Source organism: Oryctolagus cuniculus, chromosome 7, assembly GCF_051225735.1.
Source record: "Oryctolagus cuniculus isolate XC-2025 breed Fujian yellow rabbit chromosome 7, ASM5122573v1, whole genome shotgun sequence".
Lineage (NCBI taxonomy): Eukaryota > Metazoa > Chordata > Mammalia > Lagomorpha > Leporidae > Oryctolagus > Oryctolagus cuniculus.
In genome coordinates this window covers 54923444-55163360 of record NC_142873.1, presented here as the reverse complement: position 1 = coordinate 55163360, position 239917 = coordinate 54923444, and the positions used below count along the sequence as shown (strand labels likewise).

Sequence of the window (239917 nt, the reverse complement as noted above, 5' to 3'; positions counted from 1 at the left end):
AGGTGCTTTTTCCTGGTCTCCCATGGGGTGCAGGGCCCAAGCACCTGGGCCATCCTCCACTGCACTCCCTGGCCACAGCAGAGGGCTGGCCTGGAAGAGGGGCAACCGGGACAGAATCCAGCACCCCGACCGGGACTAGAACCCGGTGTGCCGGCGCCGCAAGGCAGAGGATTAGCCTAGTGAGCCGCGGCGCCGGTCCCCCTTCTCTCTCTTTGTAACTCTGACTTTCAAATAAATAAATAAATAAATAAATCTAAATAAATAAATTATAAAGCCCAAAGTCCTAAGTAAGTGGTACTTAGGGTAGGATGTTAACCCAATTAGGGTGTTCAGGAGGCAGGCCTCGTGGGAGGGCCTTAGGTTATTGGGGGCATGCCCTCTGAAGGGAGGTCTCTCGAAGGGTTGGTTAGAAAAGGCTGACGGCCCAACTGCTCTCTCTGCCTCCTGACTCACCGCACGATTCCTATTCCTGCCATGCGGGTACAGGGGCCCTAGGCACGTGGGCCATCTTCCACTGCATTCCCAGGTGCGTTAGCAGGGAGGGGGATCAGAAGTGGAGCAGCCGGGACTCCAACCCATACCCATGAGGGTTGTCAGTGCTGCAGGCAGTGGCTTAACTCACTGTGCCCCAACACTGGCCCCAGGGACTCAACACTTTTACAGCCAGGTATCCTACTGCTGTGGGGAGAGGTTCCTTTCCAATCTTCTCCTTAGTATCAGGGGGCAGAGGTGAGGATCCCGGAGCCCTGGAACAGGAGAGTCCTTGTTGGAAGGAAGGACCTCCATGAAGTCCACCAGCTTGCCGTGGTTCCCACGCTGAGCGCCTGCAGCTGCTGGCTTCCACAGACGCGGCCCCGGGAGTGCTAAGGAGGACCGCTGGGTAGCTCTGGGCTCCCCTGCTCCCGGGATGGTGACACTACTGCGCATGGCAGGGCAGCTGGGCAGAGGGTGGCCAGCACGCTGTATTCATGCACACTGTAATCTGAATTATCATGCACCCTGCAAGGGAACTTTTCTTAGGAAATCAAACCCCAGACCCCTCCAGAAAAGAATGCCAGCAGGACGATCCACTCCCGGACGAGGGCCTTCTGAGCAAGGGTCTCGCGTGCTTCACCTCCACTGGGGATTCTCACCCCAGGGGATGTCGGCTTAAAACCCAGCACTGGGCAGCATTGTTTCCCTTGGTTCTTTCCTAGCACAGCTGAGACAACCTGACATTTTCAAAAGGAATTTAACTAAATACTAAAGGAGAACAAAAAGGAAGTGACAGCCAACAGGACAGAGAGCAGGTTTCCGGAGCGCTGGTTCCTGATCCCCAGGTGACCACACAGCATCTGAGGGATGAGTGGTGACTTGGGCTGTAGCTCGGGAATCAGCCCTCCCCACCCTGCCCACCTTGTGTGGGATACACAGCCCTGTCCCATTGGCGTCAGTCTGGCCGGTGACCTGCTCGCCTGGCGGAATGTTAGTGGACACGGCACAACCACAGACATTACTTGTGCTTCTTGTGACTTGGCTCTTGTATGCCATGATATGGCATGAGAACATGACTTGGGCAGTGCTGCCCCCCCTTGGCCTGGATGCAGAATGACATGTGGAAACCCACTGACCTCCAACCTGAAGCCAGGAGGCTCACCAGTTCACCCACAGCCTGAAACAGAGCTGTAGGCGAGCCATCCTGGGGGAGCTGAGCCGCAGAAGCCCTGTAGACCCCAAGCCTGATCAGAAGCACTGGTTGCAAGACCAGTCAGTGGTGGGCTGACTTGTTGGTCAGCATGGTGGTGCCTACAGCTGGCTAAGAAAGCTGATGCGATGTCACGGGTCCCGTCTAAAATCCCTCCCCCGACAAGTCCTGCCCGCTATCCAGGTGCTGCGTCGGGAAGTCTGGGCCTGCTGCTACTGGCCAGCCAGCTGAGGGTAACACAAGACCTGCCTCCAGCCCCCTCCTGAAGAGGAAGCTTCCAACCCTGTTCCAGAAAACACCCTGCCTCGTCACTCACCTCCATGGTACACGGCAGCCTTGCTGTGTGACAGAGGTGTGGTAAGGGGCAGTACAAAGCAGTACAGTACAGCACAGCACAATATAGCATAATATAGAACAGTATAGCATAGTAACCTATAGTACAGTACAGCGTAGTGTACATAGTAACTTACAATGCGGTGTAACACAGTACCTTAGTAACTTATAGTTAGCATAGTAACTTATAATATAGCATAGTAACCTATAGTACAGTACAGCGTAGTGTACATAGTAACTTACAGTGCAGTGTAACACAGTAACTTAGTAACTTATAGTTAGCATAGTAACTTATAATACAATATAGTATAGTGACCTATAGTACAGTATGGCATCCTATAGTATAGCTACTGTAGTAACTTATAGTACAGTACAGCGTATATAATAGAGCATGGCACAGCATAGTACATTATAGAACAACACAGCACAGTATATGGCACATCAGGGCATAGTACAATACAGTAGAGTGCATTGTAGAGTAGAACAGTACTGTGTGGTGTAGTACACTACAGGACAACACAGCGCAGTATGGCACAATACGGTACAGAAACACAGTAGAGTACAGTATAGTGCAGCACAACCTGCAGCACAGCACAGCCGGATGCGGGAGAGTGGAGCACGCACAGTACTGGACGGCGCAGTGCAGTGTAGTGTAGCACATCCTAGGGTAGTACAGTGCTCTGCAGCTCAGTACCGTGTAGTACAGTACAGAAAACATGCCGTCCTGCAGTGCAGTGCAAGACGGCACCGTCCAGCGTGACACAGCAGTGCAGTGCGTGCAGTGCAGTGTAAAACGTCTGCACGGGGCCAGAGCGGATGCAGTGCTCAGACCCGGCCCCCCCAGCCCTGCTCACGGCCTTGGAGCCAGAGGCTCGGAGTGCACACCCCTCCCTTCTTCTTGGAGTCACCTCCCCGACCCCTCGGCTGTCGGCCCACACGATCTGAGTGGCCTTCCCGGCTGCGGCAAGTCCCCCTTGAGCCTCTCCCGTCCCTGCTTCTGTGCAAGTCTGCATTTACTCGGACAGGGATTTGCTTCAGGCCTGCGTGCCCAGCACACCGTGAGCTTCGTTAGGACACAGGCTCCGGGCGTGTTTGCTCAGGACCGCGTGCTCAGCACCCAGCACCCAGCACGGGGCCTGGCACACAGAGCCCTTGGCCGGTCAGTATCTACAGAACACAGCGGGCTCACGTCTCTCTCGAGCCTCCAAGCTGCCCCCTGCCTAGACAATCGCTCTGTTTCCTGGGTGTTCTTTCCCTTCTCTGACACTTTTTACCCCACAGCTCGTGGACCCACACAGTTCTGACCTCAGTGGCAAGCTCTGCCCCACCCCCAACCCTACCGAGGTCACAACGCAAGAATCTGCTCTCGCATTTTACCATCTGCATCTTGGCCTGGAAGGCACAGCCCCACTCATTAACAAAGTGGGAAACTGAGGCTCGTGGTCCCGCCCCCAGTACACTGAGCCAGCCATTGGCAAGTGGTCGAGCTGTTGGCAGGAAATCGGCTCTGCCCTCGGAGTTGCCACTGTGGGGACAAATTGTCTTCCTCCTTTTACAAGGACCCTGACACCCAGTCCCCGGGTCTGCGCTCTCATTCAGCCGCCCTGGGGGAGCGGCACCGGCCAGGTGTTTGGGAGCAGCTGTCGCTTTGCTGCCTTTGTTTTTTCTACCATCGCTTGTTTTAACCCTCATCTCGAAGGCCACTTTGTCTGGGACGGGGAGATAATTTCGTCTCCCGTCTGTTTGGCAGCTCCGTGATTGCCAGCTGAGCCCGATTACACAGTCTGCGCGCCTGTCCCAGGACAGACGTGTGCTGCCGCGCCGGAGGCCGCAGCCGCTCCAACTGTGGAACTGGTTCTGGAGCCTCACTTCCAGCACCTCTCTGTGGCTACCCCAGGCCCAGTTCCCGCAGGGCTCCCAGCTCCGCAGTTCGGGTCAAACTTGCATGCACTTCCCGTCTCTCTCCAGCAGGGGGCCCTAGTGGACAGACCATGCTCTCGTCTCTCTCTAGTCCTCCCAACTACCCCATTCCTGGGTGATCTTTGGATGTTCTCGTGTTTTCTCTTTCTGTGTCCCCTTTTTCTGGCGAAAACCACTTCCACTCATGAATGTAACAAGTTTAACTAAGACACCTGGCAAGCATGTTCTGAGGCCCTCCACACCAGTTCTGATCCCAGGAGTGTTCAGAATAGAGGGAGAGGCCCGGGCTCCAGTGGGGAGAACAAAAAGAAGAAGACCAGTTTTCTCAGAGAAGAGGTGGAAGGGGGAGAGGTTCCAGAAGCCTTCACGGAAGAGGCGCCATCTTGGTTGGGTTTTCAAGAAAATAACTGAGATGTATTGCTCTGGATAACTGAGTAACACAGAGAGGCGAGAAAATCTTACCCAAGTAGGGGAGCAGTGTGGGTAATCCTGTCTGGAAGCCAGTTGGTGAGGGCCCCTGGGAGGTACTGCCAGGAAGTAGAGCTGAGGTCAAAGGTCAAGGGCGGGACATGCGGAGGATTTTCAGGACAAACTAGTGCAGGAGGAGGTGTGTGGAGTCACAAATAGCAGCACCTGTTTAACATGCACAGGTCCTAGAGCTTTTCAGAAAAATATCATTTTTAAATGATAGAGAAGACAAAACACATAGCACAATAAGTCAAGGAAGATTGCTTGTGAAGTGGTATTGGGGCTCTACTGTGCCTAAATGGTCAATGAGCTGTGGCTGGCAGCTGGGGTGTCCGCAGTGTGCCTGGCACTGCAAGGTCACTTAATACTGGTTCACGTGTTTAGCTCACCTAACCTTAGAACACCACGGGAAGGCGGATATGGCTTTCTTCATCCCTATTTGGTAGTTGGAGGAAGTACTTAAAGTGAGGGCCATTTGGAGAGTAATGAAATCTGTTTTCAAAGGAATCATTCTGTTTTTCTGAGCAGCGAGAGAGTTCCCGTCCCACCCATGGGTTCACTCTCCCAAGTGCCCACAACAGCCCTGGCTGGAGAAGACTGAAGCCAGGACCTGGGAAGTCGATCCAGGTCTCCCCACGTGGGCAGCAGGCACCCAAGTACTTGAGCCATCACGGTTGCCTCCCAAGGTCTGCATTAGCAGGAAGCTGGGGTCAGGAGCCAGAGACAGATAGGAAACCCAGGCACACCAGTGATGGATACGGGCATCTTAGCTGCCTCGAGCAAGGCAACTTGAAGACATCCAATCTGATCCCCGGGGACTAGGCTGTGACCTATATGCTACTGGGGAGACGGCAGACTCCTAATCCTAAGCTAAGGGCTGTCTACTGGGGACCCACAGAGGAGTCTGAGCACAGGGGAACCTAATCAGTAGCAGCACTTCAGTGAGGCAGGACTGGAGGCCCTGGGGAGGCTTCTGTGCACAGGCAGCCAGGCTGGCGGGCAGGCTTCTGCTGGAGAAAGCCTTGGTGTTAACCGCGCGCCCCGGTGGCACCACACGCAGTGAGTGACAGGGCTCTGCGTCAGAGGCTTCCTGTGCACATCGGGGAGTGGCTGTCCTGCGGTCCCCGCGGTGGGCCGGCTCCTTGCTGCAGGCAGGTCCTTTCCCCGCTCCTTGTGCCTCCAGTCAGCCCCCAGCAGCAGCACCTGCAGCTAGGATGCCAGCGAGTCTAACTGACGTGCCCTTGTCTTCTCCAAACCAAATTCAGCCAGCCAAGGACAGTCCCCTAGGCACCAGGTGGACAAGACCTCCACCTAGTGCTTTCCAGCAAGCCGAGGCACAGCCTGCTTTCCTTAATGACAGACACCAGCGCGTCCCCAGAGCTCCTGCAGCACAGGCTGCCTTGGGCTCGCCACACTGGCGTTCGATCCCTGGTCCTTACCCTGTCCCGGCTCTCCAGCCCGGCATCTTCTTTGTTCTGTCTGGCTACCTTTCCAGAGGAGCCTTGGGATTTCATCGCTGTTCTTCCTGCGCTCTGAAAATCCTTAGTAATGAGGAGCCATCTGCAGATTCATTTTTATGCAATTCCCCTCCCCCCCCCAGATTGGTAATAAAAATATTAAACAGGACTAACCCTGGGGCCGACCCCTGCTGCACCCTGCTAGCAAGCCCTCTTTGGGATCAGCTGCCTTTTATCCCCGGCCTTTTTCTTTTGCAGCTGTTTGTCCAATTTATTGTCATCTCCCTGGTCCCCAGGCCTCATCAATCTGAACCGGTTGTGAAATAAAAACCCTGAGAGATGTCCCAAGCTTTCCTAGCTAAGGTCCAAATCGATGTCTTTTTTTTTTTTTTTTCTGTCCAGCAGGAGACAATTCTGGTACAAACTGAGTAAAACCATATTCAGTATCAGCACATTTGGATGTGATCTGCATAGGTGACTGAAGGTTGGCTCTTTCAACAGGTGCCTTGGAATCCCGTGGGCAGGAGATGACAATTGCTAAGAAAGAGATGAAAATCTTAGTCAACTTCTCTTTTTGGTCACAAACTCAGATCCAGGACATTTGCTGCCTCGATTTTCAGCGGTACTGGAAGTGGACTCCTTGGTACTTACTCCAAAGCCTGAGTCATGTCGGATGGACCCACGGAGGACTGTGTGCCCTCCCGAAATGATTCCCGTGGGGACACCAACGCACTCCCCTGTCTGGGGCGCCCACCAAGCGGGGTGGCGGACAGATCCACGTGGTTTCTGAGCGGCACAGTCTGCGCTTCTGCAGGTCCTGGGAGAACGCAGCATGTCGGTCCTCTGGGACTGCATTCCCCACCTTTTGCTGTGCTCTGAAATACCCTGGTGGCCAGCCCTGGGCAGAGCGCTCCTTTTTCCTGGCCCTCCCGAGACGTGGGGCTCCTGGCGTCACAGCTCAGTGCGTCAGCCACAAGGAGACATCTTTTCAGCTCTATTTATCCTTGCCCCAGTGCCCCCATCACAGCAAGGACGAGGCACAGAGATTTAAAAGCGAATTTGACCTAACAAATAGGACGCATCATTTTCTATTCCACGTCTAGCACAAAAGATGCCTAGAATTAGTGTGCTGGAAGAGAAACACCCACAGTGTGGTCAAGCCTTTCCCTTTCTCTCCAAATATTCAAAAAGCTAGAAGGGTTGCAAGGAGAGAGACTTCAACACTGAGTGTATATTTTTTAAGTTGTGATGACATTTTTCTTGATTAGGAACATCCTAACAAACAAGACCACCTAAACTAGAGACCCGCATAGTAATTTTTATACCACATGTGAACAAAAGAGCATGAGATAATAGGACCCCACCAGTCTCTGTATATTTTAACTCTACTGGATGAAGAAAAGATTTAATAAAAGTGAAAAAAATTTTGTAGCTCACAGAATACCTGTATCTTTTATCACAAATATATGATTTACACTCAAATAACACTCCACAGGATGAATGTATATACAAGTATCAAATGTAACCTATGTAATAGACGTCGTCCACATACATATTTTCTTGTATATTCTGTGGGCACCTATTTTTTGTAAACACATTTCTGAAAGCACATCTAAATGTACTTCGGTGGAGACATGGTGACGCGGGCCCTCAGCCTGGCTCCCTTTGTGCGTCAGTATATCAGGTCTCAATGGCCATGGAGTGGGCGCTGTCCCGGTTCTGAGTCCCTGAAGCCCCGCCTGTGTTTGTGTATGGGGAGAGTTAATGAGAACAGAATGGCTTTCTTCCCCCAGCTTCCCCAATCCCATCTGTTCAAACAAAAGGCTGAAAGGGAAGGAGAACGGGAGACCCTGCTGGTCAAGGGGGGGAGGAATAATAACACATATCCTTGGGCAACATTTCAGCACATGCAACCCTTTTATACTGTGCTTAAGCTTTTATTCAGACAAAAGGAAGTCAGGCCAATGTGGGCTCCATTAAAAAAAAAAAAAAGTATTAAAAAAATACATTAGGCCCAGAGGCTAGTTTTTTTTTTTTTAATGACTACATTTGTAAGTCTAAATTGAAAAATGGAAAAGATGAAAGGAGATAAAAAACCAATTTGGCTATAGTGAAATTCACTGAGTAACCCACCTTTGTAGGCAGTCATAGAAGACCAATTTCCCATACGTTACATGAAGTCCAGGGTGAAAGTAACTAGTATTATAACAAATGAAGCAAAAGAAGGCACTCGCCTACTTCCTAAGGGGAACCCACGAAAATGCAGTGATTTCCAGCGGTGAACAAGAACACCAGCGCCTTCCATGTCCCGGGTCAGTGGCTCGTCCTCGGAAGCGCGGCCAGCAGCCCGGCAGTCAGTACCACTCTCCCTAGAGCAGCTCAGGGAGGGGGCTCCTGGGATCCCGGGGCGGGGGGGACACCCTCCAGGGATTATGTCACAAGCTTGCTGATGCACCGATGCGTGCTGCTGTCCATCAACAGCAGAGAAGAAGAGATTCTCTGGATAGCACACCACTAAATTTAAGCTGGAGATTAAATTGAATTTGTCATCAAGCAATTAACTTTCTTTGATCAGTATTACGAGCCTTCTATTTTAAATCAGTCTTCACAGTAGCTGCGTTGTCAGACAGCCTTATCCTTTTTTCCGACTCCACCCTCTCTTCCCCAATCAACTCTGATGCTGTCACTCCTGTGGAAAGGCAGGTAGAAAGGAGAGAAGCGATTGGCACACTGGAGGTCGCCAAGGTGTTAAGATGGTTAGGTCACAATCCACTGGGGAAAGAAAGGCGTCCACATCTTCAGGAGGTTTTTCCAAGGGATGAGAAAAGGGAAGGAAGGGGGAACTAAAAGCAAACGTGAACATCGAGAAAGGTCCTCTTTGAATCTTTGGGGCATTGTGAGGACATTTCATGAGCAAGTGCCGGCAGAACACTAGGACTTGCAAGCTACAGAGATCTGGCTCCCAACCTAGACGACCCTCTGCCCAAGGGCTGCAAACAAGAAGTCACAGTCTCTGAAAAAGAGAGACATTTCCAAAAAAAGAGGGATAGTGCTTTGAAACACAGCCGAACCTACCTAAAGCCCGAGCCTAGCAAATCTTGACCATCTTGATAGAATATTCGCATGCATGTTCATCTTCATTGTGCTGTCCACATTCAATCCTGCATGCAAATGGAGGCCAAGCAGGGAGAAGACAGTTCAAAGTGGAGATTGAGCGAACCCTATTATCTGGCTCTCACCTGCATCACATTAGACTCCCCCTCTTTTTTTTTTTTTTTTTTAGCAAAGCATTTTCTTTCCTCATTATTTATTTTTGCTTGGGCTAATTTTAAAATGAGTTTTTATTCCCCTGGTACACCGGCCAGCATTGGCCCAGCATGAAAAGCAAGCCCTTGATCATCCACAGGGAATGTAATCCACAGCATTAATAACCGGTGAGCCGCATGCATTTGCCTCCTCCGTGTGCCCCCTTCATCCCTAAAGGGAAGTGGAAAATAAATATGCCTACTTTATGGAAGAGATGTGTTTTAAGCGAGTTGGCTACAAAGGAACTTCTGGTCAGCAGCATGAGATTTTGCCATAAACGATCATCTCAAAACTAAAGTTTGTGCCAGGAGAACGGTCCTATTCTGGGGAATAAGGTGCAACCAGTCTTACCGGAGGAGCCAAAAAGTGTGATGCATTTCCTCACCATTGTAAGGATCATGGCTAACCTACCTACAGCAAAAGACAAGTGAACAAGAGAAAACATAACAAATTTACTTGATCAGTTTTGTGTGACACTGGAATCTTCTGTCTAAAGACCCAAAGACTCTGGGAAAACGTCTATTTTAGAGTCTGTGCTAACCTTAGTTACAACAATGGAGAATGCACAGCCATGTAGAAGTGTGACTGGAGGCTGGCACTGCGGTGTAGCAGGTAAAGCTGCCACCTGCAGTGCCAGCATCCCATATGGAAGCCTGTTCAAGTCCCAGCTGCTCCACTTCCGATCCAGCTCTCTGCTGTGGCCTAGGAAAGCAGTAGAAGATGGCCCAAGTCCTTGGGCCCCTGCACCCACGTGGGAGACCTGGAAGAAGCTTCCTGTCCCTGGCTTCAGATCAGCGCAGCTCCAGCCATTGTGGCTAATTGAGGAGTGAACCAGCGGATGGAAGACCTCTCTATCTCTCTCTCTCTATCTCTCTCTCTCTCAGTCTCTCTCTCTCTCTCTCTGTAACTTTGACTTTCAAATAAAATAAATAAATCTAAAAAAAAATAATAAGCAGTGTGACTGGACAACAAGAGCATGACGTCATGGGACTAGACTGACTGGGGAAACTCAGCAAGGCTCTCTGTGCAGCTTCTTGGGCTCCCTGGAATGAGTCTTGCGACTACTGTCAGACGAGGCGGTCAGTCAGCTCTTTTGTGGCCAGCTCTGACACAGAAAGGTGAGGGAGTTTCAAGGACCCCTCCTAGGCTGCATGGCTGACTCTTGGGGAGAGGGGTTTAGGTTTCTAGGACTCACCTTGGGGGAAAGGGAGTTGAAGTTTCTGTGGCTGGCCTTGGAGGAGAGCGGAGGCTGAGAGACAGGGCAGGAGAAAGTCCGAGGGAAACTGCTCCTGAGGTCATCACTGTGGGGTTTGTTTTCTGAGTCCCAACAGTGCACGAAAAGGGAAGGCGGTAGTGGCCAGTTACTGGGTGATCTTCACCACACTGTCCACAGGCAGTCACGAGAGATAAGTATGCCACGGTTGGGGCAGACACTTTGGCTATGAGGACTTCCACCTTCCCTCCCAGTCCTACAATTTTCAACAACTTTAAATAATGTTTGTTCTGCCAGTTGCCACCAATTCAAGGAAGGTCATCATACAAGTAAACGCTATAGTTGACAAGGTAGGCATACAATTGAAAGGGCACCGTAGTCTGTACATTTGAGTTAAATTCTGATGTACTGGGCTGGCCTTGTGCTGTAGTGGGTTAAGCTACTGCCTGCAGTGTTGGCACCCCACATGAGTCTAGGCAGCTCCACTTCTGATCCAGCTCCCTGCTAATGTGCCTAGGAAAGCAGTGGAAGACAGACCAAGTACTGGGGCCCCTGCATCCATGTGGGAGACCCAGAAGAGGCTCCTGGCTCCTGGCTCCTGGCTTCAGCCTGGCCCAGCTCTGGCCATTGTAGCCATTTTGGGAGTGAACTAGTCGAAAGAAGATTCTTTCTCTCTCTCTCTCTGTCCCTCCCTCTCTCTCTCTCTAACTTTGCTTTTCAAATAAATAAAATAAATGTCTTTTTAAAAAATCAGATGCATTGATTTACTCCATAACCATTCAGGTGAGTCACTGAACAGAGGCTGTACCTAATTGTAGAAGGCTGCTGTGAGGAAGAGGAGGGTGGGGTCAGGTAGGAGCTGGGTACTTATCCAGAGGGTGCTGAGGAGGCCCTGGAGGTGGTGAAGAGGGAGTGTGTGAGCAGATCACGGCAGGACCCGTGATTATCCAGATGTTCTGCCACTTACCGTGGGGCTGCATCCCGAGAAAGCCATCAGAACGTGAGAATGTCCTAAGTTAGAACTGCACTGAATCCACCTAACCTACCCACCACAGTGTTCTGCAGAGTAGCGATTGCCAGCCCTAGTGTGGGTACGGCCTGCAGGGAGTTGCAGCTGGCTGCCACTTCCCAGCTTCCTGAGAAAGGATCGTGCGCATACCTAGAGCCTGGGACAAGATCACAATTCAGAACTGAAGTATCACTCTCATGACTGCACTTCACAGCATCACAATCGTGAAAAATCCAAGTCAAAGCATCGTATGTTGGGGCAGTTGTATTCCATGCCTGGTTTGATCAAACTCTTCCTCACTAAACAAATTAGTGGCAGTGAGAAATCACTGCGAAGAAGTAGCAGACAGAAGCAAACAGCAGACTAGGCTCATGTGTCAGTCGTCTAGAGGTAAAATAAAGACAATCTAACCAAAAGCATACAAAAATTAAAAATTATCAAGACCTTGAAATACAGATTTGTGTCATTTAGCAGAAGGGATGATCTACACGGTGAACGTTGCCTCTACATGAGGTGACCTGTCTTTTTGTCCGTATGTGCACTGAAAAATCTCATGGAGAAGAAAATGGGCTAAGAAACACAAGTCTAGCGGCTGGCGCTGTGGCGTGCAATAGGCTAAGCCTCCGCCTGTGGTGCCAGCATCCCATATGGGCGCCGGTTCATGTCCCAGCTGTTCCTTTTCTGATCCACCTCTCTGCTTATGGCCTGGGAGAGCAGTAGAAGATGGCCCAAGTCTTTGGGTCCCTGGACCCACGTGGGAGACCTGGAAGAAGCTCCTGGCTCCTGGCTTTGGATAGGCCCAGCTCCAGCTGTTGCAGCCATTTGGGGAGTGAACCAGAGCATGGAAGACCTCTCTGTCTCTCCCTCTCTGCAACTCTGCCTCTCAAATAAATGAATAAAATCTTAAAAGAAAAGAAAAGAAACACAAGTCTAAATGACTACCTTATAAATATAAAATATAAATGGTTTATTTTTAATAAAGTATATCCAGCTGCATTGTTCTTGCTAAAATATTATGAATTATAAAATTAGGGTACAAATGGCTTTGTACCAATAAAAATGACATAGCTTGAGAAATATTGTTTACTTCATCTTTTTTTAAGATTTTATTTTATTTATTTGAAAGGCAGAGAGAGAGAGAGAGGTCTTCCATCCTCTGTTCACTCCCCAAATGGCTGCAATGGTGGAGCTGGGCCAATCTGAAGCCAGGAGCCTGGTGCTTCTTCCAGGTCTCCCACACGGGTGCAGGGGCCCAAGGACTTGGGCCATCTTCTACTGCTATCCCAGGCCATAGCAGAGAGCTGGATCAGGAGTAAAGCAGCTGGGATCAAATCGGCGCCCATATGGGATGCTGGTACTGCAGGCAGTGGCTTTACCCACTATGTCACAGTGCCAGCCCCAAATTTACCTTTCTTATTTTTCCCAGTTACTGTGCCTGAGAATAAATCATCCTCAAACTTAGTTGCTTGGACCAATTGTGGTTTTGCTCACTATTTTCAGTTTGGGCAAAGCTCAGGAGAGACAGGTTATCTCGGCTCCACACGTTGTCACCTGGGTTGGCTCAAAGGCTGGGATCCAAAACCCGGAAGTCAGGAAGTTAATGCTGGCTGCTAAATCCTGGCCATGTGGGTCACCTCCTCTTCTATGTCGTCTCAGGGATCCCAAGAGAAAAAGAGCCAGGCAGGGGCACTATCTCCTTTTTTTTTTTTTTTTTTTTTTTTTTTTTTTTTTTTTTTTTTTACAGGGAGAGTGGACAGTGAGAGAGAGAGACAGAGAAAGGTCTTCCTTTGCCGTTGGTTCACCCTCCAATGGCCGCCATGGCCGGTGCGCTGCGGCAGGCACACTGCGCTGCTCTGATGGCAGGAGCCAGGTGCTTCTCCTGGTCTCCCATGAGGTGCAGGGCCCAAGGACTTGGGCCATCCTCCACTGCACTCCCGGGCCACAGCAGAGAGCTGGCCTGGAAGAGGGGCAACCGGGACAGAATCCGGTGCCCCGACCGGGACTAGAACCCAGTGTGCCGGCGCCACAAGGGGGAGGATTAGCCTAGTGAGCCGCGGCGCCAGCTTACTATCTCCTTTCGTAACTTAGTCTGTCTAGCACAGCTACAGCTGTGCTGAGGTTCAAGGAAAAGGAATACATACGAACTGCGCCTTTCAAACACGGCCTGTCAACCTCACACTGCAAGGAGAGTAAGTGGAAACAAATGAAAACTCAGCCTTCCAATCTCACCATCTTACTATGTTTTGTGTTTTACACAATGTATCAGTACATGTTTGCATTTAATACATAGCTGTGTATGCATTTATGACACTGTCAGAACAATTTATAAATTAGGATGTGTGACCAGAATTGTGGGGAGACCACTCACTAAGGGGGTGGAAGGAAAGTAAAATTCATTGTGCATTTGCCCAGCATAGCAGGTACACAACATGTTTTAGCTTCTTCGTTCTTTGAACTAACAGAGCTGCCAACACCTTGTGAAATAATCTTTCTCTAGGACACGACACTCTATTTGATCTCTGTTTTCCCGTATACTCTGACACTACGGTATGCCTTTGGTCCCACATTTTACTTTGCATTCAAGTTATGTATGTGGATGTCAGGCAAGACGGCCTTATTCAGCTTTGTATACTCAGCAGTTAGCAGGATGCTCTGTACACAATGGGGGTCCCCCACCCTTTTACTGCAGGGGTGGAAGTTGATGGTAGGAGAGCTGACTGACTTGGGGGGGAGGGGGAGATGGACACATCCTCTGGTATTGCTATTCTCAAAACCTCTGGGAATCGGTTCTTACAGGTGCTCTTGATGCTGAAGCAAGGCTAGTAGTCCCAACTCATGGTCTGGATGTGGCTCTGTCTTCCAGGAAGTGGTTCGAGGAAAACCAGTGAAAATGTAGATGATTCTTCTATCCCCAATGTCTTGTACCTGGCTCAAGATCAGTGCTCAGGGGCTTGCACTGTGATACAGCTAATTTGTAGGTACATTGAACAGAAGAGCAAGGAGCCTGGGGACACCACTTGTGGCTGGCATCTGAAGGAATGGGAGTCTTATTGGGGATCTTGCCCCCTAACCTGTGGATCTGGCACTCACCTCGGGTTGTTAGTGTTGGAATCAGGGAGCTTTGCCCTTATCTCATGAGGTTTGCTTTCACTCTGGGTAGTGCGTGTCAGAACCGAATGGAATTGGAAGACCCTCAAGTTGGTTTTGAAGAATTGGTGTCGGAACACAGCATTTGCACAGATCGAGTGAGCACATGTTCTGCAGCAGGCCCCGTGCTGGATGCCACACACACAGTGCCCCATCTAATCCCCACAAAATGTGGGGGAGGGATTGTTGTCAACCCCACCTCACACGTAGGAAATGGAAACACAAAGGGTAAGTTCAGTATTACACACCTGGCGAAGTTGGGATTCTGAGGCCAATGTGGCTTTGAAGCCCATATGCTAGACTGTACTCTACACAGCCCCACAGCTCAGCACTGTTTTCCTGATCCTTGGGCAGCTGGAACGAAACACAAAGAGCCAGTCCAGAAGGTGTTGGGCATCCCAGATGACAAATACTCGGAAACCTGGACAGGCTTTCTTGTGAGACACTCATAAAGAGGCCAGCTTCCCTGGGCCATGGAGATGATGCCTCCTCTCAGCGCAGATATTCAGCATGAAATTCCTCAGACCTTATTCATCAAAGCAATCAACAGAATCGATTATCATTAAACAGCCATGTGTACGAACAAAAGTTAATCCCAAAGAAGACATGGATGCTGCTCCCCAGTTGGCTCTGCCCAAAAGCACGGATAAGCTAGGTGGAGACAAAGCTTCATTCCCGTCTAGGGGAGTGGGAGGCAGAGGAAAGGCCCACTTATCTGGATGGATTTGAAGCACTTCACTGCAGCCTCTGCTCCTGCCTCATATCTCTTCATATGTAAAGTATTTTCTATTTGGAGGATAGAGCAAGACCAGATTAATGGTAGGGCTGGTGACCCCTATCGGTAAAGGGCCTTGGCCTCTCATAAAAATACTTAATAGAGTTCTTTCCCTTTAATTGCATGCCACACTCTTTGGGGGCACATCCATCTCTGTGCATGCTCCAGGCTCTAGCCTCCCTTTGTAATGTGGTTCTGCCTGACTGTGGAATCAGCTGATGAGGCCAGGGGTCCCAAGACAGTACACCATCTGGCCAAGGTCATGGGTGGCAGATTACCAATTAGGAAGCATGGCAGGGAGGATGTTGCGTGGCTGGGGGCCAGGAATAGATGGTGGATCAGCCATTAGTGAGGGGACTGGTGGAGGTGTTGCAATAGATTAATACACAAATCTCTGCTCTCAGGGGATCCTGCATGAAATCTTAGATTTGGTCACTAGGACCTTTCAGGGGTGGAAAAATGAGGCAACTTTATTAGAAGACAAGCCTGCACTAAAGCAGCACTTCTCAAACTTGAATGTGTTGTCAATCACCTAGGGAATCTTGCTAAAATGCAGATTGAGTGGGCCTGAGATTTTACATTCATAATAATGCAGGAGATACCAATGCCATTGGGCCTTGGACCACTGTGGGGTGCAAGGCCTTAGAACACATCCCACCTGGTTCTCTCTGCTTTTCCTTCCCAAAGCCTCACCAACGATAACCCACACAGCTGGAACTTGGTTGCTATACACCTGCCTTGGACTCTCAAGATTGAGTTCTCGCTTGTGTGTTAATCTGTGTTAATGGCAAGAAAAGCCTGGTCCCTATACTTTATTGTTTCTTTTCCTTTTCACTTACTTTTTATCGTACACGTATTTCAGCCAACTGAAATACCAATCATTTGATCTGTGAGCTCTTCCTTAACTATGTCTAACATAAGGATTCTTTAAAAATCCAAAACACACTGTTATCACTCTCAACAGAGCTAATAATAATGCTGTTACGGCATCTGATACATAATCCATATTCAATTTCGGGTAGTTGCCCAAAAATGTCAAATTATGATCCATTTGCTGGACTCATGACACCTACACATTGTGAACAGTCTAATTGACTCTTAAATTTCCTTTACTCATTAACATAGGTTTGGGGTTTTTGGGCTTGTTTACTTGTTTTTTTTTTTGTTTTGTTTTTTTCTATTTCATTGAATTTGTTTCTCAAAAAAACTGGGTTGTTCGACCTGTAGACTTCTCCTTCTGAATTATTCTGCTTGCATTTTCCTGGTGTCATTTAACATGCTCCTTCCCCCCTGTGTTTCCTGCAAGTGGCAATTAAATCCAGAGACTTAATTAGCTACAGCACTTCTGTTCCCAGTAATACTCTGTAACTCTTGCCTTCTGCCCCATCACAGAGAGGGAAACACAAGGCTGGTTAGAGATATTAGGATTGATCCCTGGGTTCACACGACGTTAACCTGACCCATCTGTTATAAAGCCTTCCACTGACCTCTTGCTTAACAGTTTGGGGCACCACTGATAGCTTTTGTCTGCACTCTCCCAAGTGTTCCTGTAGCACCCTCGGCCTCTGCACTGCAACACTTTATTCCTTGCTTTCCTCTGCTTGCCAGTGTCTCCCCTCCAGGCAGGATCACGTCTCACTCTGTCTTCAGCGCCAGGCCTGGGACCTGGCACGTAGCTGGTCCTCGGTGGTTACTGGCTGGATAGATAGGTCTGCCTGGATTGGGTCTTGGGTCGGGGCCTGTGCAGGCCTGCTGATCTCAAAGGCTTTCCTTCCAGGACTTCTGCCCTCTGCTGGACTCAGTGCTGGTCGCAGATTTGCAGCCGCAACCGGAGAGAAAAGAGAGAGATTCTTCAGCAGAGCGTTTCCCAGCCACTGAATCAAGGAGACGCATCTGAGGCCCGGATACGTGGGCATAAGCAGGGACTCGGCACGGGCTCAGAGAAGTCCCTGCGGTGGGAGCAAAGCAAGGAGGTCCCCCACGCAGCCGCGCTCCCTATGACTCTTGGCCGGTTGAGTCCTGATGTCCTTTTTCAGAGAGGCAGGGCCACTGAAGTTTGCACTGAACTGCCCCACCACCACCACCACTCCCACCCTATGAAGTCTTTGAATGAATTAGGACCTGGGGCGGCCTTCCTGTGGAACTTTCACTCTTGTCGGGGAGCCGGGCTTTGAACTTCTTTGGGAATTTAGGAGCAAAAAAGACAGGAAAGTGAGAGGTTCCTGGAATAGCTCAGCTTCAGAGCCAAGATCTAAGCTTGTGGAGCCTACAGGGGAATGACAGCATGCCCAGTAGGGGGAGCTCTTACCAGTGAAGAACCCTGTGGTATGTTGGCATAAGGGAGTGCTAGGAGGGATTTGCTCAGGTTGAAGATGCGGGCAAAACGAATACATAAGGTTAAAAGCTAAACTGTGGGGCAGGAGCTGTGGCATAGCAGGTGAAGCTGCCGCCTGCAGTGCTGGCATCCCGTATGGGTTCCTGTTCGAGTCCCGGCTGCTCCACTTCCCATCCAGCTCTCTGCTATGGCCTGGAAAGTGAAAGATGGCCCAAGTCCTTGGGCCCCTGCACCCAATTGGGAGACCCAGAGGAGGCTTCTGGCCCCTGGCTTCAGATGGGCACAGCTCCAGCCGTTGTGGCCAACAGGGGAGTGAACCAGTGGATGGAAGACCTCTCTCTCTCTCTCTCTCTCTCTCTCTCTCTATCTCTCTGCCTCTCCTTCTCTCTGTGTGTAATTGACTTTCAATAAATCAATAATTTAAAAAAAAAAGCTAAACTGTGAATTTCGCAGGTTCCAAATGCTAGCAGTCTTATTCTTCTTCCCATTACTTCTACACAACCAGGTCTATACTTTAAAACAGTGGTTCTCAACTGGGGATGGCATTTATCATGGTCTGGGGACCCTTTTGGTGATCAGGCCCAGAGGCCAGAGGTGGAGGGGGGAGGTATGCATGCATCTGGTGGATGTAGCCCAGGGACTCTGATACACATTCCTCAATGCACAGGATGGATTCCAGCACCACAGTTACCTGGTCCCAAACGTCAATCAATAGTGCTGGAGTTTAGAAGCATTGCCTTAAAACAACCTGTTTGTATTTGCCAGCTCTGGTCACTGGGCATTGTACAGACTCTCAGACTCCTAGGATCCCACCTTTCTTTGGTCTTTCCTCTGAATCCTGGAAATTCACTTTCAAGTCATGTGGATGCCTTCAGAGTTATCTTAGACACATTTCTGCTACAGCCTTCAAAGTCGGATGTCCCAGGATGAGCATTTAGCTCGGCAGTTACGATGCCCATATCAGAGTGTCTGGATCTGGTACCCAGCTCCTGACCCCGGCTTCCTGCTAATGCAGATCCTGGGAGGCAGCAGCCATGGTTCAAGTAATTGGCTTCCTGCCACCCTCTTGGGAGACCTGGGTTGAGTTTCTAGATTCCAGCTTCAGTCGCGCCCCGTCCCAGGCAGGCTTTTGGAGAATGATCAGCAGATGGGGCTCTCTTTCTCTGTACGTGTCACTCTCTTTCTGTATCTCTCTGCCTCTCAAATGAACCAATGTTTAAAAGTCAGATGTCCCAAATGCAGTTTTCTTTCTACACAAAGTCTCCTTGCTCTCCACCCCAAGTACATCACCTCATCTTCTTCCTCTAAGAACTTTGTGCCATCTCATTTCCTGTATGAAATCCCTTTCTGACTAATATAAGCACACTACTGTTTTCTGCATTGAACCCTGCCTCATGCAGGGTCTCGAACAATGACAGAACTCCTATCTGCTTGCCACGGATACAGGTGCAGAACTGAGGGGGCCAGTGGTAGCGGAGAGTGGGAGACGATGAAGAGGAAGGCTAGTCAGGATGTGTGGCAGGGCCTGGCGAGGGGTACACTGCCAGACTCGGGGTGGGGAGACCTCAGAGAGGCCTTGCAGGCAGGTACCAGGGTGTGCTCCTGAAGGCCAACTGCTTACCGGGACTCGTATACAAAGTTCCTCCTGCCCAGGCTTGGGCTTGAAAACAGGGACGGCCTTAGACGGTGCAGTGAGCAGAACCACCTGCGCAGCTAAGTCCTCTTCTGGAAGAATGTGCCGAGGGGGAAGCACCACGTACTGAGGCTATCTCCTGCACTATAACCCAGCAGACGAAACGGGAAAAGTGCGGTGTAAGATCATACCCAGAAAGCTCGTAGTCACATAAGCTCAAACCTCAGACGTCCTGGCTGCACATTATATCCACTGCTGTGGCGCTTATTCCCCTGTGGTAGCACGGTGTGCTATTCAGTCAACCTGTGAGTCTCCAGCATGGAGGAGAATTGCATTCCTAGAGCATGCCGCGACTTCTCGCGATTGTTGTGTAGGGTCAGTCCTGCCTAACAGGATCTGGAAACTGCCTACAGCTATGAGCCCAGTTTTGCCACAACTACGTAGCACAAGAAGCAGGAGGGGTGGAGGGAGGACAATCCAAGTTTTTGGAAAAATGGAAGATGGGAAGGTAAAGTGCTGGGTGACAAGGTTGGAATCAAAGTCAGGTCCCCAAGGCCACCGGGAGAACTTCAGCTGGGAGGCGTTGTCCCGGTGTGCCCCTGACGGTCCCTTCCTGCCCACCTGTTCCAGGACGTACATGGAGAGTTCCACTTACATTGTCTGCAGAGGACCTATCCTGGGGCGCGATGCCAGGTTCTCGCTGCAGGCTTTCCCAACTCTCCCATCTTCTGCCCTCCCACGGGAAGGGAGTACCAGAGCCCCACCGCCACCCTCAGGCTCGATGACTCATTTGAGGGACCTGCAGACGGGGCTCAGAAAGCCCCTGCACTCCTGGTGACGAGTTATTACAGCAAAGGACACAGATTAAGATCAGCAAAGAGAAAAGACACATGGGGTTAAAGGCCAGGAGAAGCCAGGTGCCCCTCCCAGCGGAGCTGTGTGGGACATGCATGATCTCTCAGCAGCGGAGTATGAGAGCACACGGACGTGTGGTCAGCCCAGGGAGCTCCTCCAGCCCTGTGTACATTGTGGGGTCTGTCACATAGGCACACTGTGCTCGTGTGAGTGACGACAGCTACACAGACTCTGGTCCCCCAGAGCGAAAACACGATTCACACTGTTGGCATTGACTGTCTCATCTCACCGGTAACTCAGGGCCCAAGGCCTCAGGCATACAGAAAGCCTCTCTCAAGAAGAACCATCCAGGGCCTTAGCACTCGACTCCTAGGAGCTGGCCAAGGGCCATTTCCAAAAGCACGAGGTTCTTGGACTGAACAGAGTCTGAGCAACCCAAACGTCCTGGGCTAACCCTTGCCTTTCCCGGGAGGAGAGGAGCAGGAAGGCACCTTCCTGGCCAGTGGCCCCAGGACTGCAGCCTTGCCCCCTAGAGACTCCGCACCCTGCCAGAGCAGTGGCCCTCAGTCAGGTCGCCTGAGCCCAGCACAAGGATTCACTGGTGCCCAAGCTGCCCACGGAGAGCACCGGCAGGTTCAAGAGCAGCGGGAGTGTGCAGCTGAGGACAGGCGTCTTCCTCAGGGCGGCCTCAGCCCTCTCCCCATCCAGGCTCAGCAAGTGCAACCCACTTTGCCTTTAACCTGTTTCTCAGGCCCATCCCTCCCCTGCATCCCTGCCACTCCCCCATCCCCGGCCCTGGTCCCTGTCCCTCCTCACCTGTGCCATTGCCACAGCCAGACTGAGCTTTCCTGAATGTAAGTCTGCCCTACAGTGGCGCCCCACGGCCTGCAGGATGAACCCCAAGCCCCATGACCCTGGGCAGAGCAGTCTCTTGCCCCTACTCCAGCCTCCTGCCTGCCTGCTCTCATCCTTGCCCTTGGCAACCCAAATTATTTGTAGGTCTCAATGCACTGCTTGTTGTTTCTGTTTGGTCTGTGCCTTTGCACCGCCTTAGTGTCTGGGTCAGTGCCCTCCTGTCGTGTTCTCAGCTTAGATGAGGCACCTTCTACTTCTAGAACGAACCCAGGTGTTGCCTAAGAAAGTTGTTCCCCAAGCCCGAGCCAGGCTAGCTGCCTTGTCTGTGTCACATGATATGTTTACCAGCCTGCCTCCACTTTGAGAATACCCTCCCTGAGGTCGGAGATGGTATTGTACTGCCAAACAGCAGGTGCCCAGGAATTGCTTAGTGCGCAAATAAGTGAAGGAGGGAATTGTAATAAAGGCAAGAGCAGATGTAAGTTCCGTCTGACTTGAGCTATGCTCGTCTTGCCTGCTTTTAGAGAAGCTTGCACCAATCAGAAGCATAAATCTGGGGCTGATGCTGTGGTGCAGTGGGTATAGCCGCTGTCTGCAGTGCCAGCCTCCCATATGGGCACTGGTTCGAGTCCTGGCTGCTCCACTTCCAATCCAGCTCTCTGCTATGGCCTGGGAAAGCAGTGGAGGATGGCTCCAGTCCTTTGGTCCCTGCACCCATGTGGGTGGGAGACCTATAAGAAGCTCCTGGATGTTGCTTCACATTGGCCCAGCTCCACTGTTGTGGCCATTTGGAGAGTGAACCAGTAGATAAAAGATCTCTTTCTCCCCACCCCCTACTCCCTGACTCTCTGTAACTTTGCCTTTCAAATAAAATAAATTTTTTTTTTTAAAAAATGAAGCATAAATCTGGGTGTTATGATTCGAGTCTGCCACTTGGTAACTGAACTCAGGCCTGTTGCCTATTCTCTCTGAATCTTGATTTTCTTCATGTAAAGCCAGGCCCATAACCATAGGGTTATTATTTTTTTTTAAGATTTATCTATTTATTTGACTCCGGAACTAATTGACCACCAGGTCCCCAGATTCTACCGCCTTGGAATTCTGACTCCAGCTCTCACTGGTATTGCTAGTACACTCTAGGGTTCAGGGGTAAGGGCACAACTCATTGAAACTGTGGCCTCTCCTGCTGTCTCACCCGACTCATTCTGCCTCTGGTCCATCCTCAGCCTACTGTCCAAATTCACCATCCTCATGGGGTCATGAAGACTAAGAAAGTGAATGCCTGTGATATGTTAGCACGATGCCTGGATCCTGGTGAGTACAATAGACGGGCACTATTGTCAGAGCTCCTGTCATTGCTCCGCTGAGAGCACTCCCTGGTCCTTCACTACAGAATGAAGTCCCAATCCTGAGCCCAGCATGCGAGGCCCTGGGCGATCAGACCCCACCCACCCTGAAAGTGGCCGGCTCGTTCCTCGCCTTGCATCATTCCTCTCCCTTAGCCTGCCTTTCCCCCACGCTGCCGGTTGAAACCTGCCCCCTGAGCCCCAGTACAAATACAATTTCCATGAAGCATTTCCTGATTCACTTATTTGTAATTAATCACCTTTTCTCTTGGGTTCCCATAGGGCTCAATTTATATTTCCACTCCACCTCCTTTAGCCCTATGTTTGTATTAGTTAATTCTGTTATCAGACTTCTTACCTGCCTCCAACCAGAGGATAAACCCACAGTGCAAACAAACACCGGCTGAATTGCTGGAACGGAGATGTTGGCAATCAGCGGTGGAAAATATGGGGGCGGGGCGGAGGGAGCTGCAGGAAAGCCATTGGAGCAGAAGCAGGGCAGGTGAGAAGCTTCCCAGAGCCAGGACAGCCCAGCCTCCACTTTGAGGAGCCAGAGACGCCTGAGGGTCTGAACTCTGCTCTTCATAAAGAACTTGGACTTGATGTGCGTGGCAGCTAATGGGAGATGAACTGACTCCGCGGCCTTGTGGGCCGGGCTGCCTCAGGCACACAGGAAAATGCAGGTCTTCCTGCCTGTGCTTCCCTCCTCTTGGCTCTGGCAGGTAGGAGAGCGGAGTCCAGCCTCCAACTCTGTGTGTTGTCCCATGCCTGCGATGGGGAGAGAGCAGGCGGCCTCCATGCGTGAACCCAGATACCAAGTGTGAAAGCGAATGGGATTCCTTTTCCCGGGGGTAGCCTGCTCCTTGGGCTGGGGACGGGCAAGAGAAGGGGGGTGTGGAAAGGCAAACAGGGCCCCCACTCATTCTCTTTCTTGGACACTCACTGCCCAGGTTTCCCTTCATCCTTGCTCCCTTTCCCTTACTGACTTCTTTCTCCTCTTCCTCTTCCTCCTCCTCCTCCTCCTCCCCCATATCCAAGCCATCTTAGGTCATCTTGTCCTTAGGAACTGATTCAGTGCCAAGACCAATAGCTTTCTTGTTCCAGGCCAGTGTTTACAAATAGAATTAATATTTTTCTTGCAGGTGGCTCATATAAAACTACCTTTCAATTTATGATATGTGAAAATTATTTCTGAAATTTTAATGCAGGTGATAAATGCAAATAGTTAAGGAATCAAACAGTGCAAAAAGGTATTTATAATGGAACTTGATAAGCCCTTACCCCTCCACCCATGCCAGCTCTCTAAGAGGCTACCACTTTTGTTTCTGGGTTTGATTTCAATGCTAGCTCCCTCTATAACTCTAAATCGTCGGATCATCACTGTTAGACGTCACCTGTTAACCCTATATAAACATGGACAATGCTGTAACTCTATATTTCTTTCTGGTATTTTTTCCTTCCCACAATTAATCTCTTTAACTTTAGTAAAGTTAATTTCTTCAGTAAAAACACATAAACCCTATTTCTTGGCTGGGTTCTTACTTTGTCAGCTGAGGCTATTCAAAGCCTGATACTTCTTGTCACCTCTCGTCTTCTCTCGCTCAACTGCAATCGCTGCACCTTTCCTTCTACTTCGCTGTGGTTTGTTAGAGTCTGAAAGTATCCACCAAGTGTTCACATGCTGTAAGCTTGGTCCCCAGTGTGGACATGCCGGGGGGTGGCACCTCTAAGAGGTGAGGCCTTGTGGGAGGTGACAGGTCACTGGGGTCACCACTCTCAGTAGGGATTAATGTCATTTTCTCGGGACCCTGATTAGTTCCCTCAAGAGCAAGTTTTTTTTTCTTTTTTCATTTTTGGGTTTTGGTTTTTTTTTTTTTTAAGTCTTATTTATTTGAGTTACAGAGAGAGATAGAAATCTTCCATCTTCTGGTTCATTCCCCCCAAATGGTTGCAATGGCCAGAGCTAAGCAGGTGCAAAGCCAGGAGCCAGGAGCTTCTTTGGGGTCTCCCATATAGGTGCAAGGGCCCAAGCCCTTGAGCTATATTCTACTGTTTTCTCAGGCACATTAGTAGGGAACTGGATTGGAAGTGGAGCAACCAGGACTCAAACCAGCTCCCATGTGGCATGCTGGCGCTGCAAGACCCATTACACCAAAGCACTGGCCCCAAGAGCAAGTCTTTATGAGAAGGGTGAGCCTGCACCCTCAGTCCCTCTGGCTCCTGGTTTTACCATGTGTCCTCTGCAGCACACACTCCCATCACAACTGTGATGTCATCTGCCATGAGCCTCTCACCAGAGGCCAAACTTGGGGCTGCCTGATCTTGGGTTTTCACCCTCCAAAACTGTGAGCTCAGTACTTTCTTTACAAAGCAACCAGCCTTCCGGCGCCGGGGCTCACTAGGCTAATCCTCTGCCTTGCGGCACCGGCACACCGGGTTCTAGTCCCGGGCGGGGCGCCAGATTCTGTCCTGGTTGCCCCTCTTCCAGGCCAGCTCTCTGCTGTGGCCAGGGAGTACAGTGGAGGATGGCCCAAGTCCTTGGGCCCTGCACCCCATGGGAGACCAGGAAAAGCACCTGGCTCCTGCCATCGGATCAGCGCGGTGCGCCGGCCGCAGTGCGCCGGCCGCGGCGGCCATTGGAGGGTGAACCAACCAACGGCAAAAGGAAGACCTTTCTCTCTGTCTTGCTCTCTCTCACTATCCACTCTGCCTGTCAAAAAAAAAAAAAAAAAAAAAGCAACCAGCCTTGGGTATTTTGCTATAACAACTGAAAACAAACTAGTACAATTACCAAAATTGATATAAAGTTACGGGGGACTTTTTTTTTTAAGATTTATTTTTATTTTTTTGAAAAACAGTTACAGAGAGAGAAGGAGAGAGAGAGAGTGAGCGAGCAGTGTTAAATCCAAAGTGAACCAAACATATCTGAAATTACAGTTAAACCCCTCTTAGCCCAAATGATGACAAAAATCAAATAGAGGTGCACTTTCAATGTAAAGTCCCAACAGGTTAAATTTAAAAGGATCAAAAAGATCTATTATACAAATAGCAATAAGAAATCAGATGTGCCTCCATTACTATCAGATGAAATAGGATTCAAAGCAAGTAGTAGTACCAATGATAAGAAGGAACATTTTATAAGAAGATGGTCAACGTGCACACACAATATGAATGAAGTTTTCCCTTAATCCTAAACTACATTCCCACATGCAATGGAGGACAGCTGCACCGTTGGAAGTTTGATTGCACTGTCCTGTTGGTTTATCCACAGGGCTCGGAGAGCTCTGTGACACGCTTTCACATCCAGCAGGTCTGGGCTCTTACCCAGCCCCATTACTCTTTTCTCAAAGTGCTTCTAGCTTTTCTCATTTGTTTCTCCCTCTAAATGGACTTTGCAGTGACCTTGTCCATCTCCAGATAATGGTGATATTATATCATATCACCTTCAGTTTACAAACTCAGGAAGGAAAAATGGTGAGCCTTCCTATTTGAGAACAAAATTTCTTTTCATTTATTCAAGTTGATTTTGTTTATCAGCTTTTCACCTTTCAGAACACAGCCATAGACGATAGCAGACTTCCTAATAGTTACAAAACAGAATGGTGGGGCCGGCACTGTGGCATAGAAGGTTAAGTCCCTGCCTGCAATGCCAGCATCTCATATGTGTAACAGTTCAAATTCCGCTGCTATACGACAGCATACCTTGCATCTACAAAAAAAGGACCCACCCAGGCATGAAATGGCTAGATTGTATGCTAAGTGTGAAGAAATCGGAATGTCCTCACAAATTCTGGCATACCAATGTTCAGAGCAAAAACAAAAAATGTTTATTAAAAATGTTTGTAAGTGTTGTCTGACTGCAAGGCTTGTCATGTGTGCAGTAGCATGCAGTGACGTCCCAGGCTTCACAGTTGCTCACCGCTCACTCACTCACCAAGAGCAACTTCTACTCTTGCAAGCTCCAGCCAATGGTACCCTATCTGGGTACACCATTTTTCACTTTTTATCCCATATTTTTTACTGTACCTCTTCTGTGTTTAGATACACAAATACTTACCATTGTGCTATAGTTGCCAATCGTATTTAGTATAGATTCGTGGAAGAAGAGTAGTAGCCCACATGTACAGCCTGGATGCGTAGTAGGCTGTGCCACGTAGACTTCATAAGTGCACTCTAGGATGTTCACACAATGACAAGATCACCCAATGATACATTTCTCTCTCTTTTTTTAAGATTTTATTTATTTATTTGACAGGTAGAGTTACAGACAATGAGAGAAAGAGAGAGACAGAGAGAAAGCTCTTCCTTCCGTTGGTTTACTCCCCAAATGGCCACACGGCTGGAGCTGCGCCAATCCGAAGCCAGGAGCCAGGTGCTTCTTCCCGGTCTCCCATGCGGGTGCAGGGGCCCAAGAACTACTGCCTTCCCAGGCCACAGCAGAGAGCTGGACTGGAAGAGGAGCAACCGGAACTAGAACCCGGTGCCCATATGGGATGCCGGTGCTGCAGGTGGAGGATTAACCTAGTACACCACAGCACCGGCCCCCGATACATTTCTCAGAACCTATCCCCATCACTGAAAAATATGTGACTATACATGTTCGTATATTATATACACATACACACTTTCAAATTCATATGCAACATATGCACACATGCATATGCACATATATACATATATCTGTATATATACACACCTCTACCTGGCATGTACATGCAAATACGTGCATGTATGTAGCATGTGTGTATGCATATATATGTATTTATATAATAAAATGAAGGACAAACCATAAAAGCAAACTGCTATAAGGAGAGAGAAAGAATAGAGGGGAGGTGGCCATGGAAACATCTCTAATCTATAGAAATGGCTTCAGGACCATGAAATCATGGTCTACATCATTCTTTTCTAAAACAAAATTAAATTTTAAGAAAGCAATTCTGGAAAATTGAAAGCAAAATTAAGCAAATGGTCCTAACTATAAGTCCAATTGGTAACTGCATTCCCACACTGAGAGAAACTGTTTCAAGTAACTTCAAAACACAATAAATATGACTATATCTCCATGGTGGAATATACTCTTAAGAAGAACTTCCAGAAAACAAGCTTAGGCTGTTTCATTTCTATTTCTCACAGGAATGTTGGTTCTGTCTTTCTTAAGATGGTGCTTTGTTTTTAAGTAGGATGAGGCAAATAAATAAGTAATTATATTGGTATCATTGAGAATTGATATATTCAGCATAAAAGAAAGGATATAGAGCTATACAATTTTAAAAGGGCAACTAAAAACCCTGTAGCCTTGAATTCAAATTAGAAGGAATAATTTATTCTAAAGCAAAACAAGCACGGATTATTTCCCAGCTCTTTACACAGTAAAGGCATGGTGACTGTGGCCAAATCAGTAGCCATGAGGACTCCTAGACCCAGACTGTGGTCTGCAAACCTCGTGATGCACTAAGAAAAACTGGAGAATCCTGGAGAAATGTTTGAGTCCAGATTTGCAGAAGAAAATGTAGAGGATAATACTGAAACATCTCTCATACCAGGATATTATGCAACCCTTGCTGGGATCACATCAAATGGGTCTAGCAGCCAAACTGAGAAGGCTGGCATTGTCCAAGGATGGGATAATTTAAGGATTATTGCATATAACTACAATGGATGGAAACACACCAATGATTTTAAATTCTTGATTTTTATAAGCACATGAAAATACATCAAAAATCTTATTTTCATCTTTGGAGGGTGCTGGAGAATCCACTCATTAATGAAAACTGGAAATTGAAAAGAACAAAAAACAAAGAACAATTTATCCTGTCTTTCCTTGGATTAATCAAACAATTGATAATAAGTTTATAGAAGTGTCCCAAATAAGAAATGAGGGAATGATTGAATTAGTAAAAACAATTTGCTATCATTAATGAAATAATGAATGGAGGCTATGATCATCAATGGTTGCTAATATAAGGAGAAAGAGAGAACTGACTAGCCACTATGGATACACCATTGCTAAAAAGCAGACTTGACCAAAATTCAAATCCCAATCTCTTTCATCTTCTAGATATATTTACTAATTAAGAGAATATGCAAGAAACAAATTATTACAATAGTAATTTAATTAGAAAGCCCAGACTGTGAGAAGCTCAAGAGAAAAAACAAGTTGGTTTCTACACATAAATAAATAAAAATAATGGCAAGGCTGAAGAGGAATGCTACAAATTAAAAGATATTTGGGGGGAGGGGATTAAGATGGCAGAGTAGGGAAGGAGCTTACTGCTCTAGTCTAGGAAAAGATAGTTTAAAAAAAGTGGAGAGAGTGCATTCTCAGGGAAGAGTTAGGGAGAAAACAGCAGAGGAAACTACACAAATTAGAGGGACATAGAGGATCTATGTGGAGGGCATAGATGCCCACAACTCAGGACCCCAACATCTGGGAGCTCCGCAACAGCATTGGAGAGTGAGCTGAGATCAGACTGCAACAGCCCAAAGCCACTGGCTATAAAGCTGCAGGAAGAGCCTAGAGGAAATCTGGTTTAGAGCCCTGTGGGGGATAGTATATCTTCCAAATTAGAGGAGAAAAAAAATAGGAGGGGTACATTTCTCTCTCCCCATCACCCTTCGATGGCATCCCCTAACAAGCCGATACAGTGGGTATCATTTTAGACATATGTAACATCTGTGCCATGTAAGTGCCCAGCAACCAGCTGAGTAGAGACTCCTGACTCTGGTGGGGAGAACTGACAGGGGGCTGGTGCTCATGCCTCCGGGAGGTTTATGTGCTGGGACTGTGAAAAAAACCGAGACTGTGTGAGAGGACTCACAGTGTGGCTGGGACTTCCTGCAATGGAAATCTGTAGAAGTGAAATTGACACTTTGAGAAGCACTGACTTGAACAGCCCTTGTCTTGACTGTTGAGCAGTTTTTTCTTTCTCTTCATACTATTTGTTGAACTCTTTACTTAACATAGAGTATATGTGTATAAAGTCAATTGAAAATAGATCTCAGTAAAAAATAAGAGTGGGAATAAGAGAGAGAGGAGGAAGTTTGTAACTGTAAAGCTGTATAGTTCTGCATACATTCCTATGGACTTGCTACTAAGTCTGTTTAAAAAAGTTTACTGTTTAAAAACTTGCCATGGGACCCCAAATCCCATTAAGCTGGGTGGTAAAATTCCATCTTAAGTATTAAAGTGATCATGCTAAGTGTTAAAGTGAACATATAGATAGGATTAAGTGTTAAAGTGATCATATAATAGGATCAAGTGTCCATTAATAATAATAGGTAGAACTATAAAGGAGAGAATGTTCCAACATGGGAAGCAGTCCACACAGCAGACTCACAGAATGACAATTGCTTTATGTACCACTCTGACCTTAGAATCAGCCCTTAAGTCTTCCTTCTCTGGCTGAAAAGCCCATGAGAGCATTTCAGGCATGGAAACCAAGACACTGTGGCAAAAAATGTTCTACATGAAGGATCTCTGTGAGTGAGTGAGTGAGATCCCAGCAGAAAGAAGTGGCCGTCAAAGAAGTATGTGCTTTTCTCTGAAGAGAGGAGAGAACTTCTACTTTGCTTATGGCCTTATCTAAATACTGACAGAGTTTGTGGATTCAAAAGGCTTCTATAGCCTAGGCAGCTCATGTCAAGAGCCTTAGGTGGTCACTGACATCATATATAAGAGTATTAATTGTTAAATTTATAATAGGAGTCCCTGTGCACTAACTCCCCATGCAGGACCTGTGTCCTCAATGAGTTGTATTGAGAGCTAACTGTAAAACTTGTCCTCAGGTTTTTTGTGTGTGTGTGCAAACTGTTGAAATCTTTACTTGTATAGAATTGGTCTTCTGTGTATAAAGATGATTTAAAATGAATCTTAATAGAGAATGGGACTGGGAAGGGGAGAGAGAGGAAGAGGAGAGGTGGGAGTGTGGGTGGGAAGGTGAATACAGTTGGAAGAATCACTATATTCCTAAAGTTGTACTTATAAAATTTGTATTCCTTAAATAAAATGTTTCTTTGGGGGGAAAAAAGAGATTGAAAGAATGTAGCAACCAATGCACAGAGCTTATTTAAACGCACTCATTTAGAGTTAAATGCTGAACTATTTATGGATGTAATGATATGATTTGGGTATATTTCAAAACAATACAAGGACTGAGGAGAGCAAATTAATGGGACGCATAAATGAAATAAAATGGGCCTTGGTGGTATCATTGAGGTTGAGTGATGTACACATAGGGGTTCATCATATGATACAAGACTTTTGTAAATGTTCCAAATTTTCCATCCTAAGAAGGTGAAGAACAAACTACAAACTACATTGACATGTTACGATCAGGCAAATATTCACAACATAGAACATACTGGTAGGGCCTGGCGCTGTGGGGTAGTGGGTAAAGTCACTGCCTGCAGTGCCAACATCCCATATGGGCCTGTTCTAGTCCCAGCTGCTTCTCTTCTGATCCAGCTCTCTGCTATGGCCTGGGAAAGCAGTAGAAAGATGGCCCAAGTGCTTGGGCCCCTGCACCCATGTGGGAAGACCCAGAGGAAGCTCCAGGCTCCTGGCTTCGGATTGACACAGCTCTGGCCATTGCAGCCATCTGGGAGTAAACCAATGGATGGAAGACCTCTCTAGCTCTCTCTCTCCCTCTACCTCTCTGTAACTCTGCCCTTCAAATAAATAAATAAATCTTTAAAAAAAATATTGGTATATTATGATCCCAGAGTCCCAGTCTCTGGGGCCCTCAAAGGAGACGTTTCTAAGCCCAAAGCCAAACTGATACTCCTTTCCAGCAAAGTACAGATTGCCAAATATTTTGTGACATGTTAGCATTTCCTGTTTGGACTAGGCCTTCCCAATACAGTTCACTTGTCGGAAGAGAATCTACTTTTCTTCCTGAAACCCACAAATATCATGTCCATATTCGTACTGGCTCCTTCCTCTTTGAATGTTGACATTTTCAGGAAGGCTTTTCTAATTTCTTTAGCATACCCTTGAGTTTGTTTTTTCCCACATCTCAATATGTAGTATGTAGAATCACTTTTTTTTTTTTTTTGACAGGCAGAGTGGACAGTGAGAGAGAGAGACAGAGAGAAAGGTCTTCCTTTGCCGTTGGTTCACCCTCCAATGGCCGCCGCGGCCTGCACGCTGCAGCTGGCGCACCGCGCTGATCCGATGGCAGGAGCCAGGAGCTAGGTGCTTTTCCTGGTCTCCCATGGGGTGCAGGGCCCAAGCACCTGGGCCATCCTCCACTGCACTCCCTGGCCACAGCAGAGAGCTGGCGTGGAAGAGGGGCAACCGGGACAGAATCCGGTGCCCCAACCGGGACTAGAACCCGGTGTGCCGGCGCCGCTAGGCGGAGGATTAGCCTAGTGAGCCGCGGCGCCGGCCTAGAATCACTTTTGAAATAAGAACCTCCATCCTGATACTTTGTGCATTTCAGACAGGACTTTGCTATCTACGTTGGCTGCCACATTATCACCCTTGGACATTCCTTCTTTGCTCTCCTAAGTAGGATCCACTCATTCTGGCTTTCATATTATCTTGAGTTTCTGTTTGTTCATGTCCTCATTTTTTTTCCTGCATTATATGTACTCAAGTAACTGACCAAGAAAGGTCATGTGAAATGTAAACTTCCTGAGGCTTTGCATGTTTAGAAAGGTTTCATACTGTCTTCACACGTGATTGATATCTTGGCAGGGTATAAAACTTCCATGTCAAAATCATCTTTCCCTCAAGCCTTTGAATGTACTGCTGTGTTTTCTTTGGCACAATTCATTGCTGATTCCAGTATGAGTAATGTTCTTTTATAGGATTTTATTGTCTACTGAAAACTCAGGATTTCCTTTGTGTCCTCGAAAATCTGCAATTTCCTAACTATGTATTTACATGTCAGTGTGTCTGCACCAATCTAGCTCCACACTCAGTAACAGAATCAGAAACATGAAATGAAATGTGCTGAGTACTTAATATGAGTCAGGCATTGTTTTAAGTGCTGTTTATGTATTAAGTGCTGTTTATGTATTAAGTGCTGTTTATGTATTATACCCACAACCCTCTGAGGCAAGGACAATTACTACCTCCACATTACAGACGAAGAAACTGAGAGACTGTGTAACAGAGAGACTACATAGCAATGCCTTTTTTTTTTTTTTTTTTTTGACAGGCAGAGTGGACAGTGAGAGAGAGAGACAGAGAGAAAGGTCTTCCTTTTGCCATTGGTTCACCCTCCAATGGCCGCTGCGGCCGGTGTGCTGCGGCCAACGCACCGCACTGATCTGATGGCAGGAGCCAGGTGCTTCTCCTGGTCTCCCATGGGGTGCAGGGCCCAAGGACTTGGGCCATCCTCCACTGCACTCCCTGGCCACAGCAGAGGGCTGGCCTGGAAGAGGGGCAACTGGGACAGAATCCAGTGCCCCGACCGGGACTAGAACCCGGTGTGCTGGCCGCAAGGCAGAGGATTAGCCTATTGAGCCGCAGCGCCGGCCACAATGTCCTTTTGATTTAAACAATGGTATATTACTTAATCATAATTTCCCCCTTCATTTATTTTTTATTTGCTTATTTATTTATTTTAGAGGCAGAGTTACAGACAGAGAGAGGGAGAGAGAGAGAGAGAAAGGTCTTCCATCCTCTGGGTCACTCCTCAAATGGCCTCAAAGGCCAGAGCTGAGCCAATCTGAAGCCAGGAGCCAGGAGCTTCTTCTAGGTCTCCCATGCGAGTGTAGGAGCCCAAGGATTTGGGCCATCTTCCACTGCTTTCCGAGGTCATAGCAGAGAGCTGGATTGGAAGAGGAGCAGCCGGGTCTCAAATTGGCACCCATATGGGATGCCGGCACTTTAGGCCAGGGCTTTAACCTGCTATGCCACAGTGCCGGGCTCCTTGAGCCATTTTCTACTGCTTTCCCAGGCCACAGCAGAGCTGGATCAGAAGTGGAACAGCTGGGACTTGAGCTGGTGCCCATATGGGATGCTGGCACTGCAGTCAGCAGCTTTACCCACTACACCACAGAACTGGCCCCTCCCCCTTCATATATTTCACTTCCTCTTCCTAGATTACTATTTTTGATCTACTGTGAATTTCCATATGATTTATCTTTTCCCTTATCTTTTCCATATTTGTGTTCAAGATCATAAAAAATGTTCCTGCTTTTATTTTCTAACCCTTCTACTTACTTTTCCCTCATGAATTATATTGTTTTACTCCAAAAAAATTATGTTACCCTTTCATTTTCCATTTTCTTGTCATTTTATGTTCTTTTAATGAATATATCTTTCTTAATATCTCTCAAGGTTACTTAGAATTATTTTAATAGGTAGCATATATTTTCTGAACTATCTTTTTAAAGATTTACTTATTTGGTTGGTTGGTTGAAAGGCAGAGTGACAGAGAGAGAGAGAGAGAGAGAGAGAGAGAGAGAGAGAGAGATTTCCATCCAATGGTTCACACTCAAGTAGCTGCAACAGCCATGCCCTCCATGCTGAAGCCAGGAGCCAGGAACTCAATCCTAGTCTCCCACATGGGTAGCAGGGGCCCAGATATTCAGGCCATCCTCTGCTGCCTTCCCAGAGGCAACAGTAGGGAGCTGGACCAGAAGCAGAGAAGCTGGTACTCAAACCAGTGCTGCAATATGGAATGCTGTTGTCACAAGTAGCAGTTAACCTGAAGCCCCACAAGGCAAGCCCCGTGAATTATCTTTCTTAATTCTGATGTCAGATTTACTTACCTTGAGAGTGGTGTCAGCAAGATGGTGGAAGAGGATTTTCCAGTGCTCATCCCCTCACAAAAATGTTAATTTGAATAAAAATTTCATGCATCCATGCACAAAAATATCTGCATATATATAAGGAGTACAGGTGAATGATTACAGCACCTAAGTGAAGCACAGAAATAATTTAAAAAAAAAAATGCATTGAAGAGGGTGGGAAGATTGCTTTCTAAGTAGTATATGAAAGATCTAGTTGTTCTACATCTTTATTTTTTTGTTTTGGTTTTCACAGATTTAATTTGCATTACTTTCATAACTAAACAGTTGGACATCTCTGTGTAAGCAATTCAACACTCATATCCACTCTTTGAAGAAGTGGCTACTTAACTCTTTTGACCAGGTTTTTTGTAATCTTTTTAAAACTTTTTTATTCATTTGAAAAGGAGAGAGAGAAAAAAAGAGAAAGAGAAATCTCCCATTTGTTGATTAATTCTCAAAATGCCCCCCCACAGCTGGGGCTCAGCCAGGCTGATCCTGGGAGCCAGAGACTCAATCCAGGTCCCCCTTGTGGGTGACAGGGACCCAACTACTTGAGCCATCACCTGCAGTATGGCCCAAGAACCTTTTTTTTAAAAAAATATTTATTTATTTGAAAAGCAGAGTACAGAGAGAGAGAGAGGGACACACACACACACACACAGATCTTCCATCTGTTGGGTCACTCCCCAAATGGCCACAATGGCTGGGACTGGTCCAGGCCAAATCCAGGGGCCTGGAACCCCATCCGGGTCTCCAACATGGGTGCAGGGGCCCAAGCACTTGAGCTTCTTCCACTGCTCTCCCAAAGAGCTGGATAGGGAGCGTGTTCACGTGGATACTGGCTTCTCAGGAGACAGCTTAGCTGCTGCGCCACAAAATCAGCCCACGAGAGGCTTCTTTTTTTTTTTTTTTTTGACAGGCAGAGTGGACAGTGAGAGAGAGAGACAGAGAGAAAGGTCTTCCTTTGCCATTGGTTCACCCTCCAATGGCTGCCCCGGCCAGCGCACTGCAGCCGGCGCACCGCGCTGACCCGAAGCCAGGAGCCAGGTGCTTCTCCTGGTCTCCCATGGGGTGCAGGGCCCAAGCACTTGGGCCATCCTCCACTGCACTCCCTGGCCACAGCAGAGAGCTGGCGTGGAAGAGGGGCAACCGGGACAGAATCCGGTGCCCCGACCGGGACTAGAATCCGGTGTGCCAGCGCCGCAAGGCGGAGGATTAGCCTAGTGAGCCGCGGCGCCGGCCACGAGAGGCTTCTTAAACACACTTCTGGCCAGATTTTTCCTGGGCTACATGCTATCTGATTGTTGACTTTTTGAGAATTGTTTGCGTATTCTAGAAACATTCTGAGCACCATTTTAGACATGTTATTTCTTTCAAAATCCCTGAAAGATGGAACTATTATTGCACTCATTTTGTAGATAATGCAACCAAGGTACAGAAAATCCAAGTGACTTGCTCAGTCTGATGGCTAGCAAACAGTGACAGCACCAGGATTTGAAACCAGGCATTCGGACTGCACAGCTCTTCTCCAAACCTAGGCTATGCAAACTCTCTATAAGGTGTAGAAGTAGAATTTCAGGTTTTGTGGCCCACAATCTCTCTGTTGTAACTACTCAGCTCTGGTATTGTAGCTCAAGGATAGTCATAACACAAACAAGTGGATAAAATATTCCAATACAACTTTATTTCTAAACAGTGAAGTGTGGGGGCCGGCCATGTGACGTAGCAGGTAAAGCCACCACCTACAGTGCAGGCATCCCATATGGGTGCCAGTTCAAGTCCCGGCTGCTCCACTTCCCATCCAGCTCTCTGCTATGGCCTGGGAAAGCAGTGGAAGATAGCCCAAGTCCTTGGGTCCCTGCATCTGTGTGGGAGACCCAGAAGAAGCTCCTGGCTCCTGGCTTCATCATAGGCTCAGCTCCTGCTATTGCAGCAGTTGGGGAGTGAACCAGTGGATAGAAGACTGCTCTCTCTCTCTCTCTCGCTCTCTCTCTCTCTCTCTCTCTGCCTCTCCTTCTCTTTCTGTGTAACTCTGACTTTCAAATAAATAAATAAATCTTTAAAAAAATAAATAAACAGTGAAGTTCGAATTTCATGTGATTTTCACATCATGAGGATTTCCAAGCCTTGAGCTAAACCAGGATGGAAACGTCTGGCCTCTCCCTCCCCTCCACCCCCGGCCCTGTAAGTCTTGCAAAATCATTTGGTCTGGCCCTGCCAAGGCAATCACTGGTAGGACTCACAATTCAATAAATCTATAACAGGCTATCTTTTTAAGTTGATAACTTTGTATAGCCTGCAAATGATGTTATAATTATCCTAATGCCCTTAGCAGAAAAATGGCTCCCGGACTCTGATATTCCACGATACTGTACTACTGCTTTCCATTACAACTGTTGACACATCCTAGTCACATGTCCACAAACACAAAAGCTTAAAGTACTTCCTGCAAATATTGATCTTCTTGTCCTTTTAGAATTACTCACACTGTGGGATGGCAGTAAATATCTATTGAGTTAAATTCAATAGAACTGAGTTGAACTGGCACATGCACGAAACAACACATTCCATTCCTGAGCCTCTTCCAATTATTTTCTCTTACTAATTCCTGGGTACCCTGTGCAATGTTGTTCTTTAGGTGTCATAGTTATTATCATCCAGAATAATGGACTCAATGATTTCATCAACATTTGTCTTCTCCCTTGTTATGTTTCCATGTTAAATCCTCTCCAACAGTTTTCAAAGCCTGCCCTGCCGTCCTTCTAGTTCATTATACAGATATTAATCGAGGAGCTGTTACATACCAGGCACATTGCAGATGCTGATGATTCAATGGCCAATAAGTCAGATTGCCTGCCTGTGAGACACTCATAACCCGGGGGAGGGGTCACCACAGTGAACAGATCCAGGCCGTGCAGTCGTAACAGTGCTATGACAGAGGTGGCTGCAAGGGTTATGGGAACATATAGAAGGCTCCTTGTTTAGGAAAATAATAGTCTGTATATCTTGACCCTTGCCAAAAGCCTTGCATTTCGGTACTGTAAGGTACCCAGGAGAGTGAGACTTGAGAGGAGAGGATGATTTGAAATCATCTTTGGAGTTACCTATTCACTTTCTAAATCTTCCTTTCTTTACCCATTCAGTAGCTTGCAAATGCAAGAAACTAAAACATTACCTGAGTGCCTGAGTCCTTTCCATGCAGAAATGCCACATACATCTGAGACCTGCTGTGTTGTCTTCTGCACCAGTCATCCTTACATGAGTCAGATGGGCAGCAGCTTTGTAACCCTGGTGAATTTCCTCTCAAATCTTGGGCACCTGCTCTGGGAAGAGAACAGCATCTTTAGCCTTTAGATCATCTTCTTCAAACGGGTTGCCTTGTATCTCCTGTCGCCTGTGAATCTTGCCCAGTTTGGATCTCACAGTGTGGATTCCTCTTATTTTTGCTCCTGCTGTGGTCTTGGGCAGAGTGCATTTCTGCTCCTGTAGATTATGTTCATCCAGGGCTGAGATGCTGGTCCTGGTGGCTGTGCAGCCAATACTGGTGTCAAGGACAAGGTGTCTGTATTAGGGTTTGGATGGCAGGGTGTCGGCAAGGGGACAACACCATGAAGGCAACAAGTTGCTGAGAGTCAGGTGTCTGGGAAAGAGAGTAGAATTTCCAATCACCAGCTTGTTAAGGGACTCTATCCCTGAGTTAATTTCCTCTTTTATCAGCATGATTATTATGCAAAGGTGTTGCGTGTTGTCTGAGCCTCTCCTCTGAGCCACTAGGGAGGGTGACTCTTTCTGCAAACCCCACTGGGCTTCAATTCTAGAGGCCGTCTCAGATAAGTGTCACCATATCTTTGAGGGACAAATCTCCAAGAAGTAAAATGTCCAAGAGAAGAGCAAACCTGATAAAAAAAATTCCCTAGTTCTTTGTACCGGAAAATAATTTTAGCATCACACTGTCCATCTGGACATCATTAATATTGTCAGCCACTCCCTTCAATAGCCTTTAATGTCTAAATAATTACTCCCTGTGGCCATCATCTGACACGATCTCGATCTCGCTCCCCTCCTGATTTGCATTTCATAGATAACAGACAGCTTGGGAATTACGGGAGCTTTTGTGAGCAGTTCTGAAGGCCTAACACTTACTCCCACCATCACCTCAGTCACACCGTGTCCCCTCCTCTAAATCTGTCAACAAACTGCACAACCTTCCCCCACTCAATTACCCTTTGCTTTCTGTTACACCATTACTGGCTCAAGGTCCTTACTGATAACAGGAATCCAAGTTGACTGGGCAAGACCTTGGGGCACTTTGCTTGATGCGGCTAGCCTTGACTGGAACTTCTGACTTTTCATTCCTCTGGGGAATAGCCACTCTCTCCCACCCACATCCTGAGCCCTTTTCCCTTTCAGAGTCCGTCTCTCCTCCTGCCAGACACACCTCCCTCCCTGGCTGAGCCGAGAGCCTGGGCCAAGGTGTGGGCTATTACCAGACAGGAAAGTTGTTCTTGTTTAGAAAATAGCCTTGCTTTCATCTTTTTTGCTTTTCTACATTTGTTTCTGTCTTTACTTTTTCCTGTTCTTCCTCCATCATCACTCAACTCCCCTTTCCGATGACATCTAACCCACCCTCGGCTTCCTCCCCCTTCCCAGTCACTGATTTTCCTTCTGGGTGTCTAGGTTCCGGGGTCTGTCTACACGATACTAAACATCTGGATGCAGAGCAAAAGCCTGCTGTCAAATACCCAGATGTGTGGGAACATCTGGGCATCTTTGGCACCCAGTAGCAACACCAGCTGGATAATGGAATCAATTCTTCAGTTTCCACTCATCGCTCGCCATGGGCTGGACAGAGTCTTAGCCGCAATGGGGGCCTGGTCCATTGTCTGCTGGCAATTCTTCTTTGGCTCTCACGTAGGGAACCGTCTCTGTCAATCAGCCTACTGCGGAGAAGTGTGTGTCTTCCTGGGCTTGCAGGCTTCAGGGCTCTGTGTCTCAGTTCTCTGCTCCTTGAAGGAGCCGGGGTGGGAGCTGACCATGGCTTTAACCTTTCCCACCCCAGAGGCAGCGCAAGGAAGATGGCGAGCCAGCCAGCCGCTGTTTTCTTCCTAGGGCCGGGAGAGACGGTTACAAGACCGTGTTTCTCAGGAGGTCGGCTCTCCGGTTTGAGATCTTGTTTGCGCTTCCTCTCTCCCGTATCCTTTGCACCACTCCATTTACAAGAGAAAGCCAAACGGTGGCCCTGTGCCATCCCTGTCTACTGTTTTTCACCGAGGGCCCGCAGCCCTGTTTGTATTTTTCTCCTGCAGCTTAGAATATCATGGTTTTGTCCCCTGGGTCTTCCGCAGCGGCGAGATCCCTGGAGACTGCCCCCAGACAGCCGAGCGCTTACGCCGAACCCCGTTCCGGCTGGCCCAGCGGAGCACCCTCCCAAGGTTAACGCGGTGCGGCACAGGGCCCTGGCCGTCCCGCCGTTAACCCTGTCTGGCCGCAGCAGCCGTGCGCACGCAGGGCTCCAGCCACCCAGGGGCTGTGGCTTCATTCTCAGCTGTGCGCGCGTGGGAGCGAGCCCCGGCTGCAAGGCGAGTGCGAACGGATCTCGTGCGTATTTCTGATTTCAGCAGGATAGAGACACAGTCCCCTAAGTCAGAGCAGTCAGAAAATATAGCGGTCAGCTTCGTGAAAACCGATTCCAGCGGGACGGGTTCGCTGGCGCCTAGTAGACGCGGCCGGCCCCGGAGAGCCCTGAGGCTCCGCGGAGCTGTGTCTCCCCGCGGTGACCCCGGGGGCGGGCGGCCGGCCGGTGCCGATCTCCATCCGTCCGCGGGCGCGGGAGGCCTCGGGGCGGGCGGGCTGCGGGCCTCTCCCCGCCTCCCTCCTCCCCCTGCCGGCTTCCTCCTCTTCCCTCCTTCCCTCCCTCCACCTTCTCCCAGAGGAGGTGACAGACGGGCCTGTAATTTGGTTCCATTCGCTCGACTGGAGCAACACCTGCCCCCCTCCCCTGGGACGCGGGGGTCTCATCCCAAACCATGCAAGAAGCCAAAGACAAATCCGAGCCCACAGACAGATAGGAGCCGCGCCGCCCCGCACACATCGCAGCCGCCCGCCTGCGCTCCGGCTCGGCCCTCAAACCCAGAAAATCCAGTCACTCCTGAAGTTCAAACCACGACCAAACATCACCCAAAACTTCCATTCGCAGGACTGCACTTTAAACAACCACAATCAATTCATCACGAGCGAGTAGCGCTTCCTGGCTCTCACACCGCATCGCAACAAAACAAGGTGCCTGGCTTTGGGCTGGGTGCGTGGCACAGTCCCGAAACGGCACAAGGGGACAGGAGCTGAGCGGCGACTGAGGCGCTGGCTGCCCAAGGGGCCCCGTCGCGCACACCGCACCGCAGATGCGCCGTGCAGGGATGGCCGCATTGTCTGCGCATGGCCTCGCTGGAAAGAACGGCGCTCGCTCCTTTTCCCGTGTGTGTGGAGGGGAACAAAGGCAGCGAGCGCGGAGCCCTGCTGAAGGTTTCTCAAGGCCTGCGTGTGGTCAGGACCGTCCTGCCGGCCTGATTGGTTCTGGGTGCCCCAGGGGCTTCATCCAGACCTCAGAACCCTCTGAAGCCACGCCGGGGTCCGCGCCCCAGCCTAGGTCTCCCTCACCTGCTGCTCCTGGGCCTAAGGAGGAGGCCCCTCCTCGTGGCATAAGAGGACAGGGACTGTGGAGTGGGCCAAGGTCCAGTCGAAAGCCTAGGTGGCTCTGCAGAAAATGTGTTCTAACTTTGAATTGCTGTCATATTTCACCAATAGCCAAACAAAGGACATTTGTATTTTTCCTCCTTTTATCGAAGCATGAGCTTCTCAGTGGCATTGCCTTTGAGGTTCATTTCCCACTCAAATCCTTCCTGGCAGGGTTACCTGGACTTCCAATGCCCTTGCCTACGACTCAGGAATGAGGACATCCCCTGACTCAGGGGCGTTCAGAGGACTGCCTGGTTTTTTTGTTTTGTTTTGGACAGGCAGAGTGGACAGTGAGAGAGAGAGAGAGACAGAGAGAAAGGTCTTCCTTTGCCATTGGTTCACCCTCCAATGGCCACTGCAGCCGGTGCGCTGCGGCCAGCGCACTGCGCTGACCCGAAGGCAGGAGCCAGGTGCTTATCCTGGTCTCCCATGGGGTGCAGGACCCAAGCACTTGGGCCATCCTCCACTGCACTCCCAGGCCACAGCAGAGAGCTGGCCTGGAAGAGGGGCCCCAACCGGGACTAGAACCCGGTGTGCCGGTGCCGCTAGGCGGAGGATTAGCCTATTGAGCCACGGCGCTGGCCCTGGACTGCCTGGTTTAATGCTGGAAAGTGGCTGGCACAGGTCCAGGGCTATGCCTGTGTGCTGTTTGTGTCACTACTGTTGGGCCACAGGCTGCAACCCACAGAGGGTGGTGTGGGGTCTCCGTGTGGGGTCAAAAGGCTTGTGCGTGGCTGTGTCCCTGCAGGGGGTGAGACTGTAGGAAGTCACCTGGTCCTGTTATCTCCTGAGGACTCCCAGAGCCAGCTTACATGTCCGAGCTTTGTGAACGGAAGGGACTATATGGGGGCCACTTGTCACTGTGGTCAGAGACCCTCAGGCCTCCATGGGCTGCTGCTGAGAGTAAAGGCTGCAGGCCTTTCCACTAGACCCCAGATAGCTTCCCACCCTGTTACCCCCTGCCCCTGGAGCCCAGCCGACAGCTAGGAATATCCACCTGATCTGTTTGGTTTTTAAAATCTGCCCATGGAGGCTGCAGCAATGCATATGCGCCCCCAGGTCCTCGTCACCCTTGGCTACAGTTAGCCAGCATGCCCCCAGCTGCCCAGCATGCCCCCAAGTGACTGCTTGGGACTGCAATGTGGGCTGTGCCCAGACGGCCAGTTCTCAGGCAAGCCACCAGGACAGGGCAGGAGACAGGGGCAGGGAGCTCTCCCCATGTGCAGAAAGAGCCAGGGTGAAGGAGGATGGGGATGAGTTTTGAACCAGGAGGAGGACCCCCCCCCCCCCGGCTGGTGGAAAAGGACCATCAGGGAAAGTCAGGGGCCTGGCTGTGAAATAGTTCTCTCAGAGACAGTACTCCCTGCCGGCAACTCATCTTGCTGTGAGGATAGCATTATTGCTGTGCTAAGGGCAAAAAAAAAAAAACCCTTATCTTTTACAGCTACTGCTGATGTCCTATGGATGCAGTGATTGCATGCCTTGAAGGATTTGCTTCCAAAAGCCCAAAGCAGGAGAGAGAAGTAAGAGTTGGGTGTGTTAGAATCCGTGTTGCCTTTCTCTCGGCGATGTGTTTAGGTTCTCCATGAGAGTGTTCTTAGACGTATAGTCACTCAGAAAATGCCTGTTGATTGATTTTCACCTGCCAACCCCAGATGACTGCCCTGGAGCCAGTGCAACTCCTCCCAGGCTGCGCTTCACCCTCCGCACACCCCCACCTGCTGCCCATGGGACAATCTGCAGCCCCATCCTCTTCTTCTGGGCACCTTGTCGCCTGCGCTCCATGCTCAACTCTGCAGGGCAGCTCTCCCAAGCCACCTCTGCAGTTGCCTGTCCCTGTCACCCCAGTACACCATCCCCAGGAGGTGATAGAGAGACCCTCACCCTCCAGCATCTTCTACCGGTTTTCTCGTGCTTTAAGAATCCCTTCTTCATATCCTTCCAGAGTGGTCAGCAAGGAAGTGAAGAACTCCTCTCCTGGCTCAAAAATACTCAGTGAAATTGGTAGGAAATCCCAGCCATTTCCCTCTCCATCACTCAAGAAGAATTTAAATCCACTTTTTTAAAAAAAAAAGGTTGCTTACCATAACACGTGAATAGAGTCAGTGCTATGGAGCTCTTAACGTGTACCAGGCATGTCCTAAGTGTTTGGTGTGAATTAATGCAGTCTTCCTAATAATGCCACTGCTTAGACACTCCACCACCCATATTTTACAGGTGAAAAAAAAAGGAGATGCAGAAGTTAGCATTTGTTTTTAAGGCCATGACAGTTGGTAGGAGAGCTGGGATTTGAACACAGGCGTGCTTTGTCAGAGTCTGCGCTCTTGACCACTCTGCTACAGGGTCATGTCTGTGCTGGTATTTGGCGCTGTGAGAAAAGCCACAAGGAAAAGAGAAACAGCATCAGCCGGCTGCCAACGCAGAGTGGGGTGGGGCTTTCAGATGTGCAGACCCCTTTGAATGAGTGTGCTTATGGGATAGTCCATGGTTAACTAGTAATTCACCTATAATGTTTTCTGTCTTATGGAACAGAGATTGGTTTTTTTTTCTTCTTCTTTTTAAGATTTATTTATTTACTTGAAAGGAAGTTGAGAGATAGCAGGGGAGTTGGGAGAGATTTTGCCAACCCCTGGTTCACTACCCAAATCCAAATGGCCACAATAGCCAGGGCTGAGCCAAGTTGAAGCCAAGAGCCAGGAACTCCATCCAGATCTCCCATGTGGGTGGCAGGGGCCCAAGTACTTGGGCCATCTTCTGCTACTTTCCCAGGCACATTAGCAGGGAGCTGGGTGGGAAGTAGAGCAGCCAGGACTCACATTGGTGCTCATATGGAATGCCAGAATGGCAGGCAGGGCTTACCTGCACCGTAACACCATGGGCGACTTTTTTTGTAGAGCTGATTACATGTCTAAGCAGAAGGGTACTGTGAATGGAGCACACAAATCATTAATACATGAATCAGAATTGGTTTTAGCTTCTCTGCAACTTCCTGTGCATCCTATAAATACACAGTCAGCAATAACAGCTCGTGTTTAATGAGCATTTACTGTTCATTCTGGTAAGCATTACACACTATTCCATGGAAACCTCACAGCCGGATTTGAGATTGAGGTGTATTTTTAGAGTCCAATTTGACACATTTGGAAATAGAGGCTTCAATACAGTGGCGTGCTCACTGCCGTACATTCAGGTCTGAACCTGGCTCCAGTTTCTTGGGACACACACACAGTGACGGGGGAAACATAACACTTTGTGTGCGTGGGACTTGGAGAACAGCGCAGCCAATGCCACCCAAAGACATTGAGGAAAGCTTGGCCTGTGCTACTTTTGAATAACTGTAATTGTCTGGGTAATGAATGCGTTTGGAGGAGAGCCTTCCAAGCAGAAGGAAGACCTGTGCAAAGGCCCAGATTGTCAAGGACCTGCTACCTCTGGGAACAGAAGGACTGGAGATTTGGCAGGCGTGTTGAACCTCAGGAGAAGGGCGGCTAAAGGTGGTGCTACCCACATAGGAGTCCCAGAAGAAGCTCCTGGCTCCTGGCTTTGGATCAGTGCAGCTCTGACCTTTGCGGCCATTTAGGGATTGAACCAGCAGATGGAAGACCTTTCTCTCTCTCTCTCTCTCTGCCTCTGCCTCTCTGTAACTCTGCCTTTCAATTGAATAAATAAATCTTTAAAAAAATTTTGAAAAAAGAACTACTAAATGTTAAGCCTAACAATAGTATGCACTCAAATGTTTCCTGACTAAATTAATAAATATATTAAATTGGTTTAAGAAAAAAAAATATTGTGCTAGCCAGCTTGTCTGAAACAAGACACTGGAAGATTTCTATGCCTGCATCCAGGACTTGAATTTCATTTAAAAAAAAATAGGCCTTGAGAAGTTCAAAGACAGGAGATTGACATGCTAATTTTAAAAGATGATTCTAGGGGCAGGGTAAGAATGGGCCAGGATGTTCCCAAGTGTGTGAGTGGGTGAGGCTGAGGAGCCAGCCCCACCCTTGTGGTGGTGAGTAGCAGTACTGTGGACAGTGCCAGGTTAGCTCCAGGCCCACTTCCAGAGGGCTAGCTGAGGGCTGCTGGGACCCTGATGGGTCTTCTTGCAAAGTAGACAGAGTCTCCCCTTTCGGGGGCAGGTCTAGCAGTTAAGATGCCCATGTCCTGTATCGGAGTGCCCAGGTGGGTCCTGCCACCCACATGGGAGACCTGGATTGAGTTCTTGGCTCCCAACTTTCACCCAGCCCAGCCTCAGCTATTGTAAGCATTTGGGGGAGTGAACCAGCAGATGGGTGTTCGCTTCTGCTTTCTTTCTCTCTCCCTGCCTCTCTCTGTCTCTCTCCCCTCTTCTCAAATAAACGTTTTGATATAAAATAGGAGCAAACTCCAGATAGTGTAACCCCATATGGAATGCCAACACTGCAGGCGGCAGTTTTATCTGCTATGCCACAGTGCTGGCTCCCAATTTTTTTAAGCTTTATTTATTTATTTGAAAAGCAGAATTACAGAGAGGCAGTGGCGGGGAGAGAGGTCTTCCATCCACTGGTTCACTCCCCAAGTGGCTGCAATGGCTGGAGCTTCGCTGACACAAAGCCAGGAGGCAGGAGCTTCTTCCAGGTCTCCCATGCTGGTGCAGGGGCCTAAAGACTTGGGCCATCTTCTACTGCTTTCCCAGGCCACAGCAGAGAGCTGAATCAGAAATGGAGCAGCCGGGACTTGAACCAGCACCTATGTGGGTGGCAGACAGTGGCTTTACCCACTGTACCACAATGCCAGTTCAAGTGGGCTCAGTTTTGACCTCTGCATACCCTTTGGTTGAGCAGCCTTGTGCATGCTGCTCCTGCAGGTATCCCCTAAGCTTTTGGAGGGAAACAGGTGGTGTAGAGGCCAAGCATCGGCTCTGTGAATGGCAAGGCCATGCTGCACACAGGTCAGCTGTATAGTGTGAAGAATGGGGACAGGTGCTTTGATGAACTGGCAAATATGGCTTTATGACCATGGCAAAGTTTCTTTTTGTTTATTTATTTGTAAAGGCAGAGTGACAGAGAAGGAGAGACACAGATCTTCCATCTGCTGGTTCATTCCCCTAAACGGCAGCCACAGCTGGGGCTAGTCCAGGGTGAAACCAGGAGCCAGGAACTCCTATGTGGGTGGCAGGGGCCAAAAGTACATGAGCCATCCTCTTGGAGAGCTAGATCGGAAGTGGTGCAGCTAGGACTTGAACCAGGGCTTCGATGTGGGACCACACATCACAGGTTGCAACTTAACCCACTGTACAACAGCGCCAGCCTGTTTATTTAAGCTTCATTTTCCTCCTCTGTTTAACGGAGATGAGAAAAGTACCTACCTCACTGAGCTGTTGGAAGGATTACACGAGATAACGCATGTACAGCACTTAACTCTGCAGGCATGGGTACTCGCTCAACACGTTAGCTCTTCAGGTATCTACCACTACTAGTAAGAAGCAGCAGAGCCCATCAAAGCCTGGAAAAAGGTTTGGCTGCAAGTGCCCCTTGCCACTTAACCCCCTGGACCCCAAGCTTCAGTGGCAAGAAGACTGCCCCCCAGAGGCAGAGAGCAATGACAGCAACTGGGTAAATCAAGCATCACAGAGATGGGCTCTGTCCAGTTAATGCAAAGAAGCCATCCAGTGGCACGCGTTCATGGCGCAGGATGACTGGAGGAAGTCTCTCAAACAGGGTTCCCTGGAGAAGCAGGGGCTCCCTGCTGGAGCCTGCCACACCCACCTAGTCTCATTTCTCTCCAAGGCAACTCACTGCCTCCTCCATGGGCCCCTCCTTTCCTACCCCGACCCACCTCCTGCAGCCGTACCGCTACCCTTGCCCTCTGCCCTGGAGAGCAGGTTCCTTTGCCCAAGGCTTTTGCCTCTGCTTTCCGGAAGTGAGGGAAAGTTTATCTGGGCCAAGACATACTGGCCTCAACTGCAGAGCCAAGTGGGGCGAAGCTTGCTGGGGAGCAGCAGGGCCCTGGCAAGTGGTTGGCAGCTGGGGCCCCACGAGCAGAAGGCATGAGGAATGATAAGCAGAAGCGTGATCCTGAGTCTGTCTAGGGAGTGACCAACCTGGGAGGGAAGGACAACGCTGCAGCAGCTGGGGAAAGGTGAGCAGTCTGCATGGGGTGTGTTGGTGGCATGAACACTCAGGACATGACATGTTAGCAGGGAGTGAGAAGAAAGGGCAGTGCACTGGCAGCAACTGTGGATGGAAGTCTCTACCTGAGGTCCCCCTCCAGGATGCCTGCTCTAACCAGCAAGCAGCTCCAGCTGCCATTCCCTAGATCCTTACCCTACTTTCTTCTTCTTCATAGATTGGGCATGATCCAAAAGCAAATATTGTTTATTATTTTGTTGTCAGCATAGTGCTCCTCTCCAGTAGACTCCCTTGCACGGGTTGCTCCATCTTCAGCACCTAGCACAGGGGCGGTCCTCCGTCACTAACTGTTGACTATAAACACCATGGCTGAAGCATTGCCAAGTCCAGGCTACCTTCAAGGGCTAAGCCAGTTACACTCAGGTCCAGCACAGTACTCCTGTGCTTCTTGTCTCTTTGGAGGGTGCTCGGCTGCATTGCCTTTGGGATGACAGGGGGAATCATGGGAGCCAGGGAGCTGGGAGCGGGTGCTGCCTGCTGTGCCACTCCAAGGCAAACACCTTTTGTCTAGAGAGGTGACTTAACAGTTCCCTCTGAGGTGTCAGTGGCAGGACTGTGCTGGTCAGTGGAAAGCTAGGCTCATTAACCAGGAACAGGAGGCCCTCCGTGTTCAAGAGGTTAGAAATTGACTTCATTTCCGTTATGTAAGAGCAAGGCCAAATTTTCTGTCACACAGTAGAGAAGTGCTGGGAGAGCAAGGAGCAGTCATCCCTCTGCACTTCCTAGCGGTGAGGAACCCTCCAGACGCAGTGTCATGGATGGCAGGTCTCTTTGCAGGTTGGAGAGCAAGCATGCCACAGTGGCCAAGACATTGTCCAGACACGAGGCCAAGGAAAGAGCCATTCTTTCTCATGTCTTAACAGATATTTTCCTCCCCAACACCTCCAGGTAAAGGGAATTGAGCTCTATTTACTAAGCCTCTGTGAACCTGACCACGAGACACTTGAGTGAACAATGAAAAATGCTTGCAATCCTACAGACATTTTATATACATAAAACTAAGCACCCCCATCATTGCCTTTCCTCCAAAACCAGAGATTTGGTCTGAAATAGACTCAGAGTTTTTAACATCCAGTATATGTCTGTGCACATATAGTGTTAAAGTTATTTACATCTTCTGCTTGTAGAAAGAACAGTTCACATTTTTATATTAGCTATAAGTTTTTGTAGGTGTCAGTCCTCCAATCTCAATTGGGCTCCCCCCGCCCCCTTTTCTTGCTTGCTCTGTCCTGAGTCCATGTGCTGATTAGCTGCCTGAGTGTTCTAACAGTAGCATACAACTTGGTCTCAAGAAAGGCTCTCAGGACTGACAGCTGTCATATTTGGGATCTTCTCATTGCCTTTAGGTCATGTCTTGGGCCCCTGTTTTGAAGAGGTTGAATTAGAGTGTTACTAAGTTTCCTTTTAAAGCAAAGGAATCTATGATTCAAGTAGTATTTTTATATACAAACACTGAGCTCCTTTTTCTCGTGGAGAGTAGCATGATCTGTGTCCCCCTCTTATGTGAGGCAGCTGTTTGCAGACTGATCCATGTTCAATTTAGGGAGAGCATCAAGTATCTCAGTGGGTAAATATGTTTGTTATGATTTTTTGTTTTGTTTTACTAGTTCCTCTGTAAGGAATGGAGTCCATAAATATATTTCACACTTGGCCAGCATATTCATCATTTTTAGACAGAATGTTTAAAATAAAGGCAAGGACTTCATTTGATACCTTTATTTATATGCAAAACAGCGCACCATTCATGAGATATGAAAAACTTGTCAGATAGAAACCAGATTATATCTATTTTCACTACAAAATATTGCATTATATAAAGCAACAGAGACACAAAAAAACCCTGAAAAAGACTAAAATCTTTGGATAGCAGATGTGTTTTTTTTTCTCGTCTCTAAAATACACTCCTTGCTTTAAGAGTTTCACAGCTGAGAACATGAAACATTATCAAGTTAAAGACTTTTCTTTTTGGTTGTCACAGAGGAAAGTATTTCTGATTTTTTTTTTTAGGAAAATAACTTAATTTCCTAAAATCATCCCACACACAAACATCACACACACACATACAAAGAAGCTACTCTCCATATAAACGGTTGGTAAAGTACTTTTCAGACATAACTACAGATAAGAATAACAACACTTACTTTTTTAGAAAACTGTAATAGTGGAGTGCTAGTGTTGCTGATCTCACAACAAAAAGGAACTTTCAAGAACAAACATCTTAATATATAAAATATGTTTAGAAACAGGGAAAAGTGGGAAAGTTGTTGTACAAGTGCAATATAATTAGAGCCAAAAGAAAGACCACAGTATAATCTTAACAAACACGTAAAAAGTTAGACATAATTATTCCACAGGAAAAAGTGTAAACACTCGACTATAAATAACTTGGCACAGCGTATCCAAAGTAAAATTATCACCACTCTGAAAAATAAACGTCTTGAAAAAAATACTCTACTCTTCTAACATAAATAAAAATAGGTCGTCTTTTTCTAACTGCACCTATGGGTCCACATATTTAAGGTCACAAATAGATGTTTTTGGATATATAAAGGGGCACTTCGCCTGAAAAAGCAATCCGATATTAAATATTCCATTTAAATATGGATTTTCCTGTCTACAGTAGTGTTACATCTTGGGGCTCAAGTCTCCCCAAGTTCAAAGCCTCCCACAGTGAGTCTGTTTCCAGCCCGTCTTTTTAACCTCATCAAATAGTCAAGGTTTGTTTTATTTGGATTATAACATAATCGATCTTCTCACGGAGGAGCGGACAGTGTCCTGCCCCACCCTTCTGTGCCCGAATCTCTGTTCGGGAGATTTCCTCCTTCCCAGGGTTGGGTGATTTGTCAGAGAAATTCCAGACAGCCTTTCCTCGGAGCTTCTGCCCTCGTTCTTAAGATCTGTGGGAGGCTCTGAACGCACGGCCTCCATGCACCAGGTTAAAGCAACGAGACTTCCAGCGAGCTTTAAACCCGACGCTCCGAGGGGACTCCCCGCCCGGGAGGTCCCGCCCGCCCAGGGCTCCGCGGCCAGCCCCACCTCCCGGTGCCCAAAGCCTTTCCTCGCGGCCGGGCTGATCAGAGAGAACAGGTGGCCACCTTCTTCCTCCGGCCAAGTCTCTGGCGCCCGCCGCCCCGTTGCGCCGCCGCCGCCGCCGCCACCGCCACCGCCACCGCCTCCGCCTCCGCCACGCCCGCGACGGCCACCCCAGGTCGACTGCGCTTCGGGGGCGCGCGGACAGGCGGCCCCCTGCCCTACACGTCCAGGACGTGGTTGAGATAGGAGATGTAGCAGATGGCCAGGCGCAGGATCTCGATCTTGGAGAGCTTCTTGTCCGGCGGCAGCGTGGGCAGCAGCTTGCGCAGCTCGGCGAAGGCCAGGTTGAAGGCCTCCACGCGGATGCGCTCGCGCGTGGCGTGCGCCGAGCGGTACTTGGCCGTGGCGCGCCGGCGGCGGCGCTTCTCCTCGCGGCTCAGCTGCTGCGGGTGCGGGTAGAGCGCAGCGCGGCTGCCGCCCTTGCCGTCGCCCTCGGCCTCCTCCACGGGCTCCAGGTCCGACACGCTGCCCAGCACCTTGGCGTCCGCGCCGCCCAGCGACTCCGGGTCCGAGTGCGCCGAGCTGGGGTGGTCCGAGTCGGCGGCTTGGTCCGGACTCAGCATCATTTTGGAGGCTGGAGGTTGGAGGGGAGTCAGAGAATCAATCAGTGAAGGGACTCGAGGGGGTCTTTTTCGCCGATGGCGGGTGGCGGGCAAGGGCCCACCACGCCGGGCTCCCGGCCGCGCGCGGCCCGGCGCCGTCTGCACCCCCTCCCCGCGGCTCGGGGCCAGTGGCGCGGCTCCGGCGGCATCCTGGACCCGACGCCCTGCACCTGCAGGAGGCCAAGGCCGGCCGGTGGCCCTGGGTCTGGCGGACGGCGTGAGGGCCGCGGCTGGGTTTTTGTGCCTCCTGCGCTCTTCTGCCTCCCTCCCTCACTCCGTCCTTTCCCCAAACAAACGGGCGATTCCCCACGACGAACACGGCTGCGTGTTCTAGCGGGCGGGGAGCGTTTCGCGCCCCGGGAGGCCTCGGGCGAAGTAGCCTCGGAGCCTCAGGGGCTGCGAGCGGGCGGGGAGCCCGCGACCCGCTCCGCAATCATAAAGAAGCGACTACACACACACACACACACACACACACACACACACACGGAGGTGCCTTTCAAAGGAAAATTGACTACGGTGCCCTCGCAGACTCCCGGAGCACCATCTGTCACACAGACGGCCGCACGCTTAGGGGACCTGGGGACGCGGCGGCGTGGGCTAAGACAATGCCAGGCAGTCTGGCGACCGCCTCGCGGGAAAAGGCCGGCGGCCGGGTCGCTGCAAGGGAGGGCGGCGGCCAGGAGGAGCTGGGCGCCGGCAGTGGCTCGGCGGCCGGGGTCGGGCAGTCCAGGGAAGGCCAGGCCGAGGCCCGGTGTGTGTGCCTCCGCCGTCCTCTGACGACGCCCTCCAGAAAAGCCGCCGGCCCGCCTTCTCCCGGGCTCCGGGGGGACGAGCTGCTCGGACACGCGGGCTGCGGGGCCACGGGGCCTGCGGGAGGGGAGAGGCAGCCTCCCGGGCCGCGGGGAGGCCCCGGCCGCGGACCTGGAGCCCGGGCGGCGCTGGGCGCGCAGTCGCCAGCGTCGGCGAGGTGTCGGAGGGGCTTGCTCGCAGAGAAACAAAAGCCAGGGACTGCGTGATCGGTCCCCAGCGCCGCACTTGCTCTGAGTGGACTGGGCTCCCAAACGGCTTTCAGCTGAGTGCGGGGAAAACAGGTCCTCTAAGGCCAAATAAAAAGGAACGCCCAAGCCAGCTGCGTGTGACTGCCCGCGGGCTTTTCCCGGGTAGCTCTGTGAGGAGAACAACTTGCGGGGACAGAAATAAACGGGCGAGGGATGGAAAATCACAACGAGACACCACATGGTTGTAGTTCGGGCGAAAAGTTCCTGGCTGCCCTGCAAGCGTGTTACGTTCTCCTCAGGATCCGTTTTTAAAATATTCCTGAATAGTACCCCGCTCACGCCAATCATTTCTTCAACTATGGACCGAAATGCATCCATCAATGCGGTAGGAAGACTCCGACTTAGTTTCAAGCCAGAAAGAACGATTGGAAGGGGTACTTACCTTGCAAACGCCTTTTCGATAATCTTTTCTCCAATCTTTGAGAGTTAAAATTCCAAGGAAGAGCGAGGGGGGAATTCCAGGAAAAATATTACAAGCAGCAAATATTTATTACATTCACCAATGCGGAAGCAGCTGTCATCTCGCCGGTACCCACAGCGAGGGACGGTTCTGTGTCGGGATGCGAACGACAAGAATGATTGTTCACTTAGTTCCGAGATGAAAAACGCCTTTTTCCGCTTAATCGTTCTCAAACATCTCGAAAGATTCGTTGTTGATTTTTAAAAATGCTGTGCTGAAGAGTCTCGCGCCTTTTTCCTTTTTTCCTCTTCTAGGTCTCTATAAATAACAAAAGAGATGCAGAGATAAACACGGTCACGTCAAAGGGCTGATTCCTCCACTTCCTAACAGCGGAGTAATCAATAAGAACGATGGTTGAGATAAGAATCCGCGCCTGTAGGACTCCTCTCCTTCCCCTTAACACGGGGGAGCAGAAACTGGCAAGTGCAGGGCAGAGATGTAATCTTGCTCAGAAGTGATTTTTTTTTTTTTTTTGAGATAAGGCTTTGTTCGGCTGATATCTCCTCAGTTCCCAAGGAACGCAATACTGTAAGTCGGAGCTGGGGCTGCCTCTTCCTCCTCCCTCCGTTACTTGTATGTTGTATTAACAGATACCTATTTTCTAGTTTCAAAGTCTTTTAAGGCTCCGTTACCACCCCCACCGCCTCCCCCCACCCTTCTTTACCTTGTAGCAAAATCTATATAGTCAGTGGCTTGAAGATGGCTTGGAGAAAGGTTGGTGAAAAGTGAACGGCTCCTGGTGTAACAGTGACAGGGAAGCAGAGAAAGACGGGAAGAGGGTGGGAGAGCCAGAGCAAGGAGGCAGGGATGCGCGTGTGGCTTCCTGGCTCTCCTGGCACCAATTGATTCAGCCTGGAGATGGTGGAAGAGATAAAGGCTTAAGAAGGGGGATGGAATTTTTTCCCCCTAAATTGATATTTAATGGGAAATCCTATTGGACAGAAACCTGGACATGAGTCACTTAATTGGACTTGACATCTGTCACAGTGTGGGAGTTTTCACAGCCCAAATATTTTAGCAGATCAGATTCCCACTGAATCTGTGCCATAAAATATAGCAGTTGAAAGCAATCCACGGTTGAAACCTTAGCTTCTAAATAGAATCTCTTAACCATAATCAGGCTATTCCTCTGTTCCAGATTATTGATGCAGTATTTAAGTAGAAATAAATAATGCATTTTAACTGGGGAAAAATTCCCCTTGCATATTACAGAATCAGCATCCATTCCTTACTGTTTAGGAAAATATTTGTGTCCAGAACATGGAAACAAGTACTATTTAAGATGCTACAGTGAATATAAACTATTCAGATGGGCAACAGCTAATGTTTATTAGAGATAATTTACATTTTAAAAGGCACTTAGAGAAGCTCTGATTAAGCATATCAGTATTTTTGAGACATTCCCTGCTATGAGACCTACTTATCAATAGATGATAACAATCTTTCCATAGAGTACTTTAAGTCATTGGTGGAACTAGGAACAGAATCCAGGTATTCTGTTTCTGAATATGTTTGTTTTTCTCTTCACCCACTCATTCATTGAAGTTAAAATATGACATGCGACATGTGTGGATTATTTGCTTCATTCCTGCCCATCTTAACATGCAAATGCATTTAGTGCACTGGGCCGGGATGGAAATGTACACAAATCACCAGCATATTCCAGCACATGATGCCTTTGCCTTACACGACCCCATGGCCCTGAATTTATATGCCTTCTAACAGAAGGGACAATCTGGTGCCATTATCTTGCCACTTTATAGAGATACTGAGTCTCCATCAATTGCATGTTATTTGTGATCAGTTTGACTTTTGTACTTGTTCAAGCTTAAATGGAATAAAATAATATTGCAGCCTAACTCCTTGCTTCCCCATTCTCTGGGGGAACACGGGTGGAGAGAGGAATCCTCACCTTCCGTCCTTTATCACTTTTGTCTAAAATAGCATAACACCAGGGAGAGTGATCCTTTGGGTTCCTTAAGACTGACCCAAGTGCTGCTTGCCTTTGCAAGACTTTTTCTTCCTCTGAGAGATTCCTGGGCCCAAATCGGGAGGGAGTGGGAGAGAGGAGAGAGAATACAGCAGAAAACCAGCACCAACGCTTCTCAACCTAGCCTCTGCCCAGACCCAACATAACCCTGTATGGTAGATCCCAGGACATGGGCGTGGAGATAAGCCAACCTTGTGCAGATGGCAATGGAAGCTCATGAGTGGACAAACTCCCCAAGGTCGTGAAGATGAAGGAAGAAGGGGGCTTTCTCAGTCTGGTGTGAAGCAGCCAACACCAAGCATTCGCACACAACTGGAAGTGTGCACACAGGAGGATACCACAGACACTGCCACCACCTTTTCTCCTCCCATCACTCTTATGTACAAGCTAACTGACTCTCAGACTACTGCACACTCAGATGGACAGATCCAAAACCCTGGGGAGACTGATCACCGTGGCTCTAGACTGGGCGGGAGAGGAGTGGGAAGGGGCAGGTGTCTCTGGCTGCTCCAGCGTTGAGGAGTTGGGATGGGGAAAGTACCTAACAAAGAAGGTCCACTTGGCTCTTGCATGTGTGCGCAAATTGTCTTTGACCTTCAGTGTTACTCTTTCCACACCGACAGGCAGCGTATTCATAAATTAATACTTACGTGGGTGAGGCAATGTCAACCCGTATGCATTCTGGTTCATGGAGAGACCATCAGGCACACAAACATGGTTTCACACTCACAAGAAAGTGCCCCCTCCCCCGCCACCTTGGCCTTCCCCAAGAACCCCTGGAGAGGGGCCCCTCTCTCAGCTGCAGCGCCCCCCTCTTTCAGTGTCAGTGTTCCCAAGCATTCCTTCCCCGTCCCCTTGGGAGTACATGGTGTGTGCTGTGGCTCCACACCTGTCTGTCTTCCAGGGCAGTCTGTGGTTTAGATCCCCAGCACTGAAGTCTGAGTTTGACACGTTGTACATACCCAGTTCATCTGTGGGGAATGACTCTGTATACACAGGCACCCAAGATATTTGTAACAGGAAAAAAAAAAAAAAAAAACACTTCCACCCAAAGATACTCACTGTTCTGAGTGTATCTGTTTTCTCTCCAATAAAAGTGAGGAGGGGGTTTTGTTCTTACTTCACAGCTTTGCAATGAGACTCAACACACGTGAAAGTATTTGATGAAATACTATGCATCATACATACATTATGGAATAAAGAAGTAATATTAAATAACATTATTAAGTCAATGGGGAGATGGTAAGCAGTGATGTGAAAAGTCATACATCCTGGTTCTGTCATGTGCTAGCTATGTGAACTTGAGCCAGCTATGACTTACTTTGTAGACTCAGTTTTCTTTCTCTCTCATTTTTTTAAAGATTATTTATTTACTTTATTCAAGAGGTAGAGTTACAGACAGAGAGAGGAAGAGACAGAGAGAAAGGTCCTCCATCCACTGGTTCACTCCCCAGATGACTGCAACGGCTGGAGCTGCACTGATCTAAAGCCAGGAGCCAGGCGCTTCTTCCAGGTCTCCCACACAGGTGCAGGGGCCCAAGGACTTGGGCCGTCTTCTACTGCTTTCCCAGGCTATAGCAGGGAGCTGGATCAGAAATGGAGCAGCCAGGACTCAAATCGGCGCCCTTATGGGATGCCAGCACTGCAAGTGGTGACTTTACCTGCTTCACCACTGCACTGGCCCCTAGACCTCAGTTTTATAATCTGTAAGATGGGAATAGCCAAGTACAGTATGTGATAGTATGCTGTTTTTTTATGTCATGTGCTTATGTTTTCCAAAGGTGAGCAAGAAAATCTTTGTAAAGTGCTAAAACTAATGCCTAGAATTCACGCTCAGTGCATGTTAGCCATATTACTATTGTGTCATTATACTATATTATAATAATATTGTTATTATTCAATATGAATACATACCGAGAGTCAGATAATTTACATAGAACATATCCAGATACACTCTCTGAGATCATGCATGTGTGTGTGTGCCCGTGTATGTCACTATCCTCTAGTGAGCACACGCCATGTGTCAGACAACAGGTGTAATAATTTTTTTAAAACTTTTATTTAATGAATATAAATTTCCAAAGTACAGCTTATGGATTACAATGGCTTCCCCCCCATAACGTCTCTCCCACCCGCAACCCTCCCCTTTCCCACTCCCTCTCCCCTTCCATTCACATCAAGATTCATTTTCGATTCTCTTTATATACAGAAGATCAGTTTAGCATACATTAAGATATATTTATTTGGCTGGCGCCGCGGCTCACTTGGCTAATCCTCCACCTGCGGTGCCAGTACCCTGGGTTCTAGTCCAAGTTGGGGCGCCGGTTCTGTCCCAGTTGCTCCTCTTCCAGTCCAGCTCTCCGCTGTGGCCCGGGGAAGGCAGTGCAGGATGGTCCAGGCCCCCAGGCCCCAGCATGGGAGACCAGGAAAAGCACCTGGCTCCTGGCTTCAGATCAGCACAGTGTGCCGGGTGTAGCGGCCATTTGGTGGGTGAACCATTGGAAGAAAGACCCTTCTCTCTGTCTCTCTCTCCCACCGTCCAACTCTGCCTGTCAATAAACAAATAAATAAATTTTAAAGAAAGATTTTATTTATTTATTTGAGAGACCAAGTTACAGAGAGAGTGAAAGAGAGAGACAGAGAGAAACGTCCCCCATCCACCGATTCACTCCCCAAGTGGCCACAAGGGCTGGAGCTGGGCCAGTCTGAAGCCAGGAGCCAGGATCTTCCACTGGGTCTCCCACATGGTGCAGGCACCCAAGCACAGGTGTAATAATTTTGCACACAAGTCATTTAATCTTCACCACCAACCTATGAGATAGGTACTGTCATCCCAACTTTGCACAGGAGGAAATGGGACACAGAAAATATGGTGATCAATTGGGATCTCCCAGCTAATAAATTGTGGGGCCAGGATAGACTGAGGTGGCCTACATTCAGAAACTGCCCTCTCAACCGCCACGTCTCACTGCTTCTGTGCTGGTAGACTCCTACACAAGTATGGTCATGCAGGATTCGCCAGAGGAAATGGGAATGCCGAGGGAGATATGCACACACACGAAGCGCAGATAAATTACCAGCTTTTGCAGGCAAGGGTGGTGGGTGCTGCATGGTGCCAGCTAATGTTGGATTACAAAGGCTTTATAATGATTTTGTTAATTCCATTAGACAACTATTTCTAATCCATGTTCTTAAATTTTGCACCCTATTGGTAAAATTTTAAGCACATATTTCTGGTATATAAATATATTTAATAATAACAAACTTTATATATCTGCTTCTGTACTAACGCATTGTATAATTATATACACAAAAGATATTTTGAAAGAATATAAATGTAAAGTCATATTTATACCATACTGAATTTTATTTATTAACAGTACAAACCATGTTAATAACACAAGATATTACTGATAGTGTATAACTCTTGATGGCAATAGATTTCATTTTGTTAAGGTCATTGTTTGATCTTTTGTGATAATGTGATTTGATGGTCTGGTTTTAAACTCAATTTATTTAAAATCTCATTTTTTATGGTTGATAGAGAAAGATGTATTATGAAGATTTGAATGTTATCATCAGAAAACAATAAATATGAGAGCTGATGGATATGTTAATTAGCTTGATTCAATCATTCCACAATGTGTGCATATATCAAAACACTGCACTGTATATCAAGAATTATGAAATTTGCATTTTCAATAATATAGAAAGCAGAAGGGTGGCTTTTGATCTAGCAGTTAAGTGGCCAGTTAGAACACATGTGTCCCACATGGGAGTGCCTGGGTTGGCTACTGATTCCAGCTTTCTGCTAATGTAAACCCTGGAAAGCAGTGTGATTGCTCAAGTAATCGGGTTCTGGTAGACCTGCACTGAATTTTTGGTTCCTAGCTTCAATCTAGCCTACTTCAGGCTCCTGTGGCTATTTGGGGAGAGAACCAGTGGTTAGGAGAGTACCTCTCTCTCTCTCTCTCTCTCTCTCTTTCTCCACGCCCCTCTCTCTCTCCCTCTCTCCTTCTCTCCCTCTCTGCCCCTCCCCCTCACCTTCTCCCTCTCCCTGTGTCAAAAAAACAAAAACAAAAACAAAAAGTGGAAACCACTCAGGTCCATCAACCGATGGATGGATTGAGAATGTGATCTATCCATACGAAGGAATGCTACTGAGCAGTGAAGAGGAACGGAAGGTTTACACATGGAGCAACATGGATGCACCTCAAGAACGTGTGGAGTGAGAGAAGGCGGGCATGAAAGATGACGCGTGACTCCATTTGGGAAGGTCAAGAATAGGCACACACAGGGCGGCCGGGAGTGGGTGGGGTGGTTGCACAGGACGGAGGGAGGCGGGTGAGGGCGTGACTGCCGATGGCTCAGGGTTTCATTTTGGGGATGAGGAAATGCTCTTCAGTTAGGTTTGGATGATGACTTCATAGCTCTGCAAATATACTCAAAACATGGAGCTGCGCACTTGGCTACGGTGTGTTAATTATATCTCAATAAAGCTGTCAGAACTTTGGGGGACAGAACATGCTGTGTTTATTTCGCAGTCTATTTTTACTATGCTCATATTACCCTACTTATTCTTTTATATAATACGTATTTTTCTTATTTTGTCATTGATTGCATCTTGAGTGTAACTATTATTTTTGTTTATTTTCTTTCTCCTTTTTTTTTAGCGGGGGCGGGGGGCTTATTTTCCTTAAAGGAGAAGAGACTACTGTTAAAAATTGCCATCTGTGTGACCTGGACAGGTGGGAATGAGTACAATTGGAGTACAGAGATGGACAATGACCTTTCAGTTCTTAGTGTACTTGTCTGTGGGCTATGCCTTATGCGCATGAGCTGACATCAGCAGACAGATAACCATTCCCAATTTTCTAAGTCTCTTAGAAAAATTCCAGTTTATTTGTTACAGCAAATAATGTGCTACTGATAAAATTGCAAGGATAAAAACTCTTCTGTGGCACAAACATTTCAGCACACACATCATAATGAAAGGACTTAATTTGAGAGATATTTATCTTCACTAAAAATATATTTGTCGCTCCCCCTCTTCATGGAGGAACGACACTAAACCCTGCCTAGGCTTCATATCCGAGTCACAGCACCATTATGTCGCTCCCCCTCTTCGTGGAGGAACGACACAGGACCCTACGCTGTTCTTTTGTCTGCTCGGCCCTCCCCGGGTTTGCTGCTGGTTCTTCCCAGGTTGGCTACCGACCCTTCCACCTCCGTGGAAGGGCGGTTCCCCCTGCCACTTTCCCCACTTCTGTGGGGGAGCGGCACACCGCCGGCCGGCTCTCTCGGGGGCTGCACAGGTGTTCCTTCAGATAGATGTTCCTGGTGCATGTTGTCTCTCTCCTCCTTTATAGTCCTCTTCCACCAATCCCAACTCTGCTACCCACACGCCGAGTATGCTGCTCTCCTCCAATCAGGAGCAGGATCAGCTCCTGCAGGTCATCACTCAAGTTGGCGAGAGGCAGCTGCGTAGAAGTTGTTACTCCCTTCTCAGCGCCATATTGTGGGAGAGCAGATGCATAGAATAAGTCTTAATTCCAGTAACAGTCTAGTCTGAGTTGCTCCCCACATATATTAATAGAAAAATGTTTACAATCCCTCGCCCCCATCCAATGCATACATATTTCTGTGGAATATCATGTATTTTTTAGTTAAAGAATAAAATGTGTGCTATAAGAAAAATAATGCAAAGGGCCGAGTAGAAGTCATCACAGTGTTAACTATAATTCTCACTTTTCTGTCATAGCTACCAAATATGCCAATGTTTTGTTGAAATTTAGCTAGCAAATTTCCTTGTAATTTGAATTAGTTGTGCATTTAATAAATGGGTTTAAAACCCCTAAATCTGTTGATGTGGAAAATGTTAATAGTTTATAAATTTATATTTCTAATTGTTTTTTAATTCTTCAAATGTAAGATATACATATACATATATATATATAATTGTTTATCCATAACACAAGTTTCTTGTTTAAGAATTACCATGTGAGGGCTGTGTTGGGGATCCAGCTCCTGTGTCAGACCATGGCCCAAGTATCTAGGTCCCTGCCATCCACCTGTGAGACCTGTACAGAGGCCCAGGCTCCTGGCTTTGGCCTGGTTCAGCCCTGGATACTGGGTATTTGGGAAGTGAACCAGCAGGCAGAAGTGCTCTCTCCCGCTCTCCCAACCCTGCCGTGTCTGTCATTCTGCCTTTCAAATAAATAAATATTGTGAAAAATTAAAATGATCATTTAACTAATTTTAAAATAGTTTGCATCTTTTTTTTCTTTTTTTTTTTAATGTGCTGGTAATATACTATTGACATTGACATCAAAGAAAAACAAGTTTGGAACACCAATCTTAAATTTGAACAATTCTGATTTATTTATGTATTTATTTTTATTTATTTATTTGAAATGCAGAGAAGCAGAGGCAGAGAGTCTTCCATCCACTGGTTCACTCCACAAATGATTACAACAGCCGGAGCTGTGCCAATCTGAAGCCATGAGCCAGGAGCTTCTTCCAGGTCTCTCACATGGGTGCAGGAGCCTAAAAACTTGGGTCATCTTCTACTGCTTTCCCAGGCCATAGCAGAGAGCTGGATTGGAACTGGAGCAGCCAGGACTTGAACTGGTGCCCATATGGGATGCCAGTGCTTCAGGCCAAGGCTTTAACCCACTGTGCCACAACGCCGGCCTGAGTCTTTTAAAATATACTAGAATCTTTGCAATAGATGAAACTAGAAAACACATGAAATTCCGTTGTTCCTCCCACTTCCCCCTGCCCTCCACACACACAAAAAAGCTGCAATAAAACAACAAAAAATGATTGGTTAGCAAGTGGTAAAGTATTAAAAGAATTGCTCTGTCGGCATTGCTGAGAGGGCTAAGCCTCTGCCTACAGTGCCGGCATCCCATACAGGAACCGGTTCAAGTCCCGGCTGCTCCACTTCTGATCAGGCTCTCTGCTATGGCCTGGGAAAGCAGTGGAAGATGGCCCAAGTCCTTGGGCCTCTGCACTACCATGGGATATCTGGAAGAAGCTCCTGGCTCCTGGCTTTGGATTGGACCAGCTCTGGCTGTTGTAGCCATCTGGGGAGTAAACCAGCAAATGGAAGACCTCTCTCTGTGTGTCTCTACCTCTCTCTGTAACTCTCTTTCAAATGAATAAAAATAAATTTTATTTTTATTTTTATTTATTTTTATTTTTATTTTTTTGACAGGCAGAGTGGACAGTGAGAGAGAGAGACAGAGAGAAAGGTCTTCCTTTGCCGTTGGTTCACCCTCCAATGGCTGCCGCGGCTGGCGCACTGCTGCCGGCGCACCGCGCTGATCCGAAGGCAGGAGCCAGGTGCTTCTCCTGGTCTCCCATGGGGTGCAGGGCCCAAGCACTTGGGACATCCTCCACTGTACTCCCGGGCCACAGCAGAGGGCTGGCCTGGAAGGGGGCAACCGGGACAGAATCTGGCGCCTCGACTGGGACTAGAACCCAGTGTGCCGGCGCCGCAAGGCGGAGGATTAGCCTAGTGAGCCCCGGCGCCGGCCATAAAAATAAATTTTAAAAAACCCTCATATTTCTAAAACTAACTACATGAGTAGATCCTGGACATATCTACCTGCAATTCCTTAAAAAAATTCTTGCATAGAGATTATTTAGCCAATAAATTTTGTTTGCTTGTGATGACATCTTTAACCCTAGACCCTTTGATTTCAAGCTGCCTTTTCCTTAACAGTCCCCTCTACAGTGTTCTGATAAATCAGTTTTTATTAAAGATCATTTCAGTTGTGAATATATCTTCTCCCATGAATTTTCTCATTAATGCCCCCTTAAAAGCTATTCTTTGAGTATTTCAGTATTAAAACAGAATCTATAAGGTACGATGAACTGTTCTTCCATACAAATAAGCAGCCAAGTTCACATAACCCAGCACTCCACAGTCGGTCTAATGCTTGTTTCTGCACATCTTCTACGGTTCTCAGCAACATTTCCCGGGTGCCTAACAATGAAGTCCCCAACATGGAAAAGCAGACAATTCGTCACCTTCTTGACTTCTGGGTCCCCTTGCAGCTATTTGTCCAAGAGCTTGGCTTTTACTGTAGAATAAGAAACCTCAAATGAGGCTTCTAAACATGCATCATTATATTGAATGAAATGCTTAAAAGTCCTAGACTGAGCATAGTGTGATTGTAAACATCATTAGAATCCCAAAGAGGTGTGCTTCCATAGTTTGGATGCCTAGTTTTTTCAATCAGTTCTTTGAAGTGTAACTTACTTACACACAGTAGAATTTCTCCTCCACATGTGTTTCAGTTTCTGTGAATTTTACAAATGTGTGTGTTTGTGTAACGGACACAGTCCAAATACAGGATAGGTTCTCTGAATTCCTGGGAAGCCATCTCCCTATCCACACCCACTCTGGCAGCCAGTGATGTCTGATTGCTGTGGCTTATAATTTTGCCTTTTCCAAGAATGTCACAAAAATGGAATCATACAGTATGGAGACTTTCGAGACTGGCATCCTTTACTTAGCGTGAAACTTGTGATATTCATCCATGTTGTTGCATGCATCAATAGCTCATTCCGTTTTATTCCTGAGTAGTATTACATTGCATAGATGCGGCTTGACTTGTGTATCTATTCACATGTGAATGGACATTTGAGTGCTTTCTAGTTTAGGGACGTGAAGAACACGGGTAATAAATCTGGTATAACCATGTCTATAAGGGCATTTATGAGAGCATGTGTGGTGTATGGTGAATGTTTAATTTTCCAAGAAGCTGCCAGACTTACAAAGTAGCTGCATTATCCAGCATTTTCACCACTGATGCTGAGGTTAGCCACAGCTTTGCTAGCATTTGTTATTGCTAGCTTTTAAAATATTGTCATTTTAAGCCATTCTAATAGGCCTCCGGTGGTATCTCATTGTGATTTTATTTTACTTGATTGATCTCCAAAATTTCATGGGAAAACACGTGTTATGAAAAAATTACTCACGGATTTACATATTTTTGCAGCACAATAAATTCACCTTTCAATTCTGTTTTCCATGATTTTTGAAGCCCTTTGGTAGGTACCCATTTCCAGCTTTACTGAGGTATAATTTGTATAGAAAGAGCGGACGTAGTGAAGTGCACAACGTAAGGAATTTTAAACGTGCACATAACCCTGGAGCCATCGACATATCAGGATGGTGGACACGCATTCTCCTGTTACCTGTCCACCCCTCCTGTAACCTCCTCATCCCTCAGGAGATTAGTTAGCTTCTGGAATTTTATATAAATAGAATTATAGAAAAAGTCTTCTCTCTGCCGTCTTTTACTCAGTCATGATTTTAAGATCCATTCATGATGCTGTGTATTAGTAGTCTGTCCCTTTGTATTGCTGGACAGTGTTCATTTCATCCTTCCTAGAACCTTTACTCCATTGTGCAGAAGCACGTTTCTGTCTGGTGATAGACATTTTTTTCTGCCTGAAGAATATCCTTCATCACCGAGCAAGTCAGCTGTCTGCATTCTCTCACCATTGTTTTCCTGAAAAGCTCATTACTTTCATTTTTGAAAGATTTGCTCTGGGTATAGAATTCTAACCTGGCAGTTATTTTTTGCAAGATGTTGCTCCACGAGGCTGGTGTTGTGGCACAGTGGGTTAAGCCGCCACGTGCAGCACCAGCATCCCATATGAGCACTTATTTGAGTCCCAGCTGCGCTGCTTCCCATCCAGCTCCCTGCTAATGTGCCTGAGCTTGTAGCAGAAGATGGCCCGAGTGCTTTGGCCTTGGCACCCACGTGGGAGATCCGGATGGAGTTTCAGGCTCCTGGTTTCGGCCTGGCCCAGGTGCAGCCATTGTGGCCATTTGAGGAGTGAACCAGACTGTGAAGATCTCTCTCTCTCTCTCTCTCTCCTTCCCCCCACCACACTGCAACTCTGTCTTTCAAAATTAATTTATCTTTTTTTAAAGATTCATTTATTTTGTTTGAAAGTCAAAGTTACACAGAGAGAAGGAGAGGCAGAGAGAGAGAGAGGTCTTCCATCCGCTGGTTCACTCCCCAATTAGCCACAACGGCCGGAGCTGCGCTGATCCGAAGCCAGGAGCCAGGAGCTTCTTCTGGGTCTCCCACGTGGGTGCATGGGCCCAAGCACTTGGGCCATCTTCCACTGCTTTCCCAGGCCATAGCAGAGAGCTGGATCAGAAGAAGAGCAGCTGGGACTAGAACCGGCGCCCATATGGGATGCGGGTGTTTCAGGCCAGGGTGTAAACCCGCTGAGCCACAGCGCTGGCCCCATCAAAATTAATTAATCTTTAAAAAAGAATAAAATGTGGCTCCATTTCTTTTTTGTTTGTAGAGCTCCTAGTGAGAGGTCTGTTCTAATTCTTGTCTCTGTTTTCCTTTACAAAATGTTCCTTCCTTTTCTTCCCCAAAGTTTCCTTTTAGTTGAGATTTTCAGCAAGATGGCTGAGAGATCTTCCAACCTCTGGTTCACTCCCCAAATGGCCACAGCGGCGAAGACCGGGCCCGGCTGAAGCCAGGAGTCGAGAGCTTATTCCAGCTCACCCAGATGAATAGAGGGTCCAAGCACCTGTGCCATTTTCCACTGCTTTCTCAGGCACATTAGCAGGGAGCTGGATCAGAAGTGGAGAAGTCAGGACTCGAACCAGCGCCCAAATGGGATGCTGGAGTCACAGGAGGCAGCTTTACCCATTATGTCACAATGCCGGCCCCATAGAAGAATCTTTCCAGTGTATTTTTAATGAAAATGAAGAGTGAGTATGAAAATCTTTTATATCCAGAGAAATTTGCTGGTGAACTCATGAAAAATCACTTTGAAGAGGTGTGAGATAAGAAGTGGAATTCAACATTTTTCTTTCACAGAAAGAGAAGTTCTAGAAAGCTTCTGACCTAAATAGTTTGTAACCAAATGTGTCTCTTGAATTTTCAAAAAAATTAAACTCAGCTCCTTAAAAGTAACAAAGAGTGATAAAGTGACAATGTTTCAAAAGAAACTGGTGTTTTTTGAAAAATCATTTTGAAATATAGCAGTAAGGTTTTTGTCCCCTTCCCCCAAAAAGTGTATCACCCGTTAAAAAACTAAAACCCTTATTTTTGTATCACTTACAAAGAATCTGGGGCCGGTGCCGCGGCTCACTAGGCTAATCCTCCGCCTAGCGGCACCGGCACACCAGGTTCTAGTCCCGGTCGGGGCGCCGGATTCTGTCCCGGTGGCCCCTCTTCCAGGCCAGCTCTCTGCTGTGGCCAGGGAGTGCAGTGGAGGATGGCCCAGGTGCTTGGGCCCTGCACCCCACGGGAGACCAGGAAAAGCACCTGGCTCCTGGCTCCTGCCATCGGATCAGCGCGGTGCGCCGGCCGCAGCGCGCCGGCCGCGGCAGCCATTGGAGGGTGAACCAACGGCAAAAGGAAGACCTTTCTCTCTGTCTCTCTCACTGTCCACTCTGCCTGTCAAAAAAAAAAAAAAAAAAAAAAAAGAATCTGGAATCAATTTTTTATTCAAAATGTTTTTAAAACAAGCATTCAATGAATGTTAACTCTAAATTTTTATTTACTTTCATTTTTATTTTTAAAAAATATTTATTTGTTTATTTATTTGAAAGAGCTATATAGAGAGGGAGAGACTGAGAGAGAGAGGGGAGAGAGGTCTTCCATCTACTGGTTCACTCCCCAAATGGCCAAAACAACCAGAGCTGTGCCAGGCCGAAGCCAGGAGCCAGGAGCCTTATTCAGGTCTCCTGCGTGAGTGCAGGGGCCTAAGCACTTACCCATCTTCCACTGCTTTCCCAGGCTGTCAACAGGGAGCTGGATTGGAAGCAGAGCAGCTGGTGCCCATATGGGATGCCAGCTCTGCAGATGGCGGCTTCACCTGCGATGCCACAGCACCAGCCCCCGCTGGATTTTTAAATGCTAAAATCCAACATCTTCTGAGCAGTTTGCAAGGACACACAGATTGGAGCAGGGAGAAATGGAACTTCACCTGCCGAAGTTCAGTGAAAACCAGCACATGCAGGTTGGGCCATTTGGATCTTCACCTGTTGTGAGATCCTTTCTCTCCTATGGCCATCTTTAAAACCCAGAATCAGCATAGACAAAGCTCGAAATCAGAACTTGAAGTTCTGAGGCCAGAGTGCTGTGTAGGCAGAATCAGCCCTTAAGGCATTTGGATCTGGCTGAAGAGCCCATGAGAGTATTTCAGGCATGGAAAGTCAAGACACTCTGGCAAAAAAGAACAACAACAAAAAAGCAAAAAAGATCTCTGCAAGTGAAATCCCAGCGGAAAGAACGGGCCATCAAAGAAGGAGGCACCTTTCTCTGAAGGGAGGAGAGAACTTCCACTTTGACTATGACCCTGTCGGAATAAGATCGGAGTTGGCGAACTCAAAAGGCTTCCATAGCCTTGGCAACTCATGACAAGAGCCTAGGGAGATTACTGATGCCATAAACAAGAGTGTCAATTTGTTAAGTCAACAACAGGAGTCACTGTGCACTCACTCCTCATGTAGGATCTCTGTCCTTAATGTGGTGTTCAATGTGAATTAATGCTATAACTAGTACTCAAACAGTATTTTACACTTTATGTTTCTGGATGGGTGCAAACTGTTGAAATCTTCACTTAATATATACTAAATTGATCTTCTGTATATAAAGATAATTGAAAATGAATCTTGATGCGAATGGAATGGGAGAGGGAGCGGGAGATGGGAGGGTTGCGGGTGGGAGGAAAGTTATGGGGGGGAAAGCCATGTAATCCATAAGCTGTACTTTGGAAATTTATATTTATTAAATAAAAGTTAAAAAAAAGAACTTGAAGTTGTTGAATCACAAATTGTTAAGCCAAGATTTTCTAAAAATCAATTAAACATCTTTTGTCACATTACTTTCCCTATGTATTATTTATAGATATTAATTTTAATGAAATTAAAAAGGGTTTTCTATTATTAGTAAACAAAATTAATATTATCTTAACATAAATTTATTTACTGTGTAGGTACTCCCTTTCCGGGAATATAGGTGCCTTATAAAGCACATAAATGTGTGAGTCCACAGGTATGTATTGTGAATTACAAATAAACAGCCCAGAGGCTACATTCAAGCTATTTCTGATTCACTGTGATGTGTGATCGAGATTTTGGAAAACACATTTTTTAAGCTTTATTTAATTTCATTTGTTTGAAAGGGAGAGTGACAGAGAGGTTGTAACAGGCAGAGAGAAAGATCTTTCATCCGCTGGTTCACTCTCAAAATGGCCGTGACAGCCAGATGTGGGCCAGGCTGAAGCCAGGAGCCAGAACTCCCTTCTAATCTCCCACTTGGGCCTTCTACTGCCTTTCCAGCTACATCATCAGGAGGCTGGAGTGGAAGTGGTGCAGCCGGGACTCCAACCAGCTCGCCAATATGGGATGCCAGTACCATGAGTGGTGACTTGACCACTGTGCCACACACCAGCCCTCCTGGTAACACTTTTTAAAGAATTTTTTTGGCAAATTATCTTTTTACCATAAATATCTGACTAGTTGACTTTTAAAAATCATTTCCTCAAAACCCCCAACTTTCAGAATAATGAATTGGTGTTCTAGCTACTCTTGAAAGTAATCAAAAAGATTTCACCTGCATTCTCCGTATGGACATACACACACACACACACACACGTGCGTGCATACACACACACCTACACACAAACGTGCACAAGCAAGGATATCCCTGGATATCATTTTTCTTAAAGATTTATTTATTTATTTATTTGAAAGTCAGAGTTACACCAAGAGAGGAGAGGCAGAGAGAGAGAGAGAGAGAGAGAGAGAGGTCTTTTTCCATCCACTGGTTCACTCCCCAATTGGCCACTGTGCCAATCTGAAGCCAGAAGCCAGGAGCTTCTTACAGGTCTCCCACGTGGGTACAGGGGCCCAAGGACTTGAACCATCTTCTACTGCTATCCCAGGCCACAGCAGAGAGCTGGGTCAGAAGAGGAGCAGCCAGGACTCGAACCGGCACCCATATGGGATGCCGGCACTTCAGGCCAGGGTGTTAACCCACTGCGCCACAGCGCCGGCCCCTGGATATCATTTTTTTTTTAACCATTTGAGATTGAGTAGCAGATTGTGCTCCTTTATCCATAAAGCTTCAGTGTATATTCTCTAACAGCAAGGACAGAGTCACAGGACAGATGAACTTGATAGCCAAATTTACAGAGGTGGATTTAATCTGATCAGATAATACATGTGAAACCAATGAAGTCAGAGGTGAGAATAAAATAAGTGTCTACCTGAGTTGTCTTACCTGTACTGTAAAGACGCTTTACATACGCCACAAAAATGCTATGAATGTCAAGAAAATGTCGAAAGTAATTTGAAAAGCAAACATGTTACAAAAGCTACATATTGCTATAATTGTGTTCTATCACTCCTATTATTTGTGTATAGGTGGTTTTTCCTAAGTATAATTTTCAAAAATTATTGATTGAGGTGGGTGTTCGGCTCAGCAGTTAAGATGCCTGTTGGGAGTGCCTGGTTTGAGTCCCGGCTCCTCTTCCAATTCCAGCTTCCTGCTGATGCAGAGCTATGTGGGTGGATCCCTGCCACCCACATAGGAGACGTCGAATTGAGTTCTGAGTTCCCAGTTTTGACTTGGTTCAAGCCCAGTTATTGCAAGCATTTGGGAGTGAACCAGTGGATGAAAGATCTCTCCCTGTCAATCTGTCTCTCTGCTTTTCAGTAAATACATACATACATACATACATACATACATAAATACATAAATTTTACTTACTATTTGAGGGGCAGAGGGAAAGGTGGGAGTGAAGGAAAAGCTCCCATCTATTGGTTTACTCCCCACGGGTCCAGGAATGGGCTGGGGCTGAAGCCAAGGCTTGGGAACTCAATCCAGGTCTCCCATGTAAGTGACAGGGGTCAGATCTCGTAAGTATCACTGCTGCCTCCCAGGGTCTGCATCAGAGAGAGAGCTGGGTATTAGACGTAGGCACTCTGATGTGAGATAAGGCACTTTAATGGCCAGGCCAAATAACTGCCCCAAATAGAGTTGTTTTAATCAGTGTTTTAAAGTACTGGCTACTTTAAAAAATATGCATACAGGGGCCGGCACTGTGGCATAGTGGGCTAAGCCTCGGCCTAAAGCGCCTGAATCCCATTAGGGCACCAGTTCTAGTCCAGGCTGTGCCTCTTCTGATCCAGCTCTCTGCTATGGCCTGGGAAAGCAGTAGAGGATGGCCCAAGTGCTTGGGCCCCTGCACCCATGTGGGAGACCCAGAAGAAGCTCCAGGCCATTTTCTGCTGCTTTCCCAGGCACATCAGCAGGAAGCTGGATCAGAAGTGGGGCAGCTGGGACTCTAACTGGCACCCACATGGGATGCTTGTGTCACTTTACCTGCTATGCCACAATGACAGGCCTGCAAACATTCTTTGGAATCCATGCATATACTATTCACAAATGAGAAGGATTAAGCAATTATACTCAGATGTAAAGTTTTTTTTCTTAAAGATTTATTTGAAAGGCAGAGTTACAGAGAGGCAGAGGCAGAGAGAGAGAAGAGAGAGAGAGAGAGAGAGTGAAAGAGGTCCTTCATCTGATGGTTCACTCCCCAGATGACTGCAATGGCTGGAGCTGCGCCAATCTGAAGCCAGGAGCTTCTTCTGGGTCTCCCATGCAGGTGCAGGGGCCCAAGGTCTTGGGCCATCATCTACTGCTTTCCCAGGCCACAGCAGAGAGCTGGATCGGAAGTGGAGCAGCTGGGACTTGAACCTGCACCCATATGGGATGCCAGCACTGCAAACGGTGGCTTTACTTGCTAAGCCACAGAGCCAGCCCCAGAAGTAACACATGCGTAATATAATCTACAATTATGACAAGGAGCCCAGCAGCCCAGGAGTATGCAGGGCAAGAGGTGGGCAGATGGGGACGAGGTGCCACCACCCTGAGTCTCTGTGGCTAGAGCTCTGTTTGCTGCTTCACCAAACGGGACTGCGCATGATCCCCAGCTGGAGTAGCTTCTTGCTGATAACTAATACCTCACAGACTATCAGCGGTTAGAGGAGAGGAGGAAAACAGCCACATCAACTTAATGGCACTGTTACCAAGAGTTCCCAGAGGAGCAAGAAGGCAGGAGCAAACAGAAGCCGAAATGGGGGAACTGCAGGCAGCTGCTGTCAACCCGGCTCTCCAGTGGCAGGAGCACCAATGGCAGCGCTCTGGAGACAGTGCGCTTGGTTTGTCTCTCTCCCTCTTCGTCTGCTTCCCTGTGCCTCTGAATGCCACTGGTCTCCCTGGAGAAGGTGAAGGGGTTCAGGAAGCCTTCCTGCTGTCCTTAGCACAGTGGACAAGGGTTCCTAGACCTGCAATTAAAAAAAAACCCGAACGTCATACAATTGCAGGGGTATTTCTAAGGAGACAGAGGGGTCTCTCCCTCTTTCCTACCTTGAAGATTTCTCCGGCAACCCTGAACCCCTTGCTGCTCCAGGTGCATCCAGCCCTTGTGAGGAGGAGATGGCGTCTGCCCTGGAGAATAATCAAGACAATATCCAGGCACCGGCAGGTTTGGAAAACCCTGCTCCTGGCATCAGATGAAGAAAAGTCTAGAAGGCGGTTCACTCCTTCCTGATGCTGATGGAGAAGCCCTCCCAGATCTGACAAAGCAAAGCAGGCTTCTCCTGTCTTCGGCCAGTTTTTGTGACTTGGAAGAGACAGGAGGAGAGGAGAAATGAACAGCTGGCTACGCTGATAGATCCAAAACAGGATTTGGTTTTCTAAACCAGAGTTGTTAATACCAGAATGCTAAGCTCCTGGCAAGAAAACGGCATCTCTAAAAACTAGGATGCACACGTTTGGCAAGGAGCACTCCCACCTGATAAAGAGGACATAAATGAAAGGGGCAGAGAAGCGTGTGGAGATAAAACTGCTGCCTCACGCATCTGCTCGCCACCCTCCACCTGCTCCAAGCCTGGGAAGCTGACCACACAGGCTGCAGCCCTGGACCCCATACTTTCTCTTTGCCTTGTTAGCGCCACTTGGTGGGCGCTCCCGCTGGATTCAGATAACCACGCCTTCCTGTTGCCCCTTCAGACCTGGGAGTGGTAACAACTCCCTGTGACTGCCACCCCCAGGTTGCTGCATTCTCCAGCCTCAGTTTCCCCAGGTTAACAACTGCCCTTTCAGGTGTGCCAGCTCTTTCTTCTGTGACTCTGCCAGGGGGTTACTCATGTGGAGGGCGTTGCACGCTAGGCAGGAGGAGGCAGCATACAGGAGCAAGTGCCCAGTATTATCTGTAGAAGGGCAGAAAGGAAGAGAGATGGGAGCAGTGCTCTCCGGGGCTCCAGAAGTCTGTGGAAGGTGTGTGGAGGACCAAGCCCAGCAGACCTCTGCATTCAGAGTGTCCAATGCATGCTGGACTGCAGGGCAGCAGCTCAGAAGGCACTGCCTACTCAGGGACCTTGTGACAATATCTAGTGACATTTGATTGTCGGGACACGTGGGAATCCAGAGTGCTTTGGGCATCTAGTGGGTAGAAGCTAGGATGCTTATACACATTCTGAAATGTACAAGACCAGAGCAAGAAAGCACCCAGCCTCAGATGTCAACGGTGCTGATGCTATGAAACCCTGCTGGCCAGGTAGAGGCTGGGCACTGGGTTTTCACTGTAATGGTTAAGAGTGTAGTCTCAAGAATGAGCTCAACTGGAGTTGAGTCCCATCTGGGGACCCTGGACAGGTAATCCAACCTCTCTGAGCTTCAGTCTCTTACCTTTAGAACAGGGGTAATACTAAGACCCACCTCCCAGAGCTGGCCTGGGGACTGGCATGGGCAATGCACTATAAAGTTCTCCAACACAGCACTTGGCACACAGTCACGTCCTAAACAAACCTTTTTTCCTGGTGTGGCTATCATCGTCTTCCTACTACAGATTATAACTCCACTAAAACTAATTTAGTAGGCAAGAGGGAGTTTCAGTGGAGCTAACAGGCTTTGTGAGAGGGAGGTAGTTGGCTGTGTTTGTGGAAATTCACTAACCTCTCTTTGCATATTGTAGTCTATTGCAAAGTTTACTGGGGCTGGCACTGTAGCATAGTGGACAAAGCCACCACCTGAAGTGCTGGCATCCCAAATGGGCACTGGGTCAGTCCTGGCTGCTCCACTTCCAATCCAGCTGTCTGCTATGGCCTGGGAAAGCAGTAGAAGATGGCCCAAGTCCTTGGGCCCCCACACCCACATGGGAGACCCAGAAGAAGCTCCTGGCTCCTGGCTTCGGATCGGCACAGCTCTGGCCGTTGCACTCAATTGGGGAGTGAACCAGTAGATGGAAAACTTCTCTCTCTCTTTCTTTCTCTCTCTCTCTGCCTCTCCTCTCTCTGTGTAACTCTGACTTTAAATAAATAAATAAATCTTTAATAAAAATAAATAAAAACCTTTAAAAAATAAAAAGAAAAGCTTACCTAAAATAATTAATGGAAGTCTTGTTCTGCCTCCTTGCCAAAAGCCTATGATAGTAAATTCTACATTTCCCTCGGCAATAATTCACTCTCTCAGAAGGTGTAAGGCACAGTGACGTAAAGGGTCATTTTCTGCTCTCTACTGACCAACGCTAAAGATCAGGAAGGAAAGCAGTGGGGTTGAGATCAACCCTACGTACAAGGGATCATGCCACAGTGTGAGAAGAAAATGTTTGTTCCAGTCATGACATCTAACCCAGAGGTTAAGAAAACATCATACAAAAAGTTTGGAGGAAAAAAAAAATCGCAGTGATTCTACAGTCTGAATTCAAAGAGAAAGTAGGTTGAGAGGAATGATTGGCACTCAGCAGAAATCCTAACTTATAAACGATCACCATCAGGGAGAAAACAGGTGACCCTAGGAGACAGGCCAGCTTGGCTGCAGAGGAGGCTCCCTGATGATTCAGAACCCCAGCTGGGGCCCACACAAAGAACCCCCAAGTGGGTGCCCTGTGCCAGCCGACTACAGGGCAAGACCCAGGCAGGCTGGTGAAGCACACTGACGACAACCCAGAAGGGAGTGTAGGTGTGGAGCTGAGAGGAGTGCAGAAAGTGTGTGGCCATCGCCCAGTCCAGTGCTGACAGCAGCCCAGGGAAGGCAGGCCAATTCGTCTGTAGTCTTCTCTGTCACGGAGGTGGGTAGCACCATCTTGGCTGGGAGAGGGCTTGGACACTGTTCACCAGTTGAACAAAGAGCAGGAGACCTCTTACTCACTTTGAAAGGACTCAGATCTGCCTGCTGGATGACAACTGTGCACATGTGGCAGGGAAACCCTCACATAAACCTTGAAACAAATGGGCACGAGGACCTCTACTGAGATCCTTAAGAAGGACCAGTGCCCTCATCTTTCTACCACCCGTTGAACTTGATGACGATTCCCAGGAAAGCTCTAGGCTGATTGAATTAACAGTGTGTGAGTAGGTGGTGTAATAAAGGAAAATCCCTGGGCTCAGCATGGTGTTCTAAAGAAGTGTGTTATAGGAATAATCGTCAATATTTACTGAACGCCCACATGTGCAAAGGATGCTCCAAGCCCTCCAGTCATTCAGGACTCAAAGAATTCTGTGAGTCAGGTACTACCATTATCTCCATTGGCTGGATGAGGAACCAAAGATGCAAAGGGTCACTTAATTTGCCAGAGGCCACACAGCTATTGTGTGCACAGCTAGGCTCAACAAAGCAGGCTGCTATATGGTGCCCACTCTTCCTTTTGCCCTGTGAGGTTACTGCAAAGCAATTGCCCATGAGCAGGAGGGAGTACTGGGCACACAGTGCCATGGCAAGGCAGAGTCACACTTAGCAAGCAGGGGCAGCCAGAGAGGCTTGACTGATGCCTCCCATCTGGGTGATCCTTGGGACAACACTTCAGACTGCTCTCTGATGCACTGCTGGCGTTTGATTACTTTGACCTATTACGATGGCAGTTTCATGTGTTCGAGCTTCATCATTCCTCCTCTCTCGCCCAGTACTTTTTCAACAGTCTATCTTACAGGGCAGGCATTGGGCATGGTGGTTAAGATGCTACTTGAGATGGCACATCCACATCGGAGAGCCTGGATTTGTGTCCTGGTTCCACTTCTGATTGTAGCTTCCTGCTAATGCGCACCTTGGGTGGCATTGGATGATGATTCAAGTCCTTAGTTTGTCACCCACATGGGAGAGCGAGATTGAATTCTTGGCTTCTGGCTTCAGCCTGGCTCCACCCTGAGTGTTGCAGGAATTTGAGGAGTGAACCAGCAGGTGGAGGATAGTGCTCTCTCGCTCTCTCTCTCTCTCTCTCTCTCATTCTCTCCCTCTCTCTCTCTTCCTGTCTCTCCAGCTTGCTTTTCTTTCTTTCCTCCCTTTCAAATAAGAATTAAATAAATCTTAAAAAGCCTCCCTGGACAAATATAAATGCTTGTTGAATCATTTTCAGCTGGTGCATAGCTGGCATTGGTATCTGATGAGAAGGTGACACAGCTATGATTCAGAAAGATCTTTGCAGGTTGGAGAGTGGTGGACTGAAACCATCACAAGATGAACTTTAACAGAAATAGAGATGGGAATTGTGGATTTAGCTCAAACATTCAGTTCACACAAGAGTAGGAGTTCCTGAGAAAGCATAGGCTGTCAGGTCCCCACCAGCCCACTTGAGTCCACAGGAGACAAGGTGCCTGGGAAAGGCAGGGAGTACAGCTCTGGGCTGAATCAGCTCACCCTGGGGAATCCAGAGAATGAGCTCTGATGCTGATCCCCAGCAGGGTGGGGACACTGAGAGCAGCCTTCAAGTGCTTACAGGACCACTGGTCAGCAATTCAAGGAGCGCTTACTGAGCTCCTGCATTACACACTGTGGAGGTGTGTGGATGGGGAGGAAGGCTCCCTGGCCTCAAGAAGTGTATTAATAGATGAGAGTTGTCCGACACAGAGACAATCAATATAGGGGCCACATCAACAGGGGCTATAATAGACAAACCATATTCATGGTACTTGCACTCTCTCTCTCGCTCTCTCTCCTCTCTTTCAAATATCTAAAAGATCTAGAGAAAAAGAAATGAGTAGTTTATTTGTAAGAGATGTTAAAAGACACAATGAGAAACAAAATTCACTTTTTTTTATAAAGAAAATATTCCAAAACAGGAGCTGTCTGACAATGGAACTGGAGGGTAGGTGAGAGGGCAAATGTAGCAGGTGTTCAGAGACCAAGAGGCCTATTTGTCAGGATGCTCCTGCTCTGGGTGCAAGGGTTGATCAACTTTCCAAGACCCCTTCCAGTTAGATGAGTCTCTGACTCTCCGGAAATAAACTGTCGGCTGAGAACAGAATGCCAATGAGAGTATAGTCCAGTCTCCCTGTGTGTTAACAGTGGTATACTAACTAGCCAGCATAGTTGGTGCTCAAGTGGTATTTGGTGACAAAAGTCAATTTTTACTATGTTGTGGAGTTATGAAACTGAACCCAGGTCCCAGAAACTCTGATTTACAAAGCAGTGATACCAGATTTTGAGAGCTGAAGCACCTGGTTTGTCCGCTACACACCCATTCTCGGATGAGGAAAGTGCCCTGGAGGGGCCTTACTGCCTGCCTTCAGTTACACAGAGATTTCATGCCGGATCAGCAGCTAAATCCCTGCTCTCGCCAGTCCAGGCCATTTTCCACTGAACACTCTGCGCTCTTACTCAGCTTCACAAAACAAAAACAGAAACCTAAAATAAACCTCCTTTCACTGAATTTAGTACAAGACTCAAAAGATGGCGATTTCCTTTGGTGTAAGAATGTGTGGGTTTCCTCATCTCTCATTTTGAGTCTCTGCACACAGACAAGCATATACACTTGCATTTGTACACATACAGATGCACACGCGTGTGCACGCAGACATGCACATACATGCACATGCATACGCAAAACACACCCAAAAAAATCAAGGACACATGACCCTTTTTAAGCAAAGGAGGAAGTCATCCCTTAAGTGTAACTTGAGGATTGAGGGGATGTGGGAAAGTTACTCCAATCTTATAAAGCCACTTCCTTCATTTGTGGTAGGGCCCAATGCCATCATTCAAGAATCAGCCTTTGGATGCCCCTTCCAGGCTCCCCAGAGAGGCACGGCAGGCGTTCCATATTAATATCTTCACAGCTTCGAGTGAGTGAGGGGCCATCAGTCTTCCTTGTGACAGCCAAGGGTAGCATGAGAGCCCCCCAGGAGTGTGCATTGGGTGCTGCACCTCAGGAGGCAAAAAGCTGAGCTGTCAGGTCGACAGCTCTCATTTCAGCAAGCCCGCAACTTTCCCTGCAGGTATTGCCTACTCATCTTCGTTCATGCTCTCATGACAATTTTCAATAAAATATTAAACAATCATTTGGATTTGAGCTATATTCCACGTATTAGTGTTTTCCCTCAGGGGGGAAAATGGTTTGCCTAGTACACGGGTACTTCAACAAGTTCATGGAAAATGAAATCAAGAGAAATGTATTTGGGTGCCATCCAGGCATCCTGCTATTCCCTGGCAATCCTCAAGGTGAGAGTGCACGGGCTGCCCAGAGACGGCTGGAACGCTCGTGAGAAACCAGGAGGGAGCGTGTTACACCGTGAGGACCCCGCTCGATTCCTTACAACCGACTTCTAACACTGCTCCTTCAATGAGTCACAATGAAAATTGCTAGTCACTTCCTTTTGCAGGCTCTTGCCCACTTCTCTGATCACATGCATAACCATGTTCAGGTGCTGGGGCCTGATGAGTACCTATTGACTCCCTAAGAGTGTTGCCTGGGCGCCCAAGTGCTTCCATCAAGTCATGAAATAGTTGCATGGCTCACAGCTGAACAGCCACGGCCTTCCTGCTGGTCTCTTGCATGCGGGCTCAAGCTGCTGATACTCAACAAGCTGGGAATACGCTCCTCCTGGCCACCCTCGCTCTCTGGGTGGATGGAATTGTGGGTAGCTTTCTTACCTTTTCCAAACTCTTCTTTAATGTTGACACAATTAAGCATTTTTTTTAAAGGGTTACAAAATGGTCTTGTCCAGGATGAAAAAATAAGTATCTGGCAATGTCCCAGCCATGTGGGTATGGGGACAACCAGCAAATGAATCAAGAAATGCCAATTTGACAAGCAGTTTCAAAGGCTAAAGGGATCCTGGGTAGCTAACTTCTGTGAAGAATCAAGCATATCAAAGTTGTTTGCAGATAAAACTTACACATAATTAATTAAGTGCAGCATCTTTTTCATTCAGGTGTTCTAGTGCCTTAGCAGATAAAGACTCGAAAAGAAAAGAAAAGAAAAGAAAAGAAAAGAAAAGAAAAAGAAAAAGAAAAATGGCCCATGGAGCATTCAAAGCCATTGTTGATGTCAAGAAGTATTATACATGAAAAGATAAGAAGAGGCCATCTTGGCTATCAGACCTGACCTGGTTCGTGTTCAGCTCCTGCAGGGCTATGAATGTCCAGGGTTAATCTGATAAGCTGGTCTGTATTTCTTCCTAGCTGTCTTGTATATATTTTTTAAACATTTATTTATTTGAAAGGCAGAGTTACAGGGAGAGAGAAAGAGAGAGAGAGAGAGAGAGAGAGAGAGAGATCTTCCATCTGCTGGTTCACTCCCCAGATGGCCGCAATGACCAGAGCTATGTCGATCAGAAGCCAGGATCCAGGAGTTTCTTCCGGGTCTTCCCACACAGGGGCAGCGGCCCAAGGACTTAAGCCATCTTCTACTGCTTTCCCAGGCCACAGCAGAGAGCTGGATCAGAAGTGGAGCAGCCAGGACTTGGACCAGTGCCTATATGGGATGCCGGCACTGCAGATCGAGGCTTTTACCCGCTGTGCCACAGCACCAGCCACATGTATTGTATATTTTTTCATGATATATTCATGTTTGCATCTGAAGGAATTTGTGAATTTCGGGTCCCTGGAAACTTGATGTGAGTGGAGGTTGCACTTCCTAAACAGGCAGCAGCCCAGCCTCCAGTTCACAAAGCTCAGGATGCTTCCATGGACGCGTAGTATGGGGACTTCAGTGCACTGGGACTCGACAGCTTTAGTGTGTGGTGGACAGAAAAACAGCTCCCCAAAGATACCCAAGTCAAACACCTGGAGCCTGCGAAGGCTTCCTTCTGTAGCAAAAGACGTAACTCAGTTAAAATCGTGAAAGGAGGCATTTCTCCTGGATTATCTGGAAGGGTACCAAATGCAATCACCTCTCCTTATAAGCGAGAGGTAGAGAGATACATGCGTGGAGGGTGATGTGAAGATAGCGCTGAGAGAGAGGAGCGCCACAACCCAAGGAATGAGCAGCTAGCCTGCGGAAGCTGGCAGAGGCAAAGGGTTCATCCTCTCCAACAGACTCGGGGAGGAGCCTGGTGCTGCTGGTGTACCTTTATTTTGCACTTCTGGCTTCCAGAATCACAAGAGATTAAATGCCTATTTTTTTTAAGCCATAAATAAAACTTTATTCTTTAATTTCATTTACAAGCTACCAAATATGTATCGTACACAGTGCTGAACACTTAAATGTAAATGCCTATTTTTTAAGCCACTCAGTTTGTAAGTATTTGCTATGCTGGCCACAGGACACTAACAAGAGTCTGTTGGTCCTGGCTCCAGCTGCTAACTGTGTGCAGTCTTAGGCATTATTTGTTCTCGACCTCCGTTTCTTCAAACACGAAATGAGAGCAAATGTGTTAGGGGATTAGGACACGGGGTTTGGCGCACGCTAATGGTCTATGACATGGCGGCTTTTGCGTGGCTAATGCTTCTATCATCATATCCACAAACACAATGCAGGTCTCAGTTTGTAGAGAGCTTCTAGCACGTGTGAGAAAAGGGTGTGTGTTGGTGGGTGGGGGAGGGAAGGGCTGATGGGCACGTTAGAGAGGGGAGAGTTACGGTGCAGGAGAAGAGTGTGCATTTCCGGAGGTCTGCATCCCTTATGGGAGTGCCTGGGTTGGAGTCCTGATTCTGCTCCTGATTCCAGCTTCCTGCTAATGTGGACCCTGGGAGGCAGCAGGTGATGGCTCAAGTCCTTGAGTCCCCGCTACCCACACGGGAGACCCTGATGGAGTTCCTGGCTCTGAGCTTTGGCCCCAGGTGAGGCTCAGCTGTTGCAGTCATCTGGGCAGTGAAGCAGCAGATGGGAGCTCTCTGTGCACCTCTCAGTTTCTATCTCTGTCTCTCTGCACTCCAAATGAATACAAATGAATAAACTAATTTTTTAAAAAAGGAATTGCACGCGAGATTAGTGGAGAGAGCACAGGATTGTTGCATGATCATAGAGAAGACAGATATAAAGTCTTAGAATGCAATGAGAAAATTCTCTGCTTCCAGAAGGCCTTAGCTTTTTACCTGCACATCCATATTTTGGAGCTCCTAACTGAAACCTGAGTAGGCTCTTCATCTGTAGCTTGTCGGCACAAGGAACATTACAGAACCGGCCGCAGCAACGTGGAGATTAGGGGCTGCGTGTGATAAACGGCTATTTGTGTGTTCTGAGCCGGCTCTGGGGTATTCGCAGGGAATAATTTCATAGCAGAGTTAGCATCATCACATAAAATATGACAACAGGTTGTATGCTGCCCATCTGAAATGAGGTTGCAGCCGTGTGTAACGAGCGAGTGAGGCCCAGAAGGCAGAATGGAGGGAGTCTCACCAATAGCTGTCACGTGCAGTCAGGGCCCCTGTGAGTGGAGAGACAATGAAGAGGCAGAGGGGACAGGGCACATGGCCCGTTCTCTCCCTGAAGCCCTGCTGTAAGCCGCAGCCGTGCCTCGGCCATCGGCTCCCACCATCATCCCAGAGCTGATTTACCTTCTAGTCTATTGATCTTCCATTGGCAAGGACTCTGAACTCCTCCCTCTCTGCATGCCCTTGGCCTGGCGGTTAATGATTTATGAAAGGACTTTAAATGCCCCAGAGGTGGTCCACACTTAAAGGAACTCCCAGAGTAAATATTTTAAGTGGGCCCCTTTTGAAATGAAAATAATCGCAGCGGTGTTCATCCCTTTGGTCTTGCAGGACTCTGCTTCCCCTAATTGTGGGAGGGAGAGGGCTGTTTGGGCGGTGTGGGAAGCACACACCTGTGCTTCAAAGCTGCCTTCTCATGGTGAGAGAGTGGGTCTTGCTCTCAGTGAGAGCTAAGCTTACTCTGTTCAGAGCCAAGACACACCTGGACTTCCATATAGTAAACTTTTCTTCCAGAAGGTCTGATCTGGAGTCTGGGCACTTTAGGAATATAGAATGTATACTACAGAATTCTCAAAAAAAGACTTATTTAGTTAGTTGAAAGGCAGAGCAATAGTTGAAAGGCAGAGAGAGAGAGAGGGAGGGAGAGCAAAAGAAAGAGAGCAAGACCTTCCATCTGCTGGTTCACTCCCCAGATGCCCACAAAGGCCATGGCCAAACCAGGCCAAAGTAAGAAGCCAGGAATCCTGTTTGGGTCTGCCACATGAGTGGCAAGAACCCAGGTACTCACGCCATTATCCACCGCCTCCTCCCTCCGTTCTGCCCACACATTAGCAGGAAGGTGGATACCGAGTGCAGTAGCTGAGACTCGGGCCAGATATGGGGTGCAGGCATCCAAGCAGTGCCTTAATCCACTGAGCTACAATGCCCGCCCTACACTAGGGCACTGATTTCAATAACGAGGGGATTACTTTTCTTTGGCACCCCTCGTCTTATTCTCTTCTTCTACCTACCTGGTCAGCGCCATCCATTTTCTCCCTCTGGGTCGCTTTAGACCCAAAGAATCTTTATCATTTCTACTTATTCTATTTGAATATAAATTTTCACTCCACAATTCCCATCCTCCACCCACCTCCAGATAGAAGACCAGCTGGAACAGCATGGAAGGAGGCTTGAGCAGCCCTGGATGAGCAGAAACCCTGCCTCTCTCGCTCTGGGCCGGGCCGTGCCTGGACACCCCGCCGCCCTGGATGAGAGAAGTCTGTATTTTCTACGCCAGTGCCTTTTCTCTGAGCCCTCATCTGCTTCCACTTCCCTTAGCATCACTAGTAGCAGCCTTATTTCCTCTTGTCCTCCCTCTACAGCCCATCAGATGCAGTCCAGGAGTAGATGAAATTGATGAGAATGTGGAGCAATCTGGCAATGAAACTATACTCAAGGAAATCCTAAAAGTTACATTTTCACGTTATCCAGTTTGATTCCCTTTCAAGACACTAGAGCATTCTGTTGTCAGAAATTATGGTATACAGTAGGTCCTCTGGCTTTTTCTTGAGAGTTGTTGGGTTTTCTCCGGCCTTTTATATGTCAAGAAATTTTAGCTTGTATCTTGGGCATTCTGAATGTGATATTATGAAGCTCTGAGTTCCATTTAAATCAGGTAAAGCACTGATTTTGTGTGTGTGTGTGTGTGTGTGTTTTTAAGTGAGCTCACCCAGGTAGGTTCAGACTGCATAGCCTGTCCACCTTCTCAAGCACTCACAGAGCTATTCTCGTCCGTTCCACCTGCGCATCACCCCGCTGCCCGTCGGGAGCCTGGGCAATGGCCCCCTCAAGAGTCCAGTCTTTGCAGCGCTGATTCCAGCCAGGACTCCAACACAGTCGCAAAGGCTCCCTTTCTCCCGCCCCTCCCCTTGGTGGTTCCCCACACTTTCCTGTGGTCTCTGCTGGCCAGGATCCTGCTCTGTCTCCCTGCTGCTGCTTGCCTGGTGTCGAGCTGGGAGGTCAGCAGGCTCCATCCCTCAGGGGCCACCTCAGCTGCAGTGGGAACGGGAGGGTGCCAATTTTTGCTGGTGATGGGTGGGGTAGGGCAGGTAAGAAGAGGGATTTGGAGCTTGTTTCTTTCTGCATCCACTGGCAGATCTAGGCTTCGCTACTCTAAAACCCAGGTCAGGATAATAGGAAGCAATAAGATACAGAAGAGAATCCTTGAGAAATCCGCACCAGATCACATCTGAGGTCAGGGATCCTTGCCCACTCTGTCTGCCTTAATCTTGTCTTTAGAGACTTGAGTCACGTGATTTTGTCCGGGTGTTTACTTGTAGTCAACAGGAGAGATAAGGTTGAGCATAGTTACTCTTTCGTATCCAGAACTAAAGAAAAGTCCATATAAATGTTTATGCACGAAATACTTCAAAATACTTACCTCTGAATTATAGAATCATGGATGGGTTTGTCGAATGCCAGTCTTCCCCACCACCGTGCACTGGTCTGAACACTCCATGAGAAGAGGGGCTGTGTTAATCCCCAAGCACTATCATATGCACAGCCATGGCATCTGCTGGTTGCTGAGTTTTTAATTCGCAGCTGGTAGAAAAGAACCTTGTAGGCTTCGAGGCAATCTAGTAACCCAGGGTACACTCAGGCCTCACAATGGAAACGGCTGGTGCTGTGTGTTGTACTCAGGCCACTGACAATCTCCTCAATGAGCTTGTGGATCTAAAGGAAGTTTGCTCTTCTGTCTCCTTCATATGCACTTTTGCTACAGAACAGGAGAGGTTTCATTGGGCTGTGTTACTATTCAGCGGCTGCAAAGAGCTGAAGCCAAGAGATACACCCAGCATGAATCATAACCCACGTGTCTGACTCCTCCAGGGCCCTGACATCAGAAAATACATGGTCAAGCAATGCCCAAAACCCCTACCTGGGGACTTCAACTAATCCAGGGAAAGTCACTTTAGTGACTTCAACAGTTATGCTTGGGAGTCTGTACTGTGGCACAGTGGGTAAAGTTATCCCCTGAAATGCCCAGATCCCATATGGGCTCCGGTCTGTGTCCAGGCTGCTCCACTTCTGATCCAGTTTGCTGTTAATGGCCTGGGAAAAGCAGCAAAAGATGGCCTAAGCCCTTGGAGCCCTGCACCCTCATGGCTCTTGGCTTCAGCCTGGCCCATCCCTGGCCATTGAGACCATCTGGGGAGTGAACCAGTGGATGGAAGATCTCTCTCTCTCTAACTCTGATTTTCAAATAAAATAAATGAATCTTTAAAAAAAAAAAAAGAAAAGAGTTTACTCTTCATTTGGTGGTCAGTTGGCCACAGTTACTGAGAGCTGACTGCATACTGCTAGGTGTTGGTGATGCACGTAGTAATAGGACATGGTCTTCCTTCCATTGGTCTTGCATGGCCGTGCGTGAGCTCCCCGAGCCTTCCCAGGCGCCCTCCTCACTTTCACAAGCATTTCCACGAGGAAAAGTTTTCCCACGTTTCTTCTTCTTAATCAGTTTGTCCTTGGCGGGTCTGACAGGTGCAGTGCTCACGCTGCTGCACAGAACTGAAATCCATTGCTTCGACTGCTGTGTCGTATGCACTTACAGATCAAGAGATTGGAGGGATACTTGCCGTTCATTTCTAGTTGACTGTGTCAGTCTTTCCGAGATTCTGCCATAATGAGGAGAGCTCCGTGAACATCCTTGTACGTGTCCCGGATGTAATCTACCAACCCCTGCTTTCTGAAGCCTCGGGGTTCACTTGTGTTCCTACCAGCAAAACAGAACCTCCAGGTGCTCAGTACCCTCTCTAGTACTTGGTGGGGTTGGGGTTCTTCGTATATAAATTAATACCTCAAGGTGCACTGGACTATTTCTCTCAGGCTGCACATCTCTTTGTGTTTATTTCCTCTTCTGTGAAATGCCTATTTGCGAAGGAATTCTTGATATGTGCCTGATGTTTATCTGTTGTCAGTCACATGTACTGAAAATATCCTTTCCCAATTCAGTTTGCAAGTTGTCTCTCACTTTCTATAGGGTGCCTGTTGATGAATGGAACTTCTGAATATAATCAAGTCCGATTTTAGTGCTTCTGGCTAGCATATTTGTTGTTTAGATCTTTCTCCTTGCCCCAAGATTAGAAGGCTATTTACCTACATTTTCTCTTACAAAAAACCATGAGATTTTGTTTTTATTATGTAAGTCCGTCAATTATCTGGAGCTATTTTTATGTGTGGTTTTTATTTTATTTTATTTATTTGATAGGTAGAGTTATAGACAGTGAGAGAGAGAGAGAGAGAGAAAGGTCTTCCTTCCATTGGTTCACTCCCCAAAAGGCCACTATACTCATAGATCCACGCCAGTCCTAAGCCAGGAGCCAGGTGCTTCCTCTTGGTCTCTCATGCAGGTGCAGGGGCCCAAGCACCTGGGCCATCCTCCACTGCCCTCCTGGGCCACAGCAGAGAGCTGGACTGGAAGAGGAGCAACCGGGACTAGAACCTGGTGCCTATATGGGATGTCAGCGCCGCAGGCAGAGGATTAATCAAGTGAGCCACAGCGCTGGCCCCTGTGTGGTTTTGTGTGTGTGAATTTGAGAAGAAATTTCCTTCCCCTCCCCATATGGTCATTCTTTTTTCCTCCAAGTTAACCTGTGAGTCTCTTGGCCCGCTGACCTCCCACGCCAGCTCCCTCACATGCGTATGGAAGCTGCCATACCCGAGGGTCTCCAGTCCACCCGCTGCACGGCTGGTCTTTGTTCTAGTAGCATGCTCTCTCCACAGCTTCTTAAAAGTCCCGTTGACTGGGAGAGGAAGTTACCGCCCCTTATTCTCCTTCTCCGGAGCATCTTGATTCTTTTAAAGTCAGCTTTTCATCCTCCATGAAATATATTAAAAATTAATTGGAATTGTTTTGATCTTGAGATCAGCCTTGTGAGAAAATACCTCTTTGCATTATTGAAGCTTCCCAACGAAGAGGCTGATTTATTTCTCCTTTGATTCAATTGTCTCTTATTAAAATGATACAACTTTTCTGATAAAAGTATTGAAGGCGTTTTGTGTCTTTATTCAATTTGTTGGTAAGTACCTGATATTGTGTGTGTGTGTGTGTGTGTGTTATACATGGTGCCTTATTTTTAGGTTACAGTTTCTAGTTTCTGACCACCACTGTCTTAAGAACACAATTGTCATTTTCACTTGAGAAAATCATCTGGTGAAAATAATGATCATGATAACAATGACTTGGTGTTTTCAGCTATTATTTACTGAGCTATCAATTGCTGAGCTGTACACAAGACTATAGACTTACATATATTTTCCTCCTTTATTTTAGTGTAGATCTATGAGTGTGAAATTGACAAGTTAGAAAACCAGGGTACTAAGGGATTGAAGCATTAAGCTAGATAACTGAGTAACTAGAATTCAGTCTGAAGCTATTGTGACTGCAAAGCATGCTCTCTAACTATGATTCAGATTCCACACTCACCTAAGCCTTACGGGGAAATGACATCAGTGAAAAAACCAACACCAACCACTCAGATCCTTTTCCGCATCAGGGCTTCTGTGTAAAGATGGTATCTCCATGTGGTTTCGATTGACCACACATAAACGGTGCAGAACTGGCTCTCCAGCACCATGGTCACCAGTGTCTGTTACCATCTCAGCCGCTGTGCTCTTGCACACACGACAGTCTGTCCTTGTCCTCATCAGGATCCCACGACTTAAGCGGGGCGAAGGAGAAAATTGCGACTCTTGGAATCTGATTTCTTCTTAGGGAGAGAGTTGTCCTGCTTTGTTTACTTTCATGTGGCTTTACTGATCCTATGTTAAACATGGCACACGGCACCCAGCCAGCTTCGTGATTGGCAAGGACATGCTTTTATTTGTGTGATATGCCCTATACCCCCACACTACGCCATGAAGGAAGTTAAGTACTTGGTCACACAAGATGTAAACCCTAAACAATTACAAGACTGCAGATAGTAGATACATAATCATTTCTTAGATTTACCCTACAATTTTCCAGTGTGTGTCTGAAGCTAATTTAATTGTCTGCATACCTTGGTAATCATACTGAAGAGGTGCCTCTTTTAAAAACGAAGAAATGAGATGCAGAGAAAGCGACTTGTCTAAGGTCACAGTACAGTTAGGAAGTAAGACCTGCATCTGGACCCAAGGGGATGTCACTCTCTTCTCCTCTCCAGCTTTCTTCCCCTCTAGCTTCTACCTCTGAAGCCCCAGGGAAAGGCACTCCTTCGTTACCCTTTCCTCCGATGTTTCGGCTCTAAGAGGGCTCGTCTCCACTAAAGCAGAGAAGCCCTGAGCCTGCAGAGCAGCCCTGACCCTCAGAACCCGACAACCCCTGGCTTTAATCTTCTCTTGCCCAGCTTAAATTCAAGAGCACGTGTTTGGCCTGGCTGTCCTGTGTTGGAGAGCCTGGGTGTGATACCTGCCTCTGGCTCCTCACTCCAGTTGCTGCTAATGCAGACGCTGGGAGGCACCAATGTCCACTCAAGTAATTGGATTCCTGCCACCTTCCAAGTAGTGGGAGGCCTGAAGTGAGTTCCCAGCTTCTGCATCCTGCCTGAGCTACTTAGGGTATGAGCCAGAAGATGGACGTTCTCTCTCTCTCTCTCTCTCTCTCTCTCTCTCTGCATCTCGAGTAAACAAAAATTAAATACTTATTTTAAGGTATTTTGTGATACAAATATTGTTGTAGATGTTACTGATTTTTAATTTCCTTTTCCAATTGTTTGTTGACAGTACATAGAAGTAAAATTTTAATTGTCTTTATTGACCTTATATTCTTAAATCTTGCAGAATTTCTGAGATTTGGCAGTATGTAGAGATACACGCCTTTGAATTTTCTACATGTAAAACTATGTCGTTATAAATAGAGGTGATTTTCTTCTCTCCCGATCAGTCCTTATGACTTTTATTTACTATTCTGTCTGGAGGCACAAACTTAAGTAGAGTATATTGAGTAGAAGCCAGGGAGTGCGCATCCTTACCTTGTTCTGGGTCTTAGAGAGGAAGGGTTTGTATTTTGTTGTTAATTATGATGTTAGGTAGACAATAGTTTACCATTTATTTGTTTTCTTTTTTTAAAGATTTATTTATTTATTTGAAAGTCAGAGTTACACAGAGAGAGGAGAGGCAGAGAGAGAGAGAGAGAGAGAGGTCTTGCATCTGATGGTTCACTCCCCAATTGACCTCAACGGCCGGAGCTGCGCCGATCCGAATGAAGCCAGGAGCCAGGAGCTTCTTCTGGGTCTCCCACACGTGTGCAGGGGCCAAAGGACTTGGGCCATCTTCTACTGCTTTCTCAGGCCATAGCAGAGAGCTGGATAGGAAGTGGAGCAGCCGGGTCTTGAACCGGCACCCATATGGGATGCTGGCGCTTCAGGCCAGGGCATCAACACACTGCGCCACAGCGCCGGCTCCGACATTTATTTGCTTTCATCTACTTGAAAGGCAGAATGACAATAAGAACAGCAGTGAAAGAGAGAGAGCGAGAGAGAATCTTCCATCTGCTGGTTCATTCCCCACATGCCTGCAGCAGACAGGACTGGGCCAGGCTAAAGCCAGGGGCCTTTTCTCCCTCATGGGTGGCAGGGAACCATCAACTGCTGCTTTCAAGAATGTGTTAGCAGGAAGCTGGATTGAAAGTGGAGGAGCTGGGACCTGAACTGGGTGCTCCTACATGTGATGCAAGCATCTCGGGCTGTGGCTTAACCTTCTGCCTCACAACATCCACCCTGGGTATCGAATTTTTATATATGGATTTAGGAAGTTCTGTTCCAGTCTGAGTTTGTCTAAAAGGCTTATCATGGAATGGCTGTTGAAATTCGAAAAATTCTTCTCCTGGATCCACTGAGATACTTATATTTTTCTCCTATACTCTCTTAAGGGAATGGATTATGTGATTTTTCTCATATCTTAACCAATCTTGCTTTCTTGTGTTTGGGGGCAAACTTCACTGGTCATGATGTGATATCCTTTTTATATGTTGATAAATTTGGCTTGCTAATATTTTGCTAAGGATTTTGCATATCTGTTCATGAGGAATATTGGTCGGTAACATTATTTTCTTGTAGTGTATTTGCGAAGTTTTTAAATCATAGTATGTCAGCTTCCTAGAAAGGCCTGGGAGCCAGCTTCCCCTGCTGTGGAAGGCTGGTGTTATTTCTTCCCTTGGTGAGTGACACAAGTCACCGTTAAAGCCATTGGGTCAGAAGACTCCTTTGTGAAAATAATTTAATCATGAATTAAATTTCCTTAAACAGATATTCAGATAATTTATAGATTCTTTTGTCAGTTTTGAAAAGTCTTATTTTTCAAGGGACTTAATCTCTTTCACTTACACTGTCCAACAAGTCAGCCTAAAGTTGTTCACAATATCCCATTGTCATCCTTTTCGTGCCTGTAGCATTGTGAGAGTAGCTCCCCTTTCATTCTTCATATTGGTAATAGACATTTTCCTCTATTTTTTTCTTCATCAATCTAACTGGCACCTTATCAATTTTATCAATCTTTACAAAAAATTGGCTTTTGGCTATATTAATTGCCCTTATCATTCATCTGTTCTCTATATTACTGATTTCCACCCCTGTCTTTAATATCTCCTCCTTTCTGTTTACTTTGAGTTTACTTTTCTGTCCTTAATGTGGAAGCTTCTTGATGTGGAAACTCCAATCTCTGGCTTCAGTTGTCCCTGGTTTTCTAGTATAAGTGTTCAAAACTCTAAATTTTACTCCTAGCATCACGTTAGTGCATCTCACAGATTTGCATATGGTGTGTTTATGTTATCATTCAGTTAAAAACATCATCTAATTTCCCTTGAAATTTCTTTCTTCATGGCCGGCGCCGCGGCTCACCAGGCTAATCCTCCGCCTAGCGGCGCCGGCACACCGGGTTCTAGTCCCAGTCGGGGCGCCGGATTCTGTCCCAGTTGCCCCTCTTCCAGGCCAGCCCTCTGCTGTGGCCCGGGAGTGCAGTGGAGGATGGCCCAAGTGCTTGGGTCCTGCACCCCATGGGAGACCAGGAGAAGCACCTGGCTCCTGCCATCGGATCAGCGTGGTGTGCCAGCCGCAGCGCGCCGGCCGTGGCGGCCATTGGAGGGTGAACCAACGGCAAAAGGAAGACCTTTCTCTCTGTCTCTCTCTCTCACTGTCCACTCTGCCTGTCAAAAAAAAAAGAAATTTCTTTCTTCAGAAATATATTGTTTATTTTCCAAATATGGTAATAATTTCTAGGTACCTTTTTGTTATTGGTAGATAATACAATTCCAATGTGGGAGAACCTGTATGATTTTCTCTGTATTTTCCTTGGTGTTACCATCATGAGAATGAAGGTCTACTACAATCTTTCACTTGTTTTTTTTTGAAGATTGGGATTGGAATTATTTTTTAAAGATTTTATTTATTTGAGAGGTAGAATTACAGACAGTGAGAGGGAAAGACAGAGAAAGGTCCTTCTTCCGTTGGTTCACTCCCCAATTGGCTGCAACAGCCGGAGCTGCGCCAATCCTAAGCTAGGAGCCAAGAGCTTCTTGCATGGGCCCAAGGACTTCAGCCATCTTCTACTGCTTTCCCAGGCCAGAGCAGAGAGCTGGATTGGAAGAGGAGCAGCTGGGATTAGAACCGGCACCCATATGGTATGCCAACACCGCAGGCAGAGGATTAACCTACTGCGCCACGGCGCCGACCCATTTTTTGCTTGCTAACCCAAATAGAGCTCTCCTCCCAAGCACTCAACAGCTTGAAGGTAAGAATTATATCTTACTCACTGTCTATTGGCAGTGCTTGCTACATAACGGAAGTTCAGTATATATAAGAATTAATTTAAGCCGGCTCTGCGGCTCACTAGGCTAATCCTCCGTCTGCTGCGCTGGCACCTGGGGTTCTAGTCCCGGTCGGGGCAACGGATTCTGTCCCGGTTGCTCCTCTTCCAGTCCAGCTCTCTGCTGTGGCCCAGGAAGGCAGTGGAGGATGGTCCAGTGCTTGGGCCCTGTACCCTCATGGGAGATCAGGAGGAAGCATCTGGCTCCTGGCTTCGGATCAGCGCAGTGCGCTGGCCACAGTGCAACAGCCGCAGTGGCCATTGGAGGGTGAACCAATGGTAAAGGAAGACCTTTCTCTCTGTCTGTCTCTCTCTCACTGTCCACTCTGCCTGTCCAAAAAAAAGAAAAAAGAAAGAAAGAAAGAAAGAAAGAAAGAAAGAAAAAAAAGAATTAATTTATTAATGCTGAACATTTTTAAAAAGGAAGCATACAACTAAAATTAATATGAGGGGCCCGGCACTGTGATGTAGTAGGTGGAGCCACTGCCTGCGGTGCTAGCATCCCTTGTGGGTGCCAGTTCAAGTCCCGGCTGTTCCTCTTCTAGTGCAGCTCTCTGTTGTGGCCTGGGAAGCCAGTACAGGATGGCCCAGGTGCTTGGGTCCCTGCACCTGCATGAGAGACCTGGAAGAAGTTCCTGGCTCCTAGCTTCACATTGGCTTAGCTCCAGCTCTTGTGGCCATTTAGGGAGTGAAACATTGGACTGAAGACTTCTGTCTCTCTCTCTGCCTCTCTGTAACTTTGTCCTTAAAATAAATAAATCAATCTTTAAAAAAATAAAATAAAATCAATATGCAAGCACATATGTATACCTTACAGATTTTAGAAGAACCCTGGGAAGACAGAAGAAGAATGGGTGTAAAATCTAAAAATGGGGACCTGAACAATATGATGGAGATCTCTCTCAATTCTTAGTAATATAGTAACCACCATTTTCTTTGTACTGTACATTCATTTCCCCGTGAGGGGAAGGTATAATGTAGGAAATGCATGTGGTTTCTTGGAACCTATTTGTTTTTTAAGAGTTGTTTTATTTATTTGAAAGATAGAGTTAGAAAGAGAGAGAAAAGGAGAGAAAAAGAGAGACCTTCTATCTGCTGGTTCACTCTCCAAATGGCCTCAACAGCCAGGGCTGCCCCAGGCTGAAGTCAAGAGCCAGGAGCTTCTTACAGGTCTCCCAGGTGGGTGCAGAGGCCCAAGCACTTGTGCCATCTTCCACTGTTTTGCCAGGCCATAGCAGAGAGCTGGATCGGAAGAGGAGCAGCAGGGACACGAACTGGTGCCCATTTGGGATGCCGGCACTGCAAGCAGAAATTTAGCCCACTACACCACAGCAATGGTCCCAAAAGAATCTACTAAGAAAATGGAGGGGCAAGCATTGTGGTGTGGTGGGTAAAGCCGCCTCCTGCAGTGCCGGCATCCCGAATGGGTGCTGGTTCGAGTCCCAGCTGCTCCACTTCTGATCCAGTTCCCTGCCAATGCACCTGGGAAAGAAGCGGAAGATGGCCCAATTGCTTTGATCCCTGCACCCACGTGGGAAACCTAGAAGAAGCTCCTGGATCCTGGCTTCAGACCAGCCCAGCTCCGGCTATTGTGGCCATGTGGGGAGTGAACCAGTGAATGGAAGACCTCTTCCTCTATCTCTTACTCTCTCTCTTTCTCTCTCTCTCTCTGTAACTCCGCCTTTCAAAAAAAATAAATAATTTTTTTTAAGTTTGTGGAAAAATAGAATTAGAAGATAAGTTCATTTTGCTGCAAACAATATTGCAAATCCATGCATTTTTCCCCATACTACACATTTCCATGTACTTTTTGAAGACTCCCTCATATATACAATTTCAAAACATTTTCATTCTTCACCTTTGCTTTCCCATTCAGTGCCTTCATAACTGGGAGTGGGCTGGGATAGAAGGATGAACAGCTTGCAAACGCAGGCAGAAAATTCAAGTTCGCGGCAAAGCTAACACGGACTCGGAGGGGATAGCAAAGGTGCTGGTGCCACGGACAGAAGCAAACTGAGACAAGGCAAACAGGGCAAGAATGAGAAAGTGGCAACTGGCTATGTGCCAGGCAGTTGGCACTGGGGCACTTTCAAAGCCATTGTATCCCATGAAATTCACAACCACTCAGAGATAATCACTGATTTGCACACAGATAGCGTGTATTGGCCCTGGATGGACTTAGAATTCCATGAGTTTAAACATAAACTTCGTTTCCCTCCAGTGGTGGCTGGGTATTAGAGAGCCGAGTTTGAAGGCAGTCAGGGACCCAGTGACCAGGACAGAGTCCCCTCGGCAGGCCCTGCCATTGTACGCTGGCTGGTGTGGGTCTGTCCTGTCCACTACTGGGACTGCCCCCAAGAATTAGGAAGGCATTTGGGCTTTTAATAGAAACCATGTTTGGCACCAGACAAAAACTACGTCCATTGCTTAAAATCAATACTGTTATTGACATAATATTAACAGGTGACAGAAAAAAAATAGGTCCCTCCAATGTTTTTGTTGCTTCTGCTTCAAGGAAGGTAATTTCACACTGGGAAAAGCAAGGTTCTCATAGTTGACGGCTGACAGGAAATGAAGCCTAAAGTAAACAAGCTTCAAGAGGGGCACCTCAGATATAGGAGCCTGGCCAGAGGAATTCTATTGCAGGATTCTCCTGCTCACTGCTGGGAAAGGCGTCAGAAGCCCCACCACGGAAAAATGTGAAAACTTTGATTTTACTTTTGTTTTCTCAAGATTTCTTTTTGCTTATTTGAAATTCAGAGTGAGAGAGAGCGAGTGCAAGAGCAAGAGAGAGCGAGAGCGGGGGGCGGAGGACGGATCTTTCATCCATTAGTCCATTCCCCAAGTGGCCACAATGACCAGGGCTGGGCCAGTCTGAAGCCAGGAGCCAGGAACTCCATTTGGGTCTCCCACGTGCGTGCAGGGGCCCTGCTGCTTTCTCAGCAGGGAGCTGGATTGGGAGTGAAACAACCAGGCTTGAACTGGTGTTCTGATCTGGGATGCTGATGTTGCAGTCAGTGGTGTAACCTTCTGTGCCATAGCTCTGGCCCTGTGATCAAGAGACTTCGATGTGTTCGGTGTTGCTGTTTTGTTTGTCTGAACTGGACGTTGTTCCCAAGGAGTCAGGGTATTTTCCAGACTGACCACATATCTTTCTGAGGAAGTTTGTAGGCTGGCTGTCTGGCTACTGTGCAGACAAAGTGCATTTGGATGGTAGGATTACATTTGACAGATACAAATCTATCCTTGCAGATGAGGTACACTCATGGACAAGGGCTGATGGCAGCCAAGTCAGGTACATGAGAAACTGATTGGATGCAGAGCACTAATTAATAGACTGACATTGATCTAGAGAAAGGATCTTTCACACCACAGGTTTCTGGACCACGTCTTGCCTTGTTAAGCATTTTTATTAATGTCCTGGATGAAGACATTGATGGCCTGGTGATAAAATTTGTGGATGACACAAAGCTGGAAGGGAAAGCTAATACATTGGATAGCAGAATTGCAATGCACAAAATATTTGACAGATTGAAACAATGGACCAGATCTAACAAGATTAGGTTTAATGGGGATAAATATAAAACCTTACACTTGGTTGAAATAAACAAGCAAATAAGATGCATAGGCAGCAGATGGGAGAGATGTGGCATGATAGTAGCCTGGGAGAAAATGATAGAGATATTCAGTTGATTAGAATAATTCAAAATGCAGCACTAGTGCTGTAAGCTAAGAGTATAACAGAAGTGTAGAGGAGGATGTACGGGAGGCAACCGTCTTCCCACTCCAAATGACAGCCACAGGAGCAGGGGCAGAAGGTGTTATGATCCCTGTCCTCCCAGCATCCCTCCCTGGGGGGTTGGAGGACAGGGTAGTGGCCAGTGGGGTGAACACACAAAGAGATATATGTTCATGGGATCCAAAGCCCGACTTGGCGATAATGAGTAGAGCAACTTGGCCCTGTCGCCCAATGGCCTTAAGCACAGGCAGGCAGGTCGCGGGTCAGGAACAAACACTACACCAGCTGACTTTTGAATTCTTGTACCACAGAGAGGTTTTGTGCTTCTAGACGAAGCCCAAAAGCAGGATCAGAGTCGGGGCATTTTTAGGCACAAATGAAAGTCCTGGACTTTGAGAACAGATTCCCTCCAGGGAATTGGTGTCTTTGTTTGAGGTAGAATGAAGAAGAGAGGGAGACATTTTGAGACACAGGGGGAGAGAGAGAGAGAGAGAGAGAGAGGACTTCCATCTGCTGGTTCACTCCCCAAGATGCTGTGAAGATCCAGACTGGGCCAGGTTGAAGCAAGGAGCCAAGAACTCAATGGGGTCTCCCATGTGAATGGCAGGGGCCCAAGGACTGGGGCATCTTTCACTTCCTTTCCACGGTGCATTAACAGGGAGCTGGATCAGAAGTAGAGCAACTGGGACTTGAACTGGCAGCACAGTGGCTTAACCCACTGCGCCACAAATGTCATTCAAAGGATTTTTGAAATACATGCTCTCTCTAGCCTTCTAACAAAAGCCCCCAGACAGCTGTCTGGGGGTCACCGTGGAAGGATTAAAGGGACAAATAGGGAAACAGACCAACCTAGCCAGTGCTCCTTACCTCATTGCGTGTCCACTCACTCACTATCGCCTTACCACTTTTTGATGCTGTCAGGTTGTGTGTGTGTGTGTGTCAGCACTTCACTCCATCTTCCTTATCCCAGAGCTGGCTTTCCTAAATTGTTTCCTCTCTTTTGTTACTGTCAAGTGACAGTGAAAACTACTCCATTAATATTTAGAATTATAAGTAGAAGATGAGTCGACAGGTTCAGAGCAAGGAGCTGAGGACATACTCCATCAGAAAATTACTTTATATGATCTATAATACAGGGACATTTGCCCCTCCATTTTGATTGCTTAGAGACCTCTCTGCTCCCCTCTCCAAACTTCTGGAGTATTTTTCTTAGTCTTTGTTCTAGGCAATTGCGGTCTGTGGACTTAGGGTCTCCTATATAAAATCTTGCTCAATTATGGCCTCCCCTGTGAAGGGAAAGAACAATGCCTGGGATTGGGGCTGACTTTCCCTATGCACTCTGCCAGCTAATCCATCTCAACAGCTTCTATCGCTCATCCAGTGGAGCTGCCATTGTAATGAGCCGATGTCAGGCATTGTAGGGAAATATGCTTGGGCCTGCCCTCAACAGTCCCTTGTGCTGTCGTGCTTCCCAAGGAAGCCCACACCATCTTAATCATGCCTGCCAGGGAAGAAATTATCTTTTCTCTTTTCTCCTGTCCCCAAGACATATTTCCACTGTATCATTTCAACACATGAAATCACTGTTAGTACGCAGAGTGGGCATCATGTTAGCATAAGATCTAATCAGAGCGAGTCCGCCAGTCTCCGAAGGCTTTATTCTTTTTGTCTCTTTCCTCTGTTTTCTTGTTAGACTGAAGAGCCTTTTTTGACATCCTCATTTGTTCTGCTGTGTAATAGCATGGGATCTTTCAGAGCTGTCGACATCTGCGCCACTCTAGAGAGCTGCAGAACCCAGCCAGCAGAGCAATAATAATTATGCCCGAATGGACTGAAAAGGAGGCACACGACAAGAAGGAAGACCAGGAAAAATGCCCTCAGTGCGATGGTGTCCTGACCTGTGTGTGTGTGTGTGTGTGTGTGTAGCCTGTAGTACGTGTGTGCATTCACTTGCACTGAGGCCATGCAGGCACGTGTGCATAGTGGACACAAATCATTTCCCGGAGAGGAGTGGACTGGAAATCAATCAGCCTCAGAGTTCTCCAAATTCCCCCAGTCCTTTCTCTGCCTCCTAGAAGGCCATTGTCAATGCGAGGGCTGCTTTCTGTATGTGCGATGGTGGCTTGCAGGACACGGGGGAGAGGGATTTTCTTCTTCCTGTCCCTACCCTTATACGCAGCTGGATGCAGAAGGCTACAGAAGTGTCTTAGTCCTCCGTGATAAATCATACTTGTTGGGATGACGCCATAAGTCTTTGTGATTGTCAAGATACTGGTTACTAGATAACTAGTGCGCTGGCCATATTTGGATATTAAAAATCACAGCTGGCGCCTATTAAGTGCTCAGTATCTGCCAGGCCCTTGGTGTGTATCATCATTCATCCTTAAAGAACTCTACAAGATAGGAGCTGCCATTAGCCGCCAATTGCAGATGAAAAATTAGGACTAGGCCATCCCCGAGGCCAGCTTGTCCCCTAACAGCGCCTGGTGTGTTATTCACAAACAAGAGAACTGGTCATGTCATTCATTTGAGTCTTCGGCAAAGCAGCCAGGCTGCTCAGTGGCGCACTTAGTCACTCCAAAAGGAGCAGCCATGAGACAAACCCCAGATCCAGAAAGCTCATTTAGCCCCCACTGGGTTAGCTGATTATTTTGCAGGACCCAGGAATCCTGCTGACAACAATGTGTTGGGGCCAGCGAGGGCCCAGGTGACACACTCCCCTGCTCTGAGCCTCGGGTGCTGCCAGAGCCTGGAAGCTAACGTGTGCAGGGTGGACGGGTCTGTGGTGCACACCTCCCCCTCCTGTGCCTTCTACTCCCCCAATGGATGGATCTTTCCCATCCTTGCCCCACTTCCACACTCAAACCACAAGGACATCCTCCTGACACCCTTTACCTCTTTGAAGGCCCCATTGGCTCTGAGAGGACCCCTCTTTGACAGATTCCTTTGAAGGGCCGGCATTGTGGCTTGGAGGGTAAAGCCGCCAGCTGCAATGCTGGCATCCCATATGGGCACCAGTGTGCGTCCTGGCTGTTCCACTTCTGATCCAGCCCCCTGCTAACACACCTGGGAAAGCAGCAGAAGATGGCCCAAGTGCTTGGGCCCCTGCACTCATGTGAGAGACTGGATGGAGTTCCTGGCTCCTGGCTTTGGCCTGACCTAGCGCTGGCTGTTGTGGCCATCTGGAGAGTGAGGCAGCAGATAGAAGATTCTGTGTGTGTGTGTGTGTAACTCTGACTTTAAAATAAATAAATAAAATCTTTAAAAAAAAAGAAACAAAGATTTGTTTGAACTAGACAAATACAGCCCTAAATCATATGAGAACACATTTGCAGTGGTGGTGTTTTAGGCGTCCCCAGGCCACTGAGACAGCTGGGATGGGTGGGAAGGTCTCCGCAGCATATTTACAACCACAGTTCACGGCACCAGGGAGGAGACACCTTCTCCCAGCTGCCGACCAGGCTGGCCCATGGTGGGATGGAGAAGAAAGAGATGAGGTCTGCAAACCTGGCCCAGGGATCAAGCTCAGGACTAGGAGGCATGAGGCTTCACGTGGGAAAGCACGTTGCAAAGGTCACCTTGCAAAGTGCAGAACACAGCACGCAGTGACTCATTAGGAAACAAAGGGAGAAAAAGACTGACCCAAACAATCAAAAGCTTAGGAAGAAAAAAAAAGGCAAGCAGGGATTACCCTGGAGAGGGAAAAGGAAACCTAGTGCTAAAGAGGGGAAAAATAAAACATACAAGACGTCTGTCAGCAGCTGTGCCGCTGAAAGTCACCCAACAGGAAGAGCAGGCAGCCAGCGAGACGGAAACTGCAGGGCAGGGCAGCAGAGCGGCAGGAGCACCAGGGCTGATGCGGGCACGGATGCCACTGGAGCACGATGGCCCGGCTTCTCTGCCCATGACCCCATCATCAGCACACGCAGTCAGGTCTGGCTAACACCGAGCCCCAGTAGCCCAGCAATAGCAATGGGTCCATCAGACTAGGAGAACGGAGTCCCTAGGACCATGTGAACTCAGGCAGCCATGACTTGGGTGGCAGCACACCCCACGAGGCGTGTGGCTTTTGGTTTTTGCACACAGTAAGACTTTTTCCACTTCTGCAGAGTTGTATGACCTACAAGGATTCGAATGACCATTGAGGAAATTAGAGGGCCTCTGGAGAATTCCACCTTGCCTTTCTGCGTTCCTGGATTGGTCTTGTGGATCTGTACTTGACCTTCTCAGGTGAGCTGGGACAACGTGTCCCCAGGGAGAGAGGCCTCTGATGTCCCCCGGGGCGGGTATCTGCAAGGCTCATGGAACCCTTTCCAGGAGTGTAAGAAACAGCTCCTGACAGCAGCCCCAGCCGCCACGGCCACTGCCGCTGGCTGGCTCAAGTCCATCCAGCTCAGCAAATCTGCATACCGCACTTCTGTGGGGACTACTGCTCTTGATTTAATTAATAGTTTGTTTGTTTACATAATTTTCCTCAGGAAGGACTATTAGCACATCAAAGGACGTTAAAAGTATCCTTGGTGACGATGCAGTGACTACAAACCTAGTCCATCACTCTGTCAGGTTTAACACACGCTGCTCTGGTGCGCTGGCCTCTCCCTGCCAGGCGGCCCGTGGACGTCCACAGCCAGCACCGCGGGACAGCAATAACGCAGGCCCAGTCGGTGCACGAGTGGATGGCGAAAGGCCCAAATCATTTCTTTTTTTTTTTTTTTTTTTTTTGATAGGCAGAGTGGACAGTGAGAGAGAGAGACAGAGAGAGAAAGGTCTTCCTTTGCCGTTGGTTCACCCTCCAATGGCCGCCGCTGCAGCCGGCGCACCGCGCTGATCCGATGGCAGGAGCCAGGATCCAGGTGCTTTTCCTGGTCTCCCATGGGGTGCAGGGCCCAAGCACTTGGGCCATCCTCCACTGCACTCCCTGGCCACAGCAGAGAGCTGGACTGGAAGAGGGGCAACCGGGACAGAATCCGGTGCCCCGACTGGGACTAGAACCCGGTGTGCCGGCGACACAAGGTGGAGGATTAGCCTAGTGAGCCGCGGCGCCGGCTCCCGAATCATTTCTAGAATCAATCTCTCTTCACATTCCCCCAAACCTGAAGCATGCTGGAGGCTAGTGTTTGACTTCTCCCTCCGCCCACTGGACAGCTCTTGCCGAAATCCTGCATCTCAGGGGAGCACTTTGGAAAATGTTTTCAGAACACACATTTTCATAGCACTCCAGGGAAAGAAAAAAAAAAGGCGAGTCTCTGACATCAAGGTGAGGGTTTCTGCTCACTCCACTCTGCCCCATCTCTCACAGCAAAGAAAGGGAAAACGGCAAGTCTCCCTGAACTTGAGGAGCTACCCGAGGGCTCAACCCAAGAAAGAAAATGTACCTCTGGAAGCAGATCCTGAATGAGAAAGTCTGGCAGGTTCCTGACCTTTGACCCATGGGTTAAGACACCTGCAGGGGCTGGCGCTGTGGCGTAACCGGTAAAGCCGCTGAATGCAGTGTCAGCATCCCATATGGGCACCAGTTCGAGTCCCGGCTGTTCCACTTCTGATTCAGTTTGCTGCTGTGGCCTGGGAAAGCAGTGGAAAATGACTCAAGTGCTTGGGCCCTGCACCTGTGTGGGAGACCCAGAAGACGCTCCTGGCTCCTGGCTTCAGATCGGTGCATTTCCAGCCTTTGCGACCATTTGGGGAGTGAATCAGCAGTTGGAAGATTTCTCTCTCTCTCTCTCTCTCTCTCTCTCTCTCTCTGCCTCTGCCTCTCAAATAAATAAATAAATCTTTAAAAAAAAAAAGACACCTGTAACCCTGATCGGAGTGCAACCCACCTCCAGCTCCTGACTCCAACTTCCTGCTGGTGCACACCCTGGGAGGCGCTGGTATCAGCTCATATAATGATGTTCCTGCCACTTTCATAGGAGTCCTGAAGTGAGTCCCTGGTTCCCAGATTTGCCCAAGACCAGCCTCAGCAATTGTGTGCATTTGAACCAGTAGATCAGAGGTCTCTTTCTTTATGTCTGTCTCTCTCTGCCTCTCAAATAAATATTTCATTTTAATTGATGCAGGTTAAACAACACAAGGTGACCCTATGATATTCACCTCAGGGAGGGAAAGGTTTTTTTCTCTCTCTCTTACTCTCTCTGTTTTTTTTTTACTTATCATAAACTTCTTTAGCCTTTCCCGGGAAATTTTGGCAGCCTTTGGTCTATTTTTAATGATTAAAACAACTTCTTTAGCTTAAAAAGCTGTTTTAGTTGTGAATGTATAACATTTATTCTTGTTTTCTTATACAGAGGACAATGAATATAATTTTATGGGATTTTTTTGGTCATCAATTGTTACGTATGCGACAGGCCTTATAACCTGGACATTGAAGAATTAAGTCCAGAAATTTAAAAATCCATCACCAAGGCATCCAACCAGACTCCTGGAGTGGGAGGGCAGCATTGCCCCTTGCGCAGCCAGCATGCATTCCTGTTTCACCTTGCTGTCAGGACGTGGACTCACTTCTGGCCTCTGCCTGCCCTGGGGGAGTCTGGCCTCAGCCGTGCCTCCCATCTGACTTTCTCTGGGGGAGGCTGATTTGGTCACCTCCAGCACCTGCCAGTGATTGCCTCAGAAATGAGTAGGTGATAGTTTGAACTAATGGGGAAATAGAAACATTTTCTGGAAACCTCCGGGGAAAATATTCCAACCCTCAGAGTATCTCCAATCACGGCTATGCCCAGATGTGAGGCCAAGGGCTCCAGCTTCCTTGCTACTGGACCTAGGAAGAAGTTTTCAAGTAGGAAGAGAGCAAAGCTGAGAGCACTACAGAGAAATGGAGCTGACACCGCTAGGTTCCATCATTCTTGTTTTTTTTGTTTCAAGACTTATTTATTTATTTAAAAGAAAGAGTTACAGAGAAAGAGAGAGAGAGAGAGAGAGAGAGAATGATCTTCCATCTGCTGGTTCATTCCCCAAGTGACCACAATGGCTGGGCTGGGCCAGGCTGAAACCAGGAGCCTGGAACTCCATGCTGGTTCCCAACGTGGGCAGCAGGGGCCCAAGCACTTGGACCATCTTCCGCTGCTTTCCCAGGTGCATTAGCAGGGAGCTGGATCAGGCGCTCATACAGGATGCAGGCGTCACAGGCCGCGGCTTAACCTGCCATACCACGATACCAGCCCTGGACTGCACCATTCTCAAAGCCTGAAGTACCTTTTAACCTCAGGTTTTTGAGTCACACATTATCTTGTTTTATAAGCAGGCTGAAGGTTTCTGTTGCTTACACATAAATGCTTTTGAATATTTTGTTAAATTTTTACTATTTGAGAGCAGGGGAGAGAAAGAGAGAGAGAGAGAGAGGCTCACAGTGGCTGAGGCTGAACTGAGGTGGAAGTTGGAGCCCAAGAACTCAGTCTGGGTCTCCCACATACAGGCAGCAGGACCCAGGAACTCAAATCATCCCGTGCTGCCTCCCAAGGTCTGATCACCGGGGAATCTGTAATCGGGAACAATGCGGGAACCCAGGTACTCTAATATCGGTTGTGGGCTTCTTAACCTGTGTACTAAGCATTAGGTCAAAGTCCCAACCCCTGTAATCTTAACTAATACAATAACAATAAGAAAAAACGTCTTAATAGTACTAATAATGAAGATGAAAAAATTGCCTACATAAAGGAAGAATGGAATATTACCTAGCGGGTGAAAAGATGAGAAGCTGCCCTCTGACATAACCAGGATGGCTTCCTCCAGTGTAAGGGACTGAGTTCAGAAACAACTTAGCAATGGACCTAGAGCACGGCCATCCTGCAGGAGAGTTTGAATATGACCAGGCCAAGTGATCTAAAATGTTGGAAACAAGCACCTCTCTGGGCCATAGCACAGGACCTTCTGAAGAGAATGAAGTAGACCCAACCTCACATGCAGTTTAAAATGATCCTTAGCACGTCCTGATCGAGACAATAACAACTGCTCTGGAAGCTTCAACAGTTGCAAGTGGAGGGGCCTGGGCTGGAGGACGGTTCATCTAAAACGCGGAAGCCAAGACCAGCTTCGGGCATGAATCAAAGTGGAAAACTTCAAGGAACTGGGGAAGAGTTCCTTCCCATCTGAAATACCTCCCTCCAATCTCTGGTGTGTGATGTCACAATAACTCAGGAATCAAGACAGCCCCTTAGCAAGGGCAGATAAAAGGTCTCGAGTGCACATTTCCATGGGAGCGCTAATATGCTGCTAAAAACTCAAGTGGACATGAATTTAATTTCTGTCTCCCTAGTTCTAGAATATAAGCTTTCTGAGGGGGGCTGGCACTGCGGTGTAGTAGGCTAAGCCTCCACCTGTGGCTCCAGCATCCCACACGGCCACCGGTTTGATTCCTGGTTGCTCCACTCACAATCCAGCTCCTTGCAAATGGCCTGAGAAAGCAGTGGAAGATGGTCCAAGTGCTTGGACCCCTGCACCCACGTGAGAGATCCAAAAGAAGCTCCCAGCTCCTGGCTTCGGATGGGCCCACCTCTGGCTGTTGTGTCCATTTGGGGAGTGAACCAGCAGGTGGAAGACCTTTCTCCCAGTCTCTCCCTCTCTCTATCTGTAACTCTGCCTCTAAAATAAACAAATAAAATCTTAAAAAATAAAATAAGCTTTATGAGGCCAAGGATGTTTTTGTATTGTTCACTGTTTTATCCCTAGTATCAGAATGGTGCCCAATTCCACAGTTTGTGCAAAATAAACATTTGTGAATGAATCAGTGACACATACCTGAGTCCAAGAGCAAGATGTGCAGAGAAGAAGAGAATCCCGAGAGCACTGAGTAGCTGGAAGAGATCAAAGGAAAAGTGGGCCACGCAGAAGCAACAGGGCAAGACAAAGGATAAAGGGTGGAAAAGATTATTGTCTTTTCCTTTAACAGAGAACCACACACAGTACTTGAACCACACTCACCTTCACACTCTCTGTCCACCCGTAGCTTGTTCTCTAAGCATCAATCCCCCTTCAAAACCAGAGATGGACTTATCATGAAGCTGGTGAAGCTTACACTTCAGTGTCCCTTAGCTTGATCAGAGGGCTGGCAGAGTATCCACCTGCCTCGTGTGTTTTACAAGACTTGTACCTGCCAGGTACTGCAGTCACAGTAGTTCAGACTGCTGTCTCTTTGCCCTCCAACTTCTCTGGTGGCCTCGCAGTGTTGTGCAGCCAAGTGGAACTGGAGAGATAAGCAAGTTAGGGTGTAGTACAGGGCTGGGGGAAGTTTTTTCTGCTAAGGGCCATTTGGATATTTATAACATCATTCATGGGCCATAAAAAATTATCAACTTAAAAATTAGCCTGCTATAGATTAATTAAATTTTGAGTCCCACCTGCGGCTGCCTTGGCAGGGCCAGACCAGATGATTCTGTGGGCCTTAGACGGTCTGTGTCCTGGACGTTCCCCACCCCTGGTGTAGCTGGGACATATTCATGGGATTTCTAATCACTCGTTTGTATAATTATTTCTAGCCAACTTATTGTAAGATTGGCTTTTGGAAAGATGTTAACAGCTCACCGTGGAAAACCAGCTGGTGTCAAAAGTGGCAAATCTACATATTGTATCACAACATGAATATGCGTAAGACCCTGGAGGAGGACAATCAGGGTTAGAAATGGATGGACCGAAAACCTAGTCTATGGATGATTTTGACACATTGTAACAGAGGATTACTTATAAACAATACTTAGTAACAATGGGGTTCTCTCCTACTGGGAGCAATAGGGAAGATGCACTGTGCTTCTGCACTACACAATAGAAGTATGTTTATATATTTGTGTTTAAAGTCATTAGAAATTATTCTGACATCCAGAAGTAAATTATAATAAAAATTACAGATCATTCTAAAAGTAGGAAATCATTGCTATGGTTTCCATATGGTTTGAGTGTGTCCCTCAAAGGCTCATGTGTTGGAAACTTGGTCCCCAGTGCAGCAATGTTAAGAGGTAGTAGGTCCTTTAAGAGGTGGGGCCAAAAGGGTAGGTCTTTGGTATACCAGAAAGACACCTGCATCTCATACTGCATGCTCGGTTCAAGTCTATATTCTGCTTCTGATTGTAGCTTCCTGATATGTCCCCTGGAAACAGCAGCTGATGGCTCAAGTACTTGGGTCTCTTCTACCCATGTGGGAGAATCCGCCTAAGTTCTGGGCTCCTGGCATTGGTCTGACCCAGTTCTGACTATTGTTGGCATTGGAGAATGAGCCAGCATATGAAAAATCTCTGTGTCTGTATCTCTCTCTCCCTCCCTCCCTTTCATTCTTTCTCTCTCTCTGCCTTTCAAATCAAATGAAAATAGGTAAATTTAAAAACTTTTAAAAGTCTGGCCTTGTGAGAGGTGGTTAGATTGCTGTAGGTGCTACCCTTAAAGGTTGTTCAAGAGTGGGTTTTTACAGAAAGAGCAAGACCAGCCCCTCCCCACTCTCTCTGGCTCCTGTCTCAGTGTGCTCCTGTCCAGATGCCACCCACATGCTGTGATACAGCCAGGAAGGCCCTCACCAGAGGCTGAGTACATGGAACTGCCCCGTCTTGGACTTCTGGCCCCTAAAACTGTGAACTAAATAGACTTCTTTTCTTTATGAAGACCCAGTCTCAGGTATTTTGTGATAGCAAGAGAAAACAGATGAATGCAATCATTGAGAGGAAGACGTAAGTTGCTAATACAAATAACAAATCAGTTAATGGGTTTTGTGATGATCTATACAATGAAGAAGAGTGACTTACATGAGCGTATTTGAAAATCATTACTTTTCTTTATGATTTGATAGGGATGCTGCTATTGACTCATAATACAACCCTACAAGGAGGAAAAATTAGCTAACAGTGAGTGCCATCAATTCAGAGTATTTAAAATTAGACACAGAATAGTAGCAGCAATAAATTAGAGAAAGTCTAGAATCTTTTCTTTAAAGATTTATTTATTTATTTGAAAGTCAGAATTACACAGAGAAGGAGAGGCGGAGAGAGAGAAAGGTCTTCCATCTGCTGGTTCACTCCCCAATTGGTTGCAACAGCTGGAGCTGCACCAATGCGAAGCCAGGATCCAGGAGCTTTTTCCAGGTCTCCCACATGGGAGCAGAGGCCCAAGGACTTGGGCTATCTTCTACTGTCTTCCCATGCCATAGCAGAGAGCTGGGTCAGAAGTGGAGCAGCTGGGACTCGAACCGGCACCCATATGGGATGCAGGCACTGCATGTGGCAGCTTTAACCACTACGCCACAACACCAGCCCCAAATCTTATAGTTCATATATGACAAAAATTAGTGCAAGTTTTCCAAAGTTAACTATAATCCTAGACATTTATGTGTTGGTACCAATAATGATTTATGAAGCTCACAGATATTTTTCAAAATTGTTTATAAAAATATTTAAGTAAAAAAAAAGCCTTTTTTTTTTTCACCAAAAAGACTGATTTATTACATACTACAGGAGCCAGCGTTGTGGTGCAGGGGGTTAAGCCACCTGCAACATCAGCATCCTATATGGGTATCAATTCAAGTCCTGGCTGCTCCACTTCTGATCCAGCCCCCTGCTAATGCACCTGGGAAAGCAACAGAAGATGGCTCAAGTGCTTGGGCCCCTGCCAGTCATGTGGGAGACCTGGACAAAGTTCCTGGCTCCTGGCTTCATTGCAGCCATTTGACGAGTGAACCAGTGAATAAAACATATCTCTCTCTCTCTCTAGCTCTCTCTTTCTGTAGCTCTCTCTATAAGTCTGCCTTTCAAAATAAATAAATAATTATTTTTAGAAAAAAGAAAGAAAATATCACAATACTTTTGTCATATGAAGTGTAATTGAAAAGTACACAGTACTGGGCTGGTGCTGTGGGGTAGTAGGTTAAGCATCCACCTGTGGTGCCGGCATCCCATATGGGCACCAGTTGGAGTCCCAGCTGCTCCACTTCCCGTCCAACTCTCTGCTATGACCTGGGAAAGCAGTGGAAGATGGCCCAAGAGCTTGGGCCTGTGCACCTGTATGGGAAACCTGGAAGAAACTCCTGTCTCCTGGCTTCAAATTGGCCTAGCTCCAGCCATTGCGGCCATTTGGGGAATAAACCAGCAGATAGAAGACCTCTCTCTCTCTCTCTTTTTCCCTCTCTCTCTGCCTCTCTAAAACTCTTGCATTCAAATAAAAATAAATGAAAATCTTAAAAAAAAGAAAAGTATATGGTCCCAAAAATGAGGGAAAAATTATGTAGTATTGCTATGACACTTATGCAACAAAAATACTATGGGGATTTTTTTTTTTTTTTGGTGTGTGATTGTGGCATCTAAATATTTGTTAAATATGTAGTTAGTACAGCTTTATTATTCTGAACAAGCACTGAAACTTCACTTTGTGTAAATAATCTTGTCTTCCTTTCTTTTAAAAATTTCAGATTCCAAAAGCAATAATTTATTAACAAGAAAAAAATCCTAGATCCAGTGCTGCTTCTATTCATTCCAGCTCTGGTTTGGCGAAACCATTATTCAGATTTTTAAAAACACCACAAACACACTAAAATATAGTAGGAAAATTCCTAAAATGGGTGACATGAGCTAAGTATGCTTTTTGTATTCTCAATTCTTCCTTAGGAGCTCAGAGATGTTGACTCTGTTTGGGGTTGTGCTAAAGCAATGGTGGCTGTGTTGGGATGGAGGGCAGTTAAGAATAGGGTCTGGGGCCACAGCTGTGGGGCAGTGGGTTGAGCCACTGCCTGCAATGCCAGCAGCCCATATGGGTGCCAGCTTGTGTCCTGGCTACTCCACTCCTGATCCAGCTCCCTGATAATGGGTCTGGGAAAGTAGCAGAAGACAGCCCAGTGCTGGGGCCCCTGCCACCCATATGGGAGACATGGATGAAGATCCTGGATCCTGGCTTCAGTCTGGCCCAGCCCTGGCTGCTGTGGCCATTTGGGGAGTGAACCAGCAGATGAAAGAGCTCTGTTTCTATCTATCTGTCTGTAACTCTGCCTTTCAAATAAATAAATTTTAAAATTTAGAAGAACAAAAAAAAAGAATAAGTCTGAAATCCACAAGCCCTCTTAAAGTTTATAAAATGAAGTGAGGACCACTGTATGTCTCAGTCTTTTCAGGCTTCTATAACAAAATGACATCAACTGGGTGGATTACAAACAGCAGAAATACAGTTTTCATTGTTCTGGGGGCTGGGACGTCCACAATCAAGAAGGCACAGATTGAATGTCTGGTGAGGCCCAAGTTCCTGTGCCTGGATAGTGCCTTCCCCTGCATCCTCACATGGCCAAAGGTGGGAGGGAGCTTTGGAGGCAGGTGGATTTTACAAGGGCACTGATCCCATTCATGGGAGCTGTGTCCTCACGACCTAACTCCCTTCACAGCTTCCCCCAACACCATCACCTCGGGGTGAGGGTTTCAACATATGAATTTTGGGGGTAGACAATAATATTCAAACCACAGCACTGCCCTAGGCAACAATATCTAGAGAACACAGGAAAATTTACATTGTGGGGCAAGGCACTTTACAGTAGCGGTTACGATGCCACTTGGGTTGCCTGCATCCCATACAGGAGGGCCTGCCTCAAGTCTGCTCCTCTGCTTCCAATCCATCTTCCTGCTGATATGTACCCTGAAAGGCTGCAGATGATGGCTCAAGTACTTGGGGTCCCTGATACCACATGGAAGATCTAGATTCGGTTCTGTGCTCCTAGCTTTAGCCTGGCCCAGTCCTGAATATTGCAGGTATTTGAGGATTAAACCAGTTGATAGAAACTGTCTGTCTCTCAGCCTTTCAAATAAAAAAAAATTACTGTGGACTTGCAGTGTGTTGAATTTAAATCCTAGTGCTGTCACTGTAATAGTTTTGTGACCATGAGCCATAATGTCTAAATTTATCTAAAACAGGCAGAATATTTAGCTCCTTTGAGTTTTTGTGAAAACTAAATGCTACTTATGAAATTTAGTGAAGCTATAAGAATAAAACAAATAGGGCTATTTTAAAGAGTAAATGTGCTCAGTAATATGTGTCTGTAAATGTTAGCTTCTGTCTTCAATATATAGAGCAGGATGCTGACTTATGCAAAGAATGTAAATTTGTTCTGGTCATAAATGCCAGTGTGTTTTTTGTTACAATGCCAGTGGATCTGCGCAGACTATATGGATTATGTTTCACCCTTTTGCCTAAATCTATTACCAAATAGGGCAATGACATGCATAGCAATCTGCAGAAGAAAAAATAAGAAAGCTATGGTTTGAATATTAGTTTGGGTTTCCCTCAAAGTCCTACGTGTTTAAGGTTTAGTCCACAATATCTTACATTGATAGTACCAAGAGGGTGGGAAATTGACCCTATTACAGTGTTCAGAAGTGAGGTCTATGGGCCAATCTGAGTGATTAGTTTGGTTAAGTTGTTAGTGTGGAACCTCCATGGTCAAATCATGGTGACTTTACAAAGAGAGACATGGACAGACACATGTTCCCTCTTGCCATGCAGTGCCTTGTGCCAACTCAGGACTCTGTGAGCAAGAACACCAATCACCAGATACCGAATCCACAGGGCCACTCAGTTTTGGACTGTGAACCTCCAAAAACGTGAGCCAAGTAAACCCCCCTCCTTCATAAGAAGTTTGCCTTAGGTATTTCATTGTAGTAACAACAAGCTGACATAAAGAATGTCTGGTAACATAGCAAGAATTTTTTAGCATACCTGCTCATCAGGGATTGGTGTAATGGTGTAGCAGACACCGCCATCCTGTACGGACACTGGTCTGAGTCCCAGCTGCTCCACTTCCCATTCAGCTCCCTGCTACTGCATCTGAGAGAGCAGCAGGGGATGGCCAAAGTGCTTGAGCTCCTGCCCCAACATGGGAGACGCAGCAGACGCTCCTGGCTCTTGGCTTTGGCTTGGTCCAGCTCTGGGATACCAAAAAGGTTTACATAAAAGAATGATCAATAAAGCTTTATTTATAATACAAAAATCAAAATAAAGAGCAATAATAAAGAAATGTTACAATACAAACAGTAGAATACTGTATAGTTATTAAATAAGATTAAATAGCAAAATAAATGCATGAAAAGACGTTATGTTGAAAAAAGATAGGCTAAGCAAGCTGTGTTTAAGATTTAATACTCTATTTGTTTAAAGCATGTGTATATGTGTCTCCATAGCCACAGGAAATGCCATAAAGCTTATAAGACACATGCTTATCTCTAATAGAATTGTAAGTCATTTTTCTTTTCTTTTTCTTGTTTTAAACAATTTTCAACATTGACTATGTCCTATTTTCGTAATCTGCAAAAATTTGATGTAACATCTTATAAGGGGGAGAATAATAAAAGCAATCGAGCCAGCTCTGTCTGTCCCTAGTCCAGCAAGCCGTTTCATCCCTAGGCATTCCAGGCAGGCCGTGATGAAGATAGCCGACCTCTCCCAGGCTGGAGGCCTGCCCGTAAAATGGGGATAATAATGGCACCTGTGTCATGACATTGTCATCTGGGCAAATGAAATAATCCACAAGAGGCACTGCTTAGCACAGTGTCTGGCACATCGTGGGCCCTCCATAAATAGCAGCAGTCACTCTGCTCTGGGGCACGGCTGGCACTCCTGGCTCACCGGCCCTGACCTGTTCAGCAGCTGTTCTGGGCCTCTTTTCACCCTGGTCATCTGCTGACCTGCCCATCACTCTGCCTTGACAGAGGAACTGGAACACCCCTGGGGAAGGGCTGGTAAACATGGACGGGGCTGAACCTTCAGAATGTCTGAGAGGCCGCACCTGATCAGAGCCAGCATTCTGAGAACCAGGTCTCAAAAAGTCTTGGGAGAAGGCGCCCCAAATCCCACACCGTTCCAAGAGTCACAAGGACAACCCTGTGAGCGGCCCCCAGAGAAGCAATGGCCCCAGTTCTGTGGCATTCTGCGTGCCCATTTGATGCCTATCACACAGCTGGAAAGTTAGGAGACAGCGATGTGCTGCTACCTTCACCGGGCTTTCTTCCTGCAACGCACCACCACACAGATGGGTTTTAGCTTCCCGTTTTCCATCGTGTCTCCTCTTTCCTCCCTTCCCACCCTCCTTGTTTCTGTTTCAGTCTTCTAGCATCTTCCTCTCCAGAGCTGCTCTGCGATCTCCTACCCTCACCAACCGCCGCCCCCACCTCCTCTCCTCTCTCTCTCCTTCCTTCCCTTTCTCTTCCTCTTCATCTCTCTTGAGACAGGTCTAGTGGCCTGGTTGCCATCTGCTGCCTTTTTTTTTTATGAGGTTGAGATCAGATGGCATCTAATCGATCGTCATGGTCTCCATGGTTACCAGGGTGACAGAGTACTTGGAAGAGACACATCCTCAAGCCTGGGGCTGTCAGACCATTCCTGAGAAGGGAAAAGAAAATAAAAGCTATTCCATCATTTTTTGCACATTTACATCATTCTCAAATGCAGCAAAACCAGACCCTGTTTATGTTTTTACGTGGCTACTGGTGGCTTGAGCCAGGGAAGACACAGTAGCTTTTCTTCTATTAAAAAAAAATGTCCAAGACAGAAGATTTTTTTTTTACCCTCAGAGCACCCAACGTGCCCTGCACCCCACACCCCATCCCCTACCACTTTCATACACACAGACCATCACCTTTTTTTTTTTTTAATTTATTTTTTTTATTTTTTTTATTTTTGACAGGCAGAGTGGACAGTGAGAGAGAGACAGAGAGAGAAAGGTCTTCCTTTGCCGTTGGTTCACCCTCCAATGGCCGCCGCTGCAGCCGGCGCACCGCGCTGATCCGATGGCAGGAGCCAGGATCCAGGTGCTTTTCCTGGTCTCCCATGGGGTGCAGGGCCCAAGCACCTGGGCCATCCTCCACTGTACTCCCTGGCCATAGCAGAGAGCTGGCCTGGAAGAGGGGCAACCGGGACAGAATCCGGTGCCCCGACCGGGACTAGAACCCGGTGTGCCGGCGCCGCAAGGTGGAGGATTAGCCTATTGAGCCACGGCGCCGGCTGACCATCACCTTTTTTAATCTTTCCTTTTGTACTGTCTGGGAATTCATTTTGTAATTCTAATGAGTTGTTATTCTTAGAATAAATAACAGTGCAGTTCTAAAACTGGTAACTGACAAGAAACAGTCACTCATAAAAACACTTTAATCTGGCATTAGGATAAATAGGAACATTACTGTTAGTTATTTTTTTATTTTTATTTTTATTTTTTTGGCTAAGAACTGTTTGTAATACAGGAAGTTGTGTTGAAGAACAATCATAAACGATGCGATGCAAACAGAATGACCTTGTTCTGAATGCAAAATGTGCCTGGGTAGGACAGTTGTCTGCACAGCTTTAAGGCCTGGGGGCTGGCCCATCCTGCCTCACTATCAGAGCATATGATGGTGTTGACAGTCTGAGTCTGGTGGAAAGAGACGTGAGAAAGACCTTGGTACTGAGGATGTATAACTAATGGAATGAAAGCTAAACTTGTGGGGCAACTCAGAGACCAGAAAAGAAAACAGCCAATCATCACACTGTGAAATAACATTAAAGCTGTCGGAAGACGCCTGGCTTAGTCACAACCTTTGATGTCAGGGACCCAGGGCCTGGGACCGCAGGCTGCTCTTGTCTGTTCCTGGTAGATGTCATGCTCGTGACTTAGAAGTTCTGCTCTGTTCTGTCTGCATCAGAGAACACCAAGCTTAAATCACGGCACAGCACGAGGTCTACCTGTAACTGATTCCTTTGTCTCTGACTTGGGGCCGCCTGCATCTTGTTCTGTACAGTATCTTAGTAAGACTCAGATAGATTCATCTGCAGTGCCTTTGGCTGTTAAGCAAATATCACACTGATATTTGAAATAGAAATGATGCCATCAATTGGAGGAGAGACTTTAATATAAAGGGAAAATAATTTATCACGAACACGAACCCTCCTAACCATTTCACACCTGTGCGTCTTGGCAAATGGCTGTCTTTCCTTCCCTCCCTGCAGTCCCCTCCGGTCTCCCCTTCCCCGGGACGGCCAGGGAACTGCTTGTATTTGTCTCCCCTCCCCAGAAAAGTTTTCCCCAGACCCCCCTTGCAGGAGATCTGAGCTTGTACTGCTCTTTTGGTCTATACTTCTCATCCAGGCCTTAGCTCATGCAGCCTTACACCCTGGCAATATTTGTTATGCACATTACTTGCCTCGTACTCAAATTATAAGCTCCAGAAGTATAATCTGTGTCCTCTACTTCTGCGCTCATCTCTTACTTTGTAACTAGTTAGTCCTCACCAAATATTTGATGATGATGGTGATGGCGGCACTGGGGATGGCTGGCTTTCCTGTTTAACACTTGGAACCAAATTTAGTTCTCAGTGTTTCTTCAGCTGCAGTGCTTTTACCTTGTGTCCGCAAGAGGTCTTCCTCTGCTCCTTGTCCTCTGTTGTCCTCTCGTGCACAAGCTCGCTTCTCAGAAAAGGTGGGCCTCGCCTTGGAAGGACACGAGTCGTTGGCTCCCATCAGGACATGTGCCACAGCGTGGTGTCAACTCACTCTGGCCTTTCCTAAATTGAGTTTGTCAGTGCTCAGCCACACGGCTGAGTGAAACGTTGTGTGATGCGGGCTGTCTCCTGGGAGAGAGAAACTGGCATAAACCACATCCTAATGGGATCCAGGAACAAAGAAGCGTGAATGAAGTGTTAATTGCATTCATAAAGACATTAACAAAGGAATGAAAATGGCAGAATCTTCCATCCCCCACCGAAAATTCAGAGAAAAACATGTCACCCAAAGAATGTTGCAAGAAAAATCAGCCACTTTTATGGCTTGCTCACTGCAGAGATAACTTGCAGTAAATAGTAACTTTTCAAAAAGCAAATAGTTTGTGTCCATTGTCTTAAGCACTGCAAGGAACACAGTGGAATCCACCCCAGCTCTGGTTCTCCTCTTGCTTTTTATGATTTAACTTTCCAAGGACTCCAGAAGCATTTTCAACGCTGCTTCATGAACCGTACCGACCTCTGTCAACAGTTTGAACTTAATCAATCCTACAGATCTTATTAGAGCAACATGGTCATTATCTGGAAGTTTCTTTATGATATAGTCCCTCTTGAAGGAGCACGAGGCGCTCTGCAAAGTGGGCAACCTGGGGCTCCCTTCCCTGGACTTTGCAGAATTCCCCAGCTGCTGACAGCACGGCTGGGCCCGCAAAAGGTCAGGAGACTGGCTGCATTTGACTGAAGATGGATCACTAAATGAACTCTGCACTTGCTTAATGGAGGCAAGGCCATGGACTGGAGGCCTTGTGCAGTTCTTCACTCAGTTTCACCTTCACAGACCACCCCATATCTTGTGTCTGTGTGCAGCTGGTAACTAAGGGACTAGGTAGGTGGATTTGCTCTAGTGACTGGAAACCTCTCTCAGAACTAAAATATGTGCTCCCTTGGAATGCCAGATAAGACTTGCAGAAACTCTGGGGGATAGCTGTGGAGAGCAGACATCCCCACCCTCATTCTACAGGTAAAATGAAACCTCCAAGATATCAACTCCCAGGACTAGCATTCTGGTATTTTCAGTCACCTGATTGCTCTTCCTATCTCGAGAGTCTAACTCTCAGGATCTCATTTGATTCTCAAAAGAATCCTATGAAGTAAGACAGGCTGTATAAATAGGTGGGTCAGTTTTTCCAGAAACCACATTCAGGCACCCAGAGGAACAGGTACTCTAAAGCCCATTCTAGACTGTGGCTGAACCCCCTGGTTACCTAAGAAACTTATTTTTCAGCCCTGTGTAAATCAGTCATATTCATGCATGTGGCAGCAACCCACTAGATGGAGACAGATTTGAGAGTGACAAAATGTAAGTTGGCTGGGTATCTCTAGGCCGCTCAGCACAGATCAGTCGGCGGAGGGAACTCAGATGCACACACACCTTGGGCACCTTGGCAGAGCCCAAGTCTGGGTCTCTAATTGTTCCTGATTCTTTGTAGACTTTGGGAACATTTCCTCCCAGACATCGCCTGTGCACTAAGTTCTGGAACACTACAAATAAAAATGACCAGATTATATGCTCTTTTCAATTAGTTGTGCCTACATAATGCCACACACTCAAGAGATTATTTTTCATTGTAATACATCCTATAGACTAGTTGATATCATAATTTTCTTTCTTTCCATAAAATAGAATTGTCTTTAAAAAAAAAAAAACCCTGTTTGTTTATTTATTTGAAAGGCAATAAGAACAAAGGAAAGAGAGAGAGAGCTTCCACCCACTGTTTCACTCCACAGATGCTTTCAACAACCAGGGCTGGGGCAGACAGAAGCCAGGAGCCAGGCGCCAGGAACTCAGTCAAGGTCTCCCATGTGAGTGGCAGAGACCCATCACTTGCTGCCTCCCAGGGTGTGTACCAGCTGGAAACTGGAATCCTCAGTGGGGCTGGTACTCAAATTCAGGCACTCCAAAATGGGATGCTGGTATACACAGTGACATGTTAACCATTGCCTCAATGGTCAGCCCTTATAATTTCAAATAATGGCAAATTAAGCTACAGCGTATGTATCACCACGTCGTTCACAAGTCTGACCCAAACAGCATTGTGGGATAACACCTTGGTGTTATTAATGTCACTACTGTCATTTACTTCATATGCTTACAATTTCTGTCCTGATTGGGGGATCCTATGATGCCTCTATGATACTCCCAAGGCGGAAGACCAGTAAATTTTAATCTTCCTGTCCATGGTTCAGTGCGGGATGAAAAGATGCCTAATAAATGGGAAAAAACTCAAAGTGAGCAGCAGGTCAATTAGACCTGAGGTTGCTTCAATAAATTCATGAAAAATTAAATTAAAGATCAGTTGATTTTGCTACAAAAATTTTTGAAATCCATAGTTTTCCATAATGTGCATTCTGCATGAATTTTTTGAAGACTCCCTCATATACATGTGTTTCAAACATTGTTTACAACAAAAATGAGTTTATCTTTTAATCCTGTCTTCTGCAAGTGCTTTCGAAGTGCCCTTGTGTTCAATGCAGACAGAGCAGAAGGGCTGAATGTTTTTCCTTTGGACTTTCTGGATCAGAATGCATCACTTCCCATTGCTGAAAAATGCGAACTGAGGACATAGACGAATCTGGTAATGACCTACTTATAGCCAAAGCACCTAGGTGATCATCTTGTCTCTAAAACTTACTTTCTTTCCATTTCTGACACTTGGGTATTGAAGAGACACAGCCTGAGATGCCACCTGAATACTGCAGGCAAAAATGTTGCAGAGTTTATTCAATCCATATGTAAAAATTAAGAGAATGAGTCCATGCCCCTAAATCAACTTTCACAGGATGATCACTTATTCATTTCCATTCATGGAAGTACAAATGAATAAGGCTATTTCCTTGGACTTTACTATTCATTATGGTAACTGCTAACCATATGTGGCTATTTAAATTAGAAGTAAATAAGGAGTGGGCATTTAGCCTTGCAGCCAAGACACACATTACAACACCCACATCCCAAAGGAGAGTGCCTATATTTGAATCCTTGGCTGCACCCCTGATTCCTGCTTCCTGCTAATCCACACCCTGGGAGGCAGCAGGTGACAGCTCAAGTAATTGCGTCCCTGTCACCTGTGTGGACAACCCAGACTGAGTTCCTACCTCCTGGCTTTAGCCTGGCCCAGCCCCAGCTGTTGGGGGCATTTGTAAAGTGAAGCAGTGGATGGGAGCGTTTTCTCCCTCTCCCTCTGAAATAAGTTTTCAAAATTAAATGAATTAAAAATCCATTTCCACATTTTAAGTGCTCAATAGGCACATGTGGGTGTTGACTACTGGTTGGGACAGTACAGATTTAAAGGACATTTTCATCAAAAGACTGGAATTCATGCATGCCACAGAAATGTCACCTGATGCAATTATATAGTGAATTATAAAGTCACTAACAGTACTATCAGTGACAACGTCCCATGGAGCTAGCCTGCTGGGCTGTGGGCATCACTGAGGGAGTGGTCTGCAGCCTTCTTTCTCAGAGCCTGAGCCGCTCCTGTGTGCCGCAGGAGAGGATGAGCCCAAATCTCTGGAGAAAGGGCAGGTGCAGACGAGCCATTTCCATTTTCCACTCCTGCAACTCCCAGAACCTCCAGTCCAGAGCTGCCGCCAAGCCTGCTTGTACAGAAGCCCAAACTAAAGTGCATTTTGGATAAATGCTCTGGCTGTTATTTCTTTGCAAAATCCATCCTTGCCTTTGATTACGGGCTTTCTCTCCTCTTGCCATGAATTTCAATGAGTCTGAACCTAGCCGCATTTTCCACCAGCCATGACATTTAGCACAGGCTGTGACCACAGGAAATAAGGCTTCAGACAAGCAAGGATGATGAGACTAAAAAGGATAGTCCAGAGCTCCCCAACTGAGTACTTTAAAGTGAATACTTTAGGCTCATCAACACAAAGTTGGAAAAGGTGGAAGAAAGTGGGAACATGTCCAGTCAGTACTGACTTTGAACTTGCAAAAGCTGAAAAGCAATAAACCAACAAGCGTACCCAGCACTCCGGCAGACCTCACCGGGACTGTCCTTGGTACATGAAGAGATGGAGGCACAATGCTTTCACAAGGTGGCTTAAAGTTATTTGCAGGATGACCACAAGATTTCAAAAAGTTCATGTAAATGAAATTAAAATATAGTTTCTCTTGATGCAAAAAAATTTTGAAATTCATGCATAGTTTTTTCCAGGATGTGCATTTCCACGAACTTGTTGAAGACCTGCCCCATACAACTCTCAAAATGCTTTTATCATGTAATTTGTCAGGGTGGGCTGGTTGGACTCGTGTTGTATCCTCCTGGGAGGCTAAGCCACCTGAAACTGCTAATCTCACATATTTGCATCCTACAAGTACATGATACACTGGGAGGTGCCCAACACTTTGGTCCAATCCAATCAATAAATATTTATTGAACACATCAATGAACAAATAAGGAGACTGAACCAGCAAATTTGTCTGGCCTGTATTATCGTAACTTTTAGCTGATAGCTATAGAAAAGCAGGGAGAAAAGAGGAGCAGGATTTGAGAAAAGACAGAGATTTTGAGCCTATCGCAACTGTCATCTCACAGTTTCCTTTGAACCTCCATAGCAATAGGATGGGAGAGAAAATATTGTTAAGGGCAACTGTACATTTCAATTTGCGGAGTGGAGTCACAGAAGATGTGCATCCAATCTGTTTTTTCCTGTACAGAATTTCCTTCCTGACATCCTTGCTAGAAGTGAGAACCCAAAAGTCTTGTATTAATTGGTGTTGTACTGCTTTGCATGAATAGCTGAATGGCACAATGAAAGAGTTAACTGACACTGAAATAATTAACACAGGGGCAGGCATTTAGCACAGCAGATAAGATGCTGGTGAAGATGCCCGCATCCCATCTCTGACTACCTGTGTTTGAGTTTTGACTCTATTCCTGATTCCAGCTTCCTGTTAACGCCCACCCTGGGAGGCAGCAAAAGATGGGTAATGTAGTTGATAATGGATTGAGCACCTGGCTTCACTCTGGCCCGCTCTGAGCATTGTAAGTATCTCTGCTCCTTCCCCTCTCCCTCCCAAATAAATTAAATAAGTAAGAATTTAAAAAGAAAAATTATTAACATAACTGAATCCAAGCCCACACACTTTTGCACCAACTGAAGGAAAACGAATCCTAAAACCAAAATGATCCCAAGAGAACCTTGTAATGCATCCCCATACTTCAAATAGTTCCTAATGAATCAGGATCCAAATCCATCTTTAACATTTCCAAGAAAGGAAAACCACAGGGCTTTGTTAAGTCTATAAAACTGGAGTTAAAAAAAATAATAAAGTTTGTAAACTTTTCTAGGTTTGGCAGTGCCAGTCACCAGTTTAAACACACAAGTTTGTGATGGAACTTTCTAGGTTATGTTTCTTTAAATCACCATGACTCATACTTGTCTCGGTTCCAGTTGTTTCCTGGTGACTCTCTTGCTGAAATGGTTTCAATTAGAGCCTGGAAGGGGCTGATACAGAACTCTTGCTCAGTGCTTGCCAACATGGGAATTGGTTTTAAACATTGCTGCTTTTCATCCAAAAAAAATTGCCCCTTCCCACCCTTGAGTTAGATGAGATTATTCTCAGATAGGCGTTTAGCTGATTTTTAATGTCAAAGAAACTTAATTTGCAAACTCGTTAGAAACTCTTTAGTAAAAGCAGCCTACTAAAACAGATAATTAATATTGGTAAGCTCCTCATTTGCATATTAATTAGTCTCCATACTCAACTAATTAAAACTGTACTGCCTGTTGGAGGACTTTCTTCAAGACTGCTGGTCTTGTCTTTCTGTGTAATCATGTAATTCAACTGCAATAAGGGACAGTGATTATGTGTGTACTTTCCATAAAGTACCCATTTTCTCATCTGTGACACTTAGGACTATGTGAGGTCTTAGAACCATCTCTAAGCAGCTGTTTCATTGGCTCAAATCACTATATCTCAGTATTTATGAGCTCTGTCAGGTTTTGATGAAAAGAAAACAGCTGGATGACCCAGTGCTAATAAACAGAGATAAGAAAGATAGCAAATTTCATTTCAGAACTTATTCTAGCCTTGCTCTATACGCTATTCTACATTTTAATTTTCAGTGAGGAATTATTGAGTGAGTGAGAAGGCCAATCTGTTTTGGAAAATCATACCTGCAGAAAGCCTTCTGTTTGGAAGATAGCTCTTGTTAGTAAGAATGTATTCCCGTTGCGGACAATGCCCAAAACTAAACAAGCTTTAATATATAGATATTTATTTGTTTGTTTTTAAAAGGTGGTTACGGGGTGCAGGGGGAGGAAGAGAGAGAATCTTCTATCTGCTGGTTCACTCCCCAGATGGGCACAAAATGGCCAGAGCTGGGCTAAAGTCAGGAGCCAGGAAATCCATCTGGGCCTCCCACATGGGTGGCAGGGCCCCAAGCACCTAGGCCAGCTTCTGCTGCCTTCCCTGGCACAGAATTGGAGCAGCTGAGCCTTGAACCGGCACTCACATGGGATGCCAGCCCTCCCCCAAAAGCAAGCTTTTTTTTTTTTTTTTTTTTTTTTTTTTTTGACAGGCAGAGTGGACAGTGAGAGAGAGAGACAGAGAGAAAGGTCTTCCTTTGCCGTTGGTTCACCCTCCAATGGCCCGCCGCGGCTGGCGCGCTGCGGCCGGCGCACCGCGCTGATCCGATGGCAGGAGCCAGGAGCCAGGTGCTTTTCCTGGTCTCCCATGGGGTGCAGGGCCCAAGCACCTGGGCCATCCTCCACTGCACTCCCTGGCCACAGCAGAGGGCTGGCCTGGAAGAGGGGCAACCGGGACAGAATCCGGCGCCCCGACCGGGACTAGAACCCGGTGTGCCGGCGCCGCTAGGCGGAGGATTAGCCTAGTGAGCCGCGGCGCCGGCCCCAAAAGCAAGCTTTGAATACTGAGTCTTCAAATGAGATTCAGGAGAAGTTATATTAGTCTCATTGAGTGACAGTGACCAAACTGCTCAATTTCTCTATCATCTACAACAACAAAAAGTAAATATGCATTGACAATCTACATCCAAAATTATGCTATGACATCCTCTCCCCAGACTGAGTGAGACAGACGCCACTGCTAGTTTCTGCCATAGCACCTGGGTTTACCCTTCTATCAACCCATAGCTCAGCATCCTATATATGGACCTACATTTGTCCATGCCCCCTTACTAGATGCCTCGCCATAGCAGGCCCTCTGTCTTGCTCATTACTGCATCAGGGCTTATCACAGTGCCTGTGAGATAGTTAAGTGCTGACTAAATAAATGAATAAACAAATACACTGCCACATAGATAAATAATACAAAGGCATGTGTTTCAGTGATCTATGACAGCATAACAAAAAGACCCAAAACTTACAGCCTATCAAGCGCAATTAACTACTTTCATGATTCTAAGAGTCGAGTGCACAGCTCTTCTGCTGTTCACCTGGGCTTGCTCAGATGCTGCTTCAATGGTGGGGGTGTGTCTCAATGGGGCTAGGGTCAGGTGAGACAGCTGGTTTTTGGACTCTGTATGTCTTTTAGCCTCAAGTTTTTCCTTGGACTTCCTAACATAGTGATAGCAGTGTTCCAACATGTACCATTTATCAAACTTACATAAAGTTTGTTGGTAACTCATTGACTAAAGCAAATCACATGATCAACCCCAGAATCATTGTGGAAAGGATTACACAGGGCATGAACATTTTGGAGACCCTGAGTATAAATGCAAGGGCGTCTTCAAAAAGTTCATGGAATATGCATATTATGAAAAAACTGTGCATGGATTTCAAAAACATTTTGCACCATATAAGGTCATCTTTTTTTTTTTAAAGATGTATTTATTTGAGTGGCAAAGTTACAGAGAGAGGGAGAGACACAGAGAGAGGTCTTTCATCCACTGGTTCACTCTCCAAATAGCTGCAAAGGCCAGAGCTGAGCTGGTCTGAAGCCAGGAGCCAGGAGCTTCTTCTGGGTTTCCTATGTGGGGACGGAGGTCCGAGCACCTGGACCATCTTCCACTGCTTTCCCAGGCCATTAGCAGGGAGCTGAATCAGAAGTGGAACAGTTGGGACTTGAATCTGTGCTCATATGGGATGTCGGCGCCGCAGGCAGAGGCTTAACCTACTACACCATGGCACCAGCCCCATAAGTTCATCTTTTAATTCCATTTTCCACGAACTTTTTGAAGTACCTGTATAGTGAATTACAATCTGTCTTTACCTAAAAAGAGATAGGTAAGTCTATTACTAATGCCTTGCAATAAACGTTATACAAGAGACACAGCTAACCATTAGGATATAAACACAGATTGCATTAGAACCGCAAGACCTTAATTTTAATCTCTTCCTTTTCAACTGCTGTGTGACCTTAGGTAAGCTATTTACCCTTTCAAAATAACAACTTTATGATTCTAAAAATGGGTATTGGCCTACTTGACATTCGTTGCCACTGCCTTCTTTTTTTTTTTTTTTTTTTTTTTGGACAGGCAGAGTGAGTGGACAGTGAGAGAGAGACAGAGAGAAAGGTCTTCCTTTTGCAGTTGGTTCACCCTCCAATGGCCGCCGTGGGTGGTGTGCTGCAGCCGGCGCACCGCCGCGCTGATCCGAAGGCAGGAGCCAGGTGCTTATCCTGGTCTCCCATGGGGTGCAGGGCCCAAGCACCTGGGCCATCCTCCACTGCACTCCCTGACCACAGCAGAGAGCTGGCCTGGAAGAGGGGCAACCGGGACAGAATTCGGCGCCCCGACCAGGACTAGAACCCGGTGTGCCGGCACCGCAAGGAGGAGGATTAGCCTAGTGAGCCACGGCGCCGGCCAGCCACTGCCTTCTAATAGGACTTCCTGTTCTGCAGAGAACAAGAAAGAGAAAAACTACGTCTTAGACACCCTTGCAGCAAAGGCTCTTGATGTGACTTAACTTCAAGCAATCAGATGCGCACTGTGAGAATCACCTGGGAAAGTAAGCAGTGGTTAAAGCACTGAAGAATACCAAGCTTTGCTGTGGTGGATCTAGCAGCTGTAGCCCAGGACGACAGTCCTGGTGCTGAAGTCCTGGTCTTGAATGTGTGGCTTTGAGTCTGCAGTAGGCGTGGCACCCTCTAGACTCCTGCTGCAGTACAGGGATCGGTCTTCTTGGTAGCTGGTGCTACCATGGTGTTCCTTTAGCTCTTCCAGGACTTTTGTAGGCACCAGATTCTGCTTCTGCTTAAGATAGTCGTAATAGTTTCCATTTTCTGGACTGAGCTCTGATAGATTCCCTTACATGATCGATAAAGAATTTATCTGAGACACTTCATGAAAACATGGTTGGCACTCAAGAAGTGCTCAGTATCAATTCTTTTATTTGTGTGTACCAAATAGCGGATGAAACATCCAGATGTTTTCAAAGATTCTGCTCTCTTTCTCTCATTTAGTTTTCGGTTGCCATGCAAACACTATCTTCAAACAAAAGCTCAGAATCACACTACTCCACAAACATGGAAATAAATATTGAGACACAAAACACACCCCACTCATGTTCATTCTTTCAGAAAGACTTATTAGCCCTGCATTAACACGCAGTGCCTTGTCCTAACCTTGGGCAAATTGTTTCACTTCCACAGTTTCTTCATGAATGCCCACTTCATGAAATTTATAAAATGAAAGAAGTGGACTACATAATTACTAAGGTTTCTTCCTTCTTTTCTTCAAAACTGTGTATTTTTTTTAAAGATTTATTTATTTATTTGAGAGAGAGAGAGGGAGAAAGTCTTCCACTAGTTCACTCCCCAAATGGCTGCAATGGCTGGAATTGGGCTGATCTGAAGCCAGGAGACAGGAGCTTCTTCCAGCTCTCCCATATGGGTGCAAGGGCCCAAGCACTCGGGCCATCTTCTACTGCTTTCCCAGGCCATATGTGAGATCTGGATCAGAAGAGGAGCAGCCAGGACACAAACTGGTACCCATATGGGATGCTGGCACCACAAGCAGGGGCTTAGCCTACTATGTCCCAGCTTGGCCCCCCCAAAACCATGTATTTTTAAACCAGTAAGCAATTATCTTCTGATGCTGGTCTATATATACGCCATCTAAGTTTGTCTCAGGATTCCAGGCTTCTCTGGTGGTTTGAAATTGTGTGAGAAGAGTTGACTTATGTCTTTCATTATTTATGTATTTATGTATGTATTTATTTATTTGGAAGCACAGTGACAGAAAGGGAGAAACAGAGAATTCCATTTGCTGGCTCACTCCCCAAATGGCCACAATAGCCAGGTCTGGGCCAGGCCAAGGCCAGGAGCAGGAATTCCATCTGGTTTCCCACATGGGTGGCAAGCGCCCAAGTACTTGAGGCATCTTCCACTGCCTTCCCAGGCATATTATCAAGAAGCTGGATCAGAAGTGGTGTAGTTGGGACTTGGACTCACACCAGCACTCCAAAATGGGATGCCAGTGTCACAAGTGGTGGTTCACCCTGCTGCGCCACAATGCAGGCCACAACTTGTCTTTGTGCACTTATTTCTCAGATAGGCTGTGATAACCACTCCCTCTCACGAAGCAGGTTTCAGCTTCTGCATTTTAACATAGAACTTCTTGATGAAATGGATTATGGATCCAGCATTCCTAAACAAATTTCTCCCTCCCTTTCACACCTAAGAAAGCACTATCATTATCATCACTGATTTACTGAACAATTACTATCCATTGGGCCTTTTGTATTTTCTTGGGTACATGACCTACCGCCCACTTAACCTCCACAGCACTCTGGGTACTTTTCTTGATCCGATAAAACCCAGATTGAAAGAAATTAAGACAGGTGCCTAAGAAAACACAATTAGGACATGGCAGAGCTCGATTGTGGCCAGGTTTATTTGAACCCAAAGTCTCTTTCCCAACCACTACATTTGACAGGCTGCTAGCAATACTAGTAATAAGTCATAAGTAGTAGTAGTCTTGAATATAGCAATGTTTTAGCTGACCTATCTTGAGCACATTCTATATGCCCAGCACTCTCCTTTTTTATTCATATTCTCAATTAATTCTCCTAAATTAAATCTTATTAAAACCCCCATGGTGTAAGTGAACAATGGAAGGTTATTAATTTTAAGAGTCTTGAGCAAAGTTAGTCAGTTCCTCTTGGCTGGAGCTGGTTTGTGAACCTAGGCAGTGTGAAACAGTGTTCCTGGAAGCCAGGCCTTGCTGTCTCGAGGGAAAACCCTCACTGCTTAATTTATGAACAAAGGAAAGCGTCTGCCTGTTTAAGAGCTAAACAAGTAACTGGGAGTGTGTGGCACCTCCCCCCACAACCGACTCTGCCAGGAGTGTGTCGGGGGTCAGCACAGAGACTTGTGAGCACAAGCAGGAGAGGGAGGCCATGTGTGGACGTGGGAGGAGCTTAGGTGTGGACACCTACTCGGCAGACTCTCAAACTGCTGTATCAGGACCGTCGCCACCTGCGGCATTGTCCTCCCGACCCTGCTACTATCGGGGTGGCAGTGAGAACAGGAACCCGTCTTATATTTGTTCAAAACCTAATTTTTAATGATATGTAGATGTGAGTTTAAACTTTACATGCTGTTAGTACAGCCCTTAAAAAATCTGAATGAATTTCACAAAGTGAGCTAGATACCAGTAAGAACTAATAACGAAAAAAATGATAACTCCAAGCAATTAATTATTAAGCACCTAGCAGCCAAATATAGTACCTGTGGGCACGGAGGCCCTCTCCTTTGAGGAGGAAGAAACTAATTGCAAAAGCAGGGTCCTTGGAAGCCGCACTGGGAGGCATGGGGAGCGCCTGGCAGGTGTCCTTTCCTGGTGGCTGAAACGCTTTAAAAGGGAAGGTGGAGATCTAAGAAAAAGAGAATTTATAGCTCCTTGGGAAATCTAGTCAATAATAAGCATGAGAAAAGGTAGGTGATAATGAGAGCCTGGGAGAAAGGCACCGAGGGGCTATTCAGTCCAGGTTTTTGGAGCACTATGAGTCCATCCGGCTTCCAATCCCTGAAAGAACACAGTATGGCACACATTAGGTGCTCAGCAGTAATTAAAAAACAAAACAAAACAGAACAAAAAACTGTAAGGTGTCCGGTGCGCAACAAATCTTCCCAGGCAGACGGATCAATTAATTCACAGGCTTTTATTGGAGTTCCGCTCCTGGGCGAGGTTGCCGGGTCCCAACAGAGAAACCCACCCCCACCCCCCCACCCCCGTCCCAACAGAGCAACAGAGTGGGGGCTGGGGAAGTCGCGCGTCAGAGATTGGGAGAGCTCCTCTTATAGATTCAGGGCATGGGGGTTAAAGGTTGAGGCAGGTCTGATCCTCATTGGTTGACCTTTAGGTACCCGCAGGGACCTTGGCAAGGACTTTCTTCCCTGGAAGTAGGCCTCTCCATTCCCGGAAGTGTAGGCCTTCCCTCCTTGCGGATCCCAAAGCTACCAAAAACAACTAATGGATGAATGGATCCATAGGATGTTTCCTCCAAGTTTGGGAAAGGGGGAATTTGATATCATAAGCATTATTAGAAATGATGCCTGTTATGGACAGAAGGCTTGTGTTTCCCCCACCCAAGTTCAGATTTTGAAACCCCTCCCCACAGTGTGATGAGGCTTTGGGAGGCAACTAGGGTTAGATGAGGCCGTGGGAGTGGGGCCCTAGGGCTGATGGAATGTGTGCCATTTAAGAAGAGGCCAGAGAGCTTGGACTCCATTACTTGGATCAAGGCCTTGTGAGGACACTGCAAGAAGACAGTGGTGTGTGAGGGAGAAGGGAAGCCCTCTCTTGGAGCCTCCCTGGCTGCCATCTTGATCCTGTGCTTTCCCGTCTCCAGAACGGAAAGAAGCAAAGTTTCTGTTGTTGCCGCCACCCAGACTGGGACATTTTGATAAGGCAGCCGGAGCAGAAAAAGATAGCACCTACACTTCAGTCCTTATGTATCTTTAACTCTTGTTCTGCTTGGGCACACTTAAGTTACACAGCCCCCCATAGATGGGGGCCGGCGCTGTGGTGTAGCGGGTAAAGCCACCGCCTGCAGTGCTGGCATCCCTTATGGGTGCCAGTTTGAGTCCTGGCTGCTCCACTTCCGATCCAGCTCTCTGCTGTGGCCTGGGAGAGCAGCAGAAGATGGCTCAAGTCTTTGGGTCCCTGCACCCTCGTGGGAGACCCAGAAGAAGATCCTGCAGGGCTCCTGGCTTTGGATTGGTGCAGCTCTGGCCATTGCAGCTAATTGGGGAATGAACCAGTGGATGGAAGACCTCTCTCTATCTCTCCCTCCCTCTCCTTCTCTCTCTGTGTAACTGACTTTCAAATAAATAAATAAATCTTAAAAAAAATATACTACAGAGACATTGTATATAAGTTTATACACAAATTTAGTCCTTTCAATATTTTAAAAATAGCTGTACTGGAATGTAAACTAACTCCCTAATTGAATGAAGCTTTTCCTCTTCTCTGACTCAGAGAACCACACCCTGGGAGAAGTCGGGGCCCTCACTGTGGGAGCACAGCCTGCGGGTAAGCAGCAGATGGAGGCAGAAATTCAGGCTGCTACAGACCGCAGCTCGCAGCTCACTTTCTCTTGTTTTCTTTTCCTTTCGGTCTCTCTTGGGACACACAATGCCTGGGAAAGCTAAGGGCCGCCAGGTGGCCGTGAGCTGAGGTTGCTGGCTGCACCCTGGGGCCGCCCTAATAGGGGCTTTCTGAGGAGACAAAGCCCCTGAGACCTCTTTCCTGAGGTCGAGTTTCTAGGCCTTCCTGGGGCCCTCTGAGCTGGATTTCTTTCTTTCCCACAGTAAACACAAACCACTCTGGAGCTAACGAGACCCTAGTTAAGAGAGCTCTTGGTTTGCCTGTGGGAGCAGCCCCTTCCTGGGGTATACATGGCCAAGAACCAACCAGCCCCTTTTAAAAATGTTGTTGGAAAGGTGCCTTCCTGGATGCATGGTATGCTAGCAGTAGAGCGGAATTCTTACCTACTGTAACCATTAGGACATTGTTTAATCTTTCTGAAGGTTTTCCTTGTCTGTAAAACAGGGCTCATCACTTCTGCCTTTGCTGGCCTAGTGACTGATCTCAGAAACAAGTAAGTAACAAGTAAGGTATATCTGGACATATGAAACCCTTTTATAAAATATAATATTCTGGGGCTGGCATTGTGGCATAGCAGGTAAAGCCTCTGCCTACGAAGTTGGCATTTCTTGTGGGCACTGGTTGAGTCCCAGCTGCTCCACTTCTGATCCAGCTCCTTGTTAATGCACCTGGGAAAGCAGCAGATGGCCCAAGTGCTTGGGCCCCTGCACCCACATGGGAAACCCAGAAGAAACTCCTGGCTTCTGGGTTTGGCCTGGCCCAGGCCTGGCCATTGGGGTCATCTGGGGAGTGAACCAGTGAATGTAAGATTTCTGTCTCCCCCTCAACCCCATAACTCTTTCACATAAATAAAATAAAGTATTCTAAAGTTGTGAAACTCCAGCTCACAGACTCAATCCCTCCCACTGTCTGTTTTTGTGTGGCCTGTATGTCAAGAATGGTTTTTACATTTTTATTATTTCTTTTTAGAGATTTATTTATTCCAAAGGCAGAGAGAGATAGAGAGAGGTCTTTCATCTGCTGGTTCATGCTCCAAATGGCCACTACAACTGGGCCTAAGCCAGGGCAAAGCCAGGAATCTAGAGATGCATCTGGTTCTTCCACACTGGTGGCAGGGACCCAAGCACTTGAGTCATCTTCTGCTACCTCCCAGGACGTACTAGCAGGAAGCTGGATCAGAAGTGGAGCAGCTGGGATTGGAAACAGCACTCCAATATGAGAGGGGTGTCCCAAGCAGCAGCTTAACCCGCTATGCTACAACACTGGCCCCTCCTTGTAGTTTTACATAGTGGAGAAGAAGCTTTTAAGACATGTGAAAATGTCATGAAATTCTAATGTCAGTGTTCACCTCTTATGAGTGAGCTTAAATGCACATGTCAGAGTTGAGTGTGGCCCACAAAGCCCCAAAGATTTACTATCTGAATCTACGTAGAAAAGGTTAGCTGACCTCTGCTCTGTGTAACCGTATTGGCCAGGGTTCTCCTGGAAACAGAATCACTAGGAGATGTGTATGCACACAGGAGGGGTTCCATCATGGGAATGGTCTCACACTGTTATTAGGAAGGCTGAGAAGTCCCACAACCTGCCATCTGCAAGCTGGAGAACCAGGAAGACTGGTGCTGGGACTCAACCTGAGTTCTCAAGCTGGATTGAGAACCCGTGAACCACGTGTGCTGCTGTCTGAGGGCAGGAGAAGATGGCTGGCCCAGTGGAGAGGTGGCAAACTTGACCTTCCTCCACATTTTTGTTGCATTCAGGCCCTCCCTGGATCGACTGATGCCCGTACACATCAGAGAGGGCGCATCTCCTGTACTCAGCCTAATGATTCCAACGTCAGTCTCTTCCAGGGCTTGCTCTAAGGCTCAGGAGCAGCCACTACTGGCTGAGATGACAGAGGCAGAGGGACAGACGGGCCTACCCTCTGGGACTTCCTTGTGTTCACGGGGAAGAGGGAGTTTTCTGTTGGCTAATGCCACTTCCTGACATCCACCTTGTTCTCAGGGTTAACTAGCCTGGGAATCCTGAGAGTACCATATTCCCCAGAGACCCAGCTATGCCAATCCCGCACCCCCAAACCAGTAACAGGGAACACTTACCTTCAAGCGGGAAGGCAGAAACTTGTCCTCCCTGGAACACACCTGTGCCCTAGGTTCAGAACTGTTGTCCCCTGCTCCCCTGGTGTGTGAGAAGTGATTGGGGGCTGAAATATGGCCATGGCATCCCACATGCAGTGGCTCCAACTGAGGCAACAGGATTCATAGAACTTCTTCCCCACCCCCTAGAAGCTACTGTAACAACAGAATATCAATAACCACCACATTTGTTTTAAGCACCTCCCATGTGCCAACTCAGCTGACCTTTGTAACAGCCTTTTGCGGTGATGAGCATATTACATTAATTTTCAAGAGGAGGCTACTGCAGCAAGAATGGTGAATAAACTGCCTCCGGTCACTCAGCCAGTTTGAATCTGGACAGTCCAGTTCCCGAGCCTGTGCAAATAAGCGCTTCTGGGCGCTGTCTACAACAGGTGGAACAGTCCATTGAAGGCCCAGTACAGAGTCTTATTAGAAACAAAAGCAGATGAGGCTATGGCATGGCCTGGGGGTCCTTCCTGCCATGGCAGGACCACACTCCTGGGAAGCCAAGGCTGCCTCGCCCCAGCATGGGAAACTGCCACAATGCAGCACGCCTCTGATAGGGTTTAGAATCAGAAGAGCAGAAGTAGCTACTCCTCTTCCAATCCAGCTCTCTGCTATGGCCTGGGAAAGTAGCAGAAAATTGCCCAAGTCCTTGGGCCCCTGCACACACATGGGAGACCCAGAGGAAGCTCCTGGTTCTTGGCTTCAGACTGGCCCAGTTCTGGCTGTTGTGGCCATTTGGGAAGTGAACAAGTGGATGGAAGACTTCTCTCTCTCTCTTTCTCTCTCTCTGCCTTTCTGCAACTCTGCCTTGTCAAAGAGTTAGAGTTAGAGAGTTAGAGAAAGAGAGAGAGAGAGGTCTTCCATCATCTGCTGGTTCACTCTGCAGCTAGCTACAACAGCCAGAGATGGGCCAGGCTGAAGCCAGAAGCCAGAAACTTCATCCTGGCCTGCCACATGGGTGGCAGGGGCCCAAACACTTGGGCCATCCTCTGCTGCTCTTCCTAGGCCATTAGCAGAGAGCTAGATCAGAAGAGGAGCAGCTGGGTCATGAACCAGTGCCCATATGGGATTCCAGCACCACAGGTGGTAGCTTTACTTACTACACCACCACATTGGGCCCTTCTAAGTTTATTTTAATGTCCTCCTCTCAGTAAAAATCAAGCCACACAAGTACTGAAAAAAATGTTCCAGGAAAGGGACATAGGTGTTTCCAAATATCATTTATTGAGTATTTCATATGAGCAAGGGGCTACAGGAAGTCCTTTAGTATAGTTTCAGTTCTGTGTTATCTATGCTTTACAGATAGGAAGCTAGCATGAAAATCAGCCACATAGCATCCAAGTAGCAAATGCCCACTATGACCTGACTGCAAAGGCCTGGAATCTTCCCAGTGTACCAGGTCATGACTTCAATTTGCTTACAGTATCAGAAGTTAAAACAATGGATTATACATTTGAAATATCCATAGCAGTGCTCAGCCAGAGTGACACTTGATATCAAAGGCATCTATCTTGGAGTCTGTCCAAAGGATTTTGTTCTGGAAGGGCCATAAAGACATGGATCATTTTTTAATATAGAGGAAGGTCAGTGGCACAGTGCTGAGGTTACCCATAAAGTGTGGCTCCAGGCCATGTACTCATTGTCACTGAGCTGCACCTGCTCTGCAATGAACTGGTATATCATGCTTGTCCATCCACAAACCCCTCTAAAGGATCCTCCCACCAGCCTCCAATCCTGTAGCTGAAGTGGGCATGTTTTTATTAAATGCCACAACTGACCAGCCGTGGACAATTTGCTTGAGGCCATCAATTTATAGACTAGCCTCTCCATCACACACATCTCTTGGAAAGATGGGCCATTCAGATAACCCTTATCTGAATTAGGCATCAGGAAACTGAGGAACAGAGAAGTTGGCATGGAGCCAAAGAAAAAGGACTGCTCTGATGTCAGATCTCCTCAAAAATCATATGGAACGTAATGCTATGGGGAGGCAGAGCCTATGCTCCATAGACTGGAGGATGGGAAAGTCCACTGGTAGTAAGATGGTGGAATGGATGGGGAGTGGGGAGGAAAGGGAGAGAGAGAGAGAGAGAGAGAAAGAGGAAGAGGTAGGGGAGGGAAAGCAGAGGTGCTAAAGGAGAAACCTTACTTGGCCCCCTGAATTTTCCCAACTTCCCAGGACGCTTCAGTGGATTGCTCTTCCTTACAACCAGACTTCCTCCTTGAAACTCTTTCTCACCAACCTCTAAAAAAAAAGAACCCTGTGAAATAGTTCACTTTTCTTCTTTTTCCCTGTTCTTCCTCCTGTGAATTAGCTAATCCAAAAGCTAGAACCAAGAGAACAGTGAAATACAAAGAAAGAAGTCAGGATTATCCATAAGCATAATTGCCAGACACCAAAGGGTAGAATGTGATTATTTTGTGCAAAGACCTGGGCTTTCAGTCTGCTCCCCAATGTGGATAGAGGCAGAAATGAGAATCTTTTTCCTTCTGGAAATCCTAAAGGCAGAGCGAAGTGCAATTCTTTCTTGTATTTCAAAACCAAAAACATCAGTGCACTTGCATAAATATATATGTATTTTCTGATTCAAAATCTTTCCTATGTAATTCTAGAGTGTTCTAAACACACACACACACACACACACACACACACACACCCCTCTGGAATCTACCTCTAAAATGCCAGGCAAGTGGTGTGAATAAAGAAAGCCAAAGTGGACAGTCATTTTGATATAGCTTTTCCTTTTTTTAAGATTTATTTTATTTATTTGAAAGACAGAATTACAGAGAGAGGTAGAGACAGAGAGAGAGGTCTTCTATCTGCCGGTTCACTCCCCAGATGTACGCAACGGCCAGAGCTGCACCGATCCAAAGCCAGGAGCTAGAAGCTTCTTCCAGGTCTCCCATGTGGGTGCAGGGGCCCAAGGACTTGGGCCATCTTCTATTGCTATCCCAGGCCATAGCAGAGAGCTGGATTGGAAGAGGAGCAGCTGGGACTCGAACTGGCACCCATATGGGATGCCCGTGCTTCATGCCAGCGCTTCAACTGCTGCGCCACAGTGTCAGCCCCTTGATATAGCTTTTCTAAAAGACACACTTTCCTCCGTGCAAACCCCTTCAGACTGAAGCAAACCAACCCTTCAGCCAGCAAACCAATACAGAGAGGGAGGGCGGCTCTCCCTTTCTGATCCCATGGCAATGACCTCTTTTAGCAGGCCAGGAGCCAACCGTGGGCTTTGAGCATAGCTTCATCTTGGACTGTTTGGTTCCTTCTATGCACCTGCAGAGAAAGGTTTCCTGGGCTCTTCCTGTTCCATCCACTCCTATACGCTATTGTTTTACTTTGCCTGCCGTAGCACTGAACATGAATTAGTATTATGCCCTTGGACTCCAGAGACAAACTCTAGGGTTCAAATCTTGCCTGTCACTTACAAATAGGTTGATCTCTCTGAACCTATAGAATGTGGATGCTATTATTAGTGTTTACCTGTAGGACTATGTGAATGAATTTACCAAGTGAATCGCTACTTGCAAACAGTCCAGGATAGTGTCTAGGCCACAGTGGACCATAGTAAGTGTTTGCTAAATATACAAAGAAAACTGTTTCAAGGGAAAGAGGGTCCTCCTCCACTGAAGGACACAGCGCTTTCCTTGAAAAGAACTGAACTTGGCTTCTTGTTATAGTAATTTTTTCTTCCAGGCAGGAAATTTCCATTTTCTAATTAGTCTCTACTAGGCTGCTGGATATTCTAAACTAAAAAGTATTTCAAATTATAGGCAACTTGCTTTTAGAAAAAAAGGAAATGAAATACAGAAATGCACTGATTTAGAAGAGGTCAATTAACTGGCCATTTGGAGCAAGGAAATCAGCACACACAGAATGAGAGACTCAGGCAGTTGTGCCAAAGACCAGGGATGAACCCCAGCTCTGCAACCTTTTAACTGTTTCACCTCTGGCAAGGCCCTTACCCACCCTCAGGGTCAGTCCCTGCAAACTGCAAACCTTTGCACCTGTCTCATAGGGATGTCCTGAGGATGAAGAAAGAGCATGGCACGGGGAGGCCACAGTGTGAGCACTTAATAGCTCCATAAGGCATTAATGTAAATAAGGTAAAAATGGCTCACAGCTCTGGGGGCTGCAAGTGCAGGATCTGGTGGTGTTTATTAGTGCAAAAGCAGAAGCGCAAGTGGGTATGTGCAGGAGGCAAAACACACGGGACAGACTCTCTCTACAACAATCTGCTCTCCTGGCAACTAACCCAGCACCGCAAGAACAAGAACTCATTCCTTCCTGTGCGAGTTAACCCAGTCCCAGCTGAAGGCACTGATCTCTCCATGAAAGCAGAGCCCTCAGGACCCAACCACGTCTTCAAGCTCCCATTACTTCCCAATGCTGGGGACCAAACTCCAACATCCACACCATGGCAGAAAGACTGACTTTGAATCCTACTGGAGGTCAAGTTGAAACTGTTTCCCTTGGAAGGGGAAAAGAAGATCTGCAGGAGAAAGGGTTGCTGGGGTGGTGGGAATGGGTGCACCACAGAGCAGATCTCCAGTAGGGACACACTGTATAGGGGCAGGTAGCTCCTCGCTGTTGCAGGAAGCAGCCAACTGGGGCCGGTTTCATGGGCAGTGAGAGAATCACCAGAGCACACAGAGAGCAGACCTAGACTTCTTGAACACACTGCAAGGAAGCAGCAGGCAAGCAGGTCAAGTAGGGCTGACCACTGCTGCAACATAGACCGTGATCCAAGGGGTACATCTGTGGCAGCAGTCCCTTCTTAGTTGGGGTGACTGTTGCCATATGCTTGCAAGAGGCTGTCCATTGCAATGTGGACTACAATCCAAGGAGCAACTTGTAACTGCAGTTCTTTTCTCAGCTAGGGTGAATTTTCTAGGGTCTGAGAGGTGCCCAAAGGTAGGCGACTGGCACTTTTGGGCACAGCTGAGGAGCTTATGTCCTTGTTATCCGGGGGACTCCACCAAACACCCTGGGGCCACTTTCTACACTTACCACAGTTTAGTGGTTGGGTTAGTGGTTGGCTGCTACATCCAGATGCCTGGATTCAAATCCAGCTTAGCCTCATCATGTTTGTGTGACCTACAGCTTACTCTGGTTCACCTGGAGGCCACAAGTCCAGGATTTTTGTCTAAACTAAATTCCTCGTGGCATTGTTATGAGAGTGATTGTTAAAACGTACAAGGCACTTCAAAGACTACAGCAGTAATTTGACCAGTGTTAGCTATCTGTTCTCAAATGCATCCCTTATATACGTTTGCCTTTCTTGTATTTCTAGTAACTATTTATCACAGTAAAGCCTTGATGAACACCTTCATGCTTTAAGAGGCATTTTTTGAGTGCCTACTACATCCTGGGAGATGTTTCTTCTTAGTCTTGTTCCAGAGTTCACTAGAGGAATATATTCAGGAATGGGTTGCTTACCCCATTCCACCTAAGCCTGGTTACCAGCTCACAAGTTCACACGTGTTCTGGAAGTTCTAGCCTTCCTACGCCTTTGTCACACTCTGTCTCATCAGACTTCAAGTTTTTGCCAATCTTATTGGTGAAGGGTGGCATCTTAATTTTCAGTTCTGTGGAAAATACACTTGGTTCAGGGGCCAGCATTGTGGTGTGGAGGGTTAAGCTGCCACCTGTGAGGCTGGCATCCCATGTGGGTGCCGGTTCCATTCCCAGTTGCTCCACTTCCAATCCAGCTCCCCGCTAATTGACCTGGGAAGGCAGCAGAAGATGGCCCAAGTCCTCAGGCCTCTGCACCATGTGGGAAATCCAGATGGAATTCCAGGAACCTGGCTTCAGCCTGGCACAGCCCTGGCTGTTGCGGCCATTTGGGGAGTGAACCAGTACATGGAAGGTGTCTCTGTCTCACTCTCGCTCTCTGTAACTCCCTCTGTCTCTGTAATAAATAAATATATCTGGAAAAAAAGGAAAAATAGAAAATATACTTGTTCATACACTTGTTAGCTATTCTTTTATCCTCTTCTGAGAGTTGTCCATGTGTTGCGTTTTGCCCATTTTCCTACTGAGTTTCTCATCTCTTCATTGTTGTTGATTTAAAGTTGTTTCTTCTTTATTTTAGATATGTAGCATTTGTGAGTGTTGGACACTGGGAATATTGCCTCTGAATTTATTCATTTTATTATATTATCTCTGTTTAGGATTCTTTTTTTTTAACAGAAATATTGTGGTACACTCAAAGTGTCAGATTCAGCTCAACTCTTTCAACTCTTCACTAGATGGACTTAACTCTTCATATTGACAGCCTGTCAGAAAAAGCAACATACATGTTATAACATACATGTTATCTTAGCTCTTCTACATACAATGTCTAGCATCCAATCAAAATGCATAAAACACATACAACAGACTTAAGGAAGGAAAACACTGTCAAGATATAAAGGGAAAAAAAGGAAATAAAACCATCAGAGACCCATTTGAAGATGACCTGTAATATAACAGAGGATTTAAGGGAAAAGGAAGACAAGGAACATTGAGGAATTTCAGCAGGAAGATGGAAACTAAGAGTCAAAAATTACACATTTAGGGCTGGCCTTGTGGTGTGGCAGGTAACGCCACTGTCTGCGACACCAGCTTCTTTTATGGGCACGACACTGGTTAGTGTCCAGGCTGTACCCTTCTGATCCAGCTCTCTAATAATGAACCTAGGAAAGCAGCAGCAGGTGGTCCAAGTGCTTGGGCCCCTGCACCCACATGGGAGACCTAGATGAAGCTGCTGGCTCCTGACTTAGGCCTGGTCCAGTGCTGGCCGTTAGAGCCATCTGGGGAATTTTTTAAAAAAATTATACATTCTATTTTCATTCTGAATTGTCTCTAAATCATTAAAACCTTTGCTTTTTTTTCTTCTATTTTTGTTGTTACTGTTGATAGTTCAGCCAGTTCACCAGTGTCTTTTTTTTTTTTTAAGATTTATTTATTTATTTGAAAGGCAGAGTTACACAGAGAGAGGAGAGGCAGAGAGAGAGAGAGGTCTTCCATCCAATGGTTTACTCCACAATTGGCCGCAACAGCCGGAGCTGCAATGATCCTAAGCCAGGAGCCAGGAGCTTCTTCTGGGTCTCCCACGCGGATGCAGGGGCCCAAGGACTTGGGCCGTCTTCTACTGCTTTCCCAGGCCATAGCAGGGAGCTGGATCGGAATTGGAGCCGCCAGGTCTCGAACCGGCGTCCATATGGAATGCCGGTAATTCAGGCCAGGGCGTTAACCCACTGTGCCACAGCGCCAGCCCCCACCAGTGTCTTTCACTTCTTTGGCATGCTTATGGCTGAGGCTGAGGGAAGAAACAAAGTTCACCAACTCATCAGGAATAGAAAACCTTGTGTCCCATACCTTACTTGTATTCTTCAAGCAGCAAATGTTCCAAGAGAAGCAGACTTCAGGGAAAATGTTAAGAAATCACAACAGGGCTTAGCTACATGGAGGAGCTACATGGCTTTTTGAAAAAGATTAATTTGCTTTTTGTTCAGGTGAAATACCTCATTCTCTGATACTGCCACAAAATGAAATATTACATACATTTATAATAATATTGTCATCAGGCAGTCGGATTAGAAAAACAAAAGAATTTCATCATCCAGTGATTATATTATTTGTCCCACAATTAGGTATATTTTTTTCCCTCAGTATCAAAGTCAGACACTGTTTATGTGTCAAATGCCTTGCATCCTGAAATAACCAGAGTTAGATCAGATATTTTAATATTCACCGAGTTTGTTTCTAGTACAGTTTTTGCATAGCTCCTATTTGTTCATTCACTCATGGTTGTGGTATCTAGCTCTTCTTATATTCTAGCTCTGAGAGAGGAATTACTCGGGGGTAAAGAAGAGTTGCAGGGAGGAAACAGAGGATTTTGCACATTAGCTGGTGCCAATCCATTCTGTTTCATCTCTGGAAGTCAACAGAATTGGGCCTGTGGAGACATGACATTGCGACACCTTCCTCAGGGCTATTTACCCACCAGGCACTGAAGGCACAATATCGATAGCCTGTGAGGGTTTTGTTGTTGTTGTTTTTTTAAAGACTTTAATGAATGCTTGAGACCTGAAAAAAATTGGTTTCTAAAATAACAAAAGAAAATTGTGCGCTTGATCCATTTTATGGTAGGGTAGAGGGGCCCCACAGGAAACACACTTAGAATCCGTGCAAGTCCTTAAGCCAGTCCTGAATCTCTGTGAGAATGCTCTCCCACCTACTTTGCTCTTAGTCTACGGCTTGCATTAATTGGGAACACTGGATGATAGGGGAAAAGGGACAATGACAGTAAGTTAGGGTGTTCAGTGCTGAAAGCTGTAGTGGGAACATACACCCAGGTTTTCAAATGCAATAGGAAGGTGGAGGCCGTGAGTCTCGTGCCCCCTGCTCCTGCTTGCCATTCATCCCCTTTAACTCTCTGTATGTAAGTGTAGCTCCACTTGAATCTGTGAAGATATGGAGAGTATCTGCAAAGTTCTGTCTGGAAAGTGAGTTGGTACTCTGCTTGTTAGAAAACCACTGATCTATCCCAACTTCATCATTTTACTGGGTGTCTTAAGGCTCAGAGAATTTAAATAAATTAACTGGTCTCCTGAAGAGCTAAGAAATTGCTCAATAATTATTTAATTTATTGAGTTATATTGAAATGATTGTATTTTAGATATACTGGATTAAATAAATCATATTATTATAATTTCATTTTGCTTTTTAAAATGTGGCTACCAGAAATGTTTTAATTACATATTTAAATAAAATGATTGTATTATTTTTCTGTTGGATGGTATTGAGCTGAGAAGGCTGGATTCTTCCCAGGAATGATCTCCTACTTGCATAGTACACATTAACGCCTTTTGCAGAGTGTAGCTCCAGGCCCTGGACTCTGGCCAGACACTGATGTACCTTCAGGGAGTGGTCATCACATCTTCCCTTAACAGTAACTTGACTTTAACCTGGGGATACGTAGTTTAGCAGGTATTCAGGGTTATTAAATAATAGCCTAAAGGGCATATGCCATTTAAAATTGATTTTCAAGCTCTCATTCTGTGGAGTCAAAGCAAGAAAACCACAAACTCTCTTGTGAATTTCTCATCTAGGTGAGTGGGGCCAGAGCTGGTAAAAACAGAAACAAACTAAAAGGTACTGCTTAGCACTTTGTCAATCAGAAATCTCTGGAAGGTTTCTGACTTGTCTAAAACAGATCTTTAACCAGATAAGATACAAATAAGCTTAGCTTTTCTAGACACCTTTCATTTTTCAAATGGTTATTTTTATTTATTTGAAAGACAGAGTGAGAGCAAGGGAGATCTTCCATCTGTTGGTTCACTCCCCAAATGCCTATAACAGCTCAATCCAGGTCTCCCATGTGGGTGGCAGGAGCCCAACTACTTGGGCCATCATCAGCTGCTTCCCCACGTGCACATCAGCAGGAAGCTGGATCAGAAGCAGAGAAAAGACTTGAACACAGGCACTCCAATATTGGGATTGGATGCTCCCTGTACCACAATGCTTACCACAACACCTTTCAAAAGAGATTCCTGATGTAAAACAAAACCAAAGTTGTTTTGTTGACTTCTGAAGCACTTTCTGTTGTGAAACTATAAAGTTTTGGGTCTCTCTCTCTCTCTCTCTCTCTGTATGTGTGTGTGTGTGTATGTGTGTCATATGTCTGCCTTTCAAATAAATAAAAATAAATGAAAAAATGTTTTTAAAAGTGCTAGGCATTTGGTAAAGTGCTTAAGCCACCACTTGGGACACTTGCATCCTATTGCTTGGGTCTGAATCCCAGCTGTGTTCTTGCTTTCAGCTTCCTATTAAGGTGTACCCTGTGAGGCAGTAAGTGGTGGCTCAAGCAGCTGAATCCTTGCCTCCTACCTGGGAGATCCAGATGGAGGCCAACCAACTGCCTTTCCATGCCTTCCCTGGTGTTGCAGGTGTCTTTGGAGAGGGATGCATGCTGGGATCTTGTACTATGCAGTGAGTGGGTAACCTGGTCTCAACCATGAATCTACTCTGGAAATAACCAACACATCCTTGGTCCCATCACATCTATGATCAGGGGTTCAACAGGCTTCTGCTGCACCCTCTTTCTGCCATTTTGATACCTCCTCGGGCTCACAGATCCCTACCAAGTTCAAACTTCTCTAAATACAGAAAATGTTGTGGCTCTAACTCAGCTCTTTTGGATTTAGGTCACATTTAGGGTTAAAGAAGGGCCAACTTTTCTTACCTGTGTATCCCTAACAAGGAGGTACAGGTCTCCCTTAAGCAGATTCATTGCATTTTGCATTTTTTTATTTTTATTTATTTTTTTGACAGGCAGAGTGGACAGTGAGAGAGAGAGACAGAGAGAAAGGTCTTCCTTTGCCGTTGGTTCACCCTCCAATGGCCGCCGCGGCCGGCGCGCTGCGGCCGGCGCACCGCACTGATCCAATGGCAGGAGCCAGGAGCCAGGTGCTTTTCCTGGTCTCCCATGGGGTGCAGGGCCCAAGCACCTGGGCCATCCTCCACTGCACTCCCTGGCCACAGCATCCGGCACCCCGACCGGGACTAGAACCCGGTGTGCCGGCGCCGCTAGGCGGAGGATTAGCGTAGTGAGCCGTGGCGCTGGCCAGATTCATTGCATTAACATTGACCTTAAGGCTGAATTTTGAAATTTGAACTCTGTTTCAGTGTATTCACATGGGGAAAACTAATGGGGCCTACTTTACTCTAGTCCATAAATCACTTTAGTTCCTAAAACCTTACTACAGGCTGAGAATCCCTAATCTGAAAATCCAAAATCCAAATTTCTTCAGAATTTGAAACTTTTTGAGAGCCACAACCTGATGTGCCTGTGCCAAGTCACAATCAAAAGGCAGGTGCACTGAAAATATTGTATATTACACTTAGGCTATGTGGACAAGTTATATATAAAACATAAGTGAATTCTGGGGTTAGTCTTGGGTCTCATCTCCAAGATATCTCATTATGTACATGCAAAGGCTCCAAATTTTAAAAAAGAATCTGAATCACTTTTGGCTCCGAGTATTTTGGATAAGGGACAGTCAACCTGTAATGAAACTTTTCTTTTAAAATTCTAAATTGTTGGGATATATTTCTATCTAGAATCTTTACTTGAAAACTCATTTATTCCTGCAGTGCCACATGTTAGTAGGGGAATTACAGATCACGTTTTTAGCTACTCCCTGGATAAAGGAAAATAGAAACGTAGGTCTCAGCTGAGTGCACCAAGCTGTCATGCTCATGTTTGTTGCCAGCTGGTCACCTGTCGGCAGGGCCAGCAGAGTGCCCTGGGACAAAATCCATCCTGCCCTTCCACCTCCAACATCGAATGTCAGAACGTCTACTCCCTGTGCAAGCCACTTCATTACATGGAAACCTCTCTGCTTAAGTGATGTCTAGTTATCTGCTTGCATTTTAATACCTAACAAATTAAAAATGAAATTAACTGTAAAGCACTATCTATTATATGTTGTTTTAAGAGCTCCCATCTCCTTGCAATAGAAAACATTTTAGTCTCCTAAATACATGAAGTTAGGGTGGGCACTGTGGAACAGCAGGTTAAGCCACTGCTCGGGATGCCTGCACCCTGTATCAGAGTGCCTGTTCAGGTCCCAGGGACTCTGCTTCCAATCCAGCTTCCAGCTAATGCATCCAGGGAGGTAGCAGATGGTGGCACAAGTGCATGGGCTCCTGCCACCCATGTGAGACCTGGATGGAGCTCTAGGTTCCTGGCTTTGGTGTGACCCAGCCCTAACTACTGTAGGCATTTGGGCATTTGGGGAATGCACTAACAATAGAAGATCTTTTTCTGTTTTTCTCTTTCAAATAAATATCTTTAAAAAAATACTCAGGGCTGAAAATAACAATGATAAAATAAAAACATAAAAACAAAATGACTCACTTCAAATATCTTTATTATTATTTCTGTTCATTTATTTTATGCCATAGGCATTGTGTCCCTACGATCTCATTTTCTTTATTTTCCCTTTACCTACCTTAGTTCTTCCTTAATGAACATGTTTCTACCATAGAGGAAGATAGAGAGCTGGTCACCAGGATGCTGTAGATGGCCAATGTCCCATCGTTAGGAACACAGTCATTGAACAGACCAGGCTGAGAATACATCATTAACAATCCAGACAGAATAGCATCCTCCTCCATCATCATCTGAGATTAAAAAACTACCTCTAGAGGAATTGTTTACTGCTCTGGCTGCTTAAAGTGTGACAAACAGCAAACCAAAGGGAAACGCAGCCGTTAGTGGGTTGTTAGGACATGTAAGGAGGTGTAAATTGTAATTAGCCATATGCTAGACTTTCACAGCCCAGTGAGAGACAGACTGATGGTGCAGTCTCCATGGCCCGGTTTTTCAGGTCAAAAGCAGAATTGCTGTGGAGTACAGAATAACCCACAAAGGAAAGCTACAAGACGACTCCATTCTCGGGTTCAAACACAGCAGATGAGAGATCCTTCTGCATGTGTTTGTGATGGCAGGCACATTGTTGGGCTATTACATATGCTCAAGTAAGGCTTTTGGCTTGGGAGGAAGGAGGGGAGCCTTCCTTCAGCTTAAGTTTCAGTCCTAAAATCACTGTGCATCTGGGGACACATTTATTGTGTGTACCAATGAATCAGAGTACAAGCATGTTGCAAAGACAAAGTTGTTCTTCATATTTCCAAATAAGAAAAAGTGGTCCAGAGATGGGGCCGATACCTGACAGGGGTTTCAGGTAGGGAAAAAGAAAACCAGCTCAAACTTTTCAGAGCTTGGTTTCATGTCCTGCTCTGTCATCCACGGTATAGTTTTTGGAATGTTTCTTTTTCCTTTCTTTTTTTTCTTGAGATTTATCTATTTGGAAGGTAAAGTTACAGTGAGAGAGAGAGAGAGAGAGAGAGAGAGAGAGAGATCCATCTTCTATCATCTGGTTCATTCCCCAAATGGCTGTATTGACAGGAGCTGGATGGTACAGAGCCAGGAGCCAGGAGCTTCATCCTGGTCTCCCACACAGGTACCGGGGCCCAAGGACTTGGGTCATCTTTTGCTGACTTCTCAGGCATGTTAGCAGGGAGCTGGATTGGGAAGGGAGCAGCCGGGATATGAACCAGTGCTTACATGGGATGCTGGTGTCACAGGCAGCATCTTAACCTGCTACGCCACAACACCGGGCCCCATGGAGCGTTCCTTGATCATTGTAAACTTATTAACTTCCCAGAGCCTTATAATTTGTCATTCTTATAATGCAAAGGCTGGACTTGGTGATTTTTTTTAAAAAGGCATTGAAAACGTTATGTGTGACCATGTATACGCATATACCTTTTCTTGTACCGTTTCTGAGAAAACCCGTATCTTTTCATTAGATTTGCTAAAGGCCATAGGGACTAAAAAAAGGTGAAGAAAGAGTCTTTGCTACTGTGGATTATCTGTAGGAGTGGAAAATGAAATAAAGGCTTGTGCTGGAACAGATTCTCTGCAGGAGGATTTGCTTTGCTCTGTTTGGCTGAGAAGATGACACTCTTCTTATGCAAATGAAGACTGCTAACGAAGATGAGTTTATATTGTTTAAAATGCTGTTTGATCTTTTGGCTCAAATTAACACTACGCCAGTAAATCAGGGATTAATTTGGTTTTGAAAATCATGCAAATTCTTGAATTTGTGCATTAGTCTAACTTTCTACCGAGTGACTTTTACTACAGGGAGATGAGATTTGGCTACATTCTTAAGGCAGATAACCACAGAAGCAAGAGCCTGTAGACTGAAGAGGACTTAATAAATACCATCCTCCTTTATCAACAACTTGATTCACATTGCTGTGTTTTGATTGGGGGTTGACTTCATGATACAGTAATACAGCAAGCGTGCAACTCCAGCAATCTCCAACCTGCTCCTTCTCCTTGCTCTCACCCTACCCGTCCCATCCTATACTGCCACCAAAAATGAAAAGGCTTACAAGCGAAGGGCTTCATCTGGTTAACACTCTACCTCTGCAGGATGGACGAAGATTTTTCAGAATGGTTTGGGATTTGTATCTCTCCTTTCTGAGCCTGAGATCAGGTGTATCAAACTTGATTCTCTGAAATCTACTTTGGCTTCCTATGTTCTGAAAGCAATGTAAATTGCTGGTTTTAATTTATAAAAGCCCAGCTGGGGTTGATGAGATTCTTGATATGTCGCTTATCATCATCCTTGTGCAATACTCAGCCAACTCAAGTGTCTCAGATTGTTCCTTTAAGCATCCCTATTTTAATCCTGGGGAACTTTGAAGCATTGGTCCCTGTACAGAGCAAATTTCCATTCATCCTAGTGAATCCTCAATTTATGGACCCCATGAGTATAGCACATTCATCATTTCAGTTTGTTTTCCCTAGTTACATAACTCTCCTAGGTATGAAACAGCAGCAGCCGCAGCAACAACAATAAAAACAATAACAATTCTGGCATTTTCATTAAAGATGAGCACTCAGGAATGAATTTGTTGAATTAAATGAATGCCCTATTATCTAAGCTCAGAACCTCTTAGAAAACATGTAAAACTGGACTATAAGCAAGCAAAACACTCCACTATCTAAATTCAAACACAATTAATGACTAATTTCCCTTAGAGTTTAAATCTGTCTATCTTAAAATGTCTGCATTTTAGGCCTACCTCTTTTTATACTCGTTTTACTGCTGAGGTTTGAGATTGGAAATGGCCATTTTCTCCACGTTAAATTTGGATCTATTTTAGTATATTTTTTCACACACTTAGTTAGCAATGTGGTTCGAAGGGTAGTTGTTGGCTTGGGAGGCCAGAAGATGGAGACACATCTATCGCACTGTGAATTCCATTTCCTTTCTGCTTCTCCTCCTCCCTTTGTCTTGCTCCTTTTCCCAGACATCCATCCACAAAACGTGGTTTCCTTGGGATCTGTTTCTTCCTACCATATCTGCTGTGCTGATAGCAATTTACTACGACAGAAGTATGTGCAGTTGGGCTATCTTTATTCAGGTGTGTTGCCCGTGACATACTGACAAGGAGGAGTTATGTCAGCATGAAGGTTTAGGCAGAGGGAACATCCTTCAGATTTTTTAAAAAGGCAGTCCCTTCAGGCGCATTTGGGCTAGTAAAGAACACCAATCCTTCAAGGATTTGAAATAACACGTAACATACATGAAGAGTCTATTACCTCACACACCAAATTTCAGTGGCCATCTGGCACGCCAAATTATCATTGGAACAAAAGACATGACACTGTGGTTAAGGTGCGCAGGCTTTCTAAAAAAGGAGGAAAATGGTTGATTATATTTGCTTCAAAGCTCTATGGAATTTACAAACAAGTTAAATCTTTTTTTCTCCCATGGACCAAAGATGGTGTTTTGATAGACATTGTATTCTAAATATTATTTTTTTATTATTAGAAACAAACAACCCAGATGTGCATTACTTTTGAGTTATAAAAGAAAGATACTATAAAAGTATGGCAGAAAAAGACTTAAAAGGAAGTAAAAAGGGAAAAATGGTCAGATGGGGGAAATATGCTCTCCAAATGGAACTCTTTGCTAAGAGCCACAGATGCAATACCTTGAACCTCAGGAGAGCTTTAATTAGCCTAGCTCTTCCTTGAGCGCATGCTCAGAAGCCCTGGCACCGATTGTAAATTAGGGCAAAGAAATCCAGCCGGAGCCTGGATAGGTTAAGGGGGAAGGGCAGGATCTTAAAGGGGCAACAGCCATTTAAAAGAGCAATGTCAAAAACAAAACAAAACAACAAAAAAAGAAGCAATGTCTGTTCCCACCGTTGCTGTCACAGGTCCTTCAACCTGTCACAAAAACATACTCCTCCTCCTGTGTTCCCTCTAATAGCCCCTCTACTTTCCCAGTGTGGCTACCATGACTAAACATGGTGTCATTCTTGATTTTTCCCTCTTTTTTGTCTACATAATGCAGTCACTGTTGATTTTTCCAGGTTTTATCTTAAAAGTTGACTTCACTTTTCTGTTCCTGTTGTTCAGGTTCAAGCTCTCAGCAGGTCTGCCTGGGTCACTCTGATTGTCTCTCAAACAGTGTGATACACATTTCTTACTGTTTCCAAAATCGTATCACTCCAACTGAAAACAAATACTTCAGTAATTCCTCATCACCTGCAGGAAAAAATTTCAGCTTCTTAGCACTGAGTATTTGACCTCTAATAACCTGTCAGACCTCATTTCAGACCCTTGCAGGTTGCACTTTCTGTTGTCACGATGACCAGTAGCATATGGCATATACGTTTCAGCATAGGCGAATAAACACTGAATATACAGAAGAGCTTTTGACCCACTTCGAGTATATGATTTTCAGGGAGGAAGATGAAATAGTCCGACTTCCACTTGACACTTGTAATTTAACTATATGTCATATAAAATAGTAAAACATAATTATTGTTCACACACATCATGACATCAAAGAAGAAATTTCAAAAGTTAAAAACAATAACAATTGCACTGAGATAGAATAAATCTGGCAAAGGCTTTATTCCATTCAACAACAAATGAGGGAACCAGTAAGATGAAAATGCTGGCTCTAAAAGCATTTAAGGAGATAGCTAATTACAGAAAAAGACATTAGAATAGGACTGCTAGATTATCTCCAAAACAAGCTAATGTCCTATAAGGCAATGAGACCACAGATTATATTTCCTATTGAACATAATCATTTAGATCTCTACCATAAAAAAAATCTACAAGTTGGCCTGTAACTTGATAGTATCTGGGCTCTTACTAATGGTAAATAGCAGAGTCAAATAGAAGTTGATTATCTTGGGATAAGCTCGTTAAATAATGCTTACTTACTACACTGAAAAAAATGTACCACCTTCTTTTGCTTTTTTATTATTTCTGAGTTTTGGATTCTTTTTCTTAAAAATGGATTATTTCTTAATCAAAAAACTTCATACTAATCTTCTACAATAATGTTGTTGGTTTCATGATCGTCACTTCTTCACTCACCTAACAAAATTTTCCAGTCTTGTGTAATTTCTCTTCCAGGTTAAAAATGGGATAGACAAATTAAATAACTACAAACATTGTAGAAAGAGTAGTTCTATACATGCTAAAAATGCAGTAGCTACCAAAATAACCCCAGAACAGCAAATTAGAGAGAGAGAGCAGTATAAAAATAGTCTGGGGTCAGTTGTTTAGCCTAGCAGTCATGACTTTGGTTAGCAACAACTGCATTCCCTAGGGGAGTTCTCCTGCTCCAGACTCCAAATTTCTGCTAATACATACCCTAAGAAGCAGCAGTGATTGATCAAGTAATTGGGCTCTTGGCCTTGGCTTTGGTCCAACCCCAGCCTTTGCAGGCATTTGGGGAGTAAACAAATGGTTGAGAGCTTTCTCTGCCTCTCTCTCTCTCTCCTCTTTCTTGCTGTCTCTCAAATACATAAATAAATGAAAAATTTTTTTTAAAGTTTCAATAACTCAACAGATGGCCAGAAAGGAAAAAGAAAGAAGATAGTAACTAGAGAACACAAAATGAGATAGTAGAAATAACTTTAAATCACTCACAATAAATATAAATGATTTAACTCAGGTATTAAAAAAACAGACTATCAACTAAGACGAAAAAAAGATCTTCCACAAATATGACTAAAACAAAACAAAACTGAAAGGACTGAAACAGAAAATTGATATAAGAATAAAAAGATTACAAGAAAATATATTAACAACAGGGCCGGCGCCGCGGCTCACTAGGCTAATCCTCCGCCTTGCGGCGCCGGCACACCGGGTTCTAGTCCCGGTTGGGGCGCCGGATTCTGTCCCGGTTGCCCCTCTTCCAGGCCAGCTCTCTGCTGTGGCCAGGGAGTGCAGTGGAGGATGGCCCAGGTGCTTGGGCCCTGTACCCCATGGGAGACCAGGAAAAGCACCTGGCTCCTGGCTCCTGCCTTCGGATCAGCGCGGTGCGCCGGCCGCAGTGCGCCGGCCGCGGCGGCCATTGGAGGGTAAACCAACGGCAAAGGAAGACCTTTCTCTCTGTCTCTCTCTCTCACTGTCCACTCTGCCTGTCAAAAAAAAAAAATATATATATATATATATATTAACAACAACAAACAGGGATGATGCAATGCTAGCACCAGACAAAATAAAAATGAAGACAAAAAGCATGAAAAGAACTATTTCTTCATGATAAAAGGAATCAATCTGTTAATACTATTATAAGCCTACAGAGATATAAAGAGACAATTTAATAAAAGCTCAAAAACAGTAAAAATTTCAGACGATGTTGACACATTTATTAAAAACTGATAATAGGAGCCAGCATTGTGGCACAGCATCTTAAGCCACCACCTGTGATGCCGACATTCCATATGGGTGCTGGTTAGCGACCCAGCTGCTCCACTTCTAATACAGCTGCCTGCAAATACTCCTGGGAGAGCAGCAGAAGATGGCCTAAGCACTTGGGCCCCTGCACCAATGTGGGAGACTGGGAAGAAGTCCTGGACTCTTGGCTTTGGCCTGGCACAGCCCTGGCCATTGTGGCCATTAGGGGAGTGAACCAGTGGATGGAACATCGATTCTCTCTCTGTAAATCTATCTTTCCAATAAATAAATCTTTTTTAAAAGCTGATATATCCAATTCAATAACAGAAAACTCCAATAAAATTAACCAGTTTGATCTATTACAGAAAATCTTGTAGCCAACAAATGCAGACTATATGTTATTTTCAAATCATAAGGACATATTTAAAAAATGACCACATAGTAGGTTTTAAGCAAGCTTCATTTCCAAGACCTAATATCATCTTTTAAGTCAGTAATCAACAACTTAAGGGCTAGATACAGCAACAACCTTTAATTAGAAACTTTAAAAAAAGCATTAAAAGTAGCTCACTGGTTAAAGAGGAAATTACAATGTCATGAAATATTTAAAACTAAGGACAGATTCTGTCCCGGTTGTCCCTCTTCCAAGCCAGCCCTCTGCTGTGGCCAGGGAGTGCAGTGGAGGATGGCCCAGGTGCTTGGGCCCTGCACCCCATGGGAGACCAGGAAAAGCACCTGGCTCCTGGCTCCTGCCATCGGATCAGCGCGGTGCGCCGGCCGCAGCGTGCCAGCCGCGGCGGCCATTGGAGGGTGAACCAACGGCAAAGGAAGACCTTTCTCTCTGTCTCTCTCTCTCACTGTCCACTCTGCCTGTCAAAAAAAAAAAAAAAAAACTAAGGACAACAGAAGTGCTACATAAGAGATAGAGCAAAATAGTATTTAAAAGAAATGTACAGCTTTCCATATAATTATACTTTAAAAGGGCACGCTGAAAGCCTATCACCTAGGTAGAAGAACTACAGAGTAACAAAAGTTGATTAAAAAAGGAAAGAATTCAAATAATCCACAAACTAGTAAACAAAGAGATAATGGAAGAAATTATAAAACAGAAACTGGTTCTTTAAAAAAAATAAGGCAGACAACCTCTAGCAGAACAATAAAAATGGTAAAAATGGTAAGAGCAGAACAATAAAAATGAGTAATACTTAAAGAACAAAAAGTAGCACATAAATACAGTTGGAATATGATTCTTAAAAACTTCAGGAAAGGGGCAGGCATTTGGTGCAGAACTGGGTAAGTCCACCTTCTATATCACACTGCACGGGTTCGAGTCCTGGTTTTGCTTCTGATTCCAGCTTCCTGCGAATGCACACCCTGGGAGGCGGCAGATGATGACTCAAGCATCTCACAGAGTTCCCACCACCTGCTGCCAGGAAGAGCCAGAGGGAGTTCCGGCTCCTGGCTTCAGCCTGGCCTAGTCCTGGCTGTTGCAGGCATTTGGGTAATGACCCAGCGGATGCAAGATCTCAGTCTTTATCTCTCTGCCCTTTAAATAAAGAAACTAAATACAAATTTAAAAATTAATTTTAGAAACCCTAGAACAATGTAAACAAGTTTATTCCAGAAACAATAGAAAAACCAAACAAAATAGAAACATTTCTAAGGAAAAAAAAAAACTAGAAAAAAATAAGTAAAAGTGATTCGAGAAGAAACACAAAGCCATACAAATCCCTCTCTCTCCCTACAGTAAGCTAAATCCCGAGGCTTAAAAGGAGAGTTTCAACTCATGTTATGAAGCTACTATAATCTTACTGCCAGATTCAAACAAGAGCAGTAGGAAGAAAATTATAGGCCCCTTTCACCAATCACAGATGCAGACTTCTAGACAAAACATTAGCAAGTCAAAATCAGCAGTAAATAACAAAATCACCATCAAGCAGAACTTATTCCAATGAAGTTCAACACCCAGAACCCTACAGCCATAACATACCAGGTGATCAGATTCAAGGAGGAAAAATAACAGGATCAGGTTAAGAAATAAAAACAAAATATCTGTTAAACTTCAACATCTGATCATGTCCAGAAGTCCCGGGAAACAGCTCAAGAAAGGCATTTCGTTCAGGAAAACCCATAGAGAAAGTGTTCATTGAAAGAGCAAAAATAAAACTCTCTCGTGACAGTTTATGGTATCCAACTACCGTGGGCGTTCCTCTAACTGCTACCCTAAGAAAGAAGGTGGCCAGTAAAGGGTAGGCTACCAGTACTCTACAGCAGACACCATAACCCATGGAGAATTCTAGAAGCACAGCTAGGTCGCTGGCAAGACAAGGACACCAGCCGGCAGCCATTTCTCGTCAGTATTAACCAGGACGGGGTCTCGGGCTGGACTATGCGGCTGTTAAAAATGCACCAAGAATCAAGCTTTGGGGTCTGCGGGCACATCGGCCCCTGCTCAACCTGTGTCTTCACCTCTGAAGCCTGGCCCACCGCACCTGCCCTCCTTCAAGGCTACCTCACGGCTTTGCCGTCACGGGCCGGGCCCCTGTGCGCTGAGCCACCGGGCAGGCCTGCGGGGAAACGCGGCACAGCACGGTGCCTGCCTCGAAGGTTCTGGAACTCCCCGCGCCCGCGCGGTCCCCGGGTTTGCGCAAAAGGCCAAACAACGCGGATCCGCCCTGCGGATCCCACGCGGGGCGTCTCCACCCGAGACGCCTCGCGCGCGCCCCACTTCCTCAGGCCTCGGGCTCCGCGCGGCACGCACCGCCCGCCCCGAGACTTTTGAACAGGAAGCCCCGAGGCCGCCTCGTCAGCGCCCCCTCACCCTTCGCCGCCGGGCGGCTCGCCCGCTCGCCCGCTGCCCGCCCCGGCCCCGCCGCGGTCCGCCCCTCGGCCCCGCCGCCCGCGCAGGCGCCCCGCCCCGGCCCGCCCCGGCCCCGCCGCCCGCGCTCGCATCTCCGCCGCCGCGGCGGGGCCGCCGCTGCCGGCGCCTGAGGACTCGCGTGCGCGCGGGGCCCGCCATGGAGGTGGAGGAGGCGTTCCAGGCTGTGGGGGAGATGGGTATTTACCAGATGTACTTGTGCTTCCTGCTGGCCGTGCTGCTGCAGGTGAGTCCGTCCGTGCCGCCCCTGCCGCCCCACTTCCTTGCTCGAGGTCGCCGGCTCCGCCACGCGTCTTCTCCCGGCCGGACCGCGGGGCCCGAGGCCGAGGCTCTGCGAGCAGCCCGGGCGTGGCGGGCGCCGCGCGATGGCCTGCGTGGGCCCCGCGGCGCCGAGGTCTACGGGCCTCTTCGGTGCGTCCGGGTTCCCCTACGCCGCCACCATGAGGGGTGGAGTAAGTGTACAGGGGGAAGTACTTCAGGCCATGGGCTGGTTAGGAGGGGACGCAGAATTGTATTATTTGCATTAGGTGTTTCCTAAAAGACGCTGCTAATATGACAGGGCTTGTCCCCTACCTGTGGCACTGTCACTGTGCAAGCTGGGACACAGCCCCGGTAACCCACAGACAAAAGGTTCATCTAGGGCGGCCTCCTCCAGCTTTGGGTGTCCACTTGGCAGCTTTTCCTAAGGTTGGACGGGGCTCCCTGTTCCAGGAGCTTTCGGTGCCCCATCTGGTTAAGTGGTTCAGCCCCGAGGCCGGCCCGCTGAGGCGTTTATAAGCTGGAGAATGCCGTCTACAGTGTGTGGGTACAACACTGGGTACCCTTCCTCATTGTTGAGAATTCTCAGACCCTACTTGCACACCCCAACCTAAAAACGTAGGTTCCATATGCCAAAGGTGGCCACAGATTAGCTTTGCCAGGCCGTTTGCTCCTCCTTGGCCAACTTAAATGGCCTGTTGACATCCGTTGCTTCTCTCAATATTCTAAAGGCATTTCATTTACAAACCCTATGTTAATGTCAATGGTGAGCCTACTCATTCCTTCAGTCAGTGCATACAGTGAGGACCTAATATGTGCTGAGCACAAGAAGGCCATGGCGGGAAAGCCCCTGCCCTCTGGAAGCTTGCATTCTAGCGGGTGGGGCAGGCAGGCAGTTAACCAGGTAGTTACAGTCCAATGGGTGCTAACGGTTATTCTGCAGGAAGTAAGGAATGGGCCTGGGTAAACTCCCAGGCAGCTGGTTGCTAAAACATTGTATAAGGCAATGGCTCAACAGGAAGATGGGGCAGGGTTGTGTGGGGAGGAGGAGTTGACTTAGTGATTCTCTTTGTACGTAAAATGTTGAAGAGAGCCATTGATTTCATCACCAGCTAGAAAAAGATCATTCAAATGATAGATTGATCTTGGAATCAGGTGCAGTTCTCAGCTCAGAAACATGCTGCATGAGGCTGCAATCCATGCATAGTTTTTTCATGAGATGCCACTTCTGTGAAATTTTTGAAATACTCTTAGTGTCCTGAAGTTTAAGCTTGCTGCTTTAGCTTTAAATGCACTTTTCCAAGGGAGAAAAAAAATGTTCTTGCTAAATGACAAAAGAGTGCTTAATGCACAGAAAGTAAAATTGCGACCATGAAGCCTACTCTTTCTTGTTCTGTTCTAATCAAGAGTTAAAGAACACACTTCCTCCCTGAGCAGCTCCAGTTTCCCCCCTCCCTCTCTGCACCCTCTGTGTCCTGTGTCATCGTGACCCCTGTCCCCCCACTTGGAATAAGTTTGTTTCCAATGGCATGTTCTGGACTCAGGACCTTCAAGTTTACCTCACCTGCTCCTGTTTATGGTTGACCTCACTGGTTAGCATTTGCTAATGAGTTCTAAGCCCACAGCTGTAATTGTTCAATAAACCTTAATGGACATATGGTCAGTATGTGGCATACAAAGACCAGGTTGTAGTGTGAGAATGAGTGACTCACTGTTTATCTTGTAGATGGGGCCTGGGAGGTGCCCGTAGCTGTGTGTTTGCCAGTGGAGGAGCCGTTCCAGTCCAAGCAGAAGAGAATCCCTGTCAGCTGCCACATGTTTGTCACCCAGCCCACTGGGCTGCATGGTCTCCATAGGGCCCCAAGCTGTCCTGGATGTGAGAGTGGAGTTCCTGAGACACCTCTCTGCCAAGTCTGTGGTTGGAGGTGTTTTGGGCTTTGGGGGGCCTGCCTGTGGTGTAGGAGGACTAGGAGTTGCCATTACATGCTTGCGTCTCAGACGATTCTTGGGGATGAGGCGTGGCTTCCCACAACAGCAGGAAAAGCAAGAAGCCCTTTTCACTGACTTGGCTTCCATGGAAGGAGGTTGCTGTTTTCTTGCCATTGTTCTGGAAAAGTGTGAACCAAGTGCACATCAGCACTGCCAGAGAGGGGGCCTCCCCTCTGCAGGGGTCATTGCTGCATCTGTGGTTTGGTGACGACTCAGCCCCGCTGAGCAGCACAAAGCTATAGAGGCACAGATATGGAAACCGCACAGATGCTTTTATGTGATCCTCTTCTGGGACTGTTTTATATATATATATATATATTTAAGATTTATGTATTTATTTGAAAGTCAGAGTCACACAGTGAGAGAAGGAGAGACAGAGGGATCTTCCATCCGCTGGTTCACTCCCCAGTCAGCTGCAATGACCAGAGCTGCATCGATCCAAAGCCAGGAGCCAGGAGGTTCTTCCAGGTCTCCCAGCTGGGTGCAGGGACTCAAGGACCTGGGCCATCCTCTACTGCTTTTCCAGGCCATAGCAGAGAGCTGGATCCAAAGTGGAGCAGCTGGTACTTGAACCGGCGCCCGTATGGGATGCCAGCACTGCAAGTGGTGGCTTTACCCGCTATGCCCTGTCATTATATTTTAAATGCCTTTTAACTCCCCTTATGTCAGACACATCCAAGTTCAAACTAAAAGGACAAAACCACACAGCGAAGCCAACTGTGGAAGTCCTTAGGTTAACTGTTTCTTGAATGATTGATGCCATCATGTAGATGATCAAAAGTATCCTTGCTATCCAATTTCCATCGACCGAGAGACTTCCTTTCACACTCCTTGCCAACACAATTGGCAACTTTCATAGCGGTCTGCTTCCGGATATATAAAGAATAGAGGCAGATTTCTCTTTAGCATTGTAAGAAGAAAATGCCTTGATAATAGTGGCCAGTGGCTTTCAACTACATCAACAAAAAGTTAAAGAAAAAATATGTAAAAATGTTATAAATAAGCAATAAGATTGATAATTTGACAGCTACAGAAATTCTTACCTTCAAAATGGACTTGCCCTTTCCTAGGGTCAGAGCTGTTTGTGGTATTTAAATGTGAATAACTATCTAGGTTGTTACTGTTTCTTTTCTGATGGTGATTCAGAGTTGAAGCCATCCTCAGCACTGTTGCAAGTGTGTGTGTGCACACTTGTTTGCCTGGCTGTCGGTGGAGGAAGGTGGGAATACAGTCCTTTGGTTTTCATTCTTGAAATGAAAATGGGCCTTTCTTTGTTCTAAGCCAGAGACCCCAGCTCTCTTATTTTCCTCAGATCATGAATCATATATTGCAGTTTAATTTGCACAGAAAGTAAGACATGGAGTGATAGGGACATGTAACCTGTAAGAGGCCTTGGTTTCACCAGTGGAATTGTGATGCTGCGTCATGAATCTCGTCTGGTTTAGGAATGCATTATTTTCGGGAAAACTTTCCAAAAACTTCAACCTTATTTTTCAGATCCTGGGACTATCAGTGTGCTGGTATTATCCATGCAGTATCTTTTCGCAGCATTTTAGAAAGTGCACTGATTGGGCGGGTATTTTGCAGAGGAAGAAGCTGTATTTTCAATAAGTGAAAAGATGTTTAACTTCAGGAGTCACCTGGGATGGGCATATTAAAATGACTAGGAAATACCATTTCACACTTAACGTGTTAGCAGTCTAATAGTACAGGTGGGATGAAAATGAAGAGAGGCTTCTGGTAAAATAACAACTTAGTGTTGGATACCTAGGTCATTCACCCTGCCTGAACATGTGCTCACGGGGGCATTTATTGTAGCACTGTATATGATAACAAGAATTAGAAGCCACCTAAATGATTTTCACGAGGGAACTATGTAAAATGTGGTATAAATTTCGCAAATACAACAGCTAAAATGAATGAACTTGATTAATATACAGCTATATGGATGAAAATTTAAGCAGGGTGATATATACAGTATCATATGTCTGATTGAAATTTCAAAAGTGCCCAAAATAACACATTTGGTTTAAGAATAGATGTAAGCAACGCAGAAGTATAAGCACTTGCCGTGGAGGGGTCTACACCTGGCTCATGAACTTGGTTGCCCCTTTGGATGGGGTAGGCCTGAGGAGTGGACAAAGGAGATTGCACCTGCATCTGTGAAGCAAATATAGAAGATGCCACCATTTGTTAATTTTCGTAGATGGGATCTTGAATCTCGTTTATTTGGCTTTCCCTTGTTAATTTTTTTAACTAAAAATGTGCAAAGAATAGACGGATGGGGACCAGCCTGTGGCTCAGAGGCTTAAGCCTCTAGGCTGATGCTGGTATCCCATATGGGCATCCGTTTGAGTCCCAGCTGCTCCACTTCTGATCCAGTTCCCTGCTAATGTGCCTGGGAAAGCAGTGGAAGGTGGCCTAAGTCCTTGGTCCCCTACACCCACGTGGCAGACCTGGATGGAGTCCCTAGCGCCTGGCTTTGGCCTGTCCCAACCGCAGCTGTTATGGCCATTTGGAGAATGACCCAGCAGATGGAAGATATTTCTGTCTCTCTCTGTATGTCACTCTGCCTTTCAAGTACATTATAATTTTTTTTTAAGGATAGGCACATCTAAGGGAGAATGGTAGTTTGCTCTGCAAGAATACTAGTTCTTCATTTTTTTACTCAGTGTTGCTCTAATCAAGTGGTCTGTGGTTGTGGTCATTCAGCACAGATGAATGAAGCAGAGTTGTATCAGCTGTGGGAAGCTGGCACAATTGCCATTCCCACCTGCTTGTATTTGTCACCCTCTCTCTCTCCATGGGACATTCATACCCTAAGCAAGTGATGAAATTCACACCAAACACGAGTGAGTCACAAGACCAGCGCTCGTGCCTGGGCTGCTCTCACCACCACCAGGGCTCCAGCCTGGGTGAGAATGGAGGGCATTAGCAAGATCTTCTCTGGTAGGACTCTAAAACACGCACCAGTCTTCCAGGGAGGGATCTCTGCTCTTTTGAGCAGGGTTTTTTTGTTTGTGTGTGTGTGTATTTTTTTTTTAAGATTTATTTATTTGTTCAAAAGGCAGAGTTACAGAGAAGGGAGAGAGGGGAGAGAGAGAGATCTTCCATCTGGTTCACTCCCCAAATGGCCACCACACAGACACACTTGATTAGAGGAACATCTGGCTGGGCCAGGATGAAGTCAGGAGCCTGGAACTCCATCCAGGTCTCCCACACGGGTGGCAAGGGACCAAGTAGCTTCTTCTGCTGCTTTCTCAGGCTCATTAGCAGGGAGCTGAATCGCAAGTGGAGCGGCCCGGACTCTAACCAATGCCCAGAGTGGTGACTTAACCTGCTATGGGCAAGTTTTTATGCTGCTTCTACCCTCAAATTTTAGTTCTGTGAACCCTCAGCTGGTAGCCTGGAGTTTGGGTCTCCTGAGAATTTGTGATGATCTAGGGAACATTTGCCTGGTGTTCACCAGTTTAGGTGGCTGCGGCCTCACAGGTCAAAGACCACAGCCACGCTTGACCCCAGTACACCCTCAGGAAAGCCTCTGTGGACCTTGGGCAGACACTGCCCCCTGGTGTAAAGCAGATGATGTTGCAAATCTGTCAGACATCCAGATTTCCATCCAGAGAGGTGGTGAAGATGCAGGAAGATTCTAGAAGGTTTAGAGAACTCCTTTGGCCCTGGGACATCTCAAGAATTAGAGGTGTCCATTGGGAAATGGCCTGATGCTCCTGCAGCACCCGGACTCCCAGCAGCATGCTCAGCGAGGCCCCGCACAACTGTCTGCAGTGTGCCTGGACAGAGAAGGTATTGCCTTCCAAGTCAGCACACAAAATGTTGTTACAAATAGGAGACAAGCCATGTACCTGTGGCAGAAAGAACACTAGCTTGGAATGCTTTGCTGCAAGATGGCACATGACCCCACAGTCTTTACTGCTTTGTTGGCAGCGGCTGGATCATGAAAGTTTAACTCGTTTTACAAGTTTTGGATTTCTTAAAGTTGCCCAGGACCTGTAATTGCATTGTGTCAGTCAGTGTTGACGGAGAGGTTTCCAGAGCACTAGCTTGGCTCATCACCACCATTACAGGCAGTCTGAGAAGGAAGAGACCTTGGGGTGGATGTGTGGCACAGGGGGTGAAGTCTCTTCCTGTGGTGCTGGCATTCCCTATTAGAGTGCTGGTTTGAGTCCCAGTCCAGCTCTCTGCTAAAGCAACTGGAAAGGCAGCGGAAGATGTCCTGAGAACTTGGGCCCCTGCCACTCACGTGCAAGACTCAGATGGAGTTCCTGGCTCCTGACTTCACTTCGGGCTGGCCCAGCCTTGGCTATTATGGTCATTTGGGGAGTGAACTGCAAACGGAAGATTCCTTCTCTCCTTCTCTCTCCATCTTTCTCCCTCTCTCTCCCTGTCCCTCTTCTTCCCTGCCTCTCTTGTTCTGCCTTACAGATAAATAAGTAAATTTTTAGGGAAAAAAAAAAAAAAAACAAGAAAGAGGCCTTTGGGACAGTGTTTAGCACAGGATTAAGTTACCATTTGAAACACCCATATCCCGTATCAGGGCACCTGGTTAAGTCCCAGACAGTTCTACTTCCGACCTAACTTCATGCTAATGCATATCCTGGGAGGCAGCAGATGATGGTTTAAGCAATTGAGTCTCTACCACCCACATGGGCTCCTGGTTTTGGCCTGGCCCAGCCCTGGCTGTTTCAGGCTTTAGAGGAGTGAACTACCATATGGGAGATCTCTGTCTGTCTCTCCTTCTTTTTCTGCCTTTCAAAGAAAATGAAAATAAACACATTTTAAGATAAAAGAAGAAAGAGGCCCTCAAATCCAGAGATGCACACAGCTTGGGAATCTCCTCTCTGACTTGACCTAACATTCAAAGAAACTGATGTCTCCATTCGTGGGATTCCTACCAGAATAACACTCCACAAATAGTATGCACTGATTGTAGAGAAAAGAGAGACCAGAGAAGAGAAAACACCACCACTAGAGCCTCTGCCCTCCAGCAGGAAGCCATGTTCACATCTGGGTGTACTCAGCCTTCTAGACTTTTTACAGAAACCAGTACACTCAGGGCCGGTGCTGTGGCATAGTGGGTTAAGTCACCGTCTGCAGTGCTGGCATACCATATGGGCACTGGTTCAAGTCCCAGCTGCTCCACTTCTGATCCAGCTACCTGCTAATGCACCTGGGAAAGCAGCGGAGGATGGCCCAAGTGCTTGGGTCCCTGTGGGAGACCTGGAAAAGCTCCTAACTCTTGGCTTGTAAAGTAGCAGGGCTTTTCCCTCTTTAGTTCTTCTTCTTCTTTGTTTTTTAAAAATTATTTTATTTATTTGAAAGACAGAGCTACAGAGAACGATATCTTGCATCTGCTGGTTCACTTCCCAAATGGCCATAACAGCCGGGGCTGGGCCAGGCTGAAGCTTAGCTAGGCACATTAGTGGGAAGCTGGACTGGAAGTGGAGTACCGGAACTCGAACCAGCACCCATACGGGAGGCTGATGCTGCAGGCAGTGGCTTATCCCACTATGCCACAATGGCGCCCCTACCCCTTACCCCCTTTTAGTTCTTCTTAATCCTATTTATGCAGAAAGTCTCATGTGGGGCTAGCACTTCTCAGAATATTTGCATAAATTTCTGTTCTACTATTTTTTTATACGAAAGTTGGAGTTACAGAGAGAGTACCACCCCTTGGTTCACTCCCTAGATTTTTGCAACAGCCAGGCTTAGCCAGGCCAAAACCAGGAGCCAGGAGCTTCATCTGGGTCTCCCACGTGGGTGGCAGGGGCCTAAGAACATGAGCCATCTTCACTGTTTTCCCAGGCCATGAGCAGGGAGCTTGATTGGGATTGGAAAAGCCGGGACATGAACTGGCACCCATATGGGATGCTGGCATCACAGGTGGCAGCTTTACCCACTACACCACAACACTGGCTCCAATGTTTCTGTCTTTAACAAAGAGAGTAAACTAGAACCAGAGCTAAAGGAGGCTTAGGCTTTGGGAGGAAACATTATATAGTTATATTTACTAGCACTATTTTTTTTTAAGATTTATTTATTTATTTGAAAGACAGAGTTACACAGAGAGAGGAGAGACACAGAGAGAGATCTTCCATCCAGTGGTTCACTCCCCAGATGGTCGCAGCGGCCGGAGCAGCACCGATCCAAAGCCAGGAACCAGGAGCTTCTTCAGGGTCTCCCACGCAGGTGCAGGGGTCCAACGACTTGGGCCATCTTCTACTGTTTTCCCAGGCCATAGCAGAGAGCTGGATTGGAAGAGGAGCATCCAGGACTAGAACCGACACCCAGATGAGATGCCGGCACCACAGGCTGAGGATTAACCTACTGTATCACAGTGCTGGCCCCGAGATCAGTTTATTTTTGTACAAAAAATGCTGAAATATAGCTTTGGCAAATGACCCCTCAGCCTTTGCTGCACACTTGGCAGGGCTGGTCTGGAAAGTTGAATCCATTTTGCAAATTGAGGATTTCTTAAAGTTGCCCCACACCAGTAACTGGCATTGGGTCAGTCAGTGTCGAACAGGAGGTTTTCAGAGTACTAGTTTTCAAGTACTAGCTTGTTAGAAGCAGTCTTTTTTTTTTTTTTTTTAAGATTTATTTATTTACTTGAAAGTCAGAGTTACACAGAGGGAGAAGGAGAGGCAGAGAGAGAGGGGTCTTCCACCTGCTGGTTCACTCCCCAGATGGCTGCAATGGCTGGTGCTCTGCCAATCCTAAGCCAGGAGCCAGGAGCTTCTTCCAGGTCTCCCATGTGGGTGGAGGAGCCCAAGGACTTGGGCCATCTTCTACTGCTTTCCCAGGCCATAGCAGAGAGCTGGATTGGAAGAGGAGCAGCCAGGACTCGAACTGGCGCCCATATGGGATGCCGGCACTGCAGGTGGCAGCTTTACCTGCTACGCCACAGCACTGGCCTCCAGAGGCAGTCTTAGAAGAAATTGGCTCTTGGGGCAGGTGTTTGATGCAGCAGTTAAGTTGCTGTTTGGACGCCTGCATCCCACATGGGTTCAAGTCCTGGCTAATCTGCTTCTAATACATCTTCCTGCTGATGCAACCTGGGAGGCAGCAGATGATGTCTCTAGTACTTGGGTCCCTGCCACCCACATGGGAGACTTGGATTGATTTGAAAAAGTTCATGACAACTGTACATTATTTAAAAACAACTCTGCATGGATCTTGGAAAATTTTTTGCAGCAAAATAAGCATGTTTTAATTTCATACTTTCACATTCTTTCTGGAGTATTGTCATATGTGATTGATGAATAACTTTATGGAGGCTTAATGAATTATACCATGGCAGGGGCTGGTTTAGCAGTCCCTGTCAAGCTGTTGTCTTTGTGGATGATGGAGGTCGAGTCTGTAAGGCAGGCAGTCGGGAAGGGAAAGTAAGATCTGGAGCCCATTAGAATCAGCAGAAGTCAATGTCATTCTCACTGCCCTGGCCTTGAAGAAGAGGATGCCTTTCATCACAGAATCAAACGTAGCTGGCCATGGAGTCAGAGCAGCTGAGGGAGCACCCAGAGAACGGTTGAGCAGTGGCAGGTCCAGCTGCCGGGCCGTATCAACAATACCTGCTCCTGTGTTTCACTGCCCACTCCGCAGTCCTGCCCCACCTTAGGTGAAAACACACCGGCCAACACTTGCCATTGTAACACTGTGCTTATTTATAATTCTGTCAGGCAAGTAATAATCTATTGCTGTAAAATTTTGCTGTTATGCTGATTTACTTAAGTAAAAATTTTTAAATTGATTTTTAAAAAGAATACTAAGTAAATACTTGCAGACAGGAAACAGGTAAATAAGACACTTGCAAGGGCCACTCAGATGGCTGAAGTTTGGGAAAAGCTGAGCTAGCCCCATGATAACTTCATTGCTCCCTAAATGTATATTCTCTGCTTTTCTGATTCGGGGCCATTGCTTCTGTGGAAGTATTCCTTCCCCTGAGTCCTGTTTTTATTAACTCCCTAGCTGTATTGTACTTTCTTGCTCAAGTATCACATTCACAACCATTTCTTGATTCCCTAGGCGGAATTCACATCTGCTTCCTTTATATGTTCATGAGCTTCGTTTCCACTATGGCTAACACAGCATTTGTCACAGTCTGCCTTGTAGTTCTAGCTTTGGACCTATCTTTGTTCTCACTTGAGTGTGTGTGCCTTGAAGGAAAGGACAGCATCTCATTCATCTTGGCTGCACCTGAGGCACATAATATGGTGTACTGCGAAGTGGTGGTGTTTGCTAACAATAAAAAAAGTCAAGCTGAGGCCAGCATTGTGGCACAGAGTTAAGCCGCTACCTGAGATTCGGGCATCCTGTGTGAACACTGGTTCACGCCTTGGCTTTTCTACTTCTGATCCAGCTCCCTGTTAATGCTCCTAGGAAAGCAGCAGAAGACAACCCAAGTGCTTGGGCTGCTGCCTCCAACCTAGGAGATCCAGATGGAGTTCCAGGCTCCTGGCTTTGGCCTGGCCCAGCCCTGGCCATTGCAGCCATTCGGGGAGTGAACCAGCAGGTGGAAGATCTCTCTCTGTCTCCCTCTCTCCTTCTTTCTCTCTAAGCTCTGCTTTTCAAATATATAAATCTTAAAAACAAGTCAAAAGAATTAAACTGAAATAACAGAAGGAGGGGTAGTCAAATGGTGGTATTCCCGTTTTACTTGTGAGAGAGAAAGATAAAGTAATTTGTCCAGAGTCTTCATTAGTGGTAAGAACCAAAATTCGGGGCCAGCACGGTGGCGTAGTGGGTAAAGCAGCCACGTGCAGTGCCAGCATCTCATATGGGCGCTGGCTTTGAGTCTTGGCTGCTCCACTTCCAATCCAGCTCTCTGCTATGGCCTGGAAAAGCAATAGAAGATGGCTGGAGTCCTTGGGCCCCTGCACCCACATGGGAGACCCAAGAAAAGCTCCTGGCTTCGGATCAGCACAGCTCTGGCTGTTTCAGCCAATTGGGGATGTGAAGCAGTGGATGGAAGACTTCTCTCTCTCTGCCTCTTCTCTCTTTGTGTAACTCTGCCTTTCGAATAAATAAATCAACCTTTAAAAAAGAAAACCAAAGTTAGAATTGCTGGTTTTTAATTTATCACTTCTTTTTGCTCTGCCATTCTGGCAGGAGTACACATATGGTAGACTGTTGTGTATGGAGTGGTGCATTGGGTTAAAGAGATGTAGATCTCCTTTGGGAGGTGACAAATCATTAGAAAATTAGTATGAAACTGAATCTGCACAATTAAATAATGCTGCAAAGCAGTGTTTTCTCAGTAAGTGATGTAGCTAACTAATGCTTTGCAAAGTAAGAAAGGAGGCAGTAAGGTCTAGAGTGGTTCATTTAAGCTTTCAGAAAGCCGGCTGGCTTGGGCTGCACATTCAAGGTTGCACTCGAGAGAAATGGGAAGTTGTTTCAGGTGGAAATAATACGGTTGGAAAACGTGTAGAGGAGGGACCAGCCTGCGCCTTTGTTCCACAGACCAGCGGCACTGTGGGAGCTTCTTAGAAAAGCAGAAACTCAGACTCACCAAGACGTAGGGGTTGGACCCTGCTCACCACAGTTTGGGAGACCCTGGTCGCTCCTGTTTATATAGCACTCTGCAACTTGCTGGCCACTGGAGGAGCGTTCCCTTTGACCATTGCATGGGGACTTCCATAGGAACGGGTTAGAGAAAGAGTTAGCATTAGCGTCCAGCCTTCCCAGAACACATGAAGGTTAGAGAGCTTTGGATTGGTCAAGGCATACTGGTTACAGATTGCATGTGCTTCTCACACCACGTAGTGAGTAAGTAAGTCGTGCTTGGGCAGCTGACAGCCAGTGCAGAAAGCTTGAATGTGCACTGGTTGGCATTTGGGCCATGTGGTGGAGGATCCGGAGTGCTAAGTGGACACTTAGCATTTATTCCTTACTGTGTTTTGACCAGAAGAGATCCATGTGGACTTTTGGGGACACTGATCTGGAGACATAATGTGGATGGATTAGAATGGGGAGGAAGCAGCAGTAAGAGGTGCATTCTGGGGCCACTGGACATGTAATCCTGCCTAGATGATTATGGTCTTGCTCAGGTACTGCTTTCAGTAGAGTTAATTAAATAACAGTACTAAATGTATATAACATCAACATGAACAAAAACAATAAGATCATTTTTAAAGGTTTATTTGAAAAGCAGAGTGACAGGAAGAAAGAGAGAGAGAGAGCGAGAGCGCGTGAGCGTGCAATCTTCCATCGGGGCTGGTTCACTCTCCAAATGACCACAGCTGGATCTGGGCCAGGCTGGAGCCAGGAGCCTGGAACTCCACCCCTGGTGTCCTACCTGGGTGGCAGTCACCCAAGGGATCTTCTTTACAGGCAGGTTAGCAGGGAGCTGGCTCAGCAGCAGAGTAGCCAGGACCCCAAACCAGCCATCTGCTATGGGGTGCCGGTGTTGCAAGCTGCAGCTTAACCTGCTGGTGCTGCATTGCCAGCCCCTGCCATCATCTTGGATTTTTGTTTTCCCCATTTTGCTCTGGCACCAAAGTTAGGTGGCTCCCATTCTCATTTTGGTCCTGCTTTTAGTGTTAGATACCTAACTTCAGCCAATACATGTAATTGTTCCGTATCTCATTATTTTTTCTCCTTACAAAATAAACATGCCACTTAATTATGACTTCATAGTGCAAGATACTGTGATGAGATAATTTATGAGATACTTTTTTGGTTTCATGAGGAGTATTATAAAACCTCATAATGGTGTTAATATAAAATTGCGTTTAAAACCTTTGCTTTCTGAAACTTAAAATTTCAATCCCCTCATGCATGTTAGTCATTTTTCTAATTATAATTACATTGAAAGGGGAAAAATAGTGAGCCATCTGTGGCTCTTGTTCCCCTTCCCTGGAGGTAGAGTTAGAGAAGATAATGATTTATTTGAGATGATGTTAGTCCCACTCTGAAGGAGAATGGATGGTGGTTTCTTATTGTGGCTTTAAGGCCCATCTGCTGATGGGTGTGATTCATTAGACAAAAATACTGTGTGCATGGTATTTGTAGAGTAATAGAAGAGAGAAGAATGAGAGACTATTTTTGTTCTCCAGGGAAAAGGAGCACGATGAGAGCTGTATGGAATTGTCACCGCCAAAGATGCAAACCAAGGAAAACCACCCCCATATTCTGTGTGCAGGTGGTACATCCCCCTAGCTAGTTAAGCACTGAACTGTCTTTGGCTTCCTATGACCATTTGGCCTGTATATGTGGCTCTGGTATCCAGGACCTAATCTGCCTGCAGAGTTTAAGCATTGCTCTCTGGCCTAATCGCTCATGATGCACCTTGCATAGCATTTATCCTGCAGTATCACTACTTCCTGCCTTCTCTCTCTCTCTCTCTCTCTCTCTCTCTCTCTCTCTCTCTCTCTCTTACTGACAGCAAAACTGACATGATCAGAGGACACAGAGAGGCTAGCACTGTTTTACTGAGGCTCACACTACAAAGGAGAGCTGCAAATTTCTGATCCGTCTGGTGACAGAGCTGTGGCCCCATGTGTTCTGTTGACCTTGTGTGTATGCATGTGCGTGCACACCTGTAGATACTCCTGCCTGGAGTAGGTGAGGCAGACATTATAAGGAGTGGGAGAATAAAGAATAAGAAAGGTTGAAAGTGCTTATTCTGGGTCGATGCCATAGCTCACTTGGTTAATCCTCCGCCTGCAGTGCCAGCATCCCATATGGGCGCCTGGTTCTAGTCCCGGTTGCTCCTCTTCCATTCCAGCTGTCTGCCGTGGCCCGGGAGGGCAGTAGAGGATGGCCCAAGTGCTTGGGCTCCTGCACCTGTGTGGTAGACCAGGAAGAAGCGCCTGGCTCCTGGCTTCAGATCGGTGCAGCACCAGCCGTAAGGGCCATTTGGGGAGTGAACCAACGGAAGGAAGACCTTTCTCTGTCTCTCCCTCTCACTGTCTATATCTCTACCTGTCAAATAAAAAAAAAGAAAGAAAGAAAATGCTTATTCTGCCTGCAGATTGCTAGGAATAGAACTGACTAATACAGCAAGACTAACTAGGTCTTGCTGTTCCCTGGATTATGAACAAGGGTATGTGTCAACACCCCTTCTTTGTTTATGAACTCCTTTCTCCAAGTTATAGTTCCTCCTGATAAAGGTGGCCTTCAAAATGAAACACGTGTCAAGTTAGAGGATTGGAGCATTTCCTCTTTTACCTACAATGTTGCTTATCCTGGAACAATCTGGGTAAACGTGTGATGTGTTAATAGTTGTTCAGCTTGGGCCAGTACCGTGGCTAAATAGGTTACTCCTCCGCCTGCGGCGCCGGGACCCCGGGTTCTAGTCCTGGTTGGGGTGCTGGATTCTGTCCAGGTTGCTCCTCTTCCAGTCCAGCTCTCTGCTGTGGCCCGGGAAGGCAGTGGAGGATGGCCCAGGTCCTTGGGCCTTGCACCCGCATGGGAGACCGGGAGGAAGCACCTGGCTCCTGGCTTCGGATCAGTGCGGTGCGCCGGCCACAGCAGCCATTGCGGGGTGAACCAACGGAAAAAGGAAGACCTTTCTCTCTGTCTCTCTCCCTTTCACTGTCCACTGTGCCTGTCCAAAAAAAAAAAATAGTTGTTCAGCTGGAACCTACAGCAGTACCTAGCACATAGTTAGCATTATGGGAATATGTGCTCCTGGGATTTGTATTCCATCCTGGATTTATTCCTCCCCTTGAATTTGGCCTTGGGAGTCCCAGGGTGAATCAGATATAGATCCTGCCCTTGAAAAAATAAGATGAGTAACTCCATAACTACATGCGGTAAAGAAAATGACACCTGCTCCAGAAATATCTAGGGGGGCCTTTGGGGCAAGTGGCTACAATGGAGGACTTTGGAGGGATTGAGGGGAGGGCCAGCAGGTGAGAAAGGCTTCCTGGAGGAGGTGATCTATGGAGGTGCCTCTTGGAGGGTGGGAAAAGCTCACATGTTTATCGGGGGTAGGGGTAGGGGACAAAGTGCCTTCTGGGTGCAGTGAATTACTGGTATGAACAGTAGTAGGCAAGAGCACTTCTGGAGAGACAGCATCTCGTTTGCTTTGCCTGTCGAAGGCTGTGTGTTCACTGGAACATGTGTCTTTTTTTATTTAATTTTTTTTATTTTTTGACAGGCAGAGTGGACAGTGAGAGAGAGAGAGAGAGAGAGGTCTTCCTTTGCTGTTGGTTCACCCTCCAATGGCCGCTGCGGCCGGCACACTGCGGCCGGCGCATGGCGCTGATCCGAAGCCAGGAGCCAGGTGCTTCTCCTGGTCTCCCATGGGGTGCAGGGCCCAAGTACTTGGGCCATCCTCCACTGCACTCCCTGGCCACAGCAGAGAGCTGGCCTGGAAGAGGGGCAACTGGGACAGAATCCGGCGCCCCAGCCGGGACTAGAACCCGGTGTGCCGGCGCCGCAAGGCGGAGGATTAGCCTAGTGAGCCACGGCGCCGTCCTGGAACATGTGTCTTAAGTCATCTTCTGAGTCCCTGCCCCATGTTTTTCATTACTTTACACCAACCCGTTAACTTCTAAGATTGTCCTTAGGAGGCGCGGCTACTGAATGGGTCAGAGTGGCTTAGTAATTATAGCTGCTGCAGAACGTACGATCTCTGTTCTTGTAATTACTGAAGTTTTTGTTTTTATAAGCTGATTGCCCCTCTTCTAGAACGTGCTTAATAGAATGCAGATGGGGCCAGGAAGCATGTAAATCTGGGAACATGTTTTCCTTGGCATGTGATAATAAATCACCCGCACATCCTGACCTGTGGCAGCTTTGTTCGTCTCCAGAGGCCTACATTCAATCTACTCGAAATAGATTGGGACCACCGTATCCTTTCAAGCTTACTGAGAGTTGGGGGAAAGATTGACATGTTGGGTTTTACATTAGCTTTTGTGATGACACCACAGTGTCACGATTTCTCTTGTCTTTCTGTCGGCTACACAAGGTAACTTGCCCTGCCGTTGGCTCTTGAGTGTATCCACCTAACAGATGAGTATGCCCCTGCAGGAGAGCAAGGAAGGAGCACTGGCAGGGAGTTCTTTGCGCACTGGAGATGAGTTTGTGGCAAGTCCCTCCCCCTTTTTGTGTCTCAGTCAACTCATCCATCTAGAGGGCTTGTCACTATATTCTATAGAGAAAGCTCATATTTTGTAATTTTTTTGCATGTTTATTGTATATTTTAAGGTTTTAAAGGTATTTAAAGACATCAAGTTTTAAGTTAATAAGGACTGATTCATAAAATAAGATTGTCTTACTCAGGAGTAGACTATTTTGTGTATTTTTTTTTTTAAAAAGTCTAAGTTGAAATAATCATCCAACAATGAGGGTTCATATACATGGAAATCTATAGCATAAAAAACTGCATAGGACTTATAAGCCCACTTGTAAGTAGCTATAAAGCCCAGAACAATCAAAGACACATGGCATATGTGTTCAATAAATATTTCTCGAATGAATGAAATGCTGTTTCTTTGTGGAGGGACAGCTGATTAAATTAAATCGAGATTAAACACAGCTAAAGGTTATGAAATGAATATCTATGCTTGGGATTTTGAGTTTCTGTAAATCTTCTTATGAGTTTTATACAATATTTTAAAATAGTACCTACTGAAGTACATACTATGCTTGCCTGCTTAATGAAGCCGTATTATGTATACTGTTTCCTGAGACACTTAACTATGCCACAGTCTCTTATTTGGATGGTAAAACCAAAGCCAGCATGTTCCAGGCCCTCTGATGACTGCTTATCTGAGCTGAAGATGAGTACAGAGGAAGGAATAGCTGTAACATTCAATCTTTTTTTTTTAAGATTTATTTATTTATTTGAAAATCAGAGTTACAGAGAGAGGGAGGAACAGATAGAGAGATCTTCCATCCACTGGTTCACTCCCCATATGGCTGCAACAGCCAGGGCTGAGCCAGGCTGAAGCCAGGAGCCAGGAGCTTCTTCTGGGTCTCCCATATGTGTGGCAGGGGCCCAATTACGTAGTCCATCCTCCACCACCTTCCCAAGCCATCCTCCGCCACTTCCAAGCAGGGAGCTGGGTGAGAAGCAGAGCAGCTGGGACACTAATCAGTGCCCACATAGGAAGCAGGTGTCAAGCAGTGGCTCTGACTGCTGTGCCACGACACTGGTTCTCATGTTCCATCTTCTAAATCAAAGCCAGTGATGTGTCCTTCTCCATGGTGTCCAGCAAAAGTGCAGAGTCCTCAGTGTCAGACATACCTCAGATGTAGGTGGAAAACCCCCTGGAAAAGCATGAAGAGCTTTCTGAGCAGGCTTGCTGGTGGCTTTGTTCTAGTAGACGTCTCAGCATCTCTTCTCCTTTGTTTCTGGTATTCCTGTAGCTCATGGAAACACAAAGGCAAGGAATGGGTCTTTCAAGGTTTACAGACATTGTGGATTTTGCCTGCAAGTGTCACATATGTTAGGAAAAGTGCAGAATAGAGAGGAGGCAGTATATGAATTTACAGCCAGACCAGATTTATTCAGAGAAAATAAATTTGCAGAGGTGGGTGACCAACTGCAGGTATGGACATGATGGACCATGTGGCAGAAGGCCCAGACTCTAGGGGCCGAACCTTCTTATATTTTAGGAGGGCTAGGGATGGGAGTGGGGTAAGGGGCAGCAGGTGGAGAGGAATTCCTAGAACTGATCTTTCAGATGTTCCAGCAGCTGGTCTTTCTGGTGGCCGTGGAGGGTGGGGTATGAAGGCAATAGGGTATGAGACCCAGTTGAGATTCAAGGGCCAGGAGTAAATTCCAATGTTTATCTTTTGGGCAATGAACGAGAATGGCTGAAGCTTATGTCTTTGTTCCATCAACGCCTACAGGCTCTGGTTCTGTGTTTGCTCTTTCAGCTCTATGTGGCCACGGAAGCCATTCTCATCGCGCTTGTGGGCGCCACACCATCATACCACTGGGACCTGGCCGAGCTCCTGCCCAACCAGAGCCACGGCAACCAGTCGGCTGGTGGAGACCAGGCCTTCGGGGACTGGCTGCTGACCGCCAACGGCAGCGAGATCCACAGACACGTGCATTTCAGCAGCAGCTTCACCTCCATCGCCTCCGAGGTAACCGCAGGCCAGGTCGATCGCCAGATCATGCTTCGCCCCCAGATGTCACAGCCGTGTTGTCCTGGGCTGTAAACTCCAGCCACATTTTCAGATGACTTTCCGGCATATTTAAGCATTGAAGGTTTTAATTACCACAGGAGAATGGCCTGTGAAAACACATTCTTCTTCCTTCTCACTACAACATGAGAGAAATTTGAATCTTAAAAACCTGTAAGATGATATAAGAGACAAACTCTAATAGTAATGAACCACATTTTATGGTAATGTCCTCAAAAAATGAATTTAAACTTTCATTATCTCTATTACATGCGCAAACATTTAACTAAAAAGAGAGAAATATAATGGCCCTTCTAACATTCTTGGTTTATTTTAAAGACTAGTCCTGTGTGTGAAGGCCCAGGGGCACCACGTAGTGTGGGCAGAAAGCCTTCCTTTCAAGGGGGGAGATTCAGCTGAAGGGAAGGCTCAGCCAGGTCAGAAAGACCAGCCAGAGGTGAAGCTGAGGGTGATGTGGTGGTGAGGAGCAGTCTGGGGAGAGGAAGGAGGGGTTGGTCCTAGCTGGAAAGCACTGTCCCCTTTGCTTGTTCCCTACTAGCTACCCCAGTGCTTGTTGCTCCCCTGGCCCTGCCCGTGGTCTCATGACCCAGTTTATAGGGTGCATGCCTGGTGTAGCAGGGGACCTTGCTGGCTCACAGTTCTGATGGCCGTCGGGCTTGGTCACCCCGTCCTTTGCCCACTGCCCTGTACGGACACCACAGTGTGGGCCTGGGGTCCATCCCCCCTTCTCTCTGTGAGAGTGCATGTCTGTGTGTCTGTGTATGGCATCTGCATCATGTGGCAGCCAGCCTTGCCTGTAGGTGGGAGCTTTGATTGCCACCTTGTGGGTGGGGCATACGAAATCAGAAGAGACTTGCTCGAGGGATGTTTGCTTGACCTTTCCTTGGGAGTCCCCCGTCAGAAGGGATAATCACTAGATTACCTTTATGCCAAAGCAGCAGTTCCAACGCCAACCTGGTCATGTCACTCCTCACTTAGAAGCTCACTACAGGGATTCTCCCAATGCACACAGACACAGGAGAGCACCCACGTGTGACATGCAGGGTGCATAGCCCTTCGCTTTTTTATTTTAAAAAATTATTTATTTATTTATTTGAGAGGTAGAGTTATAGACAGAGAGGGAGAGACAGAGAGAAAGGTCTTTCATCCACTGGTTCACTTCCCAAATGGCCAGCTGGGCCGTTCCAAAACCAGCAGCCAGGAGCTTCTCGAACCACGTGGGTGCAGGGGCCCAAGCACTTGGGCCATCTTCTGCTGTTTTCCCAGGCCATAGAAGAGAGCTGGATCTGAAGAGGAGCGGCTAGAACTTGAATCAGCACCCATATGGGATGGTGGCACTGCAGGGGAGGCTTAGCCTACTGTGCCATAGTGCCGGCCCCAGCCCTTCATGTTTTACCCCTGGATCCTGCTGTCTTTTCCAGTCCTGTTCTGCACTGCCCTCTTCCTCCCACTTCCTGGACATATTTCCTGTCTCCCATGTGTGCCCTGGAACTCAGCCACTGTTACTTCCCTTACCCAGCTGCCACCTGGGGAACTCCTGATCTGTCCCCTGAGACTCACTTTCAGTGCCACCTTCCCGGCTCACCCCCAGGAGTGGCACGCTTTATTTCTGTTCCCATTGCAGACTGCTGTTTTGGGTTGAACTCTAGTTTTGAGAAGCTCTTTAGGTCATAAGTTGTGTTTTGGTCAGCTTTGCGTCTATGGCCTACAAAGAACAGCAGCACTGCCAGTGCTCACCTGTTACAATAACCAGAATGATTCTGGGTATTTGTGAAATTTTATAGCCCTAATCTCATTTAATGCTCCAGATAATTCTCTCAGCTAAGCATTATTTTCTCCATTGTGCAGATGAAGAAATTGAGAGTCTTTGAGGTCAGGGACTCAGTAAGGACAGAGCTGGGACTTTAACTCAAATTTGTCCTAACTCTGAAACTTGTGCTCTTAATTATTGCAGTTTTTTGGAACCTGCCTAATCTAAATTGGTATGAAAATCTCTTAGGTTGTTTTTGATAGGTAACGGTAGGAAATGAATTTAATTTTTTTTAATTTGGAAATAATTTCAAATAGAAATTTCAAGAAAAGGACAAAGAATGCCTATCTCTTGTGAATATTTTGCTGCATTCATGTTATTGATTTCTCTATTCTTTCTCTCTCTCTCTCTCTTTTTTTTAAGATTTATTTATTTGAAGGCAGAGTTACAGAGAGGCAGATATATAGAGAGAGGTCTTCCATTTGTTTGTTTGCTCCCCAGATGGCCACAATGGCCAGAGCTATGCCGATCTGAAGCCAGGAGCCAGGAGCTTCTTTTGGGTCTCCCACACAGGTGCAGGGGCCTAAGGACTTGGGCCATCTTCTGCTGCTTTCCCAGGCCATAGTAGAGAGCTGGATCAGAAGAGGAGCAGCCAGGGCTAGAACTGGCACCTATATGGGATGCTGGCATTGCAGGCGGCAGCTTTACCTGCTACACGACAGCACCAGCCCCCAGCTATTACATTTTAGACATTGACACTTTGTAAAGACACCTGAGAAAGGTATTTGTACTAGTGATTAAGATGTCAGTTGAGATATCTGGAGTCAAGAATTAAACCCAAGCATTGCAATATAGGACACAGGTGCTGGCTCAAGTAGTTGGGTCTCTGCCATCCACATGGGAGACCTTGGTGGAGTTCTCCACTCCTGGCTTCAGCTTGGCCCAGTCCTGGCTGTATAGGTAATTGGGGTGTGAACCAGTGGATGGACATTCTCTCTCTCTCTCTCTTTTTTTTTTTTTTTTTTGAGCACTTTAAGAAATTTTGGCCTAAGAAGGTTTTCCAGTTTTATCTTAAACCTCTCTGTACCAACCACTGAATTAGTCATTTCTTTGAGAAAACCTGGTCTCATGTAGTTCCCCCTTAGAGTTTTGAAATGAGTGAGAGCTATAGGTCTGTTCTCCAGTAAACTCGTTACTACATTATAATGAAAGTGAATCTTAGGCCAAGTTGTGGCACAATAAGCATTTATTAACTAAATTTTCAAATAGATTTATTGTTTGTTTGAAAGGCAGAGCGTCAGAGAGAGACAGAGAGGGATAGAGAGATCTTCCATCCTTTGGTTCACTCCTCGTATGGCTTCAATAGGCAGATCTGGGCCAGGCCAGAGCTGGAAGCCTGAAACTCCATCCTGGTCTCCCACAAGCCCCACCTCCTTGGACCATCTTTTGCTGCCTTTTGCAGGGAGCTGGATCAAAACAGAGCAGCTGGGACTCACACTGGCACTCTGATAAAGGATTCTGGTGTCACTAGTGGCAGTTTAGCACACTGCACCACAGCATCAGCCCCTGGTAACTAAAAATTTTCATATCAGAAAAGCTCATGGGAAACTGTGTTTCAGGCTTGAATCTTTGCTCTCTGATTCACTAGGTGTTCTAAACATTGCTTCCATGTCAGGTGACTAGATGGAAACCCCACTTTCCATAAGCAAGGTGCTAATATCACACCCCTACCTTCCTCCCCAAACTGGCATCAGGCGGACAAACTCCTTGAGTTCATTGTGGCTTAGGAGCAAGGAGGAGTTTTAGCCTAGGGGTTTACCACATTGGACTGTCTCACAAATTCATGCAAGGGTAAAGAAAGTCTCTAAAATGTACTGAGCTAATCCTGAATCTTGAATGCCTTTATGTCACCAGCGAGAGCCTATCATTGCCATTCATGATTGGTAGTCACCACACCACTGTTCTAGTCAGGAATAAGCAAAGTACTTTTTGTCAATAAAGACAAGGATGACAGCAGGCTTGTAGCAGCTCCCTGTGGAGAAGGGGCTGTCTGAAGAGAATGCAGCTGGGCTGGCACTGGACAATGCAGCCTTGATGAGATTGCTTGCCGTACCAGGCTGTTTATGCAGAATATCCCACTGCGTGTGCTGAGTGCTTTAAAGTGAGTGAGATCGCTGAGAAGCAGTGTCCATCCAGTGTGGCAGGCACTCAACACATTGTAACAGAATCAGATGAAATTAATACTAATGAAACCATAGTTAGGAGTCCTTTCAGATATTAAGAGAGGGCTGCTGCCCAGGAGGCTTGGTGTAAGGAGGAAGAGCCATAGACCTTGTGTCTCAGACCAGCAGGGACTGGGACTCCCTGGTCCCCAGTATTTCTCCCGGGCTGATACCCAGGAGGTTCTCAGTAAGCATTGCTGGGCTGGAGGCACAGGAGGGAGGGAAGGGCAAGTTAGCCTAGGAGAGCCCAGGAGCTGCTGCTTCCAGGGTAGAGTTGGCAGATTCAGGAGAAATGGGATTAAGCAAACTCCCCACCTCTGCTGAAGATCTTTAAAGCAGCTCTGGGAAGGAAAGAATAAAGTCTCAGATGGCCCTCACTATGTGCGGTGGTAGCTACACGTTTTTCTTATTATTCGTGTTGTAGTCCTCTGGGGTGTACCTGTGAGTGTTGTCTCTCTGGCCAATCTGTCTTTGTCAGTCTCTCTCTTTGGCTCATCTCACCCCCATGCCCCTCTCTTTATTTATTTCCCTCTCTGCCTCTTGGCAGTCTTTGTTTTTGTCTGTGTCTGTCAACCCCCATCTCTCCCATCTCAGTCTCTCTCAGGATGTATTCACCTGCATGTTTCTTCTAGGGTTAGTCTTGCTGATTCTGTTTTGCCTTTCTCCCTCTCTGACATCTGTGTCTCTGTCTCTTGCCCTCTCTCCTTCCCTTCTTCCTGTGTTACTGGTGTACCTTTCCCACTCCTGCCTGTGTGTGTGCACTGAACCACACAGACCTGCATGTGTGTGACATGACCCATCTTCATGTGGATGTGTAATTAGAGGTTTATAATTACCTGGCATTTTCTTCCTGGGGTGTAGAGACACAGGCTACAGTCCCCCTCCTATCTGGGTGACAATTATCCATCCTCAGGTGCATTTTCAAGTCCATGTTTCTCTGCTCAGGATGCAAGTTACCTGGAAATGAAATTAAAAGATATTTTATGGGGCCAGCATTGTGGCATAGCAGGTAAAGCCACTGCCTGGGATGCCGGCATCCCATATGGGTGTTAGTTCAAGTCCTGGCCGCTCTACTTCTGATCCAGCTCTCTGCTGTGGCCTAGGAAAGTGGTGGTAGATGGCCCAAGTGCTTGGGGCCCTGCACCCACGTGGGATACCTGGAAGAAGCTCCTGGCAGACCTGGCAGTTGCAGCTGTTTGGGGAGTGATCCAGTGGATGGAAGAAAATCAGTCTCTCTCTCTCATTTTCTCTCTCTCAAAAAAAATTCTATTTTGATGTAAAACATCTTGAAATCCATGAGTAGTTTTTTCATAAAACACATTTTCCATGAAGTTTTTGAAGATCCCTCAAAGTCATCTTTTGTCTCTAAGCTGGAGCTCTAAGATGTGCCCAGAGCTACTGTGGACCAGAAATGTAAAGAACTGGGGGCAAGAGTTGTGGTGCAGTGGGTTAAGCTACTGGCTGGGACACCCACATCCCATGTCAGAGTGCCTGTGATCCAGTTTTGCCTCCACTTCTGATCCAGCTCCCTGCTAACATGCATCTTGGGGGGGCAGCAGATGATGGCTCGTGTCCCCTCTCCCAAAACTCACTCAAGGAACAGCGGAAGAGTAGTGATTCAGTTAAACTTTATTGTCAAGCCCAAGTAAAGGTACATCTTTCCTAATATAACAAAGGAAAAAATAAAACAAAACAAAAAAAACACAAGAGAATTGCAGAAAACCAACAAATACTGTGCTCCCCAGAAGCTCCCTGTGCAGACAGCGCCCAGCAGGCCACCTGCCCCAGTGGCAAAGCTGCCACCCACATTTCTCCCCAGAGTAGATTCAGGAACACCTAACAAGGGCTCCTCTGCTTTACATTTTAATGTGGAGACTCATTTTTTCCTGTAGTCTTTGTAGCTTATTTCAAGCTACAAGTCCAAGGGTCCACCCTGCGTGGCCACATCCTCAGCACAAGGAGTATGGCTTACACATGAGTGCATACACTCTGTCTTGCATGTTAGAATCCAGTGTAAATGGTTTTGCAAGTGCTGGGATAGTTTCAGAGCAGGTAGCATAAGTGGCTTCGAGATTTGCTGCTTCTGCTACTAAGACAAAAGTCAGCAGAGAGGGGCCGGCACTGTGGTGTAGTGGGTTAAACAGCCACCTGCAAAGCTGGCATTCCATTTGGGCACCAGTTCAAGTCCCAGGTGCTGCACTTCCAATCCAGCTCCCTGCTAGTACTCCTGGGAAAGCAGTGGGAGATGGCCCAAGTCCTTGGGCCCTGCACCCTATGGGAGACCAAGGTGAAACTCCTGGCTTCTGGCTTTGGCTGGCCCAACCCCCAGCCATTGTGGCCATTTGGGGAGTGAACCAGCAGATGGAAACTCCCTCTCCCTCTCCCTCTCCCTCTCCCTCTCCCTCTCCCTCTCCCTCTCCCTCTCCCCCTCCCCCTCCCCCTCTCCCTCCCTCTCTCCTCCTCTCCTCCTCTCCCCCTCTCCTCCTCTCCCTCTCTCTCCCTCTCTCTCTCTCTCCCCCTCTCTCTCTCCCTCTCCCTCTCTCCGTCTCCCTCTCCCTCTCTTTCTCACTCTCTATCTCTCCCTCTCCTCCTACTCCCTCTCTCCTCCTCCCTCCCTCCCCACTCCCCTCTATAACTCTGCCTTCCAAATAAATAAAATAAATCTTTAAAACATATTTTAATATAAAGAGTCAACAGTGAAATGGCAGCAGAGGAGAGAATGCTGACAGGGATGAAGGAGCAGCCAAGGCCAGGGTGGTGGAGCAGCCACTCTGTAGCTGGAGTCCTTCAGGAGCTCCTGGTCTCTGCCCTGAGAGTTGAGTAATCACTGTTAACAGGGAAGGGTGGTCCCAACCAGACCTTCCGGCTAATTCCTTATCCATATTCAATTTAAGGTATCGGTCTAGGTTTTCAGTTGACCATCCGAAGTGGAAATACTGAAATCAGCCCCTGGATTGGTAACTAAGTTGATGAATATTCTTAATATGGAATCTGTTAAATAGATAATATTTGGTTCTAAATGGAAATTTTTGGTATGAAGTCAAAGATAAAAAACAAGTGTGAAGTCCTGTTGACTTAAACTCCTGGAAAGAAATGTCAAGATGGAGTCTATAGAACATTTTAGTGTAAGGATATTGCGTTAAAAATACACATTTTTGAAACTCCCACCCTGAAGCTTACTGAGTTATCAGATCTTGTAGAATTTTTTTTTCTTTTGACAGGTAGAGTTAGACAGTGAGAGAGAGAGACAGAGAGAAAGGTCTTCCTTCCGTAGGTTCACCCCCCAAATGGCCGCTACAGCCGGTGCACTGTGCCGATCCGAAGCCAGGAGCCAGGTGCTTCTTCCTGGTCTCCCATGTGGGTGCAGGGCCCAAGCACTTGGGCCATCCTCCACTGCCTTCCTGGGCCACAGCAGAGAGCTGGACTGGAAGAGGAGCAACCGGGACAGAACTGGCACCCCAACTGGGACTAGAACTCGGAGTGCCAGCACCGCAGGCGGAGGATTAACCAAAATCTTGTAGAATTTTTTAATGAAGGGTTTCAGGAAGGGTTAATGAAAGGTTAGGTAAGTGTGATTAACTTGGTATTTAATGCAAACAAACAAACAAACCAACCACCCTCATACCCCCACCCCCCACCATAATGCAGGAGTCTTGACTATTCTGAAATGAGCTAACAGTGCTTGGGGTGAATTTATGTAGCAAATTGCTGTCTGCTGTATTCAAATTATTCCCTGAGCTCTGACTCATCCAGAAAGCACCAAATATCACAGAGACACACAATTATCATGCTTAATTAATGTTTGCAACCAAAAAGTGTAAGGCTGGAATCTTTAATATCATTGCGGATATTGAAGAGCTGAAATTGACTATTATCTTGAGATTAATACATTTCCCCAAGTCATACCCTGGGGTCAAAAGACAGAGTATTAAAACAATTTGAAAAATTCACTGCAATTAATTGCTTTCGGGCTAATTTTTTTTAATGTCTTGCTTCCTTTTGCTTGCACTACTGATTGTTATAGCCTGCACACTTCACCCATTAAGTGGTAATTCAGAGTGACAACTACATTGAAATGAAGCAAGTTAGTTAATCACCATGAAACTGTTCCTGAAATACCCTGTCCAGGGGCCCCCTGATCACAGGAGGCCTCTGATTACCTGATTTTCTCCAGAAGGGAGATTGTCTTGTACAAAGCTGTGAGTGTTTTTATGGGGGATACAGGACACAGGAGGGCTGAAGTGTGGTTGGGAATTGCTGTCAGCACTGTTGAGAATTTTGAGCAGCACCAGGAACTGGCTCTATGATTGCGGAGAGCCCTGAGCTGCTGTTTGCTGTGGTCCTGCAGCCTCGGACTATGGTCCCATTGAGAGTCGGGCAAGGGCTGTGGCACGTGTAGTGTGACTTGGTGCTCATCAGAGCATGACTTGGAGCCACCAGCAGTTGATTAGCAGGCACGAACCCAGTCTTGTTTGCCCATTTGGGTTGGCCTTCCTGGATAGCCAGGGAAGCTTCTGACCTGAATGGCTATGTGGACTGTCTCCTGTCTGGGAGGGTTGAGTCGGTACTAGTGATCTACAGTGGGTTCCTGAAAAAGTCCACCTTGTAGAAGAGACACAGCAGCCAGATGAGGGTCTGGGTACCTCTGAGAGCTGCCGCAGCTGCCTCCTGGCTTGCAGGTTTGTTGATGCACTGTGTATCATCCACGTCCATTTTCTATTCCTGTGTGATCCTATATGCGTCTCTCAGTGGGTACAGTTGTGGACTAATTAAAATACTTTTCTGGGCCAAAGATAAAACCAAAGTGTTCTAGGTGTCAAACTGTCTGTAACAAAAAGGAAAACTCAGCTTCCAAGTCTTTCTCACACTCCCTCTCATGAGCACACCATTCAGTCCAGTGCTCAGCATTACATGGTGGAACCCCTGCCACATGAATACTCTTTAGGGGCAAGCGTTGTGGTGCAGCAGGTGCAGCTGTCACTGGGCCAATCCCATTTGCAGTGACAGTTGGAGTCCTCCCTGCTCTTCTTCCAATCCAGCGTCATGCCAGTGTACCTGGGAGACAGATGATGGCTCAGGTGCTTGGGCCCTTGCCAGCTATGTGGGACTCCAGGGTGAAATTCTGGGCTCCTGCCTTTGGCTTGAACCAACCCCAGCTGTTGCAGGTATTTGGGGAGTGAGCCAGAAGATGGAAGATTCTGTGTGTGTATGTGTGTGTGTGTGTCTCTGCCTTTCAAGTAGATGAAAATAGATGAATAAGGTGTTGTTTTTTTTTTTTTTTAACAAGGTAACTATTTGGTGGCTTCTGTGAAACAAGGACCAGTTAGGTATTTTCTGTGTGTCTTTAAACTCACAACTTGACATTTGAAGTGACAACCCTGAGATACTGTATGTGAAGAAGCCTATAGGACTGTGGCATTCACTCCTATGCAGAAAGGATTCAGCAGATAATTAATACTGGCAGACACTGGGAGGTTAGCACTTGGGATACAAATGTGCCCTTAAGGAGCCCATGGCCTCGAAGGGAGAGACAAGAGAAAACACAATTCCCCATGCAGTGTGGTAGCAGCAAGACAGGGAGACAGCGGAAAGCAGGGTGGTCAGCTCTGCTAGAGTGTCAGGCAAGACTTAATGTATATCATGGAGGATGAATGGGGAGTGGGGACGGGCAGAGTCTTAATAGTCAGCTCACATCAGATGTCAGGCCTTGAGGCAAAGTAGGATGGAAAATCTAGTTATTTTCTTAGGGTAGCCAAGATGTTCCTGGACTTCTGCAAGACAGTGATCCTGCATCATTCACGTGTGGGTAATGGGGTCGGTCACCTGCCCTGAGCCCAAAGAAGTAGGGCAAGTGCTTGTAAAAGCCGAGTGCAAATGATTGTTATTTACCATGCGCTGCCCCTCCATTAGAATGATCTGTGCCTGTCACACTTCTCAACACATATTCTGTGCAACATCAACGTACATTAGAAGAAGAAAGAGGCTGGTGCTGTGGCGTAGAAGCTTAAGCCTCTGCCTGCAGTGCCAGCATCCAGTATGGTCACTTGTTTGATTCCTGGCTGCTCCCCTTCCTATCCAGCTCCCTGCAGATGTGCCTGGGAAGCAGCAGAAGATAGCCCAAGATAGTAGTTGGGCCCCTGCAACCACCTGGGAGACCCAGAAGTTCCTGGCTCCTGGCTTCTGCCTGTTTCAGCCATTTGGAGAGCAAACTGGTAGATGGAGGATTCTCTCTCTCTGTGTCTCCCTCTCTCTCTCTCTCTCTCTCTCTCTCTCTCAGGCCCTCCTCCTTCTCTTTGTGAATATCTGCCTTTCAAATAAATACATTAAAAAAAGCTGCTGTTAAAACAGAAAAGAAGAAAGAACAGGTAGTTTAGCTCACATGGGGAAACTGAAGCACAAATTTTATGACACCAACAGAGGGGTGTGTGTCCGAGTTTGGGAGCTAATATGAGTGGGGTCCTCGTGCTCTTTGGTGTTCCTGATGTTCACCATCACCTTAAGAAGCATCCCATAATCTCTGTGTTCCAGAACAGCACAGCACTGTTCCGTGGAGGAGGAAAACACAGCTGAGGATTGTTGCTGTGTGTCATGTGCTTACACCAGGTGTCAGATGGTGAGAAAATGACGCAGATTCCTTGAAAGCAGAACTTTTAGGAAGCTATTGGATTTAAAAAAGCAGACAAGAATACCCCCCAAAAAACCACACTATGGAGGGAAATAAACTCAAAGGCAGAAGACCAGCCAAATAAAGATCACTTTGGAGATTGACTTCAAACCACAGTTCTCTTCTTCCTCGCCACCATTTGCCGGGCATGTGGGCCACGTAACCATCACTGCACAGTGGCCTGCGGCCGTCCTTTCCTGCCTTCCCCTCCTTTCTGGCGACACTGATTCTGTTACTCTTTTCCTAAGGACCGCCATGTTTCCTGTATTCTTCTGTCAAGCTATGGGTTTCCCCATAGCTCCCAGGGCAGAGCACAGGCTGAGGGTGTTTAAGCAGCTTGCTGGAGTTTCTGTACCCACAGGTGGCTGTGGGGACAAGAGCAGAGCAGTGTGTGAAAGGTAGTCTGTTATCAGTTACCTTGTTGTAAATGCGATAGCCGCCTGACTTCTTTGATGTTTGTCCATCCATATTTTTTTTTTTTTGTTACTCAGAAGCTCATTTTGTCTATTGAATTACATAAGCATGTGGTTTATTTTAAAGCAATACTTTTCCAAATTATATGTCTGCCATGTCAAGAATGGTTGATTTGATTTGGGTTCGTGATCCCAAGGGATATGCTAAAGACACGTTTTGTGACTTCCTTTAACTTTTCTTTTACGCTGCACTCAGCCTGTGGTTTTTCTACACTGTCCTAGTGGCTTCAAGTAGTAACTGTTCTTGGATGAGTCAGCCCACCTCTCACCCCTCAACTCCAGGTCTGCCCATCCAGCTTGAATCCAGTGTTTTCCTGAGTCCGCTGCCCTGTGTGGCACCCACCCAGATGGTTGCAGTGTCCTTGGTGGGTCTTCCTGCACCGCGCTTGCCACCCCATCTGACTTCGGGATTGCAGCCTGAGCGGCTTTTCTTGCGCCAGTGCTTACTTTTTCTTGGGTTATGCCGTTTACTCTTAGCCTGTAAGCAGCAAGAATGCAAATACCAAACAGAAAACCTCCCAAACGCTTCATTAGTACCTGGCCAGGAGCAACTGTCTCTGCTCCTCACCCCTGCTCGGCTACCTTTCTTCCTCTTGAGAGGCTGGACGGCTCTGTGCTCACAGTTGTAGTTGCCACATGTGTGTTCCTTTCATCTCTTATGTTAGAAGGCACCTGCTACTGGTTCTGCCTTCAGTTATGCCTCATTTCCCCTGGATCTGTTTCCTTTACATGAACGAATGAATGTCCCAGTGCTTTCAAAGGGAGACCCCTAAAATCCCTTTTGAAAATAGAGTGTAATAAATGTCCAATTTGTGAGCTCATCTAGTGATTATGGTAGCACAGATAATGATTGCAAAACAAAACCAGATTTAGATAGGTCAACCCAAGAGACTGAAAATATTTTGCCTTTGTATTCTTCCTCTTATGGTAATGTATGAGAAAGAAAAATGTCCTGCTTTTGCAGCTTTCAATTGATTTTTCAATTTGAGATGAATTAGTATAAAAAGAACATCCATTCGGTAGCTTTGGAATTTGGCCTGTCATTAGGAAAAAAAAAATAGGAAAATCATTACTTTAATAATCTCTAGCCCAAAGGGACTTTAGTGACTTACACATTTGCGATTTTTAAAATAAAAAACATACTTCTCCAGAGTGTTATACTCATGATCGTTATGTTTAATTTCTAATGTCCTGGTGATGTCCTGATTTGAGATTTTCCCTGCTCCTAACTATTATTGACTAAAGGATCAAGAAAATGAGTTAATGGAGCCAGAGTAGCTGGTCAAGCTGCTGCCTGCATTGCCATTATCCCATCTGGGCACCAGTTTGTGTCCTAGTTGATCCTCTTCTGATCTACTGTCTGCCTGGCCTGGGAAAGCAGTGGAAGGATGGCCCAAGTCCTTGGGCCTCTGCACCCATGTGGGAAATCTGGAAGAAGCTCCTGGCTCCTGGCTCCTGGCTTTGGATTGGCGTAGCTCTGGCTGCTGAAGTCATTTGGGGAGTGAAACAGCGGATGGAACACCTCTCTCTGCCTCTGCCTCTGCCTCTGTGTAACTTTACCTTTTAAATAAATAAATAAATCTTAATTAATAAAGAAAGAAGAAAAGCTGGTGATGGAGTCTGTCCCAAGGTCACTTCCCTCCCAAATGTTAGAGGTAGGTTACATATTACCTTTCCTCAGATATTACGGGGCACTCTGTCCTAGCGTATATTTTCAGAGTTTTTTTAAAATAAAACTCTTTACAGTTCTCAGAAAGAGCAGTGAGGGAGGGAGGCAGTGAGGTGGCCCAGGGGAGTGGTACAGCAGTGTGTGGCTACCAGAGCCACCTGCACAAAGGTCATGGCAAGGGTAGTAGTGGCCTTAAGCCACCAGAACCTAGGCAGCAAGGAATCTGCATCTACTGAGTGTGGCGAAGCTGCCCTGCCCCCTCGCTCTGCTTGCCACCAGCTGATATTGCCCACACACAGCCCATTTGGGATCAGAGACGCTGTGGGGCTGTGACCTTGGCCAATGATAGTTCTATATCTGAGCTTGGACCAAGATGTGGGTGCTGGCCGGCGCCGCGGCTCACTAGGCTAATCCTCCACCTAGCGGCGCCGGCACACCGGGTTCTAGTCCCTGTCGGGGCGCCAGATTCTTTCCCGGTTGCCCCTCTTCCAGTCCAGCTCTCTGCTGTGGCCCAAGTCCTTGGGCCCTGCACCCGCATGGGAGACCAGGAGAAAACACCTGGCTCCTGCCTTCGGATCAGCGCGCTGCGGCCGCGGCAGCCATTGGAGGGTGAACCAACAGCAAAAGGAAGACCTTTCTCTCTGTCTCTCTCTCACTGTCCACTCTGCCTGTCAAAAAAGAAAAAAAAAAAAAAAGAATCAATCACCCAACATGCCAGTGAGAGACCTCTCTCTCTCTCTCTCCCTCTGTGTGTATGTGTATAACTCTGACTTCCAATTAAATAAATGAATCTTAAAAAAAAAAAAAAAAAACCTGTAGAAAATCCAGTGGAGTTGCTCCATTTAGGAACATTAAAGGGTGCTCATGGCTGCTGCTTTCCAATCTCAGACCATGTCCTCATGTTGAAGGATCCTTACCTTTCACCAATTACAGACACCCTATTTTTTGGCCATCAAATTGTTGGGAGCCAGAAAACACAGACTGTGCAGTTTACCTCTGCAAGAGAAAACTGCAAAAGAAGGCAAGACTAGAGCTAGCAGACTGTGAAGCTGGCCAGGCTGCAGAGAGCTTTTCCTGGAAGTAGTTCATTTTCATGCAAGTGGAAGCATAGGCAAAAGTGGACAAAAGAGACAAATTGAAGATCCTTGATAGCCAAGAGTCTGTACACTCTGGAATGTGCACGGACCAGTGCCTGCCTGTGTAAATACTGCTGAAGTGGACATTAACAAGTCATCCGTAATGAGGAACCCACAAAAACAAATAAGTCTGTCTGTGGTTTACAAGTTGATATTAGAAGTCACACCCCCACACCAGGAAACTAAACTTCCAGCAGAAAATGAGTTACACTGGGGCTGGCGCTGTGGCTCAGCGGGTTGAAGCCCTGGCCTGAAGCACCAGCATCCCATGTGGGTGCCAGTTCGAGACCCAGCTGCTCCTCTTCTGATCCAGCTCTCTACTATGGCCTGGGAAAGCAGTAGAAGATGGCCCAAGTCCTTGGGCCCCTGCACCCATGTGGGAGACCCAGAAGAAGCTCCTGGCTCCTGGCTCCTGGCTCTTGGCTTCACTTCGGTGTAGTTCCAGCCGTTGTGGCCATCTGGGGAGTGAACCAGTGGATGGAAGACCGACCTCTCTCTCTCTCTCTCTCTCTCTCTCTCTGCCTCTTCTCTCTGTGTAACTGACTTTCAAATAAATAAATAAATCTTTAAAAAAAAGCAGCTATATCAACCTATAATATACTGGCACATACATTTAGACAGGCATTGGTTGTAAATGTCAAAAGTTGCTGATAGTCTACTCAGTTACACAAGACAGTATTTAGACTATGACCTGTTTGTTGTGCTAGCTAGCCCTTTTTACCATGGTTGTCTGATGATACTACTTTCTGGGAACTTGAAGTGAGCAAAGAACTGAGCCCACAGAGGGTAAATGATGGTATTTTGGTGTGGTTGAGGCATTGGAAGACCCAGTGGGGGAGAACAGCTCCTCAAATTTCTGGTGTCAGAGTTCAGCTCAGAAAACTTAAGATTCTGGCCAGCAGTGGAAGACCTGGAAAAAAAAAAAAGCCCTCCTAGTGTAATGTGCTTGCAAGTTCAGGAAGTATGTCAAGAATTTCTGGCTCCAGGAGCTGCTGCTGCCATTAATTTGGTCCTAAGAGTTATGACAAAACCACACAGAATGTGAAGGAACCTGGACGACACACCTCCGAAGATGCTCAGGATCATGTTTACAAACCGATGAAAAGGGACTTGTACCCCTGTTTCGTAAGATCCAGTGCCTATCAGGAACTTCTACAGGCAAAGAGAAAGGGGAAATCGCTCAGGTCAAAGAGGTTAGCAAGCCTTATTGCCTCTTGCTAAAAGGATCCTCTTGTAGCATGGAAGCAAACTGGAGTTATTTGCTACCTGAAGCAGTGGACGTTAGACCCACGATATCGAGTGACCTGAATTGTTACTTTTGTGTGTGTTCCTTATGGCATTGCTGTCTCCAAGGGACCCTCGATCTCAGTGCCCCCATTTCAGAGTATTGCCTGTTGTCTTCCTCCTACTCCGCTGCATCGGTGTCTTATCCTTTTTAAGAAGCTCAAGGGAAGTAAGACCTTTTTTATTGTTTGTTTTTCACCTCTCTTGTTAAAGCTTCTTGTAGTCACAAACTGGAAGAATTGTAAACGAAAAATATATATCAGTAAGTGTGTGTGTGTGGGGGGGGGCTTCAGATTTATTAAACAACAAATTAGTATAGAAAGTTCCTTTCACCAGTGTGTTCACAGTCACAGCAAGCTCATGTCTTTGTTGTCTGTTCTTGGTTGATGTTTCTGGCATTCATTTTTATGCTATATTTAAACAAAAAACACCTTTTACTCCAAATGTATCAAAGTAAATGTGTGTATTGTTTATATTGTTCTATCTTTCTTTAAAGTATGCAGAATCTAAATACATAAAACTCTTTAGATCACATAGCAGGTATGTGACTAGTTTAGACAACTTTGAGAAGTTTTTTAAATTGAAAACAAAGCACGTAAGCCAAAATCTGACAAGTTGGGGGATGCGCACTGTGGGAAGCTGCTTGTCAACACCTTTTCCTAAACCCTGGAGTCGGCGTCCCTGTGCCAGCCATCCTCAGTTCACCCATATCCTTTAGGGAGATCTGGATTCACCGTTCCTTCAGTATGGCCCCAGGTAGAGCTGCAGCTTCCACATGGATGGGCAAAGAGTGGGATACTGCAAAGGAAGAAGGAGCAAAAAGCCAATCAGCAATCTTAGACAGGTGCCTGGAGGCTGTCACATGATGCTTCTGTGTACATCCCACGGCCCAGACCTTGAGAATGTGCTCATAACCGACTGAAAGGGAGAGTGGGCCATTTTGTCTTCATTCTGAGCTGTCACAGGGCCAGCTAACCACTGAAGTTCATTGGGGCCAGTGCTGTGGCATAGCGGGGAAAGCTGCTGCCTGCATTGCCAGCATCCCATATGGGCTGCTCCACTTCTGATCCAGCTCTCTGCTGTGACCTGGGAAAACAATAGAGGATGGCCCAAGTCCTTAGGCACCTGTACCCACGTGGGAGACCTGGAAGAAGCTCCTGGCTTTGGATCAGCCCAATTCTGGCATCACGGCCATTTGGGGAGTGTGCCAGCAGATGGAAGACTCTCTCTCTCTGCCTGTGCCTCTCTGTAACTCCACCTTTCAAATAAATAAATCTCTTTAAAAAAAAAAAAGGCAAAAAACACTGCAGTTCAGTAGAAGAAAGAAGAGTGAGTATTTGCAAATAGCAGCATCTCTGCCATTGATAATGGACCTCACAGTCTGACAATAGGATCTTCAGATGAGCTCATGGTTTTGATTTTTTTTTTCTAAGCTTTTATTTATTTTATTTGAGAGGTAGAGTTACAGACAATGAGAGGGAGAGACAGAGAGAAAGGTCTTCTGTCAGTTTACTCTCCAAGTGGCTATAACGGCCGGAGCTACACCGATCCAAAGCCAGGAGCCAGGTGCTTCTTCCCAGTCTCCCACGTGGGTACAGGGGCCTGAAGATTTGGGCCATCCTCTACTGCTTTCCCAGGCCACAGCAGAGAGCTGGATTGCAAGCGGAACAGCTGAGACTAGAACCAGCGTCCATATGGGATGCCAACGCCTCAGGCGGAGGATTAACCTGCGCCACAACACTGGCCCCAGTTTTGATGTTTTCTTAACCACTTCCATTCCAAGCCCTCAAGTTCATGGTTGCCAAGGGAAAAACAGCCTATAGTTTTGTGGTGAGGGACCCAGTTAGCCAAGTGATTTCCTTGGAAATATTCTCCAAGTTGCAGTTAGGGCAAGGATGGGAAGTACAGACAAGTTAGAGATCACAAGGGTTTTCGTGCAGGTGACATTGTTTCACTTCCCACCATGCCCTTTCTGCCAGCTTTTCCTTCTCAGCCAGCATAATGGTCTGTTGTTACAATCACTCCGCTGCAGATATCCTCCACTCTGGTTCTCCTCTCCTTCCATGGTACTCCTGGAGAATCCCCAGCTCGGTGTGAGTTTAACTCTGCACCTGCTCCTACAATTAATGACTACACAGCTCAGCTGAGCCTTCAGTGTGTTCTGGCAGTCAAGCAGCATATCCCTGGAATGTGCCATTAGAGGATCATGTTTGTCCATTTCCTCAAACTTCCGAACTCCCCCTGTGCTTGTCCCCCTCTAACAGGCGGCCTCACTGTGTATGTCAATGAGCAGTAATGAAGCAGTTGGGCATTGTCAGGAGTTTCTTCTCTGCCAGCTTCTGAGCTCAGACTCTACTTCCTTCCTGTGGTGGCAGTCTCCCAAAGTGGAGCATGCGTGCCCATCACTTTTGCTCTGGCAAGTTCTTTATATCTCCTTTACTAGGTCACTCTGATAACACGCATGATGCTCAGTACTTGCCACCTTTAAAAACATGCAGTAATCCTTCGCCCTCCATACCTGAGCAGATGCTGTCCCATTTCTTGGCTCTCTTCATAGCCAAACTTCCTGAAAACATTCAGTACATACCTGCTGTCTGTGATTTCTCAGCTTCCCCCAGCTCTCCGGCATCCTCCAAGCCTCCTGTTCTCATGTGACCGATTTTTTTTTTAAAAGTATCCTGTTCATTTCCTTGTATAACTGTCATGTCATCCTGTTTGACCTCCAGGGAAGGATTCCACATACCTGACTACGCTTTTCCTTCTGAGTCAAATTCCCTCTTGCAGCTCATGTGATGGCATGTCCTCTCCCTCTACTTTTTTCTATCTCTGAGTGATCTTATTGAGTTTTCTTTAATGGTCTCATTAATTTTTATTTATTTATATTTTATTTGAAAGGAAGAGAGGGAGGGAGGGAATGGTAGGGGGAGAGAGGGCAAGAGAGGGAGGAGAGAGGTCTTCTATCCACTGGTTCAAATACCTGAAACAACCAGGGCTGGGTCAGACTGGAGCCAGGAGTCTAGAACTCAGTGCACCTCTTCCATGTGTGTGGCAGAGACCCAAACAGCCTTCTGCCTCGCAGGGTGTGCTTTGGCAGGAGGCTGGATTGGAGGCAGAAGAGCTTGCACTCAAACCAGGCCTTCTGATTTGGGATGCAGGCCTCCCAAGCCGTGACTTAACCATTGCTCCAAACATCTGTCCTTGTAGTGGGTCTCTTCTACTCACCTGTGCTCAGAAAGTGTCTTGGGTCCTGGTTGTGAGTGTTTTTCCCCATCTTAGTTTCGTAAACTCTCAGAACCTCTCCCGTGGGCTCAAGACTTGTATCTGAATGCTTGCTGGGCTTGTGCACTGAGTGTCTCACAGGCATGCTGTGTCTGATCGTGTCCCAGAACTCTGGATCCACACCACTCCCCTGGCACCCTTTGCAGCCTGCTCCATCTGAGTAGATGTTGCAACCTCCGCTGAGTGGCTAATGTTAAACACTTAGGTGACTCTCCCTTGCCTTCCTCCCCTGAAGCATCCCCTCCATCAGTAGAGTCCTGCCAGCTCTGCCTCACAGATGTACCTCAAGTCCATAAAGTTCTGTCCTTACCATTGGAGAGACCATAATCCCCATGCAAGCCACCATTGTGTTGTGAACTATTACAAGAGCTCCCCTGCTCCTGCTCGTATTACAGTGCATCCTCGTAGAGTGGCTAGAATGATCATAGGAGCACACAACCGAGTACTTCATTGTCCTCTCTCGGCGCTGGAATAAAACCCCAGCCCCTTACCATGGCCCAGGGCCCTGCATGCCTGATGCCTGCTCACCTCCTGGCTGCGTCTCCACCACCTCCACCAGACACACACCGCTATGTCTTCATCATGGGGCCATTTGTGTTCCTCTGACAGCTCTTCCTGGCTGGCTGCATCTCATCATCCAGGTCACAGATGGCACCCTCAGCAAAGACCTTATTTTGCAGAGTTTTCCTCCCAGTCTCTGTGGGTTCACCTATGACTGTGTGCCTTGCTGCACTGGAACTTAGGCTGCATGAGGACAGGGACTGTGGCTGGCTTGTTTACATCTCTGTTCCTGTATTTACAGTAGTTACCAGTTTGTAGCAGAAGCTAGTCCAATACTCACTGACTGCCTGGTGAGAACTGCAGCATGCTTTGGTTTTTTGTCACCTTGCTTTATCCTGTCTTACCGTGATCCAGACTGCCACCAACAGCAGCATCTTCCTGATTATTAAGATACCTCAGACTCTTCCGGGACTATCAAACCAGTAAATCTGCATATAGCAATAGTAAAAACAGGCTAGGGAAATCAGTTAACTGACCTTGTGAAAAATTTCATGTGAGTGTCATGAGATTTCAGGAGTACAGCACAGCATCTGTGAGGGGGACCATCCTTATCTAGTTCTCAATTCTTAGGCCTTTATTTTATTTTATTTATTTATTTTTTATTTGAAAGAGTTACAGACAGGCAGAGACAGAGAGAAAGGTCTTCCATCCACTGGTTCACTCCCCAGATAGCCGCAACGGCCAGAGCTGCACTGATCCGAAGCCAAATGCCAAGGGCTTCTTCCTGGTCTCCCACATGGGTGCAGGGTCCCAAGGACTTGGGCCATCTTCTGCTGCTTTCCTAGGCCATAGCAAGAGCTGGATCAGAAGAGGAGCAGCCAGGACTAGAACCGGCGCCCATATGGGATGCCAGCACTTCAGGCCAGGGCTTTAACCCGCTGTGCCACAGCGCTGGCCCCACCTTTTTGTTTTGTTTACCCAGAGATGTCCAGAAGCTGTCTTGTTAAGATCTTCATCAGTCTAGTCCTAGAGGAAATACAAGGGAAGGCGTAGAGCTAAGTGTATTTCATGAATCATAATACTGGTTGCTAGCACATGGGATGGGGAATCTAAAGTTAGGACAGGAGCAACCAAGGAGATGCCTTCTGGCAGTTTCTCAGTAAGAAGGGGCTCCCCCCAAAACAGGACTGGGAAGAGGAAAGATGGGCTACCTCTTGGTTCCCTGGGGTCACCTCTGAACTAGGGTCACTTTTATCTTTTTTTTTTTAAGATTTATTTATTTTTTTACTTAAAAGAGTTACACAGAGAGGAGAAGCAGAGAGAGAGAGGACTTCAATCTGATGGTTCACTCCTCAATTGGCCGTAACAGCCAGAACTGTGCCAGTCCGAAGCCAGGAGCTAGGAGCTTCCTCCGGGCCTTCCACATGGGTGCAGGGGCCCAAGGAATTGGGCCATCTTCTAATGCTATCCCAGGCCATAGCAGAGAGCTTGATTGGAAATGGAGCAGCCAAGACCAGAACCAGTGCCATATGGGATGTCAGTGCTTCAGGCTAGGGCGTTAAACCGCTGTACCACAGCGCCAGCCCCGGGACACTTTTATCTTGATAACCAAACTTCATTCTCCTGTTACTAGGCAGGACTTGAGTTGGTGGTGCTTGAAGCAGAGAACTATGGCTGTCTCTTTAAAGTTCATAAGCTGCCCTAAATTGGAAGATAATAGTACTCAAGAGGTTTTTTTTTTCTTGATAAATATGCATGACATGAAATTTAGCATTCTGTTTGTAATTAAGTGTATATAATTCAGTAGCAATAAGTTCTGCAGCCATCACAGGACTTTTCTAGAACTTTTTCATCAGTTCTAAACTGACTTTCTGTCCATTAAACAGTAACTTCTGGTTCGCTTCTTCTTGCCCTTGGCAGCTGCTGTTGACTTTCTGTCTCTGTGATGTTGACTATTCCAGCTACCTCATATATGTGGACTCCTGTCGTATTTGTTCTTTTGTGTCTGGCTAATTTCACTTAGCATGATGTCCTCAGAGTTCATCCATGTTATAATGTGACTCAGAGTTTCATTTTTCTCTAAGGCTGAATCAGATTCCATCGTGTGTGTGTGCCACGTTCTGTTTATTCCTTCATTTATCAGTAGACGCAGGTTACTCCCATTTTTGGCTTGTTAATGCTGCTGTGAACATGAGTGTACAAATTGCTCTTCATACCTTTGCTTTCAATTCTCTTTTTAAGATTTATGTACTTGGGATTTGAGAGAGAAAGGGAGGACATTATGGTTATCTTCTTGTAATTGTACCTATGAAATACATGAAAATCTGTTCTCTATATTAATAAAAAAATTTTAAAATATATTTGAAAAGCAGAGTTAGAGAGAGAAAAAAAAAAGAGAGAGAAAGAGATCTTCCATCCACTGGTTCAGTCCCCAAATGGTCGCAGCAACCAGGGCTAGTTGAGGCTGAAGCCAGAAGCCTGGAATTCCATCGGGGTCTCCCACGTGAGTTGCAGGGGTCCAAGCACTTGGACCTTCTTTTCCTGCATTCCTAGGCACATTAGTAGGGAGATGGATAGAAAGTGGAGCAGCCAGACTTGAACCAGTACTCATATGGGGTGCCACCATCAGAAGCAACCTGTGCCACAATGCCATCACCTTACAGATCTTATGAATATATATACACCCAAAAGTAGAACTGCCAGGTTGGATGAGGAGGACCGTGAATCCATTGTACAAGTAGTAGTGGCTCCCAGTGTTTCTGAAGGTAATGTTGAAGATGGCTGTTCCAGCAAGCCCTGTGAGTCGTGGGCCAGGCAGTGGAAGAGCTCCAGCGAACACGTTGTCTCATACTCGGTGTTACAGCGACTCAGCCCAGCCTGCTCTGTGACCTGAATGTCTCCATGTCTCCTCTTCCTGCAGTGGTTTTTGATCGCCAACAGATCCTACAAAGTCAGCGCCGCCAGCTCCTTTTTCTTCAGTGGCGTGTTTGTTGGAGTTATCTCCTTTGGCCAGCTTTCGGATCGCTACGGGAGGAAGAAAGTCTATCTCACAGGTAATGCATTGGTGTGGTGAACCTAGTGAGAGGATTTCGTTCCCTCAGGTCTGGGGGAAGTCCTAAGGAGACCAGTTCCTTACAGTTCTCAGCCAGCTGCCACATGGATACAGAACTAATTTTCATTCCGTTGGTCAGAAACCAAAGGCAGCCAGCGTGGATTTTGCCATGCAGTGTTTAGTGATTAACTCACCCGGTTATAGCCAGATGTCTGTGTTGTAAACTTTTTGTAGGTGATAGTATTTTCTGTCCCCCCATATCTCAGCTGTGCCATGTTTCTAAGGGGAGCAGAAAGAAATTAAGATAGTCTGCTGCATCTGTTTCCTTCTCTCTCAGTGTTGACTCATTTCAGATGAGCTCTGTAGGACTCAGCATAGTTCTCCTGACCAGCCTAGCACGAGTGAGGATTTTTCAATTTCCAGCGTTATTGTGAATAAATGAAAACTGGGTGTGATTGGCAGAAACTGTACAACAAAGTAAACCTCAGTTTGCTTTATATAGTTTTCAGGAGAAACTGTTAGAAAAAAATAGCTGAGAAAATTCAAGTTCACAAAGGTTTATTTTACAAACTAATGAATGTAATTTATTACTTTCATCAGATGCTGTTCTGCCTCTGGATCATTGAATATTGTTCCTTTCTTTCCAGGTTTTGCTCTTGACATCTTATTTGCTATTGCAAATGGATTTTCCCCCTCATACGAGTTCTTTGCAATAACTCGCTTCCTGGTGGGCATGATGAATGGAGGGATGTCGCTGGTGGCCTTTGTCTTGCTAAATGAATGTGTGGGCACCACCTACTGGGCACTTGCAGGTACTGCTTAAATCCGTGTAGATCTGGATGTGGGGAGCTGCCCAGAAAACCTTGGAGGGAACCAGTTTAACCCCAGGATCTGAAAATGCATTTGGACTTGAGGCATTCTGTCCAACTAGAGGCTGTATATTCCTTTTCCAAAACCCCTGGATTCATGTTTCCTGTTCCAGATTTGCTCAAATTTTGGAATATTTCCATATACATAATAAAATATTTTAGGGATGAGACCCAAATGTAAATACAAGGTTCATTTTATGAAGATAATTTTTTAGAGTATCTGTTGTGCACCTGTGTGGTGACTGCAGCTGCACACATAAGATCAGCTGTGGACTTTTCTACTTGTAGTTTCAGGCTGGTGTGCAACAAGTTACAGATTGTGGTGCATTCCAGGTTTTGGACTTCTGGAACAGGGATGTTCCACCTGTGTTGGATTTGCTTTCCTGAGTTTGTTCTGTGTGACCTTAAATGAAAGTCTCCCAGGGGTCTGCCTCACAGGTGGTGAGCTTGCTGTTGACCCCATGGCCTGCCACCACTAGAATGGCGTCAGCTACCTTTTCCTTTACACTAAAGAGTGGTGCAGAGATAAGAAATACCAGTAACTCCTGTCTTGGAGCCGCCTCATTCTATTTTATGAAATCCTTGTTTTGTGGCCCCTTCTCTTTTTTTGCTAGTCAGCAGATGAGAATGTTGTATTTCTTTACTGATCCGTAATTTTCATACTGAGGCTATGTTCTGCATTATCTTTTAAGCACTCATCTTTTCAAGGACTGCATACATAGTAAAGTCAGTGATTTTTAAAGGCTATTTGACTTAAAATACTGTCATGGGATAGTGACTGTGTCCTAAGACTCCAGTTGTTTGAGTGATAGTTTTTTGTTTTTGTTTTTTTACAGGCAGAGTTAGACAGCAAGCGAGAGAGAGAGAGAGACAGAGAGAAAGATCTTCCTTCCATTGGTTCACCCCCGAAATGGCCGCTACAGCTGGTGCGCTGCAGCCGGCACGCCATGCCAATCCAAAGCCAGGAGCCAGGTGCTTCCTCCTGGTCTCCCTTGTGGGTGCAGGGCCCAAGCACTTGGGCCATCCTCCACTGCCTTCCCAGGCCACAGCAGAGAGCTGGACTGGAAGAGGAGCAACCGGGACAGAACCAGCACCCCAACTGGGACTAGAACCCGGGGTGCCGGCGCCACAGGCGGAGGATTAGCCTAGTGAGCTGCGGCGCCGGCCAGAGTGATAGTTTTTTGTTTGTTTTACTTTCATTCATTTGCCAGTGATTGAGTACCGTAGATGTTCTTGTGACGATGTGGGGAACGAGTTGACCATGTGACTGATGAAAGTGTACCCAGGTGAAGATGTGTAGGAGAGCGGGCCCTTGTCTTCCTTTAGAACCAGCACACTGCTAGCTGTCAGCTGCTCAGCATCTGTTGGGCGCCAAGTACCGTGCTAGGCAGCTGACGTGCATCTGATGTTTTCTGAGCTTCAAGTTAAGAATTTCTCCCTTCGTTGTTCAGGTTAGGAAACCGAGGCTCTGGGAGGTAAGGGGATGAGCTCATGACAGATTCTGCAGTCTGAGGCTGGCAAATCCCCAAACTCATGTCTTCCCTGCTGTTCCCTGAGGATGTCCTCTAGGAATGTCCGTGTGTCACCCCACGTGAGTGCTGGCCTGGTCAACCTGCAAGCCCTAACTGATGTTGTTTTTGAAGTCATGTGGATTATTGTGTTGAGCTGGAAAACAAAGGCAACATAAAGCAGCCTGTTCTGTTTTGTCCACGGAGCTGATGTGGAGTTGCGCAGTGCCTAGGGTTGGAATGGTTCCAACTAGGCTGGAGGGCAGGAGACAGCAGCCCCTCCGGCTGGACAGGCTTTCTGCTAGTCTCTCACCTCCTGCGGCAGCTTCCAAAGCCTTGTAGAACCAGTTACTTTTCCCCTCTAGCTCAGCTCCTAATCTAGCTTCTACTGAGAAAACCCTCTAAGGGTTCAGTTTGCATTCAGGCTTTAATGTCATTTTTCTAAATAATGGGGTCAGACTTTCTGAGGAAGTAGCAAGGTGATCCATACCACTGTGTCCAGGGAGGGCACCAAGGCACTCTGTCCTTTGGTTTTAGTTTTCCTGTGTGTCCAGGGAGGGCACCAAGGCACTCTGTCCTTTGGTTTTAGTTCTCCTGTGGACCCAAGTCTTGTTTACCTAGAGCATCAGCAGAGCATGGGCTTTGTGTCCCTCATACGTTTCTCTGTCACAAATTCACATTTGGCTCTAGTTGTCTCGTGAAGATGCTCTTGTACACAAGACTGTACAGAAGGGCCTTGGCTTGCGGAGGTTTGGCTCTCGGTTCTTTGAGTAAGTGACACACCTTCAAGAGAAGGGACACTTGATCCCTCCCGGGCTAGTGGTGTGCAGTGAGGTGCTCCGCTGCAGCAGCTGCAGCGCCCAGCCAGCTTACAAGGAACGACCGCCACAGCAGGGGAGCATGCTGCTGATGTGCAGTAGGGTAGGCATAGTCACTGCATTGCAAACTTCGTGGATTTTTCAGGACATAACCCCATCATAAGCCAAGGAGCACCAATACCACCCTCACCCTGTTTGCCTAAGGATCATTCCTGTCCAGGTGTATGTTAGACACAATGAGAGACCTCCTGGTCTCTTTCTCCTTTCCCACTCACCTAGCGCCAGGGAAAGGTTGCTATTGAAGTGCTCCCATCCTTGTCCTTAAAGCTGGGCTAGAATGAAGTGACTAAAATTTCTGTAGCAAAGGGAAAAAAAAAGGAGGGGACTGGTGCTGGGCCTGGTCGACCTCATGGTGAAGATGTCGGTGGGGTGTCTGTGTCCCACATCAGAGGACTGGGTTCAGTCCTGTCTCTGGCTCCTGACTCCTGACTCCAGCTGCCTGCTAATGCAGACCTTGGGAAGCAGTGGTGATGACTCTAGTGCTTGGATCTCTGCCACCCATGAGGGGAGACCTGGATTGGGTTTCCAGCTTCAGCCCCCAGGCTTTGCAGGTGTTGGGGGAGTGAACCAGCAGATGGGAGGTCTTGTTGTCTATCACCCTCCCTCTGTCTCTCAAATAAATCAATTAAAAAAATTTATAGTGAAATTACACATTAGATACTAATTGTAAAAGCAGTACAGTAGCTGACTCCAACAGCCAAAAGTTCTAGAGCACCAAATGGCCCCAGCATTCATTGCGGTTGGCATTGTCATATTAGCAGGACATGGGGACTTTCCTTCTAAAATGCCTTAGCATTCTGAATAGAGTGCTTTGAGGCTTAAAAAGAATTTTGTGGAAAATGGAGTTTAAAAGTAAGTGTATTTCGGTGCCAAAAATGAAATCCTTTTATAATACACATCCATGAAATTTTTGAAGGCCCTATGTACTTCTTATAATGAAAGGATTGATACTTGCTCTAAAATAATCAAGAAATATTCAGAAACTTCAGAAAGTTCATGAAAAATCCATGTTATATATATAAAAAAATGCCTGGCTTTCCATCCTTTACAACAAATAGAGTGATTTTTGAGTTCTGTTTTCCATGAACATTTTGAAGAACCCTGGCCTGTCTGGGTCAAACGTGAAGAATGCATGTGGTGTCCTGCCCTCCTACAGATGGCCACCATTAACGTGTTGCTCTGTGTCTCCTCATGCCTATTACATAGCATTCAGTTGTCCAACAGACTCTGCTCTGTACCGGACACTACTGCTTTTTAGGCACTTTGGTCAAAGGAGTGGACAGCACAGGGTGTGTGGGGAAGTCTCCATTTTCACGGAGCTTATGCTTTTTTAGGAAGAACAAATGGAAGACAATTTCAGGAAATTATATAACTACAGAGGAAAAAATTAAAGAGAGTAATCAGCTAGCTAGTCATTGCAGGGGAAGTTACGCTAAATGGAATAGTGAAGGTAATTTATCCAAGATGAGAATGATAAAGAAGACCTAAGTATGTATAATTATAGAGGAAGAACATTCCAGCCAAAATAGATGGCAGGGACCAAGGCCCTGGGGCAGGACCTGAAAGGAAGCCCCATTGGCCACACTGCAGGGAGTTGGGTTAGAGTGGAGAAGGATACCGGAGGGAAGGACCAGCTGGTAGGCCAAGTGAGGGTGACGCCAGGGGGCATGAGCAGAGGAGTGAAAGGGTCTCGTAAACAGAGAGATGACTGTGGTGGGTGTGTGAAGGATGGACAGTAGAGGAGGAGGTAGAAACGGGTCCTTTAAGCAGGTGTGGGGAACCCTTTTTCTACCCTGGGCCATTTGAATATTTATGACACTATTTTCAGGCCATACAAAATTTTCAACTTAAAAATTAGCAGTTTAGATTTGTTGACTTTTGAGCCCTGCCTACAGTTTCTTCAGCAGGGCCAGACCCAGTGATTTCATGGGCCTGACGCAGCCTGTGAGGACCAGACGCTCCCCAACCCCGACGGAGGCTATTGTTGGCTACATGAGGCCCGCCACTGGCATGTGAGCTGATCTCGGTGGGAATACGACTTCCTTCAGGATCAGATATGGGAAGAGAAAAGAGGACTTTTCTCTTTTTGAAAACTAGGTGAACTATTGGTGTCATTTGCAAAAATGGCATCATTTTCTGACCTACTAAAATTTAGCTTTCATACAAACTGAGCAGAAATAGCAGACTTGAAATTAGCTAAAAGTAAGCAGAAAATAAATATGAAAAATAAGCTTAAATGCATGTTCCAGAATTAAAATATGTAAGGATAGTAATTTGAAACGACCATTTTGTATTAATTTTTTTGAACCAAATAGCCTGGAGCTTTACACATCTGCATCTCTGTGCCTAATCCCTGTTGTCATTTCCAGGCATATATATGCTTTCTTGCTGGACATAACTGTGCATGTCAGTTGGGCCCCTCAAGTGAAACTTTTTCTTTCCACCTGAAACCCACCGCATCTTTTGGACCTCTTCCTAGAGGGATGCCATCATGGCAGTTAAGAACATTGGAACTAGATACCTGTGAATCGTTTCCTCCTGTCCATGACATCCAGTTGATACCAGTTCTTACTGATTGTGACAGGGACTCAATTCTGATGAGCTTGTATATAAGGGGACGTCACTTGGTTATCACAATCGAGCCACAAAGAGCCAGACCTCAGAGATACCTCTGCCCCCATCATCTCCAAGAGGCTTCATCTTCTCAGTCAGGGGTGGGGCTGGCAGCTCCAAGTCTGGGATTTAAAGTCCTAGATAAGAGCTCTGATTGGCTCAGCTGGGGTCAGTCTTGCAGCCTGGGGAACTGATTGGCAGCCCCCGCTAGAACCGCAGAGCAGCCATAACACAGCAGTTCTCCAGCAGAGCTGTTGTGGTGGGAGGAATTAGAAAGGAGAGTTGAAAATAATCTGTAATGGATCCTTTTGACAAGAGGCTTCCAGATAAGGGCCCAAGCCCATGTCACAGTGGACAATATAACTAGCCTCTGTGTGACATGCAGTATTTCTTCTGAACCTAGCAGCAGCTACCTTTTGAGGTGGACATCCTTATTTCTTTTTCACCAGCAGGAAACAGGACTCAGAGACATTTTGTGATATGCCCAAGGTCACATAGTGGCATGGGGCAGAGCTGGGGTCCGAGCCAGCCCATCCTCTGGGCTGTCGTCTTTTTCCCCATTGTTATCAGTGGACACTGAGGGTTGGGAGCTGGTGTGAGCAGTGACAAGAAGTCTCATTCTCGGAAGCCAGGTACAGTTTGGTACACTGGAATGAGCCCCCACTGCCCCCATTGCCTTACTTATCATACCGTGTGTTCTGAACGTGCTGAACGGCCGGCACATCAGCTCGCCTGCCTGGCTCCCCGCTTCCCTCAACACTGCAGACAGTATACTGGTCACTGTTTTTTTTGTTACTGAGTGTTAAACTTTGAACAGCAATCAAAGAAAACATTTGTTATATAGGATTATTATAGGAAAATTTTATAACAAAGTCCTGTTGCTCTGGAATGCCCACTGAAATTGCCTGTGCATGGAAGGGAGAGAGGATTGGCACCCTCCAGTCAGAGAGACCTGGGTGCACGTCCTGGCTCTGCCGTATACAGTAGTCTGTCCTTAGCTTCACTGCACTTCTGAGTGACATCCTCACTTCAGTAGCTGGTGGAGAATGAAACCTGCTTCCTCGGACAGTGCGTGTATGTTGAGCCATGATGTTCAATAAATGGTAGCTGTTTTGACAGTAGTGATAGTAGCGCTTGTAGAAAGTACATCAGCCATATAGAATTTACAAGAATATAGAGTACACCAGTTGGTTTAGTGCCCATCTCAGTGTTCAGTTCAAAACACACAGGGTTCTGTGGTTGGTACTTTTCCATCTGTAGTGCTGACTGAAATCCACACTTCATGGAGCCTGTGTTCTTCCTGAAAGAGACAAGAAACAAAGAAATGTAAAATGTCATATATCCAATGTTGGGAAATTAAATAGTGGTGAATGAGATGGAGAGCTAGGGAGTATGTTGTGATTTAAGATAAGCATTCCAAGGTTAGCCTCTGTGATAGAGATTAAGTCCCATATTATAATAGCTTCTTGGCCTGCAAACCATGCCACCCATATGGCAAAAATATTTCCCAAGCCTCATTCACAGACTCCGGCAGATGTTAGCACAATGCGGAAAGCATTTGGGCAAACCTTAAATTTATTTATCCACCTGTGGTTTCTATTTTGCATCTGTGCTTTCTTCTTTTCCACTAATTTTCTGGCCTCTTGTTGGTTTTATCATTAGATGTTCAACATTTATGTAGATTTTCCTTTTCTGCTCTGCCTTTTATGCTTGCCAATGTATGACCTGCATGTTACAAGGAGGGCATTGGTTGTGACTGGGAATTGGAAGTGGGGCAGAGATGGGTCCTCCCCGGTGACTATTGTCTTTTCCCTGAATTAGGATCTATCGGCGGCCTCTTCTTCGCAGTTGGCATCGCCCAGTACGCCCTGTTAGGATACTTCATCCGCTCCTGGAGGACCTTGGCCGTTCTGGTTAACCTGCAGGGAACAGTGGTCTTTCTCTTATCTTTGTGAGTAGTTTTTCCTCTCGAAATTTTAATTTAATAAGCTGTCCCTCTAAGGAGCTTGCTTGTACTACTTTGGTGAAGAACTGATTTGTGCAGGTGCTCCAGCTTTTAGCTCCTGGAGAGAGATGCTTAAGTAATTCAAATGCTGGTATCTCCTGTTTAAAGTGACCTCTCTGTGGACAGCCATTTAATTCACTTTGTTGATATAGGGAACTACTTTTTTTTTTTTTTTTTTGTAACCGAATGCCTCACTATTACAGATCTTCAGGCTAGAATTAAACCAAGCCAACAGCCCTTCACATGCAAAACTAGGGTCCAATTTGCATCGTGTGAAAAGTATTTCACGATTTGTAATTTTTTTCTCTATGAAAAAAAGAAAATCTGAACTTTTCACCTTTGAATTGTGCTGAGTCAAAACCTGTCTTATAGGCATTTATGAATAATTTATAGGTAAAAAAATAAAAGATTTACCAAGGAAAAAAAGCTTCAGGCTGGCTCAGGTCACGTGTCAGGTGTATTTGCTATTGGAGAGCAATGCTCTCATATCCGATATGGAGTAACCACTGTTTGTCCAATACAGGAGGCTCATTTCAGGGCCTCTAAATGCGTACTCTGCAAGAGTCTCAGATATGGGAAAAGTCTGAGATTGCAGGGACTCATAGCTGAGCAGAAGTGGTTGCATTGTCCCTGCAGGGGTCTATCAATGACTACCTGTGGTGTCACAGCTCTATAGCACTCTGATGCTCCAAGATGAGACGCGGGGCTAAGCCCATTTCACCAGAAGTTTTACTGCAGCACGGAAAGACTTTATTCCCTGAAGTGTCGGATCTCCAGTTGTAAGCATTCAAATCTTTGGCATGCACAGATTGTCAGCCTATGGCACCAGCTTTCCTCTGTGCCGTACAGTGGGCGAGATCTGTTGGAGCGTTTTAATTCAGGCAGCTCTCTCGTTTAGAATCTCTCTGTTCAGGTTCTGAATTGAAGTTTGGTGGAGGCTGAACTGAACTTGGTTTCCATACTGTCTTTAAAAGCAAGAAAATTCTAAGAGCAGAAGTGATTAGAGTAGTAATAGTTAACATGTATTAAAGAAGCAAAACATTAGATGTGTTTAGTTACAAGAATTGGAATGAGGTAATTTGATGAGGGAGGGAAACTGACAGTGTTTTATCAGCTTGTGTGTTGTGGATTTTGGAAGTAATAAATGGGTGCCTTGCATGGTACCTTGAATCAGTAAGCACTCATGTAAGTATCAGTGGGTAAAGGAATTTTCCTCTTTAAATATTTAAGAAGCCTCATACTTCCACACCTAGCATGGCTCTCACCTCTCCTTCCAGCAGCGAGTGAGCCCTCCTGCTCTGCTCTCTCCGAATGTGCCATCCGAGTTAGCTCCTGCCAGTGCTGGGCGGTGAATGCAGGGGATGGGAAATGGAAAGCACAGGCTAGAGAGCACGTCTGACTTGAACATTACGCAAGCTGGGAACACGAGGCTTCTCACAGATAGCCCCAGTCATTACCAGCTCTCTGCCTTCCGTCCCCCACACCCCCACAGCCTCGCTTCAGGCACTCTAGGCTGCTTGTCACCAGCGTGCACCTCATGCTCTTCTGCCCGCCCTGTCTACTCAGTGCCGTGCTGCTCCTTCAACACCCTTCTCCACATCACCTCTTGTTTAATTAATACTCAGCCCTCCTGGTTTGCTCCAGTGCCATCCACCCAAGGTAGTCCTGATCATGCTGGCAGCTGTGAAGTTCTCTTTCTTTTCTGGATTCTGCAGCACAGTGTCCTGAGTGGCCTGCTGCTTCCTCCTCAGGCTGGAGCCCTGTCTGTTTCAAAACTGGGAGCTCTCAGACAGCAACACACTGTTTGCTCCACCATTGCATTTCCCCAGCACCAAGGCCCAGGTCTTCTGTGCAGTGGATCCCTCATACCCATGGGGTAGATGTTGGCACAAAAATATTTGGAATCACTTTCAGAGTTTGCCACAGCAACATAAGACAAAGTCACATTGTTTAGAGTCATACCTTTGGTCATACCTTTGGTTTACCAAAAGGTATGTTTAGAGTCATACCTTTAGTTTACCAAAAACATTTTTACTGAGCTTACAAATTGCTTGTTTTCACAGTGCTTGAATTTGAGTAGTTTTACACTTTTTAGAAAACCAGTGCCCCCTTAATTTACAAAAGTTTGCCGCTGTTAGTGATGTTCACGGAACATTTTTGAGCAGAGGCGGCTTTGTTAAATTGGCACTTTAGCTTCCAGAGATGGCTGTGGCACAGGGGACCAGCCACTCCACTACCTAGAGGACAGCATGTTCCAAGGTCTGTATTTTCACTTAAAAACATGTCTGACTATTTTGTATGTATCATCTGTGTGTGATGGAGCTCATTTTTTCTCAATCCAATAAGATGATCCGTGGCACGAGTAAGCTGATTGATCTCTCAAAATGCACGATCGAGTTATACTTGAATATCTCTCAAATACCGCTGTTAGAAATGATTTATAAAGTTTTAAATGACATTCATTGTTGCTGCTTACAAATAATTCTGAAGGCACACAGTGGCTTAAGAGGAGGGGAAATGCTGTTCTACCCAGCAGTGAGGACCGTTCCTGCTTGGTCTGTCTTCTTCATCCCAGTGCTGTTCACATCTGCTTTTTATCCTCATGTCTTTTCTACCTGTTCATGAGAGCTGTCTTCTTTTACATTCTTTTCCTCTGTACTTAATCAGGTGGTCTTACCTTGCAGTGCACATCTGGCCCTGTGGGTGGGCCACCGATCCAACTGAAGGGCAACAGACCAGGCCTCCAGCAGAACAGTGGTTTGCTAGACAATTGACTTGGATACTGGAAATAATAATCAGATAGTAATGAAGAGGTAGATTAAGGGATTCAGGATACTCCAGACAGCCTTTCCTGCTTCAGTCGACAGTCAGGTGTTGTATGTTTATATACATATATATTTTCTTTCTTGGTAGCAGAACTGCTAAGAAAATTCCTGCCCTTTTATTTCCAGTGTGTTTCCTCTCAGCACTATTACACTGCTCTGTACACAATGGGAATACTCGACAAAGGCCTGGCCTCGGTGCTGGGGAAATGCAATGGTGGAGCAAACAGCCTGTGCCGTCTGGGAGCTCCCAGTTTTAAAAGACTGGCTGCCCATTAAAGTTCCAGACCCTGAAGTGGTTGTTGCTGATTCATTATCTGTATTGAAAGGCACAGGGAACTTTAAAAAGCACCTCAAGTCACGAGCTTCACTCATCCAGGCTTTGTTTTAGGTGGACCATACCCAATTAGATAAAAACGTAAACATGGCTTCCATGTTTCTGCCATGGTTTTGTCTTTGAGTAGCCCCCTAAAATTGTATGTTAAATGGTGAGAGGAAAAGATACATAATATTGAAGTCCTAAAACCAGAATATTAGTGGCAATGGACATGTTTAATGCTGCCTTTATTAAGCAATAGCTGTTGCTTTGTAACTAGAATTTAACCAAATGATAATTGTGATCCTTCCAGAGTTCAGGACATGTTAACTTGAGTAGTATATCAGGTGATTTGAATGTTTGGAAGTAGTATATACTCACAAGTAGCTAATATGCAAGAAATTTAATTTTTTTACAGGATCTTTAAAATAAAAAAAAACTTATTTGAGAGGACAAGAGACAGAGACATCTCTCGTCTACTGGTTTATGCCCCAAATTCCCCTAACAGCCAGGGCTGGGCCATGCAGAAGCGAGGAACGCAGGACTCAGTCCAGGTCTCCCATGTGAGTGGCAGGGACACAAGTGCTTGAGCCCTCACCTCCTGCCTTGCAGCATGTGCGTTAGCAGGAAGCTGGAATTGGAAGCAGACCTGAGGCTGGAACCCAAGCACTCTGAAATGGGATATGTGTCTTAACTGGTATGCTAAATATCCACCCATTTTCATTTTTACATATAGGCTCAAAATAACCCTTACGTCCTAAATAACATATCTGTATGTTAAAAAACAATCACTTTTAAAACATTTTGTTATTTTGGTGAGGTAATACAGATTTCTGTATTCATGTAAGACTTTTTAGGAACTTGTAAACCCTCAAATCTGTACTGTATTAGTCTAACAACACTGGGCTAGGCTTTAGAGTCATATCTCTGACCCATGTTGTACGAAGACTTTGCATTTGTACTGTCAACTTGCCATTTCCATATTAAAATTTGCTTTTAAAAACAAATACATGCTGATCACATTATTTACTGCTGTTTTGAAAGCGTGTCTTTGGTTTCCACTGATAAAATAAACCATTCAACATTGGTACGGTGTTGAAAGAAGCTGTTTCTTCTCCTCCCTCCTCTCTCCTCCCCTCCCCTCCCCTCCCCTCCCCTCCCCTCCCTTCTCTTCTCCTTCCTCCCCCTCCTGCCCCACCCCATATTGCCTTGAGTCAGTGTAAACTCAACACAGAATCCAGTAGTGGGGGAGTGATTCATGTCTTGCTGTGCACGCTGCCTGTATGAATATACAGCCTTTGATGACGTCTCTTTCAGATTCATTCCTGAATCACCTCGTTGGTTATACTCCCAGGGTCGACTGAGTGAGGCTGAGGAGGCACTGTACCTCATCGCCAAGAGGAACTGCAGGCTCAAGTGCTCCTTCTCACTGACACACCCAGCCAGCAGGAGCTGCAGGGAGACTGGGAGTTTTCTGGATCTGTTCCGCTACCGGGTCCTCTTGGGACACACCCTCATCCTGATGTTCATCTGGTAATCCCCCTCAGGGGCGTTGTGTTCATCTTCAGCTCAAGTTGCTAAAGCCCTCGGGATAAGCTCTTCCTTCTTAGTTACGGAAAAGGTTCGCTCTTTTGTCCACCAGAGGTTGTTTCCCAGCAACAAGGCTCCTGTCCTGAGCACCTGGTATCCTGCCCACCCTTGCTTTCATAGCACTGCCCCGGCAAGCAGGAGATGGTCCTGTCTTCTGGTAGCTTTGCTGAGCCTTTGTCAGTTGACATCAGAAGCACATAATGCTCTTGGGGCATTCACTGTAAATGCTCAAGTCTCCCCGTCTCCCCGACAAGGAGGGGAAGCCAGCAAGCATCCAGAGACAGAAGAGTTTCTAGAAAGGACCTGGAAATCCCTGCGTTTGGCTTTGGTAAGGAGCAGTTCTGTGCTGCATCCTGTGTGGCACCCTGCTCAGCAGCTCACAGTGGTGGGCTCAGGGCTGTCCCTGGCACAATGGGCCTCCCTGGAGTTCGAGGTTGTGGGCCTGAGTCATGTGTGCAAATCGGCCAGTAACGATTATCACTCTCTGAACCTGATTTTCTAGTTGTTTATTAGTGTTTCCTTCCTGTCTCAAAATGCTCTCAGTGTTCCCAGAAGTTTCATTCAGTGATTCAAGAGGATTCTGTTTATGGGATGAAGTTGTAGGAAGGAGAAAAATGGATGGGCTCATCCAGTTTGTGAATTTCACATAATTTTTTCAAATAAAATTTTATTGGCATAGTTAACATGGTGTTAAGACTGTTTTCCCAAGTCTTTTTATTTCAGAAAAATATAAAATTCAAGGCCGGCGCCGCGGCTCAATAGGCTAATCCTCCGCCTGCGGTGCCAGCACACCGGGTTCTAGTCTTGGTCGGGGCATCAGATTCTGTCCCAGTTGCTCCTCTTCCAGGCCAGCTCTCTGCTATGGCCCGGGAGTGCAGTGGAGGATGGCCCAAGTCCTTGGGCCCTGCACCCGCATGGGAGACCAGGAGAAGCACCTGGCTCCTGGCTTTGGATCAGCGCGACACGCCGGCCGCAACGGCCATTGGAGGGTGAACCAACAGCAAAAGGAAGACCTTTCTCTTTGTCTCTCTCTCTCTCACTGTCTTGCTCTGCCTGTCAAAAAAATATAAATAAATATATATATATATAAAAATTCAATTTTTGATTTAACTCAATTTTGTATATATATGAGTTTACAGTATGATATTATGGGATACATAAAGATATATAGTGAACCTAGATTAGCATACCTGTTGTCTCACTTAATTAACTCTGTGTGTGACAAGAACAGATAGAAATCTGCTTATCAGATATTCCTAATATCTTACAAGTTTAGTAAATCTAGTTCTTAAACTATTCAGTAGATCTCTCTATTTGCTTCTTTTGAACATCTGCTACTTTGCATCTTTTGGCCTATACCTCAATCCCCATTTTCTCCCCCTTCTCATGGTAATGATAATTCTATTTCATCCTCTGTCTCTATATTTAACCTGTCTCTCTCTCTTTCTCTCTCTCTCTCTCTCTATATATATACACATATATATGTATATGTATACAATATATACATAACACATATGTATATGAAATATTCACATATAAATGACATGCTATGACATTTTTCTTTCTGTGTCTGGCTTATTTCACTTAGCATAATACTCTACAGGTCCATTCATATGGTGCCAGAAGTCAAGATCCTTTTTAAGACTGAGTAATATTCCATTGCATATATGAAGGGTCTTCAGAAAGTCATGGAAAATGCATATTCTGAAAAATTACTCATGGATTTAAAAATTTTTTACACCAAGACAAACTTGCCTTACAATTCCATTTCACCACACATTTTCTGCAGAAGTCTCCATATGAAGTACACTTTTCTTTTTCCATTCTTCCACTGTTGGATGTTTAGGTTGTTTCCATATCTTGGTTACTTGTACACATGTTTTTTGTTTTTAAAGATTTATTGATTTAATTATTCAAAACGGAGAGTGACAGAGAAGAGGGAGAGACAGAAAAACATCCACTGGTTCACTTCCTAAATGACCACAACAGCTGGAACCAGGCCAGGCCCAAGCCAGGAACCTGGAACTTTATGAGTCTCCCATGTGAATGTCAGATGCCCATCATCTGCTTTCATCAGGCACATTAGCAGGGAGCTGGCTTGCAGGTGCAGCAGCCAGGACTTGAACTGGGAATGCAATATGGGGTGCCAGCATCACAGGCCCTGGCTTAGCCTGCTGGGCCACAGCTCCAGCCTTTGTGCATGTGTTTTAATATTGTCCATTGTCCTAAGGTGCCATCAGCATTACTCAGTGCGGTACTAGCAGGAGCATCATACCCTCTGGCCCAGTTGTCCTATGATTTACCTATATTTGCCATAAAGGCTGTATGGAAACATGTTTTCATGTGTGGATAAAAGGAAAATGATTTTATTGAAAGTGAACTTATGTATAAAGCTTAAAAAAGGAACCAGTAGTTTCATAACAAGAATCTGCAAAGATGTTTTTCTTTCTTTCTTTTTTTTAAAGATTTATTTATTTATTTGAAAGAGTTACACAGAGAGAGAAGGAGAGGCAGAGAGAGGAGAGAGAGGTCTTCCATCTGCTGGTTCACTCCCCAATTGGCTGCAATGGCCAGAGCTGCACTGATCTGAAGCCAGCTTCCTCTGGGTCTTCCCACACAGGTGCAGGGGCCCAAGGGCTTGGGCCATCTTCTACTGCTTTCCCAGGCCATAGCAGAGAGCTGGGTCAGAAGTGGAACAGCCAGAACTTGAGCTGGCGCCCATGTGGGATGCCGACATTGCAAGCGGCAGCTTTATCCACTATGCCACAGTGCTGGCCCCAAAGGTGTTTTTCTGTGTCATCACTCTCTTTTCCTACTCAAGCCCTGGCTGCCACCTGTGTGGCCACCAACTTCTCCTTCCCGTACAGAACCAGCGCAGGGCTGGGAATATCACTGATGCATAATGCATGTGCAATAATGGACACAAGCTTGAGGTTTGGGGATGAAGACGATCTTCGAAAGCCAGCAACATAGCATAGGAACTACCAACTTGAGATCTACCTATTTAAAAGCAGACATAAAATAAATTCAGGTACCAAGTCTCAGTGAGGCTGCATTTGCATATCACATTAGACAGTCACACTCTGCCTTGAAGAAGCTCCTGCTTGTTGGAGATGGTACTGTCTGTTTTTAAGGCTTTCATTTTTTATCAGGTGTATTGAACTCTGGGTTCTGGCCTTCAGCAGATGAAAAACATTAGACTTGGGGCCAGGAAGACTCCCTGTTTATCTTATTCAAAGCAGGTCTGCTCAAATAACTTCTTCCCGTGGGCTCCGGGTGTTAAAACACACGCCAGTAGAGACGATGGCGTTCTACCTGTTGCCTTTCCTTTTGAAGAGGCTGTGAGATTCTGCAGCCTTTCCTGTGGATCTGTCCGTGAAGAAGGCCCTGCTGGGGAGCGCAGTCACACCTCCGTGGTTAGCATCTGCTCCTGAGCTTGTTTCCCCGGTAGTGCCTTCTGCATAGTTCCTGGATGCCCTAACTGTACGGTTACATGTAACGCAAGCATTTTAATTGTGTTTGGGGCACATAAAGAGGACTGAAGTGATTTTAATAGCTGTAATTGTGGATGCCAGAAACCACCTCTGCCATGAAGGCAAGTTGTAGACCACGGCCCCAGCCTTGGGGACCATGCCCCCCCCCCCACTCCGGGCCTTGTGCTCTCTCACTGCCATCTGATGCGTGAATTCAATTCAGTCTTGTCCTGAACTAGTTTTGTTCTTTCCCTGATTTGATAACATCACAACTTGATTTAAATAGGAGTGTGTGTTTCCATGGCTGGAATTATTTCATTGGAGTTTCTGTTTTCACTGCCACTAGATTCGCATGAGCACAGACAGCTCCTTACGAAATAGCATCATAGTATCTGTTGCAGATACAAAGGATTGTCAGACTATTTTAGAAAACCACATGGACCTAAATTTGCCTGGCCTGCTACTTACATGCAAGGGGCCTAAGGACAGAGAGAACACACTACTGACTGCACCTTGCATCCTAACGTAGGATAGCCTGGTAGCCTTGCTACAGTACTGCTTGTGCTGCTTTGTGCACGGACAGCAGCTTTACCCCAGTAAGAAGTAATGGGAAGTAGTTGCTGTTCCTGGCTCATTTGCTGGGGAAGGGTGAGCTGCTCACCAGACCAGCTCCAGGGGTCCTTCTTCCCACTTCCCCAACCTTCCCTCCCATTGCCATGGCCCATTCCTGTAGCCTGGAGAACGTGGCCTACTCCAGTGTTTTGGCAGAAGTAGGCATGAAGCTTTCTCTTTCCTGTTTGATCTTGTCCTAACTGCAGCTCATCAGACTTTTCTAAGGAAAAATAATGGTTAACAACAAGAACCTCCCTTTAATAAACACTGGTCAGACAGAATTGCAAAGGCAGAAAAACTGACCAACTTAACCAGGCCCAAGCATTTTATTAAGAATTTGTGATTCATCAAATGTATGTGTGTCCTAGAAAATCCCAGTTCCAGAGTTTTATTTTTCTTTATCCTCTTCTGTTTCATTTTGTTTTAATACTTTAGTTTGCTCAGCACAGAAGTTGCTAGTACCACCTTCACTCTGGTTGAGAAAGCCCTGATTGGGTGCTGCGAGCTGGCACTTTGATTGCCATTAGTTCTTAGGTTCTTTGCTTCTGGGCTGCAGGAGATAGGCCAAGTGTCCAGCACAGTGCCTGCCACCCATGAGGTGACCCCAGAGTGCTTGTTTCAGGAACAAAGTGCTTAAATAAAGTAACGGCTTTCCGGAGGGCTTTGCTCAGTTGGTCTTCCCCTGGAGCATCCTGCCTCTGCCGTGCCCTATCTTTCCTTCCTTGTTCTGGGTGCTCATAGCATGTGCACCTGCTGTGAGTGCAGGATGGGGTTAAGATGAGGGCTGGGAAGTGACTGGCCTGTAGGTGACCCTCTGAAGATCGGTCTCTGTTCTCAATGCCATCCTCTGTTGGCTTTCTCCACAGGAGTTCTTTTCTAGAGTCATCTCGATAATATCACAACCGCCTTAGGCAAGTGTTCCATAGGTTGTTAAATTAAACAAAGTAAGAATAGGGTCATTGTCTTCTATTAAGTGCAAAAAGCTTGAGAAACCCAAAACAATATCTTTCCTGCTGCCAAAGCTGGCCTTCATTTGCTTCATATAACATGTAGACATGAATCATTTCTAAGGCCTCATATTGTTTTTGTTTCTTCCTACTATAGAAATTCAGGTTAAGACTGAAGGGCTAGTGGGAGAGTCAGAGTTATTTAGAACAGATTGTATTGTACTGAACAGTGCTATTCAAATCTTCTCTGGTAACTCCTTATGTGCTTTTTCTGTTGTCCTTGTTTTTTTACCCCCTGGTCCCTTGGTCCCCAATTGCAGGTTTGTGTGCAGCTTGGTGTATTACGGCCTAACACTAAGTGCGGGTGATCTTGGTGGAAGTATTTATGCCAACCTGGCCCTTTCTGGCCTCATAGAGATCCCATCTTATCCTCTCTGCATCTACTTGATAAACCAAAAGTGGTGAGTATGGATGAGTATGAAATTGTGCCCAGGCACGTGGGAGCACACTGGCTGCGGAGCGTATCATGCCTGTAATTTACATAAGTATCTAAACGGTACTGTTTGTGTATACAGTATCTGCTAATCACCCTGGTGATTACAGAGTTGCTTCAAGACCAAATACAATTAGAATTCATTTTTTAGTGCAGTATTTCTTGCACTTTGTGTGTATGAGTTTTTATATAGGTTGCAAGCCAATATTGAAAGTCTTTAGCACCTGAGGATTATTGAGTTGTCTGTGTCTAATTTGTTAGTCACAAGAGATGGGGTTATAGCTCTAGAAGCACAGAATCCCATAAACTCCATGAGCAGTATTCAGGAATTCCCACCAGAAGACAAAGAATTGGATGCGTTAGACTTTCCTTATCTCCTAAGTTCCACTTTAATCTGTGAAGGGAAAGAATATATCCTGCTTTTGCTGTTCAGTGTCTGTGGACACAATTTCAGAACACATTTTGAAAGTTATTTCATACAGGCCAGCGCCATGGCTCACTAGGCTAATCCTCCGCCTGCGGCTCTGGTACACCAGGTTCTAGTCCTGGTTGGGGCACCGGATTCTGTCCTGGTTGCCCCTCTTCCAGTGCAGCTCTCTGCTGTGGCCCAGGAGTGCAGTGGAGGATGGCCCAGGTCCTTGGGCCCTGCACCTGCATGGGAGACCAGGAAAAGCACCTGGCTCCTGGCTTCGGATCAGCGCTATGCGCTGGCTGCAGCGTGCTGGCCGCAGCAGCCATTGGAGGGTGAACCAACGGTAAAGGAAGACCTTTCTCTCTGTCTCTCTCTCTCACTGTCCACTCTGCCTGTCAAAAAAAAAGTTACTTCATACGGCATCCTTTCCTTAAATATTTTTACATCATTTACTGAAGATCCCGTCCTGTGTGAGCTGGGAATCAGCTGGACTGTGTCATTTCTCATTCTCCAGAAATTATCATCGTAACTAAAACCAGGCTTCCTTTAGTATCATGCTCAGTGCTGTAGTCATGCTTTTAACGTAGAGCATTTTGAAGGGTGGGTTTGAATTCTGATAAATGCAGGGGTTTTCGCCCAGGAAATCATCCCATTGCTTCTGCTGACTCCTCTCTTGCTGGCTTCCTCTTGCTCTCATCATGGTCTGAGAGCTGGATTAGACATCATAGTTTGAAGTCTTTCCCCAGCTTTCCTTGTATTGTGCTAGCACCATGCCTTTGTGCTGTTGTAGCTTCCTGTGGATGCCTCTGACCACCTCTAACCTTGGGGGTGGACCTGTGCATCTTTGCATCCCCCCTGTGGAACATGGCTCTTGGAAGGTATTTGATACTGACAGATTAAAAATAATGACTTGAAAGAGATTTAGACCTTTTCTATCTCCCACCAGCTGCCACTAGCTATGAGACAGACACACCTCAATTCAGGTCCTGTCTTAGCCATGTGTTAGTTTTATGATTTTGACAAGTTCCTCTGTAAGCTTCCACTCATCCTTATCTTCCAACTAGGGCTTAGAAATTCCCCTGGAAAAATTGTCACCCAAATGTCAGTGAAGATGGAAGCCCCAGCAGAGCACCTTGTGTGCTGCAGACCTAAGAAGGGCGATTTGTTAATGCTGACTTCTTCCTTCCAAGTCTAGAGCTCTTCCCTTGAAAATGACTTCTCTCGAAGTGTGCTATATGTGCCTTGCACTTGATTCTAATTGGCAAGAAGTGTTTTCTGTTTATGTTTTCAAGAGAGAGAGAGAAAAGAAAATTGTATAGTGTTTAAAACTCTTAACTGTGTAAGATTGAGGTAACCAGAAAATGAAATGAGCCAGAAGTTGAGGAATATAACAGTACATGCCCACAGGCTTATTATTATGATGAAATAAAATGATTTGTAGAAAACACTTAAAACAGGGCCAGGAACATAGTAAACATTCATGGAAATAGGACTACTCTGCCTCCTGTTCGTACACATCACGTGAGCTTGCCGTCCAGCCAGTTTGCCTTTGTTTTATGCTGGTGTTGCCAGACTCCTGATGAGGCACATTTGCTACCCACTCCTTTAGAAAAGATCAGCGCATTTAATGAAACTGAGGGTGTTTAAATATAAGTTGGGAGTGGGGAGTAGATGGATTTAGAAGATTCTTAAGAGATGTCTGGTATTTTTTTCTATTATTTAGGTTTGGTCGGAAGAGGACGTTAGCAGCATTTCTGTGTCTGGCAGGATTGGCTTGTCTTATTGTGATGTTTCTTCCAGAAAAGAAAGGTATGCCTTTCAAATTTCTACTAGGGTTTTGAACAGCACTTTTATTATAATGAAGCTCAGTATAGTGGAGAGATTACCATATGCCATGCTTCATTTCTGTGATTGCATATTATTTAGCAATTGTGTGGGCTATAATGGGCCAGATTCTTTCCATTGCCTAAACTATTCTCTGGGTGAATAATGTGCTTAGAGGTGCACTATTAATTCTTTCAGCCTATTAAGCTACCATCTGGGGTGGCTGGGATGCAGGACTGGTGATGTTAGAGTTGTTGATTTGATAACGAGGAGGACCTGTTGGTTCTGTGCATAGAGAAACTCCATCCAAGGCTGCAGATTGCACTCCTCATCCCAGCCAATTGAAGGATTGGAAATCGGAGCCACTGGTTCTCAAAGGTGGCCTGGCACCTCCCAGTACCTCCATCAGAACTCTCAAGGCACCCCAGTAAAAACAACAGCGACCAAGAGAGATAGTCGCTGTTGGTAACAGTGGTTATTCTCTCAGTCTTACAGAAAAGGTGAATGAAACATCTTAAACATCGTTGGTATTTTTAAATGAGGATATTTCAAACAGTTTGTGGAAAATGGAATTAAAAGATAAGTTTATTTTGGTGCAAAAATTTTTTGGAAATCCCATGCATACTTGTTTCATAGTATGCATTTTATACACATGGATTTCAATTTTTTGCACCAGAATAATCTTGTAATTCCCACTTTGCCATGAGCTTTTAGAAGTACCCTTAAATATTTGTAGCATTGCTGTGTAAACACAGCTTCCAGGAAGGTCCCTTTGGCAGCCTCATCTAACCTGATGACTGTCCCTATATAAAAATTCTGTAGATACTGCTGATTTTTAACCTTTTTTTTTGCATGCCAGCTGTCACATTAGCAACTATGATTTTGGTACTGATTTTTCATTTTGGGGGTGTTTGGGTCTTCTTAGGGCTCTACCATGGGTCTTACTGTCCAGATGGGAATCATTGAGGTGATTCTTCAGAAAGTTCTGGTGACTACTGAAAATGCATGAAGAATTCCGTTCCCATCAGAGAATGTCGTGTTTTAAATGCTACTTTGGTAAATTGCTTCTCCTTGAGGCTTGGTTGTTCCAGTATCCTGTTGGAGACCCGGCTGCATGTTCTCCTTGTTTGGATGCCCTCGGGGTACCTGCTCTGCTGCTGGGTGCTGCCTGCAGTTTGTGCTTTGAGTCCAGAGTCCAGATTGTTCACTGGTTAGAGTGTAGCCAGTATCTAGAGCAGCCTGACAGTGATTTCCGTGGAATCACAGAGGCTGGAGAACTGAGCCACTTTGCCCATTTCTTGTTCTGTTAGCACACTAGTGTCTATGCTAGTGCCAGGGGAAGGAGAAAGTCCTCAGCTGTTGCCTAGCCAGGGGGTTCTGGAGCAAGGGATGCAGTTGTGTGTCTGGGACAAGAGGATGGTATAGCTTGATATTCAGCCCAGGTGGTTTTGCATATGCACCTTGGGAATCCAGTGGTTTCCAGCAGCAGCAATCCAGTGCCGTCTGTCACCTCAAAGGGAAAAACTTTGTTGTTACTCGCAACACACCTGTTACTTGTCACACCTCCCCACTCAGGCCAATTAACATCTTTCTTCCTTTCCACTCTTGCACCCCAGGACTCTGCTCACGGCCCTTTCTTGAAATTATCTCTTATTATAAATAAAAAAAATGCAGTGCGGATGTCTGATCACCATCTAGACAGCACCTCTCTGCTTGGTTCCAGGCTGTGCTAAGAGAGCAGCTTGAACTCTTTGTTGATTGTGCCCCTTGCTGGGCGCTGTGAGAAGCAGCAGAGCAGAGCATCTCACACACCACAGATGTGCAGTGGGAATATGATGCCTCCATTACATGTAGATAAAGTGGGCGTCTCGTCTGTTTCTAAAGATTTCCAGGGAGAGAAGTGCCATGATGTCCCTTCGTAAATGATTTCTGCTTTAATAGCCATTACTGTCAGAGTGATCCTCGGCCGCTGCAGTTGAGCCCATTTCCCCTCATTTGAGTCATTACTGAACATGGAGAACAGATGGTCACACACATCCCTTTTTTTTATTTTTATTTTTTTGCATAATCCTTTCCATACTTATAGAGAGGCTTCTAGCTTGTCCTGAATTTTCTCCTCTTTCAGCTAAAAAAATTTTCTTCTTTGCACTATCTTTAAATAATTTATAGTACCTTTAAAATATTTTGATGGCTTTCCTTTAAATCTGTTTTTTCAAAACTTTGCTCTGTGTGTTATGAAAATTCTAATAATGCATATTAAGAAAAAGACCTAGCAGGTCAACAAATTCTGTTAATGGCTTGGAGGCCACTCATTTTCTCATTGTTTTTTGTCCTTGTTTGTTTTCAGTTTTTCTCACTAAACACACTTTAATTCTCTCCTTTCTGCTAACTCACTTTTATTTGTTTATTCTGCCTACCATTTTTATTCATTTTTTAAATTTGAAGGGCAGAGAGACAGAGATCTTCCATTTACTGGTTCAGTCTTCAAATGCCTGCAATGTCTGGGGTGTGGCCAGGCTGAAGCCAGGAGCCAGGAACTCCATCCAGGTCTCCCACATGAGTAGAAGGGACTCAAGTACTTGAGTCATCGTTTGTTGCCCCCCCAAGTGCCTTAGCAGGAAGCTGGATCAGTGGTGGAAGTGGGACTCCATCCCAGGCATCCTGATACAGGATGTGGGATTCCAAGCAGCAGCTTAAGTAGCTCTGTCATAATGCTTGTTCCCCAACTTATTTTAGCATCTCTATGATTTAGGTTCTCTGTGACTGGAGGCATTGTGACTTCTGTGACAATGTAGCTCTAAGAGAAACAGTCAGCAAGCTAGAAAATAAATTGTTTGGCATCCGTCAACATTCCTAATCCAAAAATCTGAGTTTCAAAATGCCCCAAATCCAAAACCCTTTTTGGCACTGACATGATATCAGAAGTGGAAAGGGCCATATCAGCCCTCATGTATGGTCACAGTAAAAATGCAGCTGTACCGAATATACTGTATTAAAATGACCTCCATGGAGCAGGCCTTCAGCCTTGCGCATCACATGCCTGCATTCCTCATCAGAGTGCCCAGGTTCAGTTCCTGGCTTTGACTCCAGATTCCAGCTTCCTGCTGATGCAGACCCTTGGAGGCAATGGTGATGACTCAAGCAGTTGGGCCCTTGGGAGACCTGGATTGTATTCCTATATACCCTCTTTAGCCACAGTACAGCTACAGCCATTGTGAGCATTTGGGGACTGAACAAGCAGGTGGTAGCTTGCTTGCTCTCTCTCTTTCTCTCTCTCTCTGCTTCTCAAGTAAATAGAAAACAATAATTTTAAAAATCACCTTCAGGCCATGTATATAAGGTATATATAAAACATAAGTGAATGTTTAGACTTAGGTCACTTCCCCAAGATAGCTCATCATATATATACAAATATTCCATAACTGGAAAAGTTTATCTGGTTCCAAGTATCTTGGAAAAGAGATACTCAAATTGTATTAGACGAGTGTCCCACATAGTACCTACTTGTGGGCATCCACGTTGGTGTTCTCTGGGAATGATGTTAGCAGGTGGCCACTAATCTTTCCTCCACAGACGAGTTGTCAGACATTTTACATGATCTCTGTCCTTGCTTAAAGGATTGTAATTAAGCTTCCAGTACTAATCTCCATTTACTAAGTGTCCACTGCATTGGATTCACTTCATGTGCAGAAAGTATTACACATTCTCTTTTTATAAGGAAACTAGCAACCAGATTAGCCAAGCAATTTGTCCAAGGTCACACAGCAAGTAAGTAGCACGTGTGGGATTCAGGCTTCCCCTTTCCCCTCTTAGAGTTTTAGAACCACTGTATTACCTGCAAATGGTAAAACTAGTCTTAGTGAATTGACACTGCCTGATTTGGGCCAGTTTTTTTGTTTTTTAAGATTTATTTATTTATTTGAAAGAGTTACACAGAGAGAGAAGGAGAGGCAGAGAGAGAGGTCTTCCATCTCCCCAATTGGTCACAATGGCGAGAGCTGCACTGATCTGAAGCCAGGAGCTTCTTCCGGGTCTCCCATGTGGTTTCAGGGGCCCAAGGACTCAGGCCATCTTCTACTGCTTTTCCAGGCCATAGCAGAGAACTGGATCAGAAGTGGTACAGCCAGGACTCAAACCTGTGCCCATATGGGATGCCTACACTGTGGGCGGCTTTACCTGCTATGCCACAGCATCGACCCCTCAGGCCAATTCTTTTATTTTTTTATTTAGTAAATATAAATTTCCAAAGTACAGTTTATGGATTACAATGCCCCCCCCCATAATTTCCCTCCCACTCACACCCCTCCCATCTCCCGCTCCCTCTCCCATTCCATTCACATCAAGATTCATTTTCAATTATCTTTATATACAGAAAATCGATTTAGTATATATTAAGTAAAGATTTCATCAGTTTGCACCCACACAGAAACACAAAGTGTAAAATACTGTTTGAGTACTAGTTATAGCATTACTTCACCTTGGACAACACATTAAGGACAGATCCCACATGAGAAGTAAGTACACAGTGACTCCTGTTGTTGACTTAACAATTTGACACTCTTGTTTATGGCGTCAGTAATCTCCCTAGGCTCTAGTCATGAGTTGCCAAGGCTATGGAAGCCTTTTGAGTTCACTGACTTCGATCTCATTCCGACAGGGTCATAGTCAAAGTGGAAGTTCTCTCCTCCCTTCAGAGAAAGGTACCTCCTTCTTTGATGGCCCCGTTCTTTCCACTGGGATCTCACTCGCAGAGATCTTTCATTTAGGTCTTTTTTTTTTTTTTTTTCCCAGAGTATCTTGGCTTTCCATGCCTAAAATACTCTCAGGGGCTCTTCAGCCAGATCCGACTGCCTTAAGGGCTGATTCTGAGGCCAGAGTGCTGTTTAGGACATCTGCCATTCTCTGAGTCTGCTGTGTATCCCGCTTCCCATGATGGATCCTTTTCTCCCTTTTTGATTCTATCAGTTAGTATTAGCAGACACTAGTCTTGTTTGTGTGATCTCTTTGACTCTTAAACCTATCAGTGTGATCAATTGTGAACTGAAATTGATCACTTGGACTAGTGAGATGGCATTGGTACATGCCACCTTGATGGGATTGTATTGGAATCCCCTGGCACGTTTCTAACTCCACCATTTGGGGCAAGTCCGATTGAGCATGTCCCAAATTGTACATCTCCTCCCTCTCTTATTCCCACTCTTATATTTAACAGGGATCACTTTTCAGTTAAAATTTAAACACCTGAGAATAATTGTGTGTTAATTACAGAGTTCAACCAATAGTACTAGAACAAAACAAAACAAAAAAATACTAAAATGGATAAAGTATTACATTGTACATCAACAGGACAAGAGCCGAACAAGTCACTGTTTCTCATAGTGTCCATTTTACTTCAACAGGTTTCCCCTTTGGTGCTCAGTTAGTTGTCGCCAATCAGGGAGAACATATGATATTTGTCCCTTTGGGAATGGCTTAATTCACTCAGCATAATGTTTTCCAGATTCCTCCATCTTGTTGCAAATGACCAGGTTTCATTGTTTTTGACTGCTGTATAGTATTCTATAGAGTACATGTCCCATAATTTCTTTATCCAGTCCACTGTTGATGGGCATTTGGGTTGGTTCCAGGTCTTAGCTATTGTGAATTGAGCTGTAGTAAACATTAATGTGCAGACAGCTTTTTTGTTTGCCAATTTAATTTCCTTTGGGTAAATTCCAAGGAGTGGGATGGCTGGGTTGTATGGTAGGGTTATATTCAGGTTTCTGAGGAATCTCCAGACTGACTTCCATAGTGACTTAACCAGTTTGCATTCCCACCAACAGTGGGTTAGTGTCCCTTTTCCCCCACATCCTCTCCAGCATCTATTGTTGGTAGATTTCTGAATGTGAGCCATTCTAACCGGGGTGAGGTGAAACCTCATTGTGGTTTTGATTTGCATTTCCCTGATTGCTAGTGATCCTGAACATTTCTTCATGTGTCTGTTGGTCATTTGGATTTCCTCTTTTGAAAAATGTCTATTGAGGTCCTTGGCCCATCTCTTAAGTGGGTTGTTTGTTTTGATGTTGTGGAGTTTCTTGATTTCTTTGTAGATTCTGGTTATCAACCCTTTATCTGTTGCATAGTTTGCAAATATTTTTTCCCATTCTGTTGGTTGCCTCTTCACTCTCCTGACAGTTTCTTTTGCAGTACAGAAACTTCTCAATTTGATGCAATCCCAAATGTTAATTTTGGCTTTGACTGCCTGCGCCTCCAGGGTCTTTTCTAGGAAGTCTTTGCTGGTACCTATATCTTGCAGGGTTCCTCCAATGCTCTCTAATAATTTGATGGTGTCAGGTCGTATATTTAATTCTTAATATCCAGTGTGCAGGCCTGATGAGAATTGGGCAGGACTTCAGAATGCATGTTGTCAGAGTAGCACTAGCCTGATGCTCGTGAGGTTTTGGTCCCATAGAATCTGAACTCCAAAAAGTCATGGCACATGTCTAGATGATCAAGTTTCATAGTTGAAGGGACTGTCCTTAGGTTGCACTCCAGTGGAACCTTTAGATCTCATTTGTTTGTTCAGTCTTGATCTGCCCATTTTTTTTAAAGATTTATTTATTTATTTATTTGAAAGAGTTACATAGAGAGAGGAGAGGCAGAGAGGTCTTCCATCTGATGGTTCACTCCCCAGTTGGCTTCAATAGCCAGAACCTCACCAATCCAAAGCCAGGAGCCAGGAGCTTCCTCTAGGTCTCCCACGTGGATACGGGGGCCCAAGGACTTGGGCCATCTTGTACTGCTTTCCCAGGCCACAGCAGAGAGCTGGTTTGAAGTGGAGCAGCTGGGACTAGAACTGGCACCCATATGGGATGCTGGCGCTTCAGACCAGGATGTTAACCCACTGCGCCACAGCACCAGCCCCCTGCCCATTCTTTATTCGTTTGATTTCCCTAGCATCCATGATACACAAGGTTATCTGCATAAACAAGACCTAATCCCTGGCCTCAAAGAGCTTACAATTTACTGAGGGAAATTAGAGATTCAAAGAGAACAATAAAAGGCAGGCAGTACCACGTGAGAAGTAACAGTGAACTGCTGTGGAAGCTTGACCTTCAGGCCTTGGAACTAATTGAGACCAACACTCTTCCTGCTTTAATCAACTGTACAAGCAGACAAAATGCACAGCCAAACAGGAATAAGTTCAGGTGTTTTCTTACCCAGGGTGATTAGCATTAACAATAAAATATTGCATGGTTTCAAGTAACCAGAAAAGATGATTTTGAATGTCCTCTTCACAAATAAATGATGAATGATTGAGATGGTAAGTAGCCAGTCATGCTGAACTCATCCATGCACAATGTATAAATGTACCAGAACATCACACTGTACTGTATAAAGATGGACAGTTAATGTCTTATGAGAAAAAGTTAAATAAAGTGCAGGCTTTTGGCCTAGCAGTTAAGATGCTGTTGAGGATGTCTGTGTCCCACAATGGAGTACCTGGGTTTGACTGCAGGCTCCAACTTCCTGGCTCAAGCTGGGTTCCTGCCAGACTCACTTGGAAGACCAGGATCGAGTTCCCAGCTCCCAGCTTTAGTCATGGCTGGCAGCTGGGGAGTGAACCATTAAATGAGAGTGTCCCCCTCTTCTCTATCTCTCTGTTTCTCATAAATAAATAACAATTTAAAAAATGCATGGAGGGAGGTGCTGTGGCATATCAGATAAAGCCGCTGCCTGCAGTGCCAGCATCCCATATGGACACAGGTTCGAGCCCCAGCTGTTCCACTTCTGATATCCAGCTCTCTGCTATGACCTGGGAAAGCAGTAGAAGATGGCCCAAGTGCTTTAGCCCCTGTACCTGCGTGGGAGACCTAGAAGAATCTCCTGGCTCCTGGCTTCGGATTGGCCCAGCTCCAGCTGTTGATGGAAGACCTTCCTCTGTCTGCCTCTGCCTCTCTCTAACTCTGTTTCAAATAAATAAATAAATCTTTTTTAAAAAATGCCTGGAACATGTAGAGGTGAAATATGCAATTATGAACAATATTGGACAGGATGCACTATCTACAGAGGAAAAAGCCTGTGAACTTAATGATTTAACAAAAGAAACTTCAGAGTGAAACAGGAAAAAAATGATTTGATGGTAGAACTACGAAAGTGTCAGTGATTCAAGCAGCCTAGTGTATCTAATTATAGTCTCAGGACGAGCAGTTAAGAAAAAAGTGTTTGCAGAAATGATGAGCAGATTCCTCCCAGGTTTGATCAAATATATGAATACATGATAAGAAACTGGTCGGTTTATCAAGGGGCTGTCACAAACCTAAATGTGTTTGCCTCTAATAACTGATTGAAAATATGTGAAACAGTGCTTCAGGTACTAAAGTGACAGACAAATCCAGAATTTTGGTTGGATACCTGGGACCCCTCTCTCTCAGTGAGTGAGAAAAAGTAGACTGAAAATACAGGAGCATACATATCCATCGTGACTTAATCAATTGTGGGACCCTCTACCCTGAAACAGCAGAATATGCATTCCATTTGAAGTAAATGCAGACTGTTTACCAGTGGAGACCATATTCATTGCCGTAAAACAAGTTTCAATAATTTAAAAGGACTGAAAACTTAAACAAAAAGTCTTTGACTGAAATGGAATTAAAGTTGATATGAGTAACAACAATGTCTAGAAAACCCCCAGTTGCTTGGATACAAAACAACACTCTCCTAAAAGCATGTTCATAATTAACCAATGATTAAAGTATATTATATCAAAGTTTATAGGATGCAGGTAAAGTAATATAAAGGGAAATGAATATAATTTTCTAAAAATCAAGAAAAAGAGGGAAGTGATCAAATTAATATTCCAAGCTTCTACCTTAAGAAAGTGGGTGAGTTAAAAAAAAAAGTATGGCAAATTAAATGTATGCAAGCAGAAAGATGTTAATAAATATATGAGCCAAAAAATCAGTGGAATAAAAACAGAAAAACAGTAGAGAAAAATCAGTGAAACCAAAAGCCTATTAAGACCAATAAAATTTAAAAGTCTGTAACCAAACTAATAAGGAAAGAAGAGAGAAGACACAAATTACCAGTAGAAGGAATAAAGAGGGGACATCACTATGGAATGTTTAGGCATAATAAGGAAATATTATGAACATTGTTATGCCAGTAAATTCAACTTAGGCAAAATGGATTAAATTCCTAGAAAGACAGAAACTATCAGCTTACTCAGAAACAAGTAGAAACCTGACTAGCCTCATATTTGTTAAAGAAATTGAATTATAGTTTAAAGCATTCCCAGAAAGAGAATTCCAGGCCCAGATGGTTATTCTGTGAAACACAGAAGAAGTAATGCCAGTTCTGTATACTTCTCCAGAAAATAAAAGTGGACAGAAAACTCCCAGCTTAGTCTGTGAGGTTAGCAATTAACTCTGATGCTTAAACCAAACAGACTTTACAATAAAATGAAAGTATAGACTCATATCCCTCATTAATATAGATGAAAAGTTCTTAAAGCATTAGCAGTAACACCTAGAAAGCGCATTGTATCTGACCAAGCAAGGGTTATCCCACAGATAGAAAGCGGGTATAATATTCAAAAGCCAATCAGTGTTACTCACCATATTAAAAATAAAAAGGGAAAAATAGTCATCTGATCATTTCAGTGCAAGCAGAAAAAGCACTCATCAGAATTCAGTTACTCATTATAAAAACTATTAGCAACCAGAAATGGAAGAGGATTTGCTTAATCCGAAAACGGATGTGAAAGGAAAACCTCCAGTTAACCTTACACTTAATGGTGAAAGCCTGGATGCTTATTCCTCAGGATCAGGAAGAAGAAAAGGGAGTCTCTTTTCACCTCTTCTGTGGAACATTGCACAGAATACACTAGAGAATGCAGTAAGACATAAAAAAGAGATGAAAAATGTCCGAATTGGAGCAGAAGTAAAACTGTGTTTATTTACCAGACTCTGTGTGGGCATCTCCATAGAAAATCCTAAGGAATATAGAAACAAATCTATTAGAGTTAATGAATGACCTTAACAGACTCATGTGATACACAATTTTTTTTTCTCTAAATATTTTTTTTTTAATTTTGTTTTACTTCAAAGAGAAAGAGACAGAGAGAGAGAGAGATCTTCCATCTGCTGGTTCACTTCCCAAATGCCCACACAGCTAGGTTTGGGTCAGGTTGTAGATGGGAGCCTAGAACCCCATCCAGGTCTTCGACATGGGAGGCAGAGGATCCAAATACTTGAGTTATGTCTGCTGCCACCCAGGAAGCTAAAATTGGAAATGGAGCCCGGACTTGAACCCAGGCACTCTGATATGGGATGTGGATGTTTGAAGCAGTATCTTAAATATTTTTAACATATGAAAAATAAAGATTTACTTACAGGAGCAGGCCTTGTGGTGCAGCAGTGAGCCTCCCCTTGGGATGCCTGCATCCCATATCAGAGTGCTGGGGTTCAGGTCCCACCTGTTTCCAATCCAGCCTTCTGATGATGCACACCATGGGAGGGAGAAGGTGGTGGCTCAAGTACTTGGCTCTGTGCCTTCCAGGTGGGAGACACAGATGGAGTTTTGGGCTCCTGGCTTCAGTCTGGCTCAGCTCTGGCTATTGTGGGCATTTGGAGAGTAAGTCAGCAGATGGAAGATTTCTTTCTCTTTGCCGCTGCTGCTGCTACTCTGCCTTTCAAATAAATTAAAATGAATAAATTATAAAAATAAAATTTGCTTATGATTCCCTGATGAGTGAAGTGGGTGACCAAGTTGAACACTGTTTTGGGCCAGTGAAATGTGTCTGTGACATACCAAGACATTTTATTTTGCTGACTCCCAAAAAGGCACTAAGAAATTTTCCAGAAAATAATTTCTGTAGTAGTTACATCATTGGAATAAATTTATAATTTCCATGAGTTCATTACATTAAAGGATACTTTTAAGAATTCTCTTTCTTAGAAAAGATTATTTAATTCACCTTTTTTAAATCCCTTTTTTTTCCTAAACAATTTTGAGCACTCATTGAGAATTGCCCAATAATATGTAATTTTCAGATAATGAAGAACAGGGACCAGCCCAGTGGCTGCAAAGCCATCCCAAGTACTAGCTCAAGATGATGAGCAGCCCAGCAGCTCCAGAGCGCAAGTCTCCCAAGGATAAGAAATTCTTTTCTAATAGATAAAGCTGTCTGAAATTGATGTGGGCTGCCTTGGGGAAGACAGGAGTTCTGCCTGGTTTGAGGGTGTTGTCTGGAAGACAGGGAGAAGTGTGAGCATCAGCTGGGGTGTCAGACTGAGGAGAGCAACTGCGGGCTGGTGGTGGGAGCCAGGCTCCCCACAGGAGCTGTGGCAGGAAGTTTCTCAAGCCGCACGCGGGAGCCTTCTTCCAGCTTTGGATCTCGTGAATGTTCCAGTGATGAGCTTCCCATGACTTGCCATTTGAATTTAAATTTCAGGCTGGCAGACCTCTAGCCCTGTCAAGATACTGTCAGGTGCTGCCATGCACTTCTGAAAGATGCCTTCCCGTGCTTGTGGAAGCCAGAGATCGTTTGCAGTCAAGCACATTTGTGTTTGCTTCATTGCTACCCCAATACCTTTTTCCTGACTGACTCAGTTTCCTGAAAAAATAACCAGTAAATTTAGTTTGCACTCATTGGTTTAAATGAAAAAGTTGTTAGACCTCAAAAGTCCCACAGTTGGTCTTGGAGTTGCTGAAAGCCTTGATTCTTTTTCTGGAAGCACCATGTGGCTTAAAAATACATATTCAGAATTGAAAAGAGCCAGTTTCTTCCAAACGGCAGCAGAGGAGGAAGCCGCCCCCAAGACTGAGTCCGTTGGTGCTGGGGTGTCTGTGTCCGGGCTGCTGTCTTTCAGGCAGATGAAGATTGATTTCATGGTGAGCAGGAGAGGTTGGCACTTGTGTGCTGGGACGGGGCATCTTCTTGTATGTCTCTCTCCATACAAGGGGCGAAGGATGAGCACCAGTTCTTTCCACATAATTTGTTGTTCTTCCGCTTCTTAGTTCAACAAGTATTTAGAGAACAGAGGTGTGCAGTGCTGTCAGGAACACACATGCACACAAGGCACCAGCCTTGCCTAAGATAGCTCCAGGTGTATTTTGGAAAATAAGTGACCCCAAGGGAGTTATCTGAGGCTTGCCAGTGGAATGGGTTGGAAAAGCGGACCAGCGGAAGTCAGAGGAAGTAGAGGATGTTTCATTTGAGCCGCTGTGTGAGCGGAAGAGGACGAGAGTGTTCTGTGTGTGCAGATGTCAAGGAGGTCATGAGGCAATTGCATTTTGTGATGAGAACAGTGTGTTGAGTTCCAGGAGAGGATGGTATTAGAGGCAGATTGTTCTGAGTTCCAGGGCAGGTGCATTTGAAGATGTGGAGTGGTGGTCACTCACTGGAGATGTCTGATTGTGAAGAGAGGGCGTACAGCAAGTCAATGGGAATTTTTTCTCCAAAAAGAAAATTGTTATTTTGAAGGTAGAGGAAAATGAATTATTGAAAGAGTCGGGTTAAATGTGTTTGAAAGGAAGATAATTACATTTTGTGGAATCCCAGAGAACTACATGATAATTGATGGTATTTTTGATAAAGAAATGAACTGGCATAAAATGTTTTTGCATTTTATGTCAAAGCATTACATTAAGAAACTCACATGGTATATTGATTTGTAAGTCAAGTAAGAAGCTGAGGAGGAAGGATTTCCAAGCAGTTCCGTATTTATAGGGTAGGCATTTGGCCCATATCCCATAGTGCAGTGACTATCTTTGAGTCCCAGCTCTGCTCCCAAGTCCAGCTTCCTGCTAATGTGCACCCTGGGAGCCAGCAGGTGATGGCTCAAGTAGTTGGATCCCTGCCATCCGTGTGGGAGGCTCAAATTGAGACTCCAGCTTCTGAATTGTGCCTGGTCCAGCCCCAGCTGTTGCGGGCACATGGGGAGTGAGCCAGTAGGTGAGAGCTGCCTCTCTCCCTCTGTCTATATCCAGGAAGCTTACTTTCCTACAGTACAGAATGTGTCAGGGGGCTCTATCATTCAGGAATGAGTATAACTTCCGTGGCCCTGAAAGCCAGGCAGTATGTAAGGCTTCATGGGTGTAACCAAAAGACAGAGGAAATATCTGTGTGTGTGTCTGTGTGTGATCTCTGAACCATCCAAGCAGGTAGACAGCTGGAGAACCTCTTTGCTGTTTGAGATGGTCAGGATGCCTCTGACTGCTTCGGAGTGCAGCATGTGGTTGAAAGGAGAGGTTCTGTCGAGCTCACCGGGGTTGTCTTTGCCCTCTGCAGACACAGGCGTGTTCGCGGTGGTGAACAGCCGTTCCTTGTCCCTGCTGGGGAAGCTGACCATCAGCGCTGCCTTTAACATCATCTATATCTACACCTCGGAGCTCTACCCCACCGTCATCAGGTACGTGTGCCCCGTACATCTGGACCGTGCTTGCATCAGCAGAGGCCCAGTTCCCGCCCCGGGGCCAGCTGGAGTCAGGCGGGGCCCGCAGTGACTCTGCACGCTGTTGTGACTCAGCTGCCTTGCGGACTGCTCTCTGCCCGCCTGGCCGAGGCACTGGAGCTTTGTTGTGGGCTGCATTCCCTTTCCTCAGCTGGAAGAGGAGCACTTCCCACTAGGCACAGCCCATCATCCAGGCACTGCTCCAGGGCTGGTTTTATTTTCATGGATTTCATTGGTTCAGCTCCCATCCAGCGTCAGGCATGTAACAGAAGACAAAGAGGGGCCACCATTGTGGCACAGTGGGTTAAGCCGCTGCCTGCGACACTAGCATTCCATATGGGCATCAGTTCGAGTCCTGGCTACTCTGCTTCATATCCAGCTCCCTACTGATGCATCTGGGAAAGCAGTGGACGATGGCCCAAGTCCTTGGGCCCCTGCACTCACTTGGGAGATACAGAAGGAGTTCTTGGCTTCAACCTGGCCCAGTGCTGGCTGTTGTGGGCATGTGGGGAGTGAACCAGACTGGTCATTTCCTAGTTGTTCCTTGTCTCTGTGTAACTCTGCCTTTCAAGTAAATAAATAAATATTTTTATACTTGAGCTTAGCCAAAAGGCTGAGAAGCAATTGTAAATATTTTTCTAAAAAGACAAGGAGCGAGGTCCCTGTTCTCACAGAACTGATATTTGAGCACAAAATATACACAATTAAAAGATCATTTTATACAATATTCATTGAATATTTCATTTAAATATTCATGTAATATGTGTTTTTTGATGAGTAGGATGTATTTATATTCAAAAGGACATATTCCATGCTAACTTCCCCTCATAAAATAATCTGAATACAAAACACACTCCCAAATTTGGAGGGTGGGGTGCAGCCTGTGGTCTGCAGAGCTGCCTCCTGGGCCGGGCCAGTCCATCCTCAGCACCCGTTTCCCAGGTCTCTCAGGATCTTTCCAAATATGTCCCTCCCTCTCCTTTCCCTGTGCAGGAGGCCTTGTGGGTCTCTCTGCCTGTTAATTTGAAATTCCTTTTCCCAGAAAAGATCAGTTGTTGGCGACTGGCTGGTCATTTCCTAGTTATTCCTACAATCCACTTTGTCTTGCTGTTGGCCATTTTGTCCAAACTGGACACTTTGGAGAGCAAGCATGGGCAAGATGAACAATTAGGGTGGGATAACAGAGTGATGTGTGGCCACCCTGTTGAAAACCATGACCTCTGCCTCCCATTTTCCCCTCTTTTCCTGCCTACACTCCCTATGAAGGATTTCCTGAAAATACCTTTTCAGTCAGTTCCTATCTGCCTGACCCTTCTGTAGTTGATCAGTTGAGTTTAAATAAATGGGCAGACCTTTCAGATCACGAAGCTTGGTATCTGTGGCTGCATTCACTGACAGGAGACCTAAGAGACAGAGACCTGTGAGACATTTGGTAAGAAACGCTCAGATGCTCATTTTCGCAACATCCTCTATAGATGTGCTGTCCAGTGAGCCTCATGTGGCTGTTCAAGTTTAATTAGAATTAAATCAATTAAAAACGCACTTCTTCCTCCTCACAGGCCACATGTCAAGCACCCGTAGTTGTATGTGTCTAGTGGCTTCCATACTGCATAGTGTAATTATAGAACATTTCCAGCCTCATGGAAAGTTCTGACGGGCAGCACTGCTGCATGGGATCCTGTGCTTCCCCTCTAAGATAGACAAGAGTACTTCTGACAGTTCATGAACTATGTGGTTAAAGAAAAACTGTGCATGGCATTCAAAATCTTCTTGCACCAAAGTAGACTTATCTTTCCATTCCATGTTCCATGTGCTTTTTGAAGTACCCTAGTTTTATTCTAGGCCCATTTTTTTTTTTTTTTGGATTTATTTATTTGAAAGGTGGAGTGATAGAAAGATGAGACAGACAGAGAGAAAGATCTTCCATCTGCTGTTTCACTCCCCAGATGCCCTTAACAGGTGCAGTTGGACCAGTTAAAAGCCAGGAACTCAAAACACTATACTGGGTGGCAGAGGCCCAAGCACCTTGGCCACCTTCTGCTGCTCTCCCAAGTGCATTAGCAGAGAGCTGGATCAGAAGTAGAGCAACTGGGACTGGAACCAGGCACCCCCCTGTGGGATGCACATGTCTCATTAGTAGTTTAATCCATTGTACCACAACACCAGCCCCCCAGGGTCTCTCGGTTGCCCTCTAGAACTTACTGACTTTGTGTCTGCTCGTGTCTTCCAGGAACGTTGGGCTTGGGACTTGTTCCATGTTCTCCCGAGTTGGTGGCATCATTGCTCCCTTCGTCCCCTCACTGGTTGGTTTGTACCTCCTGGTTTTGTTTTTCTTAATCTGCTTTGGAAATGCTGTGCTTGTGAGTGGAAAGAAGTCACGACAGATGCCGTTTCTGATCAGCTGACACAACCATGAACCTGGGCCTTTTAGATTAGGAACCTCAGCTCTTGCCTAGGCTGCTTCTCCCCAGCAGGTCTAGTGGTTTCTTGACCGTGTTCAGAGGAGGGTCAGCTGATGCCAGTGAGCTCCCTCCCTGTCCCCATTCATCAGCTAACCAGTTCTGGTAGAGGCCCATCAGCCTCTGCCGTGTGACGGGCACCACACCTGGCACTCGCTGTGTGCCATCACCACGATCCTCATGCTGCAGATGGCAGTGAAGTCTCTCCCCAAAGGCACACCACTTTGGAGTATTTCTCCTGGTTTTCTGTTCTAGGACTGTGTTTGTTCACTCACTTTTTTTTTTTTTTTTTTTTTGACATTATCTGAATGGCATAGTTGAAAGAAAGGGGGATGGGACTAAATGACAGCTCGAAGTCCTCCCATTCTTGAAACACTCAGGTTCCGTGAAGGAACCCAGGGGCCCTGTGCACACTGCTGCGTGCCTCGCCAGCCAGGACTAGAAGGGTGGCTAGCTTTGGTGCGAGGCCGTGGACCCGTTGCGGAGGCAGCCGCTCCATCCTCGAGCGGCTCCACTTGCCGCCTCCTGGCATGACTCTGAGATGCCCTGGTGGCCTGTGTGTTTCCGAGGGCAGTTCACTGCGTTTCCTGAGTTTCTGCCCGCATCTCACACTCCTTTTAGGTCCCTCTGAAGGGGTTGCATTAGTTGTCTGTTTCACTCTGTAGAATGTGTCTGACATTTGGTGTTTATTGCTAAAGATATCTGAGGTTGGCTGGCTGCCCAGCGCCCAGCGCCATGCCTGCTACCACTTGCCAAGCTCGCAAGAGGGGGCAGTGTTGTGCTCCTCTGGCTCTAGCTGCACACCCACACAGCTGGACCTGGGTTTGCATGCAGGGGGCGGGAAATGAGAAGGTCTCTGCCTCTTCCCTCCCCCACCCCCGTTCTCTTTCTCCTCTCACACCTTCCCCCTCTGTCCTTTCTTTTCATCCTCTCTCCACTTTTGAAAAATCATGGAAAAAGTGTCTGAGGGGAGATGATGTATTTAAATTTTCTTAAGAATATCTTCCAGATCTCTGAAGCAATTGCTTGCACACTGGCCCTTTACTGCATCCAATTTAAGTAGTAGACAAGCCAAATAGATGTGATAGAGTTTGGTTGTTGTTTTAACTTCTAATTAATTAATGTTATTTACTTATTTGAAAGTCAGAGAGACAGATCTCCCATCTGCGGTTTCCCTCTCCAAACACCCACAACAGCTGAGGCTGGCCACGCTAATGCTGAGAGCCTGGAACTCAAGGTTTCCCATATTGGGTGGCAGGGACTGAAGTACTTGAGCCATCACCGGCTACCTCCCAGGGTGCACATTAACAGGAAATTGGATCAGAAGTGGAGCCAGGACTTGAACCCAGGCAGTCCAGTATGGGATTTGAGCATCCCAGTGGCATCTTGACTGCTGTGCAAGTGCCTGCCATGTGTGATAGAGTTTTTTACAGATTTGTTTTATGTATTTGAAAGGCAGATTTACAGAGAGGAAGAGACAGAGAGATGGAAGTCTTCTGTCCACTGATTCATTCTCCAAATGGCTGTAACAGCTGGGGCAGGGCCAGGCCAAAACCAGGAGCCTGGAACTCCAGCCCAGGTCTTCCATGGGTGGCTGGTACGTGGCGATCTTCTTCTGCTTTCCCAAGTACATCAGCAGGGAGCTGGATCAGAAGCAGAGCACCCAGGACTTGAGGCGGTGCTCTAAGTGGGACGCTGGTGTTGCAAGTGGCAGCCTAACCCACTGCACCACAACCCAGGCCACTTTCTGAGTCTTTATACCTTCATCCCTGGGCCTATCAGTTATAGGGTCAAGTTACATGGAGTAGTTGGACAAGTCCAAGGTTGAGAACTTTAAAGTTCGCCATCAGTATTTTGCAGTGTCTCCTAGTAATGAAAATGTGAAGGTCACTATGTTATAAGCTGCTCACTTGGACACCAGGCTCCCTGTGCACCCTGGCTCTGTGCTGGCCTTCTCTGCTCAGACGCAGCCGCGGCCTCTTCTTCCCCAACACCCAGCCTGTGCCTAGATCAGTCCTGTGCTTCTGCACCACCTCCCCTTGCTGCCTGTGGTTCATGCAGTCCCCTCTCCAGGCCTGGAATCTCCCCTCAGCTTCCCAGAATAAATCTCCATGAGCAGAGCAACAGTGGGTAAGAAGCAGGGCTGTCCCTCCGCTGGGAGGCTGCTAACATTGGGATTGTGTTTTCCTCCTGCTCCTCATCCCTCAGAAATACGTGCAGTGGTCTCTACCCTTCGTTGTCTTTGGAGCCACCGGCCTGGCCGCGGGCCTCCTGAGTTTGCTGTTGCCGGAGACGCTCAACAGTCCGTTGCTCGAGACGGTTTCTGACCTGCAGGTGTATTCCTACCGGCGCCTGGGGGAGGAAGCGCTGTCTTTACAGACCCTGGACCTGCCACAGGTAGGGGGAAGGGGCTCCTCATCGTTCCCATCGACTGCCTGGTGATGCTGGCTGCGGAGAACAAGGGTGTTTGCACTGAGTAGACCTGAGCCTCACAGCTGGAAAGCCAGGGTGGGCTCCGGCAGCGCTGCCTCAGAAATAAGGATGGCCGGTGATTCGCTGGCTTCCTCCCAGCACTCCGGGCTGCTGCTTAGGGGAGTGGATGTCATAAAAATCCGCTTGTCAGCTGAGGAGCTTTAGCCGTGTCATGGTGACATCTCACTGCCCCTTCCTCCTTTCCCGTTCCAGCCAGCAGACAAGGGCAGCACTCTGGGGAGTGAGAGTGAGGAAGAGGAAGAGTTTTACGATGCAGATGAGGAGACCCAGATGATCAAGTGAGCAGCCGTGGACTCCTCCTCCGAAGCAGAGCATCGTCTTTCCTGCCTCTGGCCAGGGAGGGCTCTCCTTGGAGTCTGACGCTGCACAGAGACGGTGCCAAGCGGGGACAGATGTGCAGGCACAAAGGAAGTCGGAGAAGAGATTTCACAGGAGACAAAGTCACTGCATGGAGGGAATAGTTGTTAATTTGTGCAAAACTCAAGTTCAACCCAGAATCATGACCTCTGGCCAAATAACTCAAGTCGACATTCCAGAGTGGTCGGCTGATCCATATCTACAAGTGTGATCCTGTGGCTTTTCCTTCCTTAGGATCTAGAAGCAGTGTGTAGAATTTCCCACCATTTCAGTGGACTGAGATCAGCGATCCTTCACATTTAACCTTCGACCATGTTTGACATCTGCCCAATCCCGTGCTCCTCACCCAGCTCTTCTGGGCCCGTTGGTGTTAGCACTTCAGTTGTCTGCCCAGGAATAAGCTCGTTTGTGTGTCCCGAAGCCCTCAGCCTGAGCTCAGCCAATGAAATTTGAGTCCTCAGCTTGGTCCCTAGCCTATCGTTGCCTTGGGCTCCTTGTGCCTTTAGTGCCACACAAGACTCACTGGTAAAAGGCAGCTGTGCCAAAGCAGTGCGCCGCAAAGTCAGGTGCGGCTGGGGCCCTGTTCACTCTCCCTGCTACGTAAGTAGTGCAGTTCCTTCAGTTCCCCCTCATGTACACCTCCAGAGAAACCCCCTTCCGAGACTTCAGTACCAGCAGTAACTTCAGCGTCATTAGTTGCTAATGGTTTCTCAAGGTACAGTGCCGTGGTGAACAGTTGGATGTAAGACAGACAGAAGAAGGTGCTGTTTTGGGGGAGGAAGGAGAATCGTCTTTCCTAACATTTGATTTGTTTTGCCTTCAGTACGGTGCCAGGAGAGCCTTAAGCAACACTGGAGAGCTTGAGTCTTCTTGCCCTACCTGTGAGGTCAGAATGGAGGGCCCAGTGGTTTCCTGGGAAATGTTGACTTTCCTTTAAGTGTTCTCCACTTCCAGATAAATCAGAATCATCCTTAGTTTCCCAAAATCATGTTGAAAATACCTGTTCCCGTGTGACACTTGAATACTGTTTCCAGTAGGAGTACAAATCTGGAGTCCACGAGCTAGGGCCACTTTGCTTTAGGTCACTTTCCCAACGAGGAAAATTCCTGTGCTTTCTGAATTCCCGCTTCTGCTAATGTCTTGGAGAGAAAGGAAGTGCATTAGGGGTAAGGACGAGGTGTTGCTGTGGCTGCCGCTGGAGATGCTGAGGATGTCACCCCTGAACAGGCTGCAGAGACTGTCCTGGTCTCTCCTGCGGCGACCGCCCGGTTTGCCCTATGTCATCTGTCCCTTTGTACTTGCTGAAGCACTTTTGTGTACTTTATGCCCCGGATTATAAATTGGCTCTTCATAACTGGGCCATTTCTACTCCTGTTCATTTCTCTCTGCTGTGCTGCCACACAGTAAGGATCTCATAAATGTTACTGTTTCTCCCACCCAGAAGACTGTGGGACTTTTCCCAGTATCATTTTTGTAAGTGGTGGACAAATCTGACCCAAAGTTTCAAACTGCAGAATCCTACTTGTCTCCCTTTGGAGGCTAGACATCAACCCCTCCTTAGTAAAAGAGAGGGAGAACTTAAACTTTTAGTTCTTCATAAATGAGCAACTATTTAAAATAAAACAGTGAATTAATGTGTGTGTGTGTGTGATTTTTGGTTGGTTAGAGTTATTTTTGCATTATAAGAATAATAACTGCATTCTATTATAGAACATTTTTAAAACTAAAAATTAAAAAAATCTTACCCATGGGTCCAACACCCTAAGATGACCAGTACTATGGCTTGGTTGTATTTGGGGAATAATTGGAAGTCATCTCTATTGGGACTGGAGTTCGCTGTCTCTCTGGCTAAGTCAGCGAGGGTTCAGTTCATTCTGTTCCTGGGTTTCCTGTTCCTGGCCAGGAGGTAGAAGAACGGAGGGAGGGAGTGTTGTCTGGCTGTCAGCTGTTCTTGTCAAATGTGTCACTAAATTTTGTCTCTCTAGACAATCCTTTACCAAAGTTTACTAATTACTGGTTTTTTGTTTGTTACTTTTATAAGAACAGATGATTTTTCCATTTGACAATAACTGTTAAAGAATACTGAGTGTAGAGCAAATGCACACATGTACATTTGCATCAATTAAATTGTTGGAAAACTCTTAATAGAGTTTGATAGAGAGCATATTTTGTTACTGTAGATGATTTTATGAAATTTTAAATTCTAGTCAGAATTAAATCTTATCTTCTAAAAAGCAACAAGAACAATGTCAGACATGCTAGAGTTTGCAGGGTCAAAGGTCTTAGTAACAGGTTATGGAAAACCCTCACTCCACAGAGACCTTGAAAGACACTGGGTATAATTTAGATGCACACAACATCAGGAGAAAAAAAACAGAAGGTTTTTAGCAGCAAGGGCTTGATCAGTTCAGAATTAGTTTCCTTGTAAAACATAATCATTTCGTTGTAGAAAAATGGGGTGAATTTATATTAGTCTTGGGAACTAATAACAACATTGTAAATTTATGAGCTGATTTTAACAGAAAAAATTATAGAATACATTTATTTTAGAGGTAATATTATTAACTGTAGGGTGAGAAGGGGGGCTGTTGTAGTGAATTATGTTAGAGCTTTTTGATAATTTTTTGGTCTCTGAAGTGTAAAGAGTTATTAATTAAAATTTATAAGCTCGGCCGGCACCGTGGCTCACTAGGCTAATCCTCCACCTTGCGGCGCCGGCACACCGGGTTCTAGTCCCAGTCGGGACGCCAGATTCTGTCCCGGTTGCCCCTCTTCCAGGCCAGCTCTCTGCTGTGGCCAGGGAGTGCAGTGGAGGATGGCCCAAGTGCTTGGGCCCTGCAGCCCATGGGAGACCAGGAGAAGTACCTGGCTCCTGCCATCGGATCAGCGTGGCGCGCCGGCCGCGGTGGCCATTGGAGGGTGAACCAACGGCAAAGGAAGACCTTTCTCTCTGTCTCTCTCTCACTCACTGTCCACTCTGCCTGTCAAAAAAAAAATTTATAAGCTCACATGTGCATATTGTGTATGTGTGGAAAGGTAGTCGTAGTCATGCTTTGTCTTTTGTCTTGGAGTTACATTAAACTGTTGGGAATCACTTAAAAAAAAAAAAAAAGAAAGAAAAAGAAAACACCAGGTTGCAGTTTCCTGCTGTTGTCAGTGAAAACCTGGCCTGCTGAGAAGCTCCTGTCATTCATCTGCTTTTAAGCATGGTGGGCGTTCTTTAATATTTAAGGATGGACACATAAAATAAGACACCCCAGAAGAAAAAGTTCCTAGGGCCCTGCTTGAGTGTCTGCGCTCCAGACAGGTGTTTCTGTGGCAGGCAGTTGACAAACATACTTTCAGTAGATGATTTACAGTCTCAGCAAATATGTACGGAAATGATTAGCACCATTATATCAGAATTACAGCTTCCCATTAGAACTTACTCCTTCATACAAGTTCTGGCTCACTGATCTTTAATTTGCAAAGGCATGTACAAAGGAGTAGATTTTTCTTGGCTAAATAAAATGCAGGTATTTTGTCTTCTTGAGAATTTAATAAAAGATCACAAAAGCAGGCCTTTTCTTTTGTCCTTACAAAATAGGTTAAGATGTACAGCAGCACCTCTGAGAAGGTGGGTCAATACAGACCCTGCTAGAAATTATGGGTAATGTGTGAGATAGAGGTTGTAGCATTGCTGGGGAGTCATAGGCACAAAAGATTACTAGAAAATATTGTTAGAGAGGCTGGCATTGCCTCCTGCAATGCCAACATCCCATATGAGCACCAGTTCCAGTCCTGGCTGCTGCATTTCTAATCTAGCTCTCTGCTATTGCACCTGGGAAAGCAGCAAAAGATGGCCCGAGTGCTTGGCCTTTGCACCCATGTGGGAGAACCAAATGCAGTTTCAGGCTCCTGGCTTTGGCCTTGTCCAGCCCCAGCTGTTGCAACCATTTGGAGAGTGAACCAGCAGATGGAAGATCAGTTGGTCTCTCTGTCTCTGTCTCTCTCTCAACTCTGCTTTTCAAATTAATATTTTTTAAAATATTTTTAGAAAAATGCAGAGATGAGGCATTATGGAAAATCCATCAGTGAGTACATCAAAGGAGATCACCTCAGTAGGTACAGAAATAGTTGAAAAAACCAAGCACCTGTTAAAAATCAAGTCATTAGCAGGCTAGGACCACAAGGAAGCTTCCTTCATATCTGGGAGATGGTAGGTAGTAGATTTCTGTGAATTGGCACACAGCATCTCTTCACCTTTCTGGTACTTTGGCCTTAAGAATTTTTGTGGCCCACAGTAAGAAATACTTTTTCTATAGGTTAAGCATCCCTAGTCTTGGGGGGGGACTCTAAAAGCTAAAAATTTTTGAGCACTGATGTGACATCACAAGTAGAAAAGTCTAAACCTTACTTCATGAGATGAGTTGCAATCCAAATACAAGTGCTAAGATCCATTTCCTCAGGCTATGTATGTAAGGCATATGTGAAAGGCAAATGAATTCAGGGTTTAGACTTGGGCCCCACACCCAAGGTCTCTCATTAGGAGTATGCAGGTTTTCCAGTCTGCTCCCAAGCGTTTGGATAAGGGGTACTCACTCTGTGAATTAATTCTCTCTCCTCCTACAAATATATACATATATAAAAGATATATACATATATATGCATATGTAATTGTGTAATTGTCATGAAACAATATGAGGGGACTTCAGAAGATTTATGGAAAAGAATTAAAAGATAAATCTGGGCACAAAAAAATTTGAAATCCATGCATAGTTTTTTTTTTAATTATTTATATTTGAAAGAGATCTTCCATCTACTGATTCACCCCCCCAAATGCCCACAACAGGCAGGGCTGGTCCAGACTGAAGCTATGAACCCAGAATTCAACCAGAATTCAGTCAAATACTTGAGCCATCAAGTGCTGCCTCACAGGTTGCACACTAACAGGTAGCTAGAAAAAGAAGTAGAACTCGGACTTGAACCCAAGCACCCAGATAATGGGATGCAGGCATCCCAAGTTCATCTTACCTGCTGTGCAAACATGTGCCGATGCATGGTGTTTTCCACAGTTTGCATTTTCTCTGAATTCTTTAAAGAATCTCCATATTTACCACTGCTGGGAACACTGATAAGTTGTGTTCTGCCCCGTTGCATTTGACAAAATGCCATTTGTGTCCCACTAAGCTGATTTCCTAACCCAATAGCAGGCTGCAGCCTATTCTCCATCTTACACTGCAGAGACTCTGAAGCTAAAACATGTTTTCTGAACTTCGGTGCAACTAGGCTTCTAGGTGTGATTTAGTCTCAGGCAGTTACCGAAGGGGTTTGGAAGGCCATCAGAGGTGGAGGCCATAATTCTAATGAGTCTGTTTTTTCCTGCTGGCATCCACAGTGGTGACAAACCATTTGATTTTCTCAGGCTGTTATCAGCGTATGTGTTGACAGGAGCAATACTGATTAGAACTTTCCATAGATATTGACTGGAATTCTTTACATAGAGCCTGGAGTAATATGTTACTCAAGTGGAAAAGTGAAATTCCCAAAATACTCAAGACAGTCCTAAGAAAAGAGCAAACAGGAAGGTTGGCTTCCTGAATAGCAAAACTTCTGAAGCTGAAGTATTGGTTAGCAATAAATCAGAAGAACATAATAGGTATCCCATAAAAATGCTAATCATGTATAACAGTTTGGCATTTTAAAAATGTGGCATAGGGGTAGGTCTTTGGCATAACAGTTAAGACCCCACTTGGGATGCTTGCATCCCTTATCTGTACCTGGGTTCAGGTCCTGGCTGTACTCCTGATTCCAGCTGCCAGCTAATGGACACCCTGGGAGGCAGCTCAGGTACATGGCTCCCTGCCACCTACAAACCTGGATTGAATTCTGGGCTCCTGGCTTCCACCTGGCCCTGCCTTGGGAATGAACCAGCAGATGGGAAATCTCACTTTGTCTCTGTCTTCCAAATAAATAAATGAATTTTAAAACACGGCATGGCGCATTGTTGGGAAAATAACAAATTGCAAGTATTAAGGGAACAGTTGGGACTCCATATCAAAGAGTAAAACTTCTTGCTATTGCAAAAATTAATCTCAAATACAATGAAGGCCTAACTGAAGAAAAAGCAAAACTTTATTAGAAATGGATTTTTCAGACAAGAATAATCACAGATCATTTTTAAAAATTCATATATTTGTTAAAATTTAAAGCTTCATTCTCTATGAATGAACACAGTGTTGAAAGGGAAGTGTTTGGCCCAGTGGTTGACCTTGCTTAGATTCAAGTCCTGGCTCTGCTCACTAAAATGAATTCATATTCATGACCAAGTTAAAGCATGTAGTTGGAAAACAGTCAAGTGTTACCATTAGTATCTACATTAGTATTAGCCTAATGCACATATGTGCAAGGAGCTATGTATAGAGATGTCCATTACAGCATTCTTAGTTGTAGTAAAACAATGAAACTAAATACCTTCAGTAGGGAAATGTGTGTAAACTTTATATGCGTCGGATGGAATGAAGTCTTCTGTGCATCTCAGCATTGAGCAAAAGGCTGGCAGATTTTCCTTGGTCACTGTCAGTTCATGGTTAAATTCTCTAGTGAATGACTCAAGTACTTATTAAGCGGTTGAAGTTTTTTATGTCGGACTTTAAGTCAACACTATTGATATTTGGTAGCAAAAATATAGATGTTTCACTATTACTCCCACTGGATAAAGTTATCCCTCAGGGTTGGTGAGGGCACTATACTAAATTACATCTCAAATTAAAAAAATTGATAAATTGCCTTTTGCACAGAGGAATATTGAGATTCATGCATAGGATATGTGTGTATACATACGGTATGTTTCCTTGCATATCATCATCATGCATTTACATGAGTTTTTGAAGACTCGTCTTCATACAGGATATTTGCTTTCCCACTTGCTATTAGGGTGGAATGCATCCTTTTAGCTGTGTGGCAGGATCACATTATATGTGAATGTCAAAGAAGAGAGAATAGAACATGCTTCACACTGCCTACAACTGCAGCATGATCTGCCTAGCCACACCCTACCCTCTCTAACTTTTTCTGTGGGTACTGAAGAAACACTACTAACCGAGGACTTTGCCTCCCCACACTGCTGTTCTTTTTGGAGGAAATGAAGACTGCCTGTGATCAGCAAGTGCTTACTTAAGGTGCCTTTGGGATGCCCACATCCCATATCCAAGTGCCCGGTTCACTTCCCAGCTACTCCAGCTTCATGCTAAGGTGCAACCTGGGAAGCAGCAGGTGATGGCCTAAGTACTTGAGTCCATGCTACCCATATGGGAGCTCTGGATCGAGTTCCAAGGTCCTGGCTTCTGTCTGGCCCAGCCCTGGTTGTGGGCATTTGGGGGATTAACCTGTGGATGGAAAATCTCCCTGCCTCCTTCCTCTCCTCCCTTCTTTTATCTTCCCAATAAAATGAAAATAAAAAAAAAATTTAAAGCCTCATCCCTCAATTTCCTTGATAATACAAAATAAATGAACAGTGATCTGAAATAAATTAAGTCCTTGCCTCTAATGCAGTGTAGCTATGATGAAAAACTGAAATCTGAAGCTTATAGGAAGAAAATTGACAGTGAACCGTTTGCTTTCAAATACTACTTTTATTGTATTGCTTATTGTAATTAATTTTCCACTGTAGTTTCCTATGAATGGGTGCTAAGACCAGCAGAGAAGGAAGAGGGTGAGGAGGAAGAGTGGGAATATTTGCTTTACAGGAAAATGGCTGCAGAAAAGGCAGTGGTTAGAAAACGCAGAACAAAACCACCTCCCCATAAAGAATACTCCCAGGGGCCTTTTTAGTTTACATAAGCACTAGGGCATTGTATTCGTTTCCACGATTGCTGTTACAATGAATTATCCTGAACTTAGTGGCTTTGGACAAGACAAATGTATTCCATGACAGTTGTGAAGGTTAGAATATCAGATAAGTCCTAGGGAGCTAAAGTGAAGATGTTAGCACCACTGGGCTCTGAGTTCTCCAGGGCAGATTCCATTCCTTAGAGGTTGTTGCATTCCTTGGTCCTGACCACATCACTCCAGTCCCAGCTCTGTCATCACAGAGCCTTCCGCTTGCTTTGATCTCCTTTCCCCCTCTCAGAGGGCGTGTATATTACATCAGCCCACCCAGGGGGTCCTGCTCATCTTCCCCATCTGAGATCCTTACCTTAGTCGCACCTGAAGTTTCCTTTTGCAGTGAGAGGTCACCTTCCCAGGGCCTGGGATGAGGAGGTGTGTCGTTCAGCCTAGCACACATTTCGGGAAGTGTGAGTTCATTGGACTGCAGTCATCCATGTGTATTGTAAAGTAAAGGGAAGCTGTCATGTCTGGAGAAGCCAGTCTTTGGTAATAGCCTCAAACCTGCATTTATTATTGTTTTAATCAACCCATTTGGCTAAGCTTAAGGTCTTTCATTGAGACCTATTGTCACATTGTTTGAAAGCACTGCTTGCTTACAAAGAGTTAAAGCCCAGTAAAGTTTTGTAATTTCCAACAGTTGTCTTACCACTCTGTATTGCTTACTTGTCGTTCCTTTTTCCCACTGCATTTCAGTCTATAGGAGTGAACCTGGTGTATCAGATATCTTTGAAGGAATACATGACTCTCTCACTATCATTTCTCGTAGCTCTGTTGCTACGTTGAACTCAAAGGCAAAATGGATTATATTTTAAACCCTAAGAACTAGCATAATGTTTGAGACATGGTAGACGTTAGTTAAATATTTAAGTCAATGGATGACTAGACACGAGGCATTGATTTAATTGGCACATCTAGTAATGTATTCAAAAGGGAAACTCTTATCCAAAATCAATTTGAGAAAACATCTATGGATTATTTCATTCTGAGAAAGCTACTTATAGATAACTAGAAGACTCATTCCACCTTAATTCACTTTAACCAGTCTCACAATATTGTGAAAAATTATAATTTGGATTAGAGTATACTTGAAACAGAAGTGATACTTTTAAAAATATATATTTATTTAAAAGGCACAGTAACAGAGAGAGGCAGAGAGAGAGGATTTCTTTGTGCTGGTTCACTCCCCAAATGGCCTCAAAGGCTGCATCTGGAAGCCACGAGTCTAGCACTCTATCCGGGTCTGTCATGTGAGTGGCAGGGATACAAGCACTTGGACCATCATCTGCTGCTTTCCCAGGTGCATTAGCAGGGAGCTGAATCAAAAGCAGATCAACCAGGACTCGAACCAGTGCTCCAGATACAGGAGACTGATGTTGCAAGCAGCAGCTTAAGCCACTGTGCCACAACACCAGCCCCAGAAGTGAGCCTTTTGAACAAGGTTTAAGATATCTACCTTGAGAATGGAAACAAGCACAGAAGAATTGATTATTAAGTAATAACATTGTACATGTACTTACAGACTTACTACCAGAGCATCATCCAGCCTACTGGGCTGTAGAATAAATGAACTTGGTCATTTTTTCCTTTCAACGGAGAGATCTCCCTGCCTAATAGAGGGATGACTTGCTCTAGGGATGTATTTGTAGTAATTCCTGGGATAGTCTTCAAGGTTGTAACATTCAGGTCTTTTAAAATCATTCACCCAATGGAAACAGTGTATAAAAAGCCCAGTAATACTGTTGGTTTGATTCCAGGCATTTAAGGATCAGTACCCTAAGAAAGAAAAATCATTAGATGTTTAAGTCAGTGTTTAGATTTTTCTATTTGCCAGCTAACCCAGAAGCTGCTTCTCCAGTGTTGACCAAAGTGTAGGTCACCTTTGATTTGTCAGAGGAGTGAATTCCTGAAAACAACTGGGAATGAGGCCTACCTGGGATGTTTGACAGGCTGGCGATGCCCCCATCCTGTGACATCTCAGGAAAAGGTATTTATGAATTGATAAGTAAACTCCAAAACATCTTCCAAGGCCAAAAAAATGCTGTTGGGCTGTTGAATTCCATTGCTGTTGACTCACTATTGTCATAGCAGAACCAGCATAGCAGACGGGCTCTCACAGTGAAAGAATTTATGATCTTCCCTTGAATACCCCAGGAGAGGGAAAGGCTTGATAAGGATCAGCTGATAAGGAGACTAGATGGTGAGGTTAAAGGTTAAGGACCTGGGGCAACAGCAGAGTGAAGTGAGTGTTATTTTGGTCACAGGGAGTGAAGTGTTAGTGTTAGGCAGAGGAGCAGAATCATTAATAAGCTTAGAAGGCAAAGGTCATAAAGTGACACCAAATGAGAAACAGTGACAGCCTGAGCTTCGGACATCTTCCGTTGCCTTTCAAGGACTTCGGACCAGCCTAAAGGCTTCTAGCTTTATCAACAGCTTTATTCAACGAGCTTCTAGTAGTCAAGAGATTATTTCAGGGAAAAATCACATTTCTTTATTTGCCAGATGTTTTGAGTACCCACCAAGTGCCAGTTCCTCTGGGTGCTGGATTCTAAGAGATGATAACAAGTATGTTTGGGTCTGTTTGCTGGTGATGAGAAAGAGGAGGGGGTGGGGAACATTGATGGTCTTCAAGACCATGCCTTGAATTCCCAGCATCATGGCACCATATTAACTACCTCTCATGGTTATGTCAGATAATTTCACAAGGCTGTAAGGTAGCTTTTTAATCCCTGCTCTGTTGATGAAAGCAATGAATTCAAGCAATGCCAGGTAGCATTCTCAGAGTCACAGCTAGTAAGTAGTAATATTGGATGGAGTTCCCACTATTCATATGTCAGGTCCCACATTCTGAATTACCCCTGCTGCCTTGCCTGCTGGCAAGGAGTTCATTCAAGAGGAGAGGAGGGGGCAAGTGTGTTTCAAAGGCCATTAGAAATGGCTCCAGCATCTCCCTGGCTTTTGGGACAAGAGGGAGAGGTTGAGAAGAGCAGACACTGGTGAGTCCCAAGGAAGCAAAGGCCCAGATATTCTGGTGAGCTCTTTCTCGAGTCCACTCTGTAGGGTTCTAATTAGTGAGGGTTCCTCTGTGTCTTTTAGGACCACTGAGATTTTTCCCTCCAGAATGAAATGAGTGGAGGAGCATGCTTGTCAATCCAGAATGTGGATTGACTGAGACGTTCAAGATTCAGGCTCCCTGTGGATAGACCAAATCCAGTTTAGGATCTCAAAGAGAAGATGGCAAAATCAGCTCCATCACTCCAGGGTGCCCCTTTGGGATTGCTGTCATAATTTGCTTTGAGGAAACCATTAACCTGCCACCCCTCCCGGTACATTCAGGAGGTACCAAGGGCCTGCTGTGTGCTAGGCATTGTATTAGGCTTGGGGTTGTCACAGGCCAGTGGAGTGGCTTTCTCAAGCCTCAGGCCTTCCCAGAGTCTTTGACTTGAATGGGACGAGCAGAGGAAAAATTGGGAGAGGGGCTTGAAGTTCCGCAGAGATGAAAGACCTGGGTGAAGTTAGAGAAAATCGCAGGCCAAGTCTGGCAAGCTAGCTGGTAACAGAACTGGATTTCTTTCCAGGGTGGATCTGGAAATCAGGATGCTGCTTGAGACGCCTGCATCCCGTATCAGAGTGCCTGGGTTCAAGCCCCTGCTCCGCTTCCAGCTTCCTGGAGCTGTACACCCGGGGAGATAACGAGTCATGGTTCAAGTACTTAAGTCCCTAGCCCCCAAGCGGGATACCTGGATTGAGTTCCAGGATCCCAACCTTGGACCTGGCCCAACCCCGGCTGTTTGAAGGCATCTGGGGAGTGAACCCAGAGATGAAAGACCCCCCTGTGTCCTGT

The 239917-nt window shown here is 46.2% G+C and overlaps 3 protein-coding genes, 1 long non-coding RNA gene and 2 pseudogenes across 10 annotated transcripts; 3 read left to right on the top strand and 3 right to left on the bottom strand.

Annotated features, from left to right (window-relative positions):
- Positions 1-48681: 48681 nt before the first annotated feature.
- On the bottom strand, positions 48682-52098 carry LOC149125571 (uncharacterized). Its single transcript, XM_089336994.1, has one exon. The coding sequence runs from the start codon at positions 52049-52051 to the stop codon at positions 51065-51067; it is 987 nt and encodes a 328-aa protein (XP_089193120.1). The 5' UTR covers positions 52052-52098; the 3' UTR covers positions 48682-51064.
- NHLH2 (nescient helix-loop-helix 2) lies at positions 48682-54189 on the bottom strand. Its single transcript, XM_051856128.3, has 3 exons — positions 52858-54189; positions 52116-52451; positions 48682-50647 (listed from the first exon to the last, which is right to left on the bottom strand). Exon 3 carries the CDS (start codon positions 50637-50639, stop codon positions 50232-50234), a length of 408 nt encoding a protein of 135 aa, XP_051712088.1. The 5' UTR covers positions 50640-50647; positions 52116-52451; positions 52858-54189; the 3' UTR covers positions 48682-50231.
- A 16159-nt stretch (positions 54190-70348) lies between these two features.
- Positions 70349-149070, bottom strand: LOC103350088 (uncharacterized). Of its 2 annotated transcripts, XR_016237107.1 has the most exons (5): positions 111708-111846; positions 109658-109716; positions 108058-108265; positions 102130-102185; positions 70349-70534 (listed from the first exon to the last, which is right to left on the bottom strand). It is a non-coding gene; the product is annotated as an uncharacterized LOC103350088 (long non-coding RNA). The 2 variants fall into 2 exon arrangements; XR_007923497.3 differs by lacking the exons at positions 70349-70534; positions 102130-102185; positions 108058-108265 and adding an exon at positions 148886-149070 and having other exon boundaries at positions 109490-109716; positions 111708-111935.
- SLC22A15 (solute carrier family 22 member 15) lies at positions 148284-229841 on the top strand. Of its 5 annotated transcripts, none has more exons than XR_518141.5 (12): positions 148290-148924; positions 166798-167010; positions 188969-189101; positions 189748-189912; positions 196790-196919; positions 201429-201644; positions 207054-207194; positions 209362-209447; positions 222736-222856; positions 225129-225205; positions 227566-227754; positions 228043-229841. XR_518141.5 is itself a non-coding variant. In XM_002715736.6 (12 exons), the coding sequence occupies exons 1-12, from the start codon at positions 148838-148840 to the stop codon at positions 228130-228132; spliced, it is 1644 nt and encodes a 547-aa protein (XP_002715782.2). In that variant the 5' UTR covers positions 148296-148837; the 3' UTR covers positions 228133-229841. The 5 variants fall into 5 exon arrangements, 3 of the variants coding, with proteins under 3 accessions (XP_089193117.1, XP_002715782.2, XP_089193119.1); XM_002715736.6 differs by having other exon boundaries at positions 148296-148924; positions 225129-225201; XR_016237105.1 differs by lacking the exon at positions 207054-207194 and having other exon boundaries at positions 148284-148924.
- LOC149125570 (regulator of G protein signaling 7 pseudogene) lies at positions 179117-181265 on the top strand (annotated as a pseudogene). The gene has a single exon (XR_016237106.1). The product of XR_016237106.1 is annotated as a regulator of G protein signaling 7 pseudogene (transcript).
- Positions 181586-182332, top strand: LOC149125569 (regulator of G protein signaling 7 pseudogene; annotated as a pseudogene).
- Positions 229842-239917: the final 10076 nt, after the last annotated feature.

Bases quoted from the DNA above. Each gene is read 5' to 3' on its own strand.
- NHLH2 (XM_051856128.3), bottom strand. From the start codon at position 50,639: ATGATGCTGAGTCCGGACCAAGCCGCCGACTCGGACCACCCCAGCTCG.
- LOC149125571 (XM_089336994.1), bottom strand. From the start codon at position 52,051: ATGGATGCATTTCGGTCCATAGTTGAAGAAATGATTGGCGTGAGCGGG.
- SLC22A15 (XM_002715736.6), top strand. From the start codon at position 148,838: ATGGAGGTGGAGGAGGCGTTCCAGGCTGTGGGGGAGATGGGTATTTAC. The intron at 167,011-188,968 runs GTAACCGCAGGC...CTCTTCCTGCAG, and splicing joins TCACCTCCATCGCCTCCGAG to TGGTTTTTGATCGCCAACAG. The intron at 189,913-196,789 runs GTACTGCTTAAA...TCCCTGAATTAG, and splicing joins CACCTACTGGGCACTTGCAG to GATCTATCGGCGGCCTCTTC.